The sequence below is a fragment of the Hippopotamus amphibius genome, chromosome 11 (assembly GCF_030028045.1).
Source record: "Hippopotamus amphibius kiboko isolate mHipAmp2 chromosome 11, mHipAmp2.hap2, whole genome shotgun sequence".
Taxonomy (NCBI): Eukaryota; Metazoa; Chordata; class Mammalia; order Artiodactyla; family Hippopotamidae; genus Hippopotamus; species Hippopotamus amphibius.
The window spans coordinates 32,434,668-32,702,718 of record NC_080196.1 but is presented as its reverse complement, the minus strand read 5'-3'; the positions used below and the strand labels follow the sequence as shown (position 1 = coordinate 32,702,718).

At 43.6% G+C, this 268,051-nt stretch overlaps 1 protein-coding gene across 3 annotated transcripts; it reads left to right on the top strand.

The window, feature by feature from the left end:
* Positions 1-30,948: 30,948 nt before the first annotated feature.
* RUNX2 (RUNX family transcription factor 2) lies at positions 30,949-151,646 on the top strand. 3 transcript variants are annotated; one of them, XM_057699367.1, is made up of 7 exons: positions 30,949-31,448; positions 40,062-40,218; positions 46,014-46,118; positions 98,799-98,972; positions 119,195-119,356; positions 149,210-149,275; positions 150,884-151,646. In XM_057699367.1, exons 1-7 carry the CDS (start codon positions 31,074-31,076, stop codon positions 151,360-151,362), a joined length of 1,518 nt encoding a protein of 505 aa, XP_057555350.1. In that variant the 5' UTR covers positions 30,949-31,073; the 3' UTR covers positions 151,363-151,646. The 3 variants fall into 3 exon arrangements, with proteins under 3 accessions (XP_057555350.1, XP_057555353.1, XP_057555352.1); XM_057699370.1 differs by lacking the exon at positions 98,799-98,972; XM_057699369.1 differs by lacking the exon at positions 149,210-149,275.
* The last annotated feature ends 116,405 nt before the right edge of the window (positions 151,647-268,051 follow it).

Sequence of the window (268,051 nt, the reverse complement as noted above, 5' to 3'; positions counted from 1 at the left end):
AGAAATTAAGGGTACTAAAATAAGAATTAGAGCTCACTGGATTTAGGCAGTTCAAAATGAACTTTTTCAAAGCAGCATAGGGTGGCAGGATTAGAAACTTCACTGCAGTAACATGAAAAAGGAAAAGTAGATAAGGAAGTTGAGAAATAAGTGTATTATTCTTTCCAAGAACTTGGTATGGGAAGAAGAAAGAGAGTAGCTAGAGAAATATTCGAGGTCACAGGATAGATTTTTCAAGATTGAGGCCTTGAGCTTGTCCACAAGCTTTGAAGCTGGTAAAGAGGCTGAACACTTGATACAGAGGAGGGCCAATGGCAAAATCTCTAGGACATAAAGATGGAAGTAGATCCTGGGAGAAATGGGAAGGCTTTTGATCAAGAGTCCAGGAAGTGGGATGAACCTTAAAATGGAAAAGGATTAACTGGAAAATAAGAATAAGAACTTGAAGGCATTTCATACCCAATGACCCCAATTTTCTCCTGAAATGTAGGAAAGTAGGGATGCTGAAAAAGTGGGAATGATGGAGTAAAGTGGGTGTGAGGTGATAATGTTTGGTTGAACCACTGTTGGGAGTGGGAGAGAGATAACCAAGAGCTTGTTAAACGAAAGATAGCCCAGGGTATAAAGCAGTAGTCATAAAATCTGGTACATCTTGTTAGAAATACAAATTTGGGCCCCACCCTACACATACAGAATCAGGAAGTCTGAGGTAGAGCTCAACAATTTGCTTTCACAAACCCTCCGGTCTTCCCTGGTGGTGCAGTGGTTAAGAATCCTCCTGCCAGTGCAGGGAACACGGGTTCAAGCCCTGGTCTGGGAAGATCCCACATGCCACCAGCAACTAAGCCCCTACTACTGAGCCTGTGCTCTAGTGCCCGTGAGCCACAACTACTGAGCCCACATGCCACAACTACTGAAGCGCGAACGGCTAGAGCCGGTGCTCCACAACAAGAGAAGCTACCGCAACAAGAAGCCCGCACACAGCAACGAAGAGTAGCTCCCGCTCTCTACAGCTAGAGAAAGCCTGTGAGCAGCAACGAAGCCCCCAACACAGCCTAAATAAATAAATAAATAAACAAGCCCTCCAAGGGATTTTGAGGTACCCTAATGTTTGAAAACAACTTCTACAGAACTTGTGACTTCCCTCAGCTAGCAAGGAAATGACAAAGCACAAACTAGGTTACTCGACCATATTCTAGTTATTTTTTAGTAACATTTTTTCATATCATAGTAAAATATATATATTCAGAACAATATCCTTAAGGATTTAAAAAACTCTGCTGGTTTCTCTCTGGAAATGGATGTCACACAATATTAAAAATCTGAACCAAGAGAATCCTTTCTTCCGAGTTTTACTAAGCAAATACTGTAAAACATTTTTGCCTCTCTGCTCAATTTCTACATTTATAATAGAAATAATAAAATTGTTATTCACTCCATCAAAAGTATTCATTAACTCACCATATAGTAGCAATTCTCAAATTATGCTTCTGCATTAGTTTCATCCCATTCTAATTAATAACAGTGATCATTTCTCAATTCATGGGAAGAAAGTTTATGAACTGAATTTTCTCAATTTTGTTATTCTCCCATAAATTTTTCTTTAACCTTTGACCCTTGTAACTGCTTATCTTGCCAAAAAATGCTAATAGATTACAAAATAGGTGAATGAATAGTAAATGAATATTACTGAAACTTGAAGTTAGCCAGTTGTACTTAGTTCAATAGTTTCTCTGTAATTGGACACATGTTCGTGACTGTGATTTTTTACTACATACCAAAAATATAGTCAGTTTCTACTCCCATTGTTCCAATAATATTGCCTTTGCTCAAATATTTGGAACCTAACTTAGAACTACTTTCAGGCTCTGGGGGGATGTTCTTTTGAATACCTTAAACAATAGAAAAGCCAAAAGCCACAATCTAGAAGGATCTTAAAGACTTATTTTACACCCAATAGATAGATGGGTGATGAGGCTGATTTATCTGGGTGAACCTTTCCTTAAGAAGTATAACATGTGGAAACCCATATATGCAATCTATAGGTGCACATAGCAGAAGACAGTGAGACATTTTTCCAATTACCAATAAGACCAACCTCTGAAAGTTAATTTGTACAGTAAACAAGTAATGGATCATAGAAGGGATATAGATCAAAACAACAAGCCTTAATTATGACCTGAATAAAGTAGTATGTAAGTAAGAGAGGTTAATTAGTTATAAAGCACAGAAAAAGCAGAATTAGAACAAATTGGCATAGCACACTCCTGTATGGTGGAGATGAGTGGGGAAAGATAAATGAGTCAGGCTATCAGGGTCCTAATATCATTCAAGAATTCAAATTAGGTAGCTAACTCTTGTCCTGATTCTGTTGTGACCATCAGTCTTTAGATATTTTGGCTTCCATGAAGCTTTCCAAGCAATATGATGATCGGCTGATAGGAAGGTTCATTCCACCCAGCAGTTTTATTTCCTCATTACCAATCAATAACTCAGCATTTCGGTTTTTATGCTGGGTCTCTTATGAGTTAGGGTGAGTCAGCTCTGAAACAGGGATATAATGTTCCTTGGTGAAGCTTGGGGAGCCAAACCCCAAACTCCAACTCCACTGTGAGAGACTCAGACAGTCCTCCTTGGCATCACCCCAACCTGGAAACCTGCCTTCCTTCTGAACAGCTACAGGAAACAGATACATTAGCTTGTGCTTATTCACTTCATAAAAGGATCATTTGCTTTATGAAAACGTTTTAAAGCACAGGGAACTTAAAGTGGATGCGAAACTGAGAAAAGACTTCTGAGTTCAGTCAGAAATTCTTTAACCTTAACCTTGATGGTCGGGTGGGGTTGGAAATGTGACTGTATTGAACCGATCGCGTGTTTGAGAAGTGTAGCCGTTAAAGCAAGGAAGGAAGCAAGATGGAAGGCGGAAAGGGTAAATGGAAAGAGGTTTGGTTCTTTTGTTGTTGGGTTCCCCCCACCCCCACCCCCACATTAGATCAGGAAAAAAGACAGAAGGAGCCAATAGAAACAGAGATATCAAAGTCATTGGGTAGAAGAAGGGAGCTGAGTGGAATCCAGGCTCCCGAAGCAGATTGGGTTTGTGGGGCAAAGGGGGCCCATGGCTTCTCTGGGAAAAACTCCTTCCAAATTCCTCTGAAATATAACACTTGGGTACCTCTTTTAAATACATTGCTTTAATACGATAGAATGGCTTTAGGCCCTCTTTCCTCTGATCACCTATCTCTCAACTTTTTATTTACCAAATACGAGCTAAGTGCCTCTCACAATTAAAAGAGGAAGAAAAATGTGATCCTGGTTCTAGAGGCGCTTGCACTCTAAGAGGAGAAATGGACTTGTAAACAAATCATTGCAGGTCTTATGAAGGCGCAACATCCTATGGGACCATCGAATGAGTTTTACTTTTTAAATATTGAAAGAATACTTCAAAACTCTTCAATCCACTTGACTAGTGGCTTTCCTCTTCACCAGTTTCCAGTCCCAACCTGCAGGTCCCAGTGTAGTTAGGCTTTTACAGTTACTTCCAGCCAATTAAAACAACAGGCATGTCATTTGCTTCAACAGCATAAACAGCACTACACACTCTAAGGAATTCAGAATTATGTAGTATATAGTCCCTGCCTTCAAGAAATCTGCAGTTCATTTGGAGAGATAAAACTAATGGAACATTCTATTTTTTGTTCTTTATATTTAAATATAGTTTCCTTATTAAAGGGGGAAATAATTAGGCTGCACAACTCCCTGTAACAATTCTACCATATTCCCCAGACAGACTTCAGGTGGAGGAGGAATTGGGGGGTGGGGGGATGGGGAGAGTCAAAAGAAAAAGAAGGGAGACCAGGTAGTTGTCATATTAATTGGAAACAAAAAAACAACAACAAAAAACCCTTTACACTTTGGATCCATGCTCCAGTTTCCCTTTGATTTTCTGCAGTTTAAATAACATATGCCTAGGTGTAGCTTTTGGGGGGTATTTCTTCCGCTTGGTGTCCTCTGAGATTCCCAGTCTGTGGTTTGGTGTCTGTCATTAATTTTGGAAAATGCTCAGCCATTATTCAAATACTTCTTTTGTCCCTCTCTTTCTTCCCTCTTTTTCTGGTATTCCCATTTACAATTATGCTACACCTTTTCTCATCGTCCCACAGTTCTTGGATACTCTGTCCTGATTTTTTCATTCTTTTTTTCTCGTTGTTTTTCAGTTTTGGAAGTTCCTATTGACATATTTTCAAGCTTACTGAAATCTTTGTGTCATTCCTGCTGATGAGCCCATTAAAGGCGTTTTTCATTTTGATTACAGTTTTTTTTTTAATCTCTAGCATGTCTTTTTGATTCTTTCTTAGCATTTCCATCTTCCTGCTTACATCATCCATCTGCTCTCGCATCGTAGTCCACTGTTTCCATTAGAGCCCTTAATGTATTAATCACAGTTATTTTAAATTCCCAGTCTGATAATTTCAAAAACTCTGCCATTTCTTAGTCTTGTTCTGATCCTTGCTTTGTCTCTTCAGACTGAGTTTTTAGCCTTCTAGCACTTCTTGGAATTTTTTTGTTGAAAGCCGAACATGATATATTGGGTAAAAGTAAGTGAGGGCATTCAATGTGAAGTTTTTTGTTTATCTGGCTAGGAGTTAGGTTGTATTTACTGTTGCTGCAGCCGTAGTGTCAGAGGCTAAAATTCCTCTAGTGTCCTTATTTTTGTCTCCCTGATACATTCCTTCTTTAGTAGGGTCTGAGTCTTGCAGTTCTTTTAGCTGTAATTTGTTTGTTTTTATGGTGGTGAAGTATGGAACAGGAGGAGTGTTCAATAGCCTATGAACTTGTTTTCAGTGAGCCTGTGTTCCTGGGCTTTGACTTTCCCGAGAACTCATCTTTGCCTCCCCAGCTACCTGCTATTAAGTAGGAGAGGAAGGCTGGAGGGGTTTAGAATTGGGTACGTCACTTCCTCCAGGTAGAAGGCTAGAGGGGGCTAGAATTAGGTATTTCCTTTCCCTCAAGTCAGTTAGGCTCTGGTAAAATAGTTTATCTTGAGGAAAAGCAAAGGCATCTGTCTCTCCAGTGTTCCAGCAGTGGTTTGCCCTGCAACCTCAATTCTCTGATGCATCTAAGAAGAAGGGTTGATTTTCAATAAGTTCAGCTTTTTTCTGTTATGAGGGTGGGAGCGACAACTTCCAAGCTCTTTATGTGTTCGACTGGAGACTTAAAGTCCACTCCAATTTCATGTATAGAAGTAATCTGTGAATATTAGAATCTTAATTTCTATCAGTTGAAGCCACTCCAGTATCCAGTGGTTGAAGGACACACTGTTTTATGCACTGATATAATTGTTAACCCTCCTGGATGCTAGATCGCCCAACCCACTTGAGATCACATTTACTCAATGGTAAAATAAGGGTAATACCCATTCTTCCTCAATCACAAGCTCACTGGAGGGTAAACTAAGACTATATGAGAAAACATTTGGATAAGAAAGAAACGTCACAAAAATTCAATGAAAAAGGAGGCAATTTCTATGGTTCTTTATACTATAGCCTGTAAAAGTAAACATTTCAAAAGTCATGTGCTATTTAACCCAAGAGATTTTTAAACCACTCTATTAATTATAAAAAGATTATTTGCTTTATGAAACTATTTCTTAATTGAGTAATTGCTTTAAAATTAAGATAGAGTTTAAACCTGAATCTATATGATCAAGTGACAGGCAATTATAAAGCTTTAATATAGAAAACTCCCATATTCTATTCTATTCTGTAATTATATCTATAGCTGAGATTTTTCAGTTACATGCTTGCCTAGGATTTTTTCTAATGTTTTTTAAAAATTTTTTGGTTTTTTGTTTTGTTTTGTTTAGGATTTTAAAATAAGCTTTATTGAGGCATAATTTGCATATCATAAAATACACTTATTTTTATTATATAATTCAATGGTTTTAAGTAAGTTTACCAAGTTGTGCAACTATCACCATAATCCAGTTTTAGAACATTTCATCACCCCAGTGAAATGCTTTATTAATTTACAGTTAATTCCTGCTTTCATTCCCAGCCCTAGACAATGACTAATTTACTTTCTGTCCCTATAGAGTTGCTTTTTCTGGACATTTCGTATAAATAGAATTATATAATATGTGGCCATTTGTGTCTGGCATCTTTCATTTAACATAATATTTTCAAGGTTCATCCATCTTGTAGCATGTATCAGTAGTTCATTCTTTTTTATTGCTAAATGACAGAAATCATTGAATAGATGTACCATACTTTGTTTATCCATCTGCCAGTTGATTGCCATTTGGGTCATTTCCACTTTTTGGCTATCACAAATAATGCCACGAATAATACTCATACACACTTGAGTACAATTTTTTGTGTAGATGTATGTTTTCATTTCTCAATTCTACTCATTGGGATAAAACTAGGAGAAGAATTGATGCATTTTATGGTAACTCTTACGTTTAACTTTTTAAGAAAAAAGCTATTTTCCAAAGTGGCTGCACCATTTAACATTTTCTTACCAGCAATGTTTGGGTTCTCTCTTCTCCACATCCTTGCCACCATTTGTTATTGTCTTTCTGATTGTAGGCATTCTAGTAGGTGTGAAATTGTGTCTCATAATTAATTTGCATCTCCCCAATGACTAATGGTGCCAGGTTTATGCTACTTGTTAATATTTCAAGAAAGGCATATTGGCCATTTGTATACCTTCTCTAGTGAAATGCATATCCAAATCTTTTGCTAGTTACATAATATTCTAAGGAACCAAAATTAAAGAAATACAGATACACCATTCAGATTCAATTTGATTTTTTTATTCAGGAATTACACATATACATAAATATAATTGTAGTACAGTTAATCATATTTAACCTTATAGCATTAAAAGAACAACACAACAGAATATCAATATTGACCTGCCGAAGTCCTCAAAGGCAGGAATCCTATCTCATCTTAGTATTTCCTGCATCTAACATTGAACCTAGCACTGTGCCTAAAACATTCTGTGGGTTCAGGGGATGGTTATTAAATAGAAATAGTTTACACTCAGGTTTGGAAATTCAGGCCATGTGAAATTATTCTTCTCCTTGGAACTTTGTCAGGGGTTCCATTGAGCTGTCTCCTTGGCTCTTGGATACATAGCAATATAATGTAGTAGTTAAGCATGCAAGCTATAGAGTTAGATTGCCTGGCATTGGGACTTTCTGCCTGTGTGCACTTGGGAAAGTGACTTAGTGTCTTTTAACAGACCCCGGGCGCGTCACCTATTAACCATACTTGCTGAATACAGTTGTAGTGAAGAGGAGATGAGGCTATCCACGTAAAGCTCTTAGCACAATGCCTGGTCAAAATAAGTGTTCAATAAACATTAGCTGTTATCACTCTAACTGGTAGAGTCTGATCAGCCAGTCTTCTGCTATAGGTTTGAGTAACAGAGAGGTAAGTCAGCTGGCTCTTTCCCCTCAATTTTCCCCTAAAATTTTATATGTGTGTACTTTCTTTTGAAACCAAAACACATAACAATACCATCAATATTCAAAAGATGATATGCGAATAGCAAAGTTTTTTGAGATTGCCAACTAGATCCAATATGGTATCTTTATTACTAATCCTTAAATATTAGCAAGTATTACTTTACCACAGTCTATCACCATTCCCCAGATTTATATAAAACATTTTCTTTTCCAACTCACTTTGAATCTTTATCTTGAAATCAGGCAATCCTTCAAAATAGCTCCTCAAACCTGAGTACAGTTTGTCACCTAGAGTTCCAATTTAGGGCTTACCTCCTTGTAACAGTAACAGCTATCTTTTATTGTGTGCTTGCTGTTTGGCATGTACTCTAATGCCCCTTTATCTGTAATCCTCACAACCACTCAGGAAAGTAGGTATTACTGGCCTATTTTAGATGCAAGGAAATTGAGACTCGAGGCAGTTATATAATTTTCTTCAGGCGCATAACAAGTAAATAAAGAGCTTGTATTTAATCCAATGTTTGTGTGACTCTCATGTGACTTGAGAAGAGGTGTTTGAAGTTTTGTTTACAAAAGCAAACTGTAAAGAAATTTCTAATTAGGAATAAAAAGTCACTGAGCTACCTGCGGCTGGGACCTGCGGCTGGGAAACTGACTTTCTGGGACTGAGTTTGGGTTTATGCGGGTTAGAATGATGTTTAGATAAATTAGTGATTTCTCTCATAGAGTTTTTCCCCCTCTTCACTTCCATTTTTCTATTGGCACTCCCTCAACCCCGAGTTTGTTTCCTCCTCTCTTTCTCTTACCTGTGCTAATCAATGGTCTAAAGTAGGAGCAGAAATTGAGCAAGATCAGATTGGAGGCAGAGAGAAGGGCCCAGATTCCGAAGTGACTTCCATTTTTCTTTTCACGTTCTCCCTTTCTCTTCTTCCTATTTTTTCTTCCTTCTGCCTTCCCTTATTTCTCTCCTTCTTTCACCCTCCCAAGAAAGGAAGGAAGGAGTAAGAGAAGTAGAGAGCGAAGGAGAGAGAGAGACAAGGAGAGAGGAAGGAAGAAAGGAGGGGAGGAAAGAAGGAAAGAAAGGAAGGAAGGGAGGAAAGAAGGAAGGAAGTAAGAAAAATTAGGAGGTATGGGGGATGAGTAGGGAAAACAGCGGAGATCCAGAGCAGTGGCTGGGTTTTAGGGTTCAAATCAAGGTTTTCTTTCCTCTCTTCCTTGCCCCTTCCTGCCTATCTCAGGTGTTGCCTCCAATGATGGAATACCTCTAGCTCTAGTTAATGGTACCTGAGAAAGTGGTGGTAATCTTTTTGTCAACTGGTATTTGCCTGGCCTTTAAAGGATCTGGATAAGATGGCCCCAGATCCCTACTTCCACCTTGTGCAAAACCGGATGCTCTCCCCAAGACTCCTCCACAGTCCAGGAAGTTGATAGTCTTGTGCTCACTCTAGTTCTGACTTCCTGATTCCACTAAGTTTGGCCTCTCCCCTTTGCCTTGTATATTCGTTTTATCTCAATTTCTACATCTATTTACACTCGGAAGTCAGCCACTTTCCTTGCCTTCTATTATTTAAAAACACCATTCTTACAAGGCCTCTTTGTGTAGAGTGAGCTTTACTGACGGTAAGGAGACGTGAAGAATTATAGTGCAGCAACACAGATAACTTAAAATCCAATCCAATACATCCCTGTTTTTAAAATGCCTGCAGCTGTACTAATGTCTGTGATTTACTTTGAAATTCATTTCTTTTCTGAAAGATGAATTGCTGGAGAGATAGAAGGGTGATAGATGTACAGATGTGTGATAAAACGTAATAAAATATTAGTGTCGAATATAGGCGTGTAAGTAAATGGGTGTTTGCTGTAAAAATTCTTGCAGCTTTGCTGTTTGTTTGAAATTTTTTCATATTAAAATATGGAAAAAAAACAAAACCAAAACCAAAAAAAATAAAAAAAATCCCTTCAGTCTCTCTGCCAAGTCATTCAGCCATTCATCCTACTCTCTCTCTCTCCAATTCTGGACTGTCTCTGCAGTGGGGAAACCCTGCCAACCTTTCTGTTTATTTCTAATGGAAAGCAGTTTAGCTTTCTTTGTTCCATTATCTCCTACTAATTGTACTTTTATTGTCTTTTCACCCAAGCTGCTTAAGATCTTCTCCTCAACAGTGACCTCCTTAAGAATTCTTTAAGAGCAAGAACCCTCATACATATTTATATACACTTTAATGCATTTAACGGTGCTTTATCCAAAAGAGATACTGAATACATTAAATGAGGGCACACGAAGCCTAAAAAAGTTGGTTTAAGTCCTGGCTCTCTCACTAACTCTGTGACCTTGGACTCACCGTGTAACTTCTCTGAGTTTGTTTCCAAGCTTCCTAATCTGAAAAAGAGGTATGATTTTTTAAAAAATGCCTACCTCACAGAATTGCCCTAAGAATTAAATTGGATAATGTGGGCTTTTAAAAACTAGAACCAGTAATTGAACAATTGGATAATGAAAAGAGGGCAGAACCTGTTTATGTGACTGACTGTTGGGGGTCCCTGCCTTTCTGGCTAATGAGCAATAGAAATTCAAAAGTCAGTACATTTTCCTCATGTGGCAGCTCAGCCGCAACCAGTGGCTTTCCTTCTCCCTTTCCTGTTTCCAAGACTAGTGGCAGCTCTCTTCAATGAGCTACTGTCCGGATGGTTCTGGTACTGTTACTGTCTGCAGTGCCCACTTGGCTCAAACAAATCTCATACATCCTTGTCAATGCAACCAGTGGCAATGTGGATACCCAATTTCTCTTTGTCTTTATTTATTTAATTTGTTTTTTGTTTTTATTTTTTGTTTTTTTGGCTGCATTCAGTCTTTGATACTGCTCTCAGGCTTTCTCTAGTTGTGGCTAGTGGGGGCCCCTCTCCGTTGTGGGTGCGTGGGCTTCTCATTGCTGTGGCTTCTCTTGTTGCAGAGCACAGGCTCTAGGCACGCTGGCTTCAGTAGTTGCAGCACGTGGGCTCAATAGTTGTGGTGCATGGGTTTAGTTGCTCTGTGGCACGTGGGATCCTCCTGGACCAGGGATTGAACCCATGTCCCCTGCATAGGCAGGCGGATTCTTAACCACTGTACCACCAGGGAAGTCCACTCTTTGTCTTTAGCTTTAGGTCCTAGTGCCTTGGGTTCTAGTAGTTACTTCTGGAGCATTAAAATGTCCGATTCTTTTCAAACACTGTGAGAAATAAATTAGATAATGCAAGGTGTTGGTTAAAGTGAAAACAAATTAAGCATCCCTTATCCTGTTGTAACTTGTCTACTTCTTTGGCTGAAGGTTATATTAATGGGAATTTTAAAATAATTGTTCCCTCATCAACTGGCAAATTTTACAAATTTCCTCTTACAGATCTTGGAGTTGTCAAAATCATATATCACAAGCTGAATTATGAAAGACCAGTCAATATCAGGATGACTTCCCAGAGAAAGTCATTTGAAAGCAACATTTAACAAGAAGAATACAAAAGATTTTAAAGGGCCCCTTAAATGGTTTCACCCAAATTAGTTAAATATATATTAATATTTTATATATTTATCAGTGAATATTTTAGGAATTACAAAGCTTCTTATAAAATGCCAAAAGATAATAATCAGTTACACAGAGCATGTTTTAAAAATCTTGGATCTAAAAATCAATACTTAAATATCTGAGTCTGTTTTGGAAAGGCATAAACGTAGATTAATTTTTTAAAGTACCTTTACCACAATGTCTACAAAACATTTTGGCAGACCTGTGAGATTTAAAAAAGTAACCCACGCTCACAGGATATTTTTCTCCTTAGGATTATAAAACACAAGGATATAATCACAATAACCTTACAATAAGGATCCAAGTTCATTGCACTACCGATATCGTTAACACAAAAAAGGGACTGAAGAATTTCTTTTGTTTTTCTTCAGTGGTTGGCAGTGGGCTCAAGCTTTCTTCCATACTTAATCATTTTGATTTTTCTTATAATCAACAGAGGTGTGTTTAATCTAGCTGACCAGTGTTAGAGATGTAGTCTACTTGAGGAACCAGAACATTGCTGCCACATTTGTTCACCCGGTCTTCATTTACTTGTATTCACATGAGTATTTATTGGGTACGTACTGTGTGTAAGGCGCTGTGACAGATGCTGTGGATTCAGCTGTAAACAAAACAGAGACACTGTCATGGAGCTGATGTTCTAATATATATGTGAGTTGGAGGAAGAGGGAAGACAGATTATAAGGAAATAAACAGGTATACCAGATGGTGAAATATTAGAGAAATGGATAAAAACCACACAGGGGAAGGGACATAAGGGAGCCAACTGGTGAGATGTGGGATGCGGGCAGAATTGCTATTTAATATATACAGTCTAGGGATGCCTCTTGGGGAAGGTGACATTTAAAGGATGAGGGATGGAATTCCCTGGTGGTCCAGTGGTTAGGACTCCATACTTTACTGCCAAGGGTGCGGCTTCAATCCCCAGTCAGGGAATGAAGATCCTATAGGCTACCTGGCCAAAAACAAAACAAAACAAAACAAAAAACCAAAACAAAGAATGAGGGAGTGAACTATGTAGATATCCTGGAGAAAAGTGAATCCAGGCATAAAGAAATGCAAGTGCAAAGGACCATCTTGAGATGGTCTCCTACTCTGAGAGGTCTCCATCCTCAATCCCTGCCTCTCCACCTCCTCTGCACCCTTCTGTGGTGTTTCTCTTCCTTCCTGCTTAGAGAAACAGACTGTGTGGAAACTGCTTTCTGCTTCTCTCCCTCTAAGTGCTCATTCATTCTTTTTGATAGTGTTGTCAATTGACATACATTAATTCATTGTTTAAAATACCCACGCAATTGAGAATTTCCAGTTCTTAGGATATTTGTCAACAACATACTAGACATCAACATAACAGACCAATTTGATTGACTACTCACCATTTAACCAAAAAAAAGGATGTGAAATTCATATTTTAGCCAGAGGAAGATTCTCAGCATTCCAGAACCAGAACACCGCATTTTGAAAGATTAGATTACAATGCTCTCTTCATTAATGCATTTTAAGATCAGAAAGACTAACGAGTTATAACTATAAGAACTAGCAAACTTGGAAAAGATTTCAAAGGTCATCTGGTTTGTCCCCCTGACTTTTGGCAGATCGATGTTGAAGCTGATCTATGTCACTGAAAAAATTTCCATTGAGAGAGGTTCTACAATTTCCTTTCGCAGTATGATTTAGTGAACTGAACTGATTTCAAAAAACATTAATTCACTTAAGTAGTGCTTTTTGTTCATGTTCTTATCCCTGTTTAGAATGCTTTCTTCTTCACCCACGCAAATTCTGCAGTGATTTAATAACATTAATTCTCTATAAAAGCTTACTTGTCCATAGAGGCCACTGCTATTTTTTTTCCACCTCTGAACATTTATTTGACAATTAAATGTGAACTGTCATTACATACATAGTTTTAGTCAATATTTCATTACTGTAAATGTTGTCTCTCCATTCATCCTATTGCTGCCAGAAGGGCAAGAATTGAAGTGCTTTAGCATAGTACTTCCTATATACAATAAGCACTAATAAATCATTGTTCAATTTTGCACCAGAGCTAGCTCGTATCATTTTGCTAGAGCCAACTGTTCATATTCCTTTCCAACCTAGTGTTGGTGACATCATATTGGTAGCTTAAGGTCAATCGTGTTGGGAATATTTGCATCATAGAAATTGACAGACACTACAAATCAATGGCCTGGGTTTGCGTCTGGCTTCACCATTTACTAGTTGTGTGACATTGGGTGAAGTATCACTCTGTTTCTTAGTCATGTGATATTACTCTGTCAGTTTCTTCATCTAAAAGTAAGGATTCTGAATTATCTCCATATTTCATAAAGTTGTTGTGAGGAGTATACCAGTTTGTGCATGTACACTGCTTGGAAAAAATCCATGGTACATAGTAAGTATTCAATAACTGATAGCTTAATTTTTATTAGATCATGCATCTACCTAGCTCATAAATTCTCAACTGCTCTGTGAAGCTTTCAAGGAAGTCCACAACATAACCATGCCCGATTTATGGAACATTATTTCCCACAATGCCCCTGCTGTATAGACTAGGACACATTCTCTGCTGCCTCAGTGAATTTTTCTTCACCAACCCCTACGATAAGGGAACCTGACCACGGGATGAAAATCTTACTCTCTGGTTACTTACAGGAGAAGGATAACTGATTGAGAGACTGGGGCTAAAGTAGTAGCTGGTATGTTCTAGCATCCCGACTTCACAGGCAAAAGTTAAGCCTCATTTCCCACAGAGTCAATGGAAGACTATAAGACTCAGTATTACTCGATGATGGGTGATGACTTAGAGGGGTGGGATAGGGAAAGTGGGAAGGAGTCGCAGGAGGGAGGGGATGTGGGGATATATGTATAAACACTGCTGGTTCACTTTGGTGTACCTCAAAAACTGGCACAACAGTGTAAAGCAATTATATTCCAATAAAGAGCTTAAAAAAAACTAAGTATTATACTTAGTTATATTGCAGGTTAAATAGGCTTTCCTTGTCCAGATGGGAATTTGACCAATATTTATAATACTGTTTTATGGGAAAAAGTATTCCAACTCCCCCAAATCCTGCTGCAAACAAAATTTGGGAATATAATTCTTCTGAACTGTATACTTGGAAATTAACTAATAGGTTGGTTTTTCTGGGTTAACTGGTTCACATAGGATTTGACTAAAATCTTTTTCTTCCCTAATATACTGAACCAACCAATAGGATAACTAACAGTATTTAAAGATAGGAAGAAAATGACAGATTTTCCAAACCAATCTCCAGCCCAACCCAACGCTAGAAATCATATGTGCTTTAAGTTATAGACTTTGGCACTCAGAACCATAGAGCTTTTTAAAATAGCTTTTATTAAATATTGAGTAGTATCAAGAGGATTTTATAAAGTATTGTTGAGTGTAAGGAAGAGCAATAAGCAAAAAGTTGTGTACCTACCACCCCACATATGAAATAGAATATTACTGATACCCGTGAAACTCTGATCTGGTCTCTGATCCACTTTGGAGGTAACCACAAACTTGAATTTGGGGTTTGTTGTTTTCTTGATTATCTTTATAATTTTACCAAATATTAGTTTCTCTAACACACTATTTAAATTGTGTGTTACTTAATTTCATATAAGTGGTATCATACTTTAATGATTCTTTAGCAAATGATTGTTTTTTGCTTTTTGAACTTTTATTTGATACATGACATACATACAGAAAAGTCTACACATCATATGTGTGCTGCTTCATGAATTTCTGCAAGTTAATGCACCCATTTAACCTGCACTGAGTTGGGGAAACAGAGTGTTATCAGCATCCCAGAAGCCCCCTGTTGGCCACTTTACAGTCACTACCCTCCTTCCTGCCTGGGGTCACTAGTATCCTGACTTCTAACCTTGTAGATTAGTTTTGCCTGGTTTTAAGTTTTTTATAAAAAGAAACATACAGTATGCACTCTGTCTCTTCTGGTTTTCCCATTCAATATTATTTTTATGAGATTCATCCTTATTGTTACATGTAGATTGAACTTAATTCATTCTCATTGCTCATAGTATTCCATTGTGTCAATGTATCATAATTTATCCATTCTAGTGTTGATGTGGGTTGGGTAGTTTCCTTTCTGGTTATTATGAAGTGTGTGGCTATGATCATTCTCCTACATGTCTTTATTCTCAAGCAATTTGTTGTTTTAGTTCAATATTTGTTTCCTGAGATTCATCTATGGTATTATGTGTAGCTGTTGTCTACTCATTTTCACCATAGATAGTTCTATGACATAAATATTCCACTGTATGTTTATCCTTTTACTGTTGTTGTTTCTAGTGCTGCTATGAATATTCATATATTCTCCGAGAGCACATAGACACAGGTTTCTATCGGCAATAATTTCCCAACTGAAGAGCTATAGCTCCTATCCCCCAATATATTTCTAGTCCCAATCATTCATTTCTTTAAAAATTTAATTTAATTAAAAGTTGAGATGTAATTCCCATTACATAGAATTCACCCTTTGAAGTGTACAATTCAGTAGTTTTAAAATATATTGACAAGGTTGTGCCATGATTGCCACTATCTAATTCCAGAATATTTTTATCTCTCCATAAAGAAGTGCCACACTCATTATCAGTCACTTCCCTTTACTCCCTCCTACCAGCCCCTGGCAACCACTAATATACTTTCTGTAGTCAGGACATTTCCTATGAACAGAAGCATACAATATGCGGTCTTTTGTGTCTGACTTCTTTCACTTAGCATGATGTATTCAATGATCATCTATACTGGAGCATGGATCAGTTCTTCACTCCTTTTTATGTCTGAATGATACTCCACTGAATGGATATACCACATTTATTTATTCATTCACCAGTCAATAGACATTTAAGTAGTTTCCACATTTTGGCTATTGGGAAGAAGTTTTTGTACAAGTTTTTGCATAAACATGTTTTCTTTTCTCTTGGGTGTAATTGCTGTGTTTTATGGTAATTTTATGTTTAACTCTTTAAAAAATTGCCCAGCTCTTTTCTACAGTGGCTACACTATTTTACATTCCCACCATCAGTGTTCTAATCTCTCCACTTCTTCTCCAACACTTGTATTGTTCATCTTTTTTATTATAGCCATCCTAGTGGATATGAAGCAGTATCTCATTGTGGTTTGGATTTGCATTTCTCTAATGACTGATAATGTTGAGCATTTTTTTCATGTGTTTATTGGCCATTTGCATTTCTTTGGACAAATATCTATCAAGATCTTTTGTGTATTTTTAAATTGAGTTGTTTGGCCTTTTTTGTTGCTTTGTTGTGGAGTTATGAGTTCTCTATATATTCTAGATTCTAGACCTTTATCAGATATATGATTTGCATTTTGTTAGTTGTCTTTTTATTTTCTTAATAGCGTTCTTTAAGGCACAAAAGTTTTAAATTTAGATCAAGTCCAATTCATCTAGTTTTTCTTTGGTTGATTGCCTTTCGCAGGTCACATCTAAGAAACCACTGTAATCCACAGTCACAAAGATTTATACCTACATTTTCTTCTAAGAGGTTTATTATTTTATCTTTGACATCTGAGCCTTTGATCAATTTTGAGTTACTTTTTGTATACAGTATGAGGTAGGAATCTAACTTCATTCTTTTGCATATTGCTTACTCAGTTTTAAGTTCACACCTGTGCTGGGCACTGGTCTGTCTTTCTTTCCCACGTTCTGCTGTGTATTTCAGGGAATTAGTTTTCCCAGTCTCCCTTACCAACTGGCTCTCAGGTAGGGTCAACCGCTGGAGGTACTAGTGGAAGATTAGAAAACAGATGGCGGGGGGCGGGGGGGACAGAGAATTTCTCTCCTCATTCATCCTCAGGTAGTCTCTCTAGCAGTTGCTGTATTGCCTCTGTGCCTCCATAGTACACTAAATAACTCTTCCCTTTGTGGTTTCCATGCCCTCAGTGTGGTCCCACCATGCTTCTGGCTCCTAGGTGGCCCTGCTTTCTGAGTTCTGGTAACAAAACCTACTCTTGTTGTTCCTATAGTCCTGGGTTGGGAGGAACTCCAGCTGTTGCTAACTTCTGGACTGCTTCATATTCCCTGTTGACATCTCAGCTCTTCCATGCCCCGTAAATACCTTTATTAGATTCCTTCTATTAAAAAAAATACCTGGGAATGTTTCTGTTTTCTTCATTGGACTTGACTGGTAAAACATCTAACATTTTTCATTATCGGCTCAAATAGCTGCCATTTTCAGTGTATTGTAAATTTTTTCCTTAAAAGTGAAATCTATATATCATTCAGAAGTATTCAGTGGAAGATAAATATCATTTCACAGCAATTTGAGACCATTATGTAAAAATATATGAACAAGATCCTTGTCAGTCAAAAGTTTTACACTGTTTCCTTTCATCCCACTTCTATTATACATCCTGCACAGAAAGTCTCTTAATGTAATATATTTTTATGCTTTAAAGTCTTCAACCAGTAACGCTGGACTATTTTTCAGCAGCAAAAATAGGTACATAAATTAATAGGTACATAAATTAGAAATTGTTAGCTTCCTAGTTTCATAAGTTTCTAATTGTTAAGGTACTTCTTCTGGCTTGAGTTATTATACTATTAGTGTTCCCATAGTATACAATTGATGAAAACAGCATAAATACATTATATTCTTTTATAAATAATTATTGAACATGAAAGTCAAAGTTTTTTTGGAAATGCATCCCTTAAGGAGTTGGGTAAAGTGGTGCTTTTGGTGTCTTGATTAATGGAAGTCCTGTGTGGCAGCCAGAAGATTTTTAATATGCCCTGGGGTGGCCAGGAGGTATCCTTTCTTTTGTGAAGTGGGAAGAGGGAAATGTAAAGAGAGAAAATGCAAAGCACAGGCAAGTTGCCAGGCAGATCACTTTTAGGAAGAAGTATATATGACTTAGAGGATTTTGAAATTAATTCTTAAAACAATATGTGTTCCTGGAAAGTTATTATGTCCTGTAAGGGTGCATGTAACCCAGCATTGTGTGGGAAATTATCTTGATGCAATGGTAGCCTCTAAGAACAATAAGGCAAGCTATCTGTCACTGAACTAAAGGCTAATAGACCACATAAAGATTCTCGAATCAGGCAATTGATTGAATTTAATGAAAACTGAAGGAGAAGCAAGAGGATAGAGATGGTGTAGAGTGATATACTTAGGACAGTGTGCAAACAGGGTGCATAATTCCAAATTATGCAAAGCTTGTATATTTTGTCTCTTTCTCTCATGCTTTAACATTCTCCTGATGGTGTGGTTACAAGCTAGAGTGGAGGTTTGTGCAAGAGTGCTCTGCAGGAGGAAGGTACCTGGAACCAGTACACACTTGCTTATGGTATACCTGGCCATAGTTGTAGCTTACCCATTAGATTGATGAGAAGCTGTTGAGTTATTGGGCAGAGGACATGAACCAGAATGGAGGTCATCAATGGGATGCCAATTTAAGACCCTGAGAATATTGAGTGCCTCATTTATATTTAGTGTGTCATGAATATTTGATGCTCTTGGTCCTTCTACCCCTTCCAATTGATGTTAAGTAAGCATATGCTTTATTTCCCTTATGTCTAATGTGTCTTACAAACAAGTAGCTTCTATATTTAGTTTCATTTATCCTCCTTTGCTTCTCTGATTTTCTAAAGTACAATGAGTGTTCTTAAATGATACAGCAAATCACATTACACCAGGTTTGAAGCCCTCTGATATAGGAAAAAGTATTGATTCCTGAGAACTCAGGACACAGGGTGAGCTGAGGTGGCGAGAGCTGCGTTTCCTTGCCTCCAAGCACAAGCCTCTCATTTCTTTACTCCAGTATAACGTGCAATGTATCATCATTTTCTATGTGTTTCCTAACTAGGGCAGATGCTTAGATGTGGAATTGCCAAGTCACAGAGCACATGCGCAGCTTCAGCTTTACTAGATAACGCCAAACTGTGATCCCGTCTTCCATCACAAGTCGCAGTCTCAATAAAATGTAAGAAACTTCCCATTGCTCCACATCCTCAACAGAATTTGATCATTTCTGACAGAGCCAGGATTTAATAACACAAAAAGTTTCTATTTTGAAGGACAAAAACTTCAGGTCTATATAGAATTTTAAGTAAGTGTATTTCTTCATTGACTCATTTAAACAAATATTTATAGGCATTTATTGTATTCTAGACATTACACTAAGTGCTGAGGATGAAAAATGAATAACATCAATCCCTGCCCTCAAGGAATTTACACTCAGAGAGACATATATGTGAACGGAGAATTCAGGTGATGAGTGCAATTTTGTGTAACTGCAAATTGCAAAAGCATTGATGAAGGAGAGAGAGAAAATGTGGCTCATTTGGGGGCAAGGGATAGTAGGAGATGTGTGGGTTGGAGTTTTTCATAAGATATATTTGTTTTCAAATTTGGGTTTCGCCTTTTAACCCCTGTACTTGTGGTTCTGTGATGATAACTTGAGAAGGCCAGATTGTGAACTGTTTTATCCCTTGTCCCATATGACAGATGATATATTGAACCACTGCAGAGTTTCAGGCCATGCAATGACATGGTTGAAACTGTGTTATAAAAAGAGACCTCTGATGGCAACGTGGAGGATGATTTAGCATTGAGGTGGGCATGAATGGCGCCAGGGAGATAAGCTGGAAGTCTTTTGCAGTTGAGATTCAAGATGATAGAGGCTCAAATTAAAGCAGTGGTAATGGAGATGGAAAGAAAATACATATGAATGATATTCAGAAAGTGGCATTAATAGAATTTGGTGATAGACTAGAATTGGAAAATGAAGGAGGAGACCAGTTTATCTTGATACCCATGTTTCTGCCTAATGGGGAATATTCATTCATTCAATCAATTTATATGTATTGGTCACATACTATAAGCCAGGCCTCATGCTAGCTGCTGGGGATATCTAGGCTTCCGTGTTACACCACTCCAGGGGACATTATTCACATTGTGTACACGTGGAATATAGTAGGAATGGAATTACCTGGACATCTTCAGTGGTGTGGTTCCAGAATATTTGTGAGCCAGACAAATACCGTCCCTACCATTATGGAATTCACAATCCTGTGTACAGTGGAAGTATTAATAAAGATGGGGGAAAATAAGGACTGTGTCCAGTGGGCCTTGGCAGCATAAATGTTGTCTCTTGTTTTCCTTTCTGCTTGAAACGATGAGCTAGGTATATCGGACATAACCGACCTTGACTGGTTTATGGAATGAATCTTCAGATGGAAATTTCTGTGAGGCCATAGGACACGTTAGTCTGAAGCCCTTGTTTTAGGTTTTATGGGGAGTTACTTAAACAGATGTGCCGGTACACTTCCCATTTTGCACCTCTACCCTCTCTTCTAAAATGTGCTGAGAAAAATACAGCTCACATGTGGTCCTGTTGCTCTGCTCCTGGAAGGGAATTTAGAGGGAAGAGACCAAGTCTCCACTCCAACATAAACCTTCTGAAAGTTCTTTTTTCTTTTAGTGACTCCAAATTGCATGCTCTCTGACCGAGAATAAAAGTTGAGCAACTTGTATTAAAATTATCAAGGCCACATAGGATTTTCACAATAATTTCAGGGATGAAGTGAATGAATTAAAACAAATTTCTTTTTCTTTTCATACACGTGTAATAAAAATCGCTGATGGATTGTTTAGACTTTAATTTACTTAGATATAAGCCACCCCCCCCCTTTTTTTCAGTGACAAATGCAAAGTAACTTTCCAACTACTTTTTGTCAGTTTTTAAATTTTAAACAATGACAGTAGGACGTATTCTATAGAAAGTTTGACTCTGAAGAGAAATATTTTTGCCAGATTTCTGCTGAGGGAAGTTTTATTGTTGAGTTTATAAAAGTTTGTAAAACAAAGTTGCAAATTGAAAAACTTTCATATTTCAAGGCTGACTCTAAGATGAGTTATGGTTCTTATGTACTGTACTTCTAGTAATTCTCTCCTTATTAATATATTTTCCACAGTTCAAGTTTTACCACAGATATCTTCAAAAAAAGATATTTATTTTTGTGTGAACAATACTATCAGTATCAAAGAAGCCATGATTAAATCTTGAATGACAATATATAATAAATTGTAACACCTCAACTTCCATGTTTATAGTTATGAGCACACCATAAAAACACCCTCCAATAAAGATAAATAGCAGTGAAGCAAGTTAAAAACAGAAAAAAAGACTATGTTCAGTGAAACTACTAGATGCCACTCACATTTTCAGCAATCTTAGAGCAGAATAAGCTTTAAACTAAGTAAATCAGATGAAGATCTGGAACACTTCATCAGTTTCTTTTTTACTTGACAATAGTGACAGCAGTGTCACCCAATAGGATTTTAGATTTGTTGATTAGCCATGTACATATAAATCTGACCTAAATGTTGAAGTCAAAATTCTAATTAAGACTTGCTAGGAAGAGTCAAGTAGAAAGTTTGACTTGAAGGCATGTGAAAAATCCCTATTTCAGAAAGCCTAAGACTCAACATGTCATGGTTAAGCCTCAAATCTGGCCATCAAAAACAATAGAAAGTTAGAGATTTTACTTAGGAAATAGAAATAAATATATTCTCTGGGCAAAGATGTGAATTAACAGAAAAAGAACTGTATTGACAGGAAAGAACAGTGGCCAAGTCAGCTTTTTTTTTTTTTTTTTTTAATGTGTTACTTTTTTTTCCCCCACTCTGGTGAAAGTTTATTTCCACCACATTGGCACCAGTAGGAATTGTCTCTTATAAAAATCTTATAAAGATTTGATAATGGAATTCATTTAATTTAGTATTTTCATTCGGTATTCTTAAAAATCAAATTTAATACTAAAAGATCCACGATGAGCCAAGTATCAAACTTTTTTTAACATTTTTTTAATATGGAATTTTAAAAAATGTTTTATTTATTTATTTTTGGCTGCGTTGGGTCTTCGTTGCTTTCTCTAGTTGTGGCGAGTGGGGGCTACTCTTTGTTGTGGTGAGAAGGCTGCTCTTTGCTGTGGTTTCTCTTGTTGTGAAGCACGGGATCTAGGCATGAGGGCTTCAGTAGTTGCAGCATGTGGGCTCAGTAATTGTGGCGCACGGGCTTAGTTGCTCCATGGCATGTGGGATCTTCCCGGACCAGGGCTCAAACCTGTGTCCCCTGCATTGGCAGGTGGATTCTTAACCACTGTGCCACCAGGGAAGTCCCTCAGAGTTTTAAATAAAGGTAGTATGGGGACTTCCCTGGTGGTCTAGTGGTTAAGAGTCCCTGCTCCCACTGCAGGGGGCATGGGTTTCAGTCCCTGGTCTGGGAACTAAGATCCCGCATACTGCACAGAGCGGCCAAAAAATATAAAATAAAATAAGATAAGATAAGATAGGATCGGACCCTGGCCTTGCAGTCTCTTCTGCCTCACCCTCCTACCGGCCCTGCCCAGAGAAACCTCCATTCAACTCTTCTGTTCAGACCAAGAAGGGTGAACAGTGGGACGAGGACCAAGAGCAAGGCTTCTAGAAGTAGCCTAAACATTCTCCCTCCTGTAAATGTGTAAAAAGGTAGAAATCATGGTACCAGGGACCCCTGTGACCTAGCTGTAAGTAGCTTAGCCAACTTTATTTCCCCACTACATTATAATACTTGCTTCTACACAGGATAGTCCCTTTAATGTTCCAACAAATTTTTTTCCACTTTGATTTAGCTCTGGATTTTCTAAAAATACTTCAAAGGCCTTTAAATCCACTCAGAAGCAATAATTAAGTGAATTTGGGAAATGGTATATTCTAGTTTCTTCTCATGGAGGTTCAAGATACACACAGCATATTAAAAGCTGGGAGAAGATTGGCAGCACTAAGTCAGTTTATTTTGTTTCATTCAGTGTTTCTCGGGTTTATTTTACTATAGAAACATGGGATTGCCTTGTCTCTGACTTCAAGTGTAATAAGGCAGCATCGTCTAACCCAGCTCCCTGCCTTTCCTGGGCAGTAGCATTTTGCTCTCCAGACTCTGCAAGATATCCATCCACCTTCCTTGATCTCAGCTTTTTATCAGGTCTAGGCATGGAGCAGCTCTGGAATTTTTGTGTGTGATTTTATTTATGTATATTTTAATTGAAGTGTGGACTACGGAATTTCGTGAGAGCTGTCAAGAGGACTCTGGGGGGAGAATGTTGACCCATTCTACCTCTACTCTCTGTCCACACCTTCTTCTTTTAAAGATATATCTTCTTTCTTCTTTTTGTTTTTCTTTGTTTGTTTGTTTGTTTGGCTACACCACGCGACTTGCAGGATGTTAGTTCCCTGACCAGAGATTGAACCCAGGCCCCAGCAATGAAAGTGTCGAGTCCTAACCACTGGAATTCCCAATGTCTTCTAAGTATTCTAATGTATATTTATCATACCTCTCAGGTAGAGATAAATTAAACAGATGTGATGTAATGTTGGAAATGCTTATCTTACAATGACCCAAATGGTGTGACCCCCAAATGGAAACCACTGTGAATAAGTACATCATGGGGGCCAGAAAATTTGAAACCCTCATATATCAGTCTGGGAACAATGAGGAAAGAGAGAACACACAGTAATTTGAACAAGGAAAGTTTAATATAATTGTTGACTATAAAAATGGATTGGAGTAACAAAGAATTGGCTAGAAAGAAGTCAAGAGGGTGCTAAGGACTCTAGGAATAAGAGCATCTACTCCCCTCAGGACTGAAATAGAGCAACCAAGAAAGAGTCCTCCCCTTTCCTCCCCCTGGGCTGAGATACAGATCTTATTGGGAGAGCACAGCCTTGACTCCCTGGACGGCAGAGAAGTCACACTGTTGGAACTTGCTGGAAATCTACCCTGCAGGGTGCCAGGGAAAGCTGTTCCCAAGTAGATGTGTTTCGGAAGGCACATCGCTACAGAAGTCAAAGGTGGAGGAGGGTGAAGGAAAACCCTGGGTGCTGCTGGCGGCTGGCTGCATAGAGCAGGAGCCTGGCACTGGAGAAACAAACCTTGTTGCAGCAGATGGGCCCTGGGAAAGCTGCACGTGGGTGCACTGCAGGAGCCAGGAGCTGGAGAAGCTACACTTGCAGGGTTGTGGCAAGTTGCTCTGTTGAGCACAAGGGAAGCAGGAAGCAAACCACTTTCCCTCTGTGATGTTTCTCCAATGCCCCCTACTGACAAACTGTCAATGCCAGCTGGTAAGGAGAAATGTTTAAAGGGCCCAGATCCATTTTCACAGAGCAGGTAAAAAGATGAATTTGGACCTAAGAGGTAATAAATTGATAACTGGCACCCCTAGGGAAGAAAAATGATCTGGAGAAAAACTGTGACTTATAGGAGTGTGATTAACAAATCCCACCTGAAAAAAAGATAATTCAGGGGAATCATTTGAAGTTAAAGAAGATAAAAAATCATGGCTTATCAAACTTGATCATAGCTAGATGGGAAAAAGAAAGTACTTTCTTTGAGAAAAGTCTAGTTCAGGAAATCCTGGGGGAAAACACCAGAGGAAGAGTTTCTGACTATGAAATACAGAGGAACAAAGCATGATGGTGACTGGGAATTGGTATCCCCTAGGATTGCAGCTAAGAGATCCAAGTTGGATTATTGCTATTCTGTTCTTTTTTTCCTCTTCTAGTTTTCCTACCTCTCTAGTTGGTAATTCAGATTTCTCAGACGGTGCACATGCTGACTTTGTACTTTGTTATATGGACTGACTATTTTGATTTACATTTATCACCCTGATGGCAAATTGGAGAGAGGCGACAAATGGTTCAGGCCACCATCCCAAAGTCTATAGTGAAACTTTAGAAGTGTGGACAGTGCTATTAAAATTGGATAGCCGCCTGCCTTGGTGCCGCGAAGGTAAAATGCAAGCACATCAATGAAGAATGGTTTAAATTACTACAGGAAACCTTTCCTTAGGGTGTTCTTAGGTGCTTTATCACAGACCTCTGTAAACTTTTACATATAATATTCCACTACTTCTCGGAGATCACTGCCACCAACATAGAACAATTACCAACACCAACATACCAAAGGGCTGATTTAAGAAAATGAGTTTTATTTCTCTGACTCCTGGGTAATAAATGAGATTCTTTTTAGAAATTACATTGATCGCCTGAGGTAAAGAGGGTGTTGTTTAGTAAGTTGATATTATCGTCAAACACACGTGCCACTCTAGTCAGCATCACTCCTGAAGTACAGTTAGACAGGTGCTCCATAAATGTGGAGGATCATACGGCGAGTGTCAGCCTTTTCACGACAATGCTGTACCCTCTTGTAAATGCCTGAAAATGGCCCATGGCAATGCTAACTGGAACAACAAGGAAAGGTTTATGATGCTAAGCCCTCGGACTACAAACACTTGGTCTCTTGTTACAGCCATGCAAATTATTATAGGTCCATTGACAAAGGGAAAAATTGAGTGAGCTTATAACAAATCACACAGGATTGAACTGTATAAAAAATTAAAATGAAAAAAATATGTTAGAGAGCTTTGGGATCACGTAAGTTATTAAGCTAACTGTCTTGAAAGTATATATAGGAATTGTGAAAATCTTGTACACCAGAAAATTCTTGGTAAGCTCATTTATGGTTCTTGTGTCATCAGCTGTAAAACAGATGGAATAAACCTATGCAAGCCATACGTATATTTTTTCAAGTCCAGACTGCTTGGACATTTCTTTACTCTTTTCTCATCTATGCTGTTAATGTGCTCCCACTCTGAAGGATATTGGAAGATGCTGACACAGTGATGTGTAAGACAAGGGTGCCTGAAGAGCTCATGTGAAGGCGCTGATTCCTCATTCTCTGATCTTCGTTTTGGCCCATCCAAAATGATTAAGTGAAAAATATTAGTCTGATTAACATTTTATACAAAAAGGAATAAGTTAAATGAAGCATTTTTGACTTTTAGAGAACTAATTTGGATCGGATACACATTCCATCCTTCTATCTTCTGAAATAGCTACTCCTTTCTGATGTCCCATTCCAGCAGAATCCTGCATCCTTTTCTCTTCAGGGCAGGGACTGGCAAATTTTTCTGTGAAAAAAACCTAGGTATTAAACATTTTAGGCTTTGCAGGCCATGCAGTCCTTTTTACAACTACACAGTTCTGCTGTTTTAGGCAAAGGCAGTTACAGACAATACATAATTAAATGAATAGAGCTGTGTTCCAATAAAACTTTGTGGGCACTGACATTTGAATTTATATCAGGTTCATGCGTCATGAATATTATTCTTTTAATTTTTTCCCAACTATTTGAAAATGCAAAACCATCCTTAACTTGTGGGTTATACAAAAACAGGCATCAGGCCAGAAATGTCCTATGGGCTGTAGTGTGACAACTCGGTCTAGTGGCAGTGCTACTTCTACAAAGGCTCTGTGACTTTCATTCAATCATGGTCCAAGGGAAAACTCTCTAAAGATGGTTCTGTTTATAAAGTTTTCCCATAAAACCATTCAAAACTTTAGTGATCACTGATATGTCCATGATTTTTCACTGTACGTCTGAAAAGTTGCCCCACTTCATTAGCTGGCCCATTGAAAACTATTTTACAATTTTACAGTGACTTTTTCACTTTTCACCATGAGAATGTATCTATAAAATAATTTAGCAGTTAAAAATGAAATCTGAATGAAAGAAGCCAGTTTTGGGAGTTCAGTTCTTTGACTAGATAAGTAATTTGACTGTTTCACATCTCATTTTCTTTGTCTGGAAAGTCAGAATTTCCAGGTGTTGTTACTAAACAGTTATTCAAACGTTAAAGGAGATGGAAGGGAAAATTATGCCTGTATTTTCCGGAATAGCCACATGTTCAGAAAAATGTGTGTGTGTGTCTTTTCATGCCATAACATACAACAGAAAAGAGGCATACTTCTGAAGAGGAATCTAGTGGGTGATTTGTTCTGAACATTCTGGGGTAGAAAAAAAAAATCTAAGCCCAGGAGTGAGATCATGCAAACTATAGCACAAAATACACATATGTAAAATTTCACCATTTCCTTCTGTGCCTACTATTACCAGGAGAGGTTCAGTTTAGGGGTCTGTAAAAATGTTTTCTTCCTTTAAGTGTAACACTCTGAGCCAAGACATCATCAGTTCCAGGCTCCGTCAGCTCCAGTTGAAAGTGTGAATGTTCAGCAAGAGGATATTTTTGAAAGGAGCCTGAAAATCCACTGTGCCAGATACCTGAAACGCTGTTAGGGTATTCAGTGGAAAATTTCATTTCCACATTATAAATAACTGTAGGATATTTTAAGGGATCCAAGACTAGTAACTTTCAAGAGTTGCTTATATTAGCTCCACTGAAATGTGAAATGGAGGGAGGATGTCCAAGGACGGCTATAAAGCTGAATTACCGGATATGATTTATTAAAATAAATAATTCACCATTGATGAAATCGCCCCTAAAATCCCCAGTCAGAGCACCCAAACGTTGAGGCCTGTATATTTTGCTATCCACCAAGTAAAACAAAGAACAGACAAAACAGCAATGGAGGAAGAAAGAGGAAAAGCCCCCAAGATGATTACTTAAATTCAACTGCCCTAGAAGTTCTTATTCAGAAAAGCCCGTCTGGTCGCCCATATTTGAAATACTGACTGTTACTTAGCGTCACCACATTTTCTGGTAGTTCCCGGTTCTGTGGATTTCCAGGGAGAAGGACAACCCCAGAGAAGGCGGCATAGCACCGACTACGGTAGTTACTGAATTTTTATCTCCCTCTGACCACAGAAATAATCAGCTTCCGATAACTTCTCTCCTCCTCTGCAGCCCCTACACATTCAAAAACGCAACAAAACAAACCAGAGATCTTTGATAGACTGAATTGCAAAGTGCCCGGAATAAAATTGTCCCGCTAAAAGACCACCCCCCCCCCCAAAAAAAAAACCGCCTTGTGAGTTGTGTATGTGTATATGTATATGTGCATATATGTGTCAGTGTGGGAATGTGTGAGCGTGTGACTAAGTGGGGAGGCGGGGAGGGGGGGGTGTAAGGTAGGAAATTAACGCAGGCAGTCTGGTCTCTCTCTCTCTCTTTTTTTTTTTGAAGGGTGAATCTGCCTTCCCTTCGCTAGTCGGCCGCGTGCGGCTGGGGCAGACCCGACCCTGGTGCGCGCCGGCGGCGCGGCTGTGCCCGGGGTTAGAGCTCTCCCCTGTGACCGAAAAGATAATTAAAAATCACAGGCGCAGGAGACAGCTCGGTTCCTCGCTGCGCATCCAGTCGGTCGGAACAAGGGGGTTCTCGCATCCCGGGGGCACCCGGGCTCCGAGGCCAGTAGGCCGGGGGCGAGGAGCAGGTTGGAAAGGGGGTGTCCCCGTGGGTGATGCAGAATGAATCATCCAGGGTGGCAGGCGGCCGTGGGAAGGCCAAGGAGGCGGGATGGGCGCGGCGAGGAGGCTCGTGTCTGCGGGAGAGGCGGGAACGTGGAGAGAAAAGTAGGGAAGGGAAAGTCGGACGAGGGAGGCTTGGAGTTGTGGATAAGGAAAGGGAAGGTTAAAAAAATAAGGCCCCAAAGAGGAAAGACAGCAGTGTCCCCTGAACCCCACCCTTACCCCCGCGAGTGCGCTCGCCTAGCCACCGCCGCCCCCACCTCCGCTCCCAAGGTTGGAAGCCACTCAGTAAAGGGAGCATCTCTTTAGAGGGCAATCCCGGTCCCCAAGCCACGCAACTACAGCTCTCCAAGTTCATCTTGCGCTTGAAATAGGCTCCCGAGTGCTTGACAGGCACCAGGTCCCCTCTTCCGCGCCCCCACGCTCTCGAAGCTCTTCCAGGCCCCTTCAAAGGCAGACCCCCAAGCGCCTGCTGGGAGAGTGGAAGCGATGCTTTAAAAACCGGGAGGGAGGGTCGTGGCAGGTCGCTACCAGGGTGAGAGAGGCGTTTGCGCTGAGCAATAAAAACGCGGATTAATGGGTCGGCGAACTGACTTAAATACGATGGGGTGGGGGGTGCGATGAGTGATGACTCAACTATGTTTCTTCCTGAATACTCCGAAGAGGAGGCACTAGAACTTTTAATTTCTTTTATAAAATCACTTATTACTGTGTAATGTCAGCTACCCTGTTAGGAATCTTTGAAACGTTGGCAACTGATGGTTCTTTTTGCAGACACATTTTCAAGCTTTGCGAGGTTTAAAGGAGACTGACAGCAAGGAACTTAGCAGTACACTGCGAGGAGGGGAAACGGCCCGGTGCCCCCATCTTAGGGGTGCAATAGCCTCAAGCGGATTTCCCGGCTTCTGCGGGCGCCGCACATTGTTTTATTTGTTTTGAAGGCTCAGAGTTTGAGGCTGGTCGGAGACACCCACGTGCTTCTGACTCTCATCAGCGTAATGATCGCCTTAGCCAGAGTCGTGTCTATATAAACCACAAAAACCTAATCATTAGAAATCCCAGCCTCCAAAAACCACATTTTAGGTAAAACTGCCGCTTTTTTTCTGCGCTCCTTCATCCTCTTGACCACAACTTTTTGGGGGATCCAAAGTCGCTTTTTAAACCCACATTGGGAAATAAATACATAAATAAATAGCCATTGAAGCATTTTCAATATTTTATTTTGTATTTTTATTTTTTTCCCCGGGAGCGGTGGGGGAGAAAGTTAAGACATTAGACCTAGTGTTAGATGCAGAATAGACAATAAAAGATTAGATTCGTGGAAAACTGCTGGGGTTTTCCCCCAGCGAGGGTTTTTGCAACTTATTTTAATCATCAAGCTGACAGTTTTCCAGTCCTTAAAAAACTCATCCTGGTTCTCTAGGAATGACAAGTTTGAATATAGAAGAAAAAAGTGTCCAGCCCACCCACTTGAGTTTCTAAAAGCTATTTTGACAAGTGTCCCCTCCACCCCAATTTTTTGTGTCACTTAAAAAAAAGAAAAAAAAGAAACACCCAAACCCTGCAAAATCTTTTTCTCCCTCGGGAGCCGCTCCGGCGGGGGGTGTGTGGGGGGGGGGGTAGTAGGGTGGGGGAAGGGTGAAGAGTGCTGAGAAGTCAGCACAGACGCTCAAGAATTTTCCTTCCTCCTCTCCTGAAGTTACAACGAAAAATAACGACAGTCAGTTCAGCCGGCGGCTCTCTGGCGTCTCAGCTTCAACCTCCTCGGACCAAGAGGGGGTTCCTTGTCTTGGGGGGAGGGGGGGAGCAGCAAGAGGACGCGACCAGGCGCGATCCCCCTGGACCGGGGCCGCCTCTCTCGGCTTCCGAAGCTGCGCGCGGCGGCCCGGGGGCTCCTTCTCGCGGCCGGCGGGCGGCGGCAGCGGCTGCGATTCGCAGGCTCGAGAGCCGTTGCCCCGAGATCCGCTGCCCGCGACTTACCTCCTGGCACCTCGGAGCGCGAGGGTCAGGGGAGCCTTGCAAAGAGCAGGAGGGAGTGGATGCGAGGAGGTGGCGGGGAGAGGGCGAGAAGAGGAGAAAGGAAAGGAAGGAGCCGCGCCGGGGAGCCTGGCTGGCAGCCGCCGCGGGAGGAATCTGAGTGTGCAGCCGGCGCGGGGGGAGCGGCGGCCGCCGCGGAGGAGGCGGCGGCGGCGGCGGCAGCGGCAGCGGCGGGCGGGCGGGCGGGCGGCGGCGCGGACGCCTGCAGCTGGGTCGCTGTGCGCGGCGCGGAGCGGCGGTGGCGGGCAGCGCGCGGCGATGCTGGCTTCGGGGCTGGACTGCTGAACCCACTCGGCTCCGACGCCGGACTCGAACTGGGAGGGGGCGCCAGCGCACCCAGGACGCGGTGCCCCAAGGGACCCCACTCCAAGCTGCTGCAACGTGAAGCCTCCCGCCTCCCCGGGCCAAACGCATCCCGGTGCCCGTTCGCAGCTGCCACCCCGGGTGTTCCAAAGGCTCCGGCAAGATCTGCGCCTCCCGGGTCTCCCCACCCCGCCAACCCGATTCCTCCGCACCGCCACCGCTGGCTCCCGTCAGACTCCGCCCGGCAGTCGGCTTCATCGAACTTGATTTCTCACCTCCTCAGCCCCATCACCTCCAGCCCCTTTCCCCCGTCTCGCCTCCACCCCCCCCAGTTTCCTCCTCCTCGCCCCTCATTTCCACCCTCCTCCCCCTCCCCCGGCCACTTCGCTAACTTGTGGCTGTTGTGATGCGTATTCCCGTAGATCCGAGCACCAGCCGGCGCTTCAGCCCCCCCTCCAGCAGCCTGCAGCCCGGCAAGATGAGCGACGTGAGCCCGGTGGTGGCTGCGCAACAGCAGCAGCAGCAGCAGCAGCAGCAACAGCAGCAGCAGCAGCAACAGCAGCAGCAGCAGCAGCAGGAGGCGGCGGCGGCGGCAGCGGCGGCGGCGGCGGCAGCGGCGGCCGCTGTGCCCCGGTTGCGGCCGCCGCACGACAACCGCACCATGGTGGAGATCATCGCTGACCACCCGGCCGAGCTCGTCCGCACCGACAGCCCGAACTTCCTGTGCTCCGTGCTGCCCTCGCACTGGCGTTGCAACAAGACCCTGCCCGTGGCCTTCAAGGTAAGAAGCTGCGGCCGCCCCCCGCCCCCGGCCGGGCGCCGAGGGACCTGCCCGGCGGCGTCTCCAAGCCCACGGGGGCCGGAGCTCCTACCCGGACGGCGTGCAAGGCTCCTACTTCGGTGGCTCTGACCCGAGGGACCCCCATCCGGCCCTCTTCCTCCGGATCCCACAGCAGCCTCGGGGCTTAGTGACCCCGAGCAGATCCCTTCCTCTCCCACCTGTGCCCGTAGCCACCACCTCAGCCCTTGGTCCCTTTATCGGTTCATCACCCCTGGAGCCTCCCGGCCGACGTCCCGACCCACTCCTCGGAGCGGCCTCCCCTCCCCCAGGAGCCCCCGGGGGCCCACTCTCGGCGCCGCCGCCGGGACGTGCTCCACCCCGCCCCCACTCCCCGGTCCCGGGGCGTTCTCCCCCCGGGACTCCCACGTCCCCCTCCCCGGCATCCCGGCCGGGCCCGCAGCGCGGGCCGCCGCGCCGCCCCTCCCCGGGACTCTGCGCGCGCCCCCTCCCAGCCGAACTCCCTCCGCCCGTCTCGGCGCCCCCTTCTCTGACCCGCTTGTGCCTCGGCGGTCCCGGCCTCTCCCGGGCTCGCGGGCCGGTGTCTGTGGGGGGCCGGCGCCGGGCGTTCGCGCCCTGGGGCGGGGCGCCGGGGGCCGGCTGCTGGCTGCGGGGCGAGGGCCGCATTGGCGGTGTCCGAGAGGGTCCCGGGCGAACCTGGGGACTCGGAGAGCGGGTGAGGGGCGGACGGGACGGGGGCGTTTTTCCCCGCCCGCAGACCCGCGCCCCTTCCCGCTCCCGGGAGGAAGGCGGGGCCGCCGGGGTCGCCGCGCGCCCCGAGGCGGGGAAGCCCGGGCGTCCCGGGCGCCGGACCCTCAAGTGCACGGCGGCTCGGGCCCGTGGAGGGGGCGGGGGCTCGGGCCGCCTCTTCACCGGGACCCGCTCCCCGCCTCGCCGCGCCTGGGAGGGAGAAGGGAAACCTGTGACATGGCTTCGGCTCGCCCGCCTTGGAAACTGAGGTGACATCGTGCGGTTCGCCTTATTCTTACTATTAAAGTCTCACACCCCAAAGATCCCTCCCGCTTCTAAGAGGTCGTGGGAGGCTGGGGCCCGTGACCTGGGCGCCGAGGGAGTAACCCCGGGGCTGGAGCGCGCCCTCCGCGCGCCCCGCGGCCTCCTCCGCCCGTCCGGCCCGTTAGTTTGAGGGCGGGTGTCCCCAGCCAGAGTGGCGGGCGGCGGCTCGGCAGGTTGAGGGTGTAGGGGCCGGAGTCTCTCTGTAATGCGATCGGGGTCCCCCGGGCAGTCCTCGTCCCATCGCGGAGCCCCCAGGGCTGGGAGCTCCCCAGGTTGCTGGGGAGATGGGGTTCAGGGCCACGCTCCCTCTCGGGAGCAGGCGCCTGGGGTGGAGGGGGCGGTGGGGCAGATTGGGGCTGGAGCGTTCCTGGGAAGATGCTTTCCGGCCCTGTCTAGCCTCTGAACCCGCGAAGGTGGGCCTGGGTCCCCCGGGTTCTGGGCTTGTGGAGAGCAGGGTAAGCCAGGCCTTGGGGGGAGTGGGGGGAGTGGAGGGGGGAGAGGGCGGAATCCTGCTAGTTCCTCCCTTGTGGACCCTGGGGCCAAACTCCCACGGGCCGCTGGCGGTTCCCAGTCGTTGACCCCCCGCCCCGCACCAGTTCGCATTCCGTGTGTGGGTGGGGTGGAAAGAAAGAGGAGTCCAGGTCAGCTAGAGCTGGTTATCTCGCTGTGTTTTATATCAGAACAGAAATCAGAATGAATTGTTATGGAAAAGGGGATGTTGCATTCTGAGGCAAGTTTCATTTTGCAGTTGGCTCAAGAAATGTGTGTGTGTTTTAACCGTCCCATTTCTCCTTTTATAAACCACCCATTTTGTAGGGTAAGCTTTTTTTCCTTGAAATATGAAAAGTTCAGAATATAGGCGAATCGTAGAAATTTTCGCGAGAGATATCTTTTACGATTTATTGTCCAAGGGCCCAGAATTTTATAATTGGCTTTATGTGAGAGTGGAAATTTGTTTCCACCGCCCCCTCCAAAAACCTCTAAAAACACACACAAAAAAACCTGGACGAAAACAGCAAATAATACAAATAAATACATATTTTATATATAAAATGTCACAAGTTAGGATATGAAAAAATTAAGGATAGGTGCCCACATTTTTAAAGAGATTTAGATGTCGGATATTCTACATTCCGTTTGTTTTGCTAAACGGGTCTTACATTTATGGTGCTGAGTTGATTCTGAGCGTTAATATTTTGGATAGAAAGGATGTCGTTGGCATAAAGATGGAATGCAGTTTAGTTTGAGCTATTCTCAGATATTTTGGCTATCTTTCGGTTTCCTCACCACCACTCTTCTCAAATTATTTTGAAAATAAATTGCTTTCTCTGCTATTCATCATGTTTCTTTTTAATTACAGATTAATTTTACTTTTAACCAGTAAGCAAAACCATAGATAACACATGGCCACATTAAACTGAATGTTTTAATTCATATTAATTGAAAGGTAAATTGAGTTAACCTAAAACTTGACTTTCATGTTTTTCCATCCCTCATACCTGCCTTTAACAAAATTCAAATAGCAGGCGACAGCTGAGATCCACTCAGTACAGAAATTTTGTTTCTGTTGAAAAAGATGTGTAGATATCTGGAACATCCAGATTTTGACAATTTTTTGTTGTTTTCATCTGAATGTTGACAAAAACAACCTCTTTTTACCTTACTTTCGAGATAAAAGCCTGCGAGCCGTAGACGTTCTAGACTCTTGCAACATAATCAAATACATCTGCAAAGATGAAGTAATAAGAAGTCTCAGTTTTAAAAGTGGTGACAGCAATTTGGTATCATATTTAGAGCTATGTACAAAGTAAATTATAGTGTTGTTGGGTAGATAGCCGACAGGTAAATATATTTGATACAGAACTTAATTGTCGAGAAGTCTGGTATTCAAATCAATATAATATTTATTGAGCCCATATTTTATGTCTGTGACCCTGAGCTCCGCAATGTAGAGAGTCAGAAATGAATTCAGTAGACTGTGTTTTGATATGTTAACTTAATACAGCGCTTCAAAATGATATTGACAATGTATTATATTAAGACACATCATTGTATTGGAGTCGTCCATCTGATCTTGTTTTGGGATTATACGAGAGTACTTAATTCATCTATACTCTGCCATGTAAAAGGGCAAAAACAACTTGTATACTTTAAAATACACCAAGTTGTTTATTAGCGTTATATTTTTAACAAAGTTCTGCAGTTTTGAAATGTTCAGTCCTCCCAGGTGTCAAGGAAATGGAAATAAATATTTTTAACATTTCTCTCAGGTGTATCTCACTGAAAGCTTAAAATAGTTAAGGCATACTATTAGAGGATCCCAGGCCCTTTCTGTCCTAGGTAATTGTAGTGATGAAAAAGCAATACGCAAATTCAGCTCATTGGTTAATAATGGTCAGGTAGAAGTAGTGGAGACAACATGTTTGCCATGCATCCAGTAGCACCCTTGTAAGTTAGGGGTCTGTCAGCATTTCCACCCTGAAGCCTGGTGTTCAGGGTTCATAACTCAGTTGCTTTAAATAGCTTCAAGCTGAAACACTGTGCAGAAGTTTTAAGTCCAGATGTATATTTTAAAGCTAAAAGTAGTGTAAGACTACTGCACTGCTTTAAGTTAGTGAGCACTGGTCTATATAGTTACCAGTATCATATGTTTTTCTGGCAATGTTAAAGAAAGAAAATTTTTAGATATATGATTTATTGCTCGTAGTTAATTCTGCATGTTTAATGATACCTTTCAGTATTTGTCATAAGTAGGGTTTCAAAATGATGGAGCAATTTCTATTTGAAAATAATTTTTTCGACATCATTGGCCATTTTTCTCTTCCTAAGCAAGTATGTAGCTAATAACTATTGGACATAATGAGTTGTATTTTCCTTACGTTTAATGATCAGATTTTATGTTTGTGTCTTTCTGAATGTAATTATACCTAAACAAAGAAAAACAGGTTATTAAACTTGTTAAAACATTGCTAAACCTACTGAGTTGCTGTGCAAAATTATGTAAATCGTAATAGATCTCAAATTAGGTAAAGGCAGACACATTTTGTGTTATGCCTTTAACTGCAATAAAATTAATTTAAAATTAAAAATTTTAGGATTGAGTATGTAAAACGTACTGCTAAGGTAAAGGAAACAAATAATTTTAGATGGAAAATAAATACTCAAAAAATTTTAGAAAACTTATATTTGAAAACAGGCATGGTAAAATACCATTCATTATTTTCTCCCCATTGGCACTGCTGTTTGTATCTTTTCAAAATTCCAGAATATCCATTGTTAGATGGTCTAAACCAGCTTGATACATGGCTCATAAATTTCTGGGTTAAATTGAAATAATTTCTGTCAAGTTTCGCTTTGACATATTTTTAAGATTATGAAGTGATATTTTATATCGTATTTACTCTTTTCTCTACATTTCAATGAGGTTTTTCTAAATTCTAGGTTAGATTCTAAAAAGTTACTGTGATACTTGTGAAAGTTTTTCCTAGTTAAAGTTATCTTTAAATAATTACTATAGGAATAAAACTTCCTTTTTTGCAATTACTCCCTTACCTTTCTTTTTATTCCAAAGAAAGATTTGACCAGATTCTATCTTGGAGAATAATTATACTTCAGTTTTGCTGCAAGTACAATGTGCCCAGTGATACTGGTCTGTAAGAGTAATTGATTAGTGAAGACTAGACTTCTGTACGTGGAAATGTCATAGGCAATTTAAATTTCCCTATAATAAGACCACAAAAACAATTTTAAGGGCCTGAGTTAATTCTCCATTGCTCCTCTTTCAGAGTAACTCACAGATTTAGTCATAGGGAGTCTCATAAAAATTCTCAATACCATTTCTAGAGTCAAGTATTCTTTTACTTTATTTTGCTCAAGCTCCGTATCATATGATTTAAAAGCTAGTGATAGTGAGGTTCACTAAATAAAGGAACTTGTTTCTCTATTCTAAAATGTCAGGACACAAAATTACTTCCCTCTTCTCCTTGAAGGTTCTTGAATTTGTAGATTTTGTATTTTAAAAGCACCTAGAAAAGTAATTGTTACAGTTGCATCACAAATTATTCTCTGCAGGACAACTTTTTGTACTGGGTAGCGTGGAAACAAATTTTAATGTGTGCTAACTCCTAACTAGTTAAAGGGTGATTTTTGAGCTGCTCTCTGTCCCTTAAAATGTTTTCCATTGCTTGGGTTTGGTACAGATGAAATGTGTAAAAATTTCTTGATTCTTTTGGGTTTCTTTTAGATAAACATAGTTGAGAATCTCCAAGGGAAACTTTTTAGCTTCAGAGATCTACTTTTTTTTTAAACTCTCAAACATATAATTACACTTCTGATTGATATAAAGTCAAATACATTATTCCTTATCCCTGCTTTTTTCCTCAGAAAAACATTAGGCAATCTGATTTGGTAGAGTGAACAGCAGAAAAAAGCCAATATATTTAGCTATTAAAATAGAATTCAGCCATAACAGGAAAAGTTGTCACTATATCTTGTTAGTTAGCTTTTTTTTTTTTTCCAGGCCAAGTTGTAAGCCTTATAGAAGACTCACAGATTGTGATGACCTATTTGTTTTGTTATTAAATGTAATATGTAAAACATACCAAAATTTAATATGGCCATTGTTATACTACATAAGCAAAGAAAAGTGGATTTATGTATTTCACTGTTAGGGATCTTTTCTTTCATATTTTCCCATATTGAATCAATTTTCCTTTTCTTCTAACTAAAAAAAAATCCATTATGTTAAAAATATGCAGTAAAATAATAATGTCCCAGAGCTCTTAAAAATCTTTATATTAGGGCAAATTTCTTCACTTTTTTTTCAGAAATTTAGCCATCCTGGAGTGAAACCCTTCAGCAGTTCTCCTATATTTCTCAACAACACCAAGAAAACATCTCAGGACATGAAGTAAAGAATTACATATTCAACTGAACCCTTTAAGGATGCTTATAAGTAAAAGTCTGTGTTTAGCACACAGCTGACTTGGAACAGAAGTTAGCCTGCTCATCTTACAAAAAGTGCATCATTATAATTATACTCTATACTTATATAGTATCTTCTACATTGTACAGACTTTGAAAAAAACTATTTCCAATTTATATTGGAAAACTGTAGTTTCAGGAGATGAAGTTACTTGAGATCATAGCAGATATGTAACAGAGGTGGGGGAAAAGTGGGGCCTCTTGATTTTTGGTGCATTCATTCTCTTCTAAATAGTACAACTTTTCTGCCTTCATTAATACACTTACTGGTTCCATATTTACTTTGACATAGAAAGCCACACAGCAGGTGTTAAAACACAATATGCTGAGTGTAAAAAATGTCAAACATTCAGATGAATACTGGCAAACATAGCTTTCTCAGTATATTTCAGTATTTTTCAAATGTGCACATTTTTGGCATTGTGAATTCAAAAAGTTGAAAACTACATTGCCCCCATCAGGGTACAGCGTTACCTATGTTCAGCAGCCACTTGAGGCACTAGATCAAGTATGCAGGAAGGAAGTCATGTTCTCAAGGGATTTACCCTTGACCTGGGAGACTTCTCAGATTGTATAGAGTAACGGTATATTCCGGGTAAAAGATAGTGGGCATGATTCCCTCTTCTCTGGGACGGAAAAAGTTGTCTGAAGACTAGTTTGGAGCAAGGGCATGTTGCCGCTAGCTGGGGATGCTGACTAAACCTTTAACTGGTTCTCTCATGGACTGTTGGTGGTGGGAAGTGATGCTCTTTATGGAGCTCTTTCACTTATTTATTTCAAAAATATTTCTTAAACATTTACTCTATGTGCCAGGCACTGTTTTGGGAGCTGAGTGTATAGTGGTGGACAAAATAGATGAAGACCCTTGCCTCATGTAATTTCTAGTCTAATATAACCTGGGATCCTAAGAGGGAGTCTCATAGCTTTGGGCTAGCATAGATGGGTCATTCCTATATGTACATTGAAATGGGGATCATTTGAGTACAGTGGGATGCTGTGGAAGTGGTTTCTGTAATTTAAGGACAGCTCTAAGATTTTAAACTGAATAGCAAAGTGCCAAAGAAGGAGTGGAACTGAGAAACAGCCTAAGAGAAGAGTAAGGATGAAAAAAATATTGACAAGTTTGTTTGTTTGGTTGTTTCCCTGGCTTGATCAGTGGTTATTGTGGAGGGATATTAGGGTGGAGTTCAAGGGTGGGGGAAATGCAGCTTTAAAGTGCAGTGATAGTGTTTGTTTCATCACATTGTAAGAAATCTGCTTTAATGAAAGTTACATACAAATTGGATTGGGAGCATGGAATTAAATGCTTAGGTTTGCCTTAGGGACATCTTGACAAAAGAGGGAGTAGCAGAAGGATGAGGGTAATATTTGCCAGACAGGCACACACACATGTGTATTGTCATTGGAGGGTACTGGGGCTACTGTAGCCGGAGTTGTGGCTTAGTCACCACAAGGGCATCTGGAAGTGGAACGAGGAAGAGATGGAAATCATCTGAATGTTATAGGATCCTGGAAGTTAGTTGAGAGAAAGGATGTTATCAAGGGGCAGGGGCTTGGTAATGAATTAAGAATAGTGTGTTTTATATATGACAGCAAAAACTCTGCGCGGACATTCTCTTCCGGGCTCCATGGTAATCAGAGGCACCCATTTGCAAGTTAGCCGACCCGGGTTAAAAGTGTGATCCCTCGCCTTGCAGCGGTGAAAATGTTTATTAGCCTCAAAGACTGATGATTCTGGATCCTGATTTTCCTGAGTCAGTCGGCTACAGGTTAACTGTTGAAGATTAAGGAGGCAAGTATGTCATTCCAAGATGGCAGATGGGACAAGACAGAAGTTTGGCTTAAGGGTGTATTTTCTGTCTACGCCACTTATTTGTGCGTGGTCATTTTCAGCCTGTTCTATATCTTTATCCTGTACCTAGACTGCAGGCTTCTTGATGGCTTTGTATATTCCACTGGGTCCTACTGCAGAGTGGGCATTCAAGAATTCTTTGCAGTGTGACTGAAAGCTGATTATCTAGCTCAAAGTAGGGAATGAAATGTAGTTCTGGGTACCACACTATATTTAGGCTTCCCCACAGCCAGGAACTGAAAGATTTCCCCTAAATGTCTTCTCCCATAGAGCTGACCAGACTTCCTTTTTTTTTTTTGGCCTATGATCTGGATGAGACCACACCTCAGGGCGCTCCAGGCTGCAGACAGGCAGTGCCTTAATATGTACGATGCAATCTGCAGATGGGGCGTCAGCTTTCCTTCTGTGGCATAATTCCTATGGACAACTTAACATGGGGATTTAATAAAAACGTACATGCATTCTGTGAAGAATCCAACAACAAATGAAGGAAACTTTTGCCTGCCCTTGAAATGGGTGGACCCTGAAACATTGGTCTGTTTGAAGTGGCATCTGAACCCTTATGCAGGTGCCTCATTCCTGTCTGCCATGACTGGACTAGAGCACCAAGTCCTGATAAGATGCATCATTTATGATGAGACTATATTCTTGGTTTTTAAGCTTTTCTGATGTGCCATTATTGCTGCTGTGTTTCCTGTTTTTTGTAGGTGGTAGCCCTTGGAGAGGTACCAGATGGGACTGTGGTTACTGTCATGGCAGGCAACGATGAAAATTATTCTGCGGAGCTCCGGAATGCCTCTGCTGTTATGAAAAACCAAGTAGCAAGGTTCAATGATCTGAGATTTGTGGGCCGGAGTGGACGAGGTAGGTCTCTGATTTTTAACATGGATAATGGAATAAACACATTAGGATGCTATGATGAAATGTAGGCTCGTCTGTATACAAATCAGCACCTTCTACTGAACAGAATTACTGAAGGTTTTCTTTAAATACGTCCAGATGAGGTTGAGTGTTTTTGTGAGTACTCAGGCCTTTTTCATTTGTTTTATGATACTGAAAATTCAAACAATGTTTTCAGAAGAACCAGTCCCTAATTTCACTGGGTGTGAGCATATAAGGTGGCGGGAAGAACAGTTGGAGGTTCAAGTTCTGAGTTATGAGGAGCCGAATAACTGAGTACATTCAGTGGCAAAGGGCAAAGAAAAGGGAATGCATTGGATCAATTTCCTGGTAATATCAATTTTGCTCTAAGTTGTAGCAAGGACAGCGAGCGTAATGGTCTTCACTTATCACATATGTTACCTCTGCAGGATTTAATTTACTCTTATAAGAACCTATTTAAAAATCATGCTTTTTTACAGGAGGCTTTTCATTTGAATACATGGAACTGTGTTACTTATGTTAAAATGACTATGTAGAATTGCCTAGACAGATGGATGATCAGGACTCTAAATATTTCCACAGTATTTAAGAGTCTCCACCATCCACACTCCCATTCAAATATTAGGAATCCTTAAAAAGATCATAAAACAGAAAATAATCCCTTTTAGGGTTTTCATAGCTGTTTCCTAAATGGGGTTAATGTTTTTTAAAAAGTCTCGAAGAAAACCAATATTTTGGTTTTTATTTACGTATTCTATAGAGAGACTTTTAATCATCATTCGTTAGAAGTATTATGTTCATATATTTATTGATCGAATCTAATACTTCCATTTTAAGTATTTAGATGAGAAGAGAGAAAATAGACCACTTTAGGACTGGGGTGAAATAAATTATAAAGACCTATGGAGTGACTTCAGCCCAGGTTTGAATTAGGAAATGAGAAGCATCAATTTTTAAACCATGTCCAATAATTGCCCTTTAGTTTGGATCAGATGTCAAATTATTACCACTGTAAAAACTTGATAAGGGAAATTAAAGCAAGGCTGTTTCCGATGAGTAGTTTTAGTTTACTTTCTAGGAACAGGGCCAAGAGGTTGTACTTTTTAACTTAAAAAAAAATGATGCATGCTAATGAGATACTGTTACTGAAAGGTTTGAAATAAAATGAGGCTCAGAGCCTCTGGTAGAATCAAAACTCAAGGGGTTATCTCTGTTATCAGGTTTAGTTCACTTTCATTAAAAGAAAAAAAAAAAAGACACATCCTATCTCACTCGACTGATTAGGTGTGAAGTGTGTATGTGTGTGTATTCATTTTTTTCCCTCAGTTACTGGTGCAGGCCCCACAGGACAATTAAAATTTCTTTGTTCTAGTAAGAATCAAGAAAAATTTGAACACAATGATTTACCTGTATGCTCTGAGTTGCATCTGTCTCCTTATGTAATATTACTTTGTTTTGAACTAGAGTAATGAATTTTAGTATTTAAAAGACCAGGTGCTATACTTCATTTTACTTTACAGATACAAACTAGTGTTTTCATTTATCTTGCTTTTGTATTATATAGACGCTGCATAACTTTTCTCTGATCAATTTGAGTAGAAACTATGGCAAAGTGATAGTGTACTTTGTAAACCCTCAACATATTTATTTAAGAAACTTCAAAGAGAAACAAAGGGTGTGCACTGTTTTACTATATTGGCTTTCTGAGTTTTGGCTGGTTTCCCAAATAGCAATTTTTATATTTAAAAAAAAAAGACAGACTTAACTGCTTGCAGACTTTTCACGCATGGAAGATGAAGAAAGCTTCTTTTGATGAAGTGTAATTATGTCCAAACAGAGCTGACCCCCTCCCCCTATATTTCTTATGATCTTAACTGAAGAAAGTAGGATTTTTCCTTTGAAGCAGCCGGGACTTGGTGGAGGATCTGAAATGCTACAGTCTGCTGCCAGAGGCAGGATGGAGAAATTGGTCCAGACTTGTCTTCGAGACTTGGATTGGGGGTGGGGGGGGAGTGGGTGGAGAGAGAAAGAAAAATTGATTTATCACTAATAATAGATTTTTATATCACGAAATGAACGTTGTATGAAAGGAAACAGTAATATCAAGCTGAAATGAAGAGGAAAAAAGGACAGAGAATACTGATAAGAGATATCACTTTTGAAAAAAAATGGGTCAGTTCTTCAGTGGCAGGAAACCCTTTAACCTGTGTGTGTACCTGACCTGCTTTCTAACAGACTCTTTCCAGCTTCCTCTTTGATTTTCACACTTCTACATTTCTCTCAGGTTTTTAAGTCTGGGTCAACACGCTGCTACCATTGTATTTTTTTCCCCAGCTATTTAAATTTTCTATTTTCAGTAGCATTAAAAAATAAAAAAACACCAAGTTCCTCAAATGCTGTGTTTTGTTTTTTTTCCACTGGTAGAAATGTAAACTCAGAAATTGAAAAACAGTTTTCAATTTATAAAGGAGTCACATCACTACTTACTCTGGCATTATAGGTTGTCTGATGACCACAATTTTTGGAAGTACTTTGGAATAAAAGTAGAGCATCTGTGAAACTTGCATTTAGTGAGGACTGGCTTATATTATTTTAAATTGTCTTTTCCCTTTTTCTCCTTTATATTTTAAACAGAAGTATTTAAAGTGACTTTGGTCCTTAAGTTTTCTTGGTGTGCTTCCTCACATTTGACATCAAGCATGTTGCTTTTAATTTACAAGCACATCTAAGCACCTGTAGTGTACAGCATGGTGCTTTGTCAATTTAGGACACAGTCGGTGCTTATAGTCTTAGCTTTCCCCACTATTTCTGACAGCCCCTTGGGCTAGGTTGGAATTGTCTTTCAATGACAGTTCCTATGTGTATCTCAGAAAATATATGAGTTGAGGACATATTGCAGAACTAGTTCCTAGATGAAGCTAAGGATGCTACAATTAGTTGTCTAATGAGTGCTAGCTCCGTAACTAAGAGCCTGCATTTTTATCTTTTATTATGGAAAGTAAAAAACAATGGGATTTGGAAATTCTTTTTTTTATTTTGAGGATCTCATGAATACTCATATAAACATTTGATTTAGGAAATGTATCACTGTTTTTAGGGGGAAGAACAAACTACCTAGTTGGGTGGTAGTTTCTGGAAGTTTCTTGAACATTATGTTCGTGTTCCTTCTGAAGGGGCGGTAGGAAGTGGAAGCAACCTCCTTGGTTTTTGTTTCAGTTGTTAAAGTACATCTTGATCCTTAGGATTTGATTTTAGAAGACCACAGTCAGACTTAAATACTCATTTCCTTTCCCCCGAACCCACCTCTTTTTTAAAAGAAGTCTTTATAGAAAACTGGTTCTGCTTTGAACATTTAGATGCTTTATACTTAGAGGGTGAATTTTATATTTGGCTTTTGTTCCTACATAAGGTGTTTCCCTGAATTTGGGCGAAGCATCGATGCCTTTAAATATCCTAAGTACATTGTCAAAGTCTGAAACAGCAATATTCTCAGAACCGGTTTAGATAAATTCATAGGCAGTGTCTCTAGCAGGTTATTTAGAGTCCTTAAGGACAATTGAGATGTGTACATCCTTGATTTATGAAGATTTCATGCCACAGATGACAGCTGTCTTCCAAGCACTGCCCTTGAAGCCACTGTTAGAAATGCAATCCTGACTCACAGACCATTGATCCAACCCAGAATGGATCTTTTTATGGTTTAATGTAAATTAACTTTCAATCTAGGGGTTCAGCCCGTTCACTCCTCCAGATCTTCCCATTGTTTTAAGGTCCTAATCTGGATCCATTGGCTTCCTGTTCAACTTTCTAATCTCCATTTGTGTAGACTTTCAGTTTTCTGTGACTAGTTTAGACTCCTGGCTGCCTTATTCTTCTGGTTAGTCTTAATGTTTATAATAAATTCTCTCCCTAACCAGACAATTAAATTACTTATATCCATGTAACATTCAAAGTATAATGGATGAAATACGGTATATCAGTGACACTTTAAGAATCACTGATTTCATCATTCTGGCTGACATACTGCATGAGTAGATTTATATTTGTTTCTTGGTCTGATAGAGCTGTTTAGGACACATGTAGCAACACATTACCTATTAGTTTCCAAAAATGTTTTCTGACAAAGTTAAAAAGAAGAGCATTAATTTTAGGGTCTGGAAGACCTGGGTTCAGCTTCTGATTTTTTCTACTTATTAGTTGTGTGGTTAAATTACCAAGACTTTCTGGGCTTCAGTTTCCTCGTTTGTGAAATGGGGGTGATAAACCTGACTGGGTAGGATTAAATGAGATAATGTGTGTGAAGTGACTGGCACTTAATAGGTTTCTAATCAATATTCATATTCCCTGTACCCTCCTCACCCTGCATTTCTCTCTTTCTTTTTTTTTTCTCTTGGCCAAAGTATAGCCCAAGAGACTTAAAACTATATATACAGAGTAACAAATGATATGTGTCTTAAACATGCTTTAGAAACTTGCATGGTCTGGGTTGAAAAGAAAACCCAATTACTAGACTTGACAGCCAAAGACCTGTTCCACATTAAGCCTTGTATATAACCTGTTCCACATTAAGCTTTGAAAAGATTGCATTAAACTTTGCATTGCTACACATTGTTTAAGATTTGTGTTTTGATTTCATACCCTTTGCTTTCAGTAAAGGGAAAAACAATCTCTGACCAAAAAACAAAGCAAACCGAAATGAGCTTTTTAAAGATCTGTCCCAGGAGCAGGCTAAATGAATGCTCTGGCCTGAGATTGCTGAATGTTTTATTGAGTCACTGCTTCACGCCCACCTTTTCCTGTCTTGTAACAGTTTGCAGTTTTGACTATCTGACATGACTAACCGTCGCAAATCTAACTGATTACAACTGTCAGTGAGTCTGGGTAACAGAGTCTGGTATCTTCTTCTGGAGAAAGCAGACATCCAAATCTGCTCCCAAACTTTTCCCCTGTCTTTTTTCTCCTCTCTATTCATCACCTTTAGCTCATTAATTTGAAACATCAGCTGTTATATTTCAATGAAGCACACCCTCTGCTAAAAGCAAGCATTCATATTTACATCGGGAGATGTCATGTACATTTAGCCAAAAATAAGTCACTGTCAGGGAGTCATTTCAAGATTGCTGCTGAGCGAGGATGTATGTTAGGGAAGGGGTGGGCAGGGAGGAGAAAAGTTTGTTCCAGTAATGATGAAATCATCATACCACAGGCACATTAAGGCCAGGACGGGAGACACTGGCTCCTGTTAAAATGATTCCCAGAAGAAGCTTCCTCTTTCATCTTCTCATTGTAGTGCAGTTAAGCAAATGAGATGCTAAAGCCATGTGAAGTCAATAGCATAATCAACAGTGATTTACTATTGTTCTTTCACGGGGTCGTGACCTAATCCTAAATAAAGACTTCTAAAATTGTCTGCTTGGATGTGTTCCTGATGTTGGAGAAAACTGAAAGGAAAGAGAACCCTCTTCAAGTGGTCCAGAGTTTTTGTTTTCATTATAGCTCTTGCTACTGAGCAACTCTTTTTTTTTTTTTTTTTTTTGCAATTGGAACTGCCTTGCACAGGCCTGCCGTGAAGGTGATGATCTTAGCACTGAACGAGTTTAGGAACTCCCTAAGGTGGCCATCAGAGGGTTTCTCAGTAGAGTAAGGAGTCCTAACCCTTGTTGTTTTGTTACCTCTTTGGAGATGCTTAAATGCAGTTTGGACATCTGTACTGCTATTTTTATCATCAATACTGTCTTTTTATATTCACTGTGGATTTTCCCCTTTTCTGTCTGCAGGCAAGAGTTTCACCTTGACCATAACTGTCTTCACAAATCCTCCCCAAGTAGCCACCTATCACAGAGCTATTAAAGTTACAGTGGATGGACCCCGGGAACCGAGAAGTAAGTGCTTGTCTTCCGATTGGAAAGGGGAATAGAGTTTGCAGAGACCCTATGAGGCATTTATCCCAAAGAAGTTAGTGCTACTTTCACATAGTTTCTTTGCCAAGTTTGCTCTCTGGGTATATTTTTATGAGGGACAATTAGGAGAACTTCACAGTTAGTAGAAAATCAAATTACACTTTTTTTGCCTTTGCCACAAAATTGCTAAGCCCCACATAACTTTTTGACTTTCCATCACTGTAACTTTTTGCTAAAAGTTCTGCTCATCCACTGGACACAATAGATAAGACAGAACAGACCCAGGAGAGCCGAGGAAGAAAACAATACACTGAAAAATCCCGAGCTTAGTCAAAAAGCATTTGCGTGTGTTTCCCATGGTCTAAGAATGTGTTTTAACTTTTTAACTCGCCCACTCAGTTCCCTTTATAAAGAGCACACTGCTTAATTACAAAGAATTTATTTGCAAATGATAACTTGTTTGATTGTTACAACACTGTTGTTTGCTCATGTTCTAGTAATTGCCTTAGATAGTTTCTTTAACAGAGTCAATCCCGGTTTAAATCCACCTTGGTTTATTTCTCTCTTGGGACATCTAGAAGGTTGAACCAGCATCATTTTAAAGCAGTGCACATTATCTATTCGGGCTAATAATGCATTTTCCTCCTAAATCTAAATTAAAACAAGTTTACTTCTCCCCCTACTCCTCCCTCAACACTGATTTGAACATACTCACCAGAGCAGTATTTAAATATATTTAAGGATTAACGATGATTTGATATCTACAACATTAAAAATTCTGTGCCAACGGAAACATCATACAGAACTCTGCCTTTGATGAGTGAATCCATTGGAGGCCTGGCCATTGTGTTTGGAGAGTTTGGTTTGTGGTGGAGGGACAGCTGGCAGAAATATTTATTATATAACGATACACCTGCCTAGACAGTGACAGTGGCATAGCTCTTCTTCCCCTAAAACTGAGAGCAAGGGGCTGGTGAAGTTTTGCCTCTACCCCTGGCTGCCTGGCCTTGAGCGATGGGAACGCGTGTTGCCTTCCGCTCCTCTGGTCGCTGTTTCTTCTCACAAAGGCTGACTGCTCGCCTAAACTAGGGAGGTTTCCTGCCTTAAAAGCCAGTCTTTGAGGTTTTTGTTTTCTCCTCCTTTCATGGGTATGGTGTTCTTCTAGGTTTCCTAACGTTGGGAGTGCTGGCCCTGTCTGCTCGGTTTGAGAATGTCCTATTAGGCAGTGGCCACACACACATCTCCAGTCGCCCCAAGTCTCTGATTGTCAGGCCAGTGGTCATGCAGTGCAGGTGAATTGATCAGCGCAGGGCTGTCTGGCTTGGTTTGGGGTTTAGCCTGACTTTTTTGGACTGCGATCCATCTGGGACAATGACTTAGGATGGTAGACGTCTTCTAGTATTTTATCTAGTTAGCCCCCGCGTTCCTGGAGAGGCAGCGACATCCCTTTTAGTAATGCTTACAGCAGGATGGACGTCTTTTAACATTTAACATGACTAATACTTATCTTGTAAAGATGTTTCCTGCTGATCTCAGCTGCTTTTCTCAGTTCTTGGAAAAACCATCATTGTGTGTGTGTGTATGTTTGTCTCTGTGTGTGTGTGTGTGTGTCTCCAGATGCTCAAGAGTTGATGCTCAGTTGATGGCTGGGAGAGGAAGTGGGGAAAGGTGGGTGCTGCCTCATTCTGAAAGTGGCGACAAGAGGGAGGAGGTGGAGCAGCTTTGGGAAAGTCACTTCTCTTTCAAGCGAGGGTAGTATTACCTCATTCCCAAGAGGTTGTTGGCAGAATTAATAGTTGCTAGATTCCCTGCCCCGTGAAGGCAGAGGAGTGCTCTGAAAGCAGTGAGGGTTGGGGTAGAGGGAGCCGATGGTACGTGTGTGACCTGAGCTCAGGCTTTGGGTGCTGCTGAGGGTGCTGAGGCTGGGAGGGGGAAGCAGACACAGCAGTGGAGTGGCAGACCACCGCCCTAGATCAGCCTGAGTAACCATTGCTCATGAACCCAAAATATCTGTGGAGATGTGATGTCATTTCTCTGACGTCACGAGGTGACTGGTCAAACTCAGTGTCTGGATATAAGGAAGGGTCTGGTATGAGTAACATTTTAACTACAACCTGGGTGGCCTTCTGGGCTTGGATGTTTGTAAGTATAGCCCTCTTCTCAATATTGCTCTTTAATTTTGAGACTCCCAGGTGTGGAAAATGTCCAGGATTTTCAATTTCCTTCAACCGTGAGTATGATAGGATTTTGATTGATTGGCATGTATGTGATGTTAAATGGAGAATCCTCTAGAACATGGGTTGGCAACCTTTTTCTATGAAGTGCCAGACAGTAAATGATTTCAACTCTGTGGGCCATATGATCTCTGTCACAGGTACTCAATCCTGCCAATGTAGCTCAAAAGCAGCCGTCACCACTACAGAAACGAATAGTTGTGGCTGCATTTCAATAAAACTTTATTTACAAAAATAGGTGGCGGGTCCAGTTTAGCACACAAGTTGTGTTTTGCCAACCACTGCTCTAGGCTTCAAAGTGGCTTATTTTCTCGACCGTTAACACAGAACGGCTTTAGACAAAGGCTTTCCTGAGGGGAGAAAAAAGACAATGAGCGCAGTTGTTTTAGCATCTTCTCCCACAGGATTTTAATTCTTTAAGTCGTGATTGCCATGGAAAGAATGTACATCTGTTTATTACTGCGGTGGTCTGAAGGGGTTGAGTGTTTCGTTCTCGATTCCCGTTAATGGAATTTCACTCCTTCTCCGGAAGATCATAGTATGAATTGCACAGGCTACTTCTCTGGTAGATGAGCTGTTTGAACAAGGACAAGTTCTGGGTTAACTGGTTGGGCCTTTACTCAGCAAGAACATAGTGATTAAGGGTGTGGGCTTTTGTGTCAGGCAGTCTGGATTGAAAGCCCGGCTCCACTGTTTACCAGTTGTGTGGCGGTAGGCAAGTTACCTAAGTTCTCTTTGCTTCGGTTTCCTCTGTTAAAGCGAGGATAGTAATAATAAAGTGGGAACAATAATAATAGTATCTTCCTCATCCGTTGCTGCCGAGATGTTCAGTGATGTCATGCGTGTAAAACGCACAGCACAGTGACCGTTGTGTGGTGAGCACTCATTAAGCGTGAGCTATGATTACGTCAATGTCAGTGTCAGACGTTTGCTGTAGTTTTGCTTAGAGTATGCTTCCAGGAAATAGATACCATCTAGATTCTGTTCTCTAGGGTAATATTTTTTTTCTTGCAGATGGCTTTACTAATTTCTGCTCATTAGTAAATGACACTAATAAGTGCTATAAATTGCGCTTGAGCAGGTATTCATGCTGCCTGGGGACAGCTGTGCAGAACTGATGATAAACAGTTTGTTTGCAGTAAAGTCCAAGAGAGGATGCTCTGGCACTAGTGCCCCCCCTTGGAGGCCCTGCTTATCAGCACATCTGCCAAGACTTGCTTTTCACTCAAAAATCAGAAAGGTTTCATCCTTCTGTGTTTTCTGTCTCTGGCAGCTGCACTGGTGCTGTCACATCACAAACAACTCCTTTTCTTAATATACACATCTGGCGTTGGCAGTTGGACTAACTTCATAAGAGCACATGATCATCACTCATTACAAGATTAAAAAGTACCCCATGGCATCATTGATGTTTTTTAACTTTGATCTTTCGCAGTTGTGATTCATCTCAGTTATAAAACTTCCCTTTAAAGGAACATAGCCGATGACTTATTAGAGCCTTCATCTTGAGTAGCGTAAACATGAGAAGGTGCACATCTTTACAAAATGCCATTTATTTTCTTTGCCAGCTTATCATTTTAAGACATGACATCATACTTAAGATCCCAAATTTGTCAGTCTTGTGTTTAGGCAAGGCGTTTTGACCTTCTGTTGGCAAGTTAGCTCTGAAGAGGTACTGCCATGTGTTCACCAGCAGAAGTCAGTGGAGCAGCAGCAGCAACAGTAATGCGATTGGATACCTAACTCTTTTAAACATTAGTTTCTATTAGGATCCTTTGTTCCTTGTATGCGCTTGGTTCCAGCTGCGGTCCGATTGAGAGAATTTCTCCAAGAAGGTGACGTCTTGCTCAGCAGTGTCATGCTTTATTGTAGTGGTTCTGAGTTAGGGAAGAGGACTGATGGGAAGGGTATTATTGGCTGTGCAGAGGATGGAAAAAGTAAATCACCTTACACAGTCAGAAGCCTTTCCATTCTCTTGCTGCTTTGTCGGTTTTCTATTGCTAAGTAACAAGCCATCCCCAAACATAACGGCTCTTAGTTTTTTTTGTTTTTTGTTTTGTCTGTACCGTGAGGCTTGCGGGTTCTTAGTTCCCCTACCAGGGATTGAACCTGGACCCTCGTCGGTGGAAGCACAGAGTCCTAACCACTGGACAGCCAGGGAGGTCCCCATACTGGCTTAAAACAGCAACCAGTTTATTATTTCTCAAGACTCTGTGGGTTGACTAGGGTTCATCTGGATGGGTTTTCTGTGGTCTTTCTTGGGGTCTTTCTTGGGCTGTGGTAAGATGGTGGCTGGTTGCAAGAACATGCATGACGACCTCACTGCGATGTCTGGTGCCTTGGCGGAATGAGGGAACCACTGGGCCTTTCTCTCTCTCCTGGAGTCCCAGAGCCTCCCCCTCTCCATGTGGCCTCTCCAGTAGAGTCTCAATTCTTATACAGCAGCTCAGGACTCCCTCAGGTGCAGCAGTGGGAGCTTTCAGGCCTTTGTAAGGTTTCTTAAGGCTCAGAACTGGCATGGAGTTACTTCTTCCATAGTCTGCTGGTTAAAGCAAGAGACAGGTCTTCCCCCTTGCCTCAAGGGGAAGAAAGCCCACAAAGATATGAATGATGGGGGCAGTGGTTCACTGAACGACCAAGATCACTATCTTCCATAAGTGCTTAGATGGGAAATGTCATTGTTGCAGCAGGAGAAATAGCTTTTTGAGGTACCGTCTCCTGAAAGTTCTCTTGACTTTTTAATCTGGGAGACATTTAAAGGTCTGCAAGGTGACTCCAAGTTTCGGTGATAGTAGCTTCGCTTTGAATTGGACCAATTTGGTAATTACCTGATGAATTAAGGGTGGGTGTTACCTTGTGGTGCTTGGTTTTAGCAGGTCAATAGCAAGCCAAGCCAGATCAATACTCTTATGAGAGAAGAACATTAGATGTTTGAACATAAAGAGGTCATTAGCCTTGCTTGGCAATGTGGCAAATCTGTAGCCAAAGTATCTTATGAATCTTCAGATGAACAGGCCTGGAGGTTTTATATTGTATATCACCCAGTGTTGAAGATTTTCACTTGCCATCACACCTGCAAATCTGATACTTAGTACACGTGAGTGGGTTTCTAAGAGCTTTTGTGTTGTGACCCAGGGAAGTAAATCATAGTTACTCTCAAGGAGAGACGAAAACCATCATCTGTGTCCTTGCTGCTGGGACACCACCTGCTGGGACACCACCGGTCACTGCTGGCCAGCTCCCTGTCCTGACCTGGCGGGAGAAGGGGGAAGCCCTACATCTTCTTTCCCACGATCCAGCTCCTACAGGAAAGGCTGGTGCTTAGGTGAGTGAGAGCATCTCTGGACGTGCAGGGTATGTGTGTGTTTCTAGGGCTGCCTCAGTACCCTGCTTGCATCCTGCAGCCAAACTGTTTTCTTTTCCTGCTCGCTCTTTCTCACCTGTGCCTGGTTCATCAGCACATTTTTAATTCTTTAGAGAACATTTTGTTATTCCACATCCTTGGGGGCACTTCCAATTGCAGACATTTTACCTTATAAACTGAAGGTAACAGACAATCAAAACAGAGCGATCTGGGCACAGGATCTCTCATTTTTCTCCCACGCTGTTCCACTCAGTTCTAAGACTGTTCTCCAGCCCTGTGAAGGGTAGTGAGAATGGTGGGCTTGGCATTTTCTCTTCCTCATTGCAGATGGTGTCAGTGGCAGCTGGCTTTTATCTGCCACTACTCTTCATCCTAGCTGGGTGAAGGAATAGGCTTTTGAGGGTGGCTGGCCCACGACCTTTGCTGATTTATCAGTCGTAGATGCTGAGATAGAGCTTGGTCGCTTGTGAAAGAAGACGGGGGACGTGTAAAGTGTGTTGGGTGGAGGGACAGCAGAATTGTTTTAAAGCTATTTGATACCTCTGGACACAATTCTTGGGTTCACATTCTTGCTGTCTGTGAAGACAATTTGAGATACCCTTGGTAAGCCTCGTACCACACTCCTGAGGCCACAGGCCTGGATTTTAGTCTTTGGTTGAAAGTATTAGTAGAAAAGCCTTTAACTTTTTGTTTTTTAAATGGGAAAACAATTTTTTTTAATTGAATGAAAGAGTCTTTAAATTCTAGAGTGCTTTACAATTTTCAAAAGTTTTATACACGTGATTTCATATAATCCCATAATAACCCCTTTATTTTCCCCCTACCCCTACATTGTGCCTTCCTCCTTCCCTCTTCCCACCGGTAAGCACTAGTTTGTTTTGTATATCTGGGAGTCTGCTTCTTTTTTGTTTTATTCACTAGTTTGTTGTATTTTTTAGATTCCACATATAAGTGACATCATACAGTAGTTGTCTTTCTCTGACTTACTTCACTTTGCATAATGCCCTCCAAGTCCATCCATGTTGCTGGAAAAAAGCCCTTCACTTCTTGACCTGAAGACTTCCCATGGTTCTTCCCTGTCTCTGAAGTGTCCACGGGATGGAAGCGATGGGTACACGCCATGTTTTGACATTTACAAGTCAGCAAACACGTGCAGCAGTTTGATGGTCATAAACACGCATCCCTTGGTCACTAGCATACAGAACATCATTGAACATCTTTGACTTAAGAGAATAATCACAGTTTAAAAAAACTGTTCCCTTTTTCCCTTTCCTTGAGGAGGATGGTGAGGGGGAGTCAGGAGCGCCGGTGGAGGTTAAGTCTGGTGGTTGGTGGAATGTACTCTTGAGAAGAGCAGTTTTAAATCTCTTTCAGTACTTTTTTGTCTGTTGACTGACTGTCAGGAGCTGGGAAGATGGCCAAGAAGGAAATGACACATCGAGAGGCATTTTGTGTTGTGCAACATTCTGTGGAACTGATGCAAGGCTATATGGCCTGTTTACACATTCCTCCGCTCGCAGACGGCATGGCAGTAATTGAATTCAGCGGCACATGGCATGCTGCAGCAAGGAGCCGGGCCTTCACATCCTTTCATGGCCAATTATCGCAGCCGTTAAAACACGCTCGTGTCCCTCCTGTGCTCTCTCCCCTGGCTTCCCAATTCCAAATGTGCTTCCTCATTGTATCCGACGTGTGTTCACAAGGAGTGTGGCTTTCCCAGTAAGAGCACCTTGTCCGCAGACACAGTTCCAGTCGATATATTTACTTGTAACTAAATATAGCGTGGCAGGTTTTCAAATGATACGTGCTCTCAAAACACACACAGGCTGCATCCAAATGTGTCACCAGTTTATATCTCGCTGTAAGTCAGAAATCATTCATTCTTAACGCTGGTAGGGACTTGAGAGAGAGAGAGAAAATTTTTTGGCTTTATTTATTTTATAAAACATAAATTATCCTTCCCGAGAGAGGATTCCCAGTAGATCACTGAACTCCTTTACTTCTCTTTTGTTTGTACTGTAGCGTTTACTTCAGGAAGGGGTGGACCAGAGGAGAATAGGAAATACTTAAAGATAACAGAGAAAAAAGATTCAATATGTTGCTGTTCATATTCATACTTGTGGCTATCTAGCATGTTCTAGGATACCTTTATGATGTCAACGAAAGTGTGTCTTTGGTCTTCACATAAAATCTTGGAAGTTTTTATTTAGGCAAGCGTGGAAAATAATTGCTCATGTTCTTCGAGAAACTCTGGGAAATTAAGGGAGTCCATAAAAAAGCACATAAATTGAAAATATTAGTTCAAGGTCATATGCAGGAGACTGCATTTGGGATGTGATACTTAAGTAGCAAAGGAGGGGCTCCTGGTTCCTTTCCAGATTTCTCTGCTGCTGTGCACCGACGAGACTCTGCTAGCAGACAAAAATACTTTGTTAGAATTCAGGATTATGGCTTACATCCAGACACTTCTGATCTGAGAAAGGTAACTCAGACTTAAGTTCATATTATGATAAAAAGTATGTCCTTTTGAATCCTTACTGGGAGCGGGCTTGGGGAGATAAAGGGAGAATGGTCACGTCCTGGGTACTAGAAGTTACAGAGTCAAGTGGGCAGGCAGGGTCTTTGCTGGCCTTGAAGGCAGTGATGGCCAAGTTCAGGTGTTGCAACTTTGCTGCAGGTCCACCGTGGCAGTGTGGATTCCTGATGCTTTTCAGGTCTGATGTATTATTAAGAGTGTAGGATTCTATAATTTCTAGGTGTGAGGCTTTGGTTTTTGTATTTCCATATTTCCCCCTTTTGCAGATATTTCCCTTTTATAGAGTATTTCTCATGCAGTTTTGTTCTAGATATGTGCCAGCTTTTTTCCTTTCCTGGTTTGCAGATTATCAATCAGTTTCTTTTCTTTTAGCAATCACCATCACTTTTCTAACATGTATATTTGTCTTAATAAAATTCATCACAATCTCTGTCCACCTCTTGGATAATAAAAGAATCTTAGCATACTTTTAACTGCAGTGACTCCCTCTCTCTCTCTCTCTCTCTGTCTCTCTCTTTCTCTGGAGTTAGAGAGATCTTGTTTTATTTTGTTTTATTTTTCTCCCTTTTTAATTGAGGTATAGTTGATTAACAATGTTTCAGGTGTACAGCAAAGTGATTCAGTTATACATATATATACACACATACATTTTTCAGATTCTTTCCCATTATAGGTTACTGTAAGATACTGAGTAGAGCTCCCTGTGCTATACAGTGGGTCTTTGTTGTGTAATCTGTTTTATATATAGTAGTGTGTATGTGTGACTCCCAAACTCCTAATTATCTCCCCTTTCTGCCTTTGGTAACTTAACTTGGACTCTGTCTCTCCTAATGTTGTTGTCTGATTTTTATTTTTTCCTGTGGCCATGTGGCGTGGCATGCGGGATGCTAGTTCCCTAACCAGGGTTTGAACCCGTGCCCCCTGCAGTGGAAGCGTGGAGTCTTAACCGCTGGACCACCAGGGAAGTCCCTGTCTATGAAATTTTTATCTTTCTTTTATGCTTCCTGAATAAGTCATCATCAGTATTTAAACGATTTCATATTTACCTGTATGTTTATCGATTTATTTGCTCACCATTCCTTCTTGCACCTCATCAGTTCTTCCTTCTGGATTCAGTTTTCTTGATGTAGGCCCTTTGGTAGCTCCTTCAGTGAGAACTTGTTCGTGGTAAACTCAGTTTTTGTTCTTGGAAACCTCAGCAGTTGCTGCCGCTGGCTGCCAGCGTGACATGGTATGAGAGGCACCCTGTGGAGAGTCTGGGAGCCACACTCCTGGCCATTCTCTGGGCTGAGACTTTCAGGCCGTTATGATCAGGTTCGTGGAGTCATAGTTAAGAGAATGGAATCTAGGACAGGTATACTTTCATGGACGATAGATGAAGGGAAATGGGGGCTCTGAAGGGTCCAGGGCCAGTGGGTGGAGAGGTGGTGGAAGGAATGTTCCCACGGGAAGAAGAGAAGGGGAGAAGACAAAGGAAGGGGCATTTAGGGAGAGAAAATTCAACCCCCAGCTTCACTGTTTCACCTTGGGCAGGCCCTATGGTGTTCTGGAACTTCCTATCCAAATTTACGGTAAAGAACTCCATCATTGCACTTGACTCTCTGAGGTCATCTGGCTGCTGCTCATTGAACAACCAGAGCAGCACTACTTGGATGTTGTGTCCACAAGTTTTCTGTCATTTTAGTGAGAGTACAGGATTCAGAACCAAAAGATGCTTCGGTTACCAAAAGATGGCAAATGAGCCATTGAATGAAGCAGGGGGAGAGAACAGGTGTGTGGACTAGAGGAGCATGGCGTAAGAGAACCAGGTCCATGATCTGGTGTAGAACTATCTGTAGGTAAAGTGGATGAGGTGTCTCAGTGTTGGCTCTGCGCACCTCTCATCGGAGTTATGCAGGAAGTGGCTGGTGGGGAAAAGGCCAGCTGACACTCAAGCAAGCTGGTGCTTTCCACCTTTTCAATGAATCTTTGGACTGTATGTGCACCCTGTGTGACGTGCATCTTCTCATCCTTTACCTTCTTGACACTAATTTTCATGAGCTACAACTTGGGTGAAAATGCTAGCATGTATTTTGCTGGGCAAAACTCAGGGTGATTTAACCTGGTCTCTATGCCTCCTTAGGGTTGGCCCTGGTCTTGGAAATTATTCACAGAAAAATATGGGCCCTTCAGAGAAATTATGAAGGCACTGAAACACTTATACCGGAAGTGAGGAGAAATATAGATGTGTTAAAAAAAAAAGGCTGATTGTGAAGTCTGGGTTACTAATTCTAGAGCTTTGGTTTCTGTTTCACCTCCTCACCATTCACTCTATTCTGCAAAAAACAAGTTACAGTGTTTTTGTACTATTTCAGAGCAGTTTAATGGGGAATTCACCTGTACGGGTAGTGTGTTGAAGATGTGGGTTCAGCTATGATTGAGGGAATTGGACAACCTGGAAAGTCCTCTTCTGAAACCTCGGTGCCATCTTAGTGACCCTGAGCAAATCGCTGCACTTCTCTGGAGTTCAATTTCTTCATCCTTTCAGTGGAAACAGACATGAAGACAGCTTCAGAGTAGCTGAGAGTAACTCCTAAGGAATGATCATAAAGTACTTGGCACACATGAAGGGCAACTTAAGTACCAAATAGTAATTATGTAGCGCCTTTCTGCCAAGGAGTTCCAAAGGCTTAGACGTTACCTCACTGATTCTCTTTACATCCCTTTGAGGGATACATTATGCATTTTATGGGTGGGTAAACTGAGGCACAGGCCCTTGAGAACTCATTTGCTGCATGTCTGTTGGCAGGTCAGCAGATGAGTTATGGAGGTGGGCAAGGAGCCCAGGTCTCTTCCTGTTCAGTTATTCGCTGCTTGGACTCCCTGATGCTTTGTCATTAAAGTTGTGGGAGCTCCTGAAATTGTGCCCAGGGTACTCGTGGTTGATGTTATCAAGTAGTATTACTTGAGAGGCAAGCCTGGTGATGTGGTAGCCTTGCTGTGTTGTAAACAAGTCCCAAGGTATAAGGCCTCATACACAGAAGACATATATATATATATATATATATATGCAAATGTGTGTGTGTATGTATGTACACACACACACACACACACACACACACACATATGTTTGTTGAATGAGAACTGAATTCATTAAGATGAAAGTTAAACAGAGCTGAAAACACCGAATTTTGTGAGATGAACACAAGTTTTATAAGTTAACCCTTAGTAGAATCTCGCTTTGAATACCATTGAAATAAAGCTAGTTAACCTTAAAAAAAATCACTCAAGTAGAAAATGCAGACAAGTACTTGGTGGAAAAATTAGAGAATAAAAGTTCATCAAAAGAAGAAAATTTAAAACATGTCCATTATCGTGTCTCCAAAGATTTCCACTGCCAATGATATATCCTGAATAGTAATAGATAATATTCATTATTCATGAGACTGTCATAGAAATTAAATGCTAGCTCTTCTGTGAAGGGATCAGCTGTGAGGACGTAGCATCAGGAAGATGACAGAATGCTGCAAAGAGGCGTGACTATGTTGAAGCTGAGAGGAGAGAGACTAACTGCAAACGAGATTAATTGCTTTAAGGAGCAGAAGCAAGATGACGGGACTGACACAGTTTCCAGTTAATGTCTTGGAAGAGGCAGCAGCTTTCTCTGTGATGGGGGTGGGGGGGGTCCCCTCACCTTGTCTGAATGATTAAACTAGATGGATCCGAGAAAAGCACCCCTTCCTCCCACCACCCTGTCCCACCGCTAAAAATACTGCCCCCCAAAAATACCACCCTCACTTGTAATAGCTGATAGAGCCATTTTAAAGACAATTGGAGATTTTTTTCCTTCCACTTTTATTGGGATATCATGGACACATAGCACTGCGTGCGTTTAAGGTGTGCAGTCATGGTTTGGCTTATCTACATCATGCAATAAGTTTAGTCAACATCTGCTATCTCATATAGACACAAAGCTAAAGAAACAGAAAAAACATTTTTTTCCTTGTGATGAGAACTCTTGAGATTTACTCTCTTAAGTGCTTTCATATATCGCATACAGCAGTGTTAATTATAACTCATGTTGTACGTTACATCCCTAGTACTTATTTATATCACAACTGGAATTCTCTACCTTTTGACTGCCTTCATCCAATTCCCCCCCTGCCCCCCCGATATATATTTTAAAATATAAATATTTCCAGCAGTGGAGACATTTATTTCTTCAAAAATTGAGTGTGTACTGTTAGCCAGTGCCAGTCGTACAAAGCAGAGCAGACATGACCCCGCCTTTGAGGAGCTATTGGGTGGGCAAGACAGACAAGAAATGGGCAAACCAACCTTTATAATTGCATCTAATTGCAAGTTGTGACAATTGCTATAAAGGGAACTGATGTAGTAGTAGGGACAGCTAGGAACCTATATCTGGAATGTGAAGGGAGGGAGATTCCGTCAGAGAAGAGACCTGAGGGCGAGACAAAGCCAGCTCTAGGAAGAGTGGGGAAGAGGCTTCAAGGCAAAGGGTATGATCAGTGTCAGAATCTAACATCTCATTCGATAGAAGAGAGGCCATTAGGAATGCTTAAATGGTTGGAGAAGTTTGCAGAGAGAGTTGTCTAGAGTCACACACCCCGAAGTTGCCTGCTCTGTAACTGCCCGTGGTGGGCGTGGTGTAGTTTGAGGAGCACAGAAGGAGTCTCCACGTCCATCCCCACGGGCCCCCACCTCTCCTGTGTGATTCTCACCAGAGCAGGTGCCGGGGATTCTTTTTTTGAGTCAGGGCTTTGAGGACAGGACCTTCATAGATGTTATTTGCAAGGCATAGCGTATTTTAAGACATTTTTTGGTTAACAACTTGATTTAAATAAGTGGATCAGATTAGCAAGGTACTCATTGTAGAACAGGACCGTTTGGGGAAAGTGGGCTGAGAAAGGTTTTGAAGAGATCTGGTGAGGAAGAAAGTGTGGGAGTAAGAACACTGGTTCCCAAAGAACATGTTTTCCTTAGAGAAGGGGCCGCAGGAGTCGGTTTGTACCAAAAAGAACCCAAACAAAGCAGTAGGTTACCTATTCAAGTAGATTCTGTGGGTTGCATGTAATGCCACTGAAGTCCTGGGTTTTTATAGACAACAGGAGCAATTCCAAAGGTGAGCTGGGTTTCAAAACATAAGAGCGATGTGGAAAACTGAAGAATGTTTAGCAGAGAGCATCAGTGATGATTAAAGGGCTGTAAAATTGAACCTATAAGGATAAGTTGAAAGACTTGGGATTATTTAGATTCAAGAAGAGGAGACTGAAAAATGACTTAATAACAGACTTCAAGATTATGAGGAGTTATTAAGCTGTGTATGGTGACCAGCTGTTTTGTTTCTGGCACAGTCAGAGACAGAATAGGCTTTCACTGAAGCATGATAGATTCAGGTTAGATTTAAAGAAGTACTTCTTGACTCTAAGAATTGTTAAGTAGAATGGGTTGCTAAAGGCTAAGGGTTTGACTGGAGGGCTTTTCATTCAAATCCCTTCTGTTTTCGCGATTTTCTCTGTGTTTATGAAGTGCAACAAAATGCCACCTTTCTGCTTTTAAAATCAAAGGCATGATTTCTGTTTCCCATTATAATTCTGAAGCTCGGAGTCACAGAGGTTTGTAGACATAAATGATGAGGGTAATTTGTCTTGCTTCAATGACCATTAGAATCTTTAATTGAGAAAAATATGGCGAACAAGAGGAACAGATCAGCCACATGGTCAGAAAAATTGTTATTGATAATCAGAAGAGATGCATTATTAAGAATTTGGGGCCCAGTGAGGGGGAGACCGTTTTATCGTTAGAAAAACTCAGGTTTATTTGACTCGTATATGCCAGATTCAGAAGGTAAAGTTTTAGAAAGTCGATTCATTTTTCTCTGTTCCCTCCCTACTGGGAGAAATTAAAAACATTTCCAGGTGACACCAAAGTTCATATAACCTGGAGCTCGAGAGACGCAATCCAAAAATCACCCTCAAGGAATTTATCGGCACGGAGAAGGAAGGAGAGGGGAAATAGGCAGGATTTATTTCTGAAAACAGAAACCTTCATGCATGTGAAAGCTGGCAGAGCAGGGGAGAAGTTAAGCAGAACGAATCTGAGAACGGCTGACTTTATATGCTGTTCCTTTCCACTGTGGAGCTAGAGCCACAGGGAAGCCAAGAGCCCAGCTTCTTCCTGGGTTAACCTTTCTCAGTGAAGCCAAGTGTCAGAGTTTTCATTTTAAAATTTATTCCTTAATCCACCCTTTCACTGATTGAATACCTGTCTGAGCAACTTTTGTAATAATAGATTAGCACACCTGCAGATGGTTTGCTTGAAGCACTGATGCAACTGTGAAAAACAAAGGACACACACATATGTAGTGTTCTCAGATGGGTTCTTTGTTTTGAACTAAGTGAATATAATTTTCTCTAAAGCAAAAGAAGTAATCAAAGAGACCAAAGAAACAGACTTTGAAACAGGTGACACAACTGGGAAGGCTAGGTGGGTGTGGTGCTCAGCTAGGGGAGAGGAAAAACACTCAGAAAACATATTTTTCTTTCTTCCCAAAATAACTTGGGCTCCTTGATTCATTAAGCACATTTAGACCCTTGAGCCACTACACTTGACCTTTCCAAGGCATCGCCGACCATTGGAGAGCCACCCACAGCCCATGATTGGGCCAGAAGTCACAACCCGCTTCCTTTCACAGGCCTCCTTTCTTCTTTGATTGTGATATTTTCTTAATGGCCTTGGCATTTTGGGACTTTATTGAGTTATTTTTGTGATTTCTACATTTAGGTATCCCTCACCCCCAGATAATTTATTTTCAAAATTCCATTCGACGGATTCTTAAAACCTACAGCTGCCTCTTCCACTGGAAAAGGCCACCTAAAGGGGATCCATGGCCCTTTTCTGCTCTTGAGGCTGAGAGATTGATAGGGGTAAGGAAAAACAACTGACAAGAGGTGTGGTTTACTCCTATTAAAAAAACGAGCCCTCTTCTGGGTCCTTCTTTGTTATGGGAAAAGTCTCTTCGTTATACATATGTGGGCTGTGGGAGGGCATTTGTTCCTTATTTTCTGTGATACTTCTGAAATACTGTGAACTGAGGCTGGCTCTATTTTCCTGAGGAATGAGCTGTGAAATTGATCATGTATTGGTTTATCTGAAGCAACAGACAATCCATTGGTGTGTCCACGGAAACTGTCTGGCTGTCTGTTCTTCTCCTGAGCTCCTTTCTTCCCTGAGGACTTAAGACTTGTGAACCAACCTCCCCTTCCTTTAGGAAAACTGTGATAGAGTGAGGGCTTTCAGTGGTCAGGGCTTCCTAGAAAGGTTGGACACGCCCATGATAATGTCTAAAGCATAATCAAGAAGAATGAAGGTTTTTGTAAAGGTCCTAAGATGTAAAGGGAGCAAAAGTGGATGGCTTGGTTAGCATGTTGACAGAAGGTCCTGTGCTTTGATCACTTCTCAGGGGCTTCCCACATGGGGTCTCCTTGGGTGTTTTTAGAACTCTACCTTGCTGATACAGATTAGACACAGCAAGGAAATTTGCTGGGGCCAGGGATACAGGAGTTTTTGGATTCTATGATTAGGAAAGCATAGATGGACCAAAATGTAGGATATATACCCATTTTATTATTTACAGAGCATATTTTGGCCCCTTCTAAATCTATTCCATGTTGGTTCTACATATTGTAAGCTCTGATTCCTTGGTTGAGTCAAATAGCTGGAATAACCCAAGCAGGACATGTGCCTTTTCTTTCTGCTTTCATCCAGGCTGTCTAGGAGTTGTACTGAGGATTCGGTTTGCCTGTAGTCAGTCTGTCACAATACTGGCCGAGTGGTGGTGTGTGAGTAGAAGATAGTAATAGAACGGGACGAGATATAGCAGCACCAGCTGCTGGTTTTTGCTGTGGATCCACCTTCCACCATCAGCTCAGAAGCCCCTCTGTGGTGTGGAGTCACCACTTCTGCATTCTCTTTTGTTGGGGGAACTGAAATAGAAGTAAATAAAAGTTTGCAACTGAATTGGAAGAAATCTGACACTGAAGGATGAGATGTCGCTTTTGCAGCGTGAGATTTGCGGCACATGCTGACCAGAGGAAGGAACTCTGATGATCTAGATAGATGCCTCTGGTTGTTACCACTTTGCTGTGTGCCTCTAGGCTGGGCGCTCAACAGGATGAGCCCAGTACAGCTGCACATAAAGGCTTTTATGGGGGAAGGGGGAGATCCTTGTGTTGGAAGGAGTAGGTGGCATTTCTGGCTCATTTGTCTCCTTTCATTCTTTTCAAAATGGGAATAAATTGCACCAGAGAGTCTATTGGAAGACAACTTTTTTTTTTTTTTTTTTAAATTTTAGCTACTACAACAGGCTCCTGAAAGCAAACCATAGCTGAGCTCTAATTCTAGCTCTATCCTGGTACTATTTGGCCAGTTCTGGGAATGGATTTTGATAGTTTTCACCTCAGGAAAATGTAGTCACACTAGTCTCTTCCACATTTAGCCAGGCTATTGGATGACTCATGGTTTGTAAATTATTGAAACTAACTGCTTTTAAAAATATTATTATTTGTACATTAGGATCTGAAATCCCAAGACCTCTATACACTTACAAAGAACTGTAGCAGCAGTGAAATTCTAATGTTGATACTTTGACTGTTTTTTCATGAGGACTTTGGTAGTTAATATAATATCAGGAAGAAAACTCAGCATGTATATATATTAATTGGGCCAATATTTACAGCAAGCCTGCTTTGTGTCAGAGCCTCTGAATTCTGGGTGCTGTTGGAATAACTCAGACTCTAACTTGAAAGAGCCACAGTGAAATCGGGAATTGAGCCAAGGGTAGTACACAGTATTATTTTGAACATATCAGAATGTTAATTTGTAGGGAAAACCAGCAGGGTCCCAGCTTTTATTTTAGTAACTTAGACGTTTACAATTTACCTGTTGTACTTTATTGTCAGCTGTCCCCTCTCTGGCCACATCCGCATCTCCTTAGTGCTCTCAGTGCCTCATTAAGAACTCAGTCCCGCCATCTCCCACTTTATCTCAGTTTATCCTGTCACTCCATTCTCTTCACGTCCTTGTCCATCACCAGACCCGCTTCCTTCCCAGCACCTTTGAGCTTGCTTTCTCTGCACCACACCCTTCAATCAGAGCAGGAGAGCAAGGCTCTGCCTTACAAAATGGCTTTCTGAGTACATTTTGATTCAAAGAAAGTGTTCCAAAGCTGAATGGAGTGTAACAAAGCTCATCCAATTTAAAGCATGTGTGTGCTGGGTGGGGGGATGGGTTGGGGAGGACAAAAACTAATGTTCATTAGTTCACGAGGCTCCGTGTCTAATGTCCATCAGCTTCTCTTTTACAAGGCAAGGCCTCACAGGGTTGCATTAACTGACCTACGTCCTTCACACTAAGAAAGTAGACTCTGTTTTCTGACTTTTCTGCTGCTTTTTTTTTGCTGTTGTTGTTTGTTTTTGTTGTTTTGTTTTGTTTTTACCCCACCAAGCCATGTGGCTTGCAGGAATCTTAGTTCCCCTACCAGGGATTGAACCTGGGCCCCACCAGTGAAAGCACCAAGTCCTAACCACTGGACCGCCAGGGAAGTCCCCTTTTCTGCTATTTGATAACAAAGGCTTTGATTATCTGTGAGTAATTTGGGGGGGGGGGACTTTATAGAAATTTCTGTCAGAGGTTAAAACAGAACTAACTTAGACTCACATATTTTTGGTAGTCGTTTGATTTGTCCTTAGCTCCGTGTGCTGTGTGGAGGACCAGGGTGCAACGTGGCGGACCAGGGTAAAGAGCCTCATGTGACAACCGGTGATACAGCTTTGGACTCCTCTGAGCCTTGCTTAGCTTTACGTAGCCACCTGTTCTTCTTAGGGAAGTCGGAATTGTTATTAGTCACAGGAGATGAAAAATCTCACTTATTATACAGGGTTTGTTTTTCCCTGTTAGTCCTTCATGCCATCATGGATACATGCTCTGCTGTGATCGACAAGTAGTAATACTTTTATTTTTTGGTAGTTTAGATTGTGTGGAAAACATGTGGTTTTGGTGAAAATATAACGTTTGTAGGAATAGTAACAAAAGCACATATGATGTTCAGTGCTGCCCACTGTTTTTTCTTACATTTTAAATAGCATTTTTTTCTTTTTTGAGCAGAGAAAGGTTTGTTGCAGGGCCAAACAAGGAGGACAGGCGGCTCATGCTCAGAAACCCCAAACTCAAATAACATGTATTTTTAAGATTTAATTTTTGAGAGCAGCAAAATTGAGAGGAAGGTACAGAGATTTCCATATACCCCTTGCCCCCGCACATGCACAGCAGCCCGTCCCCATCGTCAACACCTCCCACCAGAGTGGTTCTTGATACGACCGATGAACCTGCATAGATTAACACATCATTATCACCCAAAGTCCTTATTTTACATTAGGGTTCACCCTTGGTAGTGTTCATTCTGTAGGTTTTCACAAATATATAACGTGTCTACATGTATCATGCTGCGTAGTTTCACTACCCTGAAAATCGTCTGTGCTCTGCCTGTTCATCCCTCCCTACCCCACCTCAAACCCTGGAAATCTCTGATCTGTCCACCATCTCCATAGTTTTGCCTTTTCGTAATGTCATATAGTTGGACGGGCACACAGTATGTAATCTTTTCAGATTGGCTTCTTTCACCCAGCAGTATGCATTTAAGATTCCTCCCTGTCTGTTCATGGCTTGATAGCTCATTTCTTGTAACACTGGATTCCATTGGCTGGATATACCACAGCTTATGTATCCACTCACAATGACATTTGTTTTAATTTAATTACTACATAAGAAAAACATTTGCTTTAAAATTTCAGAAAATGCAGACAATATAAAGAAGAAAGTAAAAGTCACTTGAGATTCAACACCAAAGATAACCCCAGTTAGTATTTTGATATATTTACTTTGAATATTTTTCCCAAGTGCATATTTATGTGTATGCATATATGTTCACATGTTTTGTTTTATAAAATTTTGCTCTCTTTTTTTAATTTAATTTAATTTTTAAAAGTTTTTATTGGAATATAGTTGGTTTACAATGTTGTGTTAGTTTCAGGTGTACAGCAAAGTGAATCAGTTATACATATACATATATCCACTCTTTTTTAGATTGTTTCCCCATATAGGCCATTACAGAGTACTGAGTAGAGTTCCCTGTGCTGCACAAGTAGGTCTTATTAGTTATCTATTTTATATATAGTTGCTCATATCTTTTAAGCTGATTTTATTTTTTACTTATTAGAATGAATTGGGCTACATCCTGATTCTTAATCTCAAAATAGTAAATATTCTGTTTGGTGAAGATAAACACTGTGAAAATTAGCTTATAAAAATTGGCATAAAAATTTCCTTTTCTGGGTCCTTTAAAAATACTGTAGTCTTGGGACTATTTAGTTCCCAATATAGTTGCCTATCTTAGAATATAACTTACATCAATTGTACTTTCTCCTCCTTGCTTTTCTTCTTCTCTCTTTTTCCTTTCACCTTTATTCTGTTTTATAGGTGCTTATGTGATGTCGGGTATGCTAACTGACCAACAATATGCTATGCTGGGTGCCATAATCATGCTTTGAGGGTCTCTTGGGTCTTTTCTCAAGCCTCTTAGAGGCTCCATCTCCATATGTCCTCCTTTGGAGTGGTCCTGTGTGCCTTCTCTTTAGGAGATCATGTGCTATATTTATGTAGTTTCCAAAGTTTATGTTAACTCTTTTGATTTCACAGTAACCCTGTGATGTAGGCGGAGAAGATGTCGTTTTGCAGGTGAGGAAGAAGCCTTGAGAAGTTAAGGGACTTGCCCAGGGTCACACGTCTCGATTGGACATTTAATGTTTAAAAACAGCTTAGTATGACTCAAACCAAATTCAAGAAAAGTTTCCTGTTGAGAATTTAAAGCAAAGTGCAGAAAACATTACCACAGTTAAAATAACTGTAGGTTACTCTAACTAGAAAAATTAACCATTTTAAAATGTGCCTTTTTTTTCAAAAGTAGGTAGAAATCAAACACAAGTGAAAAAAGAGACAATGTAAATCAATTAATAGATGTAGGAAAAGAGATGGTCTCTTCAGTGTAGCAGCTCACACATTATCAGGAATGGAGGGGAAAGATAGTGGTTCATCTTTCCCAGCAGAAGAAGGCTGCAGGGAGAGCCCAGTCAGTGGGTAGACCAATTGTTTGTCCTCTCCTGGCACATCTCCTTGGGGCTGAGGGTGTCTGGTGAAGGGCAAGTGGAAGAAAGAGCCAATGTCAGACGGTGGCTTTTCCTATTTCTGAAGTTCTAGAAGCGTGAAAGATGATACAACATAGATTCAGACTTCTTAGAAATCCCTGAAATCTAAACCATCCTCAGTTTATAAGGATATCGGGAAAAGACAGAAGCATCCTGTTTGGCAGATGCTTTGTGTTAAGCTACTTCGTCTACCTGGAAATGTCATTTGAATTATTATTATTTTTCACACAAAGCTTGCGAAAACGAAACCAGCCTTTCTAGTGTCAGACTTCTTACGTCAGGAGGCTAAGTTGGGGAGTCTACCCCACGGAACCAGGAGGAATAAATAAGCCACAGCAATGATGACTTGGCTGCCGAGGGCCTGGGAAGGAGGGGGAAAAAAATGAGAGGCTCAGCCAACCTTTGTGGTCCAAAGCTCTGGGAAAAGTTTGCAGAGGTCATTCTAAGGTGTGTTGTCCCTGTTAATAAGACAAGGAAGCTTATGGGCCTGGACTAGGACAAATAAAGATGCTCTGATCATGTGACAGAGGCAGTGATGTGTTCTGGGGTAGGAAATTAAAAACAATCCAGGGACTTCCGTGGCGGGCCTGTGGTTAAGACTCTGTACTTCGAAGGCAGGGGGTGCGGGTTCAATCCCTGATTGGGGAACTAAGATCCTGCATGCTGTGCGCTGCGGCCAAAAATAAAAAAAATAAAAACAAACCAGTGCTAACTCAGAGGCAGTGCAGAGTATTTGTTAAGCATCTTAAATTCTCGATGGACCTACCTAGAGTTCCTGTTTCACTTTTGTAAGCTTGAAAGATCACAAAGAAATACTGTTACTAAGGAACCAACTGTGATAACCTCCACAAATTATACCTTTATTCAGTGCCAAAAATATGCTCAGTGGCAAATGCAGTACACCCTTCTTCAGCTTCTCATCCTTTTTGCCATGTAAATTAAGTCAACAAAAATAATTTCTTGATTATTTTTCCTCTTGTGCATAAAAAATTCCACTAAAAGTACGTGAATAGCGGACTGCTAACGGAATCTTCTAGTCGTGAACTCAATGATCCTGTCAAGTTTCACGTATTCATTTTGTAAATAAAGCTGATTGGTAGTGATCTGTGGCAGGACAGAGGGACTGGTTTGAAGCATGATCTGGAAACATTACAGAGCCTCCTTTTTTTTTTTTTTAATGTTGTATGTGTTTATTTCAGTCGACACTCTCTCTGACATCACGTTTCTCTTTTCCTTCCTAATATTTATCACAATTTATAAATATCTATAAATATAATTTCATGTATTTACTTTTCTTTTTTCCTTTTTTCTTCTTCCTTATTAAATTTTCAGTAATTACTTATTGAGTGAATTAATTTTATTTGAGAAAGAATATGGGAAATTTTTGTTAATCCTAGGGGCTTTGTTAGAACTTCCAGGGCTGCTGCTCTTTTATTAATGATTCTGATTCTCAAGTCAGTGGTGCAGTTGATGCAAAACCTCACCTTCCTTCCTCTCAGAACAAACTTGTCCACAGGGATGCGAGGCTGTGTCCTTTGGTCCTAAATGCTGAAAAGCACCTGTAGCTTTGAACCGCTGCCTTCTTCCTTCCTCTCTCTGGATTAATTCCCCCCTACTTTTCTATGGAATATTCTTCAGTTTTTATTTCTTCTAGACTTGTTGAGTTAAAATACCATATTCCCTCTTTAGCCTCAACCCCTATTCTTCTGTCCTTTAATTGAATTTCTTTCAGCTTGGGTTCTTGCCATCAGGGATCCACCTATTTTTAGTTATTTATATACTTTTTTATTCTATATACATTCTGATTTTCCATTTTCAATATCATACAACTGTATTCCTTCAGGGCAGGGGCTCTATCAGTTCATTTTCTTTGTAAAAATCTGCACACATAGAATTACCTAAAAGTAACGGCTTACTGAATATCCTTGAAGTTCTGGTCCTGCTTTTCTCTGCATTGCTCAAATCAGTCAGGCAGCCACAGTCTTTATTGAGCACCTACTGTGTGCCCACAACTATGCCAACTACATACACATTTGGAATGTAAGGCACAAGGTTCTGCCCTTAAGGAATTAAAATACGGTTCAGGTGATAACATAATTACTAAACAATTAGATGATACATACTTATTCATTTGTGTGATGTTATCCTATGTTCCTTCCTTCAACTAGTATTTATTGAGTCCTACGTCAGATGCTCTTCTAGGTGTTCAGGAGATAGTCTTTAACAAAAGAAACAGATTTCTTTCCCTCACAGAGCTTGCATTCTATTGGAAGAGGTGTAAGCAAACAAATAAATATATAATATGCAAATATGCAGGGTGGTGATAAGTGCTTTAAAGGAAAAGGAGGGCAGGGTAAGCGGACAGAGGTCATGAATGGACGGGAGGTGGGCGCTCTTTTATGTAGGTCAGGGAGGCTTTCCTGGTGGGGTGGCATTTGAGTAGAGATGTGAATTAAGTTACATGTCTGGGGGAAGGATCCAGGCAGTGGAACATCAAGAAGAAAGGCATTGAGGCTAAGCACCTCAGCATGTTTAAGAAGTGGCAAGGAGGCCAGTGTGGCTGTAGCAGAGTGAAGGAGAAAGTGGCAGGCAAGGAGGCCGCAGAGGGGGTTGGGGGCAGAGGCTGGTGCTGGAAGGCTCAAATCATATGTTGGCCAGAAAGTTCATTTGGGGTTTTCTATAATGTTACGGAAAAACCTCAACGAAGTTTTTGGCCAACCCAATAGATCTAGACTGTGGGGCTGGACTTCAGGCTACAGAATAGGTCTGGAGTGGTATTTGGAGCCACGGGACTGAAAGAAATATTTTTACTTAGAGAAGGGAAGAGGGCCAAGGACAGAGCCCTGGGGTGGTCCCCAACATTTGAAAATTGGAATTGGGAGAAGGGACCAGTGAGGGAAACCGAGCGGGTACAGTCAGTGAGTAGGCGGGGAGGGTGGTGGCCAGGAAGCCAGGGACTCAGTTCCAGAATAACGTCACCAGCCGTGTGTCAGACTCTGCCGATTGGGTTTGGCGACACGGAGGCCATCGGTGATCTTGGCCAAAGAAATGTGTGTGGAAGGACAGGTTCACAAGATGGTTTGGTAAAGTTTAAGAGGAAACGGAGGACAGGAGGTGGGGAAAAGGAGTTTAGAAAGTTCACAGCCTTTGAGCGTGTTTACTGTAAGGGGATTATGGAAGCGGGGAGGATCTGGAAGGGGGAGGTGGCACCACGGGAGGACCATTTGGACTTTGCTACACACATGGAGCCCCAGGGCCGATCCTTCAGGAGGGAGTGTCCTTGACAGACCACTCTCTCGGGGCCTTGGCATCGTCAATGTGAAAATGGGACTATTGAAGCCTACCTCTGCTGGTGATCATAGGGGATCATGTATAATAAGTTTATCATTTGTAAATTGCAACATAAATGTAAAAGTCTTAGTATCTTGAGTGTGTGGTAGAAATTCTAAAGAAAGATGTGGTCATTTGGAGGAAGTTGAGTCCTGAAGAGAGTGGGTATGAATTACTGGGTGAGCTGAAGACATTCATTAAAGGCACAGGGAAGGAAGGGACCATGCGGTGTGCAGGAGTAAGCAGAAAGGCCAGAGTGGAGCAGAGCATGAATGGAGGGGAGAAGAGGAAATTCCAGCTGGATGGGTAGAATTGGGCGAAGGATGAAGGGCTGGAAGGCCATACAGAAGCGTCTGAGTTGATGTGACGGCAGGAGGGTGGCTCTGTGGGTTTCCCAGCAGGAGAGTTGGAAGTGGAAGGCTTTGGATTTCTACATGATGTGGAATTTCAGGAATTGCAGCAAAATCTGCATCTGTCTTCGGAAGAGCTCCAGTGCTGGGATGCGACTAGGATGTTTTAGTTTGGTGGGGGAAACAGGACGAACCAAGAACAAGGAGGAAACAGGAGGTAAAGAGCCTACGAAGGCAGGGAGGCCAGCCGGAAAGGTCCTTCCATGACCCAAGTGTGATGAGGATCAGGGTTGATGAACCTTATTGTCTGGGGTTTTCTGTGCCACTGACGTCAGTGTTAACACCGTGGAGAAGGACAGTGCAGAAGGAAGGCACGTCTCCATACAGTCAACAGGTATTTATTGAGCACCTACTATGTGCCCTTGCTGTTCTTGGCCCTCCTCTGGGCCCTCTTCCAAGCGCCGTTCTGAGCACTGAGCAGGGACTACATACCCTTGACGGCAGGAAACGTGTGGGAGGAAGCCAAACTGTGACAAAACTGGGCTGAAGTTTCCTTTTCTTTTCGTCTTTTGTTTCGGAGGGATTATACCTTACCAGGATTCGGTATATTCTTCTGCGTCTATCGGATAGTTTGCTACAGGAATCTATAATATCGGCTAAATGAATTAGCCATGTTAATCTGCTGCTGCTATTTTTTAAAAAACGTGATCTGTCAGTAGACATTAATTACTAGCCTTAAAAATGTTCCCAGAGCAGCTGTGGTTAGGACACATGACCAGAGTTGGCTTGTGCAACTAGAATACTATCAAATTCAAGCCCCGCTCCCTGTCACCATTTGGACACTCATACAAGTAAGCACTAAAAATAGAAGATATTAATTAAGATACATAAAACAAACAGAGAAACAGTGTTTCAAAATAAAGGGAAAAAAAGATTCCGTTTCTGACTGTATTAAGGAAATCGCTTTAAATACATGAAAGGTTTTAGACTCAATGAAGGGCACTTCAGGGTTATTTATATCAGTGAAGTAAGCCGTTTTCTATCTCTAATCCTGTGGGAAGTGCTGGTTTGATCCTTACCAAGGGACTAGGAATTGGGTGGGGGGGGGAGGGGGGGATCCACTCTCACTCATTCAGAGTTAAGCTGACAAGGTGCGCATTTCAGCCACTGCTCTTCCTTGATAGTGGTTATCTGATAGGTCTGTGCAGGAAAGTAGAAGACCACATAACAGCACACCTGGAGGCTTAGGTGGGGATGGACAGATATATGAATACAAGAGCTCGAATTGGCTGAAAACTAGCTTCAAGCATGAGATCATGGGCACTCACTAATTTGTGAGCTATATTTTTGAGTAATTCATCAGGACTAAGGCACTGGCTTTAATGGCTTGTGTGGTGACGATACACAACTACTCACAATAGAATTTTATAAACCGTATACTTGTAATTGATGTCATTAAGATGATGGATATTTGGGTTTGGGTTTTAAAGCAGATGTTCAGTGGTTCAGATTAATTTCTAGCAATGGTTTCAGAGGTTGAAACCAAAATGTGTACAAGAGTAAACATTTTGCTTTCAGAGCAAAATAAATTGAACTCAAACGAAGGAAACGTAAGCAAGTAGGCATCAACTACGATTTTGACATCGACGTCTGGAAAGCGTCACCAATTCTCATACTTTTTATGAGGCATAGTCTAATATCGTCTCTCTGTGCTCACGTCAGGAAGAAACAGGTTACTTGCTTGAGCCCAGACTTGTACTGACTGGCCAGAACCCGAGACTGAAGTCTTCCCTCTCTGGACCTGCGTGAAGGATGCATCGAAACAGGCAGCCTCTCAGAACCGCAGTCACTGTGTGTCTTTGCTGAAACGGGAGCGTGTCACAGCCAGTTTCTCTTTCCACCAAATATTGATCAGTGACTTTTAAAAGGGGAGGAGTCTTTACCAAGTGGTTTAGTTCCTGGGTCTCTTCTTTGTCTTCCTTTCTGGTTTTATGAGCACAGAAAACAAAATACACGCTGATACCTCCCGATGGGAATAAGATGCACGCCCTTGCTCTCCAATAGAAATAAAATCTTTCCATACAGAAGCAAGAGGAAAAGTCTATACAAGGAAGCATTTACTTCATCCTCAGGCATATGAAAAATTGAGAGAATTGACTAAATAAATAGTAAAAACTATAAAGTGGGTTACATGCTAAACAGACTGACATTAAGGCATTTAAAGTTCCCTTATTATTCCAGAAGGATGGAGATATTTCCTTTCTAGCTGGGGAGAAAAAGATCTTTCCCACTTTAGTCTTTATTTCATTTGGTACATGTTGGGTATTTTTTTTTCCTTTTGTTTTGCCAGTAGAGTTAAAACTGATGGATTCCCTCAGCATAAGTGTCATATTAATAAACCAATGAAATTCATACAGAGATGCCCACATTTATTTAAGCGCTTTTTCTTAAAACATCGGTATTTTTCTCTTCTTACATTTGTCCCTTTTTTCTTTCAGCTTAGTTTTCCCTGGCAAGAAGAGGGTAGTTCCATTTATTTGTTATTCTTCTCGGACTCATTGTGGATTGTGTTGAAAATCAGAAAAATGTTCTCAGCGACGGAGATAGTTGGGCTCCTAAACGAACATTTATAGGTTCTCTCTCAGGGACTATGTCTTTTTATCCTAATGTATAGGTGCCCGGCTCAGTACCTGTCAGGCAGTAGTTAACGCTAATGTTTAGACCAAGTAAATGAACTGTTAAGTGATTGCTAAACCCAAGAAAGCACCCTAAATATAAACATGCTTTTTTTTCTCTTTAGTGGTTTAGGATGATAGCCTGAGAATAAAGTATAATGAAATGCAAATCCCTTGTTTCCTTTTGAGCAGTTGTCGCCTTCCGAAGCTGCATCTTCAGTGGCCCTTGGTTGGCATAAGCTGGCTCAAACCAGCTTATCCTGTCCTTTGCTTTTGCTCTTTACAGAGCTGGAAAAACCAGCTGAGACCAGTGTCACAGTATCATCCAGCGCTTACGTTCTTACAGGAAATGGAGGAATTTTCTCCTTTAGAACCTGTATAGGATTGAGCAGATATGTACAGCCTGTTCATTCACCTTTTTCATTTTACTCTCATGAAGGCCCTTGTATCGTTAGTCATAGCAGATGTTGTCGTTTTGAGAGCTATAGGCACCTGACTGTATCTTAGTTGGCTTTACAGTTTTTTTAAGTTGTCTGGACTAGGCCTCTGCTGGGTGTGAATCACACTCTCTCTCGTTACACAGTGAGACCACGGCAGCCTCTGGGACGTTTGTCTGTAATGTGGCTGCAACACTGTCCTCAAACCCAAGGGAACAATAAGGAGAGCTTCGTTGATACTTGAGTGTACATCATGTGCTATCTTTTGTGCATATGAGACGTTTATAAACTGAGGGAAATGTTTTAGAGCTTACATGTGACCCTCTTTCTTTGGTCTCTACTGTAGTTTATTGTAATTCACCCAGTGGCTCTGAAGCCTGTTTCTAAAATCAGGTCACCTGTGTTGTGACATATTTATAAGCCTTGGCCAGGCCGTTCTTTGTGGGCATGCCATAGATACTCTGAAAACTGCAAGTTCCTGTAGTGATCCTGGGGGTCTTAGTCCTGAGGAAAACACACTGGCCACCTGTCCAGGATATCTTCAGGTGGGCCCAGTGCCAGCCAGTTGGGCTCCTCCCAACACCAGATCCCAGATGTCCTTCTCTCCCCGCACCCTGCGCTGGCCTGGTGGGTAAGGTGGGTTGGACTTCCGAGATTGGAAGACGGCAGTGGAATGGAAACATTACAGCTTTTAATCCATTCTTTTGAAATATTCGTCTGTCATGGCTAAGTATATAGCATATGGGGATTTTTTCTGATGTATTTAGCAAGAGGTAAACATCACTGGTCACAAGAGTCTTATTCTTCAAGGTCTCTAATTTTGGTGCCATGCTTACTGTGTGAATCACTATCAATACTTTGTTGATCTGAGTTGGTACGAAGTATTCAATCAATTAAGAAGGAGTCTGGGCTAGCTGGTATGGCCACTGGGATGCTAGCTTAGAAATCTGCCTTCCATTCTGCATCTGTGGCAACTTAGGAAAGCCACTTCATCTTTCTATGCCTCACTTTCGTACCTGTTAAATCACAGCAGTAGCTCTAATCTTGAGATATTCAGAATACCAATAACAATACCTTACATTATATAATATGCATGACAGCCCTACGACTGGATGCTGGTATGATCTCAATTTAAATGTGAAAGAAAAGGAAAGGGCTTGGAAAAGTTAAGGAACATGTCCAAGTCTTCAAACCTGGTGGGCTGAAAAGCCGGGATTGGAATCCAGCACCGACATCAGGGCCTGAGCTCCTGCCAGGCTGGGATGTGGTTGTGCAGTGGGCTCTTGGGTCCCCATGCAGGGCGGCTGGTCTGGCTTTTGGCACCTCTTCACAGATGGGCGTGGGGAGCCCTTCAAGTATCATAATGCTTTGTGGTCTATAGAAGGAGCCTCGTAGGAGTGGGATGTTTGTTTTTCCCTCTTTAAATCTCATGGAGAGATAAATCCTGTTTCCACGAAAGAAGACTTTTGTTACGACGCTTTATTTCCTAACCAACGTGATTTGTACGTCCGAGCCACTCAGCAGAGAATCTTGGGTTTGTACCAGAGGCCCCTGGAGCTCAATTCATTTATTTGACAGATAAAGAAACTGAAAATCAGTCTCTGCAACATTTTGTTGTTTATCTGGTCAGATTTACCCTCCTAAGACGTCCCTTTTCTTTCCTCCTCCTTTGAGCTAATATCTTATTGCTGTTCTTTCTAATCACCAAACTTCTTGAAAGAGTCACTTAGACTTGTCGCCTCCACTTCCTCATGCCCACTCACCCCCGGCCTCCTGCAGGCCGGCTTCCGCTCCCCGGGCTGCACTGAGACTGTTCTGACGGCTGCTAGGAGGGCCTGAGCCTCCCTCTGGCAGCCTTCCTCCTGGTCCTCAGCCTCGACCTCTCTGCGCACGAACCCTGCCGATTACGTCCCGCGCCTCTGTCCTTGGCTTCTGCTGGATCGTACTCCAGATTCCTCCTGCCTGTCTCACTGCTCCTTTTGCTCTTTTGCTTTATGTTTTAAACTCCCACCTCCTCCTCCAAGTGGACGTCACACAGAGCTCTGAACTCGGCTTTCCTCTCTCTGTTTCCTTGCCTGCTCAGCCAAGGCACCATCATGTCACCAAGTCGCCTTGCTTTTATGAACATCTCCCAAATGTTTTTTTTTTTAATAGTTGTTTTACAGTGTTGTGTTCCCTGTGCTATACAGCAGATTCCCATCAGTTATGCATTTTATACATATTAATGTAGATTTGTCAATCCCAATATCTCAATCCATCCCACCCCCCCGTCAAACCTTTATCTTTCATCCTAACCATCTTCAATTTCCCCATCTCCCTTATCCCTAAAACTAATGCCACAAAATCCTTTTAACCTTTGATCTTTAAATAATATATCCCTGTAAAAACTATCCCTTCCTTACCTTAGCATAGAGAACTGTAGTGACAAGCCAGGGTTATTAACTGTTTTTGTCGCCACCAGGCTCTTTCCTCTTAAAGTTCTCTTTACCCAGAGCTGCAGCTCAGTCCTCCTAAAGCTCAGCTTTGAGCATGTCAACGTGAGGGCTTTCCGTTGTGTCACCCTCGTGGGGTGCTAGTTGTTACCCAGTTACTTATAGGCTTCTCAAAGCCATGATCACCTGGCCCTGTCTTATCCTTACATCGCTTTCCTACACACTTTCTAGTCCAGTAGTTCTCAAATGTATTAGAGCCAGCACTCCCTTTTTATAACAAAAACTCAATAGTCTCCCTTTACTATCCTGAAAAGAAATCATAGGTTTTCTATATCTATCTAGATAACAATTTCCAAAAGATCAATATAATGCCAGGATTGCAGTATAAAGGAAAAATCAAGGAACTCAATTTAAAGCAAAATTATATTTATATATTTTAGTATCTAAATACTTGGAGAAGAACAGGCTAGAAAACATAATGAACTCACCAGCTGCTTGAACGTGTGTAGAACCATCTCATGTGTGACAGCTACAAATTGAGATTGATCCCGGTGTGTGTTAGGGGCTCAGACACCCAGAATGACATTACTGATGGTGAAGATTTTCTGAAATGTTGTACAGCTCTAGATAAAATTCCTAACCAAAGAGTATGCCCCTCCCTTGACTTCTAGGTAGTTTTATAACTAGAAAATCCAGTGTGTTAAAACTTCAGGGAGAAAAAAACAACTTTACGTTTATATTTAAGTAGAGTTAGGTTGTAGGGTCAGGTAATTATTACCAGATTTTTTCACCTACTTGAATGCCTGATGGGTTTTCCAAAAGTCTTGAGGGGTGTGGGAAAACTACATTGTGTAGGCCTGTCCCAGGAGTTGCAGGACAACTAGCATCCCTGGCCTCTGCCCACCAAAGTCCAGTAGTGCATCTTCAATCATATGATGGTCAAATCCACCTCCACGAATTTCTGACGCTCCCCCAGGGGCTGGCACTCTCCGTGTGGAGCATCACTGCTGCAGCCAAACTGTTCTCACTGCTCCCTGGATGTGCCCTGCCCTTCCCTAGTCGCATGTTTCTTTCCATGCTGTGCCTTTTGCTTTGAATATGCTTCTTCCATTTCCATCTTTTGAAACCCCACCCACCTCTCTAGCTCAAATGGTACATAATTCATTAAGTTTTCCTTTAGGAGAAATGTCTGGCATCTAAAATCTTGCAGAAGTCTGACTGCAACACTTCACATTTCTTAAAACATATTGCTTTGTGTTAGTTGCTTATGTATAGGTATTATCTCACTTACCAGCTTGTAAGATCCTTGAAGATATAGACCACATATTATGGGAGGTTATATTCTTCAGTGTAGCAAAGTGCCTTATATACATAGTACATACCCAGTTAATGTTTATTGGGTAAATGGATGGATAGTTTGTAAAGCATATTTGTAGAGAAAAACAAAAGGAAAGATTGGGTCTGATTTTAACACTTAAAACTTACTTTTTAAGTGATATTTACATTTTACCTTCATGTCATAAATTTCTTATAGTACAAATTTATATCGGAAAAGCACATAACAAGTCTGTGGGTCTATAGGCTTGGTCTCTATAAATATTTATGATATTTTATGATACGTGTTTGTGGGAATTATTATTAACGATAAGACATTCCTCTATCCAGAGCAAGTTTGGAGCAGAATTAAACCAGCATTCATACATGGTAGAGAAAATGTGGATAACCTACTTCTATTTCATTCAGTTCTGAAACGTACAGATAAAATCAGCTTTTGAAGTCAATCAGGATGCCCATGCAATTTCCCTTGTTTTCCCTCTTTACTCAGAAACCTCAAAACCACTATGGGTAATTCCCTCAAGTTCTACTTCTAACACATGCAGTCTAAAGCGTAAGCAAGATTTCCAAAAACTGAACGCTTTCAACTTTTCCTCTTTATACTCCAGTTTTGAGCATCTCTCTCCAAGGACATGAGCTTGGAAAGCTCAGGGCTCACTCCACACCCACCTTTCATCTCTAACTAGAGGCGCATGAAGCATTTGTGCAGTCTCTCCTGCCACGGCTTCATTTTCTGTCATCTTAACTCCATCACCAATCCTCAGCCTCCTAACAATATCCGTATGAAAGAAATCAGACCCCCTCGACAATGAAAAACACATTTAAGCTACTGCACACCACCATTGCCACTGGAAAAGTAGATATTACTTTTCCTGTCAATCCAACTACAACACTCTGGCAAATTGTCATTTTGATGGTTGTGTTTTCATATGTTAAATAATGAGTCAGGCCATAGGTGCTCCTCAACAAAGGCATTATTACTGTTGAGGATGATGGGAAAATTAACAGTTCTTTGTTTACGTATTTTTTTTTTGAAGTAGGAAGTATTTGTCTTCAAATGTAAAGGCCACATAAAGTGATCCAAGAAAGTGATACGGCCAAACGACATGAACTATTTTCATTATTTTCTTTCCATCTCTTGACTTATATGCATTTAATCCTTGTTCAGGCCCCATCTCCATAGGAAAAGCCCAGACTTGGGCCAAATGAGTCAATTAAAAACCAGCTCTTCTTGTAGTTTGGGAGATACAATGGAGAACAAAGATGGGCTCTGTCTTCAGGGACCTTACATAGAGCTGGGAGGTTGAGAAATACTCGCCAGGGGAGATTACAAAGTAAAGAAGTATAGGATACATGTCAAAGGAGTGATATGGACCAGAGTTCTGCAGATTTCTGGGACAAGATCACTGTGGACGCTGATACTCAGAAAAAGCATTGTGGCCTCTTTGTGAGTCCACGATGGTTCTTTGCTCAGATTGTCCATTGACACCTGGAATACTTCTCTTGGTCACTATGAGCTTCCGTGGGGCTCAGACACTGTCTCCTATAACACTGAGGTAGGGCATTAAAAATGTGTCACTTCCAGGCCTGTTTCTTTTCATAATACACCTCATTGAAGACATGCCCCAAACTCTCTGTAGGTCTTACATTTGTTAGCTCAGCACTCTGGCAGGTACTGTGGCTTTTGGGAAGGCAAAAAGTTTCCAGAGAAATGAAACGGATTCATTTTAACTTCCTCCCTGCACCACCCAGGGAAATTTTTGTAGGTTTTGTGGATTCAGGTCCCCAAATTTGAGATTTAACAAAAACTTACATGGTAATGGTACTGTGGTAATTAAAATGGTATAGCTGTTCAGTTTTGCCAGTTAGAACCAAGGAAAATAGAAAACCAACCCAGAGGCCGTCTTAAGAAGTGGGGACACTGGGGTGTCAGGAGTGGGGGTGGGAGATTACTACGTCTTCCCATTCTTTTTAGCAAAAGTGCCTCAACTTTTAAATTGGGTAGAATGATTCCCAGTCATTGGCTTCACCAGATTTGTTATATCAAAAAGCAGTCCAGACCAGAGGAGTTCCTGACTGTAAGAGTAAGTATGGCTTTTGTACCAAATGCTACTGTTTGGGTGATGTTTACGGATCTAAATCAGAGAATGGTTCTATTTTTAAATTTCTAAAAAGCAGGGGCTGCGTTCTGTGCATGTACTTTTTGCTCTGAGGAACTCGAGCGATACCTGTACACCTCACCCCAGGCATCTTCAAAGCTATTTCAGTTGAATGGAATAGGCAAGAAGGTGGTGTCCTGTTATTCCACTGAGATTGGAAGGCGGCTACTACTCTCTATTAACAGCTCATTTTCCAGGCTTGCCCTCTGTTTCTCTACTGAGCTTTGACTTTTTACTCTGAAGAACGCACAGTAGAGGCTTTTTGTTTATCAGGGCTCTATTCTTGTTTTACTGTTTTAGCTAGTATACTGTCAAAGTAAAACTTTGGTACTGCTAGTGTTTTAAGAAAGGAAATTTGATCAAGGAAGGAAAGTCGCAATTTTTTTTTTTTTTTTTTAATTTAAGAAAATTCACCCAAAACCCGTTTGGCAACATAGTTCTCAGGCGTGGCGAGGCCCTTTCCAGTTGTTTCTGTTTTTAAGAAATATCAAGATTTCCAGTTTGTTCTTTATTTAAACATTTCTCTGGATTGTTCGAAACAAAAATGCCTCAGTGTTGGCTGGCGCAAAAACGAGATGTAAAAGTCTTACTGGAAACGAAAGTGAGCGGAGAGATTTCTCTACCCGATCCGTCAGCAGACAGCAGACACAGGGTCACAAGTGAGAAACAAAATTTAAGTCTGGGGTGTCGGCAGCAGAGGCACAGTTTCACTCCGATGTGTATGATGTCGGAATTTCATTCCCTCTCCCCGCAAAGAAGAACATCCTTAGGTTTTCTTCTCTTCTGCCAAGAACTCCCTCCCAAGCTTTCGATACGTCCTACAGGCCACACACACAGGAGCAGGGCTGTCTGTCATAGAACCCAGATGCCCAGCTGTGGAAGATATTCTTTCAGCAGCATCCGTCTGTTTCTTGGCAAGACTTTGAGGCAGTCTAAAGAAAACAGTCCTGGCCTGCCTGGTGGTGAATACTGCACCGCTTGTATCTGGTTCCTGCATTCTGGGCCTGGACACTCCTTGTCCTGCAAGGCTCTCTGTCACTCTGTCTCTCTCTCTCAGGGAATATTTGTGATTTTGGTTCGATATCGTGAAATTCCTGTGGACATCTCCAGAAATTTTACTTTCTTTTTTTGGTTGTTTCTCTGATTCAGAGAGAGGTGGGTAGGTTTTGGAAGGCAAAAGATCTAATGCGAGGGGAAAAGAGGCTCTTTCTGCAGTGGGCCAAGTATGTTGGCAAAATAAAAACTAGTTTTCCTGGGTTCATGTTCAAACTCGGTGAACTTAATCGTCCGAAAGGGAGAACCTAGTTCATTTCTTAGCCAACCACTATAATAAAATTCAGATTCAGGGGCAACCTGGCGTGGCTCAGCGAATTTTGTTCTCAAGGGAATATTCTTAGGCTTAAAGGGTGGTCTTCTTTGAAAGCGCTGTTTAATGGCTGTGTTCTTTGGTTTAAATCTTTATTTTCACAGCATTTGTGTTGTTCGGCTTTGGCACTGGAGGGATTTTATTTTCCTCTTCTCTTGATTTTTTTTTTTAAGGTTAGCCGTTGAATGTTGCTAACATTTACGCAAGGGAGTGGTTCTCCATGACCACCCCCACCCCCCAACCCCCGCCCTCCCCCAGCCCTGCTACCTGCCAATTGTGTCTGAAGTAATTTCCCAGCAGTGCTGTTGACTTTGGGAGATGCAGTATTTCAGGTTCTCAGTGAGTGTGTGTGTGTGTGTGTGTGTGTGTGTGTGTGTGTGTGTGTGTGTTTGCCCTACCGTCTGACTGATAATTAGTTGTTACTTGCAAGCTCTGTTCATCTCCCTCCTCTTTCCTGACCCGCTCAGGGCATTAACATGTTAGAGTCAAAGTGGGGGAGCCTTATGCATGGCGACAGGTGCTAATCTTCAGGGACATTTCCCTTGCATTCTACCCATTAAGGGTATGGTACATAAAAATGGCTTAATGTCTCTTTGAAGGTGTCAGCAGGCATGTGTGGACCACACAGAATGGGCTTCACTGAGAGTAATAGAGTGAAATTGTCTGCATAATTATTTTCCTTGGATTGAGAATCAGCAGCCCTCTTTGGGTTCAGGAAATAAACCTCTGTTAAAACCATATGGCACTATTCTCAGAAGAGATGTTATTACAGGGCCACTTCCCTCTGAAATTTTGAGTCAGGAGTTCTTGAAAGGAGTCACATATGTCTGAGAACAAATGTCAAGTTCTCTGCTTCCAGCTTAGATGTGAAAGTCAGAGGTTCTCTTGCCTTTTTCACAAATGCCACCACGGTCCACAGGTATAAGATCTTGGGGTGGGGCCAGTGGAGCTGTAGCGGTCTGGCTATCTCAGGTATACACGCTTTGAATTATTTTCTGGGCCAAGGGATTTTGTTCTTAAAAGCAAAGAAAAATTGCCCTTAATCCAGTGAAACATGTGATTTGTCAACACCAAAAGCACACCTTAAGGTCAGGATAATTACATTCTGTCTGCCCAAACCCTTAATGCACATTCAGTGGCTCTGCTGTTTTTTCCCCTTGTCCAGCATCCGTGGCTATAAAATTTTCCTCTGAAGTACTTGTTACAGTACTGGTATGCCCTGGAGAGGGAAAGGTAAAGTGAATCAGAGTACAGTTTGCTACCAACTAGGTTGGTAAATATATTAAATAATACTCATAATACTTTAATATTATACATGTATATGTATTTAAGTATTTAAGGATACAGTACAGTGTGGACATTGCAATGAATCATTGTGCGTTTCATCTTTTTTGGTGGTGGGGGGGCAGTCTTCCTGTCTAGTGTTTGCTGTAGACGGAATGGAAGTTGATATTTGTTCATTTCTGTTAATAAGCCTAAAATATGATCGGAATCTGTAGAGCTTCATCTGGCTGTTGGAAATCCGAGGGAGTTAGAATGTCTCCTTAAGTGTCAGACTCCCAGGGAGCACTTCATAGATACGAAGTCCAAATTTTCATTTCTTATCATAGAAAAGGAAGGCAAGATACCTAAGGTTACGAGGCTTTCCTATTGTCCTCGGTATTTTTGTAATGAGAACTGTTTTTTACTCGAGAGAATGGTTGTTAGCATATAGATACTGTCAGTCACTGGCCCATTTGTTTATTCAACAGACACTTGTTGGGTACCTATAAGTACTTTAAAAAGGGCTGTGCAGAGAAGATGCAGAGAAGACTTAGTTGTATAGATGTCCCTGAAGGCAGCTCACATAAGGAGAGAAAGCACGGGTATTAATGACAGTGCCCAGGTAACAAAAAGTGATAGGAAAAGAGAAAGGGCATAAGAAAGTGGCAGCCGAAGTGACAGGGAAGTTCAGGAGCAGCTTTACTTCACTTTGAGGGGTTTTATGGAAGTGAAGGCCTATGAGCTGAATCTTGAATATTAGTAGTTAAATTTACTGGCAGAAATTCTTGAATATTACATCTACCTGGGTAGATGGTGACTTTCAGAAGGCTAACACTAAATTTCTTTTATTTTTATGATTAACTCCTCCCCTCTCCAAAGACCCCTAAAAAAACCAAAAAACAGAAACCTCTCCATCTTGACTCTTTGCAGACCTATTGATGGAAGTTATGACCTAGTGCTTTGGCTGGGTGGATTTTTTTATTTTAACTCTCTTCTGCATTCCTCTCTATTAATCTGGGGCCTCCTTGACATTCAGGGCTAAGTTCAAATAGCGTTTTGCCCCTTGTAGATATTTAGTTCAATGGAACAAAGTAGATCAGGTAATTGAATTAACTTTTAAAATACACATTGAAGTTTGTTTTTTCAGGTTAGTATTAAGGAATAAAAATTTATGCTGTGAACTGTTACCTAAAATTATTGACCAGCCTAGGGCCTCATTTTGAATTAACAGGAAAAAAGAAAAGCCCATTGGAGAATCAGTAGAGGGGATAATCATATTTTTTCAAGGGAAATTGTAAATTGGTCTAGAATTTATCAACCTCTGGAGCTCAGTGTTCATGGAGGGAAAAGGAAAAGGTCCAAAGATGTTCAGGCCAACTTGGTGGCTCAGACTTTCTTTTCAAAGTCCTTTGATGTGTGTTTATTAGTTAAGTTTGCAGTTCCCTAAATGCTATCACTCCTACTATTTGCACTGGACCCCTGCCACGTCTCCATACATAGCAGATGGATTCTTTTCTTCCATCCCCATATACATTCTTCAGGGTTGGTTACTTTCTGATTGACACCGGGAGTGAGACTGCAGAAAGGGGGAGGGTGCAGGAGACGGATTGGGTTTATTTGATTTTGTTGCTGTATTTCTCTTAAGCTTATTGGAGTGCAAATGGTAGGCTAAGAAGTGGTCAAATATACTGCTCTGTGGGATTCGGGAAGGATTTTTCTCCAAAGTTGTGCTGGGAAAGATGGTTAGTTTTAGAGATGTTTGCTATGGCCTCGTGTTTTCTTTTGCTCCCTCTCCTCTTGGATGCTGGTTTAGGTGTTCCCAGTGTAATATTTAGACCAGAACACATTTTGGTTACCCTCTGACCTGTGCCACTGACAGGTACAGAGTCACAGTCTGACTTGTGAGTTGGCCCAGAAGGGGCTGATCGCCATGCAGTTGGGAGGCTTTAAAATATTCCTTTAAAGCAACATGGCCAAGATTGAACTCGGAATACCCTGTGCACACTTGCAGTCACCAGTGAAGGTATTCTTATTAAAAAGATGCCCAGGAGGCAACTAGAAGGGTGAGTCTCATGTTCAGGAGGCCAGAGATGCATTTGAAGCCATTGGTGTGGATGAGGTCGCCTCGGGAATGGGTACCGAGGGAGTGGAGGAGAGTTATCTTTTTTACCATCGCGGCTGAATTAACTTTGTGACTTTGGCCCTGGAGTAGAAGGAGAGGATGCTTTCTCGCCAGGCTTCCTCAGGCCCCTGAAATAGCAGTGGGGCCGTGGCTCCTGACTTGTGTCCTTCCAGGAGGAGGGCTGCCTGCTCCTTGTTTCCACGGCATCACTGGCCCCTCCTCCTCCTCTTCCCCCCTCTCTTTACTGGCTCTTCCTGCTTGCTGACCCCTTAAGTGTTTGTGCTTCTTAAATTCCTTTTTATTTTTTTAAAATCTTTTAAAGATTTACATATTATTTATATATTTTATTTGTTTATTTTTGGCTGTGTTGGGTCTTGGTTGCTGCGCGCGGGTTTTCTCTAGTTGTGGTGAGCGGGGGCTACTCTCATTGCAGTGGCTTCTCTTCTTGTGGAACACAGGCCCTAGGTGCTTGGGCTTCAGTAGTTGTGGCACACAGGCTCAGTAGTTGTGGCTTGCGGGCTCTAGAGCACAGGCTCAGAAGTGGTGGTGCACAGGCTTAGTTGCTCTGCGTCATGTGTGATCTTCCTGGCCCAGGGCTCGAACCCATGTCCCTTGCATTGACAGGCAGATTCTTAACCATTGTGCCATCAGGGAAGTCCCAAGATTTCTTTTTAGATACTCTCCTCAACTCATTCTCTATATCCATTCCCCGAGGGACTGCGTCATTTACACTGATGGCTTCAAGTTCCTGTGACCACTGAAAATGCATCTCCATCCTCTTTGGAATCTCAGACTTGTGTTCTGGTTTGCTTCCTGGGCATCTCGACCTGAGTATGTCCCATAGGTACTTCCAACTGATGTTCCCCACAATATTCAGGATTCCCTCACCTCCACTTTAACCAAACTGCTCCACCGATATAGGAACCCCCTCTAGTTTCACCTCTTTTGAGTGCCCTGCACCTATTTTTTTTATCTTTATTGGAGTATAATTGCTTTACAGTATTGTGTTAGTTTCTGCTGTACAAGAAAGTGAATCAGCTATATGTGTATATACATCCCCATATCCCCTCCCTCTTGAGCCTCCCTCCCACTCTCCCCATCCCACACCTTTAGGTCTTCACAAAGCATCGAGCTGATCTCCCTGTGCTCTGTAGTAGCTTCCCACTAGTCATCATTTTATATTTGGTAGCGTGTATATGTCAATGCTACTCTCTCACTACATCCCAGCTTCTGCATCCCCCAGTTTCCTCAAGTCTGTTCTGTATGTATTCATCTCTGTTCTTACCCTGCCACTAGGTTCATCAGTACCATTTTTCTAGATTCCATATATATGCATTAGTGGTCCTCTGAAACTATAAATCAGCCCATGGCACACCCTCACCTAAAATATCTCAGTGGTCCCCTGTTACTTACAAGATGAGGTTATGATGTTGTGACTAGACAAGGCCATTTAGCATCTGGCCTGCCTGACTGCCTTCCTCCTGCACCCCTGGGGCTGAGCCCCAGCCACACCAAATTGCTTCCCTCTATGTCTTTGCACCTGCTGTTCCTTCTGCTTGGAATGTCTTTTTCTTCCGCATTTGCTTGACTGAATTCTACTCATCCTTTAAGTTTAACTCAAATGCCGTCTCCTCTGTGAGCCCTTCCTGTCCGCTCCTGGAAGTTAAGCATTTGTTCTTTGGTTCCTCTTTGCCTGTTCAGACCTCAGTTATGCTTTTTGTCACACTACTGTCATTATTTGTTTATACGATGCCTCCCCAAGTATATGCTGAGCACCCTGATGTAGGATAGTTCACGGTACATAATAAGTGCTCAGGAAATTTTAATTGAGAAATGAATATTGTATTTGCATCATGGTTCCCCCACGTGTAGGACGTTTTCACCTCTATTACATTTCATCCTGATGACATCCCTGTGATGCAGATACTTTGATCCTCATTTGATAGATGAAGAAGTTGAGTCATAGGAGGAAATTGAGTCACAGAGATGATAAATTATTCACCTATAGCTCCGCAAACAAGTTAGTGGCAAAGCCAGGAACAAACTCCAGATATTCTGCTCCTTGTAAAGTAAGGAGGCCCAGATATAGATATGGGATTCTGCTTTTAGTCAGACGATGGCTTGGTCTTTTAACTGTTCCATTAAGTTCATTGATTGTGTGTGTGTGTAACCAGTGGTGAGAGAGGAAGCATCTGTGGCATCACTGATTCTTAGAACTGGAAGTTAGGTAGTCTGTTATCTTACAGATGAGAAAATTTTGTACTCGAGAAGTTCACAAGCTACTCTTAGTGGCAGAACCCAAATCTCCTGACGATTAGTCACACGTTATCTTTCTTGCTATGCATTGGGCAATCCTCAGTTCTATTGGATAGAGTTTTACGGTTGAATCTTACGGGTTGTTAGTAGGATTTGTTGAGCCATCAGGCCAGTGAATTCTTCGGAAGAGCCTGTCTTTGGAGCAGAAAGGATATCATTTCTGTGACCCTTAAGGGCCATGAAAGTGATAGAGCCCAGAAGGGAAAGAATCAAATGAAGACGTTCTTTCGTTGATTACCCCACTTTCCAGACCATATTCCTTCCTTTCCAATGGGCTTCCTGGATTCTCGAGCGTGTGCCATTTTGCAATAAAAGCCAGGCATCTAATTGGTGTATTCAGTAGTTAGAAGGGTTGTGGTGTCCTGGTATAAGCAGAACATATATAGCATGTTGGGCCTCAAGAGGACAGCTTCCCAGTTACCTCGAAAGAGATATGGAACTGACATGGTGCTATCTCTGTCCCTTCCACTGTGCTCTCCCTCTCTGTACATATATATGTATGCATATAATAGAGATAATGTACATTTATAACCATATACACATGTATGTGGAAAAGCCAATACTTTATATATTTTACGCAGACAAAAGAAAAATCTTCAACTGCGATTACTGATTAGATAATTCAGCATGAAGCCAGCAGACAGAAATCTCTAAAACTTTACATCTGCTTTTGAAAAAAAAGGTTTAATTTCAACCCCCTGAAGGATCTTTTTTTAATATTCAAAAAAATATCGAGCCGGTGTCTCCATCATGTTCTGTCACTGAGAGAAGCGCTGATGATGAACTCTGAAAAATGGCCATCAACCCACTTCCTTGGGTTTGAAAAGAATGCGCTTTTCTAGTCTGCTACACCTTGAAAAAAAATGGTAAAACTTGCTATCTTCTAACTCCCTTTAATGCTACTTTAGATTACCTTTTATATAACAATAACTTGATCCTACTCAAAATACTTGGCACCTGTAGTGACAGTGTGGAATGTAAGAACACTTCAGCAGATCTGAAAGCGAGTAAACGCGGGTCGTTTTGGAGTGAAGAGGTAGATAGAGTTTTCAGTTCTTTCTTCAGAGTTCGCAGAAGATAAGAATACCCGGATTAACACAATAGCCTCCCTTCATTACACATGGCTGAACAAAGCAATTGTCTGTGTATAAAGACTACAGTACATTGTGCAACAGTGTTTGGGAAGGGTGGATGGATGGGTGGATAAATGCTATTCCATCGGAATAGGCTGCTGGTCCACGAGGGGATTTTTCTGAGTTTAACTTGTAAACTGTTTTATTTTGGAGTTTATATCATGTTACCCTTGCAGTTTAGAGAGGAATGAGGTTGTTATTTTTTTAATGTTGTTGACGGCATTTTTCAGTTCCTTACCCATCTGACTTTTATTAGGGGGGTTATTTCAAAGACATCTCCTGTTTAATCATGCTAAACAATCTGTTTAAGACCTGTTGTGTAGATATAAACACAATAGCCCTTTAATGTAGTAAAACAGACTTCTGACAGACACAGCACATAACAGACATCCATCCATTATTGCTTAAGCCGCTGTTCCTTCCATGCCTGACCTGAGAGGGTAACCACAGAGCTCAGCTGACAGCATTGGCCGCTCGGAAGACACTGACATACCCCGTATCCACGTCTAGCGAGCAGAGAATTGCAGAGTGGCAGACAATTGGAGAGGCCTTAGACCAGATTAAAACTAAGTACCTTAAATCTGTCTTAATGGCTGTGTTTACATCTCCTTCTTCTTCATTCCTTTAAAAAAGTAATCAGGTTTCTCAAGCGTTAAGAAAACCACCTCTTCTTGCCAGCTGGACTAGGTCCAGCTGAAGCAAGAAACACCTCCCCCCCCCCCTTTTTTCCCCTGTCTTTTTCTTTTTTCTTCTTCTATGATCTTCACTGCCATTCAGCACAGCAAGACCAGGCTGCAGGAGCTGGCTGCCTTCTTCCTTGGTTATTACTTTTCAACATTTTCTTCCTGTTACAGAAATGAGAAAATTGAAAATGATGTTCCTCGGCTGTAGCAGCAAATGTCAAGAGAGGAGCCCTTTGCCCTTTTTAATTGCTTCGATGTAATACTTTTTTTTTTCTTTGCTTGAAACACACACACAGTCACATAGCACATGCCCCAAACCGTAATAATGAACGAGAAACAGAGAAGATCGCATGCTAAGGAAACTCAGCCAGGATCCAGGAATCGCGTGACAGTCTGTAGGCTAGTTGTCACTAGACTCTTTGAAGAATAATGCCATCCATGTTTAGCTGGATTATTGGCAAATAAACAGTGATGCTTTTTGTTCAAGTATGGAAACTACCATTTCCATTGCCTAAACTGTTACCATTAAAAAAAATCTTTACATCTCTCAGTGGGGTCTCTGTAAAGACCCGTAACACAAAACTGTGGTGTGTGTGAGTGTATTATAGTCAAAGAAGGCAAGGGAAATGTTTTCAGAACTAACACACTCGAGTTTTACAAGTTTGGGGAGTAAAGTGTAGACATAGAGAAAGAGATCTTTTGTTCATTTCCCAGAAACTGAAGGGAGAGATGCGAATTCTGATGGCCCAGGACGGTTGTGGATGTTGGGCTGTAATTAGTAGAGCAAGATGTGTTGTGATAAAACGGAGTCAGTAAGACTGGGTGTAATGTAATAAAGTCTCTGAATTAAGCTTCTCTGCTTTTTCTTATTTTGTTCTTTCTAGGTCTCTTTTCCTTAGCCTTTTTTTCCTTGTATGGCAGCCTGGTGTATGAAAAAGAGGACCAAGGCAGGTCAGGGACTAGTGTCCAGTGTCACTGCCTACTTCTGAGACTTCAAACAAGTCACAGGAGTTTTCTGGGCATCGATTCCGTTTCTAAAATAAAAACATGGTCTGGCGAAATTGACATTCTCGTCCAGCTCTGAAAAATTCGGATTCATATAATTTTATTTTGAATGGGAGTAAAGATGGAAAAAAGCATCCCTTGGAAACAACAAGCAGACAAAGTCAAGGGTAGCGGGGTTGGAACTAGAAAGAAAGTGCCAGAGAGTTTAGAGGTAAAGAGGCATCGTAGATTAGAGACATATTAGGACAGAGGAGAGGGGCTGTGTAGAAGTCAGCCAGGTTCCCTGTTCAGTTCTTTCTCTCCCGCCTGCAAAAATATTCCATCCCGTCTTGTATATTTCCATTATGCTTTCATCTGGTCTTTCTTTACATTTTTTAAATCCTTTTTTTTTTCTCCTTACCTCCCATGAATTTCTCTCTCTTTAGATATTGCAAGTTGCTTGACTTCATTATTTCAAGAAAAAGGATTGTACTCTTAGCATATGTTTTTTAGTGGTTATTCCCTGGTGGGTGACTGATACTGGCAGAGCCCTGCTCTTTCTTCCAGATACTTTATTCTTTGATCTTTGGGATTTGCCACAGCCTAAAATCTACACGTTATAGAATAACTTGCATTTATATACATGAGAATTAATATCTACAATTCTTTTATTTGTGTATTTATCGAAAGATCTTGAATTCTTTAACCTTTAGAAGCCTACATTTTGAAAGAGGCTGTCCTTCAATGATCTCTCTCATGCATCTAATTATATTTAAAAAATGACTCCACACGAGTTTGGGAGAATGAACTTTTTACTCACTGATCTAAACTGGCGCCTCTTATTATTAAAAGAAAGTGAATTCAGCTTGTAACATTTTTTTCTATGAACTGGAGTTCCTAGAATATTTCTATGGAGTCTATGGCCTAACTATGTAATTATGTCTCTTGAGTAGATTATGTTTTTCTTCCCATAATTATGTTTTTACCCAAGAGACTTGGAAGGCTTCAGACCTCTCTTGGGTGAAATTGTTCTTCTTCTCTTCTTTCCTGATAAATTCTTCATTCTACGTGGCTGACTCTGTTCAAGGGCTCAGAAGGGAGCTCTTGAAGATATGTGGTAGTGATTATGATTTTTTTTTTCTTTTAGAAATTGGTTTATATATTAGGAAGGCTCTTAGAGGGAAGATCTGTTAGTTCATTTTTGAAATGCCATCAGAGAAGAATCTCCTGGAAGGGGATTTGTTTATGATCTGTGGTCCTCTGTCTGAAGCCACACTGACAGTGGTCTAGGCTGTCTTGTCTCACGGGCTGTCCTCTGTGAGCTCTGGGGCCTCATGCACACATCATGTTCCACAGCTGCTAATTTCCAGTAGCTCAGAGGGGCTCCAGGCCTTCCTTAAACATAAAGACAGTTTGTTAGTCCATTTCACTATACTAGTCCCGAAATAGTTTTTGACCTGAACCAGACAGCATAGTCTTAGGAAAAAAGATGACTCAGCACCCTTTCCCAGCAAAGATTAGAGACTCATCAATTTAACTGTGGGAAATGTTTCCCAATAACCAGCCTTTTTTTTTTTTTTTTTTTTTTTCCTTCCCTCCTCTCTGACTTTTACTGGACAAAAGGAGAGATAATTCTAAATGTATCAATGTTCTTATATATTAATTTAACAAGTATTTGCTGTGTGCCTTCTCTGTACCTAGGCTCTAGGTTATATGTTAGATATAAGACATGACACCCACCCTCAGGGGATTCACAGTCAAGTCCAGAAGAATCTAAGATATTAGGGTTTGAAATTTTATATAAATATTTTATATCAATTCACAGAAAGTTAATGCTCACTGAATGCCTGCTTCACTTAAGTATAACCACATGTAGTGGACAAAAAGCAGTTGTAGCTGCTCTCAGTTGGCTGTGATAGAAACCAGAGCACTCACCACAGCCCTAGAGACAGAAAAGACGAGAACAATGCGATGACCAGGTTGAGACTGGGGAGGGATTTGGCCAGAGATGCAGGGAAGAGGCAGTTCTGCGTAGAGGAGGCAGCTGGGACAAAGGAAGGGGGACTCTTTGAAGAGCTGTGGGGAATCCAGTGTGCGTGGAGCATAGGCCAGGAGCAGTATGGTTGGAGCCATCAGAAGAGAGTGTGATAAGTACACTGAGACCATGTTTTCCAGGTCCCTGTTTGCTGGGGTCAGGTGACTCTGCTTAATTCGATAGACACTGTAAAACCCTGTAAGACAACTAAATCCTAAATGTGAGGATTTGGGGACTGAAAGGACTTCAGAAATTATGGAAACTAACTCTTCATTTTTGGTAGGTCTCAGAGAGTTCCACTAAACCCTTCCTGTGGTCATACAGCTGGTTGATGCCCTTTCAAATATGCAGCCTGTTGGTCTGATGTCTTAGCCACGAGTGAGAGGTTAGGAGTGGTCCTAGTGGAAATGGAAACCAGGGGCCCATCCCTGTAGATGGGCTTGACCTGCAGAAACTACAGGCATGGGCTTGACCAGATGCTGGGGTCAAGGAAAGGGAGGTGGTAAAGACCTAAGCTGGATTTTGTGCCTGGGAGACTAGAGAATCATGATATTAGTGAAAACAGGGAAATTAGAGGAGAAGCTGGTTGGGACTGTTTGTAGTGGCATGGGAGTGGCTTGGGGAGGTGTGTCAGGGAGAGGCGAAGAGCTTATCTAAACATTACAAGCATGACAAGGGTACAGGTCTTCGATTTTTAGACGTTCACAAACCACCAGTGAAATGTCGTCTGAATGTAAACACAGAAGTTTCACTTTTCTCAGTAGTATTTTCATTTTCACATGCATGTAGGAATGCAGAAAATCAAGATTTTTAATATAGATCCTCAGTTAAGTGTTTGGATCCAAACTTTGCATGGCTTCCCTAAGAACTCACTTGAGTTTGTGTCATCTTTCCTGTTATGTTGCTTTTGTGGGAAACCATCTAAACTGAACTCTCTCTAGTACAGTAAGGCTCACTCATCCTTAGAGGTAAAATTCCAAGTAATTTCATTTGGAATTGAATTATGACTTTAAAATTAGTCAACCTGTTCCCTAACCCCTCCCTACAAACACTTCTTCATGTGCCATTTGCCGGGTAGAGAGATTAGAATTGGAGAATTTTTGTCCCCACAGAACTGCTGTGGAATAGCATCTCTGTTGCTTATAAACAGTTTACTCTGAAAAATGGTGATTCTGGTGCAAGTCCTCTCCCCTCTTCCTTTTTACTCTCTAAGTCATTGTCATAACATTCGTAGATTGTTCTATCCTCCTGCTTGAGCCCTGAGGCATTGGACCAGATCGCATTCTGTACTTACTTGCTGGCCGCAAAATTAGCTCATATCTCCCTAGAACCCCTCTCCTCCAGGGAAGCCTGAATGCAGGGCAGAGGGGCTGCCAAAGTGTTGTTTTATTGGTCAGGGGATAAAAAGATCTGTCTTAAAAGACAGATTTCCATATATATTGCATCGTTGAAAAGAATTAATGTGTAGTTGCCAAACGAGAGGTGTCAAGAGATTTGAAGATGGTTTGCCTCTGGTTGGGTGAATATTGCATATATGTTCAGCACCGTCTTGTCTCACAGGACGTTTATTATCATGGTTCTGTCATCTATCCTCCAACCAGCTTTTCTCCTTCCTTCTCTGCTTATCAGAATCTTCCTACACCTTCAAGGACGTAGTGATCTCATCGGTGAGGGTTTCCTCTTCCCCTTTAGTCAATATCAGTTGCTCCCCTGTTCTTCCAATGGCACTTTATTACTTTTTAAAGTGTTTTTTTTTTTTACCATGAAAAATTTCAAACATACATGAAAAGAGATTATATTTCATAAAACCCCAGATACCCATCACTTTATTTTATAATTAATAACAATTTGCCATATTTCCTTCATTTGTTATTTTGCTGAAATATTTTAGAGCAAATACCAGACATCAGGATGTTTAAGCCCTAGTCATCCATTCTAAAAAGTAAGGGCGTATTCTTACATAATCACCCAAAGCACCTCTTCCTGAATATTTTGAAATAGTCCATATTTATATTTCTTCAATTGATCCCCACACTGTGGCATTTCAGTGATTGCCTCACACAGTCCTTTGCAGTTAGACTTAATTGCTTGCCTTTCTTTCCCACTAGCCTGTGCACTGCTTGAAGGCAATGGATGTTATCGTGTATTTTCTTCCCCTTCCTCCTTACGATGCCTAGTGAGACTCGTGATGCCTGGTGAGACTCGCGTGGTAGATGCCCAGCACGTGCTGGCTGAACTAGCTGACCCAAATATGGACAGGGTACTGATTCCTGATTGAGGCTTTATTGCAGATCTGCCCTTTAGCTTTATTTAAACATTGTATCTTCCTGATACCCAGGATACAAGTAGATAGATACCTAATAAAACAAGTGAGTGTTTAAAACTGATTTAGAGTACTACAGTAAAGAGAGGAGCTCTCAAACATCACGCCCCAGTGACCAGAAAAATGACCCCGCTGTGCCATGTGAGAGTGGACGGGCTGTGACTTGGCACATTTGCGAAAGGCGTAATCTTCTGCAAGTGCACTTGGGCATCCTTTAAGAGGGTGCTGTAACTGGGCAGTGCATCATGCTGTGAATATAGGGCACAGAGTGGTGAGCTTCTGGCGGGCACCCGCGCACCTCTCCAGAGTTGTGAGGCAGGGCTCAATCGACTTCTATAAAAATGGGCAAAATGGGTCACATTGGAGGCGCACGTTTATTTTCATAGTTCGCATACGACAGTTTCAGAGTCTTCACGGGCCAGTTTCAGATGTGTGATTTTTTAAAGCAGAAGTTCTAAAGGCAACATTATCAACTTTCACTGTGGGTGCGTTGCCCTTGGACGGAAAGAGCTGGGCGGGGAAGAATGGGACCATTAGACTATTGGTTGGTGACTTAACTGTTCCTCATATGTCTTTGCTCTAGGGATGTGTGAATGCTGTGACCTTTCCATCATGCTTTCTTCTTGTGCCCCTGAATTTGTTATAACAAAAGTGATATTCAGCCAAACACACTGAACTTTTTGAAAGAAATTTATTCTGAAAAGTACTTTTTTTTTCTATTTGAAATTCACTTTTGACCATGATTTTTTTTCTGAATGACTGATGATGTGCTGTTTTAATCTAAAACAAGCTGGTTGGCAAATGGGAGGGAAAAGAGCCCTGGACCAGCAGTCAGAAGACCTGAGTTCTCTCATCCTGCCACTACTGTGTGACTTTGGGCAAGTCACTTCCCCTGTCAGGGACTCAGAGTCCTCATCCATTAAAGAAGTACACTGCTCTAAAATTGAGAGTCTGAATGATTTCTGTGGTCCTTTTCAGCTCTATGATTCTAAATGACTTGCAGCAATGCTTAAGAATTATAGCAAGAGCAAATGGGGCTTTTTCGGAAAGCAAGCAAGCAAGCTTTCACTTGAATGTTCTTTAGGGAAATTTCTTAGGAAGCATCAGTAAAGGCTCGTCTCTAAAAAAGGGCTTTCCCCACTGGATTCACAAGATTGCCAAGTAAGAAGGGAAGAGTTTTTCTGGGAAAGATAGTATGATAGCTATAATATGATATCCATAATATGATATCCTGGACCAGAAAAATTTCTCTCAAGCAAGACATGTATCGAAAAGAGGAGACCATTTATTCATTCATGTATTGTATGAACATAGCACCTGCTGTGTGGCAAGGACTGAACTGGGTTGTGAGGATTACAGCTGTAAACAAGCCAGAGCACTGGTTTTCATGGGACTCAGTCTCGCAGGGGAAACAAATCGATGCATGAGATAATCGCACATTGCTCGTAACAGCCATCGAGGAAATAAACAGGATGTGCCCGAGAGGGAGGGAACCCGCTCTGGGTCTAGTAGACAGGGGCCCTGAGGAGGTTTCACTCTGGTTTCACCCCTGAGGTCTAAGGGATGAGAAGAAGTGGGCTGTACAGAGAATCCGGGGGAAAGCATTTCAGGAAAATGGAAAGGTCCTGGGATGGGGTTGTGCTGGTGGAACTGAATAGATTCCAGATAGACTTTCAGGATGGAAATGGCAAGACCTGTTAATGGAGTGAATGCGGGGAGTGAGGGACAAGAGGAAACCAAGGAAAGTGTCAAGGTTTTTGGCTTAAGGGACTGAGTGGCTGGTGCTGTTTAAGAGATCGGGGACTCTTAGGGAGGAACAGGGTTTCTAGGAGAGAAGAATCACCACTTGTGTGTTAAATATGCTGCACTGAAGACCTTTGCGATGTCCCAGGGGAGAGTCAAGTAGGCAGAGGGACACACAAACCTGGAACTCGGGACAGAGGTCAGGGCTCAGCCTCGCCGTGGGGAGGCACTGGCGTGTGTGTCAGTGGCCTTGAGCACGTGTGGCTGTGGGATCGTCGGGCGGTGGCTCACTACCTCGGCTGCATGCTAGACCACGTGGTGAGCTTTTAAAGAAGAACTTTCCCCAGGACCCTCTTCCAGAGCTCTTGATTTAATTGAGTTGATGGACATCTATCTTTTACAAAGCTCCCTAGAGGATATTTTTATTCAGCTTGGATGGAAGAGCCACTGATCAAGGCAGGCAGTGCAGCAGAAAAGAAGACCAAGGGCTGAGCTTTTGCATAGTCTTAGATACAACACAGCAGTTCTCCATTCTTTAAAGCGTCCTCCTGCTTGGAAGATGCACTCTTTGGCCCTTTGGATGAGGTTTCGTTCTCCCTGTACTGTGGCAGAGTACCTGATTCTTGATTTAAGTCAGTGTGCCCTTTGTCTTCTGAGTCCTCAATTTCCGAAGGGATGGCTTGGGTGCTGAGGATTTGAGTGCCTCTTCTTTCAGCCCGAGTGTACCCTGATGTGGTTTAGCGGTAGCAGGTATCTGTCATGGTTGAAAGATGAAGAACCTGTTCAGCTTTTGCTCTTCATTCTCCTGTAAGAATTTTGTTGTGGTCGTGGTGGTGGCTGTGAAGGGGCAGACATTCTAGAAAGAAAAATGCATGTGTTTTTGGTATAGATGCAGCTGCAGATAGATGTTACCCAAATTACTCTAGGGTGTGTGTAGATACGCGGTAGCTTGTCTTCGGAGATCATTTCCAAAAGGTCATTGAGGCTTTTCAAATTTCACCTGCCCTTAAATTTCTCACACACATCCATGCTCTTCCAAGTCCTTTATTCTTGCCTACGACCTCCTATTACTGCCCTGAAGCACTGGACTCAGAGAAAATAAACGTGTCCTCACACATCTGTGGACTGAGTTCACATCTCACACGGTCTGCATGAAAACCTAATGAAAGGGCTGTAGAAAGCAGAGGCACAGCTTATTAAATGTTCTTGTGACCCGTGGCCCATATAAAGCCCCAGTGTATAAAGGAACCATGCAAAATCTTGTAGCCCTACCCTCAGCCCTCAGGGAATCTGCCATTCCAAAAATATGGCCTATTAAAAAAAATAACTTCCAGGGACAATTCCATAAGCTTTCTTGTTAATGTTTACAGCTGTATCAACACCACAGCAATAGTTTTGTTTTTGTTGCTATGTATATGAGGAACAGAATCCATGCATCTAAGTGTGACAAGTACTATATAATTCTCTGATCGTGAACCTTGTAAGACACAGCAAGATGTATTGATGATGGACGTTTGTTTAGGGTAATGAGTGAGCTATTAATTTTGTAACTGAATCCCTGCTGCTGCTTCTGCTTGCCTTGAAAACCAGCCTGACACCTCCCAGAGCCTAGTCCTCAGGTGCCTCACTCTGGCGATCTGGGTGTTTTCAGTCCTTCCTAGCAGCTGGGGGAGGAAGGGAGAAGCTGGGGTCCAGTGTGGACGGTGCCATACGATGTGTGGAAGGCTTAGTCCACTAGGACCCGGACTGCATCCCTGTCCAGGCTCAGCTGGTCAATAGCTGAGACCCACAGGCTAGTTGTTTTATCTCTGCAGGCCTTGGTCACTTCATCTGTGAACACCTCACTTGCTGGGGTCTGGGAGCTGTTTTGGATAATCCCTGAAGGTTCTTTAGATTTCTAAAATCTATGTGTAATCTGGATTAAAAGTCATAAATCAACCATCAGTAAAGAGTGAGTTTCCCTAGTTTTTCCTGGTCATTTTTCTCCCAATCTTAGCCCCTCAGTTGTAGCACGTGCCCCAGACTTACACTGGCAGGAAGTAGGGTGGTGGGTGCATTTCAGTTAATGGGCCTTAGCTGGAACATGTTTGGCCGGGGAGACGGCTACACTCTTATTACCAAGCCTTGGCTTCCTGTCTGTTTTCTTTGGGCTGGGTAGGCAATGAAAAAGGAGACAGGAAAATACATTTGGGGGCAAATAAAATAAGGAATTTGTCTTAGGAAGACAGCTTATAGTTGGGAAATTCTAATGTTCGGCTTAACCCTGTCCTGATATATCCCTTGTCCTGTACTAAGTGGGAGATGAGGTATTCTTGCTACTTGTAGAATCTGCCTTCCCATTCTCTTAATGATCCTCCTTCAGGGTTTTCTTCTCTGACAGATAGTACTCCAAACGCCCTTAATTTTTCCTGCAAAGTCTTACTCTAGTTGTCATCTTAAATGGCTCTTCTTTGAATCAGCTTCAGTTACTTAACATTTTACTAAATTGTTGGGGCAACATACTAGGGCTTCACTGGTACAGAATATGGAATATATTTTTGTTTAGGTAGTAGGTGTCATCATACCATCACCACAGTCCCACTCTATGGATTTACACTTAACTAATGTCGCATCAAGATTGAGATGTTTTCCAGTTATACCTGCACCAAGGCAATACCATACTCTTTGCTAAGAATGATTGGATGATTTTTAAAAAGTCTCAGTACCTTGGTTATATTTCAGTTTGCATAGTTCTTTAATATCTAGCATTTCCTTGAATTTTACACTTGAATAAACTAGAAGAGAGACAGTGAATTTTTTTTAAAAACTAGTGGATTCTCACATTCACATGGTAACCCAAGGGGTATTTTTCAGTTTCTCTTACAGAACCACAGTGCTAGATTTAAAATCAAAAAGCATTCTCTCTGATTTAACATAGTTTGTTATAAGCTTTCAGCCTTTGGCATATCACAAAATATCCACATTCCTCCTGAGAATTTGAGTTTCCTTGCCTATGTTTCTGTTTCCCTCTTAAAGGGGTTCTCCGTTTGAGTTTTAATTTTTCAGAATGGAGTCTCTGTAAGGTACAGTCATAACATAAAAAAGAAACAGTCACTTATGGTCATCGTAGAAATGTCCTTTGACAAATGTGTTTGTCTCTGTTTCTGCCCCAAGTATGGCCCACGGGGTGTCCCATGCACAGACCCTGAACTTTCAGGGGAGGTTTCCTCCCTCCTTCATGAAATGAGCAAACACAGCACAGGACATGGTCACCTTTCCCAGCCTCGCCGAGAGGCCAGAGGGGGCGCCCAGAGAGTCCCTCTGGGGCTCAGGAGTCCGGGCCTGACCAGTGATGCTTGGCCATGAGTCACCCTGTGGGCCCCCCAGCTCACCATTCATAGAACAGAACCAGGGATGTTTGCCACTGGATGCTGCTCACAGAGCCCTTTGAAATGGAAGGCATTATACAGATGCTTCGTTATAAAGATCAGTATTGAAAATTCCTTGGCTTAAACCCCCAGTATGTATGTTCACGTATCTATTTAGCATGGTCAATTGTTCAGCTAATTAATATGCTTTTATTTTATGATTTGCTGTTTCCAGGGCACAGACAGAAGCTTGATGACTCTAAACCTAGTTTGTTCTCTGACCGCCTCAGTGATTTAGGGCGCATTCCTCATCCCAGTATGAGAGTAGGTGTCCCGCCTCAGAACCCACGGCCCTCCCTGAACTCTGCACCAAGTCCTTTTAATCCACAAGGACAGAGTCAGATTACAGGTAAGACAGACTCATAGGTCTCACTTGCGCAGACTCTGGCAGGCTGGGGGTGAGGGGCTGCCAGATGAGATGCGTTCACTTCAGAACTCCTGGAGCTGGGAAACGGCTTACGATGAAAGAAATCAACACTGGAAGATACTGACCTTCTTTTTTTTCTTTTTAATGAAAAACAAATACTGATATTCACTAACTTTGGGATGAAATTCGGGGGAAGTTTCTGCTGGTGCTGTCCTCCGTAGCGATGTCAGTCTGCACGCTGGCGGGACAGTAATACCATGCTCTCTGGGAGAATGTTTGTTGTAAGTTTCTATATTGTGTCCAGGTGGTGCAGGGGATAACATCACACCCTCACTATTAGAAAATTAGTGTTACCGTCTCAGATCTGAGCTAATGTTTCTTACATGTATAACGATTTCATTAAGTTTGCTTGAAAATTGCCCTGGGCTGACAGGAAGCCTTGATTGGAGGTTATAAGGCAAGACCAAGGAGCGGCTCATCGGGCAGACAGAATTCCCCTCTGATTCATGTTGGCTCCCGTTCTTCATGTGACATTTCTCTTTACGCATTCCAGTGTGCTGCTTGCTCTACCTTTATTCTTAAAAATGAGTATCAGCCTCGCATTACAGACTAATCATTCACATTTGGTGCATTAAGACTCCCAGCTCTTTTTTTTTTTTTCCTGCCCCACTTGGGCAAAAGCAGCTCTTCCTGTAGGACTAGTCCGATTGCTTTTATGCCATGGTGACAAGAGTGTGCTAATCATCACAGATCTTTCATTTGCAGATCACAGTACTGAGAGCAGCGGGGAACCCACATGTCATCTAGTTACTACTGTTGGCAGAGGGACTAGATGGGAGGGAAAGTAATTCAAAATGTACAATAAACTCCCAACTTGGGTCTTGTCTAATGGTTAGGTTTTCGTGTGTATCGGTTAGGTTTTGAGTGTCTTTAATGGTTTATAAGCATAATTGTTTATAAACGAAATGACCTATCTCTGCTTCTCTCCTGCCCGTAGTAGGTGTATGTCTTTTTGGATATTTACTTAGGTTTCTGTGGGTCTGTGTATATTAGTCTGAATATATGAATATGCCTGAGGATGTATTTTAAAAATAATGTAGAACTATAAAAATAAAATAAGCACTGAAGAGAACCAGATATCTGCATTGAGGGAAGAGCCTTAGAACTCTGTGAAGGACAGCCACGTGTTAGGTTTGAGTAAATCTCCAGTTATTGAAGTGTAGGAATCAGGTTAGTGTGTTCACTAGACATGGGTCCTGAATAAAACGCCAGGGTGAAAGTCACGCTAACTTGTGAATTTGAAGCTTGTCGCTATGCATGCTACTTCGTTTAGAGTAGTGGACTTTATTTTTTATTATTTTTTTATTGACATATAGTTGATTTACAATATTATATTAGTTTCAGCTGTACAACATAGTGGTTCAAAATTTTTATAGATTACACTCCGTTTATAGTTATTATAAAATATTGGCTGTATTCGCTGTGCTGTACGATATATCCTTGTGGCTTATTTATTTTATACACACTCGTTTGTTAAAGTGGTGGATTTTAGATCATTGATTAAGGTTCATAATAGCTGCCCTTTTGTCTTTATAGTAATCCTTAGATTCTGTGTGTGTGTGTGTAAGCATATGTCTACGTATATAAAAGCATTTATATATAATTTGGATGGGACTTATGACGGCTAATAAGACATATATAAGAAAAATATATGTTCTGTGATTTGGCAACTCCTGGGTTCTTTAAATGTGTGATTTCTATATTCTAATCCTTAACTGTTTACTAATTATATTTTGCTAACAGCTAAAGTCTTTAAAATGGCCTTTGGAACCTGTGTGTTGCTAGATTCATTTAAGAAACTGCTTTTCTCCAACCTATGTCCTCAAACCATAAAATAGGACCTAGAGGACATTTCAGAATCTGAAGGCTCCTTAGATACCATTAAGCAAAAGGTTGGTAAAAGTTGTGAAGAGGAGCCACATTTTGCAGCACCCCCAGCCCCACATATACGTGCAGAGGGGGAGGATGTGAGGAGCGCCCGGCACGTTGCTGCTGGGTGAGCATCTGAGCAGAGAGAAGCCTGCCACCTCCACCGACCCTGCTCTCCTGCAGTCCTCAGCCTTCTCACCGTCAGGAGGCTCATGGAGGTTAAGCTCCTGGTCTGCAGGTTTACAGCAAATTAGTGACAGAGCAGAATTAGGTCTCTTGACTCCTAAGGCAGTATGTTTGATCTTGTACAATACCATACAATCATGATCATTTAAAAACAATATTTCAATATTCACCAGATGTATTCCTAAAAATGAAAATATAAAACCAGTTTATTTCTAGGTACTGATCACTTTCTAGAATTATCTTACAAGAGTATTAGCTCTGCATTTTGGGAAGATGGCACCAGTAGAATTGATTCATAGGTCAGTCTCCTCATTTTTAAGAACATCCACAGGGTATTGGGCCCTACGACTTTCGTGAACTTTCCAAATTTGCAGACTTACACATTCATGCCACCCCTACCCACTCTTGGCCACATGCACTTTCTTTAAATATCCCCATGTTGTTAGTGAGATAATACAAGTATCTACCCAGAACTTAGGATGTGCAGAGTTCTACAATGCTGCAGATTATTAGGACAACCCAAGAACACCCATGCTGCAGCAACTTCAAAGTGAATTGAATAGATTTCATTTTTTTCTCCCTTGATTAATTTTCTTATTTATTTAATGAGTTAAGGGTGAACCATATGTAGAGAAATGGATCTCAGGGAACACGGGGGAGGGCAGAAAATTCTGTCCTTGAGTTAGAGTCTAGTTGAAGAGAGGGTTATCTTTCCCAGGCCTCGCAAAGCCAGATCTGGCCAGAGGCTATAATGTACAGCTCTTCCCTCTGTACCTCCTGACTTAGACTATTCTATCTATGGTGGTCTCTTTCTGCTGACAAGTTCCACCCATCCTTCAAGGCCACTGTTATCTTCTTCAGGAAAGTCTTGGAACCTTCATCTAGAAGCTGCCTCTCCATCCTCTAAGCTTTAGTTGAGATAGCCTTATTTTATAGTTTCTGTGTATCTCCACTCTAGATTATAAATTCTCTGAGGGATTTATTCCAGGGATTTATTTTCTTTTGTGCCTAGTACAGTGGTAGCTAGTGTCTCATTAAATGTTGAATGAATGAAAGTTTCGATGAGAAGAAATCATTGCAAAGAGAACTGGCCTATCATCTGTGGTTCACATTGACTGTTCTTTCTGATTTTCTTCCCCAGGATGACATTGTTCCCTTGCGATGAACAATAAGGGCAGAAATCACATTTCAGTAGAACACACACATGGTTAAATCATTTGGTTTCATTTCATTTGGATCTACATTTTCACATAATTAAATTTAAATTCTCCTTAAGAGGCTTACCTACGATGGATTTTGGAACTTCTTTGCAATATGCCACACCTGCATTTTAGTTCACGTTATCCTTTGGATAAAGGGTTTGTAACAGAAAGGGCCCAGTTACCTCTCACCTGGTTGGCTCTCTCGATATCTCAAGCTCTTACCCCCAAACTGTAGGCAGGGATCATGGTTGTACAGTCACTATGAGTTCTCCCACTTGCCATCATGAAAGGCAAGTCGAACTCCCAGAAGAGGGAATTGAAATTAGGAATCATACACTGAGGAAGTCCCTAGCCTTTAGTGTTTCATATTAGTGTCTCTTGCAGTTCCTAGGGCTCCAGGTCCTAGCCGTGCGGTGGGCTGGCTCCTTTGCAGCGATGGTCTGACGTGTCACTCTGTTAAGGTCTTTAGTGGCTGATGTTCTGCCTGAGGGCCCAGGGCCTCCCCACGGCTTCCTGAGGAAGCTGCTTCCTCTGTACCTCTTTTTTTTTTTTTTTTTAATCACAGACATCTGTGGCCTGTCTCTGGGTGCTAGGAAACACCTAGTGTGTCACAAATGTCCACTTCTTTCAATTCAGAATGTGGTGATAGCGGTGGAGTAGGGAGACTATGTCAGGAGATACTGCTCAAGATAAACATTGTTTTATTTTTATTTATGTATTTATTGACACACCATGAGGCTTGTGGGATCCTAGTTCCCCTACCAGGGATGGAACCCAGGCCCTCCGCAGTGAAGGCAGCAGAGTCCTAACCACTGGATTGCCAGGGAATTCCCAATAAGCGCTGTTTTAAACTCAGTATTCTCTGGATGGGTGAGCTGCATCTAGAGGGAAAAAAAAGCTGACTTAGGCCCTCGGCGGGCTGGGAAATTCATCTAACCTTTGGGGTAGGCATTCTGTGATTCTGTTATTCATTCTTTCAAGAAGTATTTTCGTGCTTACTATTTGCCAGGCATTAGTGTCAGGGAACAAGAGAGTATAGTTTCTGTTCACCAGGGGGTCACATTTTATCGACAGTGATCAGGTCAGGGAGCATACATGCAAGATAATTTCAGATAATAATAAAAGCTTTGGGAAAATGACATAGGGGAATGGGAGAGAGAGCTGCCTAGGGAGGGAAGAGCTAATTTTGATTGGAAAGTTGGGAAAGGACTCTTTGGAGAGCTTCGAAGATCTGTGAGGGACAGCGTTTCTGGCTGAGGGGAAACTCAGGCAAAGGCTCTCAGGAGGCAGTGATGTGGTGTGTGCCGGGGGCAGGAAAGTCAGGGCAGGTGGAGCTGTGTGAACAAGGGGAGCGGACAGGGGCTTGATCGTTATCTAACTCACATGTTTTTAAGAACCCACTTTGGCTGCTGTGTGAAGCACAGATCATAAGGGGGCAGTGGTAGAAGCAGGGTCATCGCTCAGGAAGTGACTGCAGTAGCCCTGGAGGGAATTAAGGCTGGTCACACTTGTCTTTCTTCAGGACTCAGATCCAATGCTGGCACCTCTGTCAGGCCTCTTCCAACCCACCCAAGCTGAGTGTAAGGCTCCCACACCACTGTTGCATGTGGTGACAATTGTTTGCGCACACGTATGGTGTGTCTCCTCCATCAGACTTTGACCTTTCAAAGTCTAAGGCCATGTTTTACTGATCTCTGTGTCCCTGTTGTCTTCTGTGGTGCCCACTGCTTGGCGATGTTTGGTCCGGTGAGGAATGAATGAACAGGTGTTTGACTTCTCCAGGAAGTGTGACCTGTTATTATTCTGGCCCAAATACTTTTCTACCTATTTGATCAGATTACTATTAGCTACCACTTATTGACTGTGTTTGTGTAGCAGGCATTTCTCACAATGGCTCTATGAGATGGGCGCATTGCTCTGAAAACTGAGGGTCCCACTTACACACTAGTGAGTCGTAAATACAGGAATTAAGGCCAGACTTCCGTGGCTGGAGGGTCCTGTGGGCTCAACCACTGGGTACCCTCGGGAGGCTGAAGCGTACATCTCTCCTGGCCCAGTTTCCTCCCATTTCAGACTTTCATTTGTGCAGCTCTGTATCATTTACAAACTAGGTTTACATAACGTTCTTATGAAAGCCTTATAAAACAATGCTGAAAAGTACATATTTTATAGGTGGAGGAAATGGACTTTTCGAGAAATGAGCTTCTGAAGGCCTCTTGAGCCAGTACAGTTGACGGTGAGGTCCAGACTCTCAGGGGGCAGCCAGCCTCATGGCCGTTGAGTCAGGCATGTTGCTGACAGTCTCACTGACACGTGTCCTTAGGGACCAATGTCTTTTTCTTTCTCCATCGGATATTATTTAGGATCCTCAGAGACGAAGTGTTCATAAAAGGGATGCATTAGGAGTATCTGAATTATGCTTTAAAATGCATAATTGTTTTCCATGATTGAAGGACAGTTATATGTGAGCCTCTATTCAAGGTAACATTTTTAGGGATATCTTGGAAAACAACTGTCCAGGCATCGTGTAGGATGATGATCTGATAAGCGAAGTCATTTCTACCCAACTTCAGTCTGATTCTGTGTCCCCTTGGCAGACAGGCTCCTCGAAGCGTTGAGAGGATCTCTGCCAGCTGCGCTTTGGCTGTGTGTACATTTGGCTGTCTTAGCCCTCAGTCTGCTGTGCTTGCACTGAAACATTTACTAGCAAAGTCTTTTAGAAATAGGAAAGCACAGCTGAACAGCATCTTAGTCAAGTGCTGAGTGACCCCGCGATGCTTTAGTGTGAAATGAGTTGGGAGGTGAAGTGGGCGAGGGTGAGGTGGTGGTGGCTGTGAGTGTGAAGAGGATGAACCCACGAGGGGCACAGTGACTGTTACCTAGCAGGAAGCATGACTGCTGGTGCCTTCAGCGTGAGAAGAATTGTAGGGTGTGGAGCGGGGGAGTCAGATGATGTCTCCTGCTTCACGACCACTGTGGTCCTGCTCACCTATAGGCATCTTGTGTCTTAAGGAACTGAAATCACCACACTCAAGGCAGATGGTTGGAAGTACTGTTCTTTCACTTGGGTGGTGCTGTGTTTTTATTTCTGAAGTTACTGCAGAGTCTTGTCCCGCCTTCTTCCTTTGAGATCTTTTGGGCAGAATAGCCAGGAAAATTTGCTGCTGCCGCACACACATGTGCACAGGAAAGCTCTTTAGACAAGGTTGCTGGTTACGATCCTTAGGGAGAGATAGCACAAAACCTGTGTGTGAACGTGATTTCACATCTCTGCAGCTCTGGCAGCCACCTGATGAGGAAGAGTGGAGTTCAGGTCCGGCCTGCACTGGCTTTGAAGGATAAAGCTCAGTGCGACCCTGTGAAAGACTAGCTGTCAGCATGCCATGTTGTCACTACAGCTGTGGCTATCATCCGTAGATGAGCTCCTTAAAGGTCTCTGGACTTCTGTTGGTTGCAATTCCCTTATTAACTGAAGATGCTCTGGCATTATTATGCTTTTAAAAAAACACGAGAGGGGGAATGTTCCAAGAAAAATCAATTTCTTGAGTTCCAAAATCTTGTCATTGTAATTTCCTCCTATCTGGAACAGAAGATGCACAGTTAATATCTAACTGCAATGGGAAGAATCTGTCTCCATTATAATGCTGCACTTTGTCCTCCCCCAAGGCTGTTCCATTTCTAGCCTGACTTCAGAACTCTGCCCAGAGGTAGTCTGGGTGTCTTTCTCTCATTCTTTTCTAAAGCATCATCTTCCTCTTTTTAGTTTTATGTTTATTTTGAGCTTTACATATATGTATATGTGTATCTGTGTACACACATGTATGTGTCTTCCCCCTTTACTGGTTACCTAGGGACCCTTCTTGTGCCTTTTTACCTTTTGCAATAGATCCTGGGCAGAAGGATCAGAATAGAAGGCTAACTTTGAATGAAATATTCAACCTCCAGGGCTAACCCAGGAGAGGGGTGAGTCAGACATGCGTTTGATATAATGGATGCCCTGATGGTGTATTTTGATGTTGAGTTGTGGAGGGCACCCAGGGCTTCAAACAGAGAGTTGGAGTATCTTGTGCTATGTAGTGTTAATAGCAACAACATTACATTACAGATGTTATCAGTTTGAAAAGTATTTTCATTCCATTTTTTTCATTTTAATACATGCAGAAGTATTCCAGGAGTAAAATTGTATGGCACTGTTCCCAGTTAAGACCATCAGATGCGTTCCAGGACTTTGTTTATTTTGATAATGACTTGCTTTTTAGCTGTTTAAAAATAGTTGATTGCAACGGTCTTTGGATAGATTTCACAGAAGAGTCAGTATCGTGAACCCTATTTAGCGAATATAAATTCTGGAACTCTCAGAGCTGAATTTAGAAATCACTGTCCCGGAGGGGGAAGTCTGACAGGTGGTTTTAGGTGAGGAGGGTGTAAGGAAAAGGGTTAAGAAGAATAGTACACCTTTGGGGCCATCATCAAGGTGAGTGGGGGGAAAGGAAAGTGACTGTTGGAGCATCACTGAGGACCCAGGTAAGGACAGAGATGCTGGGAGGAGCCCGTTGGCACAGCTGTGTGATTGCCTCCTGCGGCCGTTGCAGTTTGTGAATAGAAGTGGGCTCTGCTGTGGTGGATGGTCGATGGGAATGGCAGTTTCTTTAGGACCCAGTGCAAGTCAGGGAAACGAGGAAGATGATTAGCCACTTACCAATGTGGGGGAATGTTTTGGAGGCTGGCAGGTTAGGGTAAAGACGGCAGAACTTCTGAAGAGGAGTTGGTTCATCTTGTGGCATCGGAGAATGAGCAACTGCCAAGTGGAAAGGTTGAGAGGAAAGATCTGGGGAATTCCAAGCTGCAGTGCAGGTGGGAGGTAGGTGTCCCATGGACAGGTTGAGGGTGGATGGGAGCTCTTGGCCCTTCCTTAACCACTCCTCGTGTGACAGATGGAGGTCCCATGCCTTGCTCTGTCTTTTCCAGGGCTCTGGGCTGACCTTGCCTTGAGAAAACACAATCCTGTAGCTCTGCCTGACCATGGGGAGGGGGTCCACTCATCCTCTGTTAATACATCCCAAGAGTGTGTTGACTTTTTGTCATCCCATCACACTGTGGCTTGCAGTCCATGAAAAACCCTGCTCTCAGGGCAGGCTTCCCCCATCCTGTCAGAACCCTGCTCTCAGGGCACGCTTCCCCCGTCCTGTCTTGGAGTTGACCAGATGCAGCACTGCACTCCTCTTCTTTGTCGATTTCATTGTGTCACTTTCACCTCCTCTTTCCACCTTGTAGAGTTATTTAATAGTTCATCCACTATGTTGACTGTTCCAATTTTGTCTCATCGTGAAGCTTAGGAAAGTTGCTTTTCATTCTTCAAGACTTTGCTGAAGGTGCTGGATGTGACTAGGATTATCATGCCCTTGAATATACCACCGTGCTCCTCTCTCAAAGCTGGCCGTGACCCATATCAACCACAGCTTTCTGGTGGGCCTTTTCACTACTTGTACATCCCTTTAGAGGTAAGGTGTGGATCTTGCTGAAGTTAAGATGCACAGCAGACAGAGGAGCTTTCTTTTAACCTATTGCTCTCATAATCCTAGGAAACAAGTTTCTATTGAACCCATTCTGCTTTCTGATAGTCATTTTGGGGATCAAGTGTGAAGCTTTGATTGCACATAGGCTTTTGAAAGGGACTCAAGTGTTTTTAGTGGACTGTAAGCAATGGCTCCAAAAATCTAGCTGCAATTTAGATTTTACCACAGCAGTGCCATTCTCAGAAAAGGTAAATTGGGTAAAAGAATGTAAAAGTACGGTCCATCATGTAGTAAACTTATTTATTTATTTATTGGCTGCGTTGGGTCTTTGTTGCTGTGTGCAGGCTTTCTCTAGTTGTGGCAGGAGCTACTCTTCATTGTGGTGTGCGGGCTTCTCATTGCGGTGGCTTCTCCTGTTGCAGAGCACAGGCTCTAGGTGCTTGGGCTTTAGTAGCTGTGGCACGTGGGCTCAATAGTTGCAGCTAGCGGGCTCTAGAGCACAGGCTCAGTAGTTGTGGCACACAGGTTTAGTTGCTCTGCGGCATGTGGGATCTTCCTGGCCCAGGGATTGAACCCGTGTCCCCTACACTGGCAGGTGGATACTTAACCACAGTGCCACCAGGGAAGTCCCCATGTAGTAAACTTTAAAGGCATTATCATCAGATAATTTAATAACTGTCATGTGGACGAGGAATCCCAGGCAGAGAAGCTACGATGAGGAGTGAGTGGAGTTCCAGGGAGACATGTTTTCCTTAATATAGGGAAGAGCTTTGCTGACCCGGCTGTCAGAGAGAAGCCCTTTATCTGCCAGTCTCCACACATTCTTGCAATATCATGGAGCGTAATTCATCTTGGAGCAGGAACTTGAATTCATTTAAAGCAGTAGGTTGCTCTCTCTTGTCTCCTCACCTCTCCTGGGCCTTAATTTCCTCTTAAACATGTTTGTTCTGCTCATTCTATTTGAAGATCGTTCTTCTTGAAAGGGAAGATTAAATCAGAGTAGTGTTGGGTAATTTTCCTTTCTAACTGTCATCGGTAAAAATGATGCCCATTGTTCTCAAACTTTGGTGTATGTTAGCATCACCTGGGGAGCTTATTACTCGTACAGATGCCCAGGCTTTACCCCTGAACCAGAATGTATGAGGTGGAGCCTGCCCAGATCACAGCTGCAGGCCCAAGGCCCTTGACCGCAGGCTCACCTCGCCCACCCAGAGCCAATCTGATCCAGCTGGGGCATCTCAGGAGCTCACCCCCCTGGTCAGACCATGTGCAGAGGCGGCTGAGTGCCTCAGGCTGCTTCCTGGTTCCCTGAGTGCAGCTCCTGGACTCCACCCTTGCATCCATTTCGGCTGTTGTTTTCCCCACACGCCCTTCCCCGTGTGTGTCCTGGACTGGACTTCTGCCCTGTTTCTGTTATGACGCTGTCAGAGGGAAATTTAAAAAATGCGTATCTGATGATGTCACCCCATACTTAAAAACACCCCCGTGACCTTCCACTGCACTTGGGATAAAGACCAAAACCTCTTGCATGGCCCAGCAGGTTCTGCATAGCCTAGGTCCTCCCTGCCTGTTTTCCAGTCTCTTCTCACACTGTTTTGAACCTTTTCTCAGTCATCCAACCACACTGGCTTTCTCAACTCTTCAAAAAAAATCTATACTGCTTCCGTCCCAGGAATTTGATATATGCTGTTCTCTTTGCCTAAAGCCCTCTTAACCCCACCTACGTGTCCACTGGACTTCTGCTTGCCCTTCAGTTCTTGGCTTAATCATCACATCATTAGAGAAGCCTTCCCTGGCCCCCAGGTATGGTTGGAGTCCCCGACTGTACATTCTTATGATGCCAAGGACATCTTCTTTTTAGCACTTATCACAGTTACATGATTAATTGATTAATGTCAGTCTCTCTCACCAAACTGTGAACTCTGTGAGGGCAGGCAGACTCTTTCTTCACCATTAATATCCCTAGAACCTAGCAGAGTACCAGAAGAGGTACTCCATAAATATTTTTTGAATGGATGAATGAATGGGAGCCAGTTCTTAGAACCATGGAGAATACCACCATCCATCCGATAACAGGATTCCCATGCCTGGGGACCTTCTGTAACACCCCAGCTGCTATAATCTCACCCCCTAGATGTTAATAGCCTGATCTGAACTTGACTTTACTGCATCCACTTCAATACCGTGATTTGAACTAAGGTCACTTGCCCTGGCCAGCACCACATCCCAGTTGTTTCTCAAATTCTGGTCCTACCTGTTTGTAGCTAGTTCCCTTCCCTCTGCTGCCTTTACACCGAGGTCCCGGATATGCTGAGGTTGAGGCCAGGTTAGGTGTGACATATGGTATAGCCTCTTGTTTCTTCTATTAGGTTTTTCTTTTAAATTAGAAAATTCCTTAATTTTGTGTAAGACAGTGATGAATTCCATCCAGGCCCAAATTGGTGATACTGAAAAGGCACTTCTCATCACCTTGTCTTAACTTCCTTTCAGTTTTTCTTGTAACATTTTGTTAGGGGCTGTGATGTCTTAAGCCATCCCTGTCATTTCTCATTCTCTTCCCTGCTATCGTCCCTTAAGATTTACTAAGTGCCCTCTTTGCATTGTTTGTATTGACACATAACTCGTCATGCCTGGTGCACCCTGCATAGGCTCTGGTTTCATCCGAACAGGTTGCTGCTTTTTTCTCATATTTCAGGCTTAAGCTCTGTGAATTGGTTGGGTTGGTCTTCTAAGTGATTCTGGTGGCCACCTTGGTCAGTTGGAGAGAGCCTGGTTGGGGGACAGGAGGGGAGTCACAGTCCTGCTCTCGGTGTCTTCTCTGCCATAGTGAGCCAGAATGCTGTGTGATGGGACACACCACGAGTGTCAGCCCCTGTCAGCTCCCTCTCACAGCCAGCCCAGATCAACTCAGCGTGGCCTCAGTAATTTCTGTTGCAACTACTGTCTCCAGAAAGGACTGAGGGTTGGGAGCCCAGTTTTCCAAGTAGTTAGAATCAGAGCATTTCATCGCCAGGAATCATCTTAGCGATAACCCATCCGTTCTCATCTTACACCTGACAACAGCGACACTCAGAGAAGGTGAATTATCCGTGCACAGCTGCACAGTTAGTGCCAGAGCCCCCATCCAGGGCGCCTCCTGCACTTGGAGGAGCCTGTTTGCCTTCAGACCATGTTTCCTCTTGGTCAGGAGAACCAGAAGTGCATGGGAAAGCTCATTCTAAAAATCCAGTGGAGTTAGCAGGATTAGAAGACATAGAATTTACCGTTTCGCATTTCGTGTGAGTGTTTGGAAATGGCAGTGAATGGAGGTAAAAGTGGGAGCATATTTGTATTACGATGACAGGAATATGACAGAAGTAGTCTAGGATAGGAAACTGTAAATCTGCCTCTCTCCGTTGAGATTACTCACTTTTTTTGGCCCTGGTTGCAGTGGAGAGGCATAATCTTCAACTAGGAGAACTGTCCATGCAGTTCATTTTATATACCTCCGTCTTCTCACGAAATAGTTGAGGTTTGCACAGCTCGAGTTGAGTGCTGAGGAGGGGGAGATGGGTGGAGGAGAAGGGGTGGGAATGTGATGCTCTCTGAATGGACCGGGCTCCCCAGATACAGCAGGTGCTCACCGGGGGCACATGGCTTTGGCAGAACTCACTGGCAGCTGTCCTGCCATATTACACAGCAGCCCGCTGGCAGCGCAAACAGGAAGGAGCTGCTTGTGTGCTGGTTCAGGCTTGGCCCCTGTTGACTTGTTTCCTCCCATCTCTGCGTGAGGTTCAGCACCGTGTCCAAGGTGTGCCCTGTTGCGAGTGGTTCTTAGGAAAGCAGCCCTTCGTTCACACTCACATGTGTCTAACCAGTGTTTACAAAGGGGGCTTGTTAACAGCAACCACTGAGTTTCCACGTGTACCTTTTCCTGGGCCCTTTTAAATCTCTCTGCCTGCTCTGCTGTCCCCATTCAAATGTATTCATTTGGACTTGTACCTGTTCTCCTGCTGTCGGTTCTTTTTCCTCCAGTGCCTTTTCCCCCTCCTGCTTCCTCTCGTATTATGACCCCAAGTGTTCAGAGTTCAAGTATGCAGACATGAAATTTAGTTTCTCAGTCATTTGAAAGTCTGGATACTCTTAGAGTCTATGACTCTTTTTTTTTTAAAGATTTATTTTTGTTGGAGCATGGTTGCTTTACGATGTTGTGTTAGCCTCCACTGCACGACAAAATGAGCCAGCCATACACATACAGATGTCCCCTCCCTTTTGGACTTCGCTCCCATTTAGGTGGAATTTCCTGTGCTATACAGTATGTTCCCATCAGTTGTCTATTTTATACACAGTATCAATAACGTATTGTCAATCCCAGTCTCCCAATTCCTCCCTCCCCCCCCCCCCTTCTCCTTGGTATCCATACATTTGTTCTCTACATCTATTTAGAGCCCATGACTCTTTACAAATCATTTTAGGAGATGCATGGCCCTGCTTCCTTTTTCCTGTACCCATAATTGAACTTCAGAAGCTGTGGTCCAACTCAAAGGAGAGAGCTTGCTTTCCTCCTATCCACATTTTAAATAAATGATTGTCTTCATTTTTGCCTGGTGCAAAGACCACTTGAGATGTGTGAACCACTTCTCCCCCAAGTAGCATCAGTTTTTGTGCATCTCCTGGGTATGTTGCCTTCTGTACTTTGATGTTTTGGGGTCTATAGGATGGAAAGCAGATGTGCCCAATCTCCAAATAGCCTAAGCTGAAGGAACACCACCCTAGAAGGAGATCTTATAAAATCCATGCTGACACTGGTGCCCCATGGTTCATGTCTATCTTTAGAGCTTTTTAAAAAACACAGGTATGTGCTCTGAACATTTTGGAATTACTCGTTTTATATATGTTAGGCTTATTTTCCCCACCTGCTTATGTGAGCTTATTTTTTAAAAAATTTTTATTTATTTATTTAGCTGCACTGTGTCTTAGTTCTGGCAGGTAAACTCTAATTGTGACATGTGGGCTCTAGTTCCCTGACCAGGGATCGAACCTGCGCCCCCTGCATTGCGGGTGGGGAGTGGTAGCCACTGGACCACCAAGGAAGTCCCCCTTCTGTAAGCTTTTGCATGGCAAGAAATGTCTTTTGTTTCTTATCTGTCTCTAAGACCATCGCACTGCCATGTAGGCAAACAGAAGCTGTTCGTCACAATAAAAATGGACAGTTTGCTGACTCACCAGAGTAGCGTGTTAAAAGCCCTGTTAAGGTGGCAGTAATGACTATTGGTACTTTGTAGGTGAGAAAGGGACAGCTGAATAAGAACCTTGCTCTCTCCTTAGTGTAGAGTTGGGAGAGAAAGTGCAAAGTGTATGCAGGCCCCTGGACTTCAGGTGTCTTTTTATTTTTTTTAATTAAAAAAAATTTTTTTTTTAACTTTTATACACTTTTTAAAGGTTACTTTCCATTTACAGTTATTATAGTATATTGGCTCTATTCCCTTTGTGGTACAAAACATCTTTGAGCCTATCTTACAGCCAATAGTTTGTGCCTCTATTGTGTCTTTTTAAAATTCGTCCAACAGATGTTGATACTGTGTTCTTTTTTTTATGTATATAGTTTTATTTTATTTTTATTTATTTATTTATTGGCTGTGTTGGGTCTTCATTGTTGCACATGGGCTTTCTCTAGTTGGCGGTGAGCAGGGCTACTCTTTGTTGTAGTGCACGGGCTTATCGTTGTGGTGGCTTCTCTTGTTACAGGGCATGGGCTCTAGGTGCACGAGCTTCAGTAGTGTGGCATGTGGGCTCTAGAGTGCAGGCTCAGTAGTTGTGGCGCATGGGCTTCGTTGCTCTGCAACATATGGGATCTTCCAGGGCTCGAATCTGTGTCCCCTGCATTGGCAGGTGGACTCCTACCCACTGCGCCACCAGGGAAGTCCCGAGTGACTGGTTCGTTTTTATTTAACCTGAACTCTTAGTAGCTAGCCTTGGTCTACAGTTTCTTGCAGAAGTGTGCAGCTGTAGATCTGAGGTGTCCAATCACTAGCCTGACCTCAGAAGCCTGGTGCTGGTTCCTAGCACGCGTTTCCGGTTAGCCTGGGAGCTGTGTTCTCCTCGGTGTCATCCCCGGCGCTTCCAGGAGCTCTGCTCTGCCCTGGGTCTTCTGCTTCTTTCTCTCCTGTCCTTCTTAGTTGTCATCAGTCATATCCTGCTGTGAGCACCGCAGCCCATTGTGTAGGGAAGGCCTGATTTTCTCTCTCAAGTTAATGTTACAGGTCAGACATGGTTATGACTTTCCTTTAAGCCCCCTCCTCCCCCTTTTTAGGTGATAGGAGGGAAGTTTGGGGAGAAATAGGGGTGGAGTCCTATTATAATGCTCCTGTGCTGTGTAGTATTTCAGGTTTCCTAAGCACGAAAGAGTATGTGCCCATAAAAAGACCAGCACCCAGGGTTTTGTTTTTAAATTGTCATAGCTGTATAAAGACTTCTGTCAGTGCTTTGAACTTCTAGAATACAGTAATAAAAATAATATCAATGCTGTTTCTGAAGATTGCCACAGAAAAATAATGAAATATCATTTTTAAAGCACCCTAAAACTATGTAAAGTTCAACAGCAGTTTTCATATCTTCTGGGAATGTCTGTGGAATAGAGTTCAGTTATTTTCTGAAAACTTGTGGGTGCTTGTAGGTAATTTCAGGTCACCCAGGATGTAATATCAAGGCGATGATTGGCACCTCTAGCCTCTGAGACCCAAAAATCAAGCATATTCTTATTTAGGTTGGAGTGGAAGGACAGGTTACTTCCCTCTGTGTTTCCACAGACTCGAAAGGATGAAACGTTCAGTACGACTCTGCATGGAGTAGAGGAAAGGAATACGTTACACTAGCCCCATGGGGCCCAAGGATGATGAAGGCAGTTTCTTGTTTGTTAATGGTTAGTTAGTAGTTTTGTCTCAGTGAGAGGCCCTATACTCACCCTTCCCTATTTAGTAACCTTAGGATTGACTGGCCATGCCTAAAAGCATCTGTCACCTGCTGTGACTCATCCAAGTTCAGAGTGACTCTCAGAAGTCTCAGGTTTCTTCAGGAAGCTGAATTCAGAAATCGTTTATGAGATCAGGTTAAGGTGACTTTCCTCTATTGTAAGCATTAATAATTGTCCACAACAAAGCAAATATGATGTAATCATATATTTATGATAAGATTACATTTTCTTAGTGATTGGGCATTTAGGAAGTCAAGATATTTTATAGCTTTTTTTTTTTCCACTTAAAGTTTGAAAAAACTTGAAGCGTACAATATTAGAAAAAACACTAACAGATTAGGATTTCTCAGTCTGGGAGAAGCTAAGACTAAGAAGAAACATAATTCAGGTTAAATGATTATAAATGGTATCAAAGCGACCAATGCAGACACAGTCTCCAAATAGTGGACTTCAAAATTACAGGAAGCTTTCTAAAAATGGCCCTTTGCTAGAATAAGAGGTTACAGGCTGGAAACATAAATACAGAATGAAGGCTCAGTAAAGTAGATGCTTTAACAGTGGTGAACATTTATTGGGCTCCTTCCATGTGCTAAGCTCTTTCCTACTTTACCTCATTTAATCTTTAAAACAACTTTAGGAGGGAGGTCTTCTTACTTATCCCCTTTATACACATTAGAAACCTTGATGTCAGGTAGGTTATGTAATTTGTCCAAGATCACACAGGCCAGACGGGGGGAGCTAGAACTGATGAGGCCTCGTTCACAGGGTATTAGAGAAGGCCTGGGGTGTTCGGAGACAATTACTTTTCTTTTTTTCTTTTTTAAGATTGCTGTTCCCTTTTAAAATTCCTTAGACTAGATCTAGTGAGCCCATATGGCAGTTCTTGTGTTTTATTTTTCTTTAGTAACTCTCTCCTTAAGTAGGTCATGTAGAATCTTAGGATGGTGACCTTGAAAGAGTGATCGGCTGGGCCTGCTGCCTGTCCTCTGAGAGAGAAAAAACAAAGAGAGATCTTCTCACTTGTTTAGGGATAATGAGAAGTTCTTTTTTGCTAATCTTGGATGTCTTCAGGAAGGACCTCTGTTCAAAGGAAGGCTGTCCTTTGATAGACTGTTCTAGGCTATATTCCGGCAGTCAGGAAGTTTAGTCAATGCTAAAACCTCACTGATACAAGTTCTTTTATAGTCTAAGGGGAAGTTAGAGAAGGATTAATTACTACTTCATTATAAAATTCTGTTAGCCACTCTGGGAGGTTCATGCAGTGGTTGTTTATTGAGCACCTACTGTGTGCCAGGTGTTATACTGAGTTGTGCCGAGTCTGATCTGGGAAATCTTCAAGACTAACACTAGACAATCCAGCCACCCTGGATAGTTCAGAGTCGGATTTTTAATTTTTTTGAATAGTGATGATCGGCCACTTGCTGTATGTGATTTAATCCTTCCGACACTCTCTGAGATGGTATTATCTTACCCATTTCACAGAGAAGGAAATTACAGTTCAGCAGCATTAAGAAGCACACCCCATGTCACACAGCAGGGCCTTGGCCACGTGGCATGAGCTTCTAGAGAGACTAATAATCATTTTCATATAGTACTTTACACTTAGCAAAAGGCTTTTACTTATATTATTTCATCTAATTCTTTAAACAAAACTGATACTCACTTTACAGATAGCAATAATCATGTCTCTTTTTTATATACTTAGTATGCGCCAAGAGTGTCAGATAATTTACCAGAGAAGGCCTAGTTCATGGAACGCTCACAAGAGCCCTAATAAGTGTCATGATTCCCACTTTCCAGATGAGCCATTGAGGCCCCAAAGTTTAAGTGACTTGCTCAGCAACGTGGGCAGCTGCGATTCAAGCCGAGGCTTGCCTGTCCAGCCAGCACACGTGAGCACTTTGCTGTGTTCACTGTACCGTGTTGCGCTGCCTCATTTTCCAAATGAGGACACGGAGGTTCAGAGAAGAGCCGACGGCATCCAGCTCGCAAACAGCAGATCCTCTCGTCAGAAAGCTCCCTTGTTTCCCCCTGCGCTGGGCTGCCTCTCCGCATGAGGAGAAACGAAAGGCTGTATCTTACATCCAAGCTGAATTCCCGCAGTCCTTCGTGATATGTCTAAACGTCAGTGGTTTTAGTCATTCTTTAGATGTCTTTGTACTTTTCCCCCACTTCTGGGCAGAGAGCCTTATACTGCCGGTAGCATGTTACATTAGAGGAACGGAGATACAGGTTAAACTACTTGCTCAGGAAGTCATCTGCTCATGTTAGATTAGAACTCAAATCCAAGTTCGAGTTCCGTGTGCCCCACTCATTTTGCTCTGTGGTTCTTGTCCTTTTTGTCTACTGAAAATGGTGCTTGAGAGAAGGCCTTGCCTTTGTGAGATTGCTTTCTGGTGCTGTAAAGAATGCATCTTTTTCCATCTGAAAATCATGTACCATTTATCTGTATAGTGAATTACCTTAATGGTTAAAGCAAGGAAGTATATTAGTATCAGTTACATAACCACTCACTGAGATTTAAAATGTTGCCAATCTGTATAATCTCAGCCTTGAACACTTTAAAGCACAAAAGTTCATTACTTTAATGATCAAGTATCCTTTAGATTTCTGAAGGAAAAGTTTCTGTTAACCATTTACAGTACTATACTTTTATTCAAATTGCAAACTCAGGTAAATGTTCCTTAAAATTGAGTTGGGTGAAATTTTTCTATACATCTGTTGATATGGTAAACATTAGATACATATCCAGATGTATTTTAATTATTTTGACTCAAGAAAAATATGTCCTATTTAGTCCTTAAATAAATTGTTTCTGAATTGAACAAATAAACAAGAAATAGCTGAAACTAAAATGGAGAGGCTTTAAAAGAGGAATCATCTCAGAAAAACGCACGTTTTGTTACACTCACTTTTATTTGTAGAGATGAACCTGAATTGACTTAAATATATTTATAGTTTTTCAAAATTGAGCCTTTCATTTTCAGAGGCTGATAGGTGATATAGGAATAATTTAAAAGTTAAACCTATTCCAAATGTATTTACTCCAGTTCAGATGTATTTTAACCACGGAACTATCCCCGTGTCGCCAAGAGTTTTTTTTTAAAAGACAAGAATTAATACTTACCGAGTGCCTCCTATGCTAACCCTCTCTACATAGTTTTCTCATGCAATTCCCACATCCCTGTGATTCACCCCCTTTTACAGGTGAGGAAGCTCAGGTTCAGAATCACTGAGTAAAGTAACCCAAGATCACACAGCTAGAAAATAGAAGTCTCAGATCTTGAACCAAATTCTGCACATTCCAAAGTCCATGGCTATTCTAATATACAAAGCCGTCTTGAGAACAGCCTGGTATATTAGAATGTTTAAAACGTAAAAAATGTAAAGGTAGTGAAAAAAAATTTTTAAAGGGGAATTTGCTTATGATTCTCTTTGTACCTCCAAGAAACTCCATCGAGATACATCAAAAGGTATTGCTAATTCTCAGCAGTTCACTCTAACCAGCTAGTAGCCCATTATTTCTATTATAGTGACTGTAGGTAACACTAGGCTACATTCCAAACATGTGACATCTTTTAAACAGATTCCAGTAGGATTAAAGACATTTCCCTGTTGTGTTTTGGATCATTTTCTTGCTGTCAGAAACTCAGGTGCTTAACATTGAAACTAGATGGTGGTGAAGCTTTTCAGTTCCTAGTTGGCCTTGAAATTGTTTTGTCTTTTTCTTAAAGGTTATTTTCTGGGGTAGCTTTAGCATGAGAATAACATAACTGGCTCTCCTCTTTCCGATCCTGCTTCCACGCTGCTCCCTGTATGCTCCTCTCTACCCCAGCCTCCTAGTCCCCAGGCTGGGAAGGGCCACCCCGTTGACCTGCCTGGAAAGAAAGTAGACTGTGCTAAAATCATGGAATCATGCACTTTAAAAACCAAAAAGCACGTCTGAAAGATAGAGGCTGGATGTGCAGCAGTAAAAGGCACAGTCTACCTGCCCTTTAATCAAGTAAATTGTTCCAAAATTTTCTAACATTTTTAAGAAAGAAATAAATAATACGTGTTCATTGGAGTAGTATTAAAAAATACAGGAAATACAGAAAATAAATAAAATAGATTTCAAGTTTGTGAAGATAACCAAAGCAGATTGTTTTCTAAATGACTGTTAGGCTTTCCAAATAGAAATATTTACGTGAGAGAGAGACAAATAGCCCTTATGCACGATCCATTTTGTTACTTTCATAGAGACTCAAAGTCTAGAAAGCTCTGTGCTCTATGGGGCCTGCAAGGGTGGGGTTGTGGGAAATAAATCATCGTTGTGTATTCTGATGGTTTTTTTCCCTGCTTTATCTTTTCTAAGTTTGGGGTTGCATGTTCGAAGGCCACGGCGGCTGGTATGCTAAAGATTTTTCTTCTTTTCCCCAGACCCCAGGCAGGCGCAGTCTTCCCCACCATGGTCCTATGACCAGTCCTACCCCTCGTACCTGAGCCAGATGACGCCCCCGTCCATCCACTCCACCACCCCGCTGTCCTCCACACGGGGCACCGGGCTGCCCGCCATCACCGATGTGCCCAGGCGCATTTCAGGTAAAGACCACACTTGAACTCAGAACTCACTCCGGTGCACGGGTGGGGTTGGGGGCTGCAGGATGGGCCCAAGCTGTCCCAGCTACACTCACAGTAACTCTCCGTCAAAGGCATGTGGACAAGGGTCTGACAGCTGCAAACCAGGTCTTCTGAGTTATGGGGCTATCGAGTGCTTGAACTTAAATTGAAGTCAAGAGACTGAAACTCCACCGGAGACGGCATCGTTGTCTAAGATGACACTCAAGTGCCCCCCAGTTTCAGTCCCGCTGCACTGCATCCCCTTTGGCTGGCTCTGTCTCCTAACTGGGGCCTTCTCCTGAGGGTCTTGCACCAGGCCTTCCTCTGCTTGCATTCCTTTCTGCTTCTAACAGCTGCCAGAAAGCCAAATTACAGTCTGAGGGCCCAGCCCTCCGTTCCTAGAGGCTCTGAAGTCCCGGGAGTCCCAGGTAGCCAGTTCCGAGAGAGAGCGTCTGCAAACTTCAGATCCTTGTCACACATGTGTCACTCCCTGTGCAGTGGGGGCTGCGAGAGTCTGAAAAGGCCACGTGTGGCCTCTGAGTGGCCAACTCGAGACCGAGGCGACCTCTCCATGAATCCCACAGCTCACTGCCCTTGCTGTCAGCCTGGCAGCCCGGGGGGCTCACACACCCCCTCTTGCAAAGGCACCACAAAACTGTGACTCACGGTGGCCGTGTGTGTGATCAGCATCCTGGCCGCCCCTTGTCTCTCACGGAGAATTCTTCCCAGGGAGCCAGAGAGCATCCACGAAGATGTCACACTGACAAGTGGGGGAAAGTGAAAGGCTGTCAGCCAACCATATGAGTTCTGTGAATAAGAAAAAAAAAAAAATCTGTCATCCACACCCCCCCCCCACATCCAGATTGCAGCCCTGCCCCCATCAGTACAGAAGCAGCCCCCTCCAGAAGCACACACAGTTGGATCCTCTATTTGTCAGACACTCTTCTCAGCGTTCGGGCTCCGTGCACCTGTTTGACTCCTGGCCAGGTTAATGCCTTTCTTTCTTTCTCTTTGTGTCTCTGTCTCTGTTTTCTCTCCCTCTCTCATTTTCTGCAAAGCTCGAAGCCGGTACTCACTCCGCTGAGCTGCACCACTGGCAAGCTGACGGGCCACCAGCAGGCTTGCAGGTTGTGATTAGCTCAGACTCCTTTATTTCTTTCAACTTGGGAGGAGGGAAGGCTTTGTTTCTCAAGCGAATATCAGGAAAGGGCTCTCTGGTCCTAATGCCTTCACATTTTCTGCCACAGACGGACTCCCATAGGGGTGAGTAGGGAAAGAAGGGGTGGGGGAGGGAAACCTCAAGAGTCTTTGGAAAACCACGTGACCACGTTTCATTCCAACCGCTGTCATGATTGTCATGAATCACATGGTATTTACTGGGGAATTGTGCAGAGTAAAGAATTTTAGTGATCATTTCTCTTCACTGGAATGACTCCCTCCTATCAGCAAACATCAATTCATGACACAGGCAAGGATGAGGAAGGTGCAGGGGGATGAGAGGTACAGTGCTGATGTGGGATCGTAGGTGCAGTGTTGGATGGTGTTGAGTCACTTCTGGGCATTCCTTCTGTGTTTTAGACTGAGTCCGTTTTGTCTCTCTTGGGGCCAAGGTGACAGTTTGCCAGGACAGATTTAGGCAAACTTGCTTCTGTTTAGGGTCCTCTGGGGCTTCCGTCTGTCCAACCCTCTGTGGCTGAAGCAGATTTTGCTATTTGTCCTCTGGAGGTACCTGGAGGAAAAAAAAACACCTCAGGGAGTGATTGCAGCTTTAGAGACACTCATCTCCAGCATTTTCTTCCTGAGGTGTGTTTGCATATGAGTTCAATGGGAAAACCATTAAAAATAGCACTGAAAAAAATGCTGCATAAATGGCATTTTATCATTTACGTGCGTAATACGGAACAGCCAGATTATTTGGAGGCAATTTACTGATAATTACTTAAAACATTTCCATAAACGAACACGACACAGCTTTTGTCATTCACGGTGGAGACAGAACCCGGTTAATTATCCAGCCGTATATTGATCTGAGGCCAGTGGTAGGAACGGGCCTCTGCTTTAAACTAGTTTAAAACTGAGTTTAGTCCAGTTTTTTCCTCCCACCCCAGACATCTCTATGAGTTGTTCCTGGCAGAGTAACATGGTGCCAGGGTGGGAGGTTCTGTATAAACATTAACGTGAAGAGAACAGAAAATCCCTCTTGTCAGCATGTAGGGAAGCAGGAAGAAAGAACTAGAAGTGGACTGTCAGGGAACCGGAGGAGCCCTGCTCTCCCTGACCTTGCTTTTGGGTGTGGGGCTGTGTCCGCACCCCAGAATGCTCCCTGGTGGACTCGGGGACCAAGTCGTCTGGAGTGAGCCCCATTTTCAGTTCCCTGGGGACCAGACGTAGGCCACTCCTTGGAGAGGAGCCTGTCTCATAGGTTCTCAGGTACCAAGCTGCGTACTTTCTGTCTTAATATTTATTATCCCCCTCAATATCTAAAGATGTCCCTAAATTCTAAGATGCTATGTCTCTGTAACATGGACAGCTAAAATATTAACCTCTGCCTCCATCTCCAAGCAGTCCTGTGTTCACCTTTTTTGAGATGCTTTCCAGAACAGTTCCTGTTTTTTTGTGTAGAGAAATCAGTTTTCATCTCCCTATGTGAAGGGATACACAAAACATTCTCATATGATCTTGGGTGAGAGAGAATAAAATTCCTTACTTATACAGTAGGATTGGAGGTTCAGACCCACATTTGAAGCCTCATTCATACATATATCAGGCAAGTTTCTAACTTCTTGGAAACTTAGTTTTATTATTTGTAAAACAGGGATATAATATTTACCTCTTGGGGTTCCTGTGAGGATTAAATGTGATGCTTTGTGTAAAGCGCTCATGGCAGCCTGGCACACAATATGTGCTAAACAGATTGTAGCTGATCTTATGAAGCTAAAATTGTTTTGTAAAAATTGTATGTGTGTATATAATTTGCAGGCAAGCCCTGGCTTAAATGAATCAGTAGATAAAAATCTAAACTTTTAAAGGGATTATTTGCTTTATAAAATGGATGGCCACAGAGTATATTTAAAATAGAAAACTCCATGAAATGTTTAAATATTTAAACGAGTTAACACTCATATGGCATTCATAAAGCACTTAGCACAGTGCCTAACACGTAGAAGGACCCAGTGAATGTTTGTCATTATTACTATTATTATTCCATAGACTTATCATGAATTTTTATAGAGCTAAAAGCAGTTGGGAGCCATTCACAAAAAGTCAATAAAACACTAAGAGAAAATAACTATTCAATTATAGTGTCAGAAAATAGAAAATGTTAAGTTACACTTACGTGTAACTAGGCATGCTAATGCTCTTTTCCAAGGGATCATAGGAATAAAAGCCACCAGAAAGATCTTTCAGAGAGAAATATTCCTAAAGAAATTCCATTTCATCCTAAAAGAGCACTGCAAAGAAAGACCATGATTTAATCTATTTAAAGACCTTCAGAGAATCCAATTTTATAACTTCTTTTTTTGGCATCCTTTCTTCTGAGTAATTTTTCAAGTGTGGCTATAAATGCTTGAACGTAATGAATTACGATCAATAATGACATTGATATCATGCCATATAGCTCCTATAGTCTCCCTCAAATCCTTTATGGAAGCAAGGAGTAAATAAAATAAGATGATAAAGATATATTACTAACAATCCCTATTGTATTGCAAAGAAAGATACAATCCTAGATATCTTGAAGTTCACAGGGACAGTTCAAAGATTCAGGAAATATCTCCTTAACCTTGAATTGCCTTCAGTATTATAACTAGAACAATAGCAGCAGTTGTATGTTTATGGATGAATAGTAAATTACTGTCATATAATTGACTAATAGGATCTACCTTATTGTATTGAGCTTAGTTCATATCCAGCCAAATTATAAAAAGCAAACAGAAACCGGTCTAGAGACGTCTTGCAGAAGCAGCCCTGTAGGGGTTGGTTCCCCTCCCCACAATATTACTATGATAAGTGTGGCCTTATCACATAACAGTCTGTGTTTAAGTAGCGCCCCCCAACCCCCAGAGACTTTATACATTGTCTCATTCCATCTTATATGATCCTCAAAGAATATTCACTATGCAGCGGTAGCTAAAGTTCTTTCTCACTGATTCTGTTAAAGAGCAAGGTGTATGGCAAGGCAAGCGAGGACCCTTGGCAGCAAACCAAACCACTGCACGGCTTCATCACTGTAATGCTATCGCCCACGGCATTTTTGATGTTCAAAGCACTTGGGAGGCTTAACACAAAGATTGTAACGACTTTTCTGGAGCTTATTAGGACATACCATGTAGATAAATAATTACTGACTTTCAAAATGTATTTCATGTAATCATGCTCTTAGGAAAAGAAGCACAGCTGTTTATTGAGTCTTATTCTTTGACTTGCGGGTCAGAGGATGAGCTATTGTTAGTCTCCGAGCGGAGACTGTACGTAGGGTTATTCACTGCAGGTAACTCCTCCCTGTCCCATGCATCTGAAGTATCTCAGAGTAACCTAAGTCTGTACCGCTCTTCGGCATACACGAGGTGGAAGGGGTTTATACAGGCTTTTTTCTGTGGTTTTGGTCATTGTGCACACGGACCTCTCTGACCCTTTCTGGAGGTCTCTTAGAGACATAGGGTACGTGAATTAGAGATGCCAGGCCATACAGGTTGTCTGCCTCAGGTACCCTGGGAGAGGCCAGCACAGGTTGTGTGGGTGACTTTTGTCTGCAACTGTAGGATTATTTTACACAAGACAGAGTTAAGAACTATAATCTTTTTGAAGATTTTTTTTTCTGTTTAAGCAAAGAGTCTTGAATTCTTTCTTTCAAGATATTTAAATATCAACAAATCCCACTTAATCAATTACACAGGACTATTAAAGATGTCTCCATTTTTATGACTCTTAGTCGCTAAGCTGTAATATTTCCAAAGGTTAGCAGAATAGGGATTAGTCTAATAAACAAAGTTCCTAAGAATTATTTTATTACTACCATGAAATCTAGAAATTGCTGTGGAAAAAAGTCCATTTGATCACTCAAGGTCTATTGGGAGGATTGTTTCATGTCATCTCAAAGCTGGCGGTGTTTGATGTAGTTCATTTTTAAATGTCCCTTAGAGCCGAGTTTCTGTCAGTTCGCCTGGTTGAGGGTTTGAAACCAGCAGCTTCAGTAACGTGCCGACTATATGTGGACATTAATTTTAGCAGGGCCACTCTTAACTCACAGGAGGGAGTGACGCCTTAAGACAGGTTAAAAGGAAAACTCCAGCAATTAATACTAATAAACCAGAAAGTTAAAGCAACTATAATAAAACAAAAGACCATCTACTTTTTACTGCAGAACCATGCCTTTATTAAGACCCACCTGTTTGGTAGACACACCTTTGCCATCGCAGCCACGGGCAAGTAATTAAGTTTAACAAGAGCCACTCTTATTTTGAAGAAGTTCTCTGTTTAAAGCCACAGAGGGGGAAGTTGTTAAATTTAATGGACCCTAAACAAAGGCAAGCCCTGTGTTACCAGCTGAATATTCAATATTCTGCCCTGTAATATGGACTGTGATTGGTTGGGTTATTTTTGCATTCTGTAAGTTGAAATTCATCTTGCTTTCTTTAGAAATAGGCGATTTTCTGACACGAGCAGAGGATATTTTTATCTTACTGCTGTAGGCCCAGTTTCCAGGGCATACCTGGACCTCAGTTGAGCATAACTTTTGAGTTACTGCTGCTGAGGACACAAGAAGTGGTTTCCATCCCTATGAGATCAGTTGGGGGTAGTTGACCCAGCCCACAAAGTTGACTAAATGTGGTTGTATGACTAGTTACTGTGATTTGTAGCTAGCCTGAGCTACCAAAGCACAGAATGAAACCTGTGTACACGATTCGACTCTGACTTTATACGTGGATCTTGTCAGTTGTTTTTGTGAGGATTTATTTTTGATACGGGTATAACCACCCACACATGGAGAAAAGATTCAGTAAATGAAGGCAATCCTGCTTACGGGGGAATGGCAAAGACATGGTTATACATTTTATTGAAAGATTTGCTGTAATCCCTTTCTTTTCATAGAAGAAAGCTTGGGAGCTTGAACCTAACTTCACCAAAAGTATTAAAGTTAATTTTCGAATGGCACAGTGGCTTCTGTGGTTCCCTGGGATCCAAGAAGAGGATGCAGGCAACTGAACTGAGGGAACCTGAGTTTTAGTTTCATTGTCACTAAAGACTCTTTGCGCTCTTCTCAGACATGTCAATTAATATTTTGTGCCTCGATGGTCCCATGTAGCTGAATTACCCACAGTGGCCCAGCTACGTGTCTCAGAGGTTCTGCAGGGAGTACAATCATGTCTGTCCAGGGATTTGGTGTTCTTAGGACTCTTGGTAAAGAAAGCTTGCCTGACCTGATAAATGCTGGTGGAAGAACTATCTTACGTCATTAGCTTCAAAAAAGTAGAAACATACTAAATTAAATGAATGCTCTGTTTTTTAGAGCAGTTTTAGATGTACAGAAAAATTGAGCGTAAGGTGCAGACTTCCTATATCCCTCCCCTGCACCACCCCCACAGGCCGCTTTTTCTTGTTATTAACGTCTTGCATTTGTGTGGTACAACTGATGAGCCAGTACTGGTATATTATTATTAACTGAAGTCCATAGTCTACATTAGGGTTCACTCTTAGTGTCGTGTACTCTTGCGGATTTTGCCAAATGCATAGTGCCGTGTACCCACCATTACGGAGTCACACAGAATAGTTTCATTGCCCTGAACTGTTTCCTGTGTTCCACCAACTTGTCCCTCCCCACCTGCCCCCAGCCCCTGGCAACCACTCATCTTTGTCCTGTCTATATTTTTGCTGTTTCCAGGATATCATATCATTGTCCTCTTCAGTATGTAGCCTTTTCAGACTGGATTCTTTCACTTAGCGATGTGCATTTAAGGTTCCTCTATATCTTTTCATGGCTAGATAGCTCATTTCTTTTTAACCACTGAATGATATTCCATTGTAAGGATGTTATTAAATTTTTAAAAAACATCCCGACTGTTCTCCCTGCACCTATGAATACTACCTCCCCTTTTCCTTTTGTTACTGACTCAGTGATATTTCCTTTTGAAAGCATTCCATGCATTCCTGCCTGGAGGAACACTTCCTCCGTCTCAGCAGCTGTCACCAAATGGTCCAGATTATGATTTTCCTTGTCTTTGGCCCATTTTGAGTTAAATTTTTTTCTTTTGGTTTTGCCCATAGCAACATTTACCTTTATATGGTTGTTTCTATCAATTCAAGTACAGAACAGACCCAAGCTAAAAATAACAATCTATTTATGTTACGGATTAAGAACCGCCTCCCCAAATACTCAACGCTCCTAGGAAAAGGGTGCTCCTTTTCTCCTAAGAATGCCTGGCGGGCCTCAAGTATGCGGTGCTGTTCCACTCTTCCAGGCCAGCCCACTTCTCTGCGTTGGCCACACAGGGCCCGACTGATCCTTCTCAGGCATCCTTTTCCCAACCACCACTTTACTCCAAGTGAATCACTCTTTCATCCGTGTCTCATCTCCATACTTTGGACGCACCTCTATTTTGTATGTATCTTCCTTTAGTAATAATTTGATTACATGCCTTTCCCCTTTCGTAGGAGATAGGCTTCTCCAAGGACAGGACTATGTCTTACATATCCTTGAATCCTTATATCCTGGCACAGTTATTGGCACATAGTAGGTGCTCAGTAAATGTTTAATGGAACAACTATTAGCAGACAAGACAATAGGGAAAAAAAAGAAAGGGAAGATTGACATGTAGGAAAAAAATGGAAGAAGAAAGGGGAAAAGGAGAAAGGAGATTTTATTCACCTGGGACGACAAATAAAGGGCAAAGCAGGAGAAGCTTTCGTGGCTGATAAGGACAGGAAATAGCACAGTAAGAGTGTGCATGGGCAGTGTGTATTTTTATCTCCAAGTCTCTTTGCAATGTGTTTCACATTTAGAACACATATCGAGACTGCATCTGTTTCCAGTACTTACTGCTAACAGTTAGTAATCATGCCAAAACATACTTTAGGTCCAGCTTGAAACCAAATGATCAAATAGAGTTTTTGATTTCTAATTTAGAGTCTGACATTAATTATGGCCGTCATGTAATAAAGTGTCAAAGTCTTTTTTGAGAAAACGATAGAAATCATATTAACGAAGCCATAAACTGAAGCAAAACTATTCCTCTGAAACAAAGCAAGAGATCTGGTTTGGACAACTATCATTTCTCACGAAGTCTTATCTTCTGAATTTCTCCTGTTCTCTCCCATTCTTCCCCTGCCTTTTAAACTCTTGCTGTACGATGGGGTTTTGTGACATCACCTCACTGTCCTGGTCAGTGGTCTCTGGACAAACGACACTTTCTCAGGGGCCCTCTTAATGCCTGTCATCCGGGACCAAACTCCTTCATTCTTGGCCCCTGTTGGTGCCAGCTAAAGTGGCCTTGGTTCTTTGGTGACCATGTTACACTGTTTTCTCATATTTGCCACTTTCTATCAAGCTGCATTTCTCTCATTTTTTACTTTTGCAGTTTTTTCCTTAGCTCGAAGTATGGAAATTTATATTTATTCCTGTTAGGTTTTTCTCTTATTTCATTCAGGTAATAGTTTCTGCCTGTCGACAATTTTGGATTTTTATAAATGTCACCCAATATATTAGTAGTCTCTTGCTTTCTTTCCTACCTGAGGTGTCTTTCCTCAATTCATTTCAACTATTTCACGTTGGCTCAACAAATACTTGGTACATGACTTAAAATGTGCTTAGGCAGGCAATGATTAAAAATGAAATAGAAGACGTCATCTCTGCCTTCAGGAAGGTTTCGGTCTCATTTAGAAGACGTGATGGGAATATGACATGGTTACATTATGATACCAGCCTGCATGGATGCCAGCATATGCAACAAATGCTCAGCATTTTAGTGAAAGGAGATCTCTTTTGCCCCCTGCATAAACTCAAAGTCTTCTCCTTTAGGGAAAAAAAAAAAATATCAGTTCCATTCTTCTCAGATTATATTTCTACTCTGAATTGCTTCAACAATTACATTTTTAGCTGAAAAAAATTATACTTGTTGACATGTGTGGTTTCATAATGTTTCTCAAGATATGACAAAAATATATAAGATCTTGTCTTTTCCCAGCTAGATTGAAGGTTCCCCTAGGCCAAGGGCCTAGCCTTGTAATCCTTTGCTATCTCTCCAAGACTTCAACTAGATTGAAAGCTCCCCTTAGGCCAAGGACCCGGCTTCTTAATCCTTTGCTACCTCTGTTACTGTCTCTCTGCTCTGCATGTAGATGCTCATGGGAAGTCCTTGCCCACAGAAGGAAGGTCTACCCAATAGTCCAGGCTGCATGCCTCAGTGTTAATTATGCTCTGACCATTAGGAATTGGCTAAACAGACCTAGAAGTGGGGCTGTGTAGGAGACTAAGGACAATTGTCATTTACCTTAATTTCATATTCCATATACACAAGTATGATCCTAGCATGTGATTATAGTATAGAATTTTCCACTCTCTATTTTAAAGTGAAGGAATACAGTTAGCTGTGTGCTCTAACATATATCTGCACATGTGCATGTAGTCACCTATTCACTACATTTAGAATGAATATACATGTGACTATTCTTGACAGGTCTATTATTTGGGATATTCCTAAATATCAGCCAAGCTACGGCTTAACTGTTTTCAGGAAAAAAGCATTATTAGTATCAATAAAATACTAATAATAATTAGTATTATTTTGTTGCTTTATTGAGCATTGCTTTCTCAGGACATGTTCATTGATCACTGCTGGTAGAAAAAGGGAAAGAGAAACTGCATGATTACATTGCTAGTTGTTAGGTTTGTTAATATGTAGAAATAATTATAAGGGGGAACTTAGAAAGATATACTTGAAAGAGGTAACCAAACAGGTAAAAAGCTTTTCTATAATTTAAAGCCTATACGATAAAATTGCAGATGACAGCACTTAAATTTGAATTGTTCAAAGTCATTTTGAGGTAGTATCTTATTTCAAACAGTTCATTTTCAGAAAATAAATAGGAAGGCATATATTATTAAATTGGATCAGAATATAAGTGACTTGGTCTGAGGCAAATTCAGGGTCCCACTTGACTAAACTGTCTAAATTGTTATTTTTTTGATATGACTCTCAAGAAATTCATGAATGTCAAGTCTGTGAAAGTCATGTAAATTAAAATTCTGCTCAAGCAACGTTGCCCCTGAATATCTCAAGGGATTTCTTCAGCTGGAAGCTGTCGTATCCTTTCCAGAGAGACTTTGACCTTAAGTGACCAACGTAGAAACATAGCCAAGCATGGTGGACTGGGATAGGACCAGTGTTTCCGTATCCAAGCTCTCTCCACTCCAGACGGTCACCATTCCAGCTCCCTGTTGTAATGAGTAATAATGCTATCATTAATGGAATAATAATAACAAATATAAGGATGGTTATAAATACTCTACCCTATGCCATGGAGAGCGGTAATTCATAATAAATAAAAAATAAACCCACTGATGTGGTCACAATAAACCCATGCTTAATTAAGAAGAACCCTTTCTAAACAATAACTACAAAGGAAATAAAAACAGGCATGAAGAAGAGGAAAAAGTCTGATAATACTGTTGTGGTATCATCATTAAAAACAACAAACCTGTAAGCTCCCGAACTAGACCTTGGGAAAACAGTGATTCTCAGCCACTGTTGAGGCATGCCTGGTGGGCGTGATTCTCGGTATTGCTTAAAGGTGTGGTGGAGAATTGACCTAAAAGATTCCAAAAAGGAAAAAGTTTGACCCCCTGGGCAGTTAACAGAACAAGTTCCATTTTTTCTGACCTTAGAAATTGGTAGGTTGTCAGGAGTACCAAAAGAAGCATTGGCTGGGTCTTGGTTTTTGATCCACCCTGACAATCTCTGTCTTTTAATTGGTGCCTTTAGACCACTGACATTTAAAGTGATTATTGATAACAGTTGGATTAACATCTACCATATTTGTTACTATTTTCTTTTTATTGCCTTCTCCTTTATCCGATTTTTGCCCTCCACTCTTTTTCTGCCTTTTGCAGTTTTGAGTATTTTCTGTGATTCCCTCTTCTTTCCTTTCTTAGCATATCAGTTCAACTTCTTTTTTAACCTTTTTTCTTTTAGTGGTTGCCCTAGACTTTGCAATATACATTTACGACTACTCCAAGGTTTCAGTAACACTTCATGGGTATTGTAACTTACAATCTATAAACATCTATGGGTAGGTTTTGTGTGGACATAAGTCTTCAACTCCTTCGGTTAAATGCCAAGGAGTTCAAATGCTGGATTGCATGGTAAAAGTATGCTTAGTTTTGTAAGAAACCACCGTACCATCTCCCAAAGTGGCTGTACATTTTGCATTCCCACCAGCAAGGAATGAGATTTCCCATTGCTCCACATAATCTCTGTGTGTCTTTGTATTTAAAGTGGGCTTCTTGTAGATAACAAACAATTGGGTCTTGTTTTTTGATCCACTCCAACAATGTCTGTCTTAATTGGTGCGTTTAGACCATTGACATTGAATGTGATTATTAACATAGTTGGGTTAATATCTCTTTAAAGAGTTAGTAAAACTTCAAATAACTTCTTTAATCTGGCATATGATCGAAGCATTTAAATTTGGTACGTGCACCCCCAAAGAGAATAGAATCCAATGGTGATAAAATAGCAGTTGTTCAATAAAATTGTGTTGAAGTGACTTGGTTTATCAGAAAAACATTTCTTCTAGGGCCCAGGCAGATGGCACAGTGATTAAACTCTCATAGCATCGTTCCCAACAGTTGGCTGGGAATTGAGGAACCTATCATCTAAGTTTGGATGTCCCTCTGATTCTTGAGCAAGTCACTCAACTTCCAGAGTCTTAGTTCCGTCAGGTGTGAAATGAGTTAGTTGGGCTAGATATTCATAAAGGTTTGAATGTCTGTGATTCTAAAATAAGGCCTGAAAGCACATCAGGAAACTGGATACTGCCACCCATAATAAGAATAAAGCCTAGTATAGTATTTGATTTATGAACTAAATTAATAGGAATAGCTAGTGCAGATGCCAAGGAAAGCGTTGTCTTGTACTTCAGTTGATTCTGATGGGAAGCAATGTAAGATCAGGTTTAATTCATGCCAAAGAACTAAACATTCAGACCTTGACACTTGACCACAGCTGCGCTTCTGTACATGGCAAAGCCTCATATATGTGCATGTATGTCAGGGTCTGCAGACAGATTTTGAAGCCCCAGCTTTAATTTAAAATTAAGGAACTTAATTTCATTGACATTATACACACCCTTGAGTGGCTTTATGCAATTTATCTGTGTTACACCCTCTTTACCTGAGGATGGTTATAATGAAGTGTACTTTATCTCACTGGAGAAGTGAAAATTTTGTAAGGTAATGGTTATTTAAAACAAAAGAGCAGGTGAATTCTGTTAATAACAGAATAAATGGGATCAGAAGACCAGACTTTCTATACTAATGAAATTAGACATATTTAGAGAAAATATGATTAGAATTATAACAAAGTTCCTTTTAGTGAAACATTGATATCATAGTGTTTCATGTCCATCTGATAAAAATCTTTATTAATATGGTGATGAATAAGAGAAAAGCTCAGGAAGCCTTTTCTACTGGCTTATGATGTGATGATTAAACATTCAGTCTTTGGAGTTAGACTTCCTGGGTTTAAATCCAGGCCTCTTCACTCACTGGCTGTGTGATCTTGGGGTTATTACTTAGCTTGTTTGTACCATAATTTTTCTATCTGTAAAATGGCTAATAATAATAATAATAATATCACCAATAATATCACTCAAAAGGTTGTTATGAGGACTGAAAGGTAGTTAATATATGTAAAGCCCTTAGAAGGATGCCTGGCATTCAGTACGTGTTAGCTGTTACTGGGGAAGGGTAGGCAGTTGAAAATAAGAAAACATTATCTAGGGATATGTGCTGTGAAAAAAGTAAAATAGAGTGACGTGATGAGGAAGAAACATTTAAGCTGAGATCCGAACAGCCAGGAGGCTGTGCCCTTGCCCGATCAACCCCAGGCCATGGGGAAAGCTAGCGCAAGGGCCCTTAGTTGGGAAGAAGAATGCCCAGTGGCTGCAGCGTGTAGAAGATGAGATGCCCTTGGAGAGATGCGCTCCAGGTTATGCAGGGCCTCGATGGCCAGGATTAGAAGTTGGGATTTGCAGGTACCTGCAGTGATGAGCCACTGGTGGATTTTAATCAGGGTCACAATATAAACAGATTTCTAACTTCCTAAGGTCACTCTGGCTGTCTGGGGGAGAACTGTGTAGGAGGATGAGGGAGGAAGCTGTGTGGCTGGGAGGCTGTGGCAGTCACGCCGGGGACAGGATGGTGGCTTGTGCTTACCTGGAAGGGATGGGGATGGAGAGACTGCGGATTGGATGGGGGTATCTATTTGCCTGTATCATCAAAATGTTTTAGGAATGCCCCCCCCCCCCAGTTATTAGTTTACTTTATGAGGAATAACACTGCATCTTATAAAACTGTAGTTAATGTTTAGATGCTGTTGGTACACCCCAGAGTGAAGTGGTAATTCAGGAATTGCTTGATTTATTAAGTGAATACAGAACCACCCACCTGGAAAATTCAGGCCAGCAATCCATTTTGAGAGCTGAAATGTTTGATTTGGTTGTTTTCACTGACACATTAATCTGATTATTTCCAGTAGCTCCCCTTCCTTGGCACCATGCAAACCCCAATTGCAGTGCAGTGACGCGCACTGATGAGATTAATTGGGGGGGACTGACGCATTGTACGTCCTCCTCTTGAAATGTAGGTAGTGTGTTTTTATATCTTTGATGGCCTTTATAGACTGCTATGCGCTGCCTTTAAGATGGAGTGAAATGCTCTGCAGGCGCTGTTAGATGATCACACGGGAAGCGTGTGGAAACAGCCCTGAAGGGAGGAGACCCCGGGGCGAGGGGCTGGGGGTTCCTTACATCAGGCTTGCAGGCCGATCTCCTGCATTTGAGACAAGGAAAGCCAGGTAAGATGCCAGTCCTTGTCCTCCCTGGGAATGGAGTCAGCAACCCCGGACTGCTGCCTCCCAGAGGACTGAGAAATGCGGACATGACTTAAACTGGGAAGAACCTGAGCTGGTAGGGGATGAGGGACTTGTTCTAAGCAGAACCTCATAAGCACAAACCATCATTAAAGGAGGAATCTTCAAGTAGCTGAGACTCTTGTGTCACTGTTGTAGTCAATGATCACTCCCTTCTCAGATCCTTTAACCAGGCCTTCAAGAGAGAGTCTTCCCTCCCTCCACCCCCATAACCTTCCACTTGTGGTTCTAGAAATTAGCTTCCAGATCTTACGAAGATATAAGCGCTTCTTCTTACATTTCCTGTTTGAAAAGTAACAAAATTCTTGCTCTCCGTGGACACCAGGGTCGTCTTCTTCTGGCAATGCCAAGGTGCAGAGGGAGGGGTCCTGAAAACTGTTTACCACCATTTGCTAGCTTGTTTTAAAGGAAGGAAGGAGAGCAGTAAAATCAGAGTCTGTGGGACATATTTCTCAGTGACCTAATCTGCTTAAAATTTATTTGATGGATTTATATTGAGTTTTGGACACTGGACTCAAAATAAGGTACAGTTCAAAAGGCATCAGCATCTCCTGGGATGGGACATCTAGAAGAATTCCAGGGGCTCTGAAAACTGGAATTCCGGATAACAGGTGGGCTGTTTCTTTAGCTGTGGAAGCTCATTCTAAAAAAACAGTCACTTTTGAAAAGGGATAAAACTTAAAGTCAATGTGCTTTAGAAGGAGGACTGATTTCTCCCCAGGAGCCAGGAGGTCAGAATCCTGATGGTCAGACTTGCTTCTGCCTCAAATGAGGGGTGGTCTTGGGGGGTCAGACTCATGGTCCCCTTCAGTTTTAAGGTTTGGATCCTGTTCTTTTTCGCAAAAGCTCTGCAGTATTATATTGAAAACCACTACAAAAATGGGTAAAGAGATAGATGACTAGGCTTCTATTTAGGGACCTTGGAACTGATGACGTGGCTGTGTTTCAGCCCCTGTGCAGACCTTCCAAGCTAGTATTTGAAGTGTCAGTTTGAGGCCACAGCTTACGCCCTGCATCCCTGCAGGTGGCTATGTGGCATGGCCCTGCTCTTCGCCATATTCCCTGGTGCCTAAATGAAGGGAAAAACTGGAACTCCCTGGGTGGTGCAGTGGTTAAGAATCCGCCTGCCAATGCAGGGGACATGGGTTCGATCCCTGCTCCAGGAAGATCCCACATGCCACAGAGCAACTAAGCCCGTGCACCACAACTATTGAGCCTGTGCTTTAGAGCCTGTGAGCCACAACTATTGAGCCCATGTGCTGCAGCTACTGAAGCCCACACGCCTATAGCCTGTGCTCTGCAACAGAAGCCTCTGCAATGAGGAGCCTGCGTACCACAATGAAGAGTAGCCCCCGCTCACGGCAACTAGAGAAAGCCTGTGTACAGCAATGAAGACCCAGTGCAGCCAATAAATAAATAAATAAATAAATAAATACATTTATTAAAAAAAGGAAAAAAGAAAAACTATTTCACCAAAGTGAACCCCACCCAAGGGTCTTCCTGCTAACATTTTAATACAAAGGTAACATTTCAAATGGCAAATAACAGAACCTCTAGTTGGAAGTTAGAAAAAACATCTTTCTGAACGTTTGTAAACATCAAATAATCAGCTTCCACTTGAGATTACGCAGAAGGCAAATTGGAGACATTCACACTGAGGTAAAACTCTTCAGTTACCGAAAAACGTGGCACGTAAGCTCTAACAAATAGAACAAATAAGCAGGTTAGCGTTGAGGGAAACGGGATGAATAAAGAGATTTGTACAAGTACAGCCTGCGGGCTGGCGCTGTGGATTTTGGAGGCATCACACTGAGTGTGACAAGGACCGTGGCCCAGTGCAGTTCAAGGACGAGGGGCCTCCAGCAGCTTGTAAGGCTCAGAGGATGCTGGCCTGAAGGCTGAGTCAACCAGGAGACATGGAGACTCAGGCAGGCGCCCCCGAACGTGTGATGAAAAACCGAAGACACCAGCAGGAAGGAGGACTCGTCCTTGTGGTGGGGAAGCTTGAACTCTTCTGCTGCTCTAATTAAGCAACTCCCGAGAGGAAACTGAAAAGACCCAGGACGCTCATGTCATCAACAACAGTGGCTTTTCTGATGGCAGAAATTAAAGCCTACAGATAAAGAACACCATGTTACAACAAATTGGGTGCGGAGGAAAACGGGAAGGATTGTACAGTACCAACTATGTCCAAAGTTGATAGTAAAAATAAGTGCACAGCAGAACTCAATAAGGATAATACAATTTAGATAGTGTTTTAAATACATAGAAAAGACTTCCACAGACATTCTCATTTAACCTCATAGCAGCTCATCGGAATACAGATGTTCTTGTAGTCCCTGTTTTGCCGGTAGGAGTTTGGGCTCAGGGACATTCAGACTTGACCTTTAGGTCAAGCGGGGAGAGAGGGGGAGGGAAAGACTCAACCCCATATCTTTGGGTTCCAAGTGTGCTTTCCCCACCGTGCATTGTCATAGGAGCCTCCACGTCAGAGCCAGATTTTCTACAAAAGCTGCTGCGTGTCATCCTGCGGGGGATTTTTACCACATTGGTCTTTCCAGGCTACCTCTGGGGGACATAACATCAGTAATCCTTACTAAGGAGCCAGTGCTCATGTTTTACAGGTCAGAGAACCCCAAATAAAGTAAAATTCACCAGATGCCTACCAGAAACAACAGGGGAAATAATCCACTTCCTGATTTTTGTAAACCTAAGTTTTATTCTAGAGATGACAAAGGTACATATTAATGAAATCTTGAAACCTGAAAGTGTTTTTAGGTGTGGGGCAAGGAAACAAGCTTCTCAAATTATGCGTAACAATATACCCTGTCCTGCAAGAGCTGGAAAGGTAGATGTAAATATTATGTATTTTAATTTCAGATAGGTCAGATCAAAACAATTTGCTGGAAGAATCTAGAACAAAGAAGAAAGAGAAATAGCTCACATCATATCTCTCATTGAATGTGTGAGCCTAAAGCGGATTTTAACCCCCTTTACTGCTAAATTTAATGACAAAAAACTTCCTTAAAAAGCTAATAGTGTTTCCATTTTCTTTCAGCCTCCTTGCAAACTGTTGTTAATTATGCTTATTTTATTTTGCAGAACAACTAAATGTTCTAATTTGCATTTTGTATATCGAGGGAAACCTGGTATTTTTTGCACAGTGGATATATATTTCATTAAAAAACAAAACGAAACTGTATTACTGTTTTTTAATGAATGGGCACGTGTCTTTAGAGGAACAGTATTTCTAATAGAATTTTAAAGGTACTTTTGGAATTCTCAAGGTTTTGTTGCATGTAGCTGAATCAGAATTTTAGAGCTGGAAACCCAGAGAGATGATTGAGTCAAGTTCCGTCATTTTACTGACGAGGAATGTGTGGGGTCAGGGAAGGGAAGGGGCTCCACCATGATCACCCTGCCCATTAGGGGCAGTGCGGAGACCAGAAGCCAAGTCCAAGGCTCTAGAATCCTATTCTCCTGCTACATTTATAGTAGGCTGCTGACATTTTTCTGCTATTGCTGTACGTGATCTGAAGGATAAAAAAATCTGTCTCTAAATTGTCTCCTTTGCCCCTTTCCTCTTTTCACCCTCAAATTAAATCCTTATGAAGAGACTGAGTAGACTTTGCCCCGCATCTGTTACAGCACCATCTCTCTTGGCTGGTCATCAGCTGTTTTGGGCCACATCTAGCATGGACTTACCAGACAGTATCCCCAGGCTGGGGGAAATAAGGCTCAAGTTTTGGGCAGGCAGAGAACTTCACTGTTGAAGGAGCTACCGCTGGAGTATTTGTTGTGTTTTTGTGTGTTTCTCTCAAGGATACCGAGCTGACCAGGCTCCTTTTTTTTTTTTTTTTTTTTTTTTGGTCATCAAAACAAGTAGCTCCTCTCAGACACCTTAATACATAATTAGGTGTGTCTGTTTACACTTGGGAGACAGCGGGCTTCATGTCCTAAAGAAATACAAGGAGTCTGGGAGCAGCCACAAACAGATGTTGAAATTGTCCATTTGTGGCGAGTTTATTACTATAGCACCAGGAGTAAACATTGAGGATGAAACCCCTCTGCAGAGGTGGGTGTGTGTGTTGAGAGGGGAAGCTTATAGAGCAGAGCAGAAAGTGAAAGGAGGTCCTCTTTTTCTTTTTTTTTTTTTCGATTTGCCCTAGTATTTGTTTATCTTCTACAACAAGGAAATTTTCACTATTTGGCTTTGACTGTTTGAAGCCTTTTGCCAAATGCTTTACAATCTGTAGGGTTTGATTTGTGTCAGAAAACCCACTTTGAGAACAAGGTTCTATGTAACTAAGATGTGTTTGTTTTTGTTTAAATCACTCAGAAGAGAAATCATCTCTTGTCCATTGTGAAAAGAGAGCTTTCAATCAAAGAAAAATTCTCCATATTCTAAAATATACAAACAGCTCTTTGAAATGGATGCCAGATCAAACTCTAAAGGGACGTTTTCCTTGCAGAAGTTTTGAGTTAATTCTGTGTGCAGGGCCTGAGTGGAAAAACTCAGAATGTCGGAGGAACGAGTTACTGCAACACTGTGTTTGGATTTGGCAGTTACATAAGGAGCATTGTCTCAGGACAGTATGAAGACTCCTGTACATGGTTTTAGGCTAAATCCTAGCAACAAAGAAAAAGAAATTCTTTTCAAAGTGAGTCAGTTTTTCAGTTAAAAAAAAAAGGTAGTAGTTTGGTTTCTGACATTACTGAATCTAAACCTCCAATGTGAGAAGGCATGCCGGTCATCACTTAAAAAAATTCAATCGAAATGATCCCTGTTGTTAAGGAAACACCATCTTTCCCCCTGTCAGGACTTCTCTTAGGATGAAAAGTAGTAGACACTAATGAGACAAGTCTAGTGGGGAAAAGAGACACAAATTAGGAAACCCAACAATTCCATCCTGACTTTGCCACTAATTGGCTTCATCCTTGAGTTTAGTGCCTTCTTTCCTTGACTAAACTTCCGCATCATTTGGTACCTGTCAGATGGGCTTTTTGTGAAGGTAAAACCAGGTGTATATAAAAACAGTGACAACCTAAAAAGCAACGTATACATTTGAGACATGATTTTTTAATTGAACTATTCTTTTTGAGAGTCAATGTCGACGTGGGACAGGAGAATTTGCTTGGGACTGAAAAAGCCAGAACAAGTTTTTGCTCTTAGGATAAGGGAGCAAACCCAGGGGACAGATTAGAATGAGAGATGCACCCCAAAACTGGTGAGCAGAGCAGAGCTGTAGGTCTGGAACTATCCTGAGCCCTTTCGGTGCATGTAAACCACAGGTGTCGTAGGTCAGGAAAGGCCGTTGGCTGCAGGTGGACAGGCAGAAATCAGAAGGCACAGGCAAACTACAGTTAGAGACAAGGATTTAGGTCAAACCTGGCATCACCATTTCTTCTTCCTCTCAAGCACTTTTTTTTTTTTTTTTTGAAAAGGACACTCACTATTTCTTTCCTTTTTTCTTTTTTTGAACTTTGACTTTATAGCAATGACTATTTTATTAAATTTATTATTAATTAATTAATTAATTTGGCTACATTGGGTCTTCATTGCTGTGTGTGGGCTTTCTCTAGTTGCGGGGAGCGGGGGCTACTCTTCATTGTGATGCGTGGGCTTCTCATTGTGGTGGCTTCTCTTGTTGTGGAGCACAGTCTCTAGGCGGCAGGCTCAGTAGTTGCAGCACGTGGGCTCAGTAGTTGTGGTGCAAGGGCTTAGTTGCTCAGCGGCATGTGGGATCTTCCCAGACCAGGGATTGAAGCCACGTCCCCTGCATTGGCAGGCAGATTCTTAGCCACTGCGCCACCAGGGAAGTCCTCACACACATTTAAAAACTTTCTGAACGTCACTCTGAGAGGAGCTACAGTGCATTTGAAGATAAGTAGGACAGAGTTGTTGTCCTCAAGGAATTTACAGGCTAGTAGAAGTGGAGAGGTGATTGTAGGTCCTCTGCATGTGTCTGCCTGCCTGGAAGAGAAATACAAGTGAAGAACGAGGTGCAGAGGAAGGAGGGGTCACTCTGGGCTAAAGCAAGAACACAAGAAGACTCTTGGAAGTGAAGGGGGATTGTGAGATAGGTTTTTACAGGCTGCGTGGCATCTCAAGGGATTGAGACAGGGTTGGAGTGGGACCCTGGAGGCTGAGGGGATAACAGTCAACCAACACCTAAAGGAGGGAAAATGGAGGGTGGACAAGACAGAACACGGACAGGGGTCCAGTCTCACTGGACTGTAGAGCTCCCAAAGAAGGAGAGTGAGAGACAAGACTGGAAAGATAAGTTGGGACAGGATTGTTATTCCCTCCAGCAAATGTTTGTCATGTGCCTAATAGAGAGATCTAGAAATGTACACACAAACCCAAGTAAAAAGCATGACGTGAAGTCACAGAATGGGTAGGAAAGCCTGAGGAACAGGAAAGTTGGGCGAGACAAGGATTCAGGAACCCAGATGAGCCATCTGAGCAGCAGATACAACACACACACGAATGGCTCTTGATTCTAAGGCTACCTTCTGTTACAACTGGGAAGCCTCTTACGTAGTCCTCCTGGGACAGGAACTCATCCCAGGGCATGGGCAAAGGGAGCCGGTAAGTGGATGCATCTGACTGGGGAGGGAGAGAGGGCACAGGCAAGGGCAGGTCCTGGCAGGACACAGCTTAAGGCTGAAGCCTGTGGCTTTGATCCCAGGTTAACGTGGGTCACATCAGGCCTGAGAGAGCTGTAGCTCACGGAGCCGACTTGGAGACTGAACCAGAGCACGTTGGTCATCCGGTTCACGTTCTGGGTCTTGGGGCATTGGGTGGTTTTAGTCACAGGTGTTAAGGTTCAGGATGGCTTCAGGGCTGTTGGACCACACCAGGGCCCTAAGCCCTTTGCAGGGAATTTTATTTGAAAAAAAAAACTGTGCCCCAAGCTTGTCACATATTGAGCGATGATATCTCCGAGGCAGCTGCTGCCTGCGGCCTTCCTGGGTCAGCACTAGAGTCAGTCATAGGGAGAGTCAGAGACTGCACTGGTGCTGGATTTAGTCTATTCCTACTTTAAGAAGGGGAGAATCGCGCTGGATCTGAAAACACAGTCTGCGCATTTAGGGGATGGTGGAATGTGGTCACTATGGTGATTATTTGCTCTCTCAGCCTCCTTTTCCCACTGCATGAGCCTTTTTTTTTTTTTTTTACAGAAGAGTTTGGTTGGGCCTAGAGCTGGGTGTGTGGAGTTAATTGGGAGTTTCAGGATTCTGATTCTCAACTCAGTCTCTCCTAGCTTGGACCCAGTTTTTAAATTTTCCTTCTTCTCTGGCTCTACTAATTCAAATAATACCGTACTAAGGAATACCCTTTTGAGATGGAGATGTTTACAGTTTGCTGTGTACTTTTGCCAGTTATCACTTGTAAGAGTCTTACCCAGTGAGAGAACCTGGGAGATATAAAAGGTGACTTGCTTACGATCACCCAGAACGTCAGTGCTAAAGACCATATGAGAATTTCAGGGCTGAGTCGAGCACAGAAAATAAGTAGCAGGAATCAGCCTCCCCATTCCGCATCCCATCCCTGTCTCCATCCCCAGGACTGTCACCAGTAATTGATCAGAAACCTTTTCATCATTGCCCTCCAGGTAGGCATGGCCGCCGATATGTTAGAATTCGCCTGAAAATGACACTGAATCCTTGAACTGTGGAGGGGCCTGCGGCAGCTGAGCCCCATAGGTCTGGGGCCAGGTCCCTGGCCACCATTTACTGGTCTGTCACCTTGAGGAAATCACTTCACTTCTTTGAGCTTCAGTTTGTCATCCATAATGTGGGGTCAGTGACACTGTCTCCCTCCCAGGGCTGGAGTGAGGATTTAATACCGTAATGTGAATAGACATCTTCCATGGAGTACACATCCTCTGCAGGTGGCAGCCTTCGAATCTCTTTCCCCTTAGTGAGCCCTGTGACACCACGGGATGCTGTGACTACAAAATCACTTGGAGGATTCCTACACTTGGAGCAAAGACTGGTCTGTTAAGCGCCAGCCAATGCTGGTTCCCAGTCTGTCCTCAGGCATTGCTAAACAATGTACCAAGCTTGAAAGACTTTCCCACTGAAGCACCCCAAAGGGCAATGGGAACTCCGGGGCTCCTTCCCTGCTCGGCGCCCCCCAGTCTGTTGACATAACCCAAAACAACCCCAACTCCTGCCTGGAGAGCATTTTCATGTCTCCTGTTATACCTTAAAATTCATGTGAATTTTCCTGCCTAATATGCTTGCTTTTGTTTTAATATAAAAATGTTTTAACTTACTAATATCAGTTCAATGTCCCTTTTTAAAAACCCTCCCACATTTGTTCCCTTCTTGTATTTCATACCTTCCTATCAGCTAGGCTTGGGTGTCTAATATATAACATCTCAACCAGTTCATAAATTTCTGCTTTTAATATAGTCTTAGTTACCACTAGCAGAGGCCACGGGAAAATACCAGGCTGTCCCTTCTGCATTCAGGCTTTTGGAAAGATTTACTTAGGAACAATTTATCATTTAGTTGCAATTTTTAAAATAATCTTAATTGGCCCCATATGTTATCAAATAAGAGCCGGTCTTCCAGCCTCTGTCTGCGTCCGCGGGGCCCCGCCCCTCACGTGCGCATGCGCACTGCCTGTTGCCAGGATGTCAGAAAATAATTATGCCACCCCAGGCAGACACCGTCACAGGAAAGCCTCCCCCTGATTTAAGATAAGATGACTGATATTGAAGCTGTTATTTTTAGGAGGGAAAGGCTATTGCTTTTAAACCGCTTTCCCCCTTTTTCCTAGTTCCTCCTCTCTTAATTGTGGCTCTGTGTTTTGGTAGCCATAAGTCATTAGTGGTTTTTAATTTCTCTGAAACTGAAATAAGGTCTGAAAGGGTGGATTGGTCCCTTTTTTCCTCCTTTTTTTCCTTCTGTTTTTTTCTGGCTAATCGGAGGAACGCAACCACATCTGAAGCCACTTGGCTCATTATGAATTTCATGGAAACTGATTCTCTGAAAGTGTTTCCATATGTGTGTTCCCAATATATCCCATCCTCTCTAAATGGGAGCACAGACGTGTGCATGGGCTGGAAATGGCTTCAGGATGTGACAGAGCAGTCATATGACCGCCGCGGCACCGTGGGTGGCCCCTTCTGAAAGACACGGTGTCCTGGGTGCTGGCCTCCTTCCTGCGGCGGATCTGGTTTCAAAGACTATCCACCCTTCCTAGCCTTTAAAAAGTTCTTAATCAGGGCCTCGCAAGAAGATCTCCCTCGTTTTTCCTCCGTTTCTCTCCCCCCTTCACGCTTTGGTTTCTTCCTTCTCTCTTACCCTCCCTCCCTGTGCACGCACGAACACACACACAGACACACACACACACACAGACACACACGCTGCACATCTACCACCTCCTTCGTTCTCCTCACCAAGAGGAAGTGTATTATTCCAACAATATCCTCAAAATTTGGATGGGTTTAAGGGATGGTTGAAGTTTCCGAAAATTGCCAGGTTGTGCGTTTTTTGCTTTTTTTTTTTTAACTTTTCCTCTCTCTTCTTCAGTGTAGCATACTTTCTTAGCCTTGGAATCAGCTGGTCTTTCAGAATTTGTGAGTGTGCAGTGGAAAAGTACAATTCATTACAACATGGAAAATAAATATTTATACTGGATAGTCGAGGCAATTTTCCTCTCTTTTGCAGAACTATTGAGCTTTCTGGTCTGACCTTTCATTATCTTCAAAAAATCGATTTCAGATTATCATTTCGCTGCTTTCTTCTCCATCAGCATGATCCATTACATTTCTCCCCTGTGGGGTATATTTTTCCACCTATTATCTAATGAAATCAAAACTAATTTAGTGATCGATACTTGATCATTTTAGTATGAGGGGATAAATTTAGACATAGTATGAAAACGGATGTAAAATCTCTTAAAACCTCAATGTGGAAAATGCAGAGTAATATTCTGCGCAGAGTCGAAAGTTGATTTTTAGATCATGTTTACGTAGCATTTCTGTTTCTGTCATGTTACTTGCTTGGGTCTATGCTCGTAATTCATTCGTTTAGCAGATTTTTTTGCAAGTATCCATCTTTTCTCAGTAGCATACCGTGAACTAGGTAGGGATGCTGTCTTTTTTTTTTTTTTTTTTTGGCTGCACCTGGCAGCATGTGGGATCTTAGTTCCCTTACCAGGGATGGAACCCCAGCCCCCAGCAGTGGAAGTGTGGAGTCTTAACCACTGGACCGCCAGGGAAGTCCCTACTAGATGGGATCTCAAAGAAGGATACATGGTTCTTCTTTTTCATTTGCTTTCCCTTTAATTGGAAAATGAAGATACTTCTCTAAAACCAGTGATGACACCTTAACATGCATGAAGTGGTAAAATTTACATACGTAAATGTTCCAGATGTATAGGGTAAAGAAAAGATGATCAGGATTTGTATACCTGGGAAGTCCTTGTGTAGTGGTGAGCCTTAAAGGCAGTGCTCATGTACCCGGGTCTGACAGAGAAGAGAGAGGTGGCCTGGGGGTGAGCAAAGCTGAACTGAGAGTCCTGAGCACATGTCCCGCCACAAAGAGGAAGGTCCCTGCCAAGCAGTAGTGGGATGTGACCCTGGTAGAGTAAAGCAGAGAGCTCTGACTATGCCAATAGCCTCCCCCTTATTTTTCTCACCCCCTTTGCAGAGCTGCTCAGTCACGCCTGGTGAAGGGTGGCTGTGACCTGTGCTGGCCTGAAAAGGTGGAAGATTTTCCCCTTCCATGTGTGTTTTCATAGAACACAGATCTAAGGAAACTCAAGGCCGATGCTCTATGTTTCGCCACTGGCAAGTGCTGTCATGGCAGCCGGTGGGGGTGAGGGTAGCACACTTGGGCCTGGGACAAGAGAACCACGTTTTCATCTCGGGATGTCATGCAGATCCACGTGTCTCTAGGCTACCATTTCTTTTCTTTTTTTTAAATTAATTAATTAATTAATGTATTTATTTATTTTTGTCTGTGTTGGGTCTTCACAGCTGTGCCCAGGCTTTCTCTGGTTGTGGCAAGTGGGGGCTACTCTTCGTTGCGGTGCACGGGCTTCTCTTGTTGCAGCGCACAGGCTCTAGGCACGTGGGCTTCAGTGGTTGTGGCCCATGAGTTCTAGAGCGCAGGCTCAGTACTTGCAGCTCACGGGCTTAGTTGCTCCGTGGTATGTGGGATCTCCCCAGACCAGGGATCGGACCCGTGTCACCTGCATTGGCAGGTGGATTCTTAACCACTGTGCCACCAGGGATGTCCCAGGCTGCCATTTCTTCGTCTGTAAAGGTCATCTACAATTCCAGATGATGCTGACATACTGGCTCTATATACTGTCTAGAAATTCAGACAGGAAGTGAGCTTTCCTGCTCATGTCAGATGAACCACGTGACCTTAGTGGAGCAGTTTCCCTGGGGTCCAGAGGAAGAGGAGGGTTCCGACTTGCCTTCCCGCAGGCTGTATATTTCTGGCCTGGCCCTGTTTCTCCTTCCTCTCTTCTCCCTATGGCTCCACAGTGTAGACTTACACACAGATTCGGGCTCTCAGGATACTGGGAACAACATGGAGGCAAAACAGAGGTATCTGTTTACTAGTGGCAACTGCCATTTGTGGGCCCCTGTCTGAAACATGAGGTCAGCTGATATAACGATGCTTGGGGAGAGCTCCGAACACCCTTTAAAGAGCACTTTATGAGGTTTTATAGGTATGGAATTGTATTTGAGTTACATTTCAGGTTTGATGTCAGCATTGCTTAATGCTTATCTTAATATCTATTTTCTCAATGCATCAAAAATGTACCAGCTGTTGTGCAGAGTTCCTGATTCCTAGACTAATTTACTTATTCATTGATTTATCCATCCATTCATGCATTTATATTTTAAAAAATTTAAGCTCTTATAATGTAGACGGTTCTGAGGGATATGAGAGGAAAATAAATCATGATCTTTACCATCCAAAGCTTACTTTGGAGTTGGAGAGCGTAGGCTGCAAAACAGCTAATAATTCAGTGAAGTAGTGGCTGAGGGCCCAAAAGAGTGATATGGAAAGTAAATGCTGTTAGAACAGGAGTGAAATAGGAAATTATATAATAGGGCAGTTGGGAAGGTGGCAGCTGAAATGTAGAAGGGGAAGAAGATTCTTAGAGGGGAGTGGCTCTGCGAAAATCTCTTGTCTTATGTGTTTCAGGAGAAAGATGCTGGCGGGGGGGGGGGGGGGGGGGGGGTGGTTAATGAAAAAGTACCTGGACGTTCTTTTGAGATTTGATGAAGCGACAACGCCTACCATTTAAAAGCCTCAATGAAGCTTTGCCGTTAACGCCTCCTTGCCAAGAAGTATGATAGCTTTTCATTCTGTGTATTTTTGCCCTTTCATTCAGAAAGGACAGAGGACTCTGCATTCGCCAACCCATGTTCTATCTGGACTCAAGGCCCCTCGAGCTTTTCTCTGCCCCGACCTGCCGTCCTCGGCTGGGATGTGTACATCCCGTGGGGTACCATGTTTCCTAGCTGACAGCCCAGAATGGCAAGTTCCCCCGTCTGATATTCTTTTCAAACTCCTATTTCTGTTATTTTTAGAGCTCTCCTGGCCCATGTGCAACCACCCATTGTATCTTGAGGGCCTACTGAATGAGAAAATGCGTGTGAAAGGACTAGGTAAAGGGCTAGAAACATCAAGTATCGTTGTTATTAAGCCCCGAAGGGGAAGACGAAGGAGGATGAGACGGATCACTGCCTGCAGCAGCTCAGTCTAGGTAGGAGTCGAGCACGACCCAGGATAACTAGCATTAGATTAGACAGTGGAGTGTGGAGGGTGCTGAGGGGAGGCTTGCGGGCCTCAAGAAACAGAGATCAGAGCTTCTCTTTTATTCTCCCCTATCTTGGTTTCACTCCTTTCCCCCACACTTTCCACTTGCTCAGAAGACCCGAGAGACCTGGTTGGGTAAAGGGAGGCCATTTCCTTTTCCCCCATAGACTTTTGGGGGGGAGGGGCAAGAAGTTTTTACTTTTAACATTGAGTTTATTTTTATTTGAACTTCACAGGCATTTTATCAATATATTCTTCCCCAGATATATTAGGTTGTGAAAACCTGCTGCTGCTGTCTCAGTGAGCAAGGTTCTTGCCTCTCTCTTTATGATGACTACATAAATCTGCAGCTATCTGACGATGGCTGGGGGTGCAGAGAGCAATTGTGCAATGAAATGCATCTGTAGGGGACCAGCAGGAAATCAAGCCCTTGACCTTGGTCTCATTCACATTATGCCACAAACAACTGAATTTGTTGCTCACTGTTTAGCAGATTAGATCAACAAGTCCTGGAAGAATTTTTAAATAGCATCCCAAGGACAGTAACTCTCACTGGGGCAACACATGGCACCAGAAGAACCTACTTTAGGCAAATTTTTTTCAGCAAATAGACTTTTAAGACAGCAAATATATATCTGTGATTGTGTCAATCAAATTCCTTAAGGGTGACTAAGATTGCTGAGAGGTTAGAAGTCAAAGAGGTCTTGTCTAGCTGTGGTTCTGCCTCTCTGGAGCTGTGGGATTTTGTAGAGTAAATGGCTCCCCTTCTCTGCTTAGCTTCCCTATTTGTCAACGGGTTAGATTAGAATTATCTGAACAGTAAATGAGGGGTTTGGATTTTTTTCACCAGAATACCCTAAACCAACAAAGGAAGATAAATGGGTATTTTAGTGAATCTGGGAGCATGGTTTAAAGCTTCACAAATGCAAAATTTTGTTGAAATCATCCTTTTTGTTTGTCTGAAAATTCACCCAAGTGTTGCCTTCTACTCCATATATATCATGTACATGTTTACTGTAGAGCATACCCTTGTCTCCATGCTGAATAAAACCAGCCTATCAGGAAGACGCACCGTGTTTATCTTGGGCTTCAAGTAACTCCTGGCAGTACTGGCTTTATTTAATCTGTAGGTTGTAATCTGAAGTTTTAACCTGGCTCTGGGGAGCTCTGAGGCTACAAGGCAGATCACTGGGGGCAGTTACTGAGCTTTGGCTTTACATTTCTAAAATTAGATGGGGGTAAGAGTACTTTAGAACTCTCCAGGCTTTCATTCTGATCCTTTTAATAAGTAGATATTACATTTTCTTTACTTTAGTTGTTATAATATCTAGGTCTGCAGATAGTTTATAGTTGTATGTAATGTGGCTGGTGACATGGCTATGAACAGTTTAGGACACAAGGTCAAAATAACCGGAGAAGATGGTCCAAAAGGAAAACTGAGTTCTTGTACAGAACAGAGATTAGACGTACAGATACAACCCCATGCAATGAAAGAAAATGTAGTTATATCCTTCGCTTCTGTAATAATTGGTATAAATAATTGTAGGTTAGGAAGGGGTTTAAGTTCTTTCTTTTTTTTAAGTTTAGAATTCCTTCCGTCTCTCCATCATTGATTATTATATAAGAGGTCTCACATGATAACTGTGGCAAGTTGTTAAAATTTCTTCCTACAGAATGCATTGCAGTTTAACACAAAATGACTAAGCAAGTTCCAGAAAATTTTATTTTTTGTAAGTGATCAAAATTACCATATAATCCCTTTAAAGTCCAAATCAGCTCTCTTTGCCCAGGAGGAGTTAATCCTCAAGACATGACGGTCTCAAATGACTAGAAGTCATTGGTCAACATTCTGTAAACCTAGTGGAGGTCTGAGCGTTGTTTTCTATAAAGCGCTCATTAGTTGAAGAATGAATGTTGATTTGCATTAGCTGGCATTTATAAACCAAAAAAGGTAGCGTGATCCTGGCATGTGATGGATAATAAAAACATTAGACAAATGTATCAGGTAAAATCTAGAAGTTGGGGGTGGAGGGTGGAGAGAGAAATTCAATACCATATTGGAGTTTACTGGGCAGGGTCCCATATAAAGGGTTTCAGTGAGGCTTCTGCATCAAAATAAGGGAAACCACGTGGAATTTTAGTTATGACAACAGTATATTTTAAGTATAAATACCTGCGAGAAGCATTTTTTACATTCCCGAGCCTGTCCGCGTGAGCGCTGTGCTTCTGTGAGGGGCAGATGCTGATGTTTTAAGTGTGACTTCTTTCCGCTTGAAATTGCTCCCATTATTCTGGTTTCTCTCGTACGAGCTGAGCGTTGAACTTAATGCGTACAGAAGTGGCCTGCCTGTACCTATTACCTCTGCCAACTCAAGTTCACCTAGATGCCCTGCAATGAAAATCAGGCTGTGGCCAAGAACATCTGTGGCCTCCACGCAGGGCCTGCATTGTGTGAGGTGCTATAGAAGCACGGGCCAGGGAGACGGCAGATCTCAACTGCTCCCGTGGGTGATTCTGTCCTAATCACTCCTTGTACCTTTTCACACTTGAGCTTGTCAGAATGTCGCATTTGGGAGGGGGTTAGGGAGAGGCCAGTGGAGGACGGAAGAATTTATGAAAAGCAGAGAGTAACTACGCAGGCTGTGCTAGTTTTGGTTTGTCATCTTGAAAGTGTTTGCTTCTGGTATTAGAAGCTGCTCACCAGCTCTTTAGCCTTTCTGCTTATGGGCCTGTGGATTCCGGGAAGGTGCTGTGAGGGGTGGGACCTTCGTTGCCTCCCCTCCCCCGCCCCCAAGGCGGTTGCTTCTCCTCCGGTCTTGGGATTCACGGTGATAGAACCTTAGAGCTGGAAGGGAACTTAGAGCTCATCCCCCTCATTTTACAGATGATGACACTGCCACCTCTGACTTCTGCCTCTGGCCTTCCACTCTCAGTAAGAAGAGCCAGGCAGGTGAGACTTTTCACAATTGCTGGGCTGGGCTGGGTGGGGCTGTCTGATTGGGACTGTCCGATGAGTGAGAAACACTTTGTTAACTATATACTGCTTTGAAGGAGTCACTTCTTGTTATCAATGCACATCACAGCACTTACCCGAGCATTTTATAAGGAACACAGGCAGTGTGCATTTTAACAAAAATGAATGACTCTCGATCAGCACCTTGAAAGAAAAGTATTGGGATGATTCCTTTAATAAATATTATACTATCCATGAACAGAGCTAAATAAAAATGAAGCTGGAGAAGTACCTGCTCACTGAGGCCTTTAAGAATTACTGAGTTCTTTCTCTTGCAGATAGACATGGTAGGAAAAGCAAATGTATGAGATCCAAAGGATTGGAAGATTTTGGGTGTGAAAAATCTTAAGAACACTGGTATTATAAAAAGGCTCGTCACAGTTCTGTTCGTGTTAGGAATTCATAACCCAGTCTTTAAAGATCACAACTAGAAGTTTTTGGCATTTCCGAAAATGAATTTCCACATGAAGTGGTTTCTAACTGTGGTTTCTTAAGTTAAGCACCAGAAACACCTATTAAGGAGGCATCCTGTTAGCTTTAGAAGTTAAAGGACTTCACATTTTAGGGGAAAATTGTCTTTGCTTCAGGTTCCCAGTTCAAACTTGCCTGAAGCTAATTCTATAGGATGTGGTACAAGGGTCCGGAAGGTGGAAGGTGAGGTGCCCTCCTGTTTCTTCTCCTTTGCCAGAGAGCCTCTCCCCAAAGCTGCTGTTGGCACATGGCCTTAATCAGGTGCTGCTTCTCCCATCAAGTCTTGAAATACAGTGATTCCTAGGTACCAAGCCTTCCCCTCCAACCCACTTTCAAAACCTACTAGTTTATGACAGGGAGAATTTCTAAGGGTCAGACTCTCCCTATATGCCCCCAGATAAGTAAGATAGTTCCAGAAAACATTGAAATCTAGTTAAATTTTTTGAAGTCTGTTACTAAGATAGGGAATAAAACAGGATTTCACATTATTTTGCGAGTCGAAGTGATAGGCCCATGCTAGGGTATCTTTTTGATGTTCCTTCATTGATGAAGGGACCCTGCTAAGAATACCAATAACAAGGCGGATCATTTGGAGTTTCTTTATATCGGGCTGAGAAAAAGAAATGTGTCTGTCTTAGTAAAAAGGTCACTTTCAAATACGTGAGGTGCAACAAGAAACAAAAAGAAAAGGAAAAAAATCAATGAGGATTCAGTCTTAAAGTCTGGTGAGTGAATCTGTCTGCCCAGAGTGTTGGGCTGGTTTACACACACGGCCTAGCACACGTTTGGGTTTTTAAAGCCCTTCAGGATTCTCTGGGGGTGGAGAACTTGAAGCTAAATGCTGCTAGGACTGTAAAGTGAGAAACAGGCAAACAAACAAAAAACCCAAAAGACTGTTTAGTGACCGGCGCATTTGGAAGTCTGTTTGTGGCTTGCTGTTCCTTTGGGGGAAAGCTAAAGATTTTGTTTTTGTTTTTTTTTTTTTTCTTGTAAAAAATAAATTCTTTCATGATTTTAACTGCTATTTACAGATGTTTCCCCCCTCCCCCCCCCATCTTCTGTTGTAATTTTTAGGTGCTTCAGAACTGGGCCCTTTTTCAGACCCCAGGCAGTTCTCAAGCATTTCATCCCTCACTGAGAGCCGCTTCTCCAACCCACGAATGCACTATCCAGCCACCTTTACTTACACCCCGCCAGTCACCTCAGGCATGTCCCTCGGTATGTCCGCCACCACCCACTACCACACCTACCTGCCACCACCCTACCCCGGCTCCTCCCAAAGCCAGAGCGGACCCTTCCAGACCAGCAGCACTCCATATCTCTACTATGGCACCTCGTCAGGATCCTATCAGTTCCCCATGGTGCCCGGGGGAGACCGGTCTCCTTCCAGGATGCTACCGCCGTGCACCACCACCTCCAACGGCAGCACGCTCTTAAACCCAAATCTGCCTAACCAGAACGATGGCGTTGACGCCGATGGAAGCCACAGCAGTTCCCCCACCGTTTTGAATTCTAGTGGCAGAATGGATGAATCTGTTTGGCGACCCTATTGAAACTTCCTCAGCAGTGGCCCAGCGGTCTCTGGGAGCCACGTCCCAAATGTATCGACATATACATATATAGAGAGTGCGTATATATGTATATCAACTAGCTTATCTACAAAGTGCCTGATTTTTAGAAGGTTTTTTTTTTTTTTTTTTTCCCCTGGCATTCACTCACTCCATCATGATCTTGCAACCCTAAGAGGGTAGATCTTGAGAAGCAAAAGGCCCAAGAGGGACAATCCTAATCAGATTTCAGATGGTTCTCTATTTAAACGTGTACCTTTGCGAACAAAGGGGGAAAAAAAGGTATTTTTGTTGCTGTTGTCGTTTGGTCTGTTATCCTCAATAACCTGTTCAGGTGCCAGTTCAGGAGGAAGAGCAAAGCCGCTTCCCCCCGTGCTTTGAAACCACACACCCTCCCGCTGCCGCAGTGTGTGGACCAGTGCCCTCCGCAGACCTGCTTACAAAGCCGGTCCAGGTGCCCACGAAGGGAAAAGAGGCAGACAGGATGCTTCCATTCCCGTGCCATCCGTTCAGAGTAACCGTTCCAAACTTCTGCTTTCACACTTTCTGCAAGTACTCGTTTGAACTGTTTGGTTCAGCTGTTTTTATTTTTATTTTTCCCTACTTTAAGAAAGTGACTTCAGAAAATACCAATCAGGATAGATTATTTTATTTTACTTTTTTATACTTTTTTTTTCCTTTTCCCATTTAACCAAAAAAAAAAAATTCCCATCCTGAACTGCACCACGCCCCCCCCCCCCCCCCCCCCCGCCTTCTCCTTTTATGCAAAACTGAAAATGGCAATACCTTATTATAGCCATAATGGTAGAGATAGTGTTTGCGTTTTGGCTGTGTGTTGTCTTTTTTTTTTTTTTTTTTTAAATTATGAATATGTGTAAAATCTGAGGTAACTTGCTAACGTGAATGGTCATATAACTTTAAAGATATATTTATAATTATTTAATGACATTTGGACCCTTGAAACATTTCTTAGTGTATTGATATGTTGACTTCGGTCTCTAAAAGTGCTCTTTATTAAATAACAAATTTCTTCAGTGGGCTAGAGCCACATCTGAAATATTGCTAAGCAATTTCAGTTCATCCAGACACAATGTGATTTTTAAAAATACTTCCATCTCCAAATATGTTAGATGTAGCTTGTTTTTGTAATGTATGAAGGAAATGTTATGTGTAGTTCTGTTCCAATCTTTGATTGCCTCTAACACAGCTTTGCCTTTTAAAAAGCAATAATTAGAGATTGAAAAAGCAACCCTTAGTCCTTCATCACTTACATTGCCCTTTATCAGCATGAAATGCTGGAGTGTTGTGGTTTCCTAATTTCTTTGAAACAATGATGACTCTCGTCATATTAAAAAGACAAGCACAAGTGAATCCTTGAACTGCAGAATAATGTTCTGTGGTTTCATAGTTAAAGCAAAACTTGAAATCACCAGTGAAGACGTAGTCAGCTTAAAGCCACACACGTGGCTGAAGGCTCAATCGTGATACACACGGTACAGGAAAGCAAAACTGCGCCAGGGAGTCTTACCCCAAATGCCTTACCATACAGTAAGTCAGGGGAACCCAAACCTGCCTTAGCCCAGGCCCCACTGGCAGCTCTCCACAGAATTTGCATTTAAAGGAGCAGAATTAAGTCACTGTGTTCTGGGAGCAGGGTCCTCTGAAGGAGGAGGCAAGTTCCAGCAGGCAGCTGGTCTGAGAACAGACAGGCTGTGGGGACCCACCTGCAACCTCTGATATTCCTATTTCTCACCATGGAGGGTGAAGGGAAGGCAGAGCTAGGTGGAGTTTGGTGTCTACTACTGCATATGAATTTGAGCTGAAGCCCTCCTGTCGGATGCACTTTGACCACTCCTGGCGGCCACGTGGCAGATTCTCAAGTGTGGATCCTTAATCCAAGCCAGGACCCCTTCATGACAACACCAGGCAGAACCCCAGCCACCTCCCCCACAGGTCAGGGCCTTTCCATTTAAAGTCTGTGCACCCCCTCCCCGCCCCCGCCCAGGCAGAACCGTACATATTTGCCTCGAGCCCCCAGAGGCCCTTTGCTCCCTGGTCGTCCTCCAGCCCACCTCGTAGACCAACAGGCATCTCGGGATAGCTCGTGGGGCACTGGATGAGCTTCTCGCCTGGGAATTCACCCTGACTCCTAATAGAAATCAAGAGGAAAACCAAGCCAAACCCAAACAAAACACTTTGCCTTCTAAAGGTTGTATACCAAGTATGCTTAGATGAATAAGCCACTTTTCTATCACTGAAGATGGAAGTAGTAATTGATACTATTTATTGTTTGTGTGTGGTAGCTTGAAGCACGCCACTGTCCATTTATTTGTAAGTGTAAAATATGTGTCTTTGTTTCAGCAGCACTTAAAAAAGCCAGTGTCTGGTTACACATTTCAATCTTAATTAATTGACATAAAAATGTTACCGCCAGTGCCAGCTGTACCCTATTTAATAAAAAAAGGTACTATATCTGTACATTCTTTTTTAATATTAAAAGGGCTTTTTTAAGTTTACAGTACACATACTAAGTGACTTGAGGGATGCTTTTGTGTTAAAATGTTAGTATAGTGGCTGCAGGCAGCAACCCAGAAACACTTTAAAAGTTTTTTTTTTTCCTTGGGAAAAATTCAAGCACTTCTTCCTTCTCCCCTCAGTCCAACTGTTCCAGTGGGGGCAATTTACATTTCTTAGATCAGATTCGGCCCTTTTTCAGCCTGGGGGTTAAATTTTTCTTCTATCTTTTTTTTTTTTTTAAACCAAATCCTTAATTTGCACTGGGTCACCTGTGTGATTTGTGATTTCAAGACCAAAGCAAAACCTCACTGCTACTGTGGACCACGAACTAGCCAGCACTCCACGTCCTTCAGGTTAAAAGGGCACGGTTTACAGCGTGACCAATACAGCCACTTTTTTAACCTGTTTTAACCAATGTCAGAGTTCCAGAACAGGTACCAAAGCTTTAGGGGTTTTTTTTTTGTGTGTGAAATGACATCCAGCTTGGAACTGAAAGACTCAACAGATCAGCTATGGTTCATACTTCAGGCCATCTTACCCCCACCAGGGCCTTTTAAAAGTGAGCAGAAAACTGCACACCATTAGGGGCCATCCATTGCAAATTCAGAGGGGAGGAGAGGTGTGTGTTGGCTTAAAGAGTTGCCTCCATTCCCAGGAAAGGGACTGACTCAGAGTCTAGGTGAATACTTGGAAACACAAGGCATTAGCAAAAACAATAATTATACCTATGACGTTTGAAAGAACCATAATAAATAAAATAAATGAAAGACGACTCTTCCAAACCTTGAATTTGTTGTTCTCAAAAAGTTAATGCATTTGAAACATATTTTCTGTGAGAATTTTTTAGATGTTTGTTTACTTCATGTTTACAAATAACTGTTTGCTTTTTCATGCAGTACTTTGAAATATATCAGCCAAAACCATAACTTACAGTAATTTCTTAGGTATTCTGAATAAAATTCCATTTTTCTTGGATATGCTTTACCATTCTTAGATTTCTGTGGAACAAAAATATTTGTAGCATTTTGTGTAAATACAAGCTTTTCATTTTTATTTTCTTCCCATCGCTGTTGCCCAAGATTTGCTTTCCGTGCACATATTGTACAAATTCTGCTTTGTGCCACAGGTCATGATTGTGGATGAGTTTACTCTTAACTTCAAAGGGACTATTTGTATTGTATGTTGCAACTGTAAATTGAATTATTTGGCATTTTTCTCATGATTGTAATATTAATTTGAAGTTTGAATTTAATTTTCAATAAAATGGCTTTTTTGGTTTTGTTATGTGTGTACACTGGGTCTTTTCTCATCCGCGGTTTCTTCTCTAGTCTGACGCCTACTTGTGCCTACACCTGGGCACTTATCAGTCATAGGACTTGCCAGGGCTGGGTGAGAGTAGAGAATCGTATATTACTGGTGAGAGGAAAACCATCTTGGTAAGTGCTAGGTAAGCAGTGCACTCACTTCCTTGTCAGCCTGTGTGAAGCAAGGAATGCTCGCCCCATCCTTGGGTAAAGCCCCTTATTCCAGCCAGGGGACCAGGCAGCGTAGAAAGACAGCAGCCCCGGTGGTTCCATGATGCACATGAACGGGCACGTGAACGGGGCCGGCAAGTAAACCTTTAACTGTAGTCATGAGCTCAAGCAGCCCAGCCATAGGGGGTAGTCTGTTTTCCTTCTCACATCTCTTTTGGGTTCTTAAAAAGAAAGTCAACGAAAGAATAGGATGAGTGAAAACGGGCCTTGGCCTGGAGCGCTCTAGCCTCAGAAAAATTCTCCTGCTAGTGAGCTTAATTCTAGTTTGCAGACTTTTTTTCTGGGCCACTGTTTATTTTTGGTAAGTCCCTCCCCTGCAAGAAGGTCGAGGGCCTGGGGTAGAGTGGTTGCTTTCTTTCTCTCCTGTGCTGTCCGTATGCCTTGGCTTATTACAGTTCTAGAGAGGGACCAGGAAACCTCGGTGCCAACAAGCTCAGTCACTGGCTGGGGACCCACATCACGGTAGGAGTTAGAGGCTGCGTTTTAGATCTGCTCATTCGTACCCCTTTGGCACTGTTTTCTGAGAGATCTTGGAAGCAGCTCATTTCTAAAACTGGGAGACATCCTATAAAGCACTTGGGTGAACTTAGGCCAGGGAACTTGTTTGCAACTCTTTGAGGATGTATATTTATTTATCCTTTTAAGTTAAACATCTGTGTGACTTTAAAAGGCACTGCACGGGAGGTGGTCACCATGGCTTTCTTGGCCTCTCCAGCTTTGTCCAGCAGCAGCAAAGTTTAGGGCAAATCCCTCTCCTCCTGAGGGTCTCAGTTTCTTGGTTTATGGGAAGGTATTGGGCTAGACCTTGGCGCTGTTGACATTTCAGGCTGGATAATTCTGCGGCGTGTGTGCAGGGGGGGCTGTCCTGTGCCCTGTCGGGTATTTTCCAGCATCCCTGGCTTCCACCCGCTACATGCCAGGAGCATCTGCCCAGTCGTAACTACGACAGATATCTCCAGACATTGCCAGATGTTCCTTGGGGGGCAAAATCACCCTGACTGAGAACGACTGGGCTAAAGGCTCTACCTTAGAGTTTCTGGACAGAGCTGGTGCGAGGATACAGTGCTCCTTGAAACAGGACAGCCAGGCGGGAGACTGAGGGACTTCCCCGGGATGGAGGCCCACCAGCCTCTCCCATCCCTCCACCTGATGGCACCCCGAGGCCTGCATGTGTTGGGAGGGCGGCTCCTGGCTCTCCCATCTGCACTTCCTCCCTCCACCCTGCTTCGTGGGCGCTGCCGCCAGCGAACAGCACAGCTGTGGGCCTTTGCGAGGCCCGGCCGGCTGGGCGGTGTTTATCGTGGCTGCTCGTGTCTCTTGCTGGAAACGACAGGCGGAAGAAGAAAGCAGCTTCTCCAGTGTTTTTGACCCTTTGTGCCCCTGCCCCCCAAATATTTAATCATCAGACATTTCTTGCAGAGTGGGTGTTTCCTGTTAACTCAATCCCGGCCGAGACTGGCCCCATAAACACCTCAGCTCTCCCGTCGCAGAGTTTATTTGGCTGGGAAATGGGTATTGCCGTGTAAACAGGAAGCCCCCTGAAGTTATTATCTACAGATGCGGTTGAAGAGCCACATGTTTATATTTATGGGATTGGAGAACAGTCTGAAAAGGCCAGGGAGGAGGTAGAGGAAGCCCTCGTTCACAGGGAGGGCAGGGCCCACAGATCTGCACGAGTTGATTTTTCGTCCTCTCTGGAAGCGGGTGGTTAACTGCACTGACCCGGCCAAGAGCCAGGGTAGAAATGGAGGTACCAGCTGGTCTGATGTAAGCAAACAACCCTACCTAGGTGCTCAAGTTAACAGGGGGCCATCCAGTTTCAATCTCTGTCCCAATCATTTAAAGCCATTTTAGAGACCTGTCCTAGGAAACAAAGTTTTCTTTTCTGTTTTTTTTTTTGGGGGGGGTGGTTAGATTATGATAAGACTGCTCTCTTGTAGTCTCTGTTGCTGGGGACAACTCAACTGACTGCCTCCATTTCAGTGAATGCGGGCCAGCTGCCCTGTGAGACCCCAGGCAAAGACATGCATTTACTTCTCAAGTCGGGTCCAAAGGGCCCAGGAAGGATGCCTCCATGGGAGAGTCTGTATCGCCTGAGCTGCCCAGGTGTCAGTGCAGAGAATGTGTGGGTGGCGAGGCAGCTGGTTGCTTGCTGGCGCTGGGTGCACCGGGCTACGCCAATCCCTGCTCCACCACCTCTGCTCTTCCTTCCTTGGCTCTCTCCTCGGGTCCGGAGAAGATGCTTAAGTAAGGCCAGGTAGTAACCAATACATGGATAGCTCTCTTATTTAAGTTATGACCTCTGAACAAAGGCAAGGACATCTCCCTCCTCCATAGCAGCCTCTTTGTGGCTCCCCAGGAGCCTCACAGCATTCAGTCAGGAGGCCTTGGAAATGAAAGTTTTAAAAAAGTAATTCATCAGAATTTAGCAAAGGATCACTGTGAATGTAAAGGTGATATACCAAGCAGTGTGTGGTGTGTGTGTGTGTGGGGGGGGGGGTGATGGTTGCATGCATGTCTGAAGGGAAGGAGGCGGGAAGGAGGAGGGTGGAGGGATGGAAAGAGGTGCCAGAGCAACGATTCAGGGGAAGACGAAGGAAGCTCAGCACACACAGATGCCCCTTGTCACAGCATTTCTTTGCCTCAGATGTTTTTATTCCTGCAAATTCTGCAAAAAAGCACACCTTCATCCCACAGCAATTACTCTTCTTCAAATAGGTGATTTAGAAGGGACAGGGGACACTGGATGCCTCCCTGAGATGTTGGGAGCACAGTGACGTGGACATCTAAGAAGGGTTCTTATTCATTTTTGTAAAGCATTTGTTCACAAGCATTTTGTGATTCAACCGGCCCTGCTGTCCAGACAGACACTCTCGACCAGTTGGAAAGCAGAAGGATCAAGTTTCTGGAAACCCAGTGAACTTTTACTAAAACTTATTTTAATTTCATTTTCTTATCTTGTTGCAATGATGTCTGACCACTCAGTGGGGTTTTCTGGAAAACCTGCTTTATATTTTAGCGTTGCAAAGGTGATGCAATGGTGATTTCTGTCTTTTTGTCCCAGGTCTTTCTGTGCCACTCCACAGCCAATAGGATGGAAAGAATCCCACCCCTGCCCCTCCTCCACTCACCTGTCATCCTTATAGAGAAACCAAGACCATCTAGCAAAATGCTAAGAAAAATAGGGGGCGGGGGGGATAAACAAAAGTTCTTCCACACAAGCCCCTTAAGAACTAGTTTTGTCTTCACCACACTAAATGAGACCAGAAACACAAAATTGCAACGAGGTCTCAGGTGATCCTGTACTCCTTGTGCCTTGGGACATTTCTCCCGGAGAACCCAAAGTATCAGAGGTGGCCCAGATGTGGGGATGGAAGGAAGACAGAGTGGGCTCAGTAGAGTTAGGAGATACAGGATACAGTGGCAGAGCTGAAGAGGGTTTTTGAGAGGAGGGTACCAGGAATTCCCCAAACGCAACTGGATGATGGATTGATGTAAAAGTGCAAGTGTCTTACTTAAAAACAGCAAAAAGCAAACACACAAAACCATGTGACGTGTAATCACGGGAGCCTTAATACAACGGTTTTATGATTTAAGTCTCCTTGGACATCCTTTCCTTCCTAAATTAGGTCATTTATTTTTTATAACTGCATTCATCTCTGACAGTGCAACAACTCTGGCCAGTTTCACTTTCTGTTTCTCTGTGAGTTTCTCTCTATTCTTCTGCCCTGAAACGAGAGGAACCTTTTGTGGGAAACGTGACATATTCCAGTAACGTCTTAGCCCCATTCTGTTTTTCTCTAACAGTCATTTAGTATTGAAATCTTGAAAATCACAGTGACCTTTCTCCTTTTCAGCATTGTGCTCAGAGAGTCTTTCTGGGTGTGGATTTAGGGGCATAGAAAATCTGACTCCTTATCAAGATCTTATTAGTGGTTTTGCAGATGAGAAACGAGAAATGATTACTGAATGTAATTCTCCAGCACAACTTCTGTGACACACTGGGAACTCAGATTGTAGGGGAGAGACTGAAGGACCAACTCCCATTCTTCACAGGCATCAGACGGAGAGAAGGATCCAAGAGGGAAGACAGGCAGGACTTTAGCAAGGAGTTAAGTGGTTAATAGGAACGCGGGGTTTTTTTATTGGCTAATAAAACCTCTCAGGGTTTTTCATATTATACGGTTCCTTCAGGCTCCTAGCCCAATGCTTAAAAAAAGCAAAAGACAAAAACAACAACAAAAAAGCTGGAGCCTGAATACCGATGCAGCCTCAGTCTTGTTTACTTTTTCATTTCCGCAGTTGTAAAAAAAAAGTTTTTCCTCTGGTAGTTCAACTTTATCACACTGCGGGAGCGGGTGAGTGTTTGAACAACTCCAGTGATTCCTTGCTCCCAGTGAAAGGAAAAAGTACGCTGTGTCTCTCCGTTTCAGAAAGAGGAGACCACGATGCAAATGACAGATGCGTTGGGAAATTTTAAAATGAAAGCCTGGGTCGCGGGGAGGGAGAGGCGGGGGGTGGGGGTGGGGAGTGGAGGGAGAGCAGATATTGAACCGAAACCTTCTTGTCTTTGGAATCCTGAATGCAAATATCTCTGTCCTTTTCTTGCCAGTGGTGCTGTTCTCCCAACGGAGCAGGATGTTCTTGTTTTTAATAATAGCCAGACCAGATGCTAAATTCTCCTCGGCAACATGCTGGAGAAGTGAGAAGGCAAACAGCTGATTCCTGTTAAGATGAACACCAGGAGAATAAGCCAGAAAGTATGAGAATTCTCTGGAGGTTTCTGCTTTGTAAACCCCCGTTTGGCAGGAAGATCACAGAATCCGAGCTGAAAACACAGTGTGTCCTCCTGCACCCGTGCCGCCTCCATGCTGCTTGCTGGGGGCCTTTGAGTCTCCTGCTTTCTGGCCATCCAGCCCTTTTCTGAGTTATCCAGAGGACCGGCTCCCAGGTCCCCTAGGAGGGAAAAGTCGGAAGCCCCGAGCCCTTTGGCTTTCACCGACTATAAAAAAAATACTCATCAATAGAAGAGATTTTTTTACTTGCTCCTTGCCATAGAAAAGAGTGGAATCCTGAATCTGAGCCAATAATTTAAAAATGGCATCTTTGTTCCATCTTTTTTGCTCCCTTCTTCCCCCCTGTCAGAGTCCATCAAATCTCGCAGTCCTTATTTTGTTTTAGAATATGCCACCCATGTAAGATGGGGCTTTCTTCTTTCCCAGGGAGCTGCTAGAGCTGCTGTGGGGCTCTGTGGGGCCAGGCAGACCAGAGCAGACACTGACCAGGCTGCACACTGCTGCCGGCTCATGCCACCCAGAAGTCGCTTCCCAGAGAGCAGGGGTGCCCGGTGCTTCCCGACAGTCTCTCTTTGGGGCTTGCAGGAGTGAGAGAAGGAAGGGGTGTTGGGAAAGGTAGAGAGGCTCATACCGGTAATCAGGCCCCAAAAGTCCTCCTTATGGCCTCTCTTCTCCCCACCATCCTCCCAAAGCCTGGTACTTCCTTTTCCTGATTACCACTTCCTCCCCTGCAGTGTACAAAGGACACACTAGCTACTATTTTCTCACTATTTTCTTCCTCCTTAGCTGTCCTCGAAGTTTGCTTGGCTTTCATCTCACTAGTATGAACATCCCGGGGAGAAAGGAATGGAGACAGAAGATGATTTACCTCCTTCCCCTCTTGGGATGGCACTGACGGCCGTTGTTTTCATTTCCTCTTGGGGAAAGTTGTATTTGGTACTGGTAACATGATCAAATAATAATAATACTTAACAACATTTAATTTTCATTGCACACTTGACTATGCCCTTGGCATTTGGCTGAATGTTTCATATGACTTATCTCAATCTTCCCAGCAACCTATGAAGAAGGAAGTACTGTTTTTATCCCCATTTTACTGATGAAGAAACTGAGGTTCAGACTTGCCCAAGTTACACAGCCGTTAAGACTCAAGCCTAGATCTGCCTGATTCCAAAGAATATGTTCCTAAGCTAAAACTTTAGACACGATCTCCTTTATCATCTGTATAATGAGAAATTAAATGAGTTAATAAGATATAAAGAAGCCTACCAAAGTGTCCACAACATAATACATATAAAATAGATGGGATCTATTATCATTACTCATAATAACTAAGATGATTCTCTTAAAAATGCATCATTAAGGTTTCCAGATAGTTTGAATCACAGTAGAGCTGGAGCCCCAAATGAAATGCTTTTTAAAAGTACTCTTTCAACATTTAAAAAAAAATGTTGCTCTTTGAAAGTAATATTTTTCTACATATTTTATAAGCTAATTTTCTACAGAACATCATGGCTAGGTTTGGCAATTGGCTTACCATGGGCTCTTCCCTGAAGGAACTCAGAGACATCACATCACATAAATGATAAATTTAAAATACACGGGCACATTCAGAACAGAAATGTTGACCCTACTGCAACCTCAATCCCCAATCTGTAATCTCTTCCAAAGTTTTCCACTTAGGTGTGTTGAGTTTCGCGGTAATGTTGTTACTGAAAAAGGTATTAATGAACCTAATTTGGCAGCAATGGCCTCATCTAGCAAGAGAAAGGCCCAAGCCAAGAAATTCCTGTCAACTTCAACTCTTACCTTTCCAGGAGTGGCTCTGGGGTCCTTCTCACCACCTGATAAAGGGGCAACACCCAGAACCCCCATTTCTGAAATGCATCACTAAGAGGCAGTGCTGTGTATTGGAGAGAACTGATCCTGGAGGCCCCAGGTCTGAGATGGGATACCTGGTGTGTGCCTGGCTTCGTATACTTGTGCAGGGGCCTGGGGGAGCATGGGAATGGGGCATCAGTGTTCTCTGCCCTAAATCATTTAAATCTCTTTAACTGAATAAGTAGGCTTCTCTCCAACTGTCTTAAAGCATGTTATAGATTATTTCCTTACATCTGCTTTGCATGGAATTAAGATCCCATTTTCCTGAAAATCCCGAGAGAATAGAAATGACCTCTTTCCCTCTCACTTTCTCTGCCTTCTTTTCTTTCTTCTTCCTGAAAACATTTATTGAACACCTACTCTAGGCAGAACAGTATGATGGAAGGCTCACCAACATTTAAAAGCAAGTTGGAAAGCATCTCTATTCAACTTAATCCATCCTAATAAAAGATGTTTGTCATACCATTCTTTATTTAAGCAAATTCATGAATGTTTCAGGTTGCCCAAAACAGAGATTAAAAAGTTAGTGATTAGTTTCTAGAGAGAATTTAGACAGTTTTGATTTCTACTTACAGCCAATTTCATTTCCCATTTCTCATTTCCTAAAAATACTCAAGTATCTGTAAGATACTTGACATCTATATTTAGTCATACAAGCCTTTCATTTCCATCACAATATATGGGAGGCTTGGTGTTGAAAAAGTGGATGATTTTCATATAATCAAAGGGGGAAATCTGGTCTTCCATTTTCTCTTTCCTGTTGTCACAGTCACGCAGCCAACTCTGAAGTAAGGGACTGAGTGGTATTTTGAAAGGGGGAAGCAGAGGGAATTCCCTGGCTGTCCAGTGGTTAGGACTCCGGGCGTCCACGGCAGGGGGCACAGGTTCAATCCCTGGTCAGGGAACTAAGATCCCATATGCCATGCAGCATGGCCAAATAAAAAAATTAATTAAAAAAAAAAAAAAAGAAAGGGGGAAAGCAGTTAATGGCAAAAAGACCTGAGTTCCAGATCCCTGCTGACCAAATGTGTGACCTTGAACAAGCCACCAATTAACCTCTCTTGACCTCCTTAGACATGGGCAGTGATATATTACCTTCTAGATGGTATGTTAAGGTTCCATGCAGCAATTCTTACCTATAGATTTGGAGTGGCTCTTAGAATGGGGAAATTATGGAGCATTTTAAGAGGCAGCTAGAGTCTGACTCGCGTTAAGAGAGAGAACGAGGTCCATTGTTTCTCACAGAGTTGGCAAAGGTGGCCATTTTGTAGAGGATTAGGAAATGAAACCCCAGAGAGGTCAAGTCACTTACACAGGATCACCCTGTAGACAGATGAGGGGATGTCAAGGGTTGGAATCTATTTCCAAGCTGTTCTCATACTCATTCACTGGAAGAGATATTTCCTTCCTTTATAAGAGTAGCATCTTCTGCGTTCTCTTTTCATTAAGCACTTACTTTTCTACTTTTTATGAACCTATTTCCATTTGTTATAAACTCAGACAAACTGATTCCATTAAAAATTTCTTATATTCATGTGAATTAATTTCCAACATACGAATTCCATACCACACTCCAGCTAACCTTATTGAAAAAGACCTGTTATACATGACTTCATTAAAATCATAGATAAAGATACCAGGTCTGACTTAGTGAGAACTTCAGTCTAAAAGCATCAGTGTCATTCCTTCCTGGACAAAGATGGTCTGTCCATTGGCAACATGCATCAAGCTGACGTCCCTTAGTGGACAAGAGGTCCCCCTTGTCGTCAATGTTATGACCTTGTCATGGTCCAAAGTCCTTCTATTTACTGTTTCATGCTCTGGCTATAGAGACAAGGCCACACTCTTGACTTCATTAACCTGACATCCTAGCCATCTAAACAAATGATACATGACAGCTAATCTTGAAAAAAGATAAATTTTCCATCTCAATTTTACCTTTTATCTGCTTACTCTCAGAATTACCTCTAACCAAGCTCTCTTCAATTTTAAAGACGCAAGAAGAAATCCATGCTAGTAGGGCAAGAATGGAAGACACAGGTACTAGATATAGTGTTATTAGACAAAACTGAGAATGTCATTAACCATCTGGTATCTGTTTAATGATAGACACAGCCTTCCTGGGCCCCGTGATTATCAGACATGACAGCAAAGCCATTTATAGGGCAGAAGGAGGTGGAAGGAGGTGGAGGGCCAAGACGAGGAAGAATTTGTAGATTCACCCTATCCTTTGCTTGAGAGAATAGTTGTCATTGCTTTGCTTCACAATCCCCAACTCTCATCTGACCTTGAGGGAGGGGCTGCATTTTTATTCATTTAATAAACACTGATTGAATACTGATTGACAGTGAGTGAGACATACCTCATGCCCCCAAGAAACTCACCGTCTGCTCAGAGAGACAGGAAAATAAACCTGTAAGGGACCACATGGCACAGCAGTGCCATGACAGAGATGTGAACCGAGGATAGAGGAGCCCCGTGCAGGCAGTGGCTCCTGGGCAAGGCAGGAAGATGACTCTTGAGCTGGATCTGGAAGGATGCATAATTCCTTGCCATTCTGGGTCTGCAGTTGAGCCCATGTCAGCCCCATGGCCAGCTGCAGTGCAGTAACTGGGAACAGTTGGATCCCCACCATGGAGATCCCACGTACAGCTCTCCAGAAGGAAAAAGGGTGAGACGGCTGCCCTTGGCTCCTGGCGTTCGGTAGCGTTCCAAATCACATTTCCAATGGTAGGATGGGCAAGAGGGATTTCTCAGAGGCCTTAGAGTGAGGGGGTGGGGTGAGCAGCCTCCGAATCTCTATGGAAGATGAGTCCTACTTCAGAAACCATGTTCAATATCAGAATATTGAAAGACCGAAAGAAATACCTATGTTATCAACATATACAACATGAAGATAAAAATGTGCAATCTTAAAAAGAAAGCCCCACTATAAAAAAAGCGTTGAGGGATGACAGCACAAAATATCAAATTTTCAGGACAATGTGTAGATATATCTTATCCGACGGCTTGTTTGACCTCTGCTACCAAGTGGACTGGAGTCTTGATGAGAGAGTGAGGGATGATTTGGCACGTCAGACCCTTCAGCATTCAGCCTGACAAGCATAAATGGGTGGGATGCATTCACATAAGCTCTCGGACGTAGTCAAAGGGCTCATGCTCAGGACCGACCCTGCATAAAACTTTAAGGCAGGATTCTGGGGGCTTCTCTACCCCCCTCCCCGAGACACTTCTTTGGAGGCCCGCCATGGCCCTGAAGGACCTCCCATGGACCCCCACGTCTCTCTCGGAGCCCACACCAGCTACCCCTGCACTGTGGACCTCCTCTTTTATAAAACGAAACTGTCCCGACCCTCGCCTTTGAGGAGTCAGTGTATTTGCATTTCAAGGAAGGTTTTTTGGAAGCACTAAAACCTTCCTTCCAAAGCCACATACCCTGCTCAAAGGGCAGGAAAGTTCCTTGGGATGATGTTTTGACATCTCATCCTGGGGCTGCTGCCTTCTTGTGGGCTAATCTCTTCCTTGCCCAGTTGAAAGCCAATCCTCATTCTTCTCTCTTTCTCTCTTGCCCAAGAACCCTGCCCAGATCCCCTGAGGTGACGGGGGATCCGTGCTCTTAGCTGCTATGGGCTAGAGTGAAAATGAAGGAGCGGGTCCTGGTTTTACCTGAAGCTCATGTCAGGGGCCTTGTGTTGTATTATTGTCTCTGCAAGAGGCAGTTTATTGATTAATGGAACTTTATTAGAGTTATTAGAGCAAATAAAACACATGCACACACACATAAATCCATCTCTACCCCTCCCAAACCACTGGCTGGCAAAGCGAATTCTATTTCCAGCCCTGAGATCTTGCCCGTTTGTCATTCTACGTCCTGGCCACATCATGTTCCATCGGGTTTGAGTTTATTGGCTACGCAGTGAAGGTTGTGTTGTCATAGAAATTAGCCTTGATGGACAGGGATATGGCCAGGGGATCAGGAGAGCTGGGCAGCCTCGTGGTGTTGGCAGGACTGAGATGCTGGGGTGCCTGGAACCCTCTCCAAGAAAAATCAAAGCTGGCTCTTTGCAGCAGCAAATGAGAGCAACAAGACACTCCCGAGGGACGGGCGCTGGGACGTGATTGTGAGCCGTCCAGTTCCCATTCCCCCCCACCCTGCTGGTGCCCCCCTGGTGCCAAAAATCCTTCCCCGAGCAATGGAGGCAGAGCGGGGAGGCCTGAGGTTAATCCGCCCTTCTACAGTTCGTGGTTAGCTTTCGTAGGCTCTTGGCTGTTTGACAAAGTTGGATAATAATTCAATATTTCTTACTGAAATTCTTGACCTTATTGTTAGTTTTTGTGACAAGGGGAATTTAAAGGAGCTGCAAAAAAATGCAAGCAAGTGTGGCTGAGAAAGGCCAGGGTACGCCACTGACTAGCGCACAGTTTCTTTTTCTGACATCTATAAAATTTAGGTGAAAACAGGTCAACATTGATGTTGGCAAATGGGAAATCCAGTTCTATTGTTAGCCAACGAGCTTCAGATATAAACGTAAGTCTGGTTCAATCAAAACCACGTTTGGTTTTAGACACTAGTGATGTGCTTTCTATTAAAAAAAAAAAAAAAGGCTATTTATATAGACACATGAAGTAAAAATATTCTTTGGCCAAAGGGTTTCTTTTCTAAGTATCACATCGACTTGCTGGAGTATAAGACCTCTTTCATTTTCTTTTTAAAATTTGGAGGGGACACACTGCCAGCATCCTCTCCTCTTTATTTTGAACTGGCCATGGCTGTTGAAGATTAAAATCATATATTAAGAGAAATTCTGCCTTGCCTGATGTGGGGACTTCCTGGAGATGGCTGGCTGGTGGCAGAGAAAAAAATGAAGTTATAGGAGTCGAGTACATAGGCCCCCCTCCCAGATTTGGCCTGAGTTTATCATTGCTTTTATGGGATCCTCTTGGGAGTCTCATAAGACATGTTGGAGCTCACAGAAGAGGAACAGGAGAGAAGTTCAGTCACTTGCCAAATCCAGATTGTGGAGGGTCAGTTAATTTTAGGCTACTGGGCAGCTTGCTGATTTTATGTTCTCTCAGTCCTGGGTGCCTCTGAAGTCCTTGTCCTGTGAGGCAGTGAAGCAATCAGATACTGTGAGCCCTGCTTCTTCCCCACAACCTCCCATTCGCACCTCAGGGACTGAGGCCCGGAGTCATGTGGGGGCTGGTTAATAGGATTCTACCAGGATTTACTCTTTCTTGAAAGATCCCTTTTTTTTTTTTAAAGAAAAAATGAGGTGAAATTCACATGGCATAAAATTAACCATTGTTAAAGTGAACACTTGAGTGGCGTTTAGTACACTCTCCACACTGTATGACCACTGCGCTCCCATCACCCCAAACACCCTCTGTGTTTTGAACACAAGTTGGTTAACTGCATTCCCGCAGAGTGTCGTTTTAGGGCTTCATGATTTTAAATAAGGAATGGCTGTATTTCCAGAAAGGACAGAGAGGAGAGAGTATTTGTTGTGTGTTGTGGTGGCCGGGGGTGGGGGGGGGTGGTTGGAGATGGGGGGTGTGGAGGCCCTGGGCTGGGCTGGGGGGGACGGGCTGGGGGTGCAGGAGGGACAGTGTCTGGAATCACGCGGTAACCCAGAACTGAAGACTTTCTGAACCGGAGGTGACCATCTGTTGGGGTAGCTGTTCTTTCTGAGGCTGAAATTGAGTCTCCTGCTGAGGTGATGATCCCTTTAAGATTCTCAGCATTCTCACTCTCCCGCGTCCCGCGTCCTGTGGAGGAGGCAGAGTATTCCTTTAATTTGTGTTGGCTGGCAGCCAAGTCTGGCACCAGGCAGTCCCCAGTCGGGAAGCCGGGAGGTGGTGCAGGCTCACCCAGGTCTAGGAAGGGAGCTCTCCCCGGGATGCTAACTGCAGGCTGTCTCCTTCAATACACATCATCCTGCCGGATAATCATTTTCAAATGGCAAACAATAATAAAAGCTTTCCTCTCTTTTGCTTCCAAGTGTCAACGTATCTACACAGGCTGTGGCTGTGGGTGTATGTGTGTGTGTGTGTGAATTGTCTAAGAAAAAGAAGCCTGGGGCGCTTTCGTGTGTGCTGGAGAGGCTGAGAATCACCTTAGGTTGCTTTCCAAACACTCTTCGGGTAGCTGCCCTGAAGGGTGGATCAGACATAGAGGAACTAAAGCCTCAGGTGACTTTAATTTTTAATCCACATCTGGAGGGAGTCCGTCCCGTCTCTCCTGAATTGGGCCCCTTGTGAACCTAGGGGTAGTTTAAAGCTGGGGGTGAGACAGGAGGGGAAACGCCAGAGGCTCGATTTGGCTGCCGAAGATGTGTGACAGTGACGCCCTCCTCGGGGTGCACGTGTGTTCTGGGGCTACACAGCCTCACCTCTCATTTGGACCCCTCTTCCTGGAGTATCTATTTTCCTTGAGCTGGTGGGATAGGGTGAAGTTAAATAATCTAACTGGTAAGTAATTCCAAACTTTTTTATATCAAGATATGGATGAATAAAGTATGGGATGCAGTACAGAATTCATAGGCGTTGGAGACAGAAAACAGGACTCTGGAGAAATCTTCTACTTGTAATGGGTGACTTTGGGCCAAACTTAGACTGGTGCCCCAGAGTTCAGTGTTTGCCTTTCACAGTCAGGTGGCCGCAGTGGAAATAAAGGAAGCGTCTGGTGGGTGTTCAGGGCATTTTTCCAGAGGCCCGTGGAGTAGTAGAATTTCCCCTCCGCACACCCTGCCCTTGCACTCATCCAACTCCGTCCCCCCCTACAAACCTTCAGGTCCCCCTCCTCTATGAAGACGTCCTTACCATTCTGACCCAGTTGCTCACGGATACCATATGTCATCTGTACTGTGAGTTTGATGTTCTCATCCTCTTATACTCTGTTTCAGTTACCTACGTTTCTGCTTAACCAACTACGTCATAATTCAGCGGTTTAGAACAACAGCTGTGGTATTGTTCATGATTCCGTGGGTCAGAAATGCAGGCAGGGCTCAGCGGGCAGTTCTGTAGGGCTGGCTTGGGCTGCCCCACTGTACGGTGGTCCCAGGGTAGTCAGGAGTCTTCCACAACCCAGACTTCTAAGAAGCACACAGGTGAAGCTGCACATCTTTTAAGGTCCACCTTGGAAGAGGAGATGGGCAAGGTCACTTCCACTGTGTTCTGTTGGTCAAAGGCAGTCACAGGGGTCAGCCCAGAGTCAAGGAGAGGGGAAGTAGACCCGCAACTCTTCATGGGAAGAGAGGCGAAGCCTGCGAGCTTAGCCACTCTGCAGTCACACCCTTGGATATCACAATTCTCAATGACCCCTCTCAGTGCCCTTTGCGGTGGGACTTGGTCAGCACTTGGTGATTATTTCAGGATTCAGACATCAGTAACAGGTGTGTTAGAAGAGATCTCAGGCATGAGGCATCCTGCCCAGATAGACCCCTCTTCAGCAAAACACAGGGATAAGTGACGATGGAGAAGGTGTGTGTTTGTCAGGGAAAGAGGAGTCCCAGGTATTTTGTAAAAAGTGTCGTTATATGCTTTCTTGAGTCCTGAGATGGACCAAAGGTACGCCAAATAACCTAGGGTTGGGGGACTCTTGTTAAGGGGAAAACAGAAGCTCACGCCACTGAACAGTTCCGCAGGGAAGAGCTGGGTGGCAGGATTCCTCTCGACTTGCCCAGGGCACCTGGGTATAGTCAGGCTGGAACGGCTGCCCTGGTTGTCACTCAGAGACTCAGCAAGGGTCCAAGAGCCACCCTTCCAGGAAAGCAGAGAAAGAGGCTATTGTTTCTCGCCACTTTAAGTAGCTGATGACAGTACAAAGGCATGCCGTTAGAACCTTCCCTCTTAACTATGGAGGATTAGAACTGACGGAAGAACCAGACTCTTGAAGCCTCTGGGCACAAGGTGTGGGAACCACAGTGAGGGCAGACAAGGGAGGGAACGTCCCCTGAGGGTGGCCCTGTTGATTCTAGAATTCCATCCCTCCACCTCCCAGGGACTGAAATCTTCATCCTACTGGGCCTCTGTTTCCTCGTAGGCAAAACGGGGACACCGATTCTTTGGACTTTTCTTTTTTTTTTTTTTTTGAGGAGTAAATAAAATAACCTAAATTGAGGGCCTAGGTGGAGCTTGCCACAGGGCAAGCGCTTAGTAAATATTAACTTCTCTCTCTCCAAAATGTCAGAAAAGGGACCTTGGAAATCATTTAGTCCAGTTTGTGAGTGACCAAACTGAGGCCTGGGCTTGCTAACATGATTTGCCCAAGTTCGAGCATCATGTGTGATGCTTGAATCCTTACTTCGTCCTCTCAGCCCAGGGCTCTTCCTCCTGGTCCATAGATGTTTAAGTCCCTCTAAGGACACAAAGTATTTGAGTCCCAAGGACACACTGCAACTCTAAGTGGCCGCTTTTGGCCTTTATTCTTGAGTAGTGTTCTCCGTAGGGCCCTGAAGAACACGGGGGTGACCAGAAGAGAAAATGCTAGCAAGACATTGAAACAAAATAAGACGAAACACCATCTCCAGCGCCAGCAAATTTCAGCACGAAAATCTTTGAAGAAAGCCGTCCGCTGAAATCACATTAGTAAGTCTTTGTTTCTCTATCGATTTATTTATTATTTATTTATTATTTATTTATCTATTCTTTTTAAAGCGGCGTTGGGTCTTTGTTGTTGCACGCGGGCTTTCTCTAGTTGTGGCAAGCAGGGGCTACTCTTTGTTGAGGTGCGTGGGCTTCTCACGGCGGTGGCTTCTCTTGCTGCAGGGCACAGGCTCTAGGCACCACGGGCTTCAGTAGTTGTGGCACGTGGGCTCAGTAGTTGTGGCAAACAGGCTCTAGATTGCAGGCTCCGTAGTTGTGCCACATGGGCTTCGGCGCTCCACGGCATGTAGGATATTCCTGGACCAGGGATCAAACTCATATCCCCTGCATTGGCAGGCAGATTCTTAACCACTGCACCACCAGGGACGTCCTGGTTTCTTTTTTTATTAAAAAAAATGATTTGAAAGATGAGAGTCCAGAATTACAATAAAGTAAAAGAGAAAGTGTCGCTTTCTGCCTGTCTCCCCTCACGCACCAGTTCTACCCCAGACAACTCTTAATGTGTGAAGAGACTTTGCCTCTTCCAGCAACAAGTCCCAGCGGGAACAGCATAGCCCCCCTTCCCCCCACCCCCCACCCCCCACCCCCCACCCCCCACCAGACAGGACATTCAGTCTGTGGAACTCAGCTTTCCGGACTCCTGGTTACGTGGGCCCTGTCATGTGTTACTCCACAATAAATCACCCCAACATATAGTGGTGCAGGAGGATGACATTTAATTACGCTCACAGATTCTGTGGGTCAGGAGTTAGAACAGGCTTGTCTCCACTGTAAACAAGTGGCCTCAGCTGGGAAGACTTGAAAAGCGGCGGCATCTTCACTCACATATTGGGTGCCTGGATTGGGCCGGACAAAGGGTGGTCTGAGCTGGGACTGCCTCCTGGGGGGGGGTCGCTGTGTGCCTACCCCTCACCCCCTACCCTGTGTAGGGGCCTCAGGGTTGCTGGACTTTCACTGTACTTGCCTGAGCTCTGAAAACAAGCGTCTAGCCAACCTAGGTGGAGCTGCATGGCCTTTAATGCCAGAGCCTCAGAATCACGTGGTGTCACTTTCACCATATCTATTGGTCCAAGCGGTCACAAGTGCACCCCGATTCAAGGAGAGGGGACCCTCTCAGGGGAGGAGTGTCAGAGACCTGGCACCCGTGGGGTTACACCGTCATGTACATACAGTGATCATGCTTTCTGAACACTGAAAACCCACCATCTAAAGAAAGATTTTGGTGCCGCTTTTAGGGGAAAAAGGCAATCTAAGAGATGAGACTTGGACGTTTGATCTCTGGGGCTTTTTGAAAGATTACAGAGACAGAATAATGAAAAATAGGAGTACCTTGGGTAATCATGGAGGGAAGTATGGTTTTTCAGTAGTTTGCTGGAAATTTTCATTTGCCACCTATGAGAAGTGGGGCCACCACTGCCTGCTTTTTAGCAAGTGAGACCGCCCCAGTGGACCCCAGGCCCTCACCCCAGAAACTGTGGGGATGAACTGTACTTTGCGTCTTTTCTACTGATAGCAGAGGAAACGCAGTGCAGGGAGATCTCCTCAAGGGCTGAGCAGAGGGAATTGTGGCTTCATTTTGAGGGGTGATTGGGTCCCACCCCCTAGCCTTCCCCCCACCTGTGTACATACGCAGAAGGAACATCGTTTGTATTGAATCCAAAGAGGAGTCTTTGAAGCCCTCAGAGATCTTCAGAGCAAAGTGCTGGGTGAGGTCAGGCATTCAGGAGGTCTGAATGGAGGGAGGGAGGGAGGCTGGGTGTGTGCCAGCCGGGATGCTTTGAGGCTGGATGCAGCTAGAGGGATGCCCACTCATGGCCAGGCAGCCCAGCAGCCGTGTGGTCCAGGGCAAGAGATGTGATATGCTGCCCCCACCTCACCGCCCCCCTCCCCCACCCCCCCATCTCCTTGTGTTCCCTGAGTGAAGGGAGAATTAGAGAGCTCATAGCCTGCTTTGTACAGAGCACTGTGTTAGGCACTTTGCACCATTTATCTGTTTCATTTACTCCTATGAATCTTATTTATGCCTCTGAAGTAGGCATTATGATTCCTATTTTATAGTTAAAAGACTGAAGCTCAGAGAGGTTAAATACCTTTTCTAAGGTCACATAGCAAATAAGAAGAGATGCTGTGTGTAGGAAGGGGTAGGTTCTGTTTTCTTTTTCAAAATCAGCAAGGCTACAGGGCAAGGAAGCCATCTTCTCCTTTGCTTCTCTTCCCACTTTCACTCCATTCCACAGTTTTTCCTTTACTCTAAACCACAAGATTTCCATCATCCAGTCTGGATGCTTGCAAAACCTAATCCCTTTATGGTTAGGTCCAAGAAGGAGTTTTCTGCAAAACATATTTGAAACAATGATGCTTTAGAGCCATGCTGTCCCATACAGGAGCCTCCAGCCACGTGACTGTTTAAATCCAAATAAAGTTAATACCATTAGTTTAAAATTTTACATGCGGTTTCCCAGTCACACCAGCCACATTTCAAGTGCTCAGTAGCCTCATGTGGCTAATGGCTACTGTATTAGACGGTGCAGGTATAGACTATTATTAAGGAAAGTTCTGCTGGACAGTGCTGCTTTGGAGAGTAAGTATGGAAAGATTCACATTTTTATAACTAGCACTACTGTTAGTTTTATTAATATTTTTAATGCTACTTGAGGTGTTTATTTTCTCCAGATATTTCTCAGAGATAAAATAACAGACTATGTTTTTACAGTGCTTTATAGTTTACAAACTGCATTCACATACTTGATCTTATTTAATGCAATAGATTTGCAAAGTATGGTAGGTAATGATGTTACAGGCAAAGTAACAAAGTTTCAGAGAAGTTGAGCAACTTGGCCAGGTTTCTATACACAGTAAATGGTCTAGCTAGGCTGTCAACAGAAGTTCTCTTACTGTGCACTTTCCACAGAGAAAATCTGTGTATATGATGCCTGAAATGATTCTTAGGCAAAATTATTAAATCAAAAGTAATTTACCAGTGTTCTTGTAGGGGGAGTTGTGCTTGTCCATTTTTCTTATTTAGACCGGCAGATTTTCATGAAGTCTTGCTACAAATAAATACCTTTGATTTCTTTCCAAAGTTGTTGGCAGCTTTTATAATTATTTTATTATAAGAACGCAGTTTACACTGGTGTATGTTTATTAATTAGAAAATTACCTTTTCAAATTAGTTTATAATGAGAATGATTATGCTTACTGTTACTTAGAAAAGTGGTAAATAAAAAAGAATCAGTTAACAAAAAAAGTAGCTTTCCAGAACAAGGTGTGATGGAAGGTACATGGACAAGGTAATCAACATAGTCAGGCATGATATGTGTCAAATTAATATATAAAGAGCAGTTTAGTTATTCGCTCATTTATTTATATAAAATATGTTCCGTCTGCTGCTCTATACACAGCAGATTATAACAAGGGCAGAAAAACAGTAAACCTATAATAAAATAAATAACATAATGTCAAGTTGTGCTAAGTGCTTTGCATAAACAAAAAACAAAGAAAGGAGATAATGGAATAGGTAGGGATTTTGTTTCATGTAGGGTTGCCAGGAATGATCTTTCTGAAGAGGTCATACTTGAATAGAAACCTGAAGAAAATGAGCAAGTAAGTTATAACCCCAGGGGAAACTGTTCCAAGCAACAGAAGCTGTAAGTGCAAAGGCCCTGAGGCAGGCATATGCTTTGTTTTCCTTCTTGCACTCACACAAATTGAGCTTCATCAGATTATACATTATTGTCTGTTTCTCTAGTTATAGTGCCCACACTTGGCTCTAGAAACAGTGGGGAGGCTTACAAGGTTGGAGGGTAATGAAAGAGCTGGGAGATGGTAGGAGATGGTAGGAACCAGGACCAGTTCATGGACTACCAGTCATAGGCTGTGATGGACTTTAGGTTTTATTCTGAGATGGCTGGGTAAGCTGGTGGTGATGGTGGATGGAGGGCATGAACTATTTTAGACTTTGCTATTTTATTTTATTCTTATTTTTTATTTATTTTTTAAAATTAACTAATTAAATTTATTGACTGCATTGGGCCTTCGTTGCTGCACACGGGCTTTCTCTAGTTGCAGCGAGCAGGGGCTACTCTTCATTGTGGTGTTCGGGCTACTCTTCATTGTGGTGTTCAGGCTCCTCATTGCGGTGCCTTCTCTTGTTGCAGAGCACGGGCTCTAGGCACGGGAGCTTCAGTAATTGTGGCACACAGGCTCAGTGGTTGTGGCTCACAGGCTCTAGAGCATAGGCTCAATAGTTGTGGTGCACCGGCTTAGTTGCTCCGTGGCATGTGGGTTCTTCCTGGAGCAGGGATCGAACCCGTGTTCCCTGCACTGGCAGGCGGATTTTTAACCACTGTGCCACCTAATTATCTTATTTTTAATCCAACTTTTAATTTTAAACATTTTCAGATCTTTAGAAAAGTTGAAGGACTTTTTACAATCAATAATCTTCACCTAGCTTGTTTATCAATTAATATTTCACCACATTTACTCTATTTTTTCCCCCACTATTTTAAAGTCAGTTGCAGATATCATGATACTTTACACCTAAATACTTCATCATATATTCCAAAATACAATGATCACACCCAGGAAACTTTGATATATTGTATCATATTATATATGATTATTTAAACATTAAAATATATTATTTAAATATATTACTATATATTAAATTTCTCAAATTGTCCCAATGATATTTTTTACAGCTACTTAAAAATATTTCTAGGATTCAATCAAAGGTTGAATCTTGTATTAGCGGCCATGCCTCTTCCTCTTTTGTAATTTAAAATAGTCCTCTGTAAACAGCTCAGTGGGAGATGAGTTTGAGAAGGGAGATTGGGGCCAGATAAGAGAGACTTTAGGAGCAAAGCTAGTGATTTGGGGCCACAGGGAGCCATTGAAAGTTTTTGGCCATGACCTACTGAAAGCAGTATTTTAGGATGGTTCATGCAGCCGCTGGCTGCAGAATGGATTTGCGCTGAGAATGGCTTCATGGTACAAATGAGCAAGATGGTGACATTTGCCCACATCCTCATCCTCTCCCGGCCCCACCCTCTCCTTCCTTATCCTGGTTTCCAAAGCAAAGGTGCTGTCTCTGACTCTGCTCCTCTGCTTCTGGCTTAACCTCCATCCTGTGTCTCTTCCTCTTCCATCCTCCTTTCTGACTCTTCTCTGCCACGCTTGCCTTCAGATCCTTCACCTAAAATGCGGAGTCGAGTGTGGGGCCACATGGGGTCCTTGTCAGGAAGGAGGAGGCGCCAAGGTACAATGGGGGAGGGGCACACCTGGCCTGGATTTTCTCATATTAGAGCAGTTCTTTCCCAGAACTTGGAGAGTGAAAAGGGAAATCTCCAAATACAGGAACTTTCGAGTTTGAACCCAGCTTCCTGTCTCTGCAAAAGCCTTCCTTCCTTTCCCCAATTGTTCCTGTAGCTCCTTCCCACAACCAGGAATCTAGAGAGTAAGAACGCTGCGGACTTAGACGCTGTCCTCCTCAGTATGGACCCGAGGTCCTCCTGGGCCCTTGCCAGCCATGCCTGTGCTTCCAAGTGGCAGTTTCCTGATGGGGTAAAGGGTGCTGGCCAGCGTGTTTGAGGGCAGGCGAGGAGGGAAACCTGAACTACAAGTGGGGTCCTAGGTGGGCATGGCGACCAGGACCTTCGGGGAGAGCACGTGCCTCTGCGGTCTGGTCCCAAGAAGTGACCCAGGCTGGGAGGATAGCCCTTGTTGGTGGCAGGACAACGTGGCAAATGAGTCTTGAGCAGGTGGGGGTTTGTGGGAACCCCTCAAAGCCCACCAGGTAAACAGCCTACTCTGCTGTTTCTCATCATGCTACCTGTCCTTCCAAATCACTTACTCACCGGAACAAAAACAAAAACAAAAGCCCTTATGTGTAGTTTGCTGATTTCTGTGTGTATATACTCCCTCCTTGGCCAAGTTCAAACTACCGATGTGACATCACTACAACCAGAACTGAGAAGCAAGGAGCACAGCTGGCTCTCACGAGCTGGTGTGAACCGGCTCAGGGCACCTTTTCTTTCTGCCTCTGCAAAGTGCCTGGCAACCTTTACTTTGGGAATCTCTGGAGATCCTAGAGCCTCTTATCTTATCCTTAGCCTACATGTTTGAGCACACGTAGAAACCACAGATGCATCTTCTAGGTTACACCTGGGAATGGCTTGCGCTTTGGTGCTACGTTGCTGAAGTTGGAGGGCTTGCTGTTTTGGATTTGGTGATTCCACCCCAAGCTGTATCTGTTCATTGGAATGTGTGTGCCGATCGCCATTATAAATGGGTACTGGGTCTGCATTACTGATGGGAGAGCCCTCATTGTCAGCTTCAGCGATGTGATGAGAATTCGCTAAATACAAAGGTGAAGGAAAGCTGGCTGATGGTCAAAGTTCTGCTTCTTGGTGAAGGGCAACCTACACAAATCGTTGCCCTGAAAAAACCTGGGGGAATACTGGCGTGCGCATAGGCTTTGAAATTAGTCAGCTATGATTTAAATCTTTCCTGGAACTTGGGTAATCGTTACTCTCTTGGAGTTCAGTTCTCACCTCTCTCACGTAAGATCATGGTGCAGATTATGTGAGAAAATGTACATAACGTGTACAATGTGCCTAGCACAGTGTGTGGCCCAGAATAGGTACTTCGTTCTTGATACCCCCAATGTAGAGAGCAATGGCCATGCGTGTACGAGGAAGCAACCCGTAAGTCATCCTCAACCAGAAACCTGAGAGGAAGCAGTCTGGAAAAGGTGGATTGAGGAAGGCTCAGCCTGACAGATGCTGGAAGGACAGAGGGCGAGATGGAACTGGGCAGAGAGACCACAACAGCCTTGAAGTCAGGGCCTTATTAGTCACCACTGCTCTGGCTGGTGGCCTTGTCTTCCTCCTTAACTCGGTGGTGATGGTAGTAGCATTAGATGGTTGATTTCTAAGGGGATGTTGAGGAACAAAAGTCCCCATAAGTTGCTTTGTTTGCCAAGCAAAATATAAATGAAGAGCCCTGCATATAGCATGGGTAATTAGCTGCGGATGCCCTGGATGGAATTTCCTACAATCTTAGAGTCTAGAAAAGCTAATCATAGTCTAGCCCCCTCTTCGATGCTGTGGGACTGAAATGGAATTGCTATATGAGCAGCTTGTTGGTTTAGAATGAAATATGGCATTTCATAAGCCAAGCAAAACAGAAAGAGCAGATGAAGAACTAGAGAAAGCCAAAAAGGTAGGCAGGAAAACATCCCTTGAAACATGAACCAGGGAGAGTTAGTTCTGAAAGAGCAGAAGATCTGAGCCCCAGAGAGTTTGATGTTCTGTTATGAGCCAATTAGTAACACAAACAACGATCCTGCTGACCTGGTGAGGGACACCCATGAATAGTGGAAGCAGGTGCAGAAACAAAAGCACCTTTCCTCCCAGTGCATTCCTGGGTGACCTAGCCTGTCTGGGACCAGATCTCAGGACACATCTTTGAGGGCACGGCTCCAGGCAGGGCAGCTGGATGCGAACCACGCACTCCATTGACTTACAGCATCTTGCTGGTTCACACCGCCTCCAAGTGCTTCTACTATAACCTGCTGATCAGGGGGCTTTGCTCCCTTATAACAAAGGATGTGGACATGGTGCAGGGTGGGCGGTGGGGTATGGGGAAACCAAATGTGTAGAACGATACCCTTTTCTTAACTCAGATAGTCTGGCAAGTCCCTGAGTACCAGCTGCAAGGAGTCATAAAGGAAGAGCCAGTGGCTTAAGAAGGAAGAAGAAAAGCCAGGCAGGGTGAGTCAGGAAATTCTCTGGTGTAATGTGGCAGGCTGAGTGAAGAGAGTCACATTGTCCATCAGGATCCTGGGGTCTTCACACCACTCTGCCTTGGCTCCCCTTGCTAATTAGTACAAGTCGCTCCACAGTCTTGAGGCTTTAGCTTCCATATTAATAAAAATGGTGATGGCGGTAGTGCAAGATGACTTCCAAGTTCCTACCTAGTCCCCTAACTCCCTTGTTTTACCAAGGCCAATGCTAAGGCTGGCTTCTGAGGAGTGCAGAGGTGGGTTGGGGTCCAAACTGCACACCTGGCTAATGTGGATGTGATAGCATCACCACCTCCATCATCCAATGCTTGCCACTCTCTTGCTAGTTCCAGTGGAGAAGGGCTCCAGTTGGGGACAGTCAGTACAAGGCATTCACATTCTGTTGGCTATACCACATGCCAATGGCATATGTTGCTAAATAAGCCTTGGTTTCCCACTGCATCTGGGTTGAGTGTCAGGATGTTTAACTGCATCAAAGGCGGCATTGAGATGAGCACTATGCCTGGATATGGTGGCCATCATCTTCTATTTTGACTGGGCAAAGGGGACCTTGAGAAGAGTTTAGCTTGGGAAGGACTTCTGATCTTCAGAGACAGGGAAGATGGATTTTCACACATGCTAAAAAGTATCCTTCTCATGAGACACTGACTGGCTTATCAATTAACTCCTTGCTCCTGGGGCCAGTCAATTCCTGTTACAATGTTGCTTAACTTGTAACATGGAAATGACAATATTCCAGGGAAGTGCTTGGAAAAATACCAAGCCTGATGCAGCTATGTGGTTATTAATAATGTTGCTATTATGCATTTTGATTGATGAGATTTTGATAAACGGAAAGGCTGCCCTCCTTCCCCCACTCCCAGCCACAAGACCTGTTCCCAAAAGTACATCTCAGTCCACACTCCAAAGACATTTCTTGGAACCACATCTTAGTGCGGTTCACCCAATAAAAACCTCCTCTGGCTCCAAGTGGGCATGAAAGTTCATCACAACATTTGCCATCAATAAAAAACCAATTCTTTCCATATGAAAAGCATTACTGCTGTCGAATGGTTATTGAGTGATGATACCTGAATGATGGGAATACAGGAACGGGGAAATGTACAAAGGGAAACTTCATAGGGACGCCAAATTGTAAAGATAGAAATGCTGATATCAGAGGGAATTAGTTAAACTGAGCAGAGGACATTTGCCTTCACCAAGCGGGAAGGATGAGGGGCACAGGAGAGATGGGAGGTGGAGAGAAACAGGTAGACATGAGAGAAGCAGTGCTGCCTGGCTGATGAGTCACAGAAGAGGGTGACACACAGAGAGTCACTGCAATAGCTCACAGCTGCATATGGCCAGCACTCTCAGTCCAGGAGTTTTCCAAAAATTATCTCCTGGAAAATTCTGTCCCGACAGCCTTTGCATTTATAATTAGAGCTCCCTTGGCCACACAGGAGCCCTGGAGCTCATTTGAGCCACATCCATGCCCGAGGGGTTGGATGTGGGGCCAGAACACCAGAACAGCCATCCCTGAGGCCCCTGGAGAAGGGCAGCCTCTTTCAGAAACCCAGCCTTGCTGTCCACCGGCCTTCCCGGCCACCAGCCTTACTGGCCGGGACCTCCTGCCAGCTCCTTAATGCAGCTCTTCCTTCTGCCACCTACCCATCCATCTTCTGGTTCTGCCGCAGATGTTCACATGCTACCGCTCACCCCTGTGGCCATTCCTGGCTGACCATAAGGAATGTGGGCCAGGTTGGTGGACTAAGAATATGGGTCTGAAGAAGCGTTGTGGTTGAGCATGGTTTTATCCACGGCCTGGTGGGCCTGGCACAAGTGGCTTAGCTTTGCAGCCTCAGTTTTTCCATCTGTTAAATGGGAATGAGCCCTCCCGCATGGTGAGGAGCAGACAAGAGCAAATAAAGTGAATGTCCCATGTAAAGAGCTATATATATGTGGGATGGGGGGACCATACTCTTGGTTTGCCTGGGACTGTTTAGGACTGTGGTCCTGTTGAAATCAGCAACGGAGCCCCATTTCATTATCAAAAGTGTCCTGGTTTGGGTAACAAGTCATATCACCCTGGCATTGTAATTACAGACAGATGGAAATCTGGAGGGACTAAATGAGACTGGGAACTCTCCCCAATGACCCCCAGATCCCCAGAATCCGTGTCCCTTTTTGCAGAGCTGATCTTCATGTCTGTCAGTCTTGGTTCATTTTCAAAATAAAACTTCTTCAGTTAAAGTCAGTTAAAAGAAATAACAACCCTGATTTAATTTCAGCAACGGCCTTGGAATGAAAAGACTACTAATTACTCCAATTAACCAAGCACATTACGTACACATGTTTAAACGAATATTGAAATACCATCAGTCTTGGTCCTCCAGTCCCTGAGATGCTGGAATGCATAAACATTTAGTGGAAGAAATTGTGTCTTCAGAGAAAACACAAACAAAGCAGCCTGTTTGTTTGCACGACTGCCTACTTGTGGAGGAACAATCAAGAGATGCGGAAAGACACAAGGGTGTCTCCCCCACTTTATGTTTCCAATTATTGCCCAGAGGAGACAGAACAAAGAAGTTCCTATTTATAGCCAAAGTCTAAAAAAGGCGGGAGGAAAAGAAGTTTAATCATGAGAAAACACACTCTGTCATTGGCGTTAATAACATAAAATCAAACTGTAGTTTATCAGAAGAACAAACTGTCTGCAGGGAAAAGAAATAACTCCTTCCATGTCCTGACTCCATGCACAAGGTTGTCTGAAACCACGTCACTTACCAGTGATGAGAACCAGGGCGGGCGTCGGCTGATACCTCTGGGGGAGTCTGGCTTTGTGGTGGGAGCCAGGTCTGGAGCAGTGTGGGCACCAAAGCTTCAGGCTAGCACATGCCTCTGTACCTGTGACCAGCGAGGCCAATGATGGCCACGCTCCTTTGAGTGTATCGCTAGCCCTTGGGTCATTTCTTAGGGCTCAGACCTCAGGAGATGCTATTTGGGAGCAGGGGACGAAGCTCAGGGACAGTGTTAACTTCTCAGAAAGGATCCTTGTTAATCATGTCCAGATGACCTCAAGGTTGAGAATTCCATCTTGTTTTAGAATAGAGAACATGCTGGCACCCTCCTTGGCATGCGAGAGCTGCTATCACAGCCCTAGGAGAGGGCACCTGCCTTGTGTTATAGTTTGTTCTCTTTCCTTCCCTCCCTCTAGCTCCTTTCTCCTCTCATTCACTCGCTCTTTCCCTTATTCATTATTTACTCAACAGATACCTTGAGTTTTTTAGGACGAAAATAATGTTTGACCTGCGCTCAATGCTGTGGTGGAGAAGCAGTTTCTTGCCTCAAATATCTTACGATCTCAACGCAGAGACAAGACTTCCCCTCCCGACATCTTTATTTTGATCAGTGATAACACACTTTCCACAGTAGCCCAGGCGTATATTTTCTGAATTCATGAAGAGTCCATCTCTTTCATTCCCTCTCTTCAGTCCTGTTGATTCTACACTTTCTCTGTTTTTCCTGTCTCCTCTTCCCTTTACATGTCTACTGGCACTTCTCCAGAAATAGAAGGGGTCTCTTTATCATTACTTTTCAAAACTATAATTAAAAAATAAGTACTAAGTATCTTGGCCAAGCCTCCTGAAGTCAAGTAATTTCTATAGCATTGTCCCATTTAACCCTCATAACAAGCCTTTAGACACCTGTTATTGCCATCTCCATTTAGAGAGGAGGAGACTAGGGCTCAGAGAGACTCAGTGACTTGCTCAGGTCACACAAGTGAAGTTCTAGAAGGTCTAGGAAATGGCCAGTTTGGATACCATTCTGGAGGCACCAAAAATGATGATAAAGATGCTTCCATTTTCAGGTAATTGGTTCCTTGCCTTTAGAATCTCTTGTCCAACCAGTGGATAACGTGGCTCTCGGAAGAACCTGGTCTAGGGCATGGAGAGTGGACCTGCCCATCCTATGCCAGAACCCGTGGCGTGGTTGAGGTACTGCCCTCTTCTTTTTGACAATTTATCTGAAATTCCAAGATCCTTCCAGATCCTCCAGTGTTGTGGACTGGGATTAAGGGAGGTTCTAGGAGAATAGCAAATGAGGATTTTTTTTTCCATTCTAATTCAATTGGCTTGTGTTTTGGAGGCTCTGAAGGCTATAATAGTGTTTGGTCCTCTTCTCCGCCAAATTATTTCTAGGAAAGAGACCAAGGAGGGAGTTACAATATAACTGGGGGTCATTGGAAATACTCCAGAACGTCCAATAAGTGAGTCTTTTTCTCTCCAAATAGAGATTCCCTGCAACTGGCGTAGGGTAGAAGTGACTCCTGCAGGGGCAGACTAGAACAAGCATTGTCACCACTATTCATTAAGCAATTTGTGCCTCTTCCTTCATCTTCAAGAACTTAATTGCTCTTATTACCCCTGCCCTGTAGGAGCAAAAACAGTCAACAAATACCAGCACTTCTTTCCTTTTAGATTTTTCCTTTCCATCCATGCCACATTTATCACACAGATCCAGACAATCATTTTAGTTGTTCCAACTTTTTTCTCTGATTCTAAATTTTGTCTCCTGATCTCTCAATCCATCTTCCAGTCTACTCCCCAAATAATATTCCATTCTCAATTCCCCTGACTCAAAATTCTACAGTACCCCGTTGCCTATTTTTGAGTTTTTCTTAAATCACAAAAATAACACTTACTGTCTCAAATTCAACACAGACAGAAGTATATAAAGGAAAATTTCTCCTGTCTGTCTAGCTAGTTAGCTAGCTAGCCACCTACCTACCTACCTACCTATCATCTATCTATCTACCATCATCTATCTTTCTGTCTATCATCAAACCAAAGGACTGGTCTTTTGAGATTCTTTCTTTTAGTCTTTTTAAACTTTAGAATATTTATCAATATAATTCATGCATATGTTAAACAAAATTTATTCAAATAATTATAGAAGAAGTTTTATAATGAAAAACAACCGTCTCCTGCCCCATGCTTCACACTAGCAAGCCCTGTTGAATCAAAGTCAAATGCTAAGCTTTGACATCCCTGTGTGACATGGTACTGCTTGCATCACCTTCTCAACCTCATTTCTACTCTTCCTCAACTTGGACAAACTACTCCCTCCAGGTCAGTCTCTAGTCTGATAGTCTTTGTCTTTCAGCTAGAGAGTTTAGTCCATTTAAGTCATTTGTAATAACTGAACTCTTTGTATTCATTTCTACCATCTTATGTTCTACTTTCTAGAAATATTTATCCTGATTTTTCTGTATTTCTTTTTCCTCATTTACTTACTTGTTTTGAATTGATTGGTTTCATTCACCCTCAATTTCATTTTTACTTTGTATTCCAGTTCTTTTAAGGGTTACCCTAGACATTTCAAGATGGATATTTAACATAATAAAGTTGAAAATTAATATATTTAAGCTCTTTCCAAAAGAAAAAGGAACACTTGATGTCTAATTGCTCTTCTCCAAATTTTATATGTTGTTGTCCAGGATTTTAATTCTCTCTTAATTTAAAAAAACCCATAAATTAGACATTGTTGTTGTTTTATACCATCAATGTTTATTTAGATTTAGCCACATTTCAAGCCTTTTCTTTGCTCACTGAACTGTTTGCATTTTAGACCTACATTCTAGGATAAATTTCCTTCTTTCTAAAATGCATGTTCTTTAGAAGTTCCTTACAATGCCTGTAAGTAAAAGGTGTTCTGATAGTAATCTCATTCCGTTTGTGATACTTTGAAAAGTTTCACCCCTTCCCCCACCTTTGGGAAAATAGCTTTCCTTGTTTAGAATTCTAAATTGTTGGTGACTTGATACTCGTTGGTTGATATTAATGCATCTAATTTTGCCTGCTGTTCTTAAGAATTCAGCTGTCATTGAGGGAGGGAGGGAATATGGGGATATGTGTATAAAAACAGATGATTGAACTTGGTGTCCCCCCCAAAAAAATAATAAATTAATTAAAAAAAAAAAAAGAATTCAGCTGTCAGCGTGTCATTCTTTTCCAGATTATCTGCTGCTTCTCTCTGATTGCTTTAACTATCTGTTTTTGTTGTTGTGTTCACTCTGATATGTCTAGGAATGGATTTCTTTTTATTTATCCTGTTTGGGATTCTCTGGAATTCTTTCTTAATCCATGCACTGGCACCTTTCCATTAATTCTGGGGAATTCTCAGTTGTTATCTCTTTTAATATTTGTTTTTTCCCCATTCTCATTATTGTTTCCTATAGAATATTCTCACGCTATTCTCTAGGGTTCTTAAACATTCTCATATTTCCCACTGCTTTTTTCCCTGTATTACTAAAGTTTGTATAATCTTTTCTGTATTCTAGTCCATCTAGTTTCTCTTTTAGCCTAGTCATTAAAATTCTAATTTTATTGATCACACTTCATTTCTAGAATTTCTATCTGATCTTTTATCAAAGCTGACTAATTATGATAGTCTCTTTTTTCCTTTGCTACACTTTCAATTTCCTTTCATATTTTTGAACATCTTTAAAAAATAAATGTATTTAAGTATTTAATTTATTTATTTTTGGCTGCGTTGGGTCTTCATTGCCGCCCTTGGGCTTTCTCTAGTTGCCAAGATTGGGGGCTACTCTTTTTTTTGTTTTTGTTTTTGTTTTTTTTTTTTGGAATTGGGGGCTACTCTTCGTTGCAGTGTATGGGCTTCTCATTGCGGTGGCTTCTCTTGGTGCAGAGCACAGGCTCTAGGCACGTGGGCTTCAGTAGTTGCAGCGTGTGGGCTCAATAGTTGTGGCTCATGGGCTCTAGAGCCCAGGCTCAGTAGTTGTGGTGCACGGGCTTTGTTGCTCCGCGGCATGTGGGATCTTCCCAGACCAGGTATTGAACCCATGTCCCTGGCATTGGCAGGCGGATTCTTAACCACTGAGCCACCAGGGAAGCCCCTGAACATGTTAATCATACTAACTTTATAGTCTATATTTGATTAGTCCCAGTACCTGTGGTCTCTGAAGATCTGATTCCACAGTTCCTTTTTCCAGCTGCCTCTCACTTAGTGTGGCTTATTTCCTTGTGTGTTTAGTGACTTAAAAAAAGGTTCATTTTCCTTGTAACTTAATGTGTCGGAATTCATTGAGGCCCCATTTAAGAGTATTTTCTTCCAGGGAAAATTGGTGTTTGCTTCTGTCAGGTGCCTGAGGATATCACCAAGTGGAAACCAGTTTAAACTAACATTTCAAGGTTTTCTTCCAGCCACAGTGGTTGTGTATATTCAGGCCCCAAACTCATGAAAGTCCAGGTCTGAAATTAGGAATAGGAAGGGGGGATTTTTTTCTTTTTCTTTCTCTGCTCTACTTAGAATTGAGGACAAGTGGTCACGGGTCTCCACTTTCCTGTTCTGTGGAAATCTGGGTTCCTCCAGTTCACTCACTGAGACAGTTCCCTTCAATACTCTTGGTCTCTGCTCTGATCTTTCCCTCAGCTTGAGCTTCAGAATTTGTCCCTCCAGCACCTGATGACTCCTTTGGATTTGGGCTTTCTGGTCCTTTCTGGAACACAAAGAATTACTTCACTTTCTAGCCAAATCTGTCATGCATTAAAAAAAAGATTTTACATTTTACCTAGTGCTCTTTGGAATTTTTTGAAATTCTAGTGGAGCCTATTGTCAAAAATAGAAGATTTATTTTTTGTATGTCAGGCAAATTACTTCTCTGATCTTTAGTTTTTTTCGTTTGTAAGGTGGCATAATACCTATATCATTACGATTTTTGTGAAGATTAAATAAGATACTGGATATAAATGTCTCCAGTGTCAAAGTTTAATAAATGACAGTAATCATTATTACATTTACTAAATGATGGTAATCGCTACTATTCTACTACTAGTACAACAACAACAGCTACTAAAAACACAAAAGGGCCTGTTATCCCATGGAGAATCAAGGACTTAGAAGAAAAACAGCTAATTTTAAAAACAGTGAAAACTTTAGCTTTCTAAATATGTTTCTCACATATATGATGTGTGAGAGTGTTTTTATTTTTTAACACCACCCTGAAGTAGCGAATCACAGAGCTCCCTGTAGGACTTGAGCCCTGTCCCTTGAGCTCTACCTTTGATAGGGGTATGTGTGTGGGCTCCAGGCGAGGTTCAGTCAATAACCAGTGTGCGAGTCCACAGCGGAAACCCTTCCGCTCCCCACAGCCTGGGTGGGCGAGCTGAAAGAACACCATTTATCGGAAGAAAGGTGCTACACATATACAACGAAGTGTTATATTTATTATTATTTCTATTTTAAATTATCCATTGAAGAAAGAAGACATGGCAAGAATTTTTAATGAGGCCCAGGGTCAAACTGGGTTCAGGAGCCCAAAGGGAAACGTGGCAGTGTTCTGACTGTGATGCATGTGACCTTGGGCAGGTCAAGTCACCTCTCAGCCTCATTGCCTGTGTATGAAGCAGAATCATGGGGCTGTAGTTTTTGGGGATGTCAACATCTCAAACACTATGATTCTCATCTCTCCAGCCCACACCCCCTGAGCTCCCTAGCTCACTGACTTCTAAGACCCACCATCACAGTTTTGCCAAAGAACACTGTTTATCCAGCAATGTCTACCCAGAGTCCCCCTTTCTCTAACGTGAAAAACAGAAACCAGAGCCACAATAAACACAGAATCCTTCATGGGGGTTTGGTCTCTCCCACTTCATGAGATGCTCCTTTAACTCAGATGTGTCGTTGGAACGTGAGGAACTCCAGCCAGGTGCCCCCATTGCCGTCTAAGGAAGGAAATATTTAGACCCCATAGCCTGTGAGTGAGGGGAGCCACGTGCAAAAGTAAGCCACACCTAGACACAGCTGGTAGTTGTGTTTCTAAGAAGACTTGAAAACAAGCTTGATCCTGCCAAGGGGACAGGACCGTATCCCTCAGCCTGGGAGGCAACTCCAGGGAATGAAACCACAGCCATGGTGTATGACCTCTTAGATGAAGGGGGTAGCTGACAGGCAGTGCTCCCTTTGGGGTCTAAAAAATGGGTGGCTGGAACGCAAAGACATATGTCTCTTACTAGCACATGCTGGGAAAGGGCAGAGATGCTAGTGGGAGGCAGAACCCCTCCCTCCAAGCTTCCGCGTGGCCCCATGGCTCTTAAGCTTTGGGGGCCCCATCTCTCACTGGAGATCACAAGCCATGACATGGGGGCTGCCCTATCCTTGTTTCCCAAACGTCTATGATTCAAATGCCACAGTCAAGATGTTTGTCGTATCCACCTGTTACCTGTCCTTTTATTTCCTCAATATTTGCATTTAAGTTGATTTCTTTTTCTACTTTAAAAGATGTTTCTTTTAAAAGGAAGCTTTCTGTTACTAGCAGAAAGGAAAAAACAGTATCCTCACCACAATTAGAAGTTGACCTCTCTGTCTCTCTCTCTCATACACACACACACACACCCCCTCCCCCCAATGAAAAAGAAAGCAAGATCGTTAAGTCCTAGCTAGGGGCTATTGTCTGTGGAACTCTGTGGGCCTGCGTCTTGCTCTCTTTTTGTTAGAGCGCAGATTAGCAAGTGTTAGACTTAGCAGCACAGCCACGGGAGACTCTCTCCTTGGTGTAGTAAAGAAGATTCACAGAAGACAAAGGAATGGATCGCGTTTGTTGAGTTCCCCCCCATCCCCCACCCCTTCCTGTTTGTAGGCTTTTTTTGTTTTCTTTTGGGAGTATAGTTGCTTTACACTGCTGTGTCAGTTTCTGCTGTACAGCAAAGTGAATCAGCCATGCATATACATATATACCCTCTTTTTTGAATTTCCTTCCCATTCAGGTCACCATAGAGCACTGAGTAGACGTCTCTGTGCTATACAGTATGTTCTCATTAGTTATCTATTTCATACATAGTAGTGCATATATGTCAATCCCAGTTTTCCCAGTTTATCCCACCCCTTCTTTCCCCCTTGGTATCCATATGTTTGTTCTCTATGTCTGGGTCTCTGTTTGTGCTTTGCAAATAAGATCATCTAGACCATTTTTCTAGATTCTACATACACGAGTTAATATATGATATTAGTTTCTGCTGAGCCCCTGTTTACATGCAGTCCACCATTATGTGAGACAGCTACTCCTATTATTTCCATCCCTTTCCCAGCTAAAGGCACCGAGGCTGAGAGAGAATAAATCACTTGTTCAAAGCACACAGCTAGTTACGTGTACAGACATAGTGGGAATCAAAGTGATTTGTCTCTGGAGCTGGAGTTGGTCACCACGGGGCTATTTCTTCTCATTTGTGGTGGGTCAATGTTATTTAATGCTCTGACTTCATGACAGAGCATCTCAAGTGTTGCCTAAAAGCATTTCCTACATCATGAGTTATAGGGAGGCATTGCCCTGCGTGAAAGCAAGGAGCGTTGCACCTGAAACCTAGGAAGCGTTTGGTAGGTCTTAGTTCCCTCTCTCTCCAATGCTCCTCCATGCGATAGATCATCCTGAACCCTGGCTCCAAAGATGCTTGAGGGGAAGGGGCCACTTCAAGTTGTCACAGCTTAAAGACACTTGCCGTCATTCTTGGATAATCCGCAACTTGCAGGCAGCCTTCAGTGGTGACTTGCTTTGCAGAGTGGACTTTCCAACTGCGGAGAGAAGGAACTGACCAATGACAGCACTATTCTGTCTTTGCTTCACTGTGTACCTCAGTGACTGGTGCAGGACCCTCTGTAAATATTCACCGAAAGAGTGAGAAAATGTTTGGTGTTTATTATATTTCTAATAATAATACCATTGATAATAAAATGGCTACATTATGGAGCTCTTACTCTGTGCCTGACCCTGTAGTAAACATTTTCCCTGGATTATCTTATTTTATTTCTGCAACAACCCTATGATGTAGGTACTATTGTCCTAGTTTACAGACGAGGAAATTGAAGCTTCGATAGTCAAGTAAGTGTTTGACTCTAAAGCCTGTGAGTGTTTCCAACTCTAGCTGATACTGTTACCCTCCAGGGCTGCCAAGTGGCTCTAAGTTCTGGTAAGTTTGGTGGAAGATGGTCAGGGTCTTTGAGCACCAGCTCTGACTTTACTGACAGTTTGGGTCCCTGGCCTACGAAGCTCTCGGTGTGGTACGGTGGTTGCTCTGGCTTTGGTCTCAGACGGGCCTGAGTCCAAATGGTCCTCTGCCAGCTACTGGCCATGTGATGTGAGGCAAGCCGCCGAGCTTCCCTGAGCCCCAGGTTCTTCATCCCAGCACAGAATGTCACAGCAGAGTGCACACGGACAGCACTCAGCACCCTGCCCCCAGGGCTAGCTAGCATGCTATCCAAGGTATTTATTACGACTGAGAGGAAGCAAAGAGGACCTGGGCTGGTAAAGAGCAGTCGTTGGAGTAGGAAAACAGAGATGGAAACAGAGTTCTTTCCATTTCTTTGTAACTTTGGTGAATGTATCAGACGAGGCCTGGGAGAGCTGATTTCCTCCTTTCTTGGAAGCACCTCTGGTGAGCCAACCATCCCACCCCAAGGACCCCCAGAATGAGCCTTCAGCACTTCTAGTTGGTGGAGGCATGGCCTCCTGAGCCACGTGGCCAACCCTGCTGGCTGTTCCCTAAACGGCCCGCAAGGATGTGTCATTTTAGGAAATGAATTCCCGCACACAGCAGCCAGAGGCAGATGGAACGCCCAAGATGCACAGGCGGGGATGAAGTGAGTGTGAGCAGGGCAGGGGGCACAGAGGAGGAGCTGGAGGGTGGCCTGGGTCTGCAGGGAGGAAGGGACAGGAACTCCTGGAGCTGGCCTGGACTTAGCTGAAGTTCAGCCCTCTCCAGCCTGGGCACTGGTGGCACCATGCTTTTCCTGACCCTCAAAAATCACTTCCACCGTGGAGTGTCCATTCTGACCTTGAGGAAGACTCTGCCAATCAAACATGGCCTCTCTTCCTCATCCATCCTCCCCACCCCACCACTCCCCCTTCCTTCCAATCACGGCATCAACCCTCATTTGCCTGTTTACTTGGTTTTGTGGTTTTTAACTTAGATGTGGTTAGAGAGAGGTGGGGTCAGAGGACAGGCTCCCCACCCCGCTCCTCCACCTCTCCAGACAGTCAGAAGTGTCCCTCTTTGCCCAATGTGATACTGTTGGCACAGCAGATGGGGAAATCCTGATTCAGTTTCTCTGGGGTGGGGCCTAAGTATTGGTATTTGTTAAAAGCTCTCAGGTGATTGAGAGCCACGGGTCTAGTTATTGAAAGAACTGGGATGACTGACTGGTACTTAGTGGGCAAATCACTGGGAAAAGTTGGGCCCAGCCCTAGCAAGAAGTAGCGTTGCTTATTCCTGCATAACTATTAGCTAAGGATGGTTTGATAATCTAGAGCCCTTTGACAAGCCTTTCAAAAGCTTCTTCCCAGCATTTCATGGATGTGTACAAAGAGGATCTCTTTGTCCAGCTCGTTTGACTCCTGCCAAAGTGGCGCTTGCTCTCAGCAAACCCCTGGGAGAACGAGGACATTATGACACCCGTGAAATGATTTAGCCCAGCTGGTAGTGGTGGTGGTAAGAGAGACGAGCCAGGACCAGGAACCTCGAGGGTGCTCAGATCATTCCCGAATTCTCCAGATGTTATTGAACTGGTGGGCGTGCCCTAGAATAATGAGCTCCACCCACCACGATCTGCAGGATGCTAGAGACCATTCGATCTACCGGGAGAGCCGGGAGGGTATAAAGAGAAAGAGGGCACTGTCAGTGCTGCTTCTTGCCCACAGATTTATAGCACAGAGGACAGGCTTAGCGCCTCAGTGAGACTCTGCAGGGGATTTTTAAAGGAAAGGATGGGTTTCTTGGTGGGCGTGCGTATGTGGTGAGGTTAGATAGTCAGAGTGGTGGTGGTGTGGTGTCAGGAAACGCCAGGTGCACACGGCAGGCCTACGGGGGTCTCAGTTATGAAGGGCATGAGACCCACGGATGAGACCCCGCCCGGCCCTGCCCCACCCTAGGCTCTTAGACCTCAGGTGCAGTCTCAGCTCTGCAGTTTGTGGCAAGGCGATCTGTAAGAGGCTCCTCTGTGTTTTACTGACTTTTCCCCTTCCCCAGGGAGGTGGCCCTGTCCCAGATTCATGACCCATCAGCAACAACCAACTAGAAAAGATGATAGCAAATGAGATCCCGTTCACAGTGGCAGCTAAGCCCACAACAAATCTGGAAATTAACCTAACAGAAAATTGCCTGAAACCTTTTTGGAAAATTTTAGTAATTCTTTTAAAGAATGTAAAAATTAAAGAATGATATTGTACCAGAATATCTTTAATGTAAATGAAAACACATACACTCCATTTTAAAAAAGATTGAGACATACTCAAGGTCTTCTGGTAAATAAGAGAATGCCCCTGGGCGGGGTGCCGGGGGTGAGGCGTGGGGGACAAAATAGGGAGTGACAGACAGATGCATATACATTGTCACATAGCACTTAAACCCATTTCCTCAGCAAATGTTAATTGCTCTCCTGAATACTCACACGAAATAGGCAAATTCGGCATACTGTCACCATCATTACGCATGTCCTTTTTTGGTAAATTATCAGATTTTAGACTTCCTTGAGGGCATGGATTATTTCCATGGCCCTTAACTCAGTGCCTTGCATGTAAAAGGCCTCAATATATATTTTTGTAAAAGTACCATTAACAGTAATTTTTAAACATGATAGAATATATGTTCTAGAAAACTTAACATATGTGCATTATTGAGGAAATTTAGAAGATGCAGATTATGAAAATCTGGAAAATGCCAATAAGTCAAAAGTGTATTAAACTCATCCAGAATATCAACATTTACGGATACCCAATAAGAACATTTCAGGTATGTGATTCCAGTTTTCAAGTAGGGTATGTTTTTTATGGTCACTGGATGACTTTTTAATTTTTTCACCTAGTAGTTTTGCCTTTTTGTAGTTTGAATGAAAAAAGCATTTAGAAATGAATTCAATTTACAACAATATTCGCTCTGCAAGGCTAAGTGCAGCGTGTACGAGACGGGAATCACCCGCCTGAGGGCTAGTCTGCAGGCAGCTCTGAAGGAAGAGGAAGGGGCTGGCCAGATTCAGCATGGGTGTGCCTGGTTGATGAAGGGAAGTGGTGCAGAGGGCAGCAAGCTTGTTCTGTAAAGAGCCAGATGTTCACATGTGCGGGTCACACCATCCCTGTCACAACGACCCAACTGTGCTGTGAAAGCAGCCATAGATGATATGTGAGCAAATGAACATGGCCGTGTCCCGGTAAAACTTGATTTATAGATATGGAAGTCTGAATTTCACATACTTTTCACAGTTTTCAGAGGAAAAAGACCAGAGGCAAGCGAGAGCTCAGCAAATCGAAAGAACTAACAGAAGGTGGTCACAGACCACTGAGTGGGAGCCGGAGGTGAGGGATGTGGCTGCAGGGGCTTCAGCGCCTGAACACTTGGCTCCAGGTGTCACTAAAGGGTTTGAAGGTGTGGAGCTGGATCAGCTGGAAGGAATGTAGAAGTGGGTTCATTCCGGGATGGCACTGAGGTTTGAACCATGGCTCAAAGTGTTTTAGTCCAGAAAGTCTGCTTTCAGATTTTTCTGTACTCTTTCAAGGAGACAAAGCACCCAGGGAAACAACGTCCCACCTTGGGAACACCCAAGATTTAATGCAACTAACGACTTGGGGTTGGATAGGAGCTGTGTATATCAATCACTGTGCAAGCAGGATGGATGGGCTGTGGGGTCCCTGCAAAGTCAGCCGGGGTTATGTCTTCCTCACTCTTCTTGTTATGACACTGCTATACACCTGCCATTTCCTCCTCCCGGGTCCACAGCTACAGTGTTCCCATCAGTCCCTCCCACCTTATCCCCAGGTCCCTGATTCAAAAATCAGATCACATGGTCTACATGGCCTGTTACCTTCCCGACCAGTCTCATCCTGCTTTAAATGCTACATTGAAATCTTCATATCTAGAGGCTCACTATTTCTTCCCTGCCTTCCCTCGCCTCCTTGCTACCCTAGGTGGCAAGTCTGTGCAATGACTTGCATGGAGCTGAGGACAGGTTATGTTTATTCCCATTTCATCCAATTCCACTGAAATTAACATATGCCTGGATGACACATGACACATCACAAAATCTAAGTGGGGTTGTTTTTCTACCTTGAGTTCCTGATCTTAGCCCGGTTCCTTGCACCTTTGCCCAGATTTCCTGGACCTGCGTGTTTTGGTGCAAATACCTGCCTATTTAACGCCATTGCTCTTCCCAGTGCAAGAAAGCTCTCGGCATTTGGAAGTGTGAGATTGGATTCCTCACCCAGGGAAGATTTGAAGAAGCGAGGCATGGTCTGCACCTTGCAGATTGGCTGAAAATTTTAAGCAGGGTTTTCCAAGCGGACTTCGTTTGCCAGCCTCAGTTATGAAACAATTAATACACAGCACATAAAACTGTCCAGTCTCTTTGTTCTTGCTGTCATATCATCCGTAATGATGGCAGGCGCTGACCTAAAGAAGCGGCCCAAGTGTCCGTGTATACAGAGAAAGAGGTGAAGAATGGGAGCGAGGGGGAGACACACACCTCACAAATATAGCTCACATTTCTCCGAGAGCACGACTGTGCCTAACGCTTTTCTCGTGAATAGTTCGGGTCATTCCGGAAAAAAAAAAAAAAGAAAGAAAAAAAAAAGGAAAAAAAAAAATCTATATGAAATTTAAGCCCCCTTTCTCATTTCATTGAAAAACCTTTCAGACAAGCCATTTTTCATACTTAAGACTTTTTCAAATCTCTCCTAACCAGTTACACTCCGTATTGTATCTTTCAGAGCTGGCGGTCAGCCAGCAACAATCCTTAAAAATCCCTTTACAGTTTTAAAGGAAAATACAAGCTCTCATTTACCACTGGATGGAGTCAGAAAATAAAAGCTTAATGCCTTGACAGGCCTGGATATTTTTTTGAGGCCTAAGTCTGATTTATGGCAGTAGCCGGCAAACCAGGCTGGTGAAATATTTGCTGCTGCTCCCAGGGATATGGAAAAATGAAGTGTGAAGTTCTGGGGAGAGCAAGCCACAGCCTTCCAGTCACTAAACACTCCCACCAAGTTGGCAGGGGAACAGAGCCCTGGGCTGCAAGCTAAACCTCAAAGGAATAGGGAGGGAGAGAGGGGCCGCGCGTCGTGTCAAAATACTGCCAAGGCTTAACGCTCGCCATACATTTTGCGACACGGGGTGGGATGTTTATGAGGGGGGTTTAGGGAGGAAAGAGAAGAGAAACGTTTTCTTCCTCCTTCCTTTCTTTTATTTTCTTTACAGCTTCCCTGTTAGGGGTTTCACTCCAAGTTGAAGAAATTAAGAGCAACGACGGGACTGTAGGAAGTTGCTTAAGCCCCCATCATAAAACCGCTCAGTTCGAAAAAATATGATCTGGTAGAGAGAAAGCACTGCCTTGCCCTAGGGCTCATAGCTTCAGGGCAGGAAGACCGACCCACCTTCCCACATCCCCACATCCCCACATCATCCCCAGATCTGAGCGTGGGAGCCGGGATTTTCATTCCCATGAAAAGAGAATTTCCTAGAGGTAAAAGTGAAGTGGGTTTTTTTCCCTCCGAATGTTCTTCACGTGAGTCATCACAAACACATGCCAGGTAAAACACCGGTGTGTTGTTTTTGTTTTATCTTTCCTTTATTTCAAAATAAAAAGAAATAGAAATAGACCTCCACTGTTTAGGTGTGTTTTTAACTTCGGTTTTCTGAGGTAGAGTCTTAGATACCCAGGCTTGTCGCAAAGGGCTTCATCTGCACTTGGTATTATTCACAGGGAAGATGGGTGGAGGCCTGTGGAGAAAAGGGGGTTGATTTTTGTTGTGTTTTGAAGTGAAAAAGCTCTCTTCTGGGTGATATTTGTGATAAACCAAGGCAAGGAAGGGCAAAGAAGAAAAACATGCAACTCATTTTCTACCCCCTTGAACTTATCTTTGGAAGATCAATGTCGAAATCTGATTCATCTGAGAGCTAAAATATGCCTCTTTATTATTATTATGTTTTAGAATTTTAATAACAGCATCACTAACCGCGGGCTGGAGATTTATGATATTGTGAATTGAGTCTTTGGGTCCGTGAAAGCAGGCTCAGTAATTACAGAAACGTTTATACTCATGTACAGCCTCCCTGCCTCCATCCCTCTCTAAATCACTAATAAACACACCTACTCTCACTCAAACAGACTCTCCCAGACGCACTTTAACACCCCCACAAAAACGGCCTCACTCATTTTCTCCCTTATCGCAAAGTTAAACTCAGAGATACTTCAAGTCCGTGAACGTGTATTGACGGACGCTCATCATGTATAAGGTATTGATGGGCAGTGGAGGGGGCGGGGGGACTTGGAGAGAATACAAAAGCAAGATTCTGGTCCTAGACCTCAAGACATTTGCAATGTAATGGAGGGAGAAACAGCTTCTCGATGCATTTACCTCGCAGTAAAACTTGATTGTGGTAAAACCATAATATGTGCTTTTCTTCCTCCCCACGTTGGCAGAAGAAGAGAAACTAAGAGACTCTCCCAGTGCCACCAACAGTAACGGCAACCGTGATTGAGCTCGTGGGATGTGCTGGCACTTGGCTCCTCATGCCTTATGTCCTTGAATCCCCGACAACCCACTCAGAGTCTCCTCACTCTACAGATGAGGAAACCGAGGCAGAGGGTGGTTAAGGAACTTATCCAAGATCACTTAGCAAGGAAGTGTGGGCTGGAGATTCACAGCGTCTTTTCAGAGCCTCTTTGGTCCCTCCACAGAGCTGAGATGAAACCTTCAGTCTCCTGCCTCCTGATCCACTGCTTTTCTTACCTGTCTCTGGCCCCCAAGCCTTTGATGATGAGGTGGAATTTGAAAGAAAAAGAAAAAAAAAAACCCACAACGTTTTACCCTCTTGTTTATTTTTGAATGGGTTTGGGATGAAGAGGCGAGGGAGTGCTTTGCAAACTATTTTTGTTTATTTGGAAGCACCTAGATTTCAGCCTGAAGGAGGTTTGGAAACACTTGAAGAGATTTTGAATACAGTCATTTCGAAGCCATACATCTTGCAAAAAACTTGTTTTGGGACACTGAGAAATCCAGGGCATGTACAAGGTGACTGGACCTCCAGGGTGGTTGCCCTGGCTTTTGGTAAGCGACATGCTGAAAGCGATCATGGAACTCTGAATTTCCTCCATGGTGACTGCCACACGCATACAGGCCTTAAAACACACACGCACAGTTCAAATATTTTAGCAAATGTCCTGGCTTTCTTCCACCACTAAAATGAAAGTGAAGGTGAAATCATTTGGGGGCCCCTGGAGCCGACTTCTCACCCCTGATAGCGGCCCATAGATTTAAATGTCTCACAGGAGACCCAATTAAACATGAGTGAGATCCCAATTCACCAAAGGATCATATTTTCTGGCCATTTTCATCACTCACACTTCCCAGCAATTTAACAATGAGTTTAGGATATGACTTTTTCCCCAGGCACCCCTCCCACCCCTTTTATTTTATTTTATTCGGAATCTGGAATTCTAGGTGGCTCAAGTGTCTGGAAATTCCGAAAGGCAGGTTTTTCTACGTAAGTAACCAGGGGCTCTCTCCACACACCCTGTTTTTGTTACGATCCGAAGTTATCACAAATGAGGGCTGATGGGAGTCTCCGGATTTTGCTGACAATCATCATTCAAGAGGATCCCTGGGATATAGCGCAAGGGAGCCTACGGAGCGCTGTGGCTCATACCAAGAAGGTGTTTGTTGAATGGATTAATGAGTGAAGAGGTGACACCTCTTGCTTCCGACCACTGGAATAACAGAGGTGGATGGTGGTACAGCAGGTGCTTCTCGCTGCTGGCCCCAGAAGGACCCCCATCTAGTGTGGCTGATCAAGAACAGCATCTTCACACTGTAGTATGCATCCTTCTGGGGGGGAGGGACTTGAATTCTCCAGGGGTTATGCAGATGCTCATAGGCTTTAAAGGCATGGGTTTTAGATCCTTCACTTCCATCTTTTCTAAAATTCATCAGCCTGAGAATATCATTCCTTTACAATGATGTTACAAAAAACAGCATCCTCTCACCCACCCCAATCTCACTATAGCTCACTGCCCCAGTGTCTAAATATCCTCTGGGTCTCTAAATGAAGAGATCATTTGAAAAGGCATTTTGCCCCAGGGACAGTCCCAGGAGGACAAAGCAAAGACAGCTTTGGGGAGAAATACTGAAAGAGGACAGAGCTTTATTCTGTCCCATGACAAACTCATAGCAAGTCTCCATGTATGTATGTCTGTATCTGCCATCAGTATCTACCCACTCATGTGCTGATTTAGAATGACAATTCAGAAATGAATTAGTTGCCACGGGGACATGTATGAACGCACTTGTTTGAATTGAAAAATGAAGTTCGGGTTTTTCTTGTGAGAAAAAGAGTCGATTTGGCTAATTGGATTGGCAGTGAGAACTGCTTAGTCATTTAGGTCCTATGGCTGAAAAGGAATCTGTTGCAATAAGGGTTTGATGAAACAGAGCTAAAGTACAAGTAGAGAACACCAATTGCCAGATGGTACATCCTTTAATACTATCTACATGTATGATAATGAGATGTAGATGTTATCTGAAAAATGTAATTTTAAAAATTTCTTTTGCGAGTACACACACACAAAATCACTTGAAGACCCCTGGTTTAGAGAAAGTTTGGAGACATAGGCAAGGAGGAAAACTCATTAAAAGAAAGGAGCCCGGGATTAGAAAAATGCTCTTGAAATTGCAGAAATCTAAGCAGAGGTGGAAAAAAGAAGGTGAAAGAGATTAGGAGACCCTGGGGAGAATATTCTGCTGCCTATCCTTAGGCATGAGTTTGGCTTATGAGAGATCTTGGAGAGCTGTCCTATCTAATGAGGACACCCGTAGCACTCAGGTAAATTTGTTTTATCCCTCAGAACACTTTGGAATTTAACTTTCTTCTCACCCAATTTGACTTTCAGAGAATCAGGTCATCAGAACATTTGTACAAAAACCATGAGTTTGTTAGAGTGTTTTTTTCAATTTGTTAGGGAGAGTATTTCTGAGTCTTACTAAGAAATCACTGTGGTCATGTATACATGTGACTGTTCATCCCATAATAGGCCATGTTGATATATTAGATCTACTAAGTAGGTGATTCTGAAGTAGCTGGGGCGGTAGAAAGGTGAATACCAGGAGGACAAACTCCCCATAGAAGTATTTACGCTGGGGTACCTTAAAAAGAGAACACCTCCTAAAACATACACTTTGAAGGAGCTTTGCAAAAGACATGCAATTTGATGCCGATGTTACGCCAGGGTTTGCAGTGTTTAGCTGCCTAATTTACTGCTATCTGGCCTCTGCGACACTCCCATCAATCTGTCAGCCGAATGAGTTCTAATTATGCATCTTGTAACCTGGTGTGCTATAGCACACTGTGTTCAAGTGGGGATAGATCTTCAAGATTTACTGCACATACGCTGATAAGATCCCTGGGTCTCCAAGCTGGGGAGGGTGAAGGAGGGGGTGAAATCTGCTTCCTCCCCATCACAGGCAGAAAGGAGCAGACGGGCATGGCAGAAGAAGACAAAGGTTTAGCCAGTGACTCAGTGCACTCTTAGCCTGAAAAATGCAAAGTACTTTTGAATATGTGCTTTAATGCATACAGGCAATGGATAGCCCAGAATATACAGAATCTATAATCAGTTTGTTTGAGGGGTTGTTAGAAGTTTCACTCCTCCTGCTGCCAATCTGGCTGCCTATGTCCTGCTACTATTTCTAGAGGGATATGGCAGTGAGGCAGGAGAGGGAAAGGTTTAGGAGGGAACTGACTTTTATTATGCATCAGGTTTTTTGTTGTTGTTTTTATTTTTTTGTTTTGTTTTTTTACTTAGGTCATCTCCCTGAATCTTCATCAAAATCCTGCAAGGTGTACACTGTAATTTTCAGTCCCAGGGAGGCCCAGATTGTGTGTGTGTGTGTGTGTGTGTGTGTGTGTGTGTTGGGAGAGATGTGCAATCCTGCAGCCCCTGTCTCCTGGGGAAAGCTGAATGCCTCTGATTTCTTTTTCCACCAGCTTGCTTTCTCTTAAGCAAGTGACTGATGCTTCCTTTTTTAAAAAAATTTATTTATTTTTTATTTATTGGCTGCATTGGGTCTTTGTTGCTGCGTGCAGGCTTTCTGTAGTTGTGGAGAGCAGGGGCTACTCTTCATTGCAGTGCACAGGCTTCTTATTGCGGTGGCTTCTCTTTTTGCAGAGCATGGACTCCAGGTGCGCAGGCTTCAGTAGTTGCAGTGTGTGGGCTCAATAGTTGTGGCTCATGGACTCTAGAGTGCAGATTCAGTAGTTGTGGTACACGGGCTTAGTTGCTCCACGGCACGTGGGATCTTCCCCAGCCAGGGCTTGAACTCATGTCCCCTGCATTGGCAGGCAGATTCTTAATCACTGCACCACCAGGGAAGCCCACGGATGCTTCTTAAAACGGGCTTTGTGGATTTCTGATTGGTGTTCCAGTCTGTGCTGGGGGCTTCCACTCCGCTCCCTCCATCTACCAGGAGGTTGGGAGAGATAAGTCAGATAATGCCCATAAAAGGCTTTTAACCCCTTAGGAGAAAGTTGTCCTCGTGCAAACACTGCGTCCCATAACCATTCCACGTGTGTTCTTAGCCCCACCTGTCCTCAAGGAGCTGGAGACAATCCTGGATGACGAGGCCTCCTGTCTGGCCACTGCTGTGTCCACTCCTTCTGAAACAGACAGTTGTCCTGGAGAGACTTTGCAGTGCCGCCCCCTGCCCCCCCAAATATATCTTTGTTGGGGGGTGAGAAAAAGAAATCTTTGTTTCACAAACACATTGACTGGCTTTCTTTTTTTTTTTTTTTTCCTTGCTGTTTATCCCAAACTTAACCAGAGTCATAGCAGGAACTTTAGATGGTGTGAGTTTGACCTTTAAAAAAGGCCATGGTGCAGGCTTATTTTCAATTTTAGTATTAAATCTCATTTGCTCTCAGCCTAATTTCTTTGAGGCTCATCTTGGCTTTGCTGGCTTAGAAAGCAAAAGATTTCACTTTTTTTGCAACTCTATGGACTAAATAAAAAATATTAAGGCCCTGGAATCTGGTTGAGACCCCAGGATAGGCCCCCAGACACTGGTGGAAAGGAATCTTTAAATGACCCCAAATATATAAGACCTTGGGTTTCATGGGCTACCCTCAGACTCTCTGCCAGCAGTGCTCAAGCTCCTTTCAACCACATCGGAAACCGAGTTCTCTAAAAAGAAAATGTAACCATGATAAGTTGTGTCACTTTGGTGATATATCTCCCAGAATATTATAAACGGGGTAGCTGAATTTTTCACTGCCTTAGAGAGGTCCACAGCCAGAGATCTGAGGATAGAAAGTTCAAGTCTCTCTCCATTAAGAAATTTAATTCACATTTTGCTTGGCCCCAGCCTTTGATTAATACTCTGGATACGTCATGCAGCAGTCCTTAGGATTATGAAAAGTGATTTGTCTAATCTGTGTGTCAGTCTCCTCTGGGGTCTGCCTATGGGGAAAAAAACCCCCAAAACCAAGAAACCAACACTCTGTAGCTATTGATTTCATAGCATTTGCTCAGCATTTGCCTTAACATTCTGGCCAAGTGGATACAGAGCAATTTGATCCATGGAGTGTGGCGAGAGTGTTGTCACCATCTACAGACCCAATTCATCTGGAGGATTTCATGTTGCACATATCAACACTGGAAGTAGGTTTTAATGAAATCTCTAGCAAAGTGAAGTTCATAGAAAAGTGAATGTAAAAACATATGCTTATGATTCCAGCTGGCTGGTAGAGGTGCAATCAAAGTTGCACAGCATCTAGGTCTTCAGTTCAGACTCTTGGCCAAGGAATAGATTTTGCATGACCTGAGTCAATGCTAGGCTGAAGGACAATTGTGAAGGAAGAGCATCACCACTGCTGGTCTACAGTAGTCTTTTATGAATGTCAACTAGCCCTCCTCTCTCATCGTTTTTCCTTTCTCAGTCACCATTGACTCGTTTCTCCATCAAGGCGATATCTTAACCTCTCTATCTACCTTTTCGCCCACAAATTGAATTTCTCCTGACCTAAGCTGGCATTATCTCAGAATCACTCTTTCTTCCCAAGAGATGGTTAGCCACTTAGAGGTACACACCTACTTAAATAAACGTGCCCAAGGTGATGCATATTCCTTACCTCAAAGTATTAAATCAAATGGGGAGATTTTCATGGCAGTTGCTCAGGAAGATTAGCTGGAACAAGTGGGGCTTTTATAAGTCTCTGTATTAGAACTCACATGGTGGCCTATTGCTTCAAGTGGGGTTTGGCCCTACCTGGAGGGGTGTTTTATGCAAGAGTCTTGCTTTAATTAGTTATGTGAACCAGAGAAAGATGTGGAGGCACCAGAGATGAGCAGCATAGGGAGCTCAGATGTTGGTGGGCTTGGATGGGGAGCCTGTCGTTCTAACTTGAGAAGTGCAGGCAGGGCTGAAAGAGTCTTGAGAAGTCTCCCTCACCTTCACCTAGGCTTTACACTAAGGAGACTTGAAAAGCAATGAGTTACTGCAAAATGAGATCGCATAGCCTTCCAGGGAACAAATTTTAACATCTCATGGATCCTTGAATGGATCCTTGAAAGGAAAGATTTTCCCAATGAGACAGAGATGCACTTTCTGCTGTTTTGTTTTGCTTTGAAAATATTAAGCTAGTGCTTACCAGCAAACAGTGATATCACTTCCTATATTAAATATTGTTATTTCTGCTCCTTTGTAGAGCAAATAATCCCTGATATTTGAGTTTTCTATTCCTAAATCTTGCATTATTCTTATCAGTTTTCTCAGGGCTCATCCCATGTTCCTCACTTTATTTTAGGGGGATGACATCCCAGTTGAAGGAGAACATTGAACTATGTTCGACAATATGCCATACAGTCTAAAGTCAGTGTTTGAGTCCTATCGCTACCACTTAAAGACTGAGATGTGCCTAAGTCTCAGCTTCCATATCTTCAGAATGGGCATGACTAGGTTTCCCTCCCTCCCAGCATTGCTACAGAATTAAATTTGAAATATGGTAACACATTTCTTGGCACCCGGACCATGGATTGTACGTAATAAAAACCAATTTGTATCTGCATCGTGTATGATCAAGACCAAAACAGATGAAGTTACCTGAATTACCAAGACCATAGTGACATCTAGACACATCATAGTATCACTATTGAAAGACAGAGGCAAAGAGAAAACTTAAAAGTAGTAAGAGAAAAACAACACAATACATACTCAGTAACAACAATATGATTAAAGTTGAATTTCCATCAGAAACATCGGAAGTCAGAAGGCAAGGGATGACATATTCAAAGCACTGAAAGAATAAAAAGCCAACCAAGAATCCCGTATCTGACAAAACTGTCTTTCAAAAGTGACAGTGCTGAAACATTTTTCCAGGCAAACAAATACTGAGAATGTTCATTGCTAGCAAAACTAGCTTACAAGAAATGACTTCAAAGAGTAGCTTGAAATCCACACAAAGAAATAAAGACCATTGGAAAAGGTAATTATGTAGGAAAATATAAAAGACTGTATTATATATTTTTCTCTTTTCTTCTTATATCAGATGTAAAAGATCATTGCATAAGACAATATTTCTAAAACTGTATTTTAGGGCTTATAGAAAGATGTAATATATATGTCAAAAATAGCAAAAAGAGGGACATGTATGTAACAGAGTTATACTGAAGTAAACTCGATATTGAACTAGAATTAAGTTTGTATTAATCCAAAGTGGATTGTGAACAGTTAAGATATAAACTATAATCACTAGAATAACCACTAAGAAAGCAATTTAAAAATTCAATGAAGGAATTAAAATGGCACAGTAGAAAATATCTACTTGACACAAAAGAATATCGTAAAGGAGGAACAGATAAATTAAGAGCATGAGACAAATAGAAAACAAAACAGAACATGGCAGACATAAATCCAAGCATATCAATAAATGCATTAAAGGTAAGTGGATTAAACACTCCAATCAAAAGGCAGTTTGTCAGATTCAATAAAAAATGAGATCCAACTATGTGCTATCTACAAAGAGATGCACTTTAGATTCAAAGACACAAATAGATTGAAAAAAAAAGATGGGAAAAGATATACCATATAAAAAAATAAACATAAGAGAGCTAGATTGTCAAACAAAATAGACTCTAAGACAAAAAATGTTATTAGGGACATGGAGGGGCATTTCATAATGATAGCTGGGTCAGTTGGTAAATATAAGGAAGATATAAAACTTATAAACTTATGCACACCTAAGAACAGAATCCCAAATATAGGAAGTAAAAACTGACAAAATTGAAGGGAGAAATAGATAAGTCAACAAAACATTCCACTCAACACCAGCAGAATACATTCTTTTCAAACATACAGGGAACATTCTCCAGGACAGGTTATATGCCAGGTCATAAAGCAAACTGTCAATAAATTTAAAAGAATTAAAACCATCAAAATATTTTTCTGAACACAACGGAGTTACATTAGAAATTAACAACAGAAATAAACAAGGATAACCTCCAAATATTTGAAAATGAAACGACACAAGTCTTGATAACTCATGGGTCAAATGACAAATCACAAGGGAAATTCGAAAATACTTTTAACTGAATGAAAACAAAAACACAACATCAAAATTTATATGAAGCAGCTAATGTGCTTAGAAGAAATTTTGTTTAAATAACTGCTTTATTGAGGTATACGTCACATACCATAAAATTTGCCCTTTTAAGGTATACAGTTCAGTGGTTTTTAGAATAACTCTGTGAGCATTTTGCAACCCTCACCACCAATTTCAGAACATTTCATCATTCTAGAGAGAAACCCCCTACCCATTACCAGTTACTCCATATTATTCCCTTCCCCCATTCCCTTGCAAACACTGATGTAATTTCTATCTCTATGGACTGCCTATTTGGAACATTTCATATAAATAGAATCACATGCTATGTGACCTTTTGTGTTTGCCTTTTTTCACTTTGCATGTTTTTAAGATTCATCCGTGTTGCAGCTTGTGTTTTGTTCCTTTTTTATGAATGAATAATGCATTGTATAGATATACCACATTTTGTTTATCCATTCATTGCTTGATGGACATTGAGATGTTTCCACTTTTTGGCTATTATGAATAACCCTGTTATGAACATTCATGTACAGGCTTTTGTGTGAACATGTGTTTTCCATTATTTTGGGTATATACCAGAGTGGGGAGTTGTTGGGTTATGTAGCAGATCTATGTTTAAATTTTTTGGGAACTGCCAAACAGTATTGCAATGCAGCTTCACCATTTTACATTCCCACCAGTGATAAAGGGCATCTATGGAAAACCCAGAGATAAAATAAATCTTATTGGTGAAAGACTGAAAGCTTTACCCCTAAAGTCAGAAACAAGACAAGGATGTCTGTTCTCACGACTTGCATTCAATGTTGTGCTGGAAGTTCTAGACAAGACAATTAGGCAAGAAAAAGAAATAAAAGGCAACTAAGTTGGAAAGGAAGAAATAAAACTATCTCTATTTGCAGATGACATGCTCTTATATATAGAAAATCCTAGGGAATCCACAGAAAACCTTTTAGAGCTAATAAATTAGTCCAACAAGCTTGCAGGAAAAATGTTAATATACAAAAATTAATTATATTTCTAAACATGAGCCATGAACAATCCAAGAAGATAATTGCATTTACAATAGAATCAAGAAATTTAACCAAAGAAATGTAAAACTTATCTCCTGAAAACTACAAAACATTGTGGAAGGAAATTAAAGAAGACAAAAAAATGGAAAGATATCCTGTGTTTGTAGATTGGAAAACTTAATATTGTTAATATTTCCAAAATGATCTACAGATTCAGTGCAATCCCTTTCAAAATTCCAATTGCCTTTCTTGCAGAAATGGAAAAGTTGGTTTTAAAAGTCATAATGCTCCTTGGATTGTTATGAATTCTGAAAAAAAATTTTGATTTTAACATTTTTGGCAGTGTTCTTGTTGCTTTTATGGAGGAGTTGATTTTCAGAGGTTCTTACTCCATAATTCCATAAATGTTTCTAGAGGGAACTTATACTTTTAAGTGTCTATATTTGAAAAGAAGAAAGATCTCAAATTAATAACCTTAGCTTATACTTTAAGGAACTAGAAAATTAAGTATAAACTAAGCTCAGGACTTCCCTGGTGGCACAGTGGTTAAGAATCCACCTGCCAATGCAGGGGACACAGGTTCGATCCTTGATCTGGGAAGATCTCACATGCCACAGAGCAACTAAGCCTGTGTGTCACAACTACTGAGCCTACGTTCTAGAGCCCGCGAGCCACAACTACTGAAGTCCACGCGCCTTGAGTGCTCCGCAACAAGAGAAGCCACCGCAATGAGAAGCCTGCGCAGTGCATTGAAGAGTAGCCTCTGCTCTCTGCAACCAGAAAAAGCCTGTGCAGCAATGAAGACCCAATGCAGCCAATTAATTAATTAATTAATTAATTAATTTAAAAAAGAGTAAACCAAGCTCAAAACAAACAGAGGGAAGAAAATAATAAAGAATAGAGTGGAAATGAATGAAATAAATAGAAAACAGAAAAGTAATAGAGAAATTCAATGAAACAAAAAGTTGGTTCTTTGAAAAGATCAATAAAATTGACAAAATGTAGGTAGACTGACCAAGAAATGAAGGGAGAGAAGATGCAAATTGCCAAAATTAGTAACGATCCTACAGAAAGTAATAGCGTTAAGGGGGATGCTATGAACAATTTTATGCCAACAAATTAGACAACTTCGATAAAGTGGATGAATTCTTGGAAACTACACCAAAACCAACTCAAGAAGAGATAGAAAATCTGAATAGATCTATAACAAGTAAAGAAATTAAATTGATAACCAAAAAATCTTCCCACAAAGATATATACAAGAGAAAATTTCTGTGAAAGTATTAGGCATAGAGTTGGCCCCAAATAAATGTGAGTCTATTCTCTCTAAGTCCAGGTATCAAAACCATAGCAAAATGTCTTCTCTCCTCCATTAAATCCTACGGAGACCTGCTGTATCCACGGATGTGATTTGAAGAACTATGAATAAAAATCACTTACTTATCAATGAGAAACTCACCTTTGGCCTCATTTCAAGTGGTAAATGCTGAGATCACAGGTTAGGCAAACTAAGGTGTCTTGACCTCAGTCATGAGCAACGACCCTCTAGTGGTGATCACTAACAATAACACACACACTCACTCACACACACACACTCACAACTTATATTGGGCAACTCTTTTCTTCCAATGATTGGAATGGTCAAAAGAAGGGTCATATTTCTAATTGATAGGAGAAGAAACGAGGGAGTCAAAGATAACACACTTGCCACTTGGTTTTCCAACAAAGATAGCATGGAAAAGAGACAGAGGACCTAGGGTCGAGGTCTGATCTGCCACTAACTTGCAGCTGATCTTTATCAAACTACTCTCCCTGGCCTCAATGCCCTCTTTTTAAAAAATGAGAGACTAGATCGTGGATTACCCCGAGAACTCTCACCGCAGAGACATGTCTGACCCTGGCCTGCTGGCACGCTGTCCCATATTTCTTGTCCTATATTCTTGTAAGTGAAGCTGATCCCCCAAAATCAAGGACAAGACAAGGGAGTAAGGGAGGCTTACTTTGGTCATGTGACCACCTGGGTGAGATTGGGCATTACAACTAGAAAAGAAAATAACCTTGCATAATGAGCTCAGTGTCCAACTTAGGAAGTTAGGAGAAATGCAAGAGTAAAGGTGAGGTGGGAGGAAGGGGAAAATACTAGTATAAGCAGGAGTTAAAGGAACAGAAACAAAGAGTCAAGAGGCGACTGACAAAGTCAAAAGCTGGTCCTTTGAAAAGATAAATCTGTGGGAAAATTAAGCAAGAAAGAACCGAAAGCATGAGCAAACCAGGATAAAAAGGGACATAACTATACACACGTCTATCTTGAATACTTTCATGCCATAAATTTGAAAATTTATATGGATAATTTCTTATTAAAATAAATTATCAAAATTGACTCAGAATAAATTAAAAAAATGAATAGATCTATAACCATTGAAAAAATTAAAACAAATTAGTGGCTTGGTCTAAGGAGGTACCTCCCAGCCCTGGTGGTCTGTGAAACTCTCCCTCACTCTCTCTGCCTCTTTGTTTTCTTGAGTGTTTTCAACATGCAGAATCAATGCTAGAATTCCTTCCACTTGGGGTGACAACTCCTGGGTGGGCAAATTAGAAGATGTGTGTCCAATGGGAAGTTGGTAGTCTAATGCCCTCGAAAGGGTAGGCATAGGGGGGCATCATTTCTATTTTAAAATTGGTGTTCTAGCAGGCAGTGGGTGTAGGGGTCATGGCCACACTTGGGTCTGCACATGAGAGGGTAGGTCTCCAGTTAGTTCCTAACTCCTGAGATGCAGTGGGGAGAGGAATAGAGGGAGGGGCTGTGGCAACAGAGTTCTTTGTGCATCTCTCTATGGCGACCACACAGAAGGCTCCTGAACCCTACCAGGGACACCGAGGGGGTAGAAAGAGTCTGAAACCTCTCCACTTCTATCCCAGAGCTGCAGGCTCAGCAAGGATGAATATATTCTACACCTGGCCTTACACTATGTGGCCTGCTGACTCTTCTCAAGTCTTTCTGTAGAAAAGGCATTGTTGGGGAGTCTTGTTCTGGCTAAGATGCCGCAATGCGGCCACATGGCCATTGTGTATGGCTAGTCCTCTACAGACTTTCTGTTCTGTTCAGGATTGAAGGGGGAGGTGGGAGAGAATCCCTCTAAACGATGAACCACAGCCTCTTCCTTGAGGAGCTGGAGAGGATAGCGTATACATTCCCTTCACCTCCGCTCACCCCATCTCCAAGAGTTTACAGGAGCCCCAAAGGCTGAAATTAACATTTCTGAAGTTTTATTCCCTATGAAAAAAAGAGAGCTATTTTCCTGAGAACATATTTTACAGGAAAGAAGAAAGTTTAGTTAACCAGGTATTGGGCTCCTTGAGTGAGGATGGGACCGATTTGCAGAGGACAGTCACAGAAAGGAACGTGGTATAGGTGGCGGGGAACACTTCTTCATTTGGAGGGGAGGGCTGGCCCCCCAAAAGGTATTCTACTTGCTGAAATGCTCCCAGAAAGGTGGCTCGCTGAAAATGGACCATAGATAATGTTCTAATCCAACTGCCGTTTTTCAGGTTGGGCAAGATAGATTTCATTTGATTGCTTTTGCATTTTCTTTTTATCTTAGATAAAGGGTGTGCCTGGTTTCTCTGCACTGAACAATGGCCCGATTGTTAGAGACCTTGCTTACATGTATATATGTGTGTGTGTTTTGCCATGACTCCTGTGTTTTGGAAGTCTTTGGGGACAGATGATATTTATGAATGATGTCCCAAGGGTATGATCTGGATGACTCATTCTTGGAACAAGTTTTATCCGTTAAGAGATGCCAGCTGCACCCAGTTCACAACTGAACATACTTGAGATAGCTTCTCACACTAACCTGCTCCTGGTTTGGGGTCAGAAGGGCATAGTTTCAAGGCCTTTCTACTTTTCCAGAGATTTAAGTTCCCATGATGGAGTCCTGGGGACTTTCTGTTAAGTGTTTTGACAAGGTGAAGATGGTTATGTAGTTGGGAAAAAATTGTGTTTCAGGGTTTCAGAAAACATACCCGCATAGGCAGTTATATGAGTTTCATGCTAATGGTAGTAACAAAGTCTCCTATTTATTCTCTGTCATTCTTTTTTTTATATATACTTTTTTTTAATATTATCTTGTGAACAATTTTTTTAAATTTATTTTATTTATTTTTTTTATTGGCTTTGTTGGGTCTTCGTTGCTGCACACAGCGGGCTTTCTCTAGTTGTGGTGAGCGCGGGCTACTCTTCGTTGTGGTGCGCGTGCTTCTCATTGCAGTGGCCTCTCTTGTTGCAGAGCACGGGCTCTAGGCACATGGGCTTCAGTAGTTGCGGCACATGGGCTCAATAGTTGTGGCGCACAGGCTTAGTTGCTCCGTGGCATGTGGTATCTTGCTGGGGCAGGGCTTGAACTCGTGTCCCCTGCATTGGCAGGCGGATTCTTACCCACTGCGCCACCTAGGAAGTCCTATTCTCTGTCATTCTTAAAGTAATTCAGAAGAATTTCCTGATGTTATTGTCTCTGCATTTAAAGGACATCAGTTAGGCAGGCAGAGTGGGAATTACTAATCATCTCTCTCACTCGGCCTCTTACCTTCCCAACAGTCACCGCCAAACGGGGGAAACAGAGGTGCTCATTGGTTACGTAATGTTCAAAAGCCCCTCCAGTAAGGCAGGGTCAGAACTGGAGACTGCAGTCTTGGCATCGAGGTCAGTAAGCTTTCACTGTAAATCCTACCTGATCCAGTAAAGCTAAAGTACCTGATGGCGTCTGAGACTTAGTTCTAGATGTTGAGGTGTGTCTCATATCTCAGACAAACCTGCCGTGACCTTTGCAGAAGGCTTGCCTCAGAGTCTAATTGGAGTGACCTCATCTCCAAGGCATTTTCACTTGTTGCTACTTGTGCTTTCCTGACTTTTCCCATGGACGATCATTCTGGAGCACTTGGATCGGCCCAATCGAGGTTTCTCTCTCTCTCCTACCCTGTTTTCTGGGGTCTTCATGACCACGGATTCATTTATCCTGAGGAATTTCCCTGTTTTCACTTTTTCCATCCACTTTGCCAAATTGGTCCTGCTACCAGCATAAGGATTAGGTAGGCAACCCGTCCTCTTTTTTGGACGCGTCCTCGAAAGAGCTGTCTGATCCCGTCTCTTGGAGAGAAGGCAGGCGGAGCGTCGAAACACACTTCAACCTGCACATCTGGCAGGCGGGTGGGCAGACGAGAGTGGAATTCCTGGACCAGTTCCTTGGTCTGTGGTCTCTGGGGATTGCTTGTTGAATAACTCCACATCGCATCACTTCACAGATAAGGAAGATGTCATCCTCCCGGCATCTCTGATTTCGGCACAAGCATCAGAAAACCCCAAGCAGCTAATCTAGAACATGATGTTTTAAGCCGCTATAATCACCAGCCAACTTTGAACATGTGCCACGCACATGCCGGCCTTCCCTTCTTAACTGCAACACTCAACCGGCGGGACTACCTTGTGCTCTTTCCCGGTTCCGATCCAAGGTAGCCTATGTCATGCCTGCAGGGTGGAGTCTTCCAAAGTCACCGGGCTGTGACAGCACGGCTTTCTGGAAAGGGTCAAGGCCCTCGATTCATTCCTCCCCACCAGCACCAACAATTTGTGAGATCTTAGGAAAGTCCCCTCTCTGGGAGTAATTCTCCTTATCTGCCAAATGGAAACCTGTCTGGCTGGGAAGGATCTTGACTATTTCGGGAGCCAACTGAGGCAGGCTGGACCAATGGGTCAAGCAGACTAACAAGAGAACATTTAATGGGAAGAGATTTAACATCCTAGACACGGGCTCAGAGAACAGCTCTGCCAGGCAGGAACAGAGAAAAGCTGAATAAGCAGAAGCACGTGGAAATAGTTGTTGGACATTTTAGTTAATTGCAATGGAGAAATGAGGATTCCAAAAAAGCAAGTGTAAACATAGGTTGTGTTAGTAGAAATATAGTTCTCAAAACAAGGAAGTTGATAGTCATATTGGCCAGACTAGTGCTGGAGACCTGGGTTCTGTTTGGGGCCTCGCCCTTAGGAGGACAGTGATAGCCTGGAGTGTGTTTGGAGAAGACAGACCAGCATGGTGAAGGGTATGAAAGCCCAGGACATCTAGGAATCAGCAGGAAGAATTGAAAATGTCCTTTTCTATTTCTGGGAAAGGGCCCATTTAGCAGGACCTGGTAGTTGCCCAGAGAACCAACCCAGAACAAAAAAGCAAAAAGCTTCAGGAAAGTAGGTGTTTTTGTTTTTCTCAACTTGAGGAAGAACTTTCATTTCTTTATTCTCTTTTTTCCTTTCTTTTCCAACTCCCCCCACCACCTCCCAACTTGTAACATTGCTTCCTCATAGCAACAAGAGAAAATTTTATTTAGTGCTATATAATATAGTCACGTGGTTAAAAAAACTAGCCAGCCAACTAACTAACCAACCAACCAAACTAATAAAAAGTATAAAAACAAATACAAATACAGGGGAAAGTCTCCATTTCACCCTTCTATTCTGGAAGGGACAATTAATTTGGCAGTGTCCTTAGAGCACAGTCTCTGAAGCCATGCTGCCTGGATTTGCATCCCATCCCTGCTGCTTACTAGCTGTGTGACCTTAGGCAAGTTACTTAACCTCTCTGAGCCTCAGCTTCCTCATCTGAAAAATAGGAAAAACGAACGAAGCGGGACTATAGTGAAGATTAAGTGGGTGCATACATGTAAAGCACTTAGAGTAGCTCCTGGCTCACAGTAAATTGCACATACGTGGTAGCTCTCATTCCTCTCATCATCCTTGGCTTCATTCCTCCCGTTTCCTCTTAAGTAACCTTTATTTTTGAAGTTCCTTGGACATTCCTTCAGAGTTTCTTAATGCACATAATATAAGCAGATATGAATATCAGTTCTTGTTTTTCTCATTTTTAAAAATTCCAAAGTTAGTATACGGTACACGTTAACACCAGTTTTTTTGTTTTTTTCTTTCCTTTCACTTGATAGTATATCTTGGAGATTTTTCCACATCAGTACAAAGAGAACTTCCTCATTCTTTTTCACAGCTGCACATATAAGGAAGAACTTTCTAACAATTAGGGCTTGTTTTAAAATAGAGCTCTGTCACTGGGAGCATTCAGGCGAAGAGCAGACAGGGATGATGGAGCCGAGATTTATGTGTCAGTGAGGTAGTCGGCTAGAATACGTCTACTGTTCCTCCAACGGAGATTTCCTGATCCTATGTTAAGTGGTCCAAAGAATTAAAGAGTAGTGTAAAAAACTCCAGAAACAACATTGTTGTTTTGTGTCTCTCACTGGGCTCTGACTTGGGGCTCAGCCAGCCCTGGGTGGGTCAGACTCTAGAGGGCTGGCTTGCAGGGCTGACCTGGGCCATCTCAAAACGCAGGGGGCTCTGAGTCAAGGTCTTGGCTCATCCCCTAGTCCCATCGGCAGCTAACCTGGCCCATTGTTATTACCTGGAGGGAAGAAGGATTCCGTTCCAGTAGATTCCAAGCCACTCTTTGGCAGGCATCGTCTCACCAGGAGGTGTCCTTCACAATGATACCGATCAGGGTTCTTGGCCTTCCTCAATCAATAGAAGTTGAAAAGAGGCCAGACAAGAAATTCAGGCAAGGCTTTATTGGGGCCCCTGAAGCAGCAGGGGGGCAGTGAAAGCAAGTAACAGCTTCCCTTGCTCGCTCCCTGAGGGGAGTGCTGAGCTGGCTCCTTACATGGGGTGAGGGTAGCAGTGTGTCCAGGGATCAGGCTGGAGGGGTGACTTAGGTGTTTGCTCACCCCTTTGGTGGTGGTGTGTGCAGGGGCTACGCTCAGTACCCTGCTTTGGCTCGAGACACACTGTTTTTGCTCTTAGCTCTTCAGAAGTGGCAGTTATTTTGCTTGTATTTTTTGTTTGTTTGTTTGTTTTGCATCTTGTTGTCTGTAATTTGCCCCAACTGCACATGCACACAGTTATTTTCAGTCCCTTATACTTTCTTTGTATTTTGTTGCTTGTCCAGGTGCAGGCACTGCAGCAAAGGGTCCCAGGTCCCAGGTCCCAGCCTGTCTCAATAGGACTTTGGATTTGTTCCCCATTTCTCAGCCTGCGACTCACCATCTCAGATGGAACTTAGGTGGTGGCCAGCGTGACTGGATTCCCAACAGGCAGCAAAAGCTCCAGGGCTTTGCTCCCAACTGCTCTTTCCTGAGTGTTCAATTTGAAAGGAAGCAAGAGATTAGCTCAGCTCGACCAGCAACTCCCACAACTGGAGAGTGAAGGTCTCCTGACTTGCGATGGTAGAAGGTGAGAGGGTATTGTGGACGACTGTCCAGGTAACGCAAATGTCCCACAAGTCCGATAGATTCTGAAATGTCCCACCCAGAAATGAATACTTTTGAGTCTTTTTGCTCCGTAGATCTATAAAAATGCAGGTCCCGTTGAGAGAAACAACACAAACATTTTTCAGGCACTAATTTCTTGGAGGGTGGGAGTAGGTGAGAACAGCCCTCCCCACAGGGCTCTCAGACCAAGTAGCAGGAGGAAGTACAGGTGGGACGGGTGGGAGAAGGTGCTAGAGAGAGGTGGGGAGGCTACTGGGGGCTGGCCCTGGGCTGGGGCCATATGGGTCCAGGTCCTAAAAGGAATCAATCTGGTCTACTTGTCAGGATTCTTAGCAAAGAATTAATTGCAGCAACAGTTAACCTTGCCCAACTCAAGTTTACAAATATTTTCCCCCATGTTTTCTTCAAAAGGTTTATAGTTTTAGGTTTTAGAACTAGGATCCATTTTGAGTTAGGTTTATTGATTGATTGATTGATTGATTGATTCGCTACATTGGGTCTTCATTGCTGCTCGCGGGCTTTCTCTAGTTGCTGCTCTTTGTTGTGGTGTGCGGGCTTCTCATCTTAGTGGCTTCTCTTGTTGCAGAGCACCAGCTCCAGGTGCACGGGCTTCAGTAGTTGTGGCACATGGGCCCAGCAGTTGTGGTGCACGGGCTTAGTTGCTCTGCGGCATGTGGGATCTTCCCGGACCAGGGCTTGAACCCGTGTCCCCTGCATTAGCAGGAGGATTCTTAACCACTGCGCCACGAGGGAAGTCCCTTGAGTTAGTTTTTGAATGAAGTGTGGATTAAGGTTCATTTTTGGGGCATGTGACTATCTATGTATTCCAGCAACATTTATTGAAGAGAATTTCCTTCCTCTCCTGAAATGCCTTTGCACTTCAGAAATCAATTGGTCAGAAATCAATTGGTCAGAAATCAATTGGCCATATACCTGTGGGTCTACTTCTTTTGTACTCCTGCCCCCACTCTGTCATAGCCTCTGCTCAGGGCTAGCAACATAATAGGTGTTTAATCACTGCTGGGGGGACATAACTTGACTGCAGGTGTTTTTCTGAGCTTTCTCATCAGATCCAATCGAATGTTGCTGGGCTTGGGGACAGTAGTGCAGTAAGGAAGTCAGATGGTATGACAACAGCATTGTGCTTTGGTGCTGGTCCTTGTTCACACTGCCCCTAAGAGTTGACACTAAATAAGTCATGGTCAGCCTGAGGTCCTGAAAGATGCTAAGGGTTAGGGTTAGGGTTTGCCTTCTCACCAAGCCAGGAGGTTTCAGAGACCATACCTCCAGCTTGTGAAACTTAGGGCTCAATAACCCAAAGTAACCTTCAGCAAAGGTTATCCTTGATTCCTGGTAACCATATAGAGCAGTGGTGTCCAAAAGGAAGACAAAGCAAGCTACATATATAACAACATTTTCTAGTGGATGTCGTTTTTTTAAAAATAAATTTATTTATTTTTATTGGTTGCTTTGAGTCTCCATTGCTGCATGCAGGCTTTCTCTAGTTGCAGAGAGCAGGGCTACTCTTCATTGTGGTGCGCGGATTCTCATTGTGGCAGCGTCTCTTGTTGTGGAGCACAGACTCTATTTGCGCAGACTGCAGTAGTTGTGGCACTCAGGCTCAGTAATTGTGGCTCTTTGGCTCTAGAGCGCAGGCTCAGTAGTTGTGACGCCCAGGCTTAATTGCTCCGTGGCATGTGGGATCTTCCCAGACCAGGGCTCGAACCCGTGTCCCTTGCATTGGCGGATTCTTAACTGTTGTGCAATCAGGGAAATTCCTCTAATGGATGTCTTTTAAAAAGTAAAAAGAAACAGGTGAAACCGATTTTATGACATAATTTAACTCAACAGATACCAAACATCATCCAATATCCAATCAATATGAAATCATCAATGAAATATGTTACATTTTTTTGAACTGTCTTCAAAATCTGGTGTGTATTTTACAATTATAGCACATCTCACTTCAAACTATGCACATTTCAAAGTTCAGTAGCCACATATGGCCAGTGGATACCATGTTCAACAGCATGGCTTTTGAACTTGCCTTACATTCCTGGCTTTAATGCTCTCCCTTTCTTCAAATCTTTATTCCATAGAAAAGCTCTTCCCTCTAAAGTCTAGCTTCCATTCCCTATCCCAATATCTCCTGTTGCCGAAAGACAAGATTAGAAGAGGAGGCAGAGGAGAAGAATATCTTGAGGATGGAAAATATCTTGAGGATGGAAAATATCTTGAGGATGGAAAATAGGAAAAGAAAACCTAAATCTGGGTCAAACAAAAGCTCTTGAATCAGGTTTTATTTACACACAAGGTGAAGGTTGGTGAGAAAGACTCCGTGGTGTGTGGGCTCATGAGAACCAATTTATTACTTTTCAGGAATTTTGCAAGCCAGTTGTTAAACACAGCCATTAATGAAAATTAAGCTATATAAACTTTCCATTGAATATATTAAAAACATAAGTAATAAATATACAACCCACAATACTCACCACTTCCTAATTACATGACTCTATTTTGCTATCATCGCTTATGACTATAATATCTGAATGGCAGAGACACTAAATGCTGCTGTGCTCCTCTTTCCAACTCTGAGTCATAACTTGAAATCGATAGGAGTATTTACACCACAGAAAACGGCAAATGCTACAAGTCAGGGCTCTACCCCCAAATTTGCCGGTTGTTAAAACTTTACCATCACACCCCTGGGAAGGCTCTAGAAGATGTCAACTCAATGAGATGAAGGATGCTTGGCACATTATACATGTTCAGTAAGCTACATGTGGAGTAGATCTATTGATAATGATTGGAAATCTGAATAATTTCCAAGAGGGAGAGGATGTTCACTTTGAAACAGCCTGTATCATTTCTGTAAGTTTTTTCCCACACACCCCTACTGTTGGCTTTTCCGAGCGTCCAAGAGTGAGGTTGACCTAGAAATTACAGCTGACTCTCAGTGGAGCCTTGGTAATAAAGTTATTCTCTAAGTACCCTCATTCCCAATGCTCTAAAGGACTAAGAGAAAGAAAGCTTGAAAGTCTGCCTGCTAGATATTCATAGAAATTCTCTCCAAGAGGTGAGAGTTTTTCTTTTGTTTACCTGCATTTTCTAATTTTTCTACAGTTTTAAAACAACACATAAGAATGTTTAAATGTCTTCAAAGACCTATTTCGATGTTAAGAGTGGGAAGAGAAGTATTGAACATGAGAGGGTTTCCGCTGGACTGGATGAGTTTCCCGGGCTGGGCAGCGTTTGGGATGAATCAATTAAAAGGAGGCGAAACAGGAAGGCTGCAGACAGGTCTCTGGGAGCCCTGGAGTGTTTCCGCTGAAGTATCCTTCCTCCCACACTTGAGCTCCCATTCATCCTCACAGATGACATATGAGATGTCGATGATGAATGTGGATTTGATGTGACTCCGTCTCTCTGCCAAACTAACTCACAGAACTAATTCCACTTTCGACTATGTTAAATGAGGTTTTAAAAAGTGTATTAGAGGATAACTTTTGAAGTCTCTCAGCTAGATCAAGGGGTGCATTTGGGAGAAAACTTTGGGGACAACTCTTTCCCCATATGCCCACGGTTGGAACCATATTTTGATGTCTTTGATTTATAAGGGTGAGAGGCTAGGGGGATCGGTCTTGAGAGGGCTTTGACTTTTAAGGGATTCAACTAGTTGAAACCTTATGTGCATTTGGAAATAAAGCTCTTTTATATCATAAAAGCTTGAAGGTGGGATGGGACCCCAGGGGTCAATACTCTAAACCTAAATTGGGTTCCTGAGTCCCCTCTTTACGTTTCTGTCCAGTTTCCTTCTTTGCCTGACACACCTCCCATGGCAGCCCAGCTCATTTCAGATGTCATCCATAGAAAGCTCGGCTTGTGTTGATTCTGTAATGTACACCCATTGTTCCTAGGTCTACAAGGTGGGGGCAGGGACACACATGGATGTAAGTCAGTGAGATCTGTGTAAGAAAAACCATTTCTGTAGTAATTTAATGCAACATGACGAGCACTCACTAAGCCATCCTTTATGTGCAGGCTGTGATTTAGGCACTCTGGGAGATATAAAAATAAATAAAATAGAGGTTCCACCCGCAAGAAGTTCACAAGCCACAGTCTGATGTGTGCATGCAACCAACTCAAATACAAGGCACAAGATGAGCTGATGAAGGAAATGGAACCAATATTTGCCAAGTACCTTTGATGTGCTATCCTTGTCGTGGGTCTCATATAATCCTTGTGGCTTGTGCATTCAACTCCCTGAACCTCATTTTCCTTATTTGTGAAATTTGATGTTGGGCAAGATGCCCTCTGAAGTCGCTTCCAGCTCACATCCCGTGATTCATCCGTCCTTTCCTGGTGGCCCCAGGCTTCCCTCTCCTGGGTTGGGCTGGGTAGGGGAAGGGATAGGCAAGAGACATTTTGTTGTTCTTTTTTCCCCTCCCTGTGGGTTGTACTGTTGACTTCAAACCAGTTTGAACAAAGCACTCAGGAATAAACCTCAGAGAACCATCTAGAATTGGCAGAGGATAACCCTATGACCCCAGAGGCCTTTTCCAGCTCTAATTTTTATGATTCACTAATTTGCTGCACCACACTCTGTCCGGGAATTCAGAGTTCAAAAAAGATGCAATGTAAATTGCTGGAGGTAATGAGAAGGCTGCCGGCACCGTGGGGCCAGAAGCGTGGTTTTCAGTGAAATTAAATACAGGGAGATATTTAAAGAAGCCAGAGACTTTTTTTTTTCCCCTGAGAGACTCCCATTTTAAGGAGAGTAGGGTAAATTTCAGGTTTTCTTTTTTCAGTGGTGTGACTAGGTTTTTGCTACGTTATGACTCCAATAGACCTGCTTATCCGTTTTATAACCTCCCCCCAAAGCTATTGGATGCAGACATGGTTGTTTAGCAATAAGTTCTGCTGTAATTTTTTAAAAAATCACGTTTGAAGTGGGAGATGCTGTAGGAGGACCAGTGTTCTATAAATATGTTTGTCCTCTTTGAGGGTATTGCTGAGGGCAAGGAGCAATGACTTGGTGTTTGATGAGTCTCATGTCTTTTTAGTACTTTCTACATTTCCCCAACTTTGGGGAATCTTTATGTCTCTTTGCAGCGTTGCATTGAAATTATGTAATGGAGATAAGAGACAAGCAGGATAATTGTTCCAGAACTACAGAGTGGCCGGAAGACCAGTGAGCTAGTAGCCCTTGGTGCATGTGGGAGTTCAGTGAGGGTTGGTTTAGTGGGGAGATGGAAGGAGGCAGCTGGCCAGCCAAGTACATACCTGTGTGGGAGGTTAATGGTAGTCAGTATAGCAGGATCACATCTTTCCTAGGTCCATGTTCTGAAGTCAACTATAAGGTATACACCATGCATGCTTAATGATGTTGGTTTAAATCCCATAGAAAGGCACACACTGGAGAGTGTCAGGCATCCCAGTGACTTTCCCTCTGTGTTGGATCATGCTGCTGTTTTGAGGCTGGGCACCAGATGAAGAAGTGCACCTGTGTTTAGGGACCATGTTCTATAACAAAATGTGTCTTTAAATGTTGGTTTTGTACTCAGAACATGCACTCAAGCAGAAGCACCTGAGGCTGGACGCCCCAGAAGGAAGAGTAGATTCATATCTTTCATTTTATATGCTCTCTGCGGCAAATGACTATAGAGAAAAACACCAGGCTTAACGACTAACGCAATTTAAATAGTTATTTCCTGCTATGATGATCTTTCTCTCATTTTCTTTTTTCCCCAAATATGGGAAATTGAAATGGCAAGATATAATAAATGAGTACATGATGCAAACAAACTGCATAAAGATTGGTGTGCATTATCTCCTCTGCTCTTCATAAGAACCCTGCATAGTAAGTGGTGTTATCCCCATTTTGCAGATGTGAAAACTGAGGAAGTTTACATGACTAGCCTAAGCTCAGCTAATGAGTAGTGGTGAAATTTGAGCTAAGGTTCCAAAGCCTGTATTCCTTTTTCTGTGCCCTAGAGACTGGATATATTTTTTAAAAGGAGGATAAAAACATAGAAAGCACATGAAGGAAGGAAGGGATGGAGAAAGACTTGCAAACAACAAACAAACATTTATGGAGTGTCTATTACGTACAATTTATTGCACCAGGCAATTTCACATCTCTTTGTGTTCCAGATTGTGTTAGTTTCCTATGGCTTCTGTAAGGAATTATCACAAACTTAGTGGCTTAAACAACAGAAATGTATTCTGTCACAGTTCTGGAGGCCAGGAGTATGTAATCAATATTGCTGGGCTGAAATTAAGGTGCGAGCAGGGCCCCACTCTCTCTGGAGGCTTGAGGGGAAAACCTGTTTCTTGCCTCTTCAGCTTCTGGTGGCTGCCAACATTCCTTGGCTTTAACCACATCCCTCCAAACTCTGCTCTGTGGTCACATTGCCTTCTCCTCTTCGTGTGTCAAGTCTCTCAACCTCTCTCTTACAAGGACACTTGTGATTATATTCAGGACCCGCTTGGGTAACGCAGGATAATCTCTTCATCTCAAGAATCTTTAACATCTGCAGAGTCATTTTTGCCATATAAGGTAACATTTCCAGGTCCTGGGAACTAGGACATGGATATCTCTAGGAGGACCGTTATTCGGCTGACCACACAGCCTAATCATAAATGTTAGAAGTGGCCTAGATGAACAGCTTAGCCATTTACATATTTTGTTGTTGTAGTTTATTTTTCTGACTCCAGATCCCCTGAACTGTTAATTCTATGCCTCACCTCTGAGGTCCACCTGGGCTGAGGAGGGAGAGGAGACATCCACTAGCTGAGTTTGCTTCACACCAAGGTTGGTGCAAGAATTTTTTTTTCATCTTTATTGGAGTGTAATTGCTTTACAATGCTGGGTTCATTTCTGCTGTACAACACAGTGAATCGTCTATATGTATACATATATCCCCATATCCCCTCCCTCTTGAGCCTCCCCCCCTCTAGGTCGTCACAAAGCACTGAGCTGATCTCTCTGTGCTGTGCAGCTGCTTCTGTGTTCATTTACGTGTTGTTGATCCCTGGTGCATATGTGACCCTTAATTTTTGCCTTTGGCATGAGGTTGACTTTCAGTTTAGATACTTAACATCTGGTTGCCCTGGGTCATTGTTCCTTTCAGAAGGCTACAGCCTGCCTGGTGTCCACATCTTCTGAAAGCAACAGCCCCACGTCGCAGCAAGAGATTAGGCAAGCTATGCAGAAGGGCTGATCACAGAGGCAAGGGAGAGGTTCGATGGATGCTTCTTAGTCCAATGGGGATGGAGTTAGAGGAGGTCTGAGAGGCCCTCAGAGACTGAAGCTGCAGAACAGGAAGTGGCTCTAGCATGTTCTATGATCTCTGAGTGGAGGACTGTGATTTAGAGGGGGTGAGGAGGTGTGCACACAGGGAGGGGCTGATGGTTCCTCAGAATTTGAAGGTGTCAGTAGGAGCCTGGTGCCACGATGGGGCCAGTGCACAGTTCACAGGGTCCAGCCAGCCCTTCTAGGGTAGAGGAGGTGCTCCTTTGCACAGAGGGGACAGATGCTGGCTCTGATCCAAAGATATGTAAACCCAAATCCCAGTGATCTCTACCAAGGGCTTGAAGTTCTCTTTTGACTTGAAAATTAGACACTTGGATGTCCCTCCATCACTTTAAATTCAGGTTTGTCCCCCTCTCCTCCCAAATCAATTCTCTCTGCTGGTGCATCCATTTTGGACATTTGTACAAGCCTTCTCTCAGCCACTCAGGACTGAAGCCTTAGGGTCAATATTGCCTCCGAATTTCCTTTGCTTTCTGCCTCCCGCAGTCCCCTTAGAGGAGAGGCAGATAGCCTAGTCGCAGGACCGTAGGGTCTGGAGTAGACAGAGAAAGCAAGAACACAAATTGTGTTGGAATCAGGCTCTTCCACTTATTTGCTGTGTGACTTATGCTCTACTCTTCATTATTGTGTTATCTCTGAAAAATCAGGATAACACAATAAACCCTACTGGACAGGATTGTTGTGAGGGTTACATAAAATAATAAAAATAGTTATTATTGCTTTTATTATTCTTTGTCTCATAGCTTCCACTTCAATTCAGGCCTTAATCACCCCAAATCAGAACTCTAGTAGCTTCTTCTAAATCAGTCATTTTCAACCCTTTTAATCGTGACCCAGAGTCAAAATTTTATTTTAGATCGTGACATTACAAACACATCCACAAAATGGGAATACAGGTTTTATGAAATACTCTGACATCTTCTATCCTTTCCTCATTTATGGCAGAAAAATTTTGCTTCAATCTATTACATTGATTTTATGATCACTGATGAGTCAGAAAAGGGGCGAGGTCATGTAGAAGATTGAAGCGCTTGTGAGGACTTTGGATTTTATTTAGTTAGTTCTTCAGAAAAGAACTCTATGGAATACTTTTTTTTAAAAAAAAACCACGTTGTTAGATCACTTTTCTTTTACACTCAAACTTCTTTCTGCCTCGGGAGCTCGCCTTGTTGTCTATATCATCATCAGTGATAAAAATCCCAAGTCGTACTTCGAGAAGAAAACACCCTCAGGATCCCATCCTCACCCTCTGAGCATGGTTATGCCCCCAAGCCTCAGCCAACCTGACCTCTAACTAACCTTTTTAAAAAAAAATTTATTAATTTATTTATTGGCTGCATTGGGTCTTCATTGCTGCACACGGACTTTCTCTAGTTACCGTGAGCGGGGGCTACTGTTCATTGTGGTGCGCGGGCTCCTCATTGCCGTGGCTTCCCTTGTTGCAGAGCAATGGACTCTAGGTGTGTGGGCTTCAGTAGTTGCAGCACACAGGCTCAATAGTTGTGGCACCTGGGCTTAGTTGCTCTGCGGCATGTGGGATCTTCCTGGAGCAGGGATCAAACCCGTGTCCCCTGAATTGGCAGGCGGATTCTTAACCACTGCGCCACCTAGGAAGTCCCTTTTAAGTTGTGAAGAGCTTTAGTCTATCTGTTCATTCTCAGCTAAAAATAACTCACTGGTCAAGTACCATCACATATCGAAATGCAGCCCAGGGATCACATCTCGATGCAGGGGTGAATCTCATGCTCTGAGCAGTCTGACCTGACCTTTAGCTGGGGATGCACTTGGTGCATTGGGTAACGAGGCGCCTGCAGATTACTTGGGTTTTATAAATCGGCCTCACACATGTCCTTAAAGGAGCTCGTCACATACAGTTCAATTTCCCATTTCACAGTGCTCGACTCCTGACGCCTCGCAACCTACACCACCCTTGTCCTCCTGTTTAAGGAATACTTCCTCCTCTAGGCGCCTGTCTGGAATTCAGGGCCTCATGTTCTTCCCAAATACTAACAAGAACCTACAAATAGCAAGTCTTTAGCAAGGAAGGCTTAACGTACATTAGTAGGGCAGAGGTTGACAGGCATTACTGCTCTTAGTCCTCCAAAGGACCCATGTAGGTAGGTACTAATGTTGACCTCCTTTTACAGACGAGGAAATCAGGGCGTACAAAAGCTAAATACCTTTTTTTTTTGTAGTATGTGCCAATATTTTAATAAGTAACATTGTCTGTGTCATGTAGAGATAGCTTATGTACTTCACATATATACAATCCATTTTTATACAATCCATTGTATTACGTATATAATCCACTCGTAGTGTCACAGATGGAGGATAGATTTTTAATAACAAAGGCTATTGGCAAATTTGAGCCTCAAGTATATCAGTAGTGTGTTTTTATTAAATTTATTAAATTTTATAAATTCAACAATTACTTATTAAGTAAAACCCGATAATGTCTAAAATTTCCCAGTTGTTCACACTTTATGAAATCTTATTTCCTAAAGAGCACAACATAATGTTCCCAGAATTTCTTCCTTGAAAATAATCATGGTTAAATACCTTTTCTAAAATGAGACTTAAGAGTCTAATTCTCTCTCAGCTTGATTAACTCCTGGGCCACATGCCCTGTGGTACATTTGAACTGGTTATGAGAAAGGGAAGCAGGGTTGAATGAATTTATGAAGGAGGCTCATTTCCTCCTCAATGCTCCTACCTTTGCTCTCCCTTTCTGCTTTCTTTCTCTTTTCCTGATGATGTGTTTTATGTCCGGCTCATTTTCTCTATGTCTCTCTCCCTTTCTCTTATTTTCTCCCTCTCCCTCCCACCAGTAAAGAAAACCCACTATTGGGAAAGAATCTGATGAACATACAAGTATACATAAGTGGTCTTAAGGTCTTAACTCTCCTGCAGGCTATCAATGGCCGGAGCACATCTGTTCATCAAATATTTACAGAGCGCCCCCTACAGGCAGCCCTGGGGGCTGTGTGACTTCACGGAACCACCAAATTGCCATTATTCCTGGGACCTTCCTGGACTTCATGTACATAAGGGAGAAAAGAGGTGAAGTGGGTGCCTAGGATCCCATAACTGGCTAATGGCAGAGCTGGGAAACAGAAGTCTCTGATTCCTAGTGGCGTTGTTCTCACTATAACATACGCCCTTTCCGATTTGCTTTTTCATACCCATCATGGTGAACCTCTCTGTGATCTTGAATCAGAAGTGGAGACTTCTTGGGATGAAGGAGGCAAACAACTGGTGCTTTTAAATTTCCATCATACAGGCAGTGTCCTGCTCCAGTTGTTTTTATGGGTTACCCTGGAAAATATATTAACAGGGATTAATGATCCTACCCTATTATCAGTGTAGGGACTCAGGGCAGGTAAGTTTTGGTAAATGTTTGGAAAGGGCAACATATTTCCTTATCAGCAAAGCCAGTGCATTGAGAATTCTCGGCCTCTCAGACCAGAGAGGACCCAGAGAACCCAGTGGCAAGGTCTTAGAGCACGAGATAGAGTAAGGCCCACTTGACAGCTGCCCACGCCACATCAGTACTAACCGGCTCTTTCATGAATTGGGTCATCTTGAGAACCTTCCAGTAGCTAGTTTGTCTCCAAGATCATGGGTCCAAATGCTGCAGGACTGAGCTAACTGACCCCTGAGATTCACATAGTATCATCCCTGCCCGGCCCCCAGCTACCCGAGTACTTTTAACTCTCCAGGCAAAATGCACTTTGCTTCTGGGCTGAAGCACACTGGGCACATTCTTGAACAGAGTTCAATCTAACAGGATTTCCCTACAACGAGCAACTCCCTGGATGCCCTGGGAAGCACTGTGACTACTGGGGGGATTAACATAGCCTGAGCAACGTGGCTCTGGTCCAGAAAGAAAATGTATGTGCTTTAAAAAAAAAAGCTGGCTCAGAGTCTTGGGAACCCCATAATGAGAAGCATACTCATTCTGACGGTTTCAAAAGACCCAACACCCACCTCAGTGCGACCTGGCGAGGGTTCAGAGAAATCCACCCCCTCTTTTGTCTTTTGGATGGAATGCAAGAGCCATATAAGACTTCCTGCCTAGAAGGCAGAGAGAGGGCAGGCCTTTGCCACCCTGTCTCAGCAAAGCAGGGGACCGTTGGAGGTGGCTCGCTCAGGGGCTGTGGTCTCATCTCACGGCACGAGGCATTCTGTGTTAATTCTGCATGGCGCCCAAACCACTGCAAATCTGCCATCTAATCTTCATCTAGGATTTTTATTGGTTTATGTTTTGTTTTGTTAGTCTCCTGAGGGGGAGGTGCTCACAGTTTGAGGTGTGGGTGGTTCCCGTCAGGACTGGACGTGCAGAGACGGATCAGGAATTGAGTCTAGGGATCTGGAGGTCAAGAATGATGAACTTGATGCCCTCGGAGGTCAAGCCTGAGGCCCAGGTAGTGGAATTGTCATGGAGGAACAGGGCAAACAAGTCTTAAAGGTCAGGGCAAGCAGGATCACAAACCAGATGGTTGGGTACCTCAAAACAATAGCACTGGCTGGCAGAAAAGTCATCCTGGGTCTAAAGTGGGTTCTGAGTCATCTCTGGCTTCCTGATTATTTCTAGTAGTCTGGGCACAAGTCTGGGCCCCAGGGGAGTCTACCTTCTATCTTTAACAAGCTAGAGACCAAAGTTTAAAGTCTGGGGAAAGGGAGAGTCTCATAGCTACTAACAGACTTCCCTGTGGTCTCTAACTCATCCTCTGCAGAGAGAGGGCTTTGTCTGTGGATGCTGGGTTTGCAGGCCACTTTGGCAAAGGAAAACGGAGGAGCCGTCTGCATGTAGTCTGTTATGATCCATATTTTCTACAACTGGAAATGCCAGTGGAAGATTTTAAAATATTGGATCTGCACTGAGCCAGTTTCATGGGGGGACTCTGGGAAACGAATGCTTCAAACCTTTTCTTAGAAATCTTGATTTTCTAGAATTGGCTGAATCTTAGGATGAAACTAATTTTGCAGGTCTGGTCACAGTTTTGCAGGTCTGGTCACCTCTGCACACCCTGGTCCTGGTCTGTGCCAGGGATGGGGTTTCAGCATTACTCCTTAAGTCTTATTTCTGGCGTTCAATTCTAATGATGATCAAGGGTGGATGTGTTACCATATTTAAATTTCTAGACCAGTGCTTTGCAGACAACTCCTAGGGAATCCATCAGTGGTTGGTTCCCACTCCCAACCAATCATCTATGTACCCATGCAATCATTCATTCAACAAGCAAAGACTCATTGAAGGACTTCACTGTGTCAGAGCCTACCAGGTGCTGAGGAAAGACAGAGAATTGAGAAGAAAGAGGTGGAGGCATGAGGGACTTGAAGAGTGGTGGGGTCAGTGTCTGGATTAGGGAAGGAGAAAGAGGGAAGATCAGCTTTTTTGAACATATAAAACCAGGCAAGCCTTGAAGGTTTAGTCGATTAGACTGACAAGGGATTAGAGCACACAGGGCAGTAAAAGGAGGGGCTGGAATGTCCAATCCTGGAAGAGCCTGGGCTCTGAAACTTGAGAGGGAAAATATGGTTTCCTCCCTGTGGGTGCATGTCACTGCCCTTTCTAACTGACTGACCTTATTGATGGGCATTGCTGTGAGGTTGAACTTGAAGAGCCCAGCCTTCTGTTTATGAGCGCCTCTACCCAAGTGACTTCAAAATTTTAATCTATGATGAATTGATGTGAACTGAAGACTCCTTCCAGTGGGGCCAGTTGCCTTCCCTTTGTTTTAATGGGAAGGGCTGGTCCTAGAATAAGCACATACGTGATCATACTTGACTACTAGGCTGGACGTTTCTGGAGGTCAATAGCATTGTTTTCCCTCACAATTCTCCAGGGCCTAGCAGGTCACATGCTGGTGATGATATGAAAGCTGTGAGCTTCAGGTAAGACAGTGTGGAAGCCCATTACCATGAGTAGAAACCTATTGCCATCCCTTGAGAAGTTCCTCTAGTATGTCTGCTCTTGGGTTGGGTTAGATGGGAGACTTGAATCAATTCTGTATATCCCTGTCCACATAGGCTGGGTGCAGAGTCACCATTCAATTCTCCTCTTCTGCAGCACTTTGTGTGTTGTTGTCTACAAGTAATTTTTTAAAAATGATACTAGTCCAGGGAGCTTAGAAATCTTGGAAAGGAGTTGGTTTTGGCAAATTCTCATCCTCGGGGTTGAAAGCATCTGTAGCAGCCAGGGTCTCTCAAGAAAAAACAAAACTCATGCTGTGTAATTTCATAGAAGAAATTTAATATGGGAAATTAGTTGCAAAGGTTTTTAGAAGAATTGTAAGAGCAACCTTGGAAGGCAAGGCAACCCCAAGATTAGCAATTACAGCTTACTATTCCTTTCTAGGGCTGGAGGAGTAGAGGCATTACCTGAGCTCAAAAGCCTGGGCTACCTGTTGGAATCTGGTTCCATGGGGAAGTTCAGCTGTCGTGCTGAATGGGAAAGACTCAGCCCGAAGTACAGGATGGGGTGGAAGTGAACTCCTGGCTTCTCTTTCCTGTCTACCCTCCAATCTCTTGCGTGTGCTTCCCTTTAGCCAAAAAAAGCAAGTAGCAGTGGTTTAGGTAGCCTTGGTAGTTTCCGGGGGTCACCCGCTTAGAACACAGAGAAGAGGGAAATAGTGGGTGCTGAATCTGAGGGCAACTAGGCGAGTGACCAGCACTCACCCATCCATAGAGTGCCCTCAGTGCTCCTTCTGGTGTGGACTTGAGGGATAAGGCTGCAGTCACCTGAGATAAATGGCGGCCCCTCGGGAGATTGTACTGAACCCTTTCTCTCTTTCTTCCCAATTGGCCTTTCTTGGAAAATACGGAGAGTGCTTAGGGAATGCACTACATCCCAAATTAGTTTCACCTTTGACACTGGAAATGTACATGGGTGGAACATCTTTTAGGCAGCTCCTCATTAAACAAACACTTGACCTGTAAGAGCACAGGCTGGGGTCACGGTGATGGGAGAGAGTACAAGGGAGAAGAGAGGAGTGGGAATGTGCTTTTGGGTTACACTTCCGATCCACAGGGCTTCTGAGTCCTGGTTCACAGGGAAGGAGGCCAAACAAACCAAGAGAGAAATGGGGGAAACTGGGAGGTCCATCCAGACTGTGGACACCATCGTACATGCCTTGTAGGCTTCCTGGGGATGAGACTCCTGGTTGGGGGCCCCACTTTATTTGGAGGTTCTGTGATCGCATAGTAGTCAAATGCTCTGTGTCTACTAGGGCTTGATCAAGGAAGCTAGACCTCTATGAGCGATATGGTCAATAAGAGGTTTTCTATAAGGATTACCGCTTACCCATCTGTAGCGGGTGAAGAAATCCATGGAAGGCTGTTGCTCTGTGTCTGGTGGTGGCCTGAAGTCACTGCAGGTCAATGTCGGCAATTGGGAAGTAAAGCTTGGATGTGAAGTGGGGCAGAGCCAAGGACAAACTGGAACACACCTTCAAGTAGCCTGTGAAGACATCCTGGGACTTGTGTGCATCTCTCATCACCTCTAATCTTAACCACATGGATGTCCTGTAGAAGCAGGTGCCCGTCTCCATGGGACCACATGCATGCCTGGCCCAGGACTCAGAGAAGCTAAAGGAGGCAGTCTTGCAGGCTCTCCTCCAACAAGGTGGGCTATCGGACCCAGTGGCAACAGGTGCAGGATACCGAGGTGCTTGGTGCTCTGTGTCGCCTTCCCAGTGTGATGGAGGCTGCTCCCCTTCCAGTTCCAAGTTCCTTGGTTGCCAACCCTAGTCTGGAACCATAGACGGAAGGGAATTCTGGGAATCCCGGTTACAGCTTTGGTGAGTTGACCCTGGACAAAGCCAGCATGTTGCTGCAAGAAGACTCTGAAAACTAAAGGTTGGAGAAGAGGTTACTGTTTGGATGCGGAAATGAGCTTTCCTCACTCTGAGAGATAGGAACTATGTCTGTCCTTGGGGACTGGCAGCTGTGAGCTGGTGGCCCCCTCTCTGGGTGGCTCCTACAACAGAGGAAGCCTGGAAATCTGAAGTCCTTGGAGAGCAGGGGAGCCTTAGGGGGCCAGAGTCTGCCAAGGATTTGGATGTGCAGGACGCCTCTCTCTCAGGCCTGGGGAAGATGGAGCTCTCTTCGGGCTACCTTATCCCCTCTCTCCAAGACAGAAATAATCACACCTCCCCTCCCAGGGTGTTGGGATGATTCATTAGTTTATGCTGGCAAAAGGGCTTTGAAGGTGAAGGGTGTGTTGTAAACGCTGTCATAATTGCACCCAGATGCCTGAATCCAGACTTACAGCCACTCTGCTGACTAATAGAGAATTTGTCAGAGTTGGTGATGACCTTTCTCCCCATGACATTTCTAAATATTTTGGTTGTCAATTGTAAACAAGTCCATTCCGAAACAAAAATCATCTTTCTGTTGGTGCTTTTTAAATGGTCCTTATTCCACTGAGCATTTCCGGTTCCCTTCTTTCTCCCTCATTTCTCCTCTGATAGGGATGGCCAGAAGAGGCTGGCTTCATTTCTGCCTCCACCTGGAGAAGAGCTCACCTGGTGATAAGACTTGAACACATCCTTTTCAAGCAGGCTACCTTCATACCAGGCGGCTAGGATATCAGAGTTTTATTCAAGTTTGTCAGGGTGGCAAACATATTAGTCAAATGTTTGGATTTTTTTTTTAATGATGAGAAATAATTGGTCTCTTCTACTAAACTTTTGACATTGTGTAGGCACTGCTGCTGCAGTGTTTGCATTTCTGTCCTTTTGACCTCCATCTCTTTCTTTCTTGTCCCAGTTGCTTCTATGTTACCATCTTGAAGTCTGTAACAAGGACAGCAGATGGTGATAATGTTCATTGCCTCTCTCTTCATCCGTCTCTCAGAGGAAGGCTTTTAATTTTCTGGAATTTCTGATATTGGAACAGGATAAGATGGGAAAAGGCTAAGATGGCCAGAGTGGCCCAATTGATATACATAATAAAGAGTTGAGCCCCAGAGGGGAGCAGGAGGATAGAAGTGAAAGCAGGTGTGAAATAGACATTTGGGAGAGCTTGAGAGCCAGAGAGAGAGGGGGTAAGTGGATTTTTTGTGAGGGAAGTGATGATAGGTGTGAGAGAGAGAACAAGCATGAAAGACATCTAAAGAGGCTTGTCTTTGCTACGGTTGCCATAACAAAATGCCACAGCTTGGGTGGCTTAAACAACCAAAATTTACTTTCTCACAGTTCCGGAGGCTGGACGTCAAGATCAAGGTGTTGGCAGGGTTGGTTTCTCTGGAGGCCTCTCTCCTTGGCTTTTGCACATGGCCGTCTCCTTGCTGTGTCCTCACCTGGCCTTTTCTCTGTGTGCCTGCATCCTGGTGTCTCTTCCTCTTCTCGTAAGGACACCAGTCATATTGGATTAGAGCCTTATGACTTCATTTAACCTTAATTACCTCTTTAAAGGCCCCATCCCCAAAGACAGTCACATTTGAAGTTAAGGCTTCAAAATATGATTTTTAGGGGGAACACAATTCAGTCCATACAAGGGTTTTAAAGTTGTTTTATTACATTAAACGTGTGTTGCCCCTCCCCACGCACCCAAGTTGATGTTTTCTAAAAAGAACAAAAAGAGATTTAAATTACTTTCAAGTATATTTGTTTTCTATTGAATTGCTTTTAATATAGCCCTGTACCAAGCCTGGGCCACCAGGGCCCTGAGTTTATAGGGGTTATAGGTATCTTTGGGCAACTCTCTGTTGCCCAATTTTCAAAGAATTAGAATATAATAAGATAAACATGATAAGAAAATCAGAAGGAACACTATTGAATCGCTCATCTGTAATTTGAAAGGCCTATGTTGTTGAAAAAAAACTAATGCCGTAGAACACTTTTGGTTTGTGTAGGTATAAATAAGTATGGATAAGTACATGAGGGCTATATAGTTATAAAGCAGGTTTTCTTTTGCTATTAAGAAAACGAATTATAGCCTCAAACTCTGCGAGTTTCATTTTTGATAATCATCTAAATGAAACCTGTCATTTAGTGACTGCCATTTGGAAGTATCAATAACTGTTTGAAAATAAGCAAACCACAATCTGGCTGGAAAAAAAAAAAGCCCATCCTCCAGTACTGTGTTCGGCTTCTCTGATTACTGCTGGGAGGGGCTGCAGAGTCACAGAAGGGCCCCTTTTCCAGTGCTTGGTTGGGTGACTGAAATCTGGAGCGAATTTTGCCCAGGCTGCAGACACATGTTGTATATCACACACACGGTGCTTGTCAAGATGCTGGTCTCAAGGATCGGTGGCCTCATGTCTTCAATGAGATGTGTGTCGAGAGCACAGAGAAACAAGTCATCTTCCGTGGGGAGCGAGAGCCTGTCTGTAGTCACCGGACACATCTGAGCTACTGCATCGCCTTGAGACAGTTAATTGCAGGGTCTAACCTTAGATCATCTCACTGAGGAATCTCTCAGAGCAAGTGTTGGTGGTGGGGCTGGGCCAGGGGTGAGGGGTGGGGGTAGGAGGGTGTGGTCAGGATAAGAGATGGGGAGAGAGCGTGGGAGAGAAACGGGAGTCCTGGGCTAGGCTTGGGTGGGAGAAGATGTAGATCTCATTTATCCAGGGACAGTTTCTAGGCCAATCAAATCAACACTGTCATAAGGCTAATCTGGTTCCTACTCGTGCAGTCCAATGGTAGTGAGATGTGGGTCCAATTTTATGAAGACCATAGAAGTTCGTCTATATTTCCCTGGTATAGGCCTAGGGTTTTTTTTTTTAGTCATTATTATTTATAATCACTTTATATATGGAAGATGATGGTTCCTTATGGTTCAAATGATTTAAATCTGGGCCTTTAGAGCCATGCATGATTTATTTGCACAAGGAAATCATGTTTTCTTTGGAGCTTTTCGATGGAGGCATAATTACAGTGTTGCAAATACAGTGCTCTATTTAAGGATCTGTCAGCATTTCCATCATAAATCTCTATTTTCAGGAGTCCAGAATATTGCCAGAGAGACAGACAGACAGACACACGCACGCACGCACGCAGGCATGCACGCATGCACACGGAGGGACAGAGAGAGAGAGAAATTCTTCTAAATATGAGCTTAGTGGGGTCCATCTGGCGATTTTATTTTTCCTGCAAATCTGTACACGTATCTACAACCACATCTTCTTCTTTGCGCGGTGGTGCCAGGAATGTGCCAGGCGTCTCTGGACCCTGCCCAGTGGGGCTTCGGCTTTAAAGCAGGATCTTCCCGGGAGGCAGCAGCCACGCGCTGGGTGGCTGGCCGGCTCCCTTTCCAGACCCCAGCCGACTGCCAAGTTGCACCTCGACTTTAAGAAAAGAAAAACATTTTTTGCCCTTACTTCTGGTTTGTTTGCGTGTCTGTTTGTTTGTTTTGGTTAACACAGGCATATGCTAACTTGAATCTTGAATAGTAATATTAATAACGATGATATGAATAATAATATTGAACATTTGATATTATTGAATAGTGATACTATTGGTGAATATCAATATTATTATGAATAATAGCAATATTGTTACTGAATAATATTATTGAATTATTAGCTTGAATAATAATAATGATGATGATATTATTATTATTATTAATACTAGTAATATTAAGTACAATTTAAGTGCCCAGTATGTGCCTGGCACTTTGCAAATATTATTTAATTTTTCTATCTTATAACAATCCTGCAAAGGAGCAATTATTATCCCCTATATTCAGAGTATGCAAACAAGCTGAGGGGAGATAACTTGCCTGGCAGAGAATTGGAGAGCAAAGTTCAGGGTGACTAAGGAAGTCACTGAGATAGCCAGGTACCAGGCTCCACAAAGGCTATAGGAGGCATCTCTCAAGCTGGAGTAGTGTTTAGAGAGAGGCTAGGAGAGGCGGGTAGACTCAGAGGCAACATAGGCAGGACCAGAGAGAGCTGGGGGGGACTGGCCAATCGGAAAGAAAAGTCTCAAAGGCCATTTAACAACTCCCAAAGCATGGTTTAATAGGTAAGCGTGGCTCTGATTGAGCCTGGATAAAAATATCTGAAGTTTTTCGGAGGCTGACTTTGTGGCAAGCTTGCATTTTTACATGGGCTATCTCATTTTTTTTTCTTTCCCCAATTTGAGCAATGCAGAGAGTGAGTTTTATGGAGATTGGATAAAATGCCAGGATTATATAACCAGGAAGTGGCAGAGTTCCCAGGTCTGGAATCCTGGTTCTTGACTTTTATGCTTTATGGCCCCATGGGAACCAGTCTCTTTTTCTCTCTCTCTCTCTCTCTGTTTGGAAGGTATATTGTGAATGGAGACAGGAAGCTGAAACTCAGGATCCTCCTGCCTTATGTGGGGGATCATGTCTTGGAATTGCTGATGGACCCTTTCCAGGAGTTTGTGTGTTGGCATTTAACAGAGGGAAAGGTAATATACACCACTGGCGCACAGGGAGGACGCGGGGACCAGTGATGGAGGGAGAGACCACCCTCCACACGGTGTTCGCAGCCAACCACCGGGGAAACTATTTTGTAAGCTCCTGATCCCTGGTGGGTGGTGTGATTTAATTCTTTTTCCTTCTCTTTTCTGGGGCTGCTTTTGGGTTGCTAGTTCCAGCTGAGGCTAGAAGTGGTAACACAGCCCAGGGAGCGGCAAGAAAAGGAAGGAAGATTTTTTCACTGAGAAAATGTTCTTTCTTCTTTCTGAAGCAAAATCAGGAAACTGTATCGGCGGGTATTACTTACTGAGGTGCTTTCCTGCTCTTAAAGCTGGGGTTGAGGCTCAGACTTCTGAAGAAAGGATTCAAATAGCCTTTAGAAAGCAGAATGCTTTTATCTTATTGGAAACCACTCTGGGAGGCTGCAAATTCTGTTCAACAAGTATTTATTGAGGGTCCCCTAAGGGGTGAGGGTTGGGTGTTAACCTCTACAAGGGATGTGATTTGACTGGTATCAAAATCTGACTCAAGTTAGCACTGGAAGTAGAATGGCGGAAAGGCCTCTCCACGTTTCCAGAACCAAACACCATGTTAGTGCTACTGGGAAAGATGAAACAAAGTAACCAATGTCCATTTGGAACCAGAGCTATTCATTTTGTTTTGTTTTTTGTTTTTTTTTTTTGCCTGCGTCGGGTTTTTGTTGTTGTGCGCAGGCTTTCTCTAGTTGCAGGGAGTTGGGGCTACTCTTCTTTGCGATGCATGAGCTTCTCAGTGCGGTAGCTTCTCTTGTTGCAGAGCACGGGCTCTAGGCATGTGGGCTTCAGTAGTTGTGGCACACGGCGTGTAGGATCTTCCTGGACCAGGGATCGAACCTGTGTTCCCTGCATTGGCAGGCAGATTCTAAACCACTGAGCCACCAGGCAAGTTCCAGAGCTATTCACTTAACCAACCAATATTTACTGAGCAACTACTATATGCTGGACACTGAGCTAGGAGCTGGGGATTCAGTGGTGAACCAGACAGATGTGGTTCCTGCTTTCATAGAACTTAAAGTCTAGATGGAGATAGAGACTTGGAACAGATAATTTTACTAAGAATTAAATAATTTATTAAGTGATTACAACTGTGATAAGTTCTTCAGAGGAACATATGAAGTCTTATGAAAATGGCTAACAGAGGAACTAAATTTGTTACAATGCATTCAGCTGCAAGGAATAGAAAACTGACAGTGACTTATATAAATAGGGTTTATTTCTTTTCACATAACAAGAAGTCCAAAAACAGGCATTGGTTGGTGTTGGTTCAGTGATGTCATCAAGGATCCAGGCCCTTTCTATGCCTCCTCCCTCCCATCTTCAACATATGGAATTTCTTTCTACTCTTGGGCTTGTGGTCTCATGATGACAGAATGGCTGCTGCAGCTCTGCTTTCAAAGTCAGGAAGCACAGGGAAGAGGGTATACCAGAGGGCTCTTTTCTCTAACATCAGTGTATTTCATCAGCAGCAAAATTTATTTCCCATAAATCTTCCAGCAGACTTTCTGTTAATTCATTAGCCAAAACAAGGTTTTTTAGGGAAGACTATAGAAAAGATAAAGTGGTCAGCAATTACGTAGGTAAACTGTAAGTAACACTTGTGGAATGTCTTATAGACCACATTCATGTGTATTAAGTTGTTTGAGTCTCCCATCAAGCCTAAGAGAAACATAGAGCAATTTCTCAGATGAGGACATCGAGGCTTAAGTGGGGAATTGCCCAAGAACACATAGTCAGTCCTCCTATGGCCAGGGATCCTTGGCTCATTCCCGGGCACTTGCACTGCCCCATGTCTGGGTTTTGGGACGATCCTGAGCCCTAAATGCATCACAAAGGGACATGCAAGGGTGTGAGGGTTTGCAAAAGGGGGAGGGTTTGCTTTCTGAGATGTTTGCTTGGGGACCCAAATGTAGATGTTCTCTCTGATGTTTTCTTTTGGCCATCCCTAGGTTTGAAAGTCACACAGTGGGAAGGCAGTCTGGCAGGGAAGCAAGAAACTTTCTTCTGCCTTCTTCTGATAGCAAAGTCAGAATCTCCCAGTGGAGCCTTTGGGGTTCTAACTTCCAGAATACAAAAACAGGTATAGCTAATAGCATCTGCTGATGGGACTGTGACCTAATTTCCAGACGACTTTGGAAATATTGATTTTAAATGTTTTTGAGTATTCCTCAACCCCAGGCATCCAACTCAGGCCAAAGGTGGTATGTTTAACAACTGGGATAAATGACTAAATATTAAAACCACAGATTCTCATGGCATTTTAAAGGCACCCAAAGAAGTCATCCTGCCTGTCACATGCAGCACCCTAGTCTGTGCACCCTCCCCAGGCTCCCAGTGTGCCGTGTGTGCCTGTCTCAGCAGGAGTGATGTCCTGGGCTCATCCCACTCTCCCACCATCTCTCTTGCCTCTTGGATCTGGGTTCTGAGGTTTTCTGTTGTCTGTTGCTGGGCTGGTGGGAGGAGAGACGACCTGTTGGCTTGGGACCATCCCATAAAAATCAGGATGGGCAGGATGCCCGGAGACGCACCAGCAGCCTTGAGTTACGCCAGTGGAAACAAGAGTCATGTACCCTGTGTTGGAGAACGTGTAAAATTGACACCGTTTACCAGATGTTCCGGGATTTTATGAGCTTTACGAGGCCTTCTGTTAAGTAACACTTACTTGAAAAAAAGAAAGCTTGCCTGCTCTGAGTGGAAAGTTTTTGTTTTGGGTCTCTCTTTTTTTTTAATCTTTTGGATGAACTCTGTAGCACCTGTTTGCACAACAAAGTTCCAGCCTGCAGGGGGCTGCTTCTGGTGAGTGACAGGCAGGAGAGAGGTATGTGGCAGGCAACCTGGTCCTGATTTATAAGGCAAAGACCAGAGGCCCAAGCTTATGGATGCAGAAACACACACGTACAGACAGGGACCCAGATGCTCCCCACTCCCTTTAATGGAACAAATATGCTCCTAAAATGTTGGGTACAAGTTGCATACTTTTGTACCCCCAATTAGGATACCCCTTTCTTACGCAATAAATTAATTCTTAAACAAATAACAACTACCAAAGTCATCTTTAGTGTACATCTGAATTTTCAAAAAATAGAGTTGATTAGAATGACATCCATCTTTATCATGTGCTGTGGAAAGCAGTGCATTAGGAAGTGGCCACTGATCATTGCTGGTGTCTTGAGGATGTGTCTTATATAATTAGAAATGAGAGAGAGAAAGAAGCTGCTCTGTGGGAGCAGAGGGGAATTCTGTTTGCTACGGTACCAACCTGGCTAGATCACTGCCACACAGAGAACAGACGAGAAGTACCATATAAGCGGGTTGCGGGGTACGTTGAAATCAACATAGAACCCCCCACACCCTATCCAACTTCGTTTGGGGAGGAAGAGGAGGAGGACGTCTGGGGCTGCTCTGTTTGTCCTACCAGTCAGTATATTTTGAGCAGAACTCAGTTTTGGCCCAGAGACGATCTTTAAAATTATAACACCACATCCAGCATCTACGGGTGAGAGGTCTTCTGGCTTCTAATCAGAGGTTCCTTAATTGCATGTGTGGATCTCTGTCTTCATCTCTTTGGCCAGGGTCCATTGTCAAAATCTAGACCTTTTCCAGGAGCAGGGCTTTTATCAGGCTCCACTGCCATGTGGAGAATGCAGAAGGCAGATCAGGGTGGGAGGAGACATGTTAGGCAGACTGGTGCCCTGCAGGGGAAGTGTTGAGGAGGGGGAGGTGGGAGATAAGAAAAAAGACCATAGAAGAGAAAAAGGTATGCACTGTATAAGAACCCAAGTGCATATGACCTCCCACTTATATAGAAAGTGTATGTATACACGGACAGAGGTATAAAGAGATGGGTTACCAAAATGTGAGAGGTGATTAACAGACTAGTGGATTTTAGATTAGTTTTAGTATCTTATATTCTTCTGGAGTTTGAATTTTTTGCACTGCTTATTATTATTATTATTATTATTTTTGCACTGTTTATTATTTCAAATCAGAAAAAAAAAAGCCTGTTTTCAATGTGAAAATTAAAAATAGCAACAATAAGATAAAGTCAACACGTACATTTCAGAGCTCAGGGTATCCCTCTGCTCTTTTCCCCTCTCAGAACCTTGGACCCAAACTGGAGACGTGGTCTCCAGGAGACACAGGAAGAAGATACAGAGCCATGCACCCCACGGCTGGGGGCCTGTGAGCCCTCTCTGGAAAACCAGGTGTTGATAACGAGGTGATATCTCAGCAGAGCATCAGTGTCATCCCTGTGGAAGCTGGGTTTGCAGAGACTGTGGTCAGAAGCAAGGCTTAGCCTCAGCTACTTCCCCCTACACTGCTCTTTTCAACAGATAAGAACCACCGAGAATGCACATCACCACATAAAGCCAGGTTCACGAACTTGCTGCAGCGAAGGGAACACGCCCCAAAGAGCCATGGGTATCTCAGGAGGAAGTGCTGGGGAGGGGCTTATTATAAGATCTGGGCTTAGACTGATGACAGGGAGGGACCCGGGAAAATGAGGTCTCCTCCTCAACTGCACACAAACAAGAGGTGGGCCCCGTTTCATAACTTAGTATCTTGACAATCTCCCAGGCAGGAGGAAAGAAGCAGGGCTGGGTATGTCATTGGCAAGGCAGTCACTCAAAGAAGGAGGTTGGTAGTCACTTTGTAGCATGCTATGGCCTGGGGAGAAACACTGAATTTTTTTACCTTTGCCACAGAGTTTCTCTGAGTCTTTTCAGGGCTAATTTTCATCTTTCCACTCTCTGAGGTCCAGGGGCACTTAGGACTGGGGTCTGATGGAAACTGCTCTGTTCACAGGTCTGACTCAGTGGGGTAAGGATGGAATACCCGGTCCTTTAGCTGCTGTCCAGGACCTCAGCCTCCATGGTGTTGGCCAGGGATTGGAAGTTTGTGGGCCTGTGGAGGAAGCTGCTCATTAAGTTCTTGGGTTAGGTTCATGGTAGCCCCTGACATTGAGGCTTTTGGAGACAGGTGCTTAGCAAGCAAGTTCAGATTCCTCTAGGCCTCCTGAAAGATTTTCAGGGCCCCTCCGTATAGGCCAGGAATCCTGCCTGGATTCCTCCTGATTCTGTACCTCTGTGTACCTCTGTTTTCTCACCTGTGAAGAGAGGAAATTAAACCACCTTCTTTAAGTAAGGCCAAAATGGCATTGAGTGAAACCTACATTGTATGCTCCAAGAACTTCTAACTCCAAAGGGAAAGATGAGGCAGACACATGTCAATGTCTTAACATGGGGTGAAATCGTATTCTGTGACCAGAAACAAATGATGGTGCCTACCTTCCCGCTGTCCCCTGGGCAACTTGAGGCATCACAACTGCAGCTGGCTCCTGTTTTGCTTCCCTTCCCTGCTCACCCTACATGGCCCCTCTTCAGGTGGACCCCTCTGAGCATTGGCTTTGGCCCTCAGATACGCCTGCTCTTCCCTATGGCTTCCTAACCTGAACTTGGCTTTGGCCTGCTTCTCCAGGCAGGAGGGTGGAGGGCCTGCGGCCAGAGGGCTGGAGGGGAAGGTCTGAGTCTTCAGGCCACTAGGCTGCCTTGTGTATGGAAAACAAGAGCACAAAGTCAACAGCAAAAGCAACAACCACAAACCGCGTGGAGACCTTCCCTTCCCTCACAGAGGGTGGTGGGCAGACGCGGGAAGGAGGACGTACTTTCCTGTGATATTAGAATAAGATGAGCGTGGTTATTTGGAGCTGGGCTCCAGCAAACTCTTGCAGAGCACTTCAGAGTTGCAGACGAAGCTCCAGGTTGATTTTATCCGGGCAATTTCAGGGCTGTCAAATACTTGTTATTGTCAAGAAATCATAAAATGTGCCAGTGGTCTGGGTGCTGGATGAGGTACGCTCGGCACGTACTTGAGATGACTTTGTGATCGGGTGGCAGGTTTGTTTGATTGTCCTCACCTGGAAATCAATTAGGATCTGCCAGAGAAAGAAATTAAATGTAGATGGCCCTGAACCCATTTCTCCTGCTGGTCCCTTTCCCCCTTATCTGGAGAGAGCAAAGATTTTTTTTTTTTTTTGCCCCCAGGCGCGATTTGTATTTAATTATCACAGTTCAGATTTTTTCTCTACCGCACTGGAAGCCTGAACCGGCTTCCTCTTCACCCCCCGAGTCTGGAATAACATCGCTCCCTGTTAGCCATTATCTCCGCCATTTGGGAAGTCTGCAGCTTGCCCAGCGCAAGGCTGATCAGTTTGCTTTAATTAAGCTTCAAAGGAGAGCCGGAGCCTCCGTCTTATCTGCAGTTTGCTTCTTTAATTCCTTTTCCACGGTCCCTGCTGTAGGTGGGAAGCGCCGCCTGGTCTCTGATGGAGGGCCGGACCCTCCTGGTCTGGCCCAGCCTCGCCTGGTGAATGAATGTCTCTGAACCTCCTCCAAGGGCCTCCTTTCGATTTTCCCCGATTTCCACAGGGAACTAATTGCTCATGATCTTTTTAAAAAAGTCAGTCCCCTTGGGCGCGTTTCTCACTGCCACCAGCGCAGAAGGAAGAGGAAGGGGGCTGGGGGGTGGGGGCGTTAACAGGAAGAAAGAGGGCGCAGGGGCTACTGCTAACCCCACCACCCGAAAGCTTTCATCCCCAGGAGGCCTGTTTCCAGCCCCATGGGAAGCACATCGCCCTCAGCGAGGGACGCCCGCTGCGGGCCCCCCATCCTTTTGTAGAATTTTCCTTCCGAAACGAACACGGGGGGCCCCCGCAGTGGCAGCGTTTTGAGCACCGGTTGGAATTTTTAGTTTTTTTTTTATTTTTTTTTTACAGCTTCTGTGCTCCTGAGAAGGAACATTTGTAACCCTGCATTCTTGATGTGGTCTTCGATTAATAAACAGGAACCCACCTTGCGAGGCCTACGGGGAAACAATTTTTTTCCTGTTTGCCGCCGCTGCGCGTAGGGTGCATGAATGGGGGCTTTGAGAGCTTGCCCTTCCGCGGCCACATATCAAAGTGCTGCTCACACCGACGGCCCGGCCTTTCCGAGGTGCGGCCGAGCCTCCGACTCTGGGGCCGGCCTGCGGTTCCACGCTGGCCGCCCCGTCGGGGCCGCAGGGCCAGGGCTGCGATGGCCCAGGTTTCCTCCCTGGGATGAGCGCCCGACCCACCAGGAAGAAGCCAGAGACCACCAGCGTCTATTCCCCACCGAGCCCTGAAATAACCGTATTTATATTTACTTGTCTGTGCTCCCTTTTGCGGCCTTCCTCCCCATCACATCCCTCTGTTGGGGAAGAGAAAGTTCATTTTTAAAGGTTTTGCGGTGAAGTGTTCCTCCCTTTCTCTTTTTTTAAAATATAAATTTATTTATTTATTTATATTATGGGCTGTGTTGGGTCTTTTTTTTTTTGCTGTGCGCGGGCTTTCTTTAGTTGCGGTGCGTGGGGGCTACTCTTTATTGTGGTGCAGGGGCTCCTCATTGCCTTGGCTTCTCTTGTTGCGGAGCACGGGCTCTAGGCACGTGAGCTTCAGTAGTTGCAGCACATGGGCTCAATAGTGGTGGCTCACGGGCTCTAAAGCACAGGCTTAATTGTTGTGGCACACGGGCTTAGTTGCTCCATGGCATGTGGGATCTTCCTGGAGCTGGGATCTTCCTGGAGCAGGGATGGAACCAGTTTCCCCATGGCTGGCAGGCGGATTCTTAACCACTGCGCCACCTAGGAAGCCCCTCCCTTCCTCTTTTTCTCTTTTATTCCTTTCCTTTCTTTTCCTTTCCTTCCCCTTCTCTTCTCTCCTCCCTCTTCCTGTCTTTTCTCCTTTCCTTCCCTTTCCTGTGTCCCCCGTTCTCTCTCGTCTTGCTTAGCGGGTCCTCACCCTCCCACATGACAGCTTGGGGTTCTCCTGGCGTCTTCCCTGTGTTGCCCCAAGCTCTGAGCTCTGGCGGTTTTGCTGGGACTTCAGGGAAGGGAAGTAGGAGGCCGAGAACAATGACCGCCTTCAGGTCACTGCAGACAGAGAGGGTGTGTGAAGGTCTGGGACTTGGTCTACAGATCCTGCAGTCTGAGACGGGGCTGACGAAGGCTTTGTGAGTTACAATCAGGAGGATAAAGGAGCCGTAGCCCAGAAACGGGAAGGGCTTATCCTGAGCGCTTTGTGGGTGCCCTGGAGGGCTCTTCTGTCTGAGGAAAGGCACCGCTCATCTTGGACATCTTCCATTTGACTTATATTATGGGAACCAGCCTCAGAGTGTCTGTAACTGGAAGCACTGACCTGGCGGCTGGCTTGTGGGGGTGGAGGGGGGCAGAAATGATCCCATCCTGTTCTCTCCTCCTCCTTGTGGTCCTGTCCTTTCACTCCAGATGAACCAGTTAGGAAGATGGAAGTAGGGTTGCCTTGGGTTCAGTCTTGTCAGGGTCAAAGTCACACTTGCTGGACCACAGTCCTGAGAGCTTCCTAGGAAAGGGCTTGGCAGCGGAGACGAGACACTCAGGCATAGTTAGAGAGGGTAAGTGGTAAAGGGGTGGAGGCTGTTTTTTCTATGATACGATTTGTAGACCCAGGTAAGGCAGCACAGGGGACTCTCACCATGTAATTCTGTGACTGGAATCCAATGAGGTGGGACTCTTGGTCTCCTGTGGCCTCATGTGCTGGCGGAGGGGGAGTCTGGATTTGATCTTCATGGGGAACAGAGGCTGAGGAGCAGGAATGGAAAGCTTTGGGGAAATGGGAGGGGAGACGAGTCTTTAGTTCTCTCAGTCCCCTCTCCCATCATGAATCTCAGAGGCCCCTGTGAGACAAGCCAGGCGAGAACCACTGTGCTCATGTCACAGACGGACACACTGAGGCTCCAAGCTGCGAAGCGACCACACTGTCACACAGAGCATGGGGTCTCCTGAGCTGTGCTTCTTCACTGCCCCACCGTGGAGGGGAAGAGGAAGAAACGTGAGCTGGCCGGCAGGGGCGTGGTGTGATTCTTAGAAACCCTGACGGTTGTCCAGAGGATATCATGTGCCTCATTCTCGCCCAGTTCCCACCCTTCTTTGTAGGGACAGTGTCGGGGGAAATGAGGAGGAACGAGGGGAGTAAAAGCTCCATCGGTAGCGATGCTGCCGTGGATGGCAGTGGCCGCACAGGTCCTTTGCCAAGTGAGCTCTGTTTACAGATCTTCCGAGTTGGTGCCCTGTGGGAACCCCCGGCTTCCCCAAATACCCTGGCCCCATCCCACAGCTTGGCCCCGACAGGCACCCCCCAACCCCCAGTCTCCAGCATCGTCAACATTCCCAGGAAGCTCTCTTTCCCCTGATTTGAAGGAAACAAAATTGGCTCATGGATCCATGTCCAGGCTGTAGGGCAGTTCGAAGCATCCAGAACAAGGTTCCAGGTTCCAGAGCCTTGTCGCACGGACCACCAAAGTGAGCCCCCCGGGTGCCAGGAGGTGAGAGCTGATTAATGAGGGGCTCAAAAGAAGTTAGACCAGGTCCAAGAAGGCGGCAAGTGGGAGGGTAAGAGCTATAATGAAAAGAGTCATCATAGCTCACTGCCAGGTCTGGACTTTTCTAGGCTTTGCAGTGCTCTTGTTGCCCTGCTGCTAGACTTGCTGGTGATGAACAACGGAGGGGTCTGGCTTTTTTTTTTTTTTTAATACATCTTTATTTGGAGTATAATTGCTTTACCATGGTGTGTTAGTTTCTGCTGTACAACAAAGTGAATCAGCTCTATTTATACACATATCCTCATATCCCCTCCCTGTTGAGCCTCCCTGGGGTCTGGCTTTTTATGAAGGCCCATGGCGGAAGGAACAGCTTGGGATATCTCCTCCTTATCCCAGGCTGAAACACACCCTGGCAAAGACCAGAGGAAGTCCCTCATTTGCCCAAGGGCTTCTTCTGCCTGCCGTTGTCAACAGCTCTGGAAAGACGAGGCATTTCTATTCTTCTGGCTTGAAGGAAGGCAGAGGTGTTGGTCTTTAATAAGCGTTGGTCCGCACACGATCCTTGCGGGTCGCTGTACAGCATTCACGGCAGGAGCTGACGTCTGCTGAAGCATGGGCCAAAGAGATGCCGGTTCCTCAAAATACTCCTCCAAAGAGGGGGTTTCAAGGTAAAGCAAGTTTGGAAAACCCTGAATTCTGCATCTCTCGTGGGTGATTACCATGCCTTCTACCATCTTAAGATGCCGAGAATTCCTGTCTCATTTTGTTCAGCTCTGAATGTTCCAGCATTTTACCATCATGGGACTGAATTTTCATGGCGCTCCATTTAATGTAAAGTAAAACAGTAAAAGAGAGCAGAATATAGATAAGGAAGACACAAGTAAATACGTTTCTTCCCAAAGCACATGGGGCTGGGAGAGGAGATTTTATATGCAGACACACACAGGATTTAACATGTGATGTTTTTCTGATTTGGTTTTTATTTTCATAAAAACATTGTTCTTATGTTTTTATGGGAATAAAAGTGAAACACTGTTGGTATAATGGCCAATATGGGAAAAGAATCTAAAAAGGAGCAAATATATGTGTATGTATAACTGATGCACTTTGCCGTACAGCAGAAAGTAACACAACATTGTAAGTCAACTATACTCCAATAAAAATAATTAGTAATAAAAAATAAAAACAAAAACAAAACACCACTGTTGAGGGGCTGGTGTATGACTGTAGATGGCACAGCCCCTACTCTTGTCTTATTGAGGAGGCCACACACACACACACACACACACACACACACACACACACACACACACACACACCAGGATAACTAACTCTCCCTGAGAGGAGGGTGGGCTCTGGGAGGTGAGAAGCTGGGACAAGTGAAGGAAAGAAAGGCAGGGATGGGTGGTAAAGGGGGCCCAGGGGCAGGAGGAAGGTGCCTGGTTCTCTCCCGTCCCCAAGCTCGGGTGGTGCAGGGGGGCAGCCTGTCTGGGGGCTCCCTAGAGATACCTCCTTCCCTGCAGTGAGGCCGGGGAGCTGCCTCTCATTGGAGGAGCTGCTCTCGTTTGTTCAGTGAGCCTCACGCTGCAGGCAGAGGGCAGAGGAAACGCGACTCAGGCTGCTTTTTGTCACCTGGGGACTGTCTTGTGCCCGAAATCTCTGTGGCCTCAGGAATGGTGGAGTGGAGGGAGGCCACGTCGGTGGCCCTGATCTGGGATGTGTCTGTGTGTCCAGAAGAGGAGGTGACACATGCAGGCATGCCCAGTGGCCGGCCAGCACCTGTTGAGGACACAGCTGTGGCCAGGGCCGGAGGCATTCTTGGCCACTGTCTCACGGCTGCCCAGCAGCTGCCCGGGTGTTTTCCCACATTCCATGTGGAATGCTGATGTCGGGAAGCCCTGAGTGGGCAAGAACCTCCTTGGGGACAGCAGGGCCTTGCTCTGTCACTGCCCAGTGGCCCGCATCCCCGAGGAGGCACGAGCCTCCATTTCAGAGAGCACCAGCCCAGGAGGCAGAAGCATATTTTACAGCCAAGCGTTCAAAGTCAAGTTTAAAAGTTATCACAATGAATGGCACGTTAAAAACAGGGGATGTGAGGGGGAGCACAGGCCAGGGAGAGGCAGGGATGAGAGACAAAGAGGAGCTAGCAAGATGGGAGGGGACCACCTCCAACCAGCTGGCCCCCCTTCGGATAACGCACAGTAGCAGAAGGAGAAGGTCCTGGCTGCGTGAAGAAGAAAAAAAGCAGGAGTAGAACTAGAATTTATTAAAAGGTAAAGAAGAGCGGGCCAAGAAATGACTTAAAGGCTTTCTGAAGCCCTCAGACCTCACAGTCCTTGTTCCAAGTCATGTAAGACACGGGGTTTGGGGGGAGGTGGGGAGGAGGCTGGTGGGGGGGCGAGGGGAGGGACAGAACACATGACAACCGAGTGGAATTTCACTCTGGAATCGTATTTTCCTCTCTCAAGTAAATTGTTTAATCCAAGGACCTTAAAACACTTGACAAATTTGCAAGGATTCAACCTCATCGCCTGCCCGTGGGATTTTATATGGAGGGGGACCACAGCATGGTGGGGGTCGAGTTAGAAGGAAAATATTTCTGGGGTCTGCCAGTAAGAGAGGCGGCCTGGGCTCAGAGAAATCTGGGCTCCCCCAGTGCCGGGATATATTTTATGCATGTCTATACATGTATATACATATAGATACATATGTATATACACGTATAAATACATACACACACATAGTTATAATAAAATAATTTAAAATAAATACATAAAATAAAATCTACAATATATAATAAATTTTTTTTAAAAAAATTGGAAATCATAGTTCACTAATATTTGATTCCGTCTTACCCAACGGCCTCTTTTAATTCTCTTGTTTTGCCTTCACAAGTCAGTGAAAAGGCAGCAATTCAGAAAAACAGTTTTTTCCAGAACGAGAAGAAAACTGAAGAGTTGTCTCTTTGGATGGTGGTGAGAAGACGGGAAGGGAAGGGAGAGGGGATTTAGGGGAAGGAGAAGAAAAGGGGGGTGCAGAGAGGAGAATTACTTTCTTCACCTCGGTTGAAAGAGCCCCAGAAAATACTTATCTTACATTTACCTCAGAACAGCAGAAGGTGCAGGAGCTCTGAGAGCTTTTGCTTCAAACTGAGATTTTCCTTCCCAAGTTCGACTTTCTACAACTGAGGATGCTTGGTTCTTCCTGGGGGTCTAAGGAGGCGAATGGGCTACGTAGGCAGAGGGGGCACAAAGTGCCTCACTTTCCTCAGTGTCTGGGTGACTCCCTTGGCATCTGCCCTTCGTTTTCTGCACTTGAAAGAGAGCATAAAAATATGCACCCCTAAACTCACTAGGATGTTTAGAAATTCTCAGCTCTATTTACAAAAGGCTTCATCTTCTTTGGTCCCATAGTGGGGTGTTAATACACCCTAAGGATGGTAATTCCTTGCTGTTTGCGTAGCATATGACAGTTTTCAAAATGCTTCCACACGTTCCCAAGAACCCCAAGTGAGGCCAGGCTCCGCAAACGTTTAGCAGTCTCGTTTTAACACTCTATTCCTACTAATTAATTAAAGTATAGTTGATTTACAATATTACACTAGTTTCAGGTGTACCGCATAGTCATTCAATGTTTTGATAGATTATACTCCATTAAAAGTTATTGCAAGATAATGGCTGTAATTTCCTGTGATATACAATATATCCTTGTTGTTGATCTGCCTTATACCTAGGAGGTTGTATCTCTTAATCCCGAATTTGTCCCTCCCCCTCATCTTTCCATTTATTTACTTTTTTAAAGCTTTTTTAATGCAAACATACACTTTAAAAATTAATTAATCAATTAATGTATGGCTACGGTGTGTCTTCGCTGCTATGCACGGGCTTTCTCTAGTTGTGGCGAGCAGGGGCTAGTCTTCGTTGTGGTATGTGGGCTTCTCATTGTGATGGCTTCTCCTTTCAGAGCATGGGCTCTAGGCGCACGAGCTTCCATAGTTGCAGCAAGTGGGCTCAGTAGTTGTGGCTCACAGGCTCTAGAGCACAGGCTCAGTAGTTGTGGCACACAGGCTTAGCTGCTCTGTGGCCTGTGGGATCTTCCCGGACCAGGGTTCGAACCCGTGTCCTCTGCATTGGCAGGCGGATTCTTAACCACCGCACCACCAGGGAAGTCCCCTCATCTTCCCCTTTAGATAACCACTAGTTTGTCCACCATACCTGGGAGTCTGTTTCTGTTTTGCCTATACACTCATTTGTATTATTGTTCAGATTCCACATAGAGGTGACATCACAGAGTGTTTGTCCTTCTCTGTCTGACTTATTTCATTCAACATAATACTCTCTAAGTCCATCCATGTTGCTGCAGTTGGCAAAATTTCATTCTTCTTAATGGCTGAGTAGCATTCCCTTCATTTTAATTCCAGGATTTTTTGAAAGATGTCATTGATCCGAGCGCTTCCCCCAAACTCTGGGGGGAATTACAAACCATTACCAGAAGATACTCGTTGTCGCTGGTCTCCACGGGCAAGTGATATCCAGTCCTGGCAGTCAGATCATTCACATGCAAAATTGTAATTAATCTGCTTTGTTTGGCTATTTCAGATTGGTTGTCAACATCAATAAAACTGAACCGAAAATTGGAAGATTGTGATTGACATATATAGACCATATAGGTACAAAATAGATAACTACTAAAAACCTGCTGTACAGCACAGGGAACTCTACTTCACGTCGCTATTCAGTAGAAACTAACACAACATTGTAAAACAACTATACCCCAATAAAAAAGAAATGAATAAATAAAATTTTTTAAAGAAAAAAAAAAAAAAACTGAACCGACAAATCTACCTGCCTACCTAGTTCAGTTCACCTGGACCTTTCAGGGAATGTTCTAGGATCTTGTCAGGATATTGTAAATCTGAGCAATCTCCTCCTCTCCTCCACACCTCTCCTCATTCCCCCACCCCTGCCCATTCTCTAAATGCCCTCAAAATAAAGACCAACAAACATCATACAAAAGAGCTTAATTCTGCAAAGGAAGTCAGTTGCATCAATACAGATCTTTCTGTACTTCCAGAGAATGTGAATATCCTGATGACATGTAGTTCCTTATCTCCACTAATCTGGGGACAATCTGGAAGGAAAGCTGGGGGGAGGGTGGGGAGGCCTTATGGATTTTTGTCCTCAGTTACTCAGCTGGGAGATGCTTTTCATGGTGTTCTAGAAGGGAGGGGAGCCACTGCAAGTCACACCATGTGTCACAGCACCTCATGTTGACTCACCGCCAGATCATGAGAAAAATTCACAGAAGTCAGGAAATTCCAGGCGAATGTTCTCATTTCACCCTCTGCTGAGCCGGCAGTGAGAGTGTAGGTAGGGTCAGGCTGGAGGACATCTTTAAAAAGGAAAAAAATCAAAGCACTTCTGTTGCTTCTGCAAGCCTTGAGGCAGGGCAGGGTCCTAACAGGCCTGGCTGAAGACATAGCATCAGCCTCCAGCCTTAGCGTCCTAGAGCAGCCAGCGCTGGTCTGTTTCTTCATTCTTTTTTTTTTTTTTTAATTTATTTATTATTTTTTTGGGGGGGTACACCAAGTACTTCATTCTTGACGTGCATTTTTGTGAAAGATTCCCCCTGCCCTCGCCTTGGCTTCATTTCCGCTTGGAGAACAGCATCTTTCTTTCTGGGCAGAGCAAGATGGACAGGACCTCTTCTTGCAATGGACAGAGCCAAGTTTAGAGCTGGTGCTGCTCATTTGAGCTTTGTGTGTAACTGAGCCTGGCACAAAGGCTTATCATTAGGAGCAATGGCATGGAATGAGGAAAAGGGAAAGCTCGGACCCAAATTAGAAAATGTTCCCTGAGGAGAGACACAGTGGCACGGCTTGGGGGTCTAATCTCCGAGGAGTTCTCCGGAGCAAGGATCGGGTAAAGAAGTGCCCAGATGGGGCAAGCGAGGGGACGCATACAGCCATTGCTTGGGCTCCTTCGCTTCTGTGTGCGGAGGGTGGGGTGGGGAATTGCGGAAGTAGGTGGCAACAGACACCAGAGGCCTCCGATGTTGAGAGCAAGGCTCTCCTCCCAGGGCTGCATGGAATACTGAGGAAAAACAGGGCAATCCGCTTATGGGATATTGACCCAGCGTGTCCAGAGCTGGGCGCTGCCGCTTTGGTCTGGAGGACAACAAAGCGTCCCGGAGGCCCCGGAGCCCTTTCCTCTGCTCTGCCATTGACTCAGGGAACATCCGCATCGAGAGCCTGGCTGTTTATGGCTGTGGGAAGTGGAACCACTGCCCCGTCCTCCTCTGCAGGTGGCATGTTCCACTGCTTCCTGACTACCTGTGGGTCAACAGCTTAGCAAGGCGGCATCGTAACAAGCCGAGGAGTCTTCTTCCTTGAGGTGTTGCCCCTGCTGAGCTGGTGAGCGGACACGTGTGTGCCCGCCTGCCTCACCCCAGGTATCCAGGAGCCTGGCCGTGTGAAGAGGGCCCAGGAGGGCCCCGTGCTTTGGGCACAGCACGGCTCCCGCCCAGCGGTCCTGGCCTCTCCGTCCGCCTGTTGACTCGTGTCAAGGAGCTGGCGGCGCGGGGCCCTAGTGATCCCCAGCCCCCCGCCAGACTGTCTCTCCTCCCCACATTCCTGGTGGCGTCCCAGCTCCGGGTGACCCCGGGTTCTAATATTCTTGGGTTGGTTCAGACTACCCAGCTGGCCGCGCTCTGGGCTCCTGGCCTTGTTAAAGCTAAAATGCCGTATTTTACAGCCTGGCTCTTTTCATCAAGTTCATCAAGCAGCCTGCTTTTTTTTTTTTTTTTTTTTTTTCTTCTTTTTTTTAAGAAGCAAGACGGTCCCTTTGGTGAGCTCTCTCGGAGCGGGGAGGGGGGTGGGGGGCGGGGACCCTGGGCTGCAGCAGGGTCTGGCCATGGTGTTATTTGTTTAAATGATAGTTAAAAAAAATAAAGTTCAAAGGTGAGTGCCCTTCCAGGAGGAAGGATTAAATGGGTGGATTTGGAAATCGTTCAATCCTGGAGGCATTGCTAGGGAACATAATCTATTTTGAAGTTTTCTTCGTGAGCCAAAGTTGGTTACGGTGTGGGAATAGCTTTTCATTCTCTCTCCCTCGCTCCATCCTACAGATGTTTTCATGCCAAGGAATATACAGGTTGTATAAACATCTCTTCAAAAAATCACATAAAGATATTATATATAGTCACATATGTCTCCTTCCAAATGAGTGTGCTTATAAAGACACATAGAGATATTTCTCACACCCTATATGTAAAAAAACAGCCAATGTAGAAGTTGGCAGAGCAGTCCTGTCTGAGTGAGTAGAAAAGCTTGGCTCCTGGCTTAACAAACAATCCCATAAAACCCATGCTAGCTTTTATTGAATGGTGATGCATGAAAGACCCAGGGTGGCCAATATGAACCAGGGCAGGAGCCAGCCTTCACAGTGTTATCCATAAAGGGTGGCAGGAAAGTCTCTTTTTGCTGAAATGCAATCCATTCCTAGAAAAAAAAGATTGCTTCTAATGCTGTTTGGCTGGACTTCGTGCTTGTGTCTCTTTCTGCTGTAAGATCATTTTAGCTCCTTGAGCAGCCAAGAGGTTCCTTTTACATTTGGTCTTCCTGCTTCCCGCCTCACCCCCTCAGTTCAGCCTCTGCGAGGCTGGCTGCCAGAGTAATCGCTTAAAAATGCAAATCAAATCTATCACTTTCCTACCTAAAACTTTCAGGGGCTCCCCTTTGCCTGCTCAAGTTCAAATTCCTTAGCTTAGCGGACAAGCCCCTCAGCTCTCTGTCCTTGTTACCTTGTAAGTCATTTCATGCAATCTCCCAGCCCCGGGCACCCTACACTTCAGCTATTTCAAATTGTCTTTCAGGCCACAATCCCCAAGCCTCAGGTAGCTCCCTCCATCTGGAATGAGCTCTGGGATATGAGTGGGACAGGGACAGCATCTTCTGGACAGGGTAAGGGGGGCAGAAAACTGATGGGGGCAGTTCTTTCAACTAGGGTGTCCAGAAAAGACCTCTGGAGAAGGTGACTTTGAGCAAAGGCTGAAGGTAGTGACAGACTGAGCCATGTGGATGTTTGAGGGGGTAATGCCAGGCAGAAGAGCAAGTGCAAAGGCCCTGAGGTCAGAATGTGTCTGATACCTTCAAGGAATAGTTGGGCAGAGTGAATGAGGAAGGGGTGGGGTGGCTAGTGGCCTGGCTGAGGACCTGAGGCTCTTGAACTGAAACAATTTACAACTTTTTTCAGTGGCCAGTGGTGCTAGTGAGAAAGGAGGACCATGAGGAGCCAGCAGCTTGGCTGCGAAATGCTTGGAGGGTTGACATCTCTTTGCTTACAAAAGCAGAATGAGTCCAAAAGTGGATCTAAAAGTGTCAGACTCCAGACTTTATGTTCTTCTAAGCTATGTCCACAGTCTCAACAAAGCTACTTTAGAACTTTTCACCCTGGTGCCTGGTGATTGAAAATGGAACGGTCTTTGATGATGCAGTAATGTTTATGTCCAGATCTGGGTAAAGAGTCCTCCTTCTTAGGGGACTCTTTGGGGTGTTTAACCTACATCTGATCTATAATGTTCTCAACAGTAATTTATTTTGTTAGTTTTTCTTATTTCTATTTACAAACAGTTCCAGAAAGTCATATACAGATAAAATTGTGAATTAAGGTGTCACACCTCCCCCCGCCTGTGTATTTTTTTTTATTGTGGTAAAATATATACAGTGTACGTTTACCATCTTACCCATTTGTAAGTGTACAGGTCTGTGGCATTAAGTACCTTCCCACTGTTGGGTACCCCTCACCATCAGCCATCTGTGGACCCTCCCCATGCCCCCCAACTGGAAGGCTGTACTCATTAAACACTAACCCTCCACACCTCCCCACCAACCTCCAGCAACCCCCATCCTCCTCTCTGCCTCTATGGATTTGGCTCCCCCAGGAACTGCACCCAAGAGAAATCATACAATAGTTTGTGTATCGGCTTTTGTGACGGGCTTATTTCACTTAGCATTATGTCAAGCACTATCCATGTAGCACGTATCAAAGTTTGCTTCCTTTTTAAGGTTGAGTAATGTTCCATTATGTCGATATCACATTTTGTTTATCCATCTATCCACTGCCACGTGGGCTGCGCCCACCTTTTGGCCATGGTGACTAATCCTGCCATGAGCGCGGGCGGATAGACCCCGCGGCTTGTTTTCCTCCCCTCGTTAAAGGTACGCTTTGGGCCGGAGAAACTTTTGGCCTCTCGAATCAGTCTCTGGCTGCCCTTATGCTTTCCCAGCTCCTTTTTCCACCAAGTTGACTGATGATGAACACCCCTGCTCATTAGCCCAGCCCTCAGGCGCTAGGAAATTAGAGGCTTGGATAGCTCACACGGAAGTAGAAGAGTGATGACTTTTCCCATGTCACGCTTGGGAAGTCACTAATGCTGCTGGAAACAGAGACAAAGGATTTCCCCAGGGCTAGGCCTTCTGATCCTCAGAGGGTAGCCTCTCAGGGGCAGCGGACTCCAGTGGATGGGCGATGTTCTCCTGGGAGGGTGTGCAGGCAGGGCTGCTGGGCATCTCTTCAGAGGTCCTGGTCCATTGGCTGTTGCAGAGCCTGGGTGAAGCCACAGCCATGCTTTCAGAGGCCCCTGGGCCAGCCCATCCTACTCGGTGGCTATAGACAACGCTGCTACTCTCCAACAGCTGGCCCAAACAGTACTTACCCTTGAACAAAAAAGATGCAAATTGCAAAAGAAATTTACATTAAGAAAGTTGACACACTTTCAGAATGGAGGAGGCCCACGATGAGAGAGAATGGAAGCAACATGAAGGGCATGGGAGTCAGCTGGATACAGATCAGGCCTTGGCAGCTGTGAGCTTGCTCCAAACTATCCAAATTCTGTGAGCCTCCGTTTCTCCATTTGCCAATGGGAAGAAGGTCATTGTTGGGATTAAATAAGAAAACATATGAAGCCTGCTTTTGTCGAATAACTCTAGCTGTGTATTAGTGTTTGATTATAAAATGGGTGCTTTTGAAATATAAGATGCTGGGCACCATCCCCAGAGATCGTGATTTAATTGGCTGGGGCATCAGTAGTGTTGACAAAGTTCCCCAAGTGATTTTAATATGCAGTCAAGGTGACAAGTCATCAGCCTAGAGTGTAGCAGACCCTCCACAAATGTTAGCTCTCCTTCTCAGCCCTTGTCTCATCCCTGCAAATGCCATAAAGCACGTGCCCTCCTTCACACGCAATAGCCTTTGGCATCAGCTGCCTGGATTCATATCCTGGCTCTGTGAGTGAGCAGGGTGCTTGACATAACAGAGCCTCAATTTCCTACACAGGAAAATGGGATGAAAAATGGAATCCACATCATAGTCTTCCATGAAGATTAGAAGCGAAAACTTCGCTCATAGCTTGGAGATAGTGAGCGCTCGGTCAGTGTTGGCTCTTATTGGGATTATGGTCAAAGTCAAGTCAGGAATCCCATGGTCTGCACTGCAGCTGGCCCTTCTCACCCCCTCCAGAGACACGAGCCCTTCTTTCCCCTGCCAGGCTGTACTGCTCCAGCTCTCCTTCTGAGCCACATTCCTGGGAGATGCCTGGTGAGAACTTGGGATCACACTGAGTCAGAGGTATTTGTAGGTGTGACTCACCAGGTCTAAAAACCAGAAGATTGCCCTGTGGGTCTCATGACGTTTCTGGAAAATAAAAGGAGTGAATATTATTGGGTTGAGTTCATCAGACACTCACCCTCCCTTTTGTGTACCGGGGGTTCTGAAAGAAGCAGGCAGCAGCCCAGCCAAGTCTGAACCATCAAAGGCCAAGGCCTGGCTGCAGTGCTGAGAGATGTTGCTTCTCCCCCAGACAGGTTTCATCCTCTTCCCACAGGCTTCTGCTTCTCTGGTTCCCTGCCCAAGGCTACCCTGTTTCTCCTCCCTCCAGGCTCCTGGGAAAATGTTCCCACGGGCGGCCTCTGCTGAGGTGTGTCAGAGCTGAGCTATGCTGCAGGGCTGGGTGTGGGCTGGGAAGGGGCCACCCAGACTCCAGAGGACAAGAAAGGGAAAGTTCCCCTCTGCAGCCAGAATTTCTGGAACCTTGCACTGAAGCAGCAGCCAGGAGGGCACCCATTTCTCTGATGCCTTTTCCCCCATCTCCTGCATCTCTGCTGATAGTAAATCCCAATGTTTCAGGATCCCAGCCATCTCTAGAATCTGTCTGCGTCTCTGTATCTCTAGCTACCACCCTAGCAAAAGCCACTGTCATTTTGTAATTTCTCACCAGCAAGTGCAACCTCCTAACTTGTGTCTCCGGCTTCTAATTTGTCTAATTCTTGCCCAACGTAGCCAGGTGAACTTTTCAAAATACAAAACTGATCATATCACTCACACACACACACACACATTTAAAATTTTTCCAAAGCTTTCCATCGCTCATAGGATAATGACAAAACCCCTTAACAAGTTCAACAAGGTCATGTTTATCAGGATTTGGTTTGGCTATGAGTGACAGAAAACCCAATTTAACAGGAGTTTGAATAGATGAGATTTTGTTTTCTCATACAAAAAAGCCTGCAGTTGAGCCAGCTATGATTGGCACAGCAGTTTCTCAAAATTATCAGGGACTCAGTTCTCTGCTCTAATATCCTTAGCATGTGGTGTCTACCTCGTGGTCCAAAGTGGCTGCTTGAGCACCAGCCATTGCAACCAAAACCCAGCCACAGGAACAGAGACTTGTACATAGCACTTCTACTGACATTTTTCTGACCAGAATTTAGTGACATGGCTAGAGCTAGTGGGAAGAGAGGTTAGAAAATGTAATCCTTATTCTAAGTGGTCATGAACCAGCTGAAAAGGAGGAAGAAGAGAATGGGCAACACTGGCAGTGTTTATCATACACTACATCTCTTGACCCCTACTCTCCTTTTGAGGTTCATCTCACCTCACACTTCCTTCCCCTGGCTCTCTGCACTCCCAGCACACTGGCTCTCTCCACTCCCAGCACACTGGATTTCTCTGGAAGTCCCACATATTTGCAACACTCCCTTCTGCCCCAGGCCCTTGCTCTTGCGTCAGCATTTTCTCCTGTTCCTTCTTAACTACTCATCCTTCAGAACTCCCCTCCCGCAGTATTTCCTCAGGGAAACTTCCTTGATTAGATGCTTAAAACATGCAGATTGTATCACTGTTGCAATTATTCATTTGTTTATGCAATTATTTGATTATTTCCTGCTTCCACAATGAGGTCAGGGTTTAGGTCTGGCTTTGTACACTATGGAGCATTCTGCTGGGCATATTGTAGGTGCTCAATAAATACTTGTTGAATGACTTAATGAATAAACGTAGCTATTATCTTATACATAAAAAAAGGCTAAGCCTCAGCAAACAATTTTCCTGGACAAATGGTGGAGGGTGGCCAGCAGGGCTTGGGAGATGCAATAGAGCCAGGGGAGAGTTCTAAATGATTCATTTAAATTGAGTAAACTTTTGGGTGTGGCAGAGGAAACTCGGACCTGGATCTCAGGAGCCCTGTTTCCTGGTCCCAGCTCAGCCACCAATAGCTGGACCACTGCCTGGAGCCAGTGGGAATTGATCAGATGCTGGATATACTTTAAAGGCAGAGACTACAACCACTGCTGGCAGTGGAGAGTAAGGGAAAGAGATGGGTCAAGGGTTTGTTCTGGATGTTTGGCTAAACAAAGGGAAGCCCACTTACTGAGAAGGGGAAGGCAGCAAGAGTAACAGGTTTTAATGGATGATCTGAAGGGTTTATTTGCCAATGAATCGCAGGTTCCCATACCCAGCTGCACACTTCACCTCTTCCACAGGACTCTCCCAGGGAAAGCTTGTGCCCAGGCTGGTGGGTCTAAGTGGTGGTGACAAGGAAGGCCAAGTGGGTGTAAAAAAGATAGAAAAGGTCAGCCATTCAAGGTGCATAGTTACCAATGAAGAAATGATTCAGCCTGACTCAGCAATAAGATTGAACAGAAAGTACTCAGAAGACCTTGACTTACATGCTTGGGAGGAAGCAGTCACTTTCTGCTAAAGGAGAGTGACAAGGGAAGGCATGTCCAGGCGTGGTCACTGCGGAATCTTTGAAGTTTTAGCTTAAACAGCAGTAAAGGGCTTTCCTCTTTAAGAAAACTTTGCCCCTGCCTAAGCCAAGTGCTCACTGGTTCAAGGCTTTGCCGGAAAACCATCAAAATAAAAGCAAGAGAGGCCACCTCTCTTACTCCCCTCGTAGCCAGGCGAGCTCATCAGCATTATTACTATATTACTATCTTCATGGTCACATGAGGCTTCCAGGTTGCTCTTCTACCCCTGGTTACTCTAGTTTCTGTGGTCGTGAACGCTCAGCTTTATTGCCAATCTTGTATGTTTGGTCTACCTCTTTGCTATGCAAGGTGTGGTTCCCAGACCAGCAGCATCCACACCACCTGGGAACTGGCTAGAAATGCAGAGTCTCAGGCCCCAGCCCTGACCTGCCAAATCCCCACCTGCTCTTTAACGATGTCCCAGGGGAATGGCCTGCAAGTGAAAATTCAGGAAACACTGCGCTAGAACATCTGTCTCATTTTACTTGTTAGACTTACATCCGATTAAATGTAAAGGCCTCTTGTCTGCTGTGGGGGAAGCTTATTAACATCTTTCTCAAGTGAAAGCAGAGCCAATAGTTGATTGTTTTCAATTCACCCTCGGACGTGTCTGCGATGGATTCTTGGTTTACGACAGAAGAGCCTCTCAGAAACCAGAGGAACTTAGGTTCTGGTGGAGGAGAGGCAGTTCTGTGAACGCCAATAGCAGAGAGTACCCATGAGGGACTGCCCTGGCGGTCCAGTGGTTGAGACTTTGCCTTCCAATGTAGGGGGTGAGGCTTCTATCCCTGGTTGGGGAGCTAAGGTACCAAATGCCTTGCGGCCAAAAAACCAAAACATAAAACAGTAGTGATATTGTAACAAATTCAATAAAGACTTTAAAAATGGTCCATATCCAAAAGAAAAAAAAAAAAAAAAAAGAAAGTACCCATGCAATTTCTATCAGAGGAGTTTTCAGGCACGTGGGTACCTCTCCTCAACTGTGGTCCCCAAGGAGCCATTGCTTCTCTGCTCCCATCAGACCAAATTCCCAACCACAGACTGGACATCGGAACACCTGGGGCCCGTGAGTCCTGGGAGAACGTGGTTGGGCGCTGAAGTCAGGATGAGGGAACGAGCTCTCGCCAGATGATTAGCGCTGCTCTGAGTCTCCGCCAGACCTGGATCCCAGATGAAGGAACAGCTCACCCCTGATGGGCGGCGAGAGCACACATGTTCACTAGCAACGGGGAATGTGTTTACTCACTGGCTCTGTTATCATGTCACTCCCCCTGCCCCCTGCCCCAAGATAACTGGCTGAGGTAATTGAGCAAGTTCTAAACGCCTTTGAAAGGCTTGGAACCCCTCAAGGGCAGGGCATAAAGGTGGGCATCCAAACTGCCAATGAGGGGAGCCAAGAGCAGACGCTCCAGCTGGAATAGGGAGCAAGGCCTCGGAGACTTGGCTCCAGTAAAACTCAGAACTGCTTCCAGGGTGAGGGCGAGCCATCTCCCCAAAGGCGGGAACAGGGTGGCCGAAACAGCTGAGTTAAGGTCATTGGCACTGAGGTGGGCCCTTTGATCTGAGGTTGGTAAACCTTGTTGCCATAGCCGGTTGCAAAGAGCTGCCACCCACTTTCTACCTGGGGGCGCAAGGGATTGGGGAGAACTCACAGCAGGAGGCTTGTAGGGTCTTTGTGTGACCTCCTGTGAACTTAGACCCACGCTTCAAGGTGAGGATTTTTGAAGGCAGGTTGATTAGTCCTGGTAGGGACCCGGGGGTCACTGGGCTCCACCTTCCTGTACAGATGGGGGTGTGAAACTGTTGTGGCCCGAGTGCAGGTTGGAAAAGAATTTCCAGACACAAAGCATTTCAGAAGAGAGTGAGTTTATTGAGAACAAAGAACAGAGTTTGGTGAGGGGTGCTGTAAAGACAGTGGGATGACTTCCTGGCAGACCAGGGAGAGCCAACCCTCTAGTGGGCTCGCAGCCAACTTTTATAACCCTAAGGCAAGGAAAATTCCTGCTAAGAAAATGGGATGAATCTATTGGTCAGTGCACTATAAGGCGAAAGGTGTCGTTAGGTGATAGGCTAGGGTCCTATATGGTGAATACCTTCCCTAATATGGGGTTGGGTTATTGGCCAGACCAAGTCATGAGTCAAAGATTGCTATGGGGTCTAGTTAACTCCGGAATTCTGTCTTGTGACTTTGGTATAGGGCTCCACAGAAACCAAGTCCTCAAGCAGGAATGGGTTTGGCCCAAGGTACCATGGCATTTTCTGGGAAAGTGGGAAATGGCGCTGAGATCTGGCTCCTGGTCCCAAACTCTTTCAACTCCTCCTTGAGAGCTTGGCTTTGCTGAGAGCCCTCTGCTTAACACACATCTGCTTCTGAGGATAATGGGGAGGGGTCCTCCTTTCAGAGAATTGACCTATTGTCCTGGGCAAGACCGCCTGTGAATAGGCTGCAACTTCCACCCCTGGCTGGAACCCCCTCTCTGTCTTCCCAGCAGTGCCCGCTCTCTAGACCTCAGTGGAGAGCCTTACCCACCACGGTGCCTTGCTGGACTTCATGGTCTCCCCTGCCTCTGGATTCCTGCGCTCCTGAAACCCACTCTTCCGTATCTGATTGCAAATCTGGGGGTAGGAAAAAAGTTTCCACCTTCTAACTCAGTTTTTTTATACCTAGCATGGAGCCCGGCATACAGTTGGCACTCAATAAATGCCTGAGTTACCCCTTCTTCCTTACTTGATTGAAAGTCTGGGAGTAGGAAATAAGTTTCCACCTTCTAACTCTGTTCCTTTACACGTAGCATGGAGCCGGGCATACAGTTGGCACTCAATAAATGCTCGAGTGACCCTTTCTCATTTCCTCCTTGACAGATTCAGAGCCCAGCACCTTGGACTCCCAGTCTTCGACCACCTTGTTCCTCTCCTCCGAGGAGCCAGGCCCCTCCACCACGGCGCTGCCCTCTCCCTCGTCGTCCTGCGAGCCCCAGGCGTTCTCCCCGGGGCCCTCGGTGCTGCCCGCGCTGCTGCCGCCCATCCCCGCCGCCCCTGCTCCTCCCGCCTCTGGCTCGGGCGCCCCGCGGCGCGCCGGCCTCTACTCGACGGTGGTCGCCTCCTCCCCGGAGGGAGCCCCGCGCCTCGTCGACTGGCTGCCCGGCTGCCCCTCGGCCACCCCTTCCGGGATCCGCGGGGATGAGCGCGATCCGCCGGCGCCCCACGCCCCGCGCCTGGGAGCGGGGGGCCGAGGGGAGCGCGCCGAGGACCCGGGCCCCTCCTCGCCGCCCTGCGCCCGGCCCGCCGCCGCCACGAGCTTGGAAGCCAACGTCGGGGACATCCTGGTGGAGTTGCGGACAATGAATGGCCACCTGGACGTCATAGCGAGGGCCCTCACCAAACTGGCCTCGTCCCTGGGGCCGCCGCCGCCGCCCGCCCCGCCGGATGCCCCGGATGCCAACTGACGGACGGAGCGGCCCCTGGACTGTGTATCCGAACCGCGCACAGTAAGGGATCCCGAATGCACCAGGCATCCCTGCCTGCGTCACCCCTGAGCCTGGCAAACCCAGCAGAGGACAGGATTACTCTGCTCAACCTACTTGTGAGAAGGGATGGACCTCCCCTGGCATTTCAGCCTGAAATTGGTGCTCCTCACGCTTGCCACCGTGCCAGGCTCTTTCTCAGCTCTTTTATGCCTGCTTCTCTCCTGGGAGCGCTCCTGGCCCTTCAAATGTCCTTCTCTTGTTTTGGAGAAAGCCTTGAGCTCCTGACAGGATAAGTGCCTTAAGACGGTGGTGGGACCCTAGGAAAGATGCTCAGAGAACCATCCTTTCGGACCCACATAGGTGACTTCTGAGTACTGTGGAGGGAAGGCACGTGCGGAGCATGTTACAAAAGCAGTAGTTCAAGGGCAGCTCCAGGGTTCCTTTCTTGAGCTGTTGATGTTTTATCTGATCTCTGGTGACTTTTACACATTTCTTTAAAAAATATTTTTGGGAAAATGTTTATTTTTTTCTCATTATAACCACATTTTGAGAGATTTGGGAAACAGAGAAGTGAGAAGAATCTGATGCATTTGGAGAAGGGGGGTATTTAAGTCTTCCTTATGAATAAGAAAGTATTTTGTGTAATAAACAAGGTTTTTATATGTACTTTCTGGGAGCTGGCCTTTCTGTGCCACGTTTCTTCCTTCCCCTGCTCTTTCTGTTCTCAGTTACCTGTCCCAGCCCCGTTTTACTCCTTGAGTCTTATTTCAGTTTTTCTCGTGGTTGTGAAGAGTAAGGTTTAAAGGTTCTCATGATTCTTTTCTAAAACTCCCAGACCTCCCTAAAGTGGGTAAATCCACCCCTTTTCTCTGGATTGGAGCAGAAACCAAGTCACTGGCCCACAAGGAGGAAGCCAGCATCCCTGGCCTTTCCTCCTAAATGCCAGGAACACCACCCTCCCCAGTAGTGACAAACAAACATGCCTCCAGACTTTGCTAATGTCCCCTGGTGGAGACCGAGATGGAATTTCAGAAATCTGGAGGAACCTAGGCCTTCCAAGGTCTGACTTCCCATAAGGAGAAGGGCTCTTCTCACCTCCCTGCTTGAATTAGAATTTTAATGAAGTGTGCTCATTTGCCAGAAGGAAATTGACTGCTCTTCTTCCAGAAACAAACCAAGCATTGGAAACCACATTGCACAGAGTAAAACCCCGTCCTGAGCATTTGCAGGGCGCACACCTGGTGAGCTGCCTGGTTTCTGCAGTTTCTGGCACCCTCAGGCCCTCTCAGACTTTGGTGTGGAGAGCTTACGATGCAGGTTCTGCTGTGGCGGCTCCAGGGTGGGGCCTGGGACTCTGCATTTCTAATCAGCGCCAGGGGGATGCTGATGCCACTTGCCCAAGATACACTTTGAGCAGTAGTAACGAGTAGGGGTTGTCTGCCTGGGGGTTTCTGCTGGTTGCATCGCCACTGTTTCCTGGGAGCTGCTGTTTGTCTGCCTTCTCAGGGGCCTGGATTCCTCATCCTGTAAACTTTCAAACATCTCTTTGGGGGACTTTTCTTTTTTAAAGCCAGGGTGTATTTGGTCTAACCACCCACTTCTAAAAAAGCTTTGATGGAGTTCAAACCAATTCAACAAGCATTTATTGGATGTCTACAATGTTGGTGCCCCGGGAAACACAGAGATGAATAGAATAAGGGCCCTGCTGTCCAGGGGCTCCCAGCCCAGTGTCCCACAGGGAGAAGATGATCAGTTCCAGCGTGGAAACCATTTGAAGGGGCTGGAGAAGCTGCAGGGAGTAGTGAGAATGGCAGTCACGTGAGGCCAGGTTTCCTGAGGTTTGATGTTGGGAGAATTATTTAACCCCTCCGAGCCTCAGTCTCTGTGTCAAATGCGGATGATAGTATCTGCCTATCAGAATAGACATGGACGTGACGGCAGCTTGGCACTCCTGAAAGTGCCGTCCAAATGCCTTTTTATGGTCAGCGGGCATTGTTACTTCCTCTCTCCTGGGTCCTGAGTCAGGAGGACACCGGGTGGAGCGAGAATCACACACTCAGGTCTGAGTTGCCCTCTGGCTCTGAGGGGCTAACCCCGCACCCCCTACATTTTCAGGAAGAGAATCCATGGCCCAAAGGGACCAGCCTTTGTTCTGCTCTTTAGCTGAAGAAACAGCTAAACTGGAGAGCCAGTGCCACACCTGGGGGCATCAGCTTCTGGTTTAATACTCATCTGCATCGTCCTTTGTTTTAATTTTAACTGACTCCTTTTGTGTGAGATTGAAAACGACAACAAAAAGCTAAATCTTTCCAGACCGAAATGGGGCTGGCATATAAATCCTAGATTTAGATACAGTGCCTGAATCATTTGATCAGATTCCCCATATATATCGATATATTGATATATTTATATTTCTGTATATGAGATTGAGATTGAGGATGTTGGAGGATGGAGCTAACATAACACTAACTCCACCTGGGCAGACCAGAGAAAAGTCTGGGTTCCTGTCCTGCGTGAGTGGGGCCTCAGAAACTGGGCCTGGTTTAGGGTTTTTGAAGATGGGGCTGAAGGGGGTTAGAAGGGCAGGATGGCCTTCATCTTGCAGAAGGTAGAGCCAGGGGAAATTTGAGTTTCTGGGGTGGGGGATGGGGGCTGGATGGAATTGAATTGAAACAAAATATCAGTTTGAAGGGGTGGGCAGAAAAACAGAGATCTAGTTTTGTAGATTCTATTTATTTATGTATTTGTTTTTGTCTGTGTGGCTTGTGGGATCTTAGTTCCCCAACCAGGGATTGAACCCAGGCCCTTGGCAGTGAAAGTGCAGAGTCCTAACCAGTGGGCCATCAGGGAATTCCCTAGTTTTGTAGATTCTAGATTGAAACTTCCCTCTGAAGGACACTAACCTGTCCTGATACCTGTTTTCCCCAAGGTTTAGGGTGCCGTTCGGGTGGGCATAGCATGAGACAAGCACGTGATGGTTCAAGGTGACAAGCTGAAGGCAAGTATAAGATCTACAGGCTTCAGCAAAGGAAGGATTTACTAGCAGTTACTGGGCTCATCTGTATTAGGTAGTGAGGGGCCTGTTTCTGGAGGCATTCAAGCAGACTGGATGGGGAGCTGCTGGTACTTCAGCAGAAGGGATTCTCCACTGGGTTGGGCAGTGGTTTAAGGACTCTTTCATTCTAACTTTGAAGTAATCCTTGGCGTTTCCCTATCTCTCATGCCTGCCTATATCCAATCCAAGAACACATATTGGTTCTACCTTCTAGAGAGCTCCATTATCCAGCCACTTCTCATTAACTCCATTGCTACTACCTGATGCAGACCACACTATCCTTTCTCAACTGAGTTACTGCAATCGCCTCCTAAATGGGCTTCCTGCTCCCTCTCTATTCTCACAGAGTAGCCAGAGTGGTCTTTTAAAAATATTTCTGACCAGGTTATTCCTCTGCGCAGGACTCCCAGTGGCTTTCATCTCACTCAGAGTAAGAGCCAAAGTTTTGCAGAATCTGGTCTCCCGTTGCCTGCCTGATCTCACCTCTTATGACTCTCCTCCACTCTGGTCACCCAACGCCTTCTTGCTGCTTCTCCCGTGCACTGGGCACATTCCCACCTCAGGGCATTTGCACTGCCTGTTTCTTCAGGCTGGACCACTCCTCCCCAGATATGTCACATGGCTTGCTCCCTCACCTCCTTCAGGTCTTTGCTCAAGTATCACTATCCTTTTAAAAGTTGTAACCCAATCCCTAACTATAAGCCTCCATTCCCCAGATGTCTTTATTTTTCTCCTTTCTTGCTTTTTTGCCTCTCACCAATATCCACCCCACCCACTCTATGTCTTACTTTATCTTTTGTCCGTAGAATGTCAGCTCCATAAGGGAAGAAATTTTTGTCTGTTTTGTTCACTCCTGTCTTCCCAGCACACTGCCTTTTAAGAAACAAAAAGTGTTTTGTAAAAGGGACCCATCAATTGTTGTAACAATTCAGGCAACATAGAGGAGAACAAAGAAGAATATAAAACTCACCCCAAATTCCACCCCTAAGAGATAACTGCTGTCAGTATTCTGGCAACTACTATATGAAACATCTGTGTTTCAATAGAAACACATACATGTGTGTCTAATTCTACAGATCATAGTATGTCTGCTGCTCTGTAGCCTGTTTTGTTTGTTAACTTGATAACAGATGATGAAAATCTTTCTATTTAAAAAATAGATGTTATATACGAAGCAAGATTTCCTTAGCCCATCTTCTATTTGCGCTTCCAGAATTTTCACCATCATAAGCAGCCCTGTAATGACCGTGTCTGGGGGTACATGTCATTTTTTTGTCTCTTCTGTGACTATGACGTTCATGTAAATTCCTAGAGGTGTGATTGAAGAGTCAAAGGCATAGGTTCCTACTTTTTGCTTTAGGCTGTTGCTGTGGTTTCATCAAGGTTCCAAAAGGGGAAGTGAGTGGATGGCGGGAGGAACACGGGGGCTTTGGGGTGGTTTCATCTGGGAACCTGGAAAAAGGGGGAAATAGAAATGTCTGCCTTCTGAAGGTTGAACTTTAAAGTCGGTGCTTGGGGGGCCAGACAGAGGTGTGCCACCACCCTGAAGATGTGACTCTTGGATGGTCATTCAAAGGGCGTGTTAGTCTGGGTCTGGTCACGAAACAGAAGCCATCTGGGTTCTGCACACAGAGGGGACTCATTCAGGAATCGGGAGCAAGGGTGTTGGAAGGCTGGAGGAGCGTGGAGGGGAAGCTAGGGACCCAAAGAGCAGTGACTGCAGGAAAGTGCTACCAGCCCTGGGCTGGAGATGCCAAGGGACCCCAGGACCAGTGTGATGTCAAGGCCCCAGTCATAGAGCTGAGCTGCTTCAGAAGGAACCCAGGAGCGACCCTGCCAGGATGCAGCCCCTGTCACCATCACCTGGGCTGTCACTAGTGCTGTTTGCTGACACCCCCCCCCCCCCCCACCGGGGACCACAGAGAGGAAGGGAGAGAGTTGCTTCTTACCTCCCAACTTCCCTGCCAGAGCCTCCTCTTCCCAGAATCTAGCTGGGGGCCCATTGGAGGGAGTCTGGGAAATGCAGTTTGTGGGGCTTCAGCCCTTACGACACAGGACAGAGCAAAGGAGAGCAGGAACACAGCTGACAATAAATAAGCAAATGACAGTGCTGGCGGGAACTTGAGTCAAAGCAGTGGTGCGTCTGAAGAGAGCAGCTCTCCATCCGAGAGCGGAAAAGGTCAGCCATGGGAGAACCCAAGAGCAGGCACCAGGGAGACCCACGAGGGCAATGTCTCTGCCGGCAGACGAGCACTTGCTTGACCCTCTGGACCCAGCCACAGCTGCACAGAGGCACCCTGGCTCTCTTATCTGATGCCACTCAACTGTCCAGAGTGTGGCAATGAGATACTGTTCCCGAGAGATGGCCTTGCTGCCAGGTGCAGATGGGCTAGGTTTCTGAGCCTTCTTGGTAGGCTCTTAGGCTCTGGATAATTGTAGGTTAACCTGTGTGTGTTGCCACTCTGGGAGCAGGAAGCCAGCCCTGGGACTTGCCCTTGGCCATCTTCCTTTATCTAAAGGACATCTGCACTGAAATTGATCAGGCTCCTATCAGGTGTCTGGCCCTGTGCTGTGTACTACATACAGGATTGCATTTATTTTTCATAGCATCCCTGTAAGCAAGGTTGGGAGCTAGAGTCTATAATGCCCACTTCATTGATCAGGAAATTGAGGCACAAAGAGGTCACGTGACTCGCCCCTGGTCAGCCAGCTGGTAATGTACAGAGCCTGGGTCTGTCTGTCTCCGAGACCCTGGCTGTGCCAGCACCTGGGGCTGCCTCTTACACTTGACTTCCTCTTTTCAGAAGTAGGTCAAGGACCCAGGACTGTTGAACTGCCTTTGGCTGATGACTCCTCCCCAGGGTGGCAGCAGAATTGCTCTCTGGAAGTAACATGTCCCTGAAAAATCAGAAAATGTCGGCAAACTGGAGCAATAAACCAGAAAACAGGGGACCATTCCCACCCCTAGACAACAACACCAATGATATCGTGTGTACTGGGCGTGGGGAGGCAGAGGAAATATTGGAGGACTAGACAAGGGACAGGGTGCGTGGATGACAAGAGAGCCAGGAGGGCTGTGCCACCTGGGTGGTTCTGAAATACTGATAACACTTCGGGTCCTTTAAGGTCAATGTCATTACGGGTACAAGGGGACTCAGCCATAATAGTGTTTTGTTTCCCTCACGTCTTACCCCCTCAGGCCACCACCTGGCTTCCAACAGCTAACTGTGTAGAAAGCCAGGAAATGCAAGACTTTCTGCAGGTCTCTGTGGTGCCTGCATCAGAATCTCCATCCCAGGGGGCATTTGCTAAGCCTCCTGTAAAGCAAGGGCCCCAGCAAGCAGCAAGCAAGCTGATTCTAACCTTGGCTTTCATGGATGAGGCTGGCCGCATGTCCGGCAGCTCAAATCATTTCCATAAAACGAATGTGCAAAGCCTCAGATGAGGGGCCACCAGGAGCATCACCCAAGGCTCTCTGCTCCGGCTTCGTCCTCCAAAAGGTGCCAAGGGCTGCGTCTCTTGCCCTCGTGCTCTCTGAAGGGTACTAACTCTCTGGCTCAGCCACTGCTTCCAGAGCAGGTGCTGTCCCCTGCTTGCTCCTTCTCACAGTGCCCGGCAGCATTCAGGCACCAAGCTGGTGCTCAGAAATGCTGATGGAGGGAGCAGTCTCTGGGTGTCCAGTCGGGCAGCGGTGGGTGCCACCTCCTGCATCCTGAGGGCTGCCTGGGCTCCCTGGATGGCGATGAAGACCTGTTGGCTGGCCAGTCTGGTGCTGGCCCAGGAGGGAAGGTCATGACGACCTGCCTCGGCTGCAGCTTCCAGGCCTCGCCTTTGCTTGTTTTCTGGGAGCCTCGGTGTCTGCCCACAATGGCATGGCTCGTTCAGCTGCCCGGATTCTTGGCGTGGTGCGTGGGCCACGTGGCTTGTTTCCGTGGTGAGCATGGCAGGGAAGGCTGACACTCCTGGGCTGAGCATTCCTTCAGGGTCTCCCCGAGCAGGGCTGGTTCCGGGGGTCTCCGTTCCCAAAGCAGGGTGTTCCGATGGGGGTGGGGTCACCTCGTGTCACCTCAAACTTGGCTGTGCTTTGTGCTGCAGTGAACAGATCTGACGGATTTTATCCATTCCTTTCTCTGGCAACCCACTGGCTTCCCAAAAGCGTCTGAGATGGCCAAATGGAATATCGCATTTGGGAAGCAGCTCAGACGGCATCGGGCCTGACCCCCGTCACTGTGCAGATGGTATTGGAAGGGTCAAAAGGGTAGAGTGACTTGCTCAGGGGTGTCGAGCAGAGCAGATGTCTCCTGAGTCCTGTGTTCTCTCAACTGGCACTCTTCCTGGCTCCCCGGAGTGAATCTTTCCATTGCTGGATGAGCTGTCAGTCCACCCCCTCCAGCACAGAGTGGACACACATATACTCAGCACACACGTGTACACACACGGAGGATGCATTAATATTTTTCAATGAAAACAACATTTTTTAGTTTTCTAAACCAGGGGTCAGGCAGCCCTGGCCCATAACCTGTTCTTGGTTAGCTTGGGAACGGAGAATTATTTTTACATTTCCAAATCCTGCAAAAAGAAGAATACATGACAGAGACTGTATGTGACCTGCAAAGCCAAAAATATTTACTATCTGATTGTTTGCAGGAAAAAAAAAGGTTGCTGATTCCTGGTCTGGATAACCCACTTGGCTGTTCATCCAAGGATGGTAAACGATCTTCCCAGGATGCTAGAAACTCCCTTTATAGGTCGACCTGGTCATCTTTATAGGGCTTGGACTCTGAAATTTAGACTTGGCAGCTTCTCTCTTCATTCCTCAGAGGCTTGTGACTTTTCTGAGTGTTGTCTTGCTGTTGCTAGATTTTTCTCTTCTAAGGGCAAACCATGCGGTGACCCCCTTGTCCGGGGACTTCCAACGGTGAAGTAGGGGATCAAGGCTGGCAATAGACATTGACTACTGGTACCCACCGTGGGGCTGCTACCCAGAGGCATCCTGAGAATGACCAGGCTGGGGATGACCCACAGGTGGGGGCTGAGAACAGAAAACTGCCCAGAGGGTGACAAGGAAAATTTCTTTCCCATCAAAAGAAAACACAGAGATGCTTGCTCTCTGAGTTTCTCTATTTTCTCTTCACCACAGCAGGCAGGCTTCTCCACGAGTTCCTGTCTCTCCAGGCCACTCATTTCTTTATAGTTACTGAACCAGAATAACCACAAGTCGAACCGGAAGCACACGATAACCTGTTGAACTCTGCGTGGCCTTGGCCGGGTGTCTCTGTGCGCACATTCAAATCCTGCCCTGGCCTCCGCAGCTGCGAGGTCTCCAGCCAGCACCCAGCGGTATCTGCAGCTCCAGCCTCGGACTCGTAACTTCCACAGTTAGAGAAAGAAAGAGGGGAGGAAAAGTGACAGGCAGACGGAACCAGGAACGTTCCCAACTGTCGGAGTCATTCACAGTCATTAAAGATTTATGGGCAGGCAGTTTGGAGTTTAAATACGAGATGACACCAGAAGCCCTTAATGTACAGGGGAGCTTTAAGCATGATCTGGGAGCAGAAAATGATCTGTGAACTCCCCTCTCTGAGATCTTAGAAGTTCTGTTGTATTGACTCCAGGCAGGGCTGCAGCCCCAGTGCACTTCATGGGCTCATAAATATAACATTATTGGACCGAAAAACCAATCCTTCTCCAACTGATTAGGCCCAGATCGGTCCACCCATAAATCAATGCTAAATAAGAACTATAAAGTTGTGAATCAATGTGTCCCAGATCTCCAAACTGGAATGAAAAAGTTGGAATAAAATAGCTGGAGTTCTTCCAAGATCCTTCTTTTCATCCCCTCCTCCCACCAGCT

What these genes read in the sequence shown, in the direction of transcription:
- RUNX2 (XM_057699367.1), top strand. Translation starts at nt 31,074, where the DNA reads ATGCGTATTCCCGTAGATCCGAGCACCAGCCGGCGCTTCAGCCCCCCC. An exon ending in TGTGGGCCGGAGTGGACGAG is followed by an intron (nt 40,219 to 46,013) that starts GTAGGTCTCTGA and finishes TTCTGTCTGCAG; the next exon opens with GCAAGAGTTTCACCTTGACC. An exon ending in TGGACCCCGGGAACCGAGAA is followed by an intron (nt 46,119 to 98,798) that starts GTAAGTGCTTGT and finishes TGCTGTTTCCAG; the next exon opens with GGCACAGACAGAAGCTTGAT.